At 39.4% G+C, this 243,793-nt stretch overlaps 2 protein-coding genes and 1 non-coding gene across 6 annotated transcripts in view; 1 reads left to right on the forward strand and 2 right to left on the reverse strand.

The window, feature by feature from the left end:
• Window positions 1-44,007, reverse strand: part of KIF5C (kinesin family member 5C) — a 158,299-nt gene extending 114,292 nt beyond the window's left edge. The window contains exon 1 of the mRNA XM_047722402.1: window positions 43,490-44,007. Within this exon, the coding sequence (XP_047578358.1) occupies window positions 43,490-43,615 (126 nt within the window). The 5' untranslated portion in view covers window positions 43,616-44,007. The remainder of the gene's footprint in view (window positions 1-43,489) is intronic.
• A 60,518-nt stretch (window positions 44,008-104,525) lies between these two features.
• Window positions 104,526-221,700, reverse strand: EPC2 (enhancer of polycomb homolog 2). 4 transcript variants are annotated; one of them, XM_047722405.1, is made up of 14 exons: window positions 221,249-221,700; window positions 174,369-174,528; window positions 141,631-141,776; window positions 135,927-136,133; window positions 128,672-128,820; window positions 127,566-127,698; window positions 125,191-125,382; window positions 121,309-121,398; window positions 119,652-119,797; window positions 119,199-119,542; window positions 110,119-110,249; window positions 108,326-108,485; window positions 107,057-107,390; window positions 104,526-105,791 (listed from the first exon to the last, which is right to left on the reverse strand). In XM_047722405.1, exons 1-14 carry the CDS (start codon window positions 221,399-221,401, stop codon window positions 105,719-105,721), a joined length of 2,418 nt encoding a protein of 805 aa, XP_047578361.1. In that variant the 5' UTR covers window positions 221,402-221,700; the 3' UTR covers window positions 104,526-105,718. The 4 variants fall into 4 exon arrangements, with proteins under 4 accessions (XP_047578361.1, XP_047578360.1, XP_047578363.1 ...); XM_047722404.1 differs by having other exon boundaries at window positions 110,119-110,255; XM_047722407.1 differs by lacking the exon at window positions 221,249-221,700 and adding an exon at window positions 167,118-167,200 and having other exon boundaries at window positions 110,119-110,255; window positions 174,369-174,498.
• On the forward strand, window positions 194,151-194,257 carry LOC125096562 (U6 spliceosomal RNA). Its single transcript, XR_007126245.1, has one exon. It is a non-coding gene; the product is annotated as a U6 spliceosomal RNA (small nuclear RNA).
• Window positions 221,701-243,793: the final 22,093 nt, after the last annotated feature.

A 243,793-nucleotide genomic window follows, 5' to 3' on the forward strand; every position in this document is an offset into this window, starting at 1 on the left:
TTCTCCAGTGTTTCTTGGATTCACCTCCCTTACATTTGAATCCTTGTTTCGGGGCCTGCTTCTGGGGAAGACAAAATCCTTGATATTTTCCTTTTTCATTCAGTAGTTCCTAAGAGATTCTGGATTTGTTGAGTCACTGTCAAATATGGAGCCACTGTATTTGGTTGATATCCAGACAAGGGGGTGAATGGAAATTGAAATCCTCGTTAAAAGTCCACAACTGATGCAGGAAAAAAAGAGTGCCTTTTTCTCTATAAAAGGGTGCTGGTCACTTGCCAGTCCTGGGCACATGGGGCCACATCTGCCCGGAGGCTTACCAGGTTTTGATTCACACAAAGGAGCACTGCAAGTTCATGAAGGTCCTGGCCTAGCAGAGCCTCGTACATAACGGTACCAGGTAGGTGCTCAGTAAAAGTCTGCTGCTGCTGAAAGCCCACCAGAGGAGCACCAAGGAGGTTAGGGTGCCAAGACACCATGAAACCGTGCGGGGCATGGGAGGGGCAGGGAACAGTACTCGCTCTATTTCTCCACTGTGTCAGAACTTTACTTGCTGCTGACCAATCTCATCTCCCACCTGCAAGATTTGAGCCATCGTGGAGCCACACGGTCTGTCTCTTTCTGTATCCCTTTACTCCTCTTTACCCCACCACCTACCTTCTCATTTATCTGAGGGTGGGATGCAAATTCCCAGAGCAGAAAAAAACTCCACTGGCAATGACCCATACCTGGCAGTGACCATCCGTTTTTTTCCCAACACTGTTACATCTTGTCCCACGTCCTTGGCTCTGCCAACGTTTGGAGGTAGCTTCATAATGAAGACCTCCACGTTCTCCTCCCTGCTCTGCTGCCTGCCCCATCTCTGCCGGGATGACTCTGTGACTGGGGATAGAAGCACTAAGCCAGCACCAGCCCCAGACATTTCCCTCCCCCTCCCCACACTGGCTCTGTGCCCCAAGGAAGGCAGCTGGTGCCAGTTCCGGCCAAAGCCAAGGCTGCTCCCAGGAGAGGCTGTAATGAACCCGACGGAGCAATGACCAGCTTCTACTAAGTTGCCAAGGTGATGCCAACCATGTCTCAAGAATGAACAAAGGCAACACACGAGAATGAATCTTGTAAGCCTTCTTCCTGCAGGAAACCAGGCTAAAATTCTTTCTTTTCTGCCAAAAGTCCCGCTGCGTGGACACACAAGCACTGTCAGGACTGCAGACAGCCATGAAAAAACACTCTGGGAAAGCAAACTGCCCAAGTGATAATGAAGAAATTCAGAAGTATTGCCTGGCTAGCAGGCAGAAGGAAGACAGAGGTGTTACCTCTGTTCAAGAAATTAACGGAATCTGCGTTGAAAAAATAAGTTATTTATATGTGATTTTCATCTCATGTTAAAATAAAATGACCTCTTCCACCCCCCCCCCCCGCCCCAGTCTTCTGCATTTAACTGCTCTATATCCTAGTTTGCCAAGATGCAGGGATTAGTAGATTGAGTCAGGGGACTTGTTCTAGTCTGGCACCTCGCCCCTCGCATACTTCGTGACCTTAAGCAATTTGCCTATTTTTCTGGGCCTCCTCCTCTCTGTAAAGTGAAGTACTGGATCTTTCCGGCTCTAACATGCTATGATAATGTTCTGAGATTTTCTCCTAAGAACAGCTCCAGTCTTGACCACATACAGCACAAGAGAAGGTAAACTTTAAACTGGCATGAGCTCAATGTTTTATATACTTAGGAGAAATGAGTAAAAATTGCTGCTATAGTTTTTTTCAGCAGCTCTGGTTTTCTGCCAAGTCAAGTCTGAAAAAAAAAAAAAAAACTTTCCTCACTAGAAAGAGGGTGTAAAGCCGTCCCACAGAAGGTAGAATGTGGGACTCATTTTGCCAGTGGAAGAGCGCTCAGAAAACTCCGAGCCCTCTTTCAGGGGCGCATGGTCCCGGGGGCAGCTCCCCAGCACAGCCCTGTGCGGTCCAGTCAAACTGTTGTGCTGCCAACCTCTGTCACAGGCTGAGACTCACAGTGGCATCTCCAGCATGGAAGGCACACGGTGTCTCAGGCAAGGTGTCTTCCCTTTAGTTCAAACATGAAATAGAAAACCTCCGCCCAGACTGTCACTTGGCTAGGTATGGTGCATTACAAAGACTTCTGAGAAATGGGCACTGCCCGGGTTTACTACAAATACAACTAATATTCTATTAATTTTTTTCACTCTTCAGAAAAAGTTTATAGAATTCTAATCTTCCCATGTATTGGACCGCAGTTTTGCTCTGATGGTCTGGACCCCTTGTCTCCATTTGTACCTCATGATTTGACAGACTGGGTGGAAACTTAGCTTCCCTTCCTGGGAATGGAGATTCACTTCTCATGAGCATGTAGAAGGCAATAATTTGAGCTGAGAGTAGGATCCACAATTTCTGGTTCCCAGCCAAGCCTTCTACCCATAACACCATATTGCATCTTGTCATTGATCCTCCAAGAACATATTTTAGTTCTCAAACATAGATTTTCTAAGAATCCCGTGCATTTGGGTTTAAAATATGATGCAGTAGAAGCCAGAGTGCAATGGTGTGCTTTTACATATTACAAAATAACTCTCATAAAACATAGGACAAAAAATGTTCCACAGAGTAGAATAATTACATGAGTGTAAACCAGCAAGGGTCATCAAGTTCAGCGTAGCAATGTCACCATCAGTGTCCAAAGTGCCACCCCCATTGGATGAGAGTGCGCCAGCACCATGAAAATTAGTTGTCCTTTCATGGCCTTCACCATCTGTCCTAAGTCTAGGACAGATGAGCTGGAACTGAGTACACACAGGCACATGCATCCCAGTCCAGTGAGCCTCTGTCCTTATCCAGGAGAACCACATTTTGATGCATAGAGGCAGACACAGATCACCCAACTGACAAATGAAGTACTTGGGCCACCAAGAAAACAAAAACAAATATTTTAAGATTTGTTGTTGCTGAATTCGACCACAATTGTGTAATGAGAAAATCTACAAGAAGCTTTTTTAAGTGCAGCTGACACAGAAGCTTTATATCTTTTTTTTTTTCGTCTTCAATCAGGCATTTATAAACAAGAAAGCATACATTAATTACATAAAAATAGTTTTCGATAGTAGAGTAAGTCATCATGTCGTCATTAGCAGCAGCAGAGGGGACGCGGACAGCGGTGCGGACGCTCCTGGCGGGTAGAAAGGTAGAGCTGTGGGTTTTTTTTTTTTCCTTAATTGAAAAAAAATGTCGCTTGTGACTCCTGACTTAAAGCAAGAACAAGACGGCCGCTCGAGCCTGGTGGATGCGGGGGGTGGGCAGGGGCAGGGAGGACGGAGCCCGGGGGCTGGCCAGAAGCTTTATATCTTTTAAAAGATTTTATATTTTACTTGGAGGACTGGGCACCATATTTTTCAGTGCTTAATGTACTCGAAGGGCTTGGAGGCCACAGACAAGGTTAAGAGTCAAAGAGCAAAATCCCCCAACACTTCTGCCTGCCCTGCCCCTCCTTCCCGAATTGAAGTTCCACCCTGTGAACCTTTAATGGCTAAGACAACGAAAGAAACTCTGGCTCCAGACGGCTAACAGTCATCAGAAATAACTCTCCTCTATTGCCAGGAGCAGCACTCTGCTTATCAGGTTCATTAGTTAATAGAACCCAGATAAACCAATTGTTCATTTCTGAGTAGACGGTAAAGGTGTGTGTGTGTTGGGGAGAGGGAGAGGAGTTTCCCCGGCCAAGCAGGGAAAATCAGGGTGGCAGGGAGACAGCAGCAAAGCCAAATGTCACCTCCTTCACAGCCAGCCTAGGATGGAGCAGGAAAAAAATTGTTTAAACCGATTACTCCAAAGAGCTGTTGCTCAACTATCCAGGGTAATAACTGTTTAACGGGCACCCACACTTGGTTAGCTGAAGGGCTGCTTACTGGTACCTTCTCCCTTGAGAAGGGAACCCTGTGTTCATCAGTTCTCACCCTGTTTCCTTTCAATAGCTCCCTCTTCATAAACGTGTTTTAGGAAAAGGAAGGAGCCTGTGTTTTCTTCTTCTGTGAATTTTTTTCCTGTGCCCTCCTTCAGACTATTGCCTCTCTGTGGACCTATCTGGAAGTCGGTCTTGTTCCTACTTCCTCACTTCCTCACTCCTCTGCCTCACATTCTGCCATCCAATTTTCCCCTCATTCACCTACTTTCTTTTTTTTTTTTTTTAAAGATTTTATTTATTTATTTGACAGAGAGAGATCACAAGTAGGCAGAGAGGCAGGCAGAGAGAGAGAGAGGGAAGCAGGTTCCCTGCTGAGCAGAGAGCCCGATGCGGGGCTCGATCCCAGGACCCTGAGATCATGACCTGAGCCGAAGGCAGCGGCTTAACCCACTGAGCCACCCAGGCGCCCTCATTCACCTTTCTTAAACGGCTCCGCAGCCTCTTGATCATCAAATCTAAGACCTCTGACAGCCCATGATATCCTTAAAACATAACCACATACCAGTCCCACCTGCTGAAACTCTGACTACTGTCTCCTCATGAAGCACGCTCCGCTTAGCCTCTTCCCTCTTGACTCCTCTTCCTCCTTGTCCTCCTGACCTTGGTTCTCCTTGCAGCCAACTCCAAATAAAGGACAGACCTACTCTCTTATTAAGCCTCTTTTCTACTTTGCAGCCTCCTCTTCTGTGCTCACCCCCGTGGGAGAGCTCAAACACTCCTGTGGTTTCAGCCATAAGCTGTGTGCAGAAGATGCAAAGTCCATCTCTAACCCTGAGACCTAAAACTCTGTTACCACTGTCTGATTAAAACCTCACACTGGAGGTCCCACATACCCTAAACAACATATGTTGAAGAGAGAACTCCCTGCCTTCTTCCTCCTCTTCCTCTCCCAACCCACCCACCTCTGTCTACCACTGTCCCCACTCATCTAGGCTGAAAGGCTCAAGCTACATTGCCCACAGCTCTCCCTGACCACCGTCAGTCACCCAGTCGCTGCCAGAGTCGTGATTCGTTTGGTCTCTCTCTTGCCTGGCATCTCAACTACCCTGATTACTTTTTACCTAGACTTCTGCAAGAGCCTTGTAGGGTTCTGCTTATCCCTCCTACCTCTATTCTACATCCTCTGCCAAATCCATCTGCTTTGACCCAGTTCCTAAGGATGGCACTCAACCATTTGCTAAGACGCCCTACTATACATACACCCTCTAAACAGTGTCTTCCACAGTGTGGGACCTAACAACCTGCCTCCTTCCCTACCCAACACTCCAGCAACGTACTTGCAGTGACCTCCCTGCAGCCACCTCACTGCTCTAACTGTTCCCTCTAAGGGAATGGCATACTGATACCTTCACCTTGTTATCTGTCGAAACACTACCTGCTCTTTAAGACTGGTGCCAAATGTTATCTCTTCCACGATAAAGGCTTTTCTTGAGCCTCTCAAATAGATGTCATTTCTCTCTCTTTCTCTCCCTCTCGGAACTTCTGCAGCACTTCGATATTCTTCCAGGAAGACTCTGACACCAACTACTCCGTATTACAGTCATCTGGAAGCAGCATGTTATAGAAAAAAAGTAGGATCCAGGGTCAGAGATTGGGGCACGAGAGGTATAATCTATTCGAATTACAACTACGTGGGTTTGTTATTAACATTATAACTTATCTTACCCTTTTAGTTCTTTAGGTTTTAGTTAGTTATTTTTAGCTATTCAGTTATTTATTTATTTAGGACATGTTTTCTATCTTACCCATATGTGGATTCCCTACAGCATTTATGACAATTAAAGGTGCTTAAAAAAGTAAAAGTACTTAAACAGTTGTTTAATTAAACTGGATTCCTGGGGGCGCCTGGGTGGCTCAGTCAGTTAAGTCTCTGCCTTCAGCTCAGGTCATGATCCCAGAGTCCTGGGCTCAAGCCCTACATCCAGCTCCCTGCTAAGTGGGGATCCTGCTTCTCCCTCTCCCTCTGCCTGCCATGCTCCCTGCTTCTGCCTGTGCTCTCTGTAAAATAAATAAATAAAATCTTTAAAAAACAAACAAACAGGGGTGCCTGGGTGGCTCAGTGGGTTAAGCCTCTGCCTTCGGCTCAGGTCATGGTCTCAGGGTCCTGGGATTGAGCCCCGCATCGGGCTCTCTGCTCAGCAGGGAGCCTGCTTCCTCCTCTCTCTCTGCCTGGCTCTCTGCCTACTTGTGATCTCTGTCTGTCAAATAAGTAAACAAAAGCTTAAAAAAAAAAAAAAACTGTTTAAAAAAAATTTTTTTAAATAAAAAAACCAATAAATTGGATTCCTGATGCCATGACTTGAATTATGAGTATTTTGAAAACTTCTACTGCAAAACTGAAGTTCCCATTTATTGAGGAGGTAGGTGCCTATGCCAGGCATAGACCACTTCTAATCCCCACAGCAGTGCAGGAAGGCTGCTATTGTCCCTGGTTCATAGATGGGCAAGTAAGAGCACAGAATAGCCAAGTAACAGTCATGCAGCTAACCAGCAGCAGAGGCAGGAGGGTCTGATCTCAAAGCTCATGACTTTCTGCCATCCCACCCTCCTGACCACAGAGGTCCAACGTGCCCAAATGCCCTCGCAGTCTAGCACAGTGTCTTCATCAGAGGTGATTCCTGTCCCTTACGAGCACAGAAACATCACTTTCTTTCTACACGCATGAGCGCCTAGAGCTCCCTCTCAGATTCCATTCAATCTCACCACAGCCTCTAGAACTCGGGTATAATCAGCACTCTCCCCCACACAGCTGGACACATTTCATAGAACCTCAAGGTTTTTGTTTTAATTTGTTAGTTAACACACAGGGTTACATTAGTTTTAGGTGTGCAATGTAGCGATTCAACAATTCTGTGTGGTACTCAGAGTTCATCGTGATGCCTGTACTCTTTATATTCGCACAGATTTAGAGCTTCCCTTCTCACAGCCTTACCCCATGAATATCGATGGAACCCTTCATGCGCCAGGCCTTGCTGCAGACACCGGGAACACGGCAATGACGAGACACGGGTGCCTGTTTCTGTGGAGCTTTCATTCTAACGGAGTGGGAGGAGACAGGCAGTAAGCAACCGAATCCTAACAAAGGTAATTTCTGCTAGTGTTGTGATGTGATGGAAATGAAGAGGGTCAGAAAGGAGGGTTCTGAGCCTATAACATCAGAGCGCAGGCTTGGAGTTCCACCAGCCACAGGAAGAGCGAGGGGCAGACTGCTCCAGTAGAGGTGACCTAAAAAGGGCCGCCTTGAGCTAGAAAGCATGCAGTGTGTGGGCAAGTGGGCTGCTGTGTGAGAGACAGCAGGAGCAAGGTGTATAAGGTGATGGAGGGAGAGCCAGGTGGACGGGTCTCGTGCTAGGAAGCCCTGTTGTACATCCTGTAATACACTTCTAAGCAAAGGAATGGCCCAATCTGGCTTCTGTTTCTAAAGTATTACCCTAGCTGCTCTGTGAGGACTAGGTGTTTGGAGACGAAATGGGAAGACAAACAGGGAGGCCGCTTAGGAGGTCATTTAGAAGTCCATAAAGGCAAGGGTCAGCCTGGACTAAGGAATGGGCAATGCAGACGGCAAGAAGAGGATGGATCTGAGGTAGAGGTGGGAGGTGGGCCCATGCCACAGGTAGAGATGACAAAGTAGCACACAATGAAACCCCGCAAACATCTGTGAGTCTGATATGCTGATCTCCATGCTAGAGTCACATGCCACATATTGCTTACTGACGTCAGCCCAACAAGGCAGACCAAGCCAGAAAGACCTATTTATTTTTATTCTCAGAACACTCTTCAGAGGTGGCCTCTCCTGCTCTGATCTCCAAGGTAAGGTCTGCCAACTGTGGAGTCATCTGAGTAGCCCAGAAATCAAGGTGAAGACAGAGCCCAAGCTATCAAGTAGCTCATGCTTTCTTTCATCCCCACAACCATCCTGTGGAAATGGTGCCAAAGCCCACAGATGACGGGGACAACAGACTCCCCAGCGTCCCGCATTTGGTAGGTGACAGATCCACAACAAAGCCCAGATCTGTCTGACCTCGATGTCCATGCTCCTTTAACCACACCACATATGAAGTCAAAAGAGACTTGACTGCACAGATAATGAACTTCGCAGTGGCTGGAGCGACCAGGAGCTGGTAACACCCACTCCTGAAACTACTCAGGGTTCTGTTCCATAACTACAGTTTCTCCCACTTTTTTCAAAAATTTCTAGGCAAAAATTAATTTCTTGACCATATAATTGTTGGTGGTCCCTTGTGTCAGGCAACCTGCTAGATCCCAGAAAGCCAGGAATGAGGACACATTCCCTAAGCATTGAGAGTCCAGAGTCTGATATGGAGGCCACGAAGCATCAAGGAAAGGTGGCTTTTCACTCCTGAGTCCTTTAAAGCTCTATAAAGGCTAGGGTTAAATGGACACCAGAAAGTTGGCTAATATTTTCAGGGACTTCATTGTTTTTATGCCACATTGGCCTCATTATGTAGATAAGTTCACAGATTCATTCCATTTTATTATTCTGTGAGAGTACTAATAAAAAATGTGTCAACCTAAAAAATGCAAAGTCTCAGGCAAAGCAGCCTTCAGAATGTTAACAGTGCTAATCATCAGTACCTCACTAGACAGTTATGACCAATTCTCAGTGTAATGTGGGGAATGCTAGCAAAAGAGAACACATTGGCTACTGGAACCAGGTAGAGTGGGGAGTGCACTGCAAAAATTACCTCACAGAACCTTCAGACAACCCCATGGAGTAGATAATAATAGGACACCCGTTTTACTAAAGGGGGTTAAAGAACTTGCAAAAAGGTTATCTGATGAATAAGTGTGGGAGAAAACAAGGGCCCAAATTCTTTTTTTTTAAAGATTTACTTATTTATTTGAGAGAGAGAGAACCAGGGGAGAAGCAGAGGGAGAAGGAGAGAAAGAATCCCAAGGAGACTCCCCACTGAGTGCAGAGCTATAAGCGGGACTCAATTCCACAACCCAGAGATTCCAACCTAAGCCAAAATCAAAAGTCAGATGCAGATTTTATTTATTTGACAGAGATCACAAGTAGGCAGAGAGGCAGGCAGAGAGGAGGAAGCAGGCTCCCTGCTGAGCAAAGAGCCCGATGCAGGGCTCGATCCCTGGACCCTGGGATCATGACCTGAGCCGAAGACAGAGGCTGCTTTAACCCAATGAGCCACCCAGGCTCCCCAAGGACCCAAATTCTTAATGTCTGTTCTGTTCTGTTAAGGCCAGTTTGGTTCTTTGAGATGACTGAGAGGTTAGAAATAAGAAACTGGTTTGATAGACCTAGCTTTGTTTTGTCTGGAGGAAAAGAATCTTGGAGAGTGATTAATTAAAGCATATTCACAGTATTTTTAAAATAAATCGAGACAGGTGCTCTCCATCTCCCCCGAGGAAAGAAGAAAAGGCTTCCCCCTCAGCCTGGCAGATGAAGATAAAGAATGAAATAAGGACTGTCCAGACAGGGGGAAATCTTGCTGGATGCTGGGGAATTCTGGTGTCTTCTACAATTGTTTGCCAAACCCCATGTGCCTCCTCTTAACCCTACTCTTTCTTCAAGGTCCATTTCAAGTCCCACCCACAGACCCACGAAACGAGACTGAGACAAAGTAAAAGTTATTTAAAGCTTTATTTTATGCCAAGTATTAGAAGTCATACTGATTGGCCAGGGGAACGAGACTGAAACAAATTTAAAGTTATGCAAAGCTCTATTCTATGCTAAGTGTTAAAAGTCAGACTGATCGGCCAGGGCCGTCTCCAAAGAGAGAAGTCTCTCCCCCCATGCCCCCGGTTGTTTTCTGTCTTTGAGTATATATGTCTTTTCCTGGAAGAAAGGTGCCAGGACTTACTACACCCTCTGTCTCCAAAGCATTTCTTTGAAAAATGAATATGCATAGTGATTCCACAAGTAATCATCTGAGCTGCCTTGAAAAGTCTAATTTTCAGCCTGGTAAACACTAGAATGCTTTTCCAGATCAATTCTGTATCTATGACTGTGGGCAATGCTGAAATAAAAGAAAAGCCAGGCTAGCCAAAACTTTTAATGTAAATGGTAACAACAGTAACTAAGTAGGTTGGAAAGATTTGAGACAGAGACAAGCCAAAGACTTCTGTGGAGAGACCATGATGTTGATGTGCAGATGAACCTAATGACAGGAAATTACCTTTACCTTAAGAGAGACTGCTGAGTGGCTCCAGACACATACACAGCCCACATCTCTAACCATTCAACCACCTTAGAACCACACAGTAGGATGTGAGGGATAGTGCTCTCTATACCTGCCTCCTTTCGGGCCAGCTGAGCCACAAAAGCCAGCTCCACATCGGTCAACTCCTGACCTTCCTCTCCCCGACCTTCCACTGGTGCCCAAAGGTCAGGAGATGAGGTCAGGAAGCTCTGGACTAAGGCCACACACACACAGGTACACTTTTCTCCCTAGATTAGATGTGTTCCAAAGGACTTATGATCCCACTGGTCTCTGTGTTCCCACAGGCTCCATGATGTGACTTAGCCAGGGACACAAACACATGGGCACAGCAATCAGGCAAGAAGACACCTCAGCTCCCTAGGTTAATGGGCAAAATCTGGAGTCCAGTTGTCATATAGTGAGCTGGGCCCTTACCATGTCCACAGTTCCACACAGGGGCACGTGAGTACCTCTGGTGTCTGAAGCCCAAGACCTTCACAACAGACAACTAGTGACTCTAGGGAAGCAGCAGCAGTCTGTCCCTCACAGGCCATGGATTTGAGAAGGTAGCCTCCACCAGTGGAGGAGACATCCCCCTTCCCCCTGAACACCAATAAGCCCCTCTTCAGGGAACAACTTTCCCTATTGTGCTTCCTTAATTAAAGGAGCCTCACTAGACAGCTCCTAAGGGCCTCAAACAGGTGGCTTTCCTCTAATTCCCCTTCCATGGGTTGAAAGCTGCTGCCACTTCATTGTCCTTCTCTGCTTCCGGCAATATCACACAGAGCCACCCCTCCCTGCGGTAAGGCAGGTCTGTTATGAGCACCCCCTCCCCGGGATTTCCAGAAGATCAATGAGTCAGTGTTTTCTTTGATCCCCTTGGTCTCCACCTTCACAGCCATTTGCTTCCCTCTAGGCACTAGGACTTGCTCTCCTCCCTCCTTTTCTGCTGAATTATTTATACATCAAGAACTAGATAAAATTTACTTGCAGAATCGACTTGTGGGAGAAGAGGTGATGTCCTGCTGTCTCCTCTGTCCTTGTTCCTTCCTCTTGGTTCTCGCTCTCCTCCATCTGAGGACAGCCCTGACCTTGGCTCCATCTATCCCCTCTCACACATGCCTTTGCCAATTCCTCCTCCATCGGCTAAAAACATATGCACATTTTTACTATTCCAAAAAACAAAAAACCTCCCATCCCCCCTGTTCCTACTTCAGCCACGCACCAGGCTTCTTGCTTCCTTCCCCTCATTCCCTCTGCTGAACTGGTGGCAGCACAGACCCTCCTCCCCACCCCCCCAAGTCCCATCAGCAATGCCAACAGTCCTCCCCACCCCCACCACCCTGTCACTATTATACTGTCCCTCCTCCCCACCTCCCCCTTCTGTGAGGCTCTGTCCTGCCACTCTGCCTTCTCCTGGCTCCTTCTGAGGTCTCTCATTCTCTTCTTTCTGCACCCTGGCCTTCCCTAGGGAGAAGCTTTTGTTCCCCTCCCTCTCTCAACCACTGTGTCCCAACTCAGATTTCTGCCCCACCAACACAATTTTTGCCATGGCCCTGGACCGTCCACAAACTCTTGCTTTAGCATTTTTCTGTAAGTCAATTCATTTTTCCTTAGATATATTTTCAATGAAAATTATTTATTACTATGATCAGTGAAAAGTTAGCATCACATGCTCTAAGAGAAGGCACTAAAAATAAATACAATAAAAACAAAGCAATATGAATGAATTCTAGCTAGATACCATTGCCTGCCAAGGGCTCCAAACCTAAGAACCATTCCTTCCTTTTGTTAAAAGGGAAATTCCAAAGTATTAGAGATTAAAGACTAGCACCAAACAGAGGTTTCTTCAGAAGGACTGAAAAGGGACTAAAAAGGAAATAACTTGTCACTACATAATTCAATGTTACCTAAAGCCATGTTTGTGTGTCTCCTAAAATTATCAACAACCAACAGAATTTTCCAACTAAATACTAGGATTAGCTCTTACTTCTCCCTGGTTCTATGCAGGTGACTCACATTCTTCAATGGTTGGCCGTGTTTCTTAGCTTCATTCTACCGGTCCGTAGGAAATGAGATCACAGACATTAAACTGAAACCAGGTAAACAACAACAACAAAACAAAAACAAAAACAAAATACCTGAGGTGTCAGAATTAGTATAGAACAGCAGGAATTCACATCAGCTGGAGCCCAGATCCACCCTGGATAGGGCCGCCCATCGGAGCATGAGCCTGGAATGTGTCCAGAGACTGCCCATCATTGACATCTAATCAATCAGTGATAGACAATATGACAGCCAACGTCTGAAATGTTTACATGCCAAATGCTGCACTAGACACCTCCGATAGATGCCATATGATCTTCACGACACCCTCAGGAGGTTGATGCCATTACGATTTCCAACGTGAGGAAACCAACGGTTAGAGACGTTAAGGAAAAGGCCAATGATTTCCAGTAGGCAGCAGATCCAGAATCTGCCCCAAGTGTATCTGAGTCCAGAGCCTGTGCTCTTAACTCTCCTGCGCCCCCAGTGCTGAGAACAAAAAGCAATTTTAAGCCTCACAGACCTCAAAATAATAGCCTGCTGCTCTTAAGCACAATTAAGACAATGGGTTGACACAACAGGAAAACTGTTCAATATGTAATTAAACATAATTACTAGTGTCCTCTAATTGTTTGGGAAAATAAGTTTCTCCCCCTTGACAAGCTATAATTCTGGGGCGTGCTGAGAGAATGTTCAAGTCTTTGCTTCAATTGGGGTATCTCTGGCACATGCATAGATTATTGGTCAGATTTCATGGTGGGTACTAGAGTTGTTTAAGGATATCTTCAATATGTAACTTCGAGTCAAGTAAGTCAAATAAGCTTACCCATCCTGCTTAATCCTTGATTTGGAGAAACGGCGGCCCAAAGGATGAAATTCCCAACAACATGCAAGTTTCTGCCTTTTACTCAAGGGCTCAGCGAACCTCACTAATTAGACAGGTTAAAGTCAGACTGCCAGAAGCTAAAAACCTGGCTTCAGGGGCGCCTGGGTGGCTCAGTGCGTTAAAGCCTCTCCCTTCAGCTCAAGTCATGATCCCGGTGTCCTGGGATCAAGCCCCGCATCAGGCTCTCTGCTCAGCGGAGAGTCTGCTTCCTCCCTTCTCTCTGCCTGCTTCTCTGCCTACTTGTGATCTCCGTCTGTCAAATAAATAAATAAAATCTTAAAAACAAAACAAAAACAAAAACCTGGCTGCACCACTTAGCAGCTGTGTGACCTTGGGAAAGATACTACAACTCTCTGAGCTTGAGCCAGGAAGATTGTAACAGTAACCATCGCATTGTGTTTGTGAGAATTAAATGAACTAATATATGTAAACGGTTGGAACGCTACCTGGATACATGGCATCTGATCAATATTTAGTCATTAAAACCACTGCTTTAAACAGCAAGCTGCCTTTGTATGACAGGCCTTGGAAATGGTCCAATGTACTCATCAAGGCTGCCTAAGAACAATAATAATGATGTGTTCTCATCTGCTGAGGAGCCATCAGTGGAGAGCTCCAATGACGACTGCACAGAGCTCAAACTATGAAGCAAAGAAGGTTAGCCAAGGTTCTTTTAAGGATGGAGAGAGCACAGAAATTAAACCTTAGTGCGCTGTATTGTGCTATATAAACTCTGCAAAAGTGGAGCACCTGGGTGGCTCAGTTAGCTAAGCATCTGACTCTTGATTTCAGCTCAGGTCATAATCTCAGGGTCGTGAGATCAAGCCCCATGTCAGGCTCCAAGCTGGTCATGGAGCCTGCTTAAGATTCTCTCTCTCCCTCTGCCCCTCTTCCTGGCACTCTCTTGCTCTCTCTCAAATAATAACTAAATAAATAAGCTCTACAAAAAGTGAGCTGCCGTACCAGTAGCCATGCTCTTGCAGGCAGACTTGTTTATTTGAATAATCACATTTCCAGAAGAGCACACTAAATAAGAATAAGAATAATAAAGAAAAAGACAACATGAGCAAATATTTATTGAGTATACACTCAGTTAAAAAGCACTAGGTACTGTATGAGATACAATGAAATTGAGAGTGGGGTTATCGAAGGCAAGTCTGGCACATCTCTAGAATGACGCCCCACTTCTTTCTCACACCCCATGGCAGATATCACTAATGGATCACAGCACACTTGCCCACACAGCCCAAGGACAGCTCGAAAACATAGCCTTAAAATTCTCAACACGGTGCTCCAAGAAGCCACTTCCAGTCGGTACGTTTCAGGGGAGAACAGTATAAGCAGGCAACCCAAGAGGAAGGCATCGAATTAAAACTTAGCAGGGGCCAAGAATTATTTTTACTTAGGTCCTTTTGACAAGACATTTGCATTTAAACAGCTAAGAATATAATACTAAATACATCTTGTGTGTGTTATGGGGGGAGATTCAAAGCATGCAAGCGACAATACACATAAGTAATGTGAGATGCTCCTTTTGTAAGGTTCTTTGCCAGAATACACATGCACTCCCAAGCTATTTTCATTCTCCCCAGACTTCCATAAAAAAATTGAGTAGCATAGTCACTGAAAGGTAAGAAATGTAAAGGGAAAAGATAAGAAATGTGAAGGAACAGAGACTGCAAGGTACTGATTAGAGATGTCCTGCTGCTAAGCAGCCATCTCAGCCTTGCTCCTTATAAGACCATTCAGAGGAGAACACGGCACTCAGAGAAATGAAAAAACCTGAGGAGGAAGAGGAATCTAAGAGGAGCCTACCAACCACAAAAGGCATTGCTCAGTCTCTGAATATAAAAAGGAGGCTCTGAAATGAGGGGAAGGAGGGCCAGGATTTGTGACATGAACAATCTTGACTTTTAGAAAGACCTGGTGAGTTCAAGGAAGAGGTCGACTCCATGCACAGCCCACCCCAGAGAGAGGCAAGAAGTAACAGACCCTATTGAATTCAAGTCAGAAGTCTTGTTTACAAAGTATCCCTTGCTTACATTTGTTTCAAGTATTCTAGTCTCTAGAGAGGATGCTGACCCTTTAAAAGCTATAACTGAGGCCATGTCTCATATAGGCCATTATCCAGATGGTAAATGATGCTTCCTCTGAAGTACCAAAGAGACTGATGGGGAGAATTTCCAGAAGCATGGACGTGGCAGGCTGGGAGGGAGGAGAGCCATGCTGGCTGACAGGAGTCTGCTATGAGTGTGCCCGGCACGGGGGTGGCACATCTGCCCTGACTAGCTGCCACAGCAGAGCTGAGTGGGGGTTGCCTGGGTGGCACCTGTGTGAAAGGGGCACCTGGGTGGCTCAGTTAGTTAAGCATCGGACTCTTGATTTCCACTCAGGTCATACTCTCAGGGTCCTGAGATGAGCCCCCTATTGGCTGGCTCCGTGCTGAGTGTGGGGCCTACTTAAGATTCACTCTTCCTGAGGCTCCTGGGTGGCTCAGTGGGTTAAGACTCTGCTTTCGGCTCAGGTCATGATCCCAGAGTCCTGGGATCAAGCCCCGCATTGGGCTCTCTGTTCAGCAGGGAGCTGCTTTCCCCCCCCTCTGCCTGCCTCTCTGCCTACTTGTGATCTCTCTGTCAAATAAATAAATAAAACCTTAAAAAAAAAAAAAAAAGATTCTCTCTTCCTCTCTCTCTGCCCCTCCCCCACCCCCACCTGCTCACTCGTGCTCCCTCTCAAACAAACAAAAAAAAACCTGATAAATAACCTGCTATAAAGAATAATGGAATTGTGTATGTCATAGCCTAAAACCTTAGTGCTATTTCAAAGTTTTTCTCTTTTATTTAATTTTTTGAATAAGAAATATGTTTACATGATTCTAACACCAAAAAGCATAAAAGGGTATACAGAGAGAATTTCCTCCCTGCCCTCCATTCCATTCTTCCCCAACTCACAGGCCGACCACTGCTAACGGGTTCCTCACCTGTCTTTCCAGAGTTCTCTATACATACAGAAGCAGACAGAGATTCTTAGCTTTCTCCCTTTATGCCACAAAAGGTGACATGATATATACCTCTCTTCCACCTTGTTTTTTTCACTTAATGTATCTTGAAGATCTTTCCATAAATCAGCACAAAAGAGCTTTCTCAGTAAATCTTATTTTTAACTTGTATATAATAAATGCAATCTGAAGTATTCTTCTAGATGATTTTGACAATCATGTACCCTCATGTAACAGTCCCCTAAAACAAGATAGGGGACATTTGCACTTTGTCTCTTTCCAGTCAACCCCACCTCAGCAACCATCACTTTGGGTTTCCACCACAACAATGCAATGTTTTTTATACGTGCTATGATAATATAAAGACATCCTGTTCTGTTAGAGACTGGTAATGAATTTCATGGGGTATTTCAACCCTCTGTGAAGCTTCTTCCTCCAACACAGCTGCCCACCCCATCTGCTCCATGCTAGGCCAGGTGTCCTCCCCATGCTCCCACCCCTATACCCGCCCTCCCATAATGCACCATAATAGCCTCTGAAGTGTTCTCTTTCTTCCTCTATACCCTAAGCCTGGGCTCCACTCTGGGTCACCAATGTACCCTAGTATCTACAAAGCACCAACTAAATAGTTGTTACACCCTTTCTTAAAGGCAGCTTGTAATTAGAAAGTAAAAGTATCAATTCCCTAATTGATGCTGTCATAGAAGTGGTTAGACATAAACTTCATTTCATAATTTAAGTCAGAAAGGAGCTAGGAACCTTGCAAAGCAGCCAAGGCGGGCCAGCCCTGTGATGGGGAAGAGCCACTCTCAGGATTCTCCTGGCAGACAAGGAGGCGCCTTTGTATCAGTTTCTGCCTTTGTTGATGGAAGAAAAGGATGAGAGATGTATTAAGTTTTGATTTCCAAGGTTCTTAAAACAGATCAGAGGCCTTTCTTGAGCTTAGCAGGACACATTCACAGATAAGGCACTGCCCACGTCCCCAAGGCACTGGACTTCAACCTTTAAATATAAAATGGCAAGACTGAGCAGGTTATTGGACAAAGAGTGTCAACAACAATGTGGGTTTAAGAATGAGGAGACATAAATTATCAGGAAAACCATCTCCTTTGCAGTCTGCAAAGTACAAGGTATTGTTAAAATAAAAAGACATTCTTGGGGAATACTGAAAATTGAACTGCAGAGAAAGCAAATGGGAAAAATCACAAAATCAGCAGAGTAGCTCTCCAAGGAACACTCAAACGAGGGACCCAAAGAGTAGGAAATGGCTCAATAAAGCTGACCAAGCAGCCAGACTCTGGGGCAGCTACCAACCTTAATTGTTTCTGTATTGGTTTGAGCCAAGCTTGAAGTAAGGTAGGATGAAGCCCTCCCTTGTGCTCCCTCCCACTTGTTTTCCACAGGATCTGCAATCATTCCTGCCTCGATGCCCCAGGATCATCCTGCACTCAGCCATGAAAGCAGGGGCCGTGTACAGGGCAAAAGGGTGAAGGGGAGACCCAATTCATGGAATCAGGAGGAAGAAATTCCTACTACTTGGTGGAAGAAATCCATTGAACTCGTTTTTAAGGAGCCTATAGGTAAGTGAGGGGTATTAATTATACATTCTTTTTGTGCAAAATGCAAACATGTCTAAGATGTTCTCATTCAAGAGAATAAAACAATCCCTTTAATTTATTTTACTTCCTCTGGTCTCCATTTTTGATTATCCAAAAGCTGAACCTGCCGCAGACTTCTAACAAAAGCAGCAACTAGTCTTGAAACATGAATAAAAGGAAACAGTGGGATATAACTGTATGGGCTTTGTCACTGAATCTTTATTTTAAAGGATTAAAAAGCCTTTTCTGCCAAAAGAATTATACAGGTCAACAATTCTGAATTCTGAAAAAAATACTATTTAATTAATAGTCTACAAAGCAAGCACTTAATTCTTTTATTTTGGAAGGAAGGACTGTATACATAATGTCTCCATTTCACGTAAAGTTTTCATTTGAATTTTGGATATTTGGTTAATGTGAAAATCGACCCTTCACACATTACTGTTCTGCTCATCTTATATTCATTTCCAGCAAATACATTTGTTTTTCCTATGTAAAACATTAAATAACCTCTGGATACTTGCAATCGTGTTCCATGTTGGGAATTCTGCTGCAAAACCATAAAAACAAGACACAGGAAAAAAAATAATAGCGGGATGATGTATTAACTTCCTATTGCTGCTATAACAAATTATAATAAATTTAATGGCTTAAAACACCACAACGTTATTATCTTACAGCTCTGTGGGTCAGAAGTCTACAGTGGGTCTCACTGGGCTAACGTCAAGGTGTTAGCAGCACTATATTTCTTTCCTGGAGTCTCCGGGGGGCACCCACTTCCTTGCCTTTGCCAGCTTTTAGAGGCCAGGTTCCCGGGTTCAAGCCCTCCTTCCACCCTCAAAGCAGCAGTGGCCGATACATGTCTGGTTAAGTCTTTCTCAGGTCTGGTTCTGACTCTTCTGCTCCCTTCTTCCCCATTTAAGAACCCTCATGATTGCCCTGGACCCAGGGGATAAACCCGAATAATCTCCATATTTTAAGGTCAACTGACTAACAACCTTAATTCCCTCTTGTCATATAACATATTCAGGTTCTGAGGATTAGGAAGCGGACATCTTTCTGCTTACCACAGATGGGATGGGAACTGTCTCATGAGATATGCATTTAAGGGTCCTATGACTTTGTATATCTAATGAACTATTTAATGGTGAGGTTAACACTCACTGATGTCACTCACCCCAAGGTGAGTCTGCCTATTTGACTCCAGGGGAATTTGCAAATTTGGCTTTTTCCAACTCTAAAGAACTGTTTAGTCTAGGACTTTCCACCTCCTAGATGTCTGAAGTTCTCCATTTCTACATGGACTGAACAGGATGTGTGGCAGAAGAGAGATCTAGGAGAGAGGTAGGACTTCACACAACGGTCTACATGCAGAAGGCGCTGGGGGGAGGGTACGGGAGTGCAGACTGCTTTCACAGATAGGACCTCATTTATTCTTCGCTCCCTCTCCATCAGCCAGTTTAGCATCTCCCATTTCATTGCAGACATGTTAAACTGGTTGACTTGCCTGAGATCATGCCCTCAGAGAGAGGTAAAAGCAGGGCCCGAGTCATCTCTACCAACCCAAACCACAGGCTCTCCCCACTAGTCCATGCCTCTCCTGGAGCCCACAGGATAGAGAGCCCAGGACTGGGACTTCGGAGACACCAAAATTAAACACTCACATCATTGGAGTTGGTTGGGAGAGAGGAAGCAGAGTGCCAAACAGACTCTTTTGGACTAAGTAAGGGTAAGGTTAAAAATACCAATTGTAAATTGTGTTTATACACACACACACACACACACACATATACATATACGTATACACATATATATACACACAAGCACACAGAGATTTTATTCATTTATATATTTATTTGAGAGAGAGAGAGAGCACGAATGTGGTGGGGGAGGGAAGGGGCAGAGGCAGAGGAAGAGGAAGAGGGATAAGCAGACTCCCCAATGAGCAGAGAGCCTGATATGGGGCTCGATCCCAGGACCCCAAGATCTGACCTGAGCCAAAGGCAGATGCTTAACCAACTGAGCCACCCAGGCGCCCCATGTTCTGCATACTTTAAACATACATGCCACCAGTCTAGAAAATTTATTCACTAGTACCTCTCACAGTATCTGGCCTAGAGCTGGGGCTCAAAAATATCTGTTGCACAAATAAACACCACATACTCATAGTATCTTTCAGAGGGAGTTTAGAGATGATCAGAATGTAAGAATGGTAAAGAGTGAGATTTTGATGTCCTCTAGCTCTCCCTGAATTCATCACAGGGAATTTGTTTTTTGAATAAACTGCTCCCCCCTCAAAAACCCTACTAGAGAAACACTAGTCTACTATGTGCTGGTTCTCAAAGTACATTCATGAGATTATAATAAGCATTAAAAAAAAATAAAATGCAATTGAGTAGAATTGAAAACATCAGAGTGAGGGCGCCTGAATGGCTCAGTCATTTAAGTATCCAACTCTTGATCTCAGCTCAGGTCTTGATCTCAGGGTCATGAGTTCAAGCCCCACATTGGACTCCATGCTGGGTGTAGAGTCTATTTAATTAAAAAAAAAAAATTAAAATTAAAAATAATTTAAAAAAAGAAAACATCAGAGCAAATCACACATATTAAACGTATTACTTCATAAATCTATTATTTCAGAGTTATGATGTCAAGGATATATCTTGGATTTCTTGGTAAAATGCATAATGGTGTCATATTTTTAAAAAAATTTAAAACTGCTGCTATAATAAAACATTCCCATCACAGAACTCTGGAGTAGGCTAGCTTTCCATAGGGTGACAATTATCAATAATTCAGTCCCAAATGGTTGTTAATTTTTAGCATCCTAAGTTCCTGCTGTCTTTTCTCATGGCTATGTACAAGCACCTGGAGTCCCCGACAGTTCCGACAGGACAAGATGACAATGATGGATGCTAAGAGAATCACCTCCCTGTTCTCTCTTTGAGGGCACTCTCAATCCCTTACCAAAGCATTTATAAATGGAATTTTCTTTCCTCTTTGAATAAAACAGGAGAGATGTCAGCACTGTGATGTTCCTAAAGGGAGGATGTCTATAAAAATGATCTGACTGCTGTAGATTTCTTTTATGCGGCCACCTACCCTATTGTGACGGCAACAGTTGGCTTTCAGAGAAGCCACTAATACTCAGGATTTAAAGTCTAGGAGGGCCCCCCACAACCACCAACACAGGGGAAAGCTGACATGCCTCTCACTAGGCCCCTCTACTCCCTGGTTTGAAGGCTCAGCTCCGCATGCTTACAAAGTTACTCTCTGGGAGGACTCCCCAAGAGCTCTCTTCTGGGGAGTCTTAGTCTTATCAGGAAAAAGCCAGGAAACTCACAGAGGGTGTAATCTCCACAGGAAAGGTGTGAGTTTTGTCATCTCTGAACTCCCTGCACTGTATAGTAGGACCTCAGTACAAACTACCTGTTACAGACTTAAATCACACCCCCCAAAAATTCCTATGTTGAAGCCCTAACCTCCAATGACTGACTGTATTTGGACATAGGACCTTTAAAGAGGTAAACAGTCAAGTGAAGTCATGAGGATGGGGCCCGAATCCAGTAGGATTGGTGTCTTTCCTTATAAGAAGAGGAAAGACACCAGAGGTTTCTCTAGATTTGAACAGGCTATTGTTTTCTACCTTCAGAACTCATAGCAATTTAAATAGCTATTTTGAAACATAAATGTTAAGAGAAAAGATCAGGTCCCAGGAAAATATAGACAATATTTTTATAAATACTAATATTTATAATTATTCTAATATATAATTAAATATAAATATTTCACTGATTCAATACCAAGCAAAATTGAGCAAACCAAAAAAATGTCTGCAGTAAAATCATTAAGAATATTAGCTGGATGACAAAAGCAAAATTTAAGAGGATTTTTTTTCTAGAATGAGGGGACAGTAGCTGTGACCAAGGGAATTTTACACATTGGTAAAGTGCCATTAGGGGGATGGTGACCTCATGGGTGTTCATTTTATTAGCATGACTCATCACCTATTTTTGTTACATGCATTATTTTATATATATTAAATACTTAACAATTAAATTTATAAAGATGTTAGAATAATATAGCATTCATCAGTTAACAGTAGTTATTCTAGACAGAGAGAATATGGAACATTTCTACTTTCAAAGTTTTCCCTCCTTATATCTTTTTAACTGTCCTAAAGTGCTTATATAATATTTATATTTCAAATAAAAATTCAAGAAAATTAAAGCAAGTAAAAAGAAGCTATTGGACACTTGTGATTACTCTCTTTTTTGTTTCATTTTCTTTCAAGATTTTATTTAAATTCTAGTTAGTTAAACATATACTGTAGTATTAGTTTCAAGGGTAGAATTAGTGATTCATCACTTGCATATAACAACCAGTGCTCATCACAACAAGTGTCCTCCTTAATACCTATCACCCATTTATCCCATTCCCCCCATCCAACTCCTCTCCAGCAACCCTCAGTTTGTTCTCCATTGTTTAAGAGTCTCTTATGGTTTACCTCCCTGTTTTTATCTTATTTTTCCTTCCTTTCCCCTATGTTCATCTCTTTTGTTCCTAAATTCCACATATGAGGGGTGCCTGAGTGGCTCAGTTGGGGCAACTGCCTTCAGCTCAGGCCATGATCCCCAGGTCCTGGGATTGAGTCCCATATTGGGCTCCCCCTGCTCTGCAGGGAGCCTGCTTCTCACTCTCCCTCTGCCTGCCACTCTCCCTGCTTGTGCTCTCTCTATCTATCAAATAAAAAAATACTTATAAAAAATTCCATATATAAGTAAAATCATTTGGTATTTGTCTTTCTCTGACTGACTTACTTCATTTAGCATAATACACTCTAGTTCCATCCATGTTGCTGCAAATGGCACGATTTCATTATTTTTGATGGGTGAGTAATATTCCTTTGTACATATGTACCACATCTTCTTTATCCATTCATTAGTCAAAACACATTTAGGGGGTGCCTGGGTGGCTCAGTGGGTTAAACCTCTGCCTTCTGCTCAGGTCATGATCCCAGGGTCCTGGGATGGAGTCCCACATCAGGCTCTCTGCTCCACAGGGAGCCTGCTTCCTCCTCTCTCTCTCTGTCTGCCTCTCCTACCTACTTGTGATCTCTGTCCGTCAAAAAAAAAAAATTAAATAAAATCTTAAAACAAAAACAAAAAACACATTTAGGCTCTTTCCATAATTTGGCTATCGTTGACAGTGCTGTTATAAACATTGGGGCACATGTGGCCCTTCAAAACACTATTACCATATCCTTTGGATAAATACCTAGTAGTACTATTGCTGGGTGCAGCATAGTTCTATTTTAATTTTTTGAGGAACCTCCATACTGTTTTCCAGAGTGGCTGTGACGGTTTGCATTCCGACCAACAGTGTAAAAGGGTTCCCCTTTCTCCACATCCTCGCCAACATCTGTTGTTTCCAGGTTGTGATTATTTTCATAGTTTCTCTTATCTTCCCTCCCCCTTCTATTTTCCTGAGTAATAAGCTAGGATGAACAACTGACCATATTTAAGAAAAACATGCTGGTTGGTCTAAAATAATTTTGATCCTCAGACTCTGTGGATCAGTATTGATTGATCACATATATTATACAAAAACTCATTTGAAATATAAGCGTCGGCTGGAATTAACCCACACTCTTGAAATGAAAATAGTAGCTACGGGGTTATAATAACAAATCAATCACTCTATAGCCAGGTTATTAGGAAAATGCCAGACATCCAAAAAAGAAATTCTCTTATTTCTTTTCCTTTCAAGACAATTTAGGTAAATTACAGACATTTCCCTTTCAGAGCTAAGGACCATCAATGAATTTTAAAGATTTTTATTTATTTGACAGAGAGAAATCACAAGTAGGCAGAGAGGCAGGCAGAGAGAGAGAGGAGGAAGCAGGCTCCCTGCTGAGCAGAAAGCCCGATGCGGAGCTCGAACCCAGGACCTGGGATCATGACCTGAGCCGAAGGCAGCGGCTTAACCCACTGAGCCACCCAGGCGCCCCCCATCAATGAATTTAAGTGTGACTCATTTATTTTAATGTCTTCAATTTAGAATTTCTTGGACCTTCTTTCATTATGATGCTAGTTTTCAGTTCAAATTAAAATGATTTTCTAACTCTAGTAAGTTGCAAATCAAGAGAAGACTGTTTTGTGTGTGGCTTCTATATTTTAGTAGAAGAGGAAATCATTTGAAATCAATCATTTCTGTACTTAATGAATTTCTAATTTCTTTCCTTTTTGGCTCTGCCAACTGAAGAGCTGAATAGAAGAAAACAGAGTTTGGATATTCAACAAACAATTTTGCAAAATCTGCCTCAACCCTAAAGGTGTTTATTGCTCAACAAACCTTGCGTCCTGGTCAATCACTTGTACAACACAGTTGTACTGTTAGTGTGTGTGTGTGTGTGTGTGTGTGTGTGTGTGTGTGCACATGCATGTGTCTGTCTCTCTTATTAGACAGAGAGTTGGTTGAGGGTGGAATAAATAGGTTGTTCTCCCTGAGGAGTGCTTGTATATAGTTTGGTCCAGTTATGGTGAATTTCTCAAAAGAAACATATGAGCAGCTACTTTCATGGTCAGGAAGGATATATAGGGACAGGGAAAGAGGGACAATCAGACCAAATATAACCAGAAAAATGAGACAATAAGTACCAGAAGAAATACTCCCTCAGTTAGTCATTTGTTCATTCACTCATTATTTAGATTATCCTGGATGTCCTATCTGATGCAGCGAAACAAGAAAAAAGGAGTAAAAAGTATATGTTGTGGAAAGAAGGAAACGAAACTGTCATTCCTTGAAGATGAGAAAAGTTCGCTTCATGATACATCTTTTAGAAGACCCATTAAGACTCACGTGCTGAGAATACGAAATAAATCAAACCATGTTGTTCAATATACCTTAATAAAGCTATCTTTTTTTAAAAAAAAGAAAGAAAATAAATCCAACAAACCCCAGTACTGTGAGTAGGGTAATTCCAAGAAGGGACGGACTAAAGAAACAAGGAAATGAATCCAGTGAGCTTGTGGGGTAGGAAAGAATTTCAAGAGGCACAGATAGAAGGGAACCTCATGGACAAAGCCACCGAAGAGTGAAAGTGCAGACTGAGATGGGGCTATCGTGCATGGTTAGGTTTGAGAAAGGCAGAGTTCTGGAACGGAGTGAAGTGATCAGTGCAAAAGGATGACTGAAACACATTATGGAGGGTTTGGTGAACCACAGGACAAAAGGTGAGGAGTTCACATTTTAGTAAGCAAAGGAGAATCTTAAATGTTTCTGAGCAGAGAGTTGACAAATTCTGAGCAGTGCTTCAGAAAGATTTTAGCTACAGTATTCAAGAGATTAGAGGGATGGAGAGCAAGTAGGAAACTGGTTTCCAAGACTATTACATGGTTTCCAAGACTATTACAATCCAGACAAAAAGCAAGCAAGGTCTTTAAGACGAATTCATAATTATTCCCACAATAAATAAATATATTTATGTTAAATTATTAAAAATAAAGTTGTTCACGTGTTATGAGCAAAAATAAATAAATAAGACCTATTTTTGACTAAAAACAACACAAAACAAACTAGGGATAGCTGGTACTCCCTTACCTTCACAATGGACATCTACTAAAAATCTACAGCAAACATTTCTTTACAATCAAGAGTATCATCAACAATATGATCAAGGATTCCTGCTATCATTGTTTTTATTTTAGATCATCCCAGAGGTCCTATCCAATGCAGTGAAACAAGAAAAAAGGAGTAAAAAGTATATGTTGTGTTAGGAAGGAAACAGAATTGTCATTCCTTGAAGATGAGAAAAGTTACCTTCATGATGCACCTTTTATTTTTCTTTTAAGATTTTATTTATTTATTTATTTAACAGAGAGAGAGAGAGAGAGAGAGATCACAAGTAGGCAGAGAGGCAGGCAGAGGGTGGGAGGAAGCAGGCTCTCCACTGAGCAGCGAGCCCGATGTGGGGCTCAATCTCAGGACCCTGAGATCATGACCTGAGCGGAAGGCAGAGGCTTAGCCCACTGAGCCACCCAGGTGTTCCATGATGCACCTTTTAAAATCTACTCACAATTCTTTAGAAGAGAGCTTTCTAATATGGTTGAATGTACCATATTATGGCACCATGAATATGGATTTAGAAATCCAAGAAGCAGACATAAATTCACTTTTAATGCACAGAAGAGCATGGTGAACACGCATTTTTATTTAAAAAAAAAAAAAAAAGGCATCTTAATCTTTTTCTCCGTGAACAGAGCCATGTAGATTAAGAGTACACTGAAACATTCCAAAGTCAAGCCTACAATATCTTCTAGCAAATGCACCACACTCTGAGAACACTGGCATTGTGTTCTAGGGAGCACCCTACAGTCTCTCTCAGATGGACATTACAGTAATAGTAAGCTGATTCTGACCTTCATATAAAATCTGATATCAATGCAAAGCCAAGCAACAGAGAGGAAAAAAACAAAAACCCTCCACTTTCAAGTACAGCCCAGGTTATAGCTACCTTCTACAAAAATTCCCCAAATTAAGCCTCTGCCTAGTGGGTTGCTAATGGTAAACACCAAGTAAACAAAACTAAGAGTGCTTATTTACTGCAGGATTGGTGATGGGAAAGGTGGGATTGTCTCCAAGAGGCAGAGAATGTGAGCAACACTTCCTACATTTAATTGAAAACAAACCCCCTTACCAGGGAATAACTCAAAGGACTTGTGCCCCAGAGCAACTCTAATGTAGAAAATGCTGTGACCCAGACATTGTCAACTCCTGTTATGACCAAAATGTAGATGCAACATAGCAAATGGCTAGAAGCAAGGACTCTAGGGCCACACTGCCTTAGTCTGAAGCCTAGGTCCACAATTTACTTATACTTGTGTGACCTTGAGCAAGTGACTTAACTTCTCTGTGCTCTAGATTCCTCATCTGTGGAATGCAGAGAGGGGTATGACGATAGTAGTTACCTCTTAGGTTGGCACCGAGGATTAAAGTAAACGGATGGACATATGGTAGAGCATTTACTAAGTGTGTGTTAAGTAAAACAGATTTTGCTATATGCTGTCACTATTCTGTTAGAATTACAATCATTAGCAAGCAATTGGGGAAGAGTATAACTTCATTGGTCTAAGAAGAAAATTACTCTTCATCAAATAGATGCATAAAGGTCTATGAGAAGAGCAGTAATACATACATTGTCTGTAGTTCTGTTGATCAAGATACTATAATACCTGATATTTATACTGAACCCATTGTTGCCTAGGGTTGTGCTTGGGATAGGGTGGGATGGGGACAATAGAAGATAAAAAAGAGGCTATCCTTAACTTTAAAAACCTTGAGGAATTTTTTCTAAATACAGTCCTAAATATCCAAGTTGAAAATCCCGTTCTCTCCAACATCCCATACTCACTTTCCAAATAAATTACATCTTCTGGAAGGAAATTTAGTGTTGAAGAAATTCTGCCAGAATTAAGCCACTTCAGAGGGTTGTTTTCCATCATCTCTTCCCTCAAAATAGGCAAGACCAAGAGACACGAGACTACTGTCTACACTGAGGAGCCTCTGACACGTGCAATAACCCAAATTAAAGAGTCCTCACCTACAATGCCCAAGTATTCCCCGCAACTCCCATACCATCAGAAACACATTATGTTAAATATGGCTTCAGTTATGTACACTTTCCGTCAAAAATAAATTCACTGCCACATAGGACACTCAAATCCCCAGAGGCTATAGGAACTGGTCCCTACAGAAAGCAGTGGGTAATACTCAGTAAGATAGTGATGTGTTCATAGCACTGGGTCCAGTAAACCCACTTCTGGAGAACGCATCCTCTAGAAACAACTCAACAGAAGAAAACAGCTCTGTGCGTAGGGATGGTCACTAAACCAGCCCTCAGAGTAAGGCGAAGCTGGGATCTAAATGCCAGCAACATTGGAGGGGTTAGCCAACTGTGATCCATCGCCCAATGGGCACTTAAATCTGCACTGAAAATTACAACCATGAAGATATTATACAAGGTGGGAAATCATTTATGGAGTAAACTTAGGGGAAAGGGGGGGAGGGGCAGAACTGTATCTCCAGGGTTGGAAATACATGTTTTGGAATGTTAAGGGTCAATGAGGAGAGGGAGGAGGAGGATATAAAAAGTAAACTGGATCATGCAGGGTGGTAAGATTGTGGCTGGTTTTGTGTTATTGTGCTTCATGTGATCATCGTGGCGTTTTGGCCATTTAGAAAGGAGGAGAAGTCAATTCTGTGCCACCCCAGACAAAAAGGGTCATGATGGGGGGGGGGGGGGAGATTCCCAACCACCCCCCACCCCCGAACCAACTCTTTGTCCAAAGAGCTGTATGGTCTTCACCGGCAGGGCGACCTCTCCCGCACAGATGCCAGAACAAAGAGGCACCTGCGAGCGACCAGGCGGGCGTTTCTAGGCTCTCCCACCGCGTCGCCTCCTCCCATCAGCCTGCCTCCTAATGTGGGCTTTTGTTCCGCAGGGTGGAGGGACCCCATTAGGAGGCGCCAATGCTAAAGAGAAATGCATTTCCAGGACCTGAGGTTTTGTCATTCCTAGCATTAGTAACAGAATGCCTGCAGGAGGTAAGTGGCAGATTTGCGGTGGAACTAAAAAAACCCATCCGCCTAGGAGGCGGACCCCAAAGGCGTGGTCCCCAGGATGCCGAGGTAGGAGCTGTGCAGCCCGGAGGGTCTGGGACATTCTTCAAGACAACATGTAGGTGTTCCCAATGTCACCCCCTGCAAGCTCATCAGAGCCGCTGTTGTTAACGGCCAGTACTTCATTATAGGACGCGGGTGGGCAGCTCCTCCCGAAGCTCCGCTGGCAACGCTCTAGGTCACAATATTTATGAGGGAGCGGGGAGTGACAGCAGAGAGAGACAGCAGAGACAGGGCTACAGCACGCATGACTTCTCAGGTTTTCTCCCAACACTTCAAAATGGAACTGTCTGAAGCAGCTATGTAGAACTGCAATGTAACTTAGGAGCAAATTTTATACGTGCAAAGTAGAGCCTGCCCCAGCCTCAAGGTAATGATCAATGATCCTTCTGCAGAGGTTTCCCTGAACACAACTCCATGTGCTTTTTCTCTTTTTAACTCCAGCAAGGCTTTGTTTCCTCTTTTCTCTGGACAGTCCCAGCACAGCATGCTAATCTTTTCTTTCTCTCTTTTTTTTTTCCACTTGCCTTCTTCTCTTGGATTATAGATATGGTTATGGATGGCAGAGATCTTGACTTATATAGCTTAGCATGCAATAAGCCCTCTTTTGAGTTCCAAAGTGGAACTAAAATTAATAAATGCAGAAACAGTGTCCGCATCAAAAGGTTAGTGCAACGCTGTCCAAAAGAAATGCAATTCCAACAAAGAACGCAAGCCACATGCGTAATTTTAAATTTCCCACTAGTCACGTGTTAAATTATTTATTTAAAAATAAAAAGGGGATAAAAAAACAACCTTGAAGTAGAACTCAAACATCTCTTAGTGTTTTCCCATAGGAATAGTTTATTCTATTCTACCAATTAGTTCATCAGACCATGAAACATTTCAAAGGTCAAAAAATGCCTTACCGCTAGTCCAAATAAAATAAATTAAATAAATTAAATAAAAATAAAATAAATTAAAATCCACAGTGGTTCCAAGACACTTTTAGGTTGAATTTGACATTTTAGGGTTTTTTTTAATTCTTTATATGATTAACTTCTTTTTTTTTTTTTAAGATTTTATTTATGTATTTGTCAGAGAGCATGAGCACAGGCAGACAGAGTGGCAGGCAGAGGCAGAGGGAGAAGCAGACTCCCTGCTGAGCAAGGAGCCGGATGTGGGACTTGATCCCAGGACGCTGGGATCATGACCTGAGCCGAAGGCAGCCACTTAACCAACTGAGCCACCCAGGCGTCCCTGATTAACAGTTCTTTAAAGGATTTGGACCCTCTATGAGTTTGTTGACTTCTATACTACATACCAGGATTTCAAGATACTGGAAAGACAGTGTTTATCTTAATACAGTCACATATAGTAAAAAGTTTGCCAGTACATCTGGCATACACTCTTCCCCTGTCCCTGAACAGTTGTTTTTTTGTTTTTTTTTGGTTTTTTGGGTTTTTTTTTTTTTGGTAAATGACCACTCTGACAAACAATCTTAAGGTATTTGTTTTAAATTTACAATACAATTGGAGATTATGATTCGTTTTTTAAATATTATACCACTCTTAAATAAAATTAATGTTATTTAAATTTTGCGTTTGAGGAATAAATAGTTCTAGTTAAACTTGCTAGTATCACCTCCCTTCAATTAAGCCATCATAATTGGTTAATTATTATAAATTGTTATATAATAGTAATTATTATAATGCATATTTTCCTATACAGAACTAGTTGTCTAAAAATTCCAAAACTAAACAGATATATAGGTTTTCAATTAGTTTTTTATATTGACTACTGTAAACATTTTATTTATACCTTTAATAAATGAATAAATGTACACCTTTAAAAAAATAAAAAGGGGAAAATCATTTTTTTAATTAATTTTTTTTAAAGATTTTATTTATTTATTTGACAGACAGAGATCACGAGTAGGCAGAGAGACAGGCAGAGAGAGAGGAGGAAGCAGGCTCCCCGGAGAGCAGAGAGCCCGGTGTGGGGCTCAATCCCAGGATTCTGGGATCATGACCTGAGCCGAAGGCAGAGGCTTTAACCCGCTGAGCCACCCAGGCGCCCCAGAGGAAAATCACTTTACTAATGTTATTGAGCCTAATATATCCAAAACACTATCATTTCAAAATGTAATGAATACACAAAAGTGGGATATTTTATATTCCTCTTTTCTGTACTAAGTCTTTAAAAGCCAGTGTAAGTGTTACCTCTACTGCACACCCCAAGTTGGGCCAGCTACCCTGCAAAGAGATCACTAGCTGCAGGAGGCCAGTGGCTTCCGTACTGGACAGCAGAGTATTACCGCAAAGTCCGAAAACTTTACTTTTACTTTTTAGAAAAGGAAACATTTTTCATAGTAATAAAGTTAATTTCAAGTTTTCCATGAATGTCTATATTACCTCTTTATACTTGTTTTTTAATAGAACTAAAGAACTATCAAGTAGGTATATATTTTCCCCTTTATGGTCTCTTTTGGTTAAATGTCTAGACCAGAAAATACAGTTTAAAACAGATCTTCAAGCCCATCTTTATAAGAGCCATATTTATTAAGAAACATTTAATAAACGGGCACCTGGGTGGCTCAGTGGGTTAAGCCGCTGCCTTCGGCTCAGGTCATGATCTCAGGGTCCTGGGATCGAGGCCCGCATCGGGCTCTCTGCTCAGCAGGGAGCCTGCTTCCCTCTCTCTCTCTCTCTGCCTGCCTCTCTGCCTACTTGTGATCTATCTCTGTCAAATAAATAAATAAATTCTTAAAAAAAAAAAAAAGAAACATTTAATAAACGAACAAGCAAGTGTTGTTATACTAGGATATAGTACTGTGGGTGTTTTTTTCCCACTTGTTTGAACGCATAATTAGTAGGTTTTGTTGTCTAGTAATTATTACCAAAGAGCTAAACACTTCCTTTCTAAAGTCTACTTTCCACAAATATTATATAAATAAACCATTAGTTAGGAGTTTTTTTTTTAAAGATTTTATTTATTTATTTGACAGAGAGCGAGAGATCACAAGTAGGCAGAGAGGCAGGCAGAGAGGGTAGGGGGGGAAGCAGGCTCCCTGCTGAGCAGAGAGCCCGATGGGGGGCTCGATCCCAGGACCCCGGGATCATGACCTGAGCCGAAGACAGAGGCCCAACCCACTGAGCCACCCAGGCGCCCCTAGTTAGGAGGTTTTGATGCTATAGGATGACATCGGTACAAAGGACCCAAAAAGCCAGAAGCTTTCCCTAACCATCAGCCCCTTCTACCTGCGGGGTGAGAGAGTTTGCTGAAGTTTCCAGGTCCACTTGGGCAGGGCACCAGTGCCCATCACCCCAATACCAAACCTGGCCAAGTGAGTAGAGTTACGTGGTCTTTCTACCTTCCTTAACTCATCACCCCTCCATCCAGCAACCCAACCTTTTCCGGACCTTGAGATCAGCCCACCTTGGCCTGAATCTGTGGACACAGCCTAACTTACCCACTCAGCAGCATGCAGAGAAGAGACAGAAGAATAACTCCTAGAAGCTAGCCCAGGAAGCCAGACCCCACAGAGGTCAACTCACCACAAAGGCTAGATACTGGAAGGAACTAACCACCTCTCAAGGGATCCTGCCCACCAGTGACCAGGACCAAGACTGGTCTGGACACTCACCAGTCGGAATGGAATTTGTGCCCCTCTATGAGGTAGGAGACAGCTATGACAGAGAAGCAGAAATCCCTTCCCCCAAGACTATCCAAAGTTTCTGATGTCACATGGAGTTGTTATTTAGCCAGATTCCCAGAAGAAAATCAATAATCTCTGAGGAGTGAGGTACCAGACAGTTGTTCAGAAAAAAGCTATGACATAACCTCCTCAATGAATTGAAGCAGACTGCTTTTCGTTTCCTAATGAGGCAAAACAAAACCTGAAAATGGGAGAGACTGCTCTATGAGAGGGCCCGAGAAAGGAAGAGTCCCCGAGACGTGTCAGTCCAGAATTGTGTTGCTGAGATCTTGAAACAAATGGCTTCTAGAACACTATTGTTGATCAGCAGCTCTTACAAGCATACACTACAGTCTCAGAAGTTAAAGCATAAATTACCAGGATTTTTTTTTTTTAATTTGTAGTTTTTCTCCAACTCCATCTCCCTTCAAAGCTTTTTTTTTTTTTTAAATTTGACAGAGAGAGAGCACAAGCTATGGGGCAGGGTCGGGGTGTGGTGGTGATAGGCAGAGGGAAAGGGAGAAGCAGGCTCCCCACTGAGCAGGGAGGCTGATCCAGGTGATCTGAGCAGAAAGCAGGCGCTGAACTGACTGAGCCACCCAGATGCCCATAAAGCTTTTTTCTTTTTTGAGTGAGAAAAGGAATACGAAAGACAAAAAGACATAACTACAAACCTTTTTCCTTAAAGTAGTATGTTGCAGTGAATTCTGTTCTCACACATACATTTTTTCCCCTTCAGCTCTGTTGGATTTATTTTCCAATATTCAATTCACATCAAGGATGGGTATTCATGGACTGAAAAGGGAATAAATATTAATACACCTAGAAAAACCTAAAAGAATTGCTGTAAATGTAGTTGGTACCAATCTGATAAGGGTGGTACTAAGCTCAGAAGACAACTGAGTGAATCTCAATCTGCCTGCTTTCCTAATGTTTATACAACCAACTAAAGCCAGCAAAAGCAGGGGGGAGAAGCTATAATGCACAAAGCTCTTTAAATAGCTTTTCTGGGTGACACTGAACTGTTGGCACTGGTTCATTAGAAAGAATAAGTGGGATGTGACCATTGTTAAGGGAGGTGGGCCGGAAATCCTGATTAGCCTGATTGCCCTGTGTGTGGTTCTACTGTCCCACATGACTCCATAGCAAAAGCCTCCTTTTTTTGTTTCAAGGTCGATTATGTAGGAGCATTTTCTCCTCCCTTAAAATCAATATCAGCTAATATTCTGATTTGAGCAAACCAGCTGCAGAAGAAATTTATGAAGTTAGGGGGGAAATCTGAGTATTTGACATTAAGGAATTGCTCATATTTTAGTTGTGGTAATATTATTGAGGTTTTAAAAGAGAACTGATCATATATATATGTATATATATATATATACATATATATCACATACACACACATACATACACATGTGTGTTTGTGTGTGTGTGATAGGTTAGGGATAAAATAATGTGAGATTTCACTTTAAAACAATCAGGTAATTTGGGGAGGAAAGTATAGTAGAAGAATATACAAAAAATAAAATTGGCCATTTGTTAATGTTTAAACTGGTTGATAGGTTCGTGGGGGTACATTTTGTTATTATTTCTACTTGGTGCATGTTTGGAATTTTATACAATAAGTTTCTTAAAAGAGTACCTAATAATCAGAGGCGTTGGGAGGGGCACTCTTTCTAGGGCATTTTTGTGAGGGTTATTTGATCCCTTTTCAACGTACCACTCACTGCCCAGAAGGTATCACAGGCCATTCAATATTAGCACCAAGGAGAAAGAGTGCATCCACCCTATTTTTCTTTAAGACTACAATCTTGGCCTCTATCTTTTTCTGCCTAGAGAGAGAGAGTTAGCTTTTGATCACTTCCAGGAAACAACATCCTTTGGGATATTGAAACTGACAAGAGACAGCCTACAAAATCGTATGGTTTCCATTAGAAGTCTGAAGGCATTGCCGTGTTCTGGCTCCACGGGTTAACAGTGCATGACAGAGCACATACTCTTGGTAAGAATCTAATTTAGTTCAGGTCTGAAGGGTTGCCTTATGAGAAACACCGGCAGCAATTCCAGCTGGTAGGCAAAGAAGTGAGAGTATAAAACAGGACAATTTACCATCTCTGAACTGCTCTTGCTCAAAAAGCTATGGCTGCCTTATTAAAATCCTCTATATCCTATTACCCAGCAATCCCAATTCTGGAGAATGTATTCTAAAACAACAACAGATCAAGTGCACAAAAAGATGTGTGCACCAATGTTTATCACACTCTGTTGATAACAGAAAGAAAAAACAAGCAGAAACATCTAAATGTCTAACATTAGGAAATGGTTAAAGAATTGATTAGATATATAATAGAGTTATATGCAGCCTCTAAAAATGCTGATATCCCAACTATACCATTAAGCAAAACAGTGGGTTTCAAAACAGATTTTTACAAAATTCCTATCTTTGGTTTAAAACAAAGTATGGCATTTTACAGAATGGAAAGTTCTGAGATACACAATGAACGTTAACTATGGTATTTCCTGGTTCGTAAAATTAAAAGTGTTTTTTACACCTTCTTCTTGCTTTTCTGCATGATCTGAGTATTTTTGCAATGAACATGAAATATGTCAGAACGCTGAAAAAGCTATTTCATTTGAGACAGTAACGATAAAACCACGAAGATGTCCAAGGTAAGAAAAACAAATTACCAGAGCTGGAGAGGGGTCAAGGTAAAAACCCAAGCAAATAACTCCAGGCTGCAACATCTAACAGCCTAGGATGATCATTCTTCTATTTCCTTCAAAAGACATCTGGTCCTGAACATCTCCTCTGTTTCAGGCACTGTTCCAGGCCTTGGAGATGTTTAAAAATGGCACACATTTCCTTCCTTCAAAGGATTTTCAGTTTTCTTGAAAAAAAGGACCTATATACCCAAATAAATGAAACACAGTGCTGGGGGAGGTCAGTCAGGAGCTATCCATGGATAAGGGGAGCACAGGAGGAAGTGTCTAATTCTGGCCAGGGCTGAGGGGCAAAAGGGCTGGTCAGAAAAATTCTCAGGGGAGGCACTAATGGGATGAGACCCTAAAAGCGAATGGATGCTTGCCATTTAGCTACACTTTGAGGACAGTTGTTCCAGGCATGTGGGGTGTAGGCAGCTGGAGTAGGGTGGGGACACTTAGCAGCCTAATCATTTGGGGGAACAGAAGCATAGTTGGAACATGGGGTGACAGGGTGAGGTCAGGAAGTCAGGCAGGCCCCAAATACAGGTCTTGAATGCCCCACCGAATCATCTGGGTTTCAGCTGACAAAGGCTCTCTCCTTGACCAAACTTTAGTCAGGCTCCTCTGAGCCCTCCTCTCAACTGGGCCTTGACCTTAAACTTCCGTGTCTGTCCCTGCAGAGTCCAGTGTTAGCAAGAAACCTGCTAGGGCAGTTTAAAGAAAGATCCCCCACCCTCAATATCTCAGCACCCTTGATTACCTTGGTACTTAGATCGTGACACCTGGGTATCTGGCCTGCCTTCAGCAAGAATCCTGTTAGGTCAGTTTAGCAAGAAATGATGCCTCCTTTAAGAGCTGTCCATTCATCCACCTCCCTACCCCCACAACCTAGCTCCCCTGGTATCTGGAATTGAGCCTCACTTGTCTCCCCAATTCTGATAGCATTGACACCTATCACAATAATCTTCCTTCCTATTTTTCTAAGTGTCAGAATAATTTTTCCCCCCCACAACCTGAGGGTACCAGGAAAGCTGAGAGGGATCTGGGCTTTCCCAAGATTAATCACTCTGACAAGAGCCCAGAGAAGTAACCACTGGTGGGTTTATAAAGTGGACAGTTTCTGAATGCCCGCTCTATACCAGGCACTGTGCACAGCACTCTGTGTGCATTCACTCTTCTGACCATCACAATAACCCTACAAGATGGACAGTGATATTAGCCCTATTGCACAGGCCAGGAGGCTGAAACTTTAGCAGTCTGTCCAAGTCCACGCAACTAAAAGGTGCAGAGCAGGGAGATGGTCCTGGGCTGTCTAACTTAGCCAACCACGGTGAGGAATCCGAAACTCCATGTCTCCCATGCTTTCTGCGCTACGATACATGCAACAAGTCAGTCTCCTGCTGAAAGGAACTTGGTTGGCGTGCAGCAAATGGGTTAAAGGAGGAGCTTTCTCAGCCACAAAAAGAGGACCTTGTAAATAACCCAAGAGAAATAAGGTGAAATTGGATCTGTCAATGGGACTAGTTTTTCTTAACTCAAGAAAAATCATTAGGGAGCAGGTAGTTCTGTTTTTGCTTGTTTAATAAGTATACACAGGTGAGAAATCTGAGGCAGGGACCAAAGGGAACCCAGAGGTGGGGGAGGTTTCCTATTTTAAATGGGGAAGAAAAGCCAAGAATGGAAAACATTGTCATTAAATAAGGGAGTTGGGCCAGATGAGCACAGGTGGAGGCAGAGGGAAATCCCCAGTGATAACCCAAGTTATTTAAGGTAATGCAGAAATTGGCATTTATGGAGGCCTGATTCCACACACCGAACAAGAGAAGAAGGAAGCCGCAATCAAGGTACATTTACTAAGCAACTAAACAACTATAGGGAAGGAGGCAGAGACCCATAAAACACACACACACACACACATACACACACTCTTTCTTATAAATGATCACTGCAAATAAAAGGATCAGCTTATATAGTCTGTAAATAAACAGTCAGTGAGCTCTACCTTCATGGATGGATAGGAATTTCACAAATAAGATGAAAAAAGAGGCTCTTCCAAGCAAGAGAAGAGAGTGAACAAAAACCTAAGAAATGGGAGTACAAATGGTTTCCAGGGGATAGAGTTAAGGGCAATGATTTTGGGGGGCAAAGCTGATCCTGAAAAATGAGAAAATTACAAGGCCAATAGGAAACATGAGGGATAATTAGCATTTACTGAGCATTTTCTCTGTGCTAGATACTCTTTTGACCACTTCCTTTCATTTCATTCTAATGGCCCTGTGAGATAAGTAATTATATCTCCATTTTAAATATGATCAAACTGAGGCCAAGAAAAGCTTAACAACTTGAAAAACAGCCCCACAGCTAGCTAGTGAAACTTCACTCAGTTCTGTCTGACTCTCTCTGCGGCCTCTACCAACCCCAATCATTTAGGAAGTACCGACTGTGTGCTCACCTTGAACAGAGAGTGGCCTCAGGGGCACATATAGTGACTCTCTTGTGTTCACTCATCCCAGGGATTCAGAGCGTATGTTTACTGGAAACCACTAGTTCATTTTCAAGTGGTATAAACACCTCTGAACTTAGGGCACAGAAGAATAAAGGACTGATCTATCTCAACTACTGAACACTACTATTAGCATCCACTTAGACACAGTGACTGAATAAACTCTTTAAAATCCTGGCTTGGGGTGCCTCGGTGGCTCAGTTGGCTAAGCATCTGCCTTTAGCTCAGGTCATGATCCCAGAGTCCTGGGATCAAGCCCCGTGTCCGGCTCCCTCCTCAGTGGGGAGTCTGCTTCTTCCTCTGTCCCTCCCCTGCTCTCCCTGCTTTCTCCCTGCTCTCATTCTCTCTCAAATAAATAAATAAATAAATAAACCTTTTAAATAAATAAAATCCTGGCTTAAAATATTACTTTTAGGAAGGAATACAAAATGGTACGACCACTCTGAAAAATCGTTGGGCAGTTTCTTAGAGTTAATCATATAGTTAAATATGATTGATATAATCTTAGGTATTTACCCAAGAGAAATAAAAATTTACCCTCACACAAAAACCTAAATGCGGGGCACCTGGGTGGCTCAGTTGTTAAGTATCTGCCTTTGGCTCAGGTCATGATCCCAGGGTCCTGGGACAGAGCCCTGCTCAGCGGGGAGCATGCTTCTCCTCTTCCATTCCTCCTGCTTGTGTTCCCTCTCTTGCCCTGTCTCTCTGTCAAATAAATAATATCTTTAAAAAAAATCTTTAAAAAAAAAAATCCTAAATGCAAAGGCCTACAGCAGTTTTATTCATCATCAATCCAAGCTTGAAACAACCCAAAAGCCCTTCACTGGAAGAATGGATAAACAAACTGTGTTATATCCAAGTAACGGAGTACCACTAAGCAATAAAAAGAAATACACCATTGATACATGCAATAACCACACAACTCTCTAAGAGTTCTTAAGTAGAAGAACCCAGACTCAAAAAGATCTTTAATATGTGTTTCCATTTTCATGACAGTCTAGAAAAAGATTATAGAGAGGAAGAGAAAGTGGCTGTCGGGGGTTAAGAGACAGGAGGAGGTTTGACTACAGAGGGGTAACATGAGGGCTTTGGTTGGGAGCATAAACAAAACTTTAATATCCTGAGTAAGCTGGTGTGTGGTAGGCAGAATAATGGCCTCAAAAGATGTTCATACTCTAATTGCTCAAATATGTGAATACATGAATGTTACAGGGTAAAAGGGACTTTGCAGATGTAATTAAGGTTGCTAATCAGATGACCTTAAAATGCAGAGATGTTGGCAGATTATCTGAGTGGGCTCACTGTAATCAGACAGGCCCTTAAAAGTGGAAGGGGGAGGCAGAAGAGTCAGGAAGACAGACATGCCATGGAAGTTGCAGGGGAGATGTGACCCATAAGAGGGACCAACCTACTGCTGGTTTTTAAGACAGACAAGGGGGCCACGTGACTAGGACCTCGCAGTGGACTCTAGAATCTGAGAACAGCCAGGCCTGACAGCCAGCAAGGAAACAGGACCTCACTCCTACAACCATAAGGATTCTGCCACCAACCTGAATGAGCAAAGAAGTGGATTTGCCCCTAGAACAGAACATGGCCCTGCCATGTAGCTTGGCCTTGACCTTAGAGACTCTAAACAGAGAAACTAGCAGCTCTGATGGATTCTGATCTACAGAAACTGTGTGATAATTAACTTGTATAGTTTTAAGCCTTTAATCTGTAATTATGTTACAGCAGCAAAAGGAAACTAATAGAGCATAGCGACACAACTCGGTACTTATCAAAGCCCCAAGGATAGAACTATATCCCCCAAAAAGTGATTTTACTCCATATAAATTTAAAATGAAAAGTGTTTAATATTTTTGGTTTTAGAGACCATTACTATGGACAAAAAGAAAAAAATGAGCCATATTTCTTCACTTCTTTAGTCTTTAATATCCACAGTAACTCTAACTTGGAATGAGGTCTCAGTCCTGGTTCTTTCTTGCCCATTCACTGCCCACAACTAATCTAAGTTCCTGCAGTGAGGCCACCTTCTATGCCACTGACTAGCTCGGAGCTCATGGCTGATGTCAAATAGGTCAGAACTTACTGCTTCCCTAGGACTTTGAAGAGGAAAGCCCCAAATGAGGAAACTTAAGTGTCAAGGTCTATTTCAAAGAACCTTACTGGGAACTCTCCAAGACAGAGTTTATATCAATACAGATACATCAAAACCAATAGTCAGAGCCTTAAGTAATGGCTGACTCACCAGGACTTTAAGCAGCCAACGGGGGGAGGGGGGTGGGGGGGTGGAAAGTGTACTTCGAGATATGCTATAAATCCAATAGTTTTCCTCTGAAGAATTCATTTATGTGGAATCCCTTTCTAATCACTAGACCATCTCCACCCTCCACTTCCAGCTCACCACCACTGTCGATAGCTTTTCTAATTTTTAACAAAGCTGAAAGTAGAGCTTTCCCAATTTTCTTATGATATTCTGCTGTCTTACCAGGGCTGCTCAAAGGAATAGCACTTCTCTTTAAAACTGGTTTTTTACCTACTCCCTGAAGCCTAGAGCCAATTAACAGCCCACAAAATAAGTTAAGTACACCAAAGTGAAAATTTCTAGATTCAACAAAGAGATCAATAAATAGTTATTAAGTGCTTTCTGTGGGCAAGGCCCTAGGAAGTACAAAGAAGCAAGATAGAGATGGTCAGTATCTCTATACATGGCTTACAATGTCATTAGACATATGATAAAACTAATAACAATCTAAGACAACAAAGTTACAAGGTCATATACAAAATATTGCCATAGGAGTTCAAAGTGGGGAGAGACTGTGGCTGGGGTGCTCAGAGAAAGGAAGCTTTGTATAGGAGCCAGGAAAAAAAATGCAAGAGTGGTAGAGATGATTCCTGCAAGACAGGACATTTTCTTAAACAGATAAATCTAGAAACTCCACCTGCAAAATCTCTCTTAACATACATCTCCATAAAAATTGAACAGAAATTTAAAGAAAAAAAAATGACTGTGGTTTAAAAAAAGAGAGAGAGAGAATTTTGGGATTCTGAATTTAGACTAACAGCTAACTCCCCCAGAAATTCATTTTTTACATGTTATCTGTTGGGAGTGAAGATGACTGACATTTCTGGATGGTTCTGGCCTTCTCTGGTCATCCGCACAATCTGCACTTCTACAAGAAAGGAAAGAAATGCTCACCTAAGGCAGTCTCCACCTGCAACTGAACCAGCCATGTGGGCTAATTGCAACTGAACCGACGTGGGAACCATTCCACTCAAGTGTACAACACATGATAAGGGCTGCTAGAATGGTCCTTTCCTTTGGTTACACATTATTATTTTGGAAAAGAATGGTCCTAGCACAATCCCAACATCTTCAGCATCTGACGGTCTTCTGTTCTGTATGCACTCTCACCAAAAAATGTATAAAACAATGTTCATAGCACCTTTGTCCATATTAACCCCAAACTGGAAACGAACTAAATGTCTACCAACAGTTGATGGACGAACAAACTGTGGTACCTTCATACAACGGGGTACTACAGAACAAAGAGGATAACAAACCTGCTACACACCACAGCATGGATGAATTTGACAAGCATGATGCTGACTGCAAGACCACACACAAAAGCAAACATACTATATGGTCTTACGTATATCAAGTTTATTTAAAAAAAAAAAAAAGCTAATCTATAGCATCAGAAGTTAAAAGAGTGGTTACCCTAAAGGAGAGGCAGCTAGTGACTGGGAGGGATCCTAATGGGACTTCTGGGGTCCCCAAAATGTCTGTTTTAGTCTGACCAGTGGTTACAAGGGAGTGGTTACTTATAAGAGCTTTATAAGCTGTACCCTATGAAAACACTTTTCTACATGAATGCTTTATTTCAATAAATAAACTTCTTAAAGAAAATTCAAAACTGTTGTATTAAAGGATTATAGTGAGATAATCAAAATTTTCACTTTACAGTTGAAGAGTTACATGCGTATTCACATCCACAATTTTTTGTTTAAATTACTTATAGTCACTTATAGTGACTTTGTTATAATGTATTTAGTCAGTATCATATGTATTCTTAGATGGGAAATAGGTATAGTTCTTAGGATCTCTGCCTTGCGCACAGATCAAAGAGGATTATTCTATTTTATTAGTCTTGGTGTATCCCTCTTAGAAGACAGAAAGAATAGGAAGAGGAGGAAGAGAAAAGGGGGAAGGAGGAGGAGGAAGAAGAGGAAGATGAAAAGGAGGAAGAGAAGGAAGAGAGAAAGAAGGAGGAGGAGGGGAAGGGGAAGGAGAAGAAACAACAACTCCAGTCTTTTCTTTAAAACCTCTAGTGCTGCATAATTATTTGTTTAAAAAATTGTTACAAGGTAAGGGGCAGGGACTAGATGTCCCCAGTAACTCCCACTCTATCTAAACCACAGCCTGGTTCAGGAAATAGCAAATTAGACTGTAGGCTGATCCCAGCTGAGAGGTGTAACCCAAACAAGCTACTATCTGCCCCATGTGCTGGCTGCAGATCCTATATCTGCCATTAAGTATAGAATTCTCCTCCTCATCAATAACTTTAGCACACACCTTCTCTTCAAATTAACACTAAGCAGAGAGAAAAGCCCTCTGTCCTACCCTCATAGGTCAGCTCTTAGAATAAATACCAATCCACATAGCATTTGGAGGTCAGGGTTTCCAGGTGACTGTGAAAATGGGAAGGGGAAAAGAGGTGGTCATGGGGAGCTCCCTTTCTAAGGGAGGTATGAGATGAAGCTCCTGAGCAAAGGCCAGGGCCTTGCCTCCATTACCCTTTCCCTTTCGCCTGAGAACGACCGCCTACCGATTCTGCTAGCACCTGCTAGTCCCCCGGGGGGCCTTCGCAGGGACTGCAGCACAACCTTGGTGAAGGAGGATACTGGGGTTGTTTGGGCCAGCAAACGTCAGCCTCTGGTGCTCGAGAAAGGCTTGACAGACGCCGGCAGAGACCCTGGATAAACTGTCACCTGTCAATCACTTGACCTAAATACACCAGCCACTGGGGGAATCGGAGGGAGGGGGTTAGCCGGAGCATGCTCAGTAATCGGGATGACATCACTTAATCAATGCCAGGGACGGGAAGGCTGCATCAGCAGCCTCGAGCGGGCTGCCAGGAATATGTCAGCGGGGATCGGGAGGCTCCCATTAACTCGGTCCCTCCCCACGCGGCTCGCATACAAAGAGGGCACCGTCAGCTACACACGCTGGGGACAACGGAGAGTGAAAGGGCGGGGGGCAAAGGCTGGTTTATTTCATTTGACATATTGCTTTAAGAACTAAAACCCAATGGTATTCCCTGCCCCCACCGGCAGCCCCGGCTGCAGAAAGGGAGCCAAGTGGGAGGAGGGGAAGAGGGGACGAAGGGAAAGGTGGGGGGGGTGGGGGTGGGGGAAGGGGTTGACCCAACCACACAAAGTAACTTCTACTCCTGGCAGAGAGGGGCTATTTGGCTGCGCTCTGGGCCCCCTAGCCCCACAGATGTGAGCACACAGCCTACTCTCCATCCAGGGCGAGGTACATCCGAGGGTCTGTGGACACCAGGTCGCCGCACTGAGGAGGGGTCAGACCCGGAGACCACGTCCAGGGCAGCCTGGATTGGGAGGAAGCAGGAGACACACCAGGCCTTCCCGGGGACACCAAGGCCATCAGTGTTCCCTACATCCCCCTCCTTCTGCACGCAGGGCAAGGTGAAACGCCGCGGGGAGCCGCGTCTACAAGGCGTGGGAGCTCCCAGCCGAGGCTAGGATTTTTCCAGTACCTTTTTTTTCTTTTCCGTTTGCAAAGGTCGTGAGAAGAACAGGTAAAGTGTTCGATAAATCGAACTGATGCCTGGAATCATTTGTGGGGTGCAGAGATCCTACTTTAAGGGGAACCTGAGAACCCCGCTTGAGGGTAACGGGAGCACTCTACCCACGCGGCGTGGCCAAGCCGGGAACAATAGGCCCACGAGGGCCCCCACCCCGAGAACAATGGCGGCGCCGAACCCTTCCTCGCCCCCCACCTCTACTCTCGCCACCTGGGCCCGCCCTGCCGCCCCTAGTCGCCCCTCCACCGCCCCGGAGCGAACTACAGGGCGTGGGGGAGGGGGTTTCTCTTCAAGTCTATGGGAGAGGGCAACCCTGTGGGGGATGTCCGAAGGGGTGGCGGAACACCTCTGCCGTCTGGGGCGTTCCGGAGCCCGGCTGCGGCGCGAAGCAGCAGGGGAAGCCACACATCCCGGACACTTACCCCAATCACCACGGTCTCATCGCCTTTAAATTTGGGGATGAATTTGTCCCCTCGGAGAATCTCTGCTTCGTTGAGGGGCCGGAACCGGCACATCACTTTGATGCTGCATTCGGCTGGATCCGCCATCTCGGCCGGCGGCAGGGAGGGGGAGCGGGGAAGGGTGGGGGGCCGGGGCTCAGCAGGACGAGGGAGGAGGCCACGAACCGCACCGCCTGCAGCCTCCAACGAAGCTTCTCAGCAGGTCATCGCGAACTCGGCGGGCTGGGCAGCTCGGGCCGCTCCCAGACTGGGTAGGTTTCTATAAGCCTCCGGCCCCTCCGATCCTGCAGACTTGCCTTCCCTGGCCTGGCCCCGGCCGGGCGCGGCGCTCCGGGCCCACCTGCCCGCGACCACGCGGCCGGCGGATTAGGCGATGCGCAGGGAGCTAGCCTCGCCCGGCTCAGACCTCCCGGGCTCCTGCGCGCTCAGCCATCCTGCATCAGCACCAGCGCGCTCCGCCACCTCCCCGGCCCGCCCCTTCGCCCCGCCCACCTCCGGCTCGCCCCGGGACGGTGACGTCACTGCGGAGATCCGCCCCGCCCTCGCCCCGGCTCCAAGTGTGGAAGAATCCTGGGACTTGTAGTCTCTCCACTTGCTGGTGGAAGGACAAGGATGCTACTTACAGTTGGCTTTTCGGTACAACGGTGGTACCCCAGATGCCACCTCCGAAAGCCTACAGTTCTGGTCTGGCTGCCCAAGCTAAGAACAGGGTGGAGGTCATATCCAGCATTCCCAGTTAAAATCTCTATATAAACCAGGTCTCTATCCCCTCTATATGTTTTCATGATCTCCAAGGAAAAGCCTTAAATCAATGGCCAGCAGAAACGTTATAAAGCATTTTCTCTGTGCTGAAATGTTTTGTAAGAGTTGTGATGAAATTAAGGGAAAAAAGATTTGCATGAATATTTGAAGCCATCATTCCCCAAAATGCCTGCACATACCAGTTCACAACATATGTTAGATCAGGGACTGCTTTAATACCTGATGAAAGTTGAGGACATTTTCCATAACAAGAACTAAAAACAAATTCATACACACCCACAGATTTTTCACGCTATTTCATTGGATTTGGGGACAACAAAAGCCTGCCTGTGATTCCCAGGTTAAGAACATCTTGATTACTATTCATGATAGTAAGGTTTACAGAACTTCTGTCTAATGCCAACTTAGAACCTGTAGAATAAGCAGAATATATACAGGATCAAGTTCTAAAGTCCTTTGCATAATATAGAACCCATGATCAGATTTCTGTCTACTTATTGGTCTCATCTCCTACACTTCTTGTCGTAATGTTTACACATTGACAAACTACTTGTGTCTTCCACCATTCATTGATTTCTGTACTTGTTCTGATACTTTGTGTAAGCCATTTGCTCTCTAGGAGTCATCCATTCGTGCCTATTACTAAGTAAGCATATTAAATAGGGCTCACAGAGTAAAAACTAATAGAAACACAACTGGAGCCACTATGGAAAAAGGAGAATTTATCAGAAGAATCCAGATTATCTTGCTTATTCAAAAAATGATTAAACAATGGAGCCAGGGAACAGGCAGGCTACCAACACACTCTCTCTCTCTTGTCCCTGTTTCCTCTTTGTATTGGCCTCATTCTCTCTCACTCCAGATCATTCAAAACGTCAGGAAACCCACCTGCCAAAAGTCCGTGGAATTCATTCTTCAGTATCTACCACTAGATAAGGATAGATGTCTGCTTGGAGTTTGGGTTTGGGGAAAAAAAAAAAACAAACTAGGGAAAGCCTATGATTGGCATGGGCTTAGGTGTCTAGCCCTAGATGACTCAATCAGAGTGAAGAACTTTGCAAGATCTTTGAGGAATACCATGGTGGGAAGGTCCCAAAAGAAGAGGGATGTCATTCCCAGAAAAAGACCATGGTGCTGGGCTGGCCAAACAATTAGATGTCCACTCTCCCTTTCCAGTGCTACCTTTTCCTCTTTGACTCAACTCAACCCTCCTTCCTTAGGAAGGCTTCTCTGACTTACTAAACGCCCACAAAGGGTAGGTGTCCTCCTTGTTCTCCTCATAATCTCCTATGCACATCTCTATCACTACATTCTCATGGGCAATGATATCTGCCTTCATCTTTATGTCTCCAGCATCTAGTGCATAGTAGTGCGTGTTGGATAAGTAATCCAACCTAGAAGGAAGTGCTACCTGAGTAAGTAAACAACCCGGCCACTTACTAGATGTGAGACCCACGGAAAGGTATTTAATTCCCTTAAGACTCCATTTTATCTTTGTCATTGGAATAATAATCATCTCATAGAGGTTTTGAGGGAATTAGAAGAAATAATACTTTTGAAGCACATAGCATGGTGCCTGACGTGCACATAGTACAAACCCTTGAATGTTAGTGGTGGTGGTGGTGGTGGTTGCTGTTGTGTGTTGAACAAATGGTGGTAAAACAAAAGTGTTACTTAGTTAATTTAAGGAATACATCTGTTGCTTTAATGCAAGTACACCTGGGAATACAGTTTTTCTGCCTAGCTGCAAAGACAGATCTACTAAAACAAACTTTCATAAGCCATTATGAGTAGCACCAATTTGATTTCCTGTCCTCAGATGCAGGGAAAGTAGGTTTAAAAAAGGCCCAAGCACCAAATTCTCATCATTTTAGTAGTTCTCAAGCTCTGACTCAGACATCTACCATCTTTAGCAGTCACCTTCATGATATACTGGAGAGGTCAGCCCAATCCCCAGTTTCCCCAAACCCACAGAGGATTACCAGACATTATGCACATGGATAACCTGGGTGGAAAGACCTGTGTGCCTCTGGGTTCATTATTCATTTATTCATTCATCTATCTATTCATCAACTATTAACTGAGCAAATGACATTTGCTACCACTAAATATATAAAGTTAGGTTTATTAAATGAACTCTTTACCAGAGGGTTAATAAAGGGGGTACCTAGATGGCTCAGTTGGTTGAACATACAGTTCTTGGTTTCAGTACAGGTCATGACCTCAAGGTTGTGAGATCGAGCCCGACATCAGGCTCCACACTCAGCAGGGAGCTTGTTTGAGATTTTCTCTCTCCCTCTGCTCCTTCCACTACTCACTCTCTTTTTCTCAAAGTAAATTAATTAATTTTAAAAGAAGATTTGATAAAGACTTCCCCCGTCCCCTCCTACCCACGTGCAACTTGAGCAGAAGTTACAAAATAAATCATTACCCTCAAGAAGCATAGAAACAAGTTAGATATCCTGGGTAGACAGCTCAGTGGTGGCTAAGAAGGATTAATCAAAGGGATGGAGGTTAAAAAAAAAAAAAGAAAAGAAAAGAAGGAGGTGGACCAGGCAGGATTGAAAAATCCTAGGGAAAGTCTATGATTGGCCCGTGCTTAAAAATACCCAAACACAGAAAACAAAAGAGAAAATAGATAAACTGAACAACATCAAAATGATACACTTTTATATATCAAAGGATACTATTAACAGAGTGAAAAGGCAACTCACAGAATGGAAGAAGATATTTGTAAATCATATACTGATTAAGGGGTATCCAGAATATATAAAGAACTACTACAAATCAACAATAAAAGAAAATCTGATTTTAAAATGGGCAAAGGACTTTAATAGGTATTTCTCCAAAGAAAATATACAAATGGCCAATAAGCACAGAAAAAGATGTTCAATGTCACTAATCTTACAGAAACGCAAATCAAAACCACAATGAGATACCACATCACATCCATTAGAAAGGCTATTATAGAACACCACCACCAAACACAGAAAATAAGTGTTGAAGAAGATGTGGAGAAATCAAAACTCTTGTGCACTGTTGGTGGGAACATAAAATGGTGCAGACACTATGGAACTCCTCAAAAACTTAAAAATAGATTAACAGATGATCCTAATTCTACTTCTGCATATATATTCCAAAGAATTGAAATCAGGGACTCAGATATTTGTACACCCATGTTCATAGCAACATTATTCTCATTAACTAAAATGTGGAAGCAAACAAAGTGTACATCTATGGATGAATGAATAAATACAATGTGGTATATACATACAATATTTTTCAGCCTTAAAAATAAATTCTGACATATGCTACAATATGTATGAGCCTTGAGGAAATTGTGTTAAGGGAAATAAGAAAGTCACAAGAAGATAAATATCTATCATGCCACTTAGAGGATTCAAATTCATAGAGAGAAAGTAGAATGGTAGTTGCCAGGGGCATGAGGGAAGGGAGAATGGGGAGTTATTATTTGATAAGTATGGAGTTTTAGTTTGGGGAAAAAAAATGTTCTGGAGATTGATAGCGGTAATGATTGCATAACAATGTGAATGTACCTAATACCACTGAACTGTACACTTAATAATAGTTAAAATGGCAAATTTTATGCTATAAAATATGTATTTTTTATTGTGGTATATTTTACCATAGTTTTAAAAAGATAGAAACCCTTACGTACTGTTGGTAGGAAAGTAAATTGGTGCAACCATTATGGAAAACAGTATGGAGGTTCTTCAAAAAAATTTTTTTAGATGGAACTACCATATGATCCAGCAATCCCACTTCTGGGTATTTATCCAAAGGAAATGAAATCACTGTCTCAAAGAGATGTATGCACTCCTATGTTCATTGCAGCATTATTTACAATAGCCAAGATAGGGAAACAACTCAAGTGCCCATCAAGAAACGAATGGATAAAGAACACACAAGAACACACACACGCACACATGAGTGAATATTATTCAGCCATAAAAATATACTGCCATTTGCAACAACATGAAAGGACCTTGATGGCATTATGCCAAGTGAAATAAGTGAGAGAAAGATGGCTACTATATGAATTCACTTATATATAGAAACTAAACAAACAAACAAACAAACAAAAATGAACTCATAGACACAGTGAACAAATTGGTGGTTGCCAGGGGCATGGGGTAGGGGTGGGGGAATTAGAAGATGGGAGCCAAAAGTACAAACTTCCAGTTATAAGTAAGTCCTAGGGATGTTATGTACAGCATGGTAATGATAGTTAACAATACTGTGTTGCATATTTTAAAGTTGCCAAGAGAATAGAGCTCTCATCACAAGAAAAAAATTTATCGGGGCGCCTGGGTGGCTCAGTGCGTTAAGCCTCTGCCTTCGGCTCAGGTCATGATCTCAGAGTCCTGGGATCGAGCCCCGCGTCGGGCTCTCTGCTCAGCAGGGAGCCTGCTTCCTCCTCTCTCTCTGCCTGCCTCTCTGCCTGCTTGTGATCTCTCTGTCAAATAAATAAATAAAATCTTTAAAAAAAAAAAAAAGAAAAAAGAAAAAAATTTGTCACTATGTATGGGGACATAGGTTAACTAAACTCATTGTGGTGATCACTTCACAATATATACATATATCAAGTCATTAAGCTGTGCATCTGAAATTAATACAACATGTCAATTGTATCTCAATTTTTAAAAACATATAACATCAAAAGAACAAGAAATTGACCGTTGAAAACCTTCCTGAATATCTCTGCTTTGGCACCTGAGCACTTGCTGCCTTGCAATGATGTTCCTGTTATTGTCTGGTACCATTCTCTAATGCTTTCCATTTCACAGCTCTTTCTGTTAAATGTCATGAGTGTGTCTTGCACCTGTATCTATGTAGTGGGGACCATGCATTACTTACATGCTTGATAGACCACTTCTGAATGATCAATCCATGTCCATCATGATCATGATAATGGCAAGGACAAATGAATTGAATATATGAACCTGAAAATAAGTTGCCTTGTAGATGGAGCCTTGGGCTCAGGACCTACATTTTTCATTCCTGTTCTGCTGCTAATGAGTTCTATAACTTTGGAAAATGTATTCAGCTTCTCTGAATGAGGTTTTTTTTTTTTTTTTTTATTCCATCTGTTGAAATGGAGCTAAAAATATTATCTATTCTGGATAAGTGAGAATTAAAAGAGAGATCTGTGAGAAAATGGTTTGGAAGTGAAGTCTGGGAGAGATTGTGAAGAGATTCGGGGAATCACCCCTCCCAAGAAAACATGAGAAAAAGGGAAAAAAATGTATCTATTAATATAAAGCTAATCATTCCAAGGCTTGGCATGATGCCAGGCACAAAGTAGCAACTCAATAAATGTTTTTTATGGGGTCATACATTATTCATTCATCATTCATAAATAGGAATTTCCAGGGCACCTGGGTGACTCAGTCATTAAGCAGCTGCCTTCAGCTCAGGCCCTGATCCCAGGGTGCAGGGATCAAGCCCCTCATCTTGCTCCCTGCTCAGCAGGAGACCTGTTCTCCCTCTCCCACTCCCCCTGCTTGTGTTCCCTCTCTTGCTGTCTCTCTCTCTCAAGTAAATAAATAAAATCTTTTTAACGAATGATCAAAAATATGAATTTCCCATTATAGAAATGAATCCCCCAAGGACCCTAGTGAATGAGTCATTTCTGCAGGGGAATGATTAAGTCTGGCTGCCCTGATGTTGGTTCCTGCTTCAATTAACAGGTGTGGAATGCTCTTCCAGAACAGTACCCACTCCACGCCTCTCTCTCCTGCCCTGGCAAGGTCTTCCCCAAGCAGGGATTTATGGGTCCTTGGAAGGCAGTTAGCCAACTCACTGGGTAGCACAGGGTAAGGACCTCAAAGAGACTGGAAGTTCCCTAACCACAGTTCATCCAGTGCCTCCACCAGCAACACTTGCATGGCTTTCAAACATCACTGCTGAGATAAAACAGAGAGTGGGTCATTCAGGCAATGATGAACAGTCTTGCTTTGACTTGCTGGAGCCTGTAGAAATCAAGGCCAAAGCATTGAATTCTCCCCGACATTCCCATTGTCTCCTGAGTTATCAGGATCTTTTTGTGAGAACGCTGCTTCTCTCTACTCAGCTCACTCCTAGAGAGCAGTTTCCGTCCCAGTCTCTACTGCAGTTAGAAGTGTAAATTGAAGCAATTATCTGGATTGTTCAAGGAAAAAAAAGCTTCAGAAATGCTTCTGCCTGAGTGATCTAGGTAATTGCTTCAATTTTCACATCAGCTCCCTGTCTTCGGCAGTCATTAGGGTAGCCATTTAACTCAAACCCTGGGGTCTGCTGGTCCCCGTGTGGGTTTAATCATTTCTGATTGCCCAGGCCCTGCTTCATTCCTATAAGTACAAAAAATACCTGGCCACAGTGAAGATTAAAAACCAAATGAACAGATGAAAATATTTTTAAAGATGTTGAAAAAATCCCTTGAAAACCTGTGAAACTCGTCTATTGGCATAGAATAGAATATCTGGATGTCTTTTAAGATACAGCACCTCAGTTCAAGATGTCCAGGTAACCCGGCTCAGTGGGGAAGAAGCAAAGGCCATCACCTCCCTTTAACACAGCATTAGCTGATCTGAGGGAGGAAGCCCGCTCTCTGTCTAGCTGACCCATCAACTGAGATTCATTGTACTAGATTCTACTTTTAGTATTAATTCTTACAGAAAAAAAATTCAGGGCTTTGGACGAATAAAATGCAAAACCACTTATTCTAAGGAGGGAGAGGAGATGAGAAAGAAAAGCTAAACTCTGTGTCTCGGGGGTGGGAGTGGGAGCACCACAATTGGGCACTGGCAATCCCAGAGCAGAATGCAGGCTCCAGGCACCAGGCCCTGGTTAGAAGCCGAGCCTCAGGAGGTGAGGGACATGGACGCCCTGCCCTTTTTAGAGCTACCTCAGCACAATCCCAGTGTGGCCTGTGGGTTGGCAACATCCTCTTCTTCCAGCAACTGTGCTGAAGTACATTCTGGCTGTCTGGAGACAGAATTCCACATTGGAAGTTCCTCTCGCACATCTACTCCCAGGAAAGCATGAAGAAGTATTGTAAACTTTGCTCAAAATGTCCGAGGACTCAGAGACGAGGATTTCTATTGCGTACCCCATGGGGACCTACTTAAAAATCAACAGAGACTTCATATCTTCAAAATACTATGTCCACTGTACACCACAGAGGGTCCCTTTCCTTCCTGACACCCACGTGACTCTTCGCTCCTGGCCCTGACTTCTCGCGCCCAGTTCATCCCCAGTAACAGAGCCAATCCATGGCGTTCCAGCTCTGTCCCAGGTTTGTAATCCCAAACTCATCACAATGCTCAGCAAAGCACAGGGGACTCCTCTAGTCAGCAGCTGATCCTCCTCAGACACTGTGGGAAAGAAGAATAAATATAAACATGTTCTGTAACCCACAGTGAAGAAATACAGCAGCACCCTCTGTAAGCAGTGTCTTGGAAACATGTTAAAGACACCTGAGATTTCCAAGGTTGATGTGGTTCCCTATAGAGGTCCTCCTTTACTTTTTGAGGTAGTAAATGAGATGGCGGGGGGGGGTGGTCAATAAAAGTCAAAGAAATAGTATCCAAAGAGAAGAAGCTTTTTTTTTTTTCCAACAATTGTGTTAGTTATCACTGTGTAACAAATTACCCCAAAACCTAAAAGCTTAAAACATTTGTTATTTCACAGTGAGTCAGGCATCTGGGCATCACTTAGCCGAGCACTGTGGCCCAGGTTCTTTCTCTAATACAGCCAGGGTTATAACCATCTCAAGGCTCAACTAGGAAAGGATCCACTTCCAAGCTTGCTCTTGTGGTTTTTGGTAGAATTCCATTCCTCACTGACCATTGGCTACCCTTAGCTCCTTGTCATGTAAACCTCCCAAGAGCAGGGCACCTGGGTGGCTCAGTGGGTTAAGCCGCTGCCTTCGGCTCGGGTCATGATCTCAGAGTCCTGGGATCGAGTCCTGCATCAGGCTTTCTGCTCAGCAGGGAGCCTGCTTCCCTCCCTCCCTCTCTCTCTCTCTCTCTCTCTCTCTGCCTGCCTCTCTGTCTACTTGTGATATCTCTCCATCAAATAAAAATAAATAAAAATCTTTAATAAAAAATTAAAAAAAAAACCTCCCAAGAGCAATAGGCATCAACAGAACAAGTGAGAGAGAACAAAACAAGACGGCTCTCAGTTTTGTTTTATTTTAAAGCTTTACTTATGTATTTCAAAGAGGGAGAGTATGCACAAGCTCCTGAGCAGGGGGAGAGACAGAGGGAGAGGGGAGGTAGCCTCCCTACTAAATGCAGAACCCTATTCAGGGCTGGATTCCACCACCCAGAGATCATGACCTGAGCTCCTGAGCTCCTGAACTGAAACCAAGAGTGAGATGCTCAACCAATTACACGACCAGGTGCCCCCAATATCACAGTTTTTTATAGCTTCATCTTATCCATTCCTTTTGTCATGCTCCATTGATTAGATGCAAACCGCTGGTCCAGCACACTTTCAAAAGGAAGGTATTCCACTTAGGTGTGACTATCAGGAGGCATAGATCAATGGGGCCATTTTAGAAGGCTTAACAACCAATAAATAAATTAACTGTCACTTACTGAACACTTATACTGAAACAGGGCAGAGAGTAGAATCAAGCAATGCAACTTTGGAAACAGACCTTTCTTTCAAAAAGAGTTTCATTCTAGGTGGGAGATAAGATATACAGTGATTAAAAGAAAAACAACAACCACTCTAAGGCAAGAAAAAAAAAAAACACCACAAAAAGCAAAACCAAAAAAACCCTGAGATAGCTATCATCAAAGGAAAAAAGCAATACATTAAATTTCACAAAAATACAAAATCGTAGGGGCACCTGGGTGGCTCAGTCAGTTAAGTGTCTGCCTTCAGCTTAGGTCATGAACCCAGGGTCCTATGATTGAGCCCTGCATCTGGCTCCCTGCTCAGGGGGAGCCTGCTTCACTCTCTCCCTCTGCTGCTCCTCCTGCTTGTGCTCACTCTCTCACACACTCTCTCTGTCTCTCTCTGTCAGATAAACAAATAAAATCCTTTAAAAAAATATAAGATCCTATGCCTCAAACATCATATACAATAATAAAATAAAACAATCCACTAAGGAAGGGTTTTGCAACATATAAAACAAAGAGTCAATATCGTTAGTAAAGAATTCTTATAAATCAATGGGACAGTTGTAATGCACAATAGAAAACCTAGCCCAGAACATAAAAACTCAATATACCAAAGAATTACAAATTATCTGTAAATGCATGAAAAATTATTCCACCTCATTAGTAACCAAAATAATGTCTATTACACTGACAAAGTTACAAAGAGTAATGACCTGCAATATTGTAATATATACAGAGAAGGTAAACTTCTCTTACCCTACTGGTACAAAGGTAGATGTGTTTAATTTTTCTGGGAGGCTAACATGAAACAAACCCTGAAAAAATGGACAGGTACAGACTTCCCACTAAAGTAACAGTGATACCAGACATGAAAGCACTTGTACCTTTAGGGAACAGGAAGTGCAAAATGGGATGGAGATATCTGGGGATTAAAACTGGAAGGTGAGTTTGTGCCAAATCATCGAGAGCTTGGACAACAGATCATGGTGTCTGAGTGGTGTTCAACTGGTAGTGGGAAGTCACTGGAAGTTTTTAAGTGGGAGAGTCATGTGATATAAGAAGAGTTCTAAGCCCAGTTGGAGACATCAATGAGACAGGAATCTAGAGATAGAATTGGACAGACTCATCTCTCTCTCCACAGGATCTCTGCTCCTCCCCCTCTGGCTTCACTGTCCAGTAGATCCAATAGATAGCCCTTCTTACTGAATGGAAACTTGGGTGACTAGCTCTAGCCTTTTAGACTCTTTTGATCTCAGACATCTGAAGCCTATCAACATGAGCCAGAGGGAGAGAGATATCGCCTCCCATCAGGCATGGAACCGGACACACACCACAAAGGGCAGCAATGGAAGTACATAATCCAGGGCGTGTCACTTAGGATTTCTAGGGTTGCAAGCGACAGAAGTTTGCTTGAGTTAGCTCAAGCAAAAGTAGAAAAGGAATTAATTGTAATTCTTGATGAAGTAAGGCTGGACTGCAACTGGGCTCAGAAATAAACTAGAATCAAGGACTTGAATATTGTAAAGTTTTCTGTCTCATCTTTGCTTCTTTCTGGGCACATGCTTTCTTCCTTTTCTCTTTGCCTACTGGGTTCTTTGACTTCTCTAGGCTATATCACAGAATAGTCAGCTCGGCCAGCTCGAATGCTTGTATATAAAACAAGCTGGAGAATTACAAAAGCTCTGTCTCTCTCAGCCCCAATATCAGTGTCTGGGGAAGGACTCTGATGGGTTCCGCTCAGGTAAGCTCCTCTGTTGGACAAATCAACTCAGCCGAGGGGCGACATCACGTTCAACAATCATGGCTGTCAGAAGTAATCCCTTAACCAAGTGGACTGGGGTGGGGGTGGGTGAATGGGCAGGTCCCAGGAAGGGGGAAGCACTGGAAAAACACCATGGTGTTCGTTTCAACGGAACTTGGAGAGTAACAGAGGCTATGAGAGAGACGCCATCTTGCCCCTACAGAATTCTTCCCCAAATTATTGCTGATACAGCAGTATTCAATACTGTATGCCCTCCATAATATCCTTCATTTCAGATTCAATTCTACCAGCCAAACATCCCCACTTTCTGTTCCTCTCTGACCACTTCTCTCTCACTCTCTCTCTCTCTCTCTCACACACACACACACACACACACACACTTGCACACTCGCAGAGACAGAGAGAGACTACCTAATGACAGTCAGTAAAATCCAGAGCTAACAGAGTCCTGAGATGGCCAACAGTAAACCTGCCACCATCAGCCTCTGCTTTGGGAAGCCAGCTGACTCACTTGGTCCAGCAGCCCTGTAGACAGCTTATAGGTGGCTCTATTTTGTCCTTAAATGACCCATTTCCTTTTGAGAGAAGATAAACTGAACTAAAAAGAATTAACTGGATAAGATGCTTTAAACTGACCCAGAAAAGATATGAATTTGACAGAATACTTAAAAAACCCAACCCTGAAAACACTTAGTGAATCTTCCAGGCTCTGCCAGTATAAACACATAGTTGTGAACAGGGTGACAGCTTGAACCCATTTGGTAAATGATTCCCCACCCCCATTTGAAGGACTTTTACTCCTACAATACACATGCTGGCAATTCAGCCTTTGAATCCTGATTAATGAAAATGAATTGAGTTTATGTTGCTTCTTTGTCCACTTTTACGGGCATTCATCTGTCCACCTCAGCAAAATACTAGCATTCAAAATGTGAACTCTAGGGCCCATTTTATTTTATTTAACCCATACTATAAGCACTCAGTTATATATATGTATATTTATATTAATACACACACATGTACATATTACATATATGCGATGGAGATCTTTGTTACAGTGTTTTGAAAAAATTATTCATTGACTCCTTTATTCCATAGCTATCCACAGGCATTCATTCACTCCACAAGTATTTATACAGATACTGTTCTGGGTGCTGGGGATGCAACAGTGACAGGATAGACAGAATCCAAGCCCTCATCATCCTACCTCCTACTGGAAGAGGTAGACAAACAAATAATAAGTATGTGCCATGATACGTCACACAGTAATACAAGCACTGAACAAAAGTAAAGAAGGGTAAAATGCTAATGAGGAATGGTGGTTTCTATTCCAGTTCAGGCAATAAGGAGTCACAAGAAATTTGGAGATGTTTCAATCCTTAAGTTCTTTTTTTTTTTTTAAGATTTTATTTATTTATTTGACAGAGAGAGAGTTCATAAGTAGGCAGAGAGGCAGGCAGAGAGAGAAGAGGAAGCAGGCTCCCCGCTGAGCAGAGAGCCCAATGTGGGGCTCGATCCCAGGACCCTGAGATCATGACCTGAGCCGAAGGCAGAGGCTTTAACCCACTGAGCCACCCAGGCGCCCCCAATCCTTAAACTCTTAACACAAGAAGAAACATAAGGGAAGACACACAAACAAATACACACACACACACACACACACACACACACACACACACACACACACACACAAAACGAAAGAATGTAGGGAAGGATTTAGAAACAGAGGGATGACACTAGTTAGCTACTGCTGAGTCACAAACTATTCCAAAAGGCAGTGGCCTAGAACAAGAACCATTTGTTATTTCTCAGCAGATTTGGGGGCCCTGGGCAGTTCTGCTAAGCTAGGCTGGGCCCTGCTGATGTCGGCTGGGCTCCCTCACATTTCAGGTGATCATCTGGTTGTCAGTGGGTTCTAAGATGCTCTTGGCTCTTCTCCAAATATCTCTCACGTCCTTCGAGGTGGAAGCCAGGCATGATGTCAGGGCAAGAGAGAGGTGTGAGAGTGAGCAAGCCCAACTGTGTATGGGGTTAGTGCAATTGTGCATGTACTTTCCAAGCCTCTGCTTGCCTCACATTCACTGACATCAGTCATATCAAACCACATGGCTGAGACAAGAGACACAGTGAGAGGTGACCACAAAGTCCTAGGACTAAGGGTGTAAATAAGGACTGAACTCTGTCCCGCTCAAATCCATATGTTGGAGTCCTAACCTCCAATATGACTGTATCTAGAGATAAAGGATCTTTAGGAAGGTAATTAAGTTAAACAAGGTCATAAGAGTGGGGTTCTAACCTGATAGGGTTACAATCTGATAGGACTGTGGCCTTCTAAGAAGAGGAAGGAAGAAATCCCTTTCTCCTTCTCTACCATGGGAGGACTCAGTGAGAAGATGGCCGTCGGAAGCCAGGAAGAAACCTCTCACCAGAACCTGACCCTGCCAGCACCTTGACCTTGGACTTCTCAGCCTCCAGAGCTGTGAGAAAATTGATTTCTCTTGTTTAGCCTCCCAGGCTCTGGTATTTTGTTATGGCTGCCTGAGCTCACTAGGACAGGTGTGGACACATAAAGGCCATTTACTACCACAAGAAGGGAAAAGGGAAGAAGATAGGCAGGGAGAAAGAGAAGTTTGCTTCTTTTAAAATGCGTGTAGTTGAAAAGAGGAACACATTTCCCTCTCCTTCAGAAAGTGGGTCGTGTGCTCTGTGACCATCTGCAACCCCCATCTGTAAGCAGAAGGCAGTGAGAAGGTGAAGAAGATTGGGACCAGGCAGAAAGGGACCAGGACTGCCTCACTTCATTCCAAAAACACTTAGAAATGGTTTGGGGATTTTCCATGCTTGGAACAAAGCAAAGTGTTGTGTGGAAGGTTTTCATTCCACCTGGACAGCTCTCATCACAGCCTATTCGCTTCCTATCTTCAGAATGTCAGGTAAGCCTTAGGAATACATTTAAAAATCAAAAGATGTCCTTCTACTTAATAGACTTTGAGGACAACTATAGGCATCCCTACTTTAAAATATAAATATGAGACACCTGGGTGGCTCTGTCAGTTAAGCTTCTGAGTTGGTTTCAGCTCAGGTCATGATCTCGAGGTCATGAGATCAAGCCCCGTGTTGGGTTCCATGCTAAGCTGGGAGTCTGTTGGAGAGTCTCTCCCTTTCCCTCTGCTCCTCCTGCTTATGGTCTCTCAGTCTCTGTCTAAAATAAATAAATAAATCTTTAAAAACATCTATATAAATGTAACATTGTTTTTAACTAGCAAGCCCACCTTAATATACCTTGGGTTGAGTTACTGCAAAAATCCTAATCAAAAGAGAATATTCATTCATTCGATAGGATTGATCACAAGATTCTGTCCTAGGAGCTCTAAGGCCTCCTCTAACTCAAAAATGCAATGTATCTTCTTGCTAGCCCAGGAGCTACTAAGAGAAGCATGATAAGCAAGACATGGTTCCTGTGTTCCAGTGGAGGAAGACAGACATGGAAAATAATCAACAGTGTGAATGTTGGGCTTGCCTTGGCACATTCGGAAGAGTGGACCTGTGGCATTTACAGACAAAAGCCATGTTCTTGTGGGAGGGATGTAGGGTCCCCCCAGGAGTTGGAGTGGACAGTCAAGCCACTTTCACTACACTGGAAGAGGGAGCCAAGTCTCAGGTAGGTGGGAGACAATGGTTCAGGTTCTCAAGAGCCCTCTCTGTTTGGAAGCTTGAAAAGGTGGTCCAGGGGTGGTGGGACCTCAGAGTGTAGGGCCGCATCACTGCAAACTCCTGTATATAACCCAAAGATGCCTTTCTCTGTTTTCAGGCATTAGGAGTGGGAGAAGGAAGTTGAAAGAGTGAGTATTGCTTCTCTTCCACCAGGAGGGCCAGCTCACCGTGGAATGAAGGCACATGCCTCAGTGACTCAGGGAAGATCCTTTCCTGGCTTCCTCACCTCTGGGCATTGGCAGAATGGCTTCCATAAATACTGGCTCTGTGGAGATCCCAGCATACCTGCCAGCCTGCTGGGACTCCCTGGCTCCAGAGGAAGATTGCTTCTGGTAGAAAATCTCTGTAGAGCAAAGAGAGATGTGTAAGGTGGAAAAGGCAGCTGAGGCTTGGGTTAAGTGCCCTAGAGGCAGAGCTTGAGATGGGCATCCCCGTGGAAGTGGTTCTTGGAGTGAGGGAAGCAGGGAGTGAGGCATAAGACAGCCTGGTCCCACCTGAGAGGCAAGGGGGTAGTGTTGTCCCTGCAAACTGTCCCACCTGGAGGCAAGGGGGTAGTGTTGTCTACCCTTGTGTCAGTCACTAGCTGTGTGCTGTCCCCTCCGGGCAGGGAACTGTTCACAGCTAACACTCCTGGAGGCTGGGGAGGGCAGCACAGCTAGTGAGAGGGTCTGGGTGGGGCACAGTGGTGTCTACAATGTGGGGACATACTCAGCAGAGAGAAGGACCTACATGTGTAAAGAGCACGTTGTGTTTGGAGATCAGTCCTCCTTGTGTGTAAATATGACAGCATGAGTTAATACTCCATCAAGTCATGCAGATGAAAGTACAGGCCTCCTGTAAGGTGCCAGTGAAATGTCCCATATCCATTGTTCTCACAGGCTTGATGTGAAGGCCACGTGAGGCCCAACAGACAAGATGTTACTCCAGAAACTCTAAGAGCTCTATGCATATGTCAATAATTTAAGAAACACTTAACAAGCATTAGGATTGTGTCCTTTAGGCCAGGCACTGTGCTAGACAGTAGGGATACAGCAGGGATACAGAGCTTATGATTTAGTGCAGGAAGCAGATATCACAGACCTACAAACACCTACTGAATTGCAACAGTGGCAGATACTTTGGAAAGGAAAGTGCAGGATGCATGGTGGTATGGGTTGGAGGACTGAGGTGATTAGGGAAGGGTTCGCTGAGCAAATGCCATTTAAACTAAGAGAATAAGGAATAAAATGTGTGAAAAATGTGAGGGTGAGGATACTGGTGGTTTTCAGGGGAAAAAAAGAAACTTGTGGGTCTGGAGCAGACAGACAAACAATGGGCCAGATAGTTCAAGGATCAGAGGTTGAACCACGGAGATTTGATTTTCAGAATTAGATCAATAGGCAGGTCTACCCGTAGATGGGTTGATCCATAGATGTATAGAGAGAGGATGGATAGATACAGAATAGACCCTCTCTATCATCTATCTACCTATCATCTATCTATCTGCTAATGCTGTCATACACAGAGATTTGTGATTCATTTCCTTCCACTTACCCCCTTCTATTTATTTTTTTCTCTTTTAAAATAGGCTCCATGCTGGCTATGGAGCCCAGTGAGGGGCTTCAACTCATGACCCTGAGAACAAGACCTGAGCTGAGATCAAGAGTTGGATGCTTAACTGGTTGAGCCACATAGGCACCCTCTCCTAGCTCCTTCTAGATGTTTTCAGACACATGTTTTCAATAGATACTAACATCTGTTACAAATTGTCACCATCAGAGCACTTGATTTCAGGTAAGATATATTTATTTACCACTTACCCACATCATTATATCCACTAAATTCTTTATCTAAAATGTCTTTCCTATATATCCCTTCCTTTTAACAATCATCCCAGACTAAGCCATTATGTCATCACACCAAAATTATTGCAGTAGCTTCTTCACTAACCATTCTGGCCCCGCTCTCACATTTTTTCTTCCAATAGCCACTCTAAAACGTAATTCCACTTTTATTAGTCCATAAACTATAGCCAATGTGGTAAAGCAACAAACAGAAATGAGAGGCACAGGTGTAGAAAAATTGGAGGTAAAATTATACATAATTGGAGGAAAGATGATTATTCACCCCTCCCCCTTACGTATTTCACTACATAATTGCAGGAAAGAGGACTATTTAGTTATAAGAGTTAGCTAAAAAGCTAATAGACCTAGTATAAGAATTCAATAAAGTAGCCGGATGAAAAACAAATATATGAAATCACCCTTTTTCTATTCATCAGAAATATTCAGTTCCATAAGGGAGATGAAATGCCAGTTGATGAGAACTCAGGGTTTCCTGTACAGGTGGAGAGAAATGGACACTTTCCTCCAGCAGACAGTAAGGAGAGTAAGACCCAGGCTCTGGAACTGCATGGCATGGATTTCTATCTTAACTCCACTTTGTCCTAGCTGAGTGACTTTGGGCTACCTAATCTCTCTGTGCCTCAATTTCCTCATCTGTAAAATGGGGATGATACTCGTGTTACTTCAAAGGTTATTATGTAGATTAATGATATAATGAGATATCTATTATGAAGATAATGAAATAATGATATATTATTATTTTTTAATTATTAACTCTCAGCCACACTTTATCACCTGCCCTGAAATTTTGCATTAAGCCCCGAGTCCAACAAATTCTTCCACGAAAACAATTCAAGTATCTCTTAACCTTCATCCCTTTGATTAATGTAGATGTTCAGCGCAAGTCCAAGACTCAGGCACTGTTCTAGTTCTCCATCATTATTACTGCTCCCTCCTTAGTTAAGGGAATTCTCTCCAAAAGCAAGGAAAGCACGTACGGATATGACTCAGTATTCAGTACGGACAAAATTTTATTATCTTAAATTCTAAGGTGGGGCACCTTTATGGCTCAGTCAGTTAAGCATCTGCCTTTGGCTCAGGTTATGATCCTGGGGTCCTGGGATCAAGCCCTGCGTTGGGCTCCCTGCTCAGCAGGGATTTTGCTTCTCCCTCTCTCTCCTGCTTGGCCTGCTTGTGCTCTCACTCTCTCTCACTCACTCTCCCCTCAAATAAATAAAAAAAATCTTTAAAATAATTCTAAGAAAGTTTAGCTCTTTGGAACTAATCTCAAACACCTTCAATTAGAAGAGGATACTTACATTACCAAAATTTCCACTTGAATGTAATTCTAAGTCCAAAAGAATTACCTCTGCAAGTAAATGACTCATTTTAATGACAGAAGTTGTTTGGTTTTTATCCTCTTAATTATCAAGGTTTCAAAAAATGTTAGGATCCAGGTCTCAGCTTGGATGTGCCAGATACAGATGTGCACTACCTTCATATGCCAAAGGCTTTAAAATAATGTAATGGCTGCATCTGGATAGTTTTGTCTTTAGAATCTAAAGATGACAAGGCATAGAAGTGATCTCTATTTGGAGGCAATAGAACATACAATAGGGACCTCAAGCTAAAGATGAATAAAACAGATTACCTAAAGTTATTTTACTGTTTTTCTTTATTTCCCCTTTGTTACCCTGGGCTCTCAATAATCTTTAAAGAAATCTCCTAGCCTATTTTCAGCTGCGCCAAATGGATTTAAGGAAGAGCTGTATGTTCCGTGTCCTCATATTTGGGCTGAACCCTAAAAATGAAAGCAGAGACCCCTGAGCCCAGCCTATAGGTGGTAGGAGCAATTAGTGAGCGAGCCCCCAGAGAGAAGTGAATCTCGGAGTAGGAATGAGAGCTTTGAGGTCCAGCCAACACTCCTCTCTTGGTGATTCCTCCCCCACAGTAGCCTTGAAGAATCTGGGCTAGATTTTATTAGGCTAGCCATCTGGTTTCTTTCAGCATAAACCTAAATAATGTTATTGCAAGGGGGGATGTTATAGCATGTATCAGTAACCACCGGGAGTTACAGTTAGTGTTATGAGAATTCAAAAAAAGAGAAAAACCATTTTTAGTTGTCAAGAAGTCAGACAAGACTTCAGAGGAAGTGACACTTGAGTAAAATAGTGGCTTAAACACACAAGGATTTATATTCTTCATAAGAAGGCAATCCAGGACTGATTTGGCAGCTCCAGGATATGACAAAGAACTATGTCATCAAAGCAAAAATTTTTCAAAGCAAAAAAAATGCTTCTACTATGCCATCCTCACCATGTAACTTCCACACGCAAGACTGCCTCATAGACCAAGATGACTCGTAGTGCACCAGCCATCAACACCATGTTCTAGTCAACAAGAAAAGGCAAAGGGTCACAATTGTGAATGAACTGCTCTCTTACAGCAGCTTTCCTCAAACAGAAGCAACATTTCTACTTACAACTCATTGACCAGAACTCATTCACATGACCACACCTAGCTGCTATAATCTTTTAGCTAGGTGCACTGCTGCACCAAATAATGCCGGGATTCTGTGCCTGACAAGCAAGGGTGAAGTGGTTATTAAATCACAACTAGTCCCTGGCACTGGTTGTGAAATTTTGACAATTTCTAATAAAAGTAATGATATCAATCAAAACACTCCAAAGAGAATCACTTCATCAGCAGTGTATAAAATGGATTGGGTGGGAATTTCACTCCCAGGTCAGTAGCCATGAGGAGCTGGGTGGATCCATTCCCCAGCAAAAAAACACAAAGCTCTTAGAAACTACTTTTTATTTATTTAAGACTTTTAAATTCATTTTGACAGAGAGAGAGAGCACAAATAGGCAGAGTAACAGGCAGAAGGAGAGGGAGAAGCAGACATCCACTGAGCAGGGAGCCCAATGTGGGGCCCAATCCCAGGACCCTGGGATCATGACCTGAGCTGAAGGCAGACGCTTAACGACTAAGCCACCCAGACACCCCTGGAAACTATTATTTTAAAACAGCCTTTTGAAGCCCATGGAAATTGTCCTATGGGTATACAACTCATAAAGAAACATTTATTCAAGGAAATCTATTAAACTTCATAAGACCAGTGAGTGTGTATGGCATTTGAGTCGCAACTCCCTACCTCTCACTCTCTACCCCATCTCAGCTTAATGGAAGACCCACTCCAAGGAGGTATGGTCAATGAGACAGGGCTCCCTTTCCCTTCACCTCTCAGTCAGTGGTTACCATATCCCACTAGGAGAGGTATGCCATCAGCATTTCTCATCCCCTCCCACTTCAAGTTAAAGAGGCTCTTTAACTCTCCTTTCTTCTTTCATCCATAGAATGGAGGTTTTCTAACATGCCTAACAAACCAAGAACACTGGGGTCTCAATCATCCCCAAAAGAGCTTGCTCACTTTAGGGTGGAGGCTAAGCCAAGAAGATTAGAGGCCACCACACCAGCCAGTGCTCAGAGTAATGGCTCAGAGAATTTGCCCAAGGGGAAAGGCAGTCCATAAGAAAAGAGAGGTCAAGCAGCGCCTGGGTGGCTCAGTTGGTTAAGGATCTGCTTGGGCTCAGGTAATGATCACAGCATCCTAGGATCAAGTCCGCATCCTGCTCCCCACTTAGGACCCCACTTGTCCCTTTGCTCCTCCCCCCACTCATGCTCTCTCTCAAATAAATAGTCTTTTAGAAAAAAAAGGAACTGATTATTTTAAACAGAGTGTGCAGTAGTTCAAGCTTAAGGGTGCTCTAGAAAACAACAGCTCTTTTTAATTAAGAGCAATAAGCCTAAACCATAGGCTAGCTAGTTCACCAGAGAGAATTAGGGAAAGAGACGGCTAAAAACAGCCCACCTGGGGTCAGAACAAACCTCAATGACTGGCCTAAAACACTAGCCTTGGGAGGATTCCGAGGAGAGGATAGAGAAGGAAGTATCGGAACCCTTTCTCCCCACCTAGACAACAACTGCAGTAGCAGAAACAGTCTAGTGTAACTACTTTGGAATTGCAGTAATTTCAGTCAATTTCAATGCTTAGCACAATAGCAGTTACCCCATCTCCCACCCCCAGCCCCATGGCGGGCAGCTGCGCACATGTTCCCGGAGCAGCTCACATACTGCTTGCAAAAGCCAGGGTTGGCAAAATGGACACTGCCCTCCAAATATCAGAGATCTGTTCTCTGATAACTGATTACTGCTTCTGATCACAGATGTACAGACAAAGAGTTGGGGGTCATTGTTGTCATAATTCCCTACATTGTTGTAAGCCCCTCCCTCTCTGGCTGAAGTGACTGCTAGGTGATTTAAAGGACCAGTGATTTTTCTCCTTTTCACTTTTCAGTTTTTCTCATTTACATCAAAAGCAAACTCATATATGGGGGAAATTAGAAAGGCACTGTGCATGGCCAGGGAAAAGCATGGCCTCAGAAAAGACCTGAGAAGAACTGAAGCTCACACCTCAGCCTGATCTTCAGCACAGAGACAGCTGACAAAGGCTAAAAAACAAAAACAAAAATAAAACCCACCAAACCCTGGGAAGGGAGAAGAATCTGAGTTCCAGACTTACTACATTATCATTATTATTTTTTTAAATATTCTTTATACCCAACATGGGGCTTGACCTTACAACCTGAGATCAAGAGTCGCATGCTCTTCCAACTGAGCCAGTTAGGCACCCAGACTTACTATATTATTAAATTTAAATGTCTAGTTTTCAATAAGAACAACTACAACAAATCACAGTGCATACAAAAATAAGAAAGTATGGGGGGCACCTGGGTGACTCAGGGGGTTGAAGCCGCTGCCTTTGGCTCGAGTCATGGTCTCAGGGTCCTGGAATCGAGCCCTGCATCAGGCTTTCTGCACGGTGGGGAACCTGCTTCCTCCTCTCTCTCTCTGCCTTCCTCTCTGCCTACTTGCGATCTCTATCTGTCAAGTAAATAAGTGGAATCTTTAAAATAATAAATAAATAAATAAACAAACAAACAAACAAACAAATAAATAAATAAATAAACAAATAAGAAAGTATGGTCCATTCAAAGGGAAAATATAAACCAACAGAAATTGCTCCTAAAAAGTCATATCTATTAGAAAAAGACTTTAAAATAACTGTCCTAAAGATGCTCAAAAAACTAAAAGAAGTTGTAGAGAAAGTCAAGAAAAACAACGTATGAACAAAATGGAAAACCTAAAAAGAAACCAAAAAGAAATTCACAATTCTGGAGCCGGAAAATCACAATAAATGACATGAAAACTTCATTAAGGGGATTCAAAGATAGATTTGGACAGGCCAAAGGAAAAATCAGCAAGCTCAAAGATAGGAAAATGGAAACTATTGAGTTTGAGATATAGAAAGAAAAAAGGGTTAAAAACAAACAAACAAACACTGAACAGTTTCTAAGGGAACCTAAGAACCAATATATACATTGCGGCAGTCTCAGATGGAGAAGATAAAGGGTAGAAAAAATTATTGAAGAAATAATGGCTGAAAATTTCCCAAATTTGATGAAATACATGAATATAAACATCCAAGAAGCTCAACAAGATACAGTAAATCAAACTGCCAAATGACAAAGATAAAGAGAGAGCACCAAGAAGGAAGTGACCTGTCACATACAAAGGATCCATGATAAGACTATAAGCAGATTTCTCACTAGAAGCTTTGGAGGCCAGCAGGCAGTAGCTGTTAGATGTGAAGTGTACAAGGAAAAAACCTATCAACGAAGAATCCTATATACAGCAAAACTGTCCTTCAAAAGTGAGGGAGAACTTAAGTTACCCCCAGATGAACAAAAGCTGAGGGAGTCTGTTGCCAACAGGTCTGCCCTGAAAGTAGTCCTACAGACTGAAATGAATGGATACTAGACAGCACCATGAAGCCATATGGAGAAATAAAGTTCTTGGTAAAGGTAAATACATGAGCAGTTATAAAAGCTACATTTATTGTCACAATGGTCACTCTACTTTTTGGTTTTCTACACAATTTAAGAGACTAATACATTTAAAAATATTATTAGTTTATATATTTGGACATACAGTGTATAAAGATATAATTTTGTAACATTAACAACTGAAAAAGGTAAGGGCTGAGCTGTTAAAGCAGCAGAGTTATTTTTTTTATTAGTTTCAGAGGTAGAATTCAGTGATTCATCAGTTACATATAACACCCAACACTCATTATATCAAGTGCTCTTCTTAATGCCCATCATCCTATTACTTCTTCTCCCAACCTTCCCTCCAGCAACCCTGTTTCCTAGAGTCTAGCATCTCTTATGGTTTGCCTCCCTCTCAATTTTCATCTTATTTTATTTTTCCTTCTCTTCCCCTATGTTCATCCATTTTGTTTCTTAAATTCTACATATGAGTGAAATCATATGGTATTTCTCTTTCTCTGACTGACTTACTTCACTTTGCATAATACCCTCTAGTTCTAGTCATGTTGTTGCAATTTGCAACAACCATTCTTTTTAATGGCTGAGTAATATTCCATTATACATACACACACCCCATCTTTGTTATCTATTCATCTGTCAATAGATATCTGGGCTCTTTCCATATTTTGGCTATTGTGGACATTGCCATAAACATTGGGATGCAGCTGCCCCTTTGAATCACTATGTTTGTATTCTTTGGAGAAATACCTAGTAGTGTAATTTCTGGGTTGTAGGTAGTTCTATTGTTAACTTTTTGAGGAATCAAGGCACAAAGTTTTTGTATGTTATTGAAATCAAGCTGATATAAATTCAAATTAAAGTGCTAGCACTTTAGAATGTCAATGCCATCACCATAGTAATCACAAAGAAAATAGCTAAAGAGTATACACAAAAGGAAATGAGAAAGGAACTTAAATGTTTCACTATGAAAAATAAACACCAAAGATGACAGTAATGCAGGATTTGAAGAATTAAAAGTTATGACATAATAAATAAATAAGTTATAAGACCTAAAGAAAAAATAGCAAAATGACAGAAGTTAACTCCCTCTTTATTAATAATTTGTTTAAATGTAGATGGATTTAACTCTCCAATCAAAAGGCAGAGATTGGCAAATAGGTTTCTATTTTTATTATTTATTTATTTATTTATTTATTTTAAAGTTTTATTCATTTCAGTAATCTCTACAACCATTGTGGGGCTCCAATTCACAACCCCAAGATTAAGAGTCACATGCTATTCTGACTCAGCCAGCTGGGTGTTCCAACAGCATGTGTTTTTAAAAAATGATCTAACTATGTACTATCTGTAAGAGAGTCACTTTAGATTCAAAGACACAAATAGATTGAAAGTGAAATGATGGAAATGGGAATTCCATGGACATAATAAACAAAAGATAGCAAGGGTGGTTATATTAATATCAAACAAAATAAACACTAAATCAGAAGAAGTTAGCAGAGACAAAGAAGGATATTATATGTAATAAAAGGTTCAATACATCATGAAGATATGAAAATTATAAACATATATAAACGTATATGTACTTATTAAGAGACCAGCAAAATATATGAGGCAGAAGTCAACAGAAAGTAAGGGAGAATTAGCTCTGTAATAACAGCTGGAGACTTTACTACCCTATTCTCAACAATGGACAGAATAACCAGACAGAAGATGAGTGTGGAAATAGATGTAAACCACATAACACACCAACTGGAGCTAAGAGGCACCTATTAAACTCTCAACCCAACAGAAGCAGACTACATTCTTCTCAAGTGCACATGACACATTTTTCAGGACAGACCACATGTTAGTTCACAAAGTCTCAATAGATTTTAAAAGATAGATAACATATAAAGTATCTTCTCTGATTAGGAAGGGATAAAGTTAGAAATCAGGAACAGAAGGAAAACTGGAAAATTCACAAATCTATGAAAATGAACAGTACACTCTTCAACGGCCAACAACAAGGGAAATTAGAAAATACTTCAATATGAATGAAATTGAAGATATAACATTCCAGACTTACTGGATGCAGCTAACACAGTGGTTAGAGGGAAATTTATACCCATAAATTTATACCCATAAATATACCAAGAAAGAATAAAGATCTTTAGTCAATATCCCAACATTCCACCTTAAGACACTGGAAAAAAAAATAATTAAAGATAGCAGAAGGAAGGAAATAATAAAGATTAGAGCAGAGATAAATGAAATAGAGAACAGAAGATAAGGGAGAGAATCAATCAAAAAATAAGAGAGAGGGCGCCTGGGTGGCTCAGTGGGTTAAGCCGCTGCCTTCGGCTCAGGTCATGATCTCAGGGTCCTGGGATCGAGTCCCGCATCGGGCTCTCTGCTCAGCAGGGAGCCTGCTTCCCTCTCTCTCTCTCTCTCTGCCTGCCTCTCTGCTTGCTTGTGATCTCTCTCTGTCAAATAAATAAATAAAATCTTTAAAAAAAAATAAGAGAGAGAATCAATCAAACCAATAGCTGGTTCTTCAAAAAGATCAACCAAAATGACAAAACTTTACCTAGATGGATCGAGAAAACCATAGAGAAGACTCAAAATACTAAAATCAGAAATGAAAGAAGAGATTTTGCTACAGATCTTAAAGAAGCAAAAAGAATATAAAGGAATACCAAGAATCGCATGTTAACAAACTAGATAACTTAGATGAAATGGACACATTTCGATAAAAACACAAACTACCTAATCTGACCCAAAAGGAATTTTATTTTTAAATATTTTTAAAGGTGTTTTTTTTTTTTTTTTAAGTCACCTCTACACCCAATGTGGGGCTTGAACTTACAAACCCAAGATCAAGAGTCGCCTGCTCCTGCAACTGAGCCAGCCAGGAGCCCCAAGAAGAAATTTTTAAAAATACCTTGCCCATCCACACAATGAAAAATTGTTCAGCAACTAAAAGAAATGAAGTACTCACCACTGAGGCAGTGCTGGCTGAGCATCTGCCATGATCCACGCTCTGAGAAATCATGGTGCTTAGGGAGGTCGCCCTCACAAACTGCCAGTCTCGGAGGGGAGGAGACAGCACTTCACACGCAAACCCGTGATCCACAGCAGGGGATGGTGATGAAAACTCCCGTGAGATAAAGCCCATGAAGAAAATAAGTCAGAGTGGTGGCGTAAAGGCAGTGGACTGCTCTGACTTCAAGGGGTGCTTGAAGAGCCGAGACTCCCATGCTGCTCAGGTCTGAGCCGGGTGACTGCCCTGAGAGTTGGAGCTGCAAGGCCAGGGTAGCTGGGGTGCAGGGAGCTGGGGCAGACAGCAGGGGAGACAGAGTGAAGGGATCAGCAGGCCCGGGTCCCACCTCAGGGCTTTAGGCCATGGGAAAAAGGATTCAGTAAGAGTGTTGAGTTTATTTTCAATAGAATGGGAAGCCATGGGAAGATTTGAAACAAGAAAGTGACACGATCTGATTTTTAGTACAGAAAGATGTGTGGAAAATGAAAGGGTGTCAAGTAAATGTGGAAGCAGAATGTTATGGGGTGAATTGTTGAATCTGCCGCCTCCCTGCAAAGATATGTAGAAGTCCCAGCCTGCAGTACTCATGTCTGAGTTTATTTGGAAATAGGGTCATTGCAGATACAATGAAGTAAGATGAAGTCATGAGGGTGGGCCTTGATCCAATGTGTCTCATGTCCTTGCAAAAAAGAGGGAAATTTGTTCACAGACAGATGCACAAGGAAGATGCCAAGGGAAGACATTGGTGTGAAGACGCAAGCAGAGAATGGAGTCATGCTGCCCGATCCACGAGCCACAGTCCACATGCAGGGCTACCAGGAGCTGGACTTGACAAGGAAGGAACCTCCCGCAGACCTTTCAGAAGGAGCAGGGCTGATACCTAAGTGTTAGACTTCTAGCCTCTAGGCCTGTGAGAGAAGACGTGACTGTTGTTGAAGCTTCTCAGTTTAGAACCTAAAGCACGGGTAAACCAGTCAGGCAGTGAGTGCAGATGTCCAAAGCAGAGAAGTAGGTCCTCAGACAGGGAGGTGTGGGAAAGGGACTGACTCCTGATTTATTTTGAAAGCAGAGCTGACAGAAATTTGCTGATACGTTGTGTTTTGCAGACAGAAGCAATATGAAGAATTAGTTGGCCGGGAACACATTTGAAGAGTACTTTGCAAGGAACTCCAAGACCAATAAGTTTTTAAATTCTGGATCTCAAAGGGAAGAGATCAATCAATGGAATCCCTTGACAGTTATGAGGACCGGGGAGTACACCCAAGAATAAACAAGTTAGGGGTCCCCAAGGTCACAAATGCTTTGCCTGTTTCTATGCGGCAGCATTAAGAAGTGGGTCAGGGTAGATAGAGAATATTTCGCCAAAGTGACATGTGAGCCTCAGATGCATCCCTGCGGGAGGTGTAGCTGCCAGTCTTGAAGACATTCGGGAGTTCCATGTCGCGACACGTGAGCTAGTGTATGTCACCACAAGATCATGGGTAGGAGAGATTGGGGCAAGGACTGAGGCCCCAATAAGGAGGGGTAACCTACCCCCTGCAAGGGGGATGACATTGCCCCATTTTTTTTTTTTTTTAAGATTTATTTATTTGACACAGAGAGAGATCACAAGTAGGCAGAGAGGCAGGCCTAGAGAGGAAGGGAAGCAGACTCCCTGCTGAGCAGAGAGCCCGATGCTGGGCTCGATCCCAGGACCCTGAGATCATGACCTGAGCCAAATGTGGAGGCTTTAACCCAGTGAGCCACCCAGGCGCCCCGACATTGCCCCATTTTAAAGATGAGGCTGACATAGTTAAGAAACCTATCGAAGGGGCGCCTGGGTGGCTCAGTGGGTTAGGGCCTCTGCCTTCGGCTCGGGCTATGATGCCAGGGTCCTGGGATCGAGCCCAGCATCGGGCTCTCTGCTCAGCAGGGAGCCTGCTTCCCTTCCTCTCTCTGCCTGCCTCTCTGCCTGCCTGTGATCTCTGTCAAATAAATAAATAAAATCTTAAAAAAAAAAAAAAAAGAAAGAAACCTATCCAAAACTGCATAGGAGCAGCCCTGCACCTCGAACCCAGGGCCAATTGACGAGAGGCCTTGGATCTTCCCATTACATCCTGCAATGTGGTCTTTCTTTTTTGCAACTCAAATTGCAGCCCATGGACCCGCAGCCTCAGCATTACCCGGGAACATGTGGAAAACGCAGGCTCACAGGCCCCCCACCTGGACCCACTGAACCAGACTCTGCATGTTAACAAGATCCACTGGTGAGCCATATGCACGTGAGAGCGTGAGAAGCACAGCTCTACCTAGTCTTTAAAGAGCTTTGATCAGGGGTGCCCGGCGGGCTCAGTCGGGGGAGCATTGAGATGCTTGATCTTCCAGTTGTGAGTTGGAGGCCCTCCTCAGGTATAGAGATAACTTAAAAAAAAAAAAAAAAAAGCCCCTCCAAATCCAACTGCCTCACTTTACAGATAAGGAAACAGGGTCAGAGAGGACTAGCAAGTGCCCAGTGTTCTGACTGGGTGTGTGTAACAACATTGTGGACCAATGGATTGTGTTCAACCCACATTTGATGATGTCACTTAAGAGAGTGGGTAGGGAAGACTTTCACAAGGAATGAGACCCCAAAAAGAAGGGGTGAACTAAGACAAAGCCTGCACACTTGCCTGGGCAGCCCCACCAGTCCTCACTCCCCATTCACCTTCTTCTAATATTTATCACTAAGTATAAAGCTGCTTCAGCAACTCTGGGGCTTTTCCATGTTCTTTAATGGGAGTGCCAGGAAGGGGGCCAGCACTTTACTTCTTGCTTTGACCCCATTTCCTTCTCAATACCATTACCGCTGCTGAAACTGCCAAGGCACTTGGGCTCTGAGCTCTAATGGACATGGGCCGCTGAGTCCTAGAGGATCAGCAAAAACTCTGCACAGCTGGGGACAAGCACCCAGCCCTGTCCCGCCCCTGACCACCCCCCACCCCCATCCCCATGGCTCTGCCTCACCTGCTGCTCACACTTCCCAGCTGCCTCTGACAACAGTGTGACCAGCGGACAGTGAGCCCTCCGGAGGAGCTTCTCCACCAAGGGGTGTGTGAGGAATGATGAAGAAGCCAGAGAGATCCAAAAGGCCTGCAGAGCCTCAGGCCCAGCCCACCGCCTCTCCCCTTGAGTCCAGAATGTCCCCAGAGCCCCTTGCCCTCAGGCTGCAGGCACCCGCTTCTGTGTCCCTGCAGGGGAGGGGTGTGGTGAGGGGGCCCTGTTCCCAGGCCTGGACCACCAGCCACCTTCTCTAGCGGCTGGTTGTGGCTTTGCCTCTAGGCCTTCTGGATTCTGAATGCAGCTTCCAGCTGCCCCCGTGGTCCATTTCTGTCGCCTCCTTCCTGAGCTCAGATTCTGGACTCAGCTACATGGACTCACAGAGAATCTAGGTCATTCTCGAAGTTTCTGTGTTTTCCTTGTCTTGGGCTCTGTGTTCCAGGGGTCCAACCTCAGACAAAAATACCTTTCTCCATGGACATTGGGGAGGGTATGTGCTATGGTGAGTGCTGTGAAGTGTGTAAACCTGGCGATTCACAGACCTGTACCCCTGGGGCTAATAATACATTATATGTTAATAAAAAAATTAAAAAATACCTTCCTCATGAGGTTGTAAAGACAAAAAGAGATAATTTACATAAAGCTCTGGGAAAAGAAACAAAGCCCCCCAAGTGACAGAGAAAGGCAGCCCTGACCCCTGGGCTCTAGTCGGCCCCTCAGGGCAGGCCTCCATGTTGTTAGCAGATCCCAGCTGGCTATGTTCACCTCTTAGGACAGAAACCGTCTCCGAGAGCACTGCCAGACACTGGCATTTGGATACTGTGATAAAGTGAGATAAAAACACAGCCCTTCTGCCATGCACAAAATACCAACACCCCGCCCCTTCCCCTCCACCCTCCCTTTCTTTCTCTCTCTCTCCCTCTCTTCCTCTCGATCTCATTTCTCTCTCTTTTAAAATGATTGACTCCTGCTTCATTACCAGTTACCACTTTAGCCTCACTCTAGCCTGCCTTCCCTGTAGATAAAGTGTATTAAGATGATCCCTGATTATAGAATTGTTCCACTTCCACAGCATCCAACCCAGGGCAAAGCCCCCATTCTTGACCCTCCCAGGAATGAGCCAATGGAAGCCTGCACCCTATCCTGGGTCTTTCTCACCCTCTTCCTGAGACATCCCTGCCAACAGAGATGTGCCTGACAGCACAGGGAGGAGAGGCCAGGAGGAGGTGAGGCCAGGACACAGGTCTTCTCTGGTCCCAGACGCCTAGTTCAGCACCGGCTCAGTTATCAGCACGCATGTATTGGCACCCCCCACCCATACTTACGGAGGACAGAGCAGTGGAAGGTGCGTGAGGAATGCCAATGAATCAATCTGAAAACCCTGTCCCCACCCTGGAGGATTTAGTGACATAAACGGGAGAAGAGAACATACACTTGTGAGCAGGCAGCTTGGGTCAGTCTGGGTAGTTTAAGGGGCACAGTTCCCCACCCGCCCCCCAATCAGCCCCTTGCCGTTGCTCTTACTGTCTCTTACTATGTTTGGCGGAGCCACAAAGCCCTTGTGACCACATCATACTTCATGGAATATTTGTTATTTAGTTTCTCGTTTAAGAAAAAGATCCTATATACCGCCAAGAAACATGTTTAAGACACAGAAACAGACACATGGTCAATGGAACAGAATAGAAAACCCAGAAGTGGATCCACAACTAAACGGTCAGCTCATCTCCAACAAAGGAGGAAAGAATGTCCAATGGAAAAAAGTCTCTTTGACAAATGGTGTCGGGAAAATTGGACAGCCACATGCAGAAGAATGAAATTGGGCCACTTTCTTACACCACACACAAAAAATAAACACAAAGTGGATAGAAGATCTAAATGTGAGACAGGAAACGATCAAAATCCTAGAGGAGAACACAGGCAGCAACTTCTTTGACCTCAGCCACAGCAACTTCTGGCTAGACACGTTGCAGAGGGAAACAAAAGTAAGGATGGGAAAGTAAGGGAAACAAAAGTAAACATGAACTGTTGGGACTTCATCAAGATAAAAAGGTTTTGCATGGCAAAGGAAATACTCAACAAAACTAAAAGGCAATCTATGGAATGGGAGAAGATATTTGCACTTGATTTTAGCCAAAAGGTCGAGAAGCGATGGGAGAAGATATTTGCAAATGACATATCTGCTAAAGGGTTAGTATACAAAATCTATAAAGAACTTACCAGACTCAACACCCAAAAACCAAAAATCCAGATAAGAAATGGGCAGCAGACATGAATAGACATTTTCCCAAAGAACACATCCAGGTGGCTAATAGGCACATGAAAAGATGCTTGACATTGAGCTCAGTCAGTTAAGCTCAGGTGGCTTAGTCGGTTAAGCATCTGCCTTTGACTCAGGTCCTGCAGTGCTGGGAATGCAAACTGGTACAGCCATTTTCTGCCTTTTTTTCCTTATGTTTAATTTGTTGTTAAAAAAAAAAAAAGATATTTTGTCCTGTGGTTTCCTGAGATTGAATTTTACTGACTGGATCCCATGGGTGCTTTTAACAAACTCCTCTGTTCTCTGTATTGGGAGTTAGATCTATAGGCTTGATTGGATTCAGGATGGATATGTTTGGTGAGAACACCTGCTGGGTGGTGGTGTGCGGTTCCACCAGGAGGTACATCCTGTCTGGTTGTCTTTCTTTCCATGATGTTAAGAGCTAACAATGCTCCTACATCCAAAATTATGATATTCAAAATCTACTCTTCTTTCTTCATTTATTAGCTGGGATACTTCTGTAAAAGTCAACGTCTCTTTGTATCCTAATGCTTTACCGGGTGATACCATTAGGAAAGAGAAGGCAAGCTCCATGCTTAATTCTTTCCTTTTACTTACAGCTTTCAGAATAATGGCTCAGTTCCCAGGTTCTTCCAATGGTGACCAATTAGATTTACTTTTGTTATCATTACATCATTACACACACGCATTTGTGCGTTTGCCGTACTTCCATTCTCTGCAATCATCGTCCTCAGCGATGCTCATACTGACCCTTCTTCAGCCGTTTGGAACTTCTTCAGGTCTGCTCCTGAGCAGGGTCTGGGCTAAGACATCACACCCCAACATCCCATTTGGCAGGTTAGTCTCTGGTAAAATATACAAGTTGAAAACCCACTTGGAATGGCTTTCCCCATCACAAGATTTTATGTGTACAAATCTTGGAGAATGGGAGGCTTCTTAACCTGGCAAGAGAACCACACGAGTCGAGAGAAGATGATACCCCTCTGCAGAGGGCACTCATCTTTGATGAATGGTCCATGGAAATCTGCGCCCACCTCCTTTTAGGCACTGACACTTCCTCCGATCCAGGCAAAAACAGCTGGTGGTGAACTTGGCGGCCACACAGAGTCATCCTCCAGGAGCCGTTCTTTCAGCCGCCACTTAGACTCTCTGCTGTGAGATTTTATCATCTATCTTCCCCAAGCCCTTCCTACGGAGTTCACCCAATTACAATAAAATGCAAGGTTTATTTTATTTTCTTTTATTTTTTATTTATTTTTTAATTTGACAGACAGAGATCACAAGCAGGCAGAGAGGCAGGTAGAGAGAGAGGGAAGCAGGCTCCTCGATGAGCAGAGAGCCCGATGTGGGGCTCGATCCCAGAACCCTGGGATCATGACCTGAGCAGAAGCCAGAGGTTTAACCCACTGAGCCACTCAGGCGCCCCTATTTTATTTTATTTTATTTTATTTTATTTTATTTTATTTTTTGACAGACAGATCATGAGTAGGCAGAGAGGCAGGCAGAGAGAGAGAGAGGAGGAGGAGGCAGGCTCCCTGCTGAGCAGAGAGCCCGATGCGGGACTCGATCCCAGGACCCTGAGATCATGACCTGAGCCGAAGGCAGAGGCTTCAACCACTGAGCCACCCAGGCGCCCCCCCCTATTTTATTTTTTAAAAAAGATTTTATTTATTTATTTGACAGAGCACGAGCCCAAGTAAGGGGAGCAGCAGGTGGAGGGAGAGGGAGAAGCAGGCTCCTGGCCGGAGCAGGCAGCCTGATCCCAGGACTGGGATCAGGACCCAAGCCAAAGGCAGATGTTTAACACACTGTGCCACTCAGGTGCCCCAAAATGCACAGGTTTAATTGGGAGGTGAGGTTTTAACAAATGCACACACTATCTATCACCTCTAACAAGGAATGGAGTATTTCTACCTCCAAGAAAGTTTTCCGGCCTCTTTTGAGTCAATCCTGTCCACCGTTCGTTTTCTGTCACCATAGATGAGATTTGTTTTGGACGTCACTGGACGGAATCACACAGATACACTCTTCAGTGTCTGTCTTCTTTCTCACTTTGTAATGTTTTTGAGGTATTAGCAATTCATTCATTTCTAATGCTGAGTAACACACTCCAATTTGTTGATCTTTTCACCAGTTGATGGGCATTTGGGTCGTTTCCAATATTTGCCTGTAAATGAAGCAACTGTAAACATTCATCTACAAGCCTTTTATGGACATGTGTTCATTTCTTCGAGGCTGGGATTGTATTGTATTGTATTGTAAATAGATGTTTAACTTTATGAGAAACTACCAAACAGATTTGCAAAAGAATCATACATTATATGTTCCTACCCACAATGTAGGAGCCTTCCAACTGATCCACATCTTCACCAACATTTGGTATTACCAAATTTTTGAATTCCAGCCATTGCAATGGATGTGAAGTGATCTCTCGTGGTGATTTTAATCAGCATTTCTCTAATGACTAATGTCATTGAACATATTTTTATGCATTTATTGGCTAATCATTTATCTTCTTTTGTGAGGTGTCTGTTGAAGTCTTTTGCTCTTTTATTATTGTGTTCTTCATATTTTTATCACAGATTTGTAGGGATCTTTCTGTATTCTGGGTGTGAATCCCTCATCATTTCTTTGTGTATTGTGAATATTTTCTCCTAGCCATTTCATTTCCTTAGATTTTCCTTTTAATTTTATTTCTCACTTCATTTCTACATTTCAGGATCTTCCCTCAGTTGCCAACCCAAGCTCAAAATAGAATATACCATTATTAAGGACTTACAATAGATCCTTCATGCACACTGGCCTCCCCCTCTACTCACCACAATCTGGGAAGTCACTAACGTCCTCCCTCCAACCCCCCACTGAGTCAGTTGAGCAGCCTCCCAATATCACCCAGCCCGTAAGTGGCAGGCAGGCTTTTAAGGCAGTGGCATTCAACGCTGGCTGTGCACTGAATTACCTGAGTGGAGGAGGGGTAAATGACTGCTGCCTTGGCCCCAACCTCCAGGATCCTGATTTCATTGGTCTGGGGAGGAGCTCAGGCATGGGTACCTTTTAAAAGCTCCCCAAGTACCTCTAATGTTCAGAGCCTCTGATTCCAAATGTGCTCTGTGTTCCCTACTGTTGCTCAGAGCTTGGCTCCTGAAGATTGGCCTGCCCACCGGTGCAAAAAGAGTTAAGTGACAGGGCTTCCCGGGTTGGGGGGGGGGGTGCGCATCTCTCAGCATCATTTATGGGCTGTGCAAAGAGAGAGCACGCCTGGCTGAAGCAGTTCTCCCTGTGCAGACTGGAGAGGATTTGGGTTTTAATTTAAGGAGCTCTTTAAAATCTGTTTTCTCCTCCACCCCCTCCTCCCCAGGAGGCAGCATATCCAGACATCAGCTCACAAAAACAGGTCCAATTTTGGAGGCTGCGGCAATCTGGGGAATCTTCCAAGGTGTCCTCATAGACAGGCAGTCACAAGTCGGAAATGACGACTGCCTAGGGGTTTCAGTGTTGCATGCAAATCGCCTCTCTCGCTGACAGTTTTCAACTTGCTGTCATTTAATGAGGCTTCCCACTCTCCAAGGAAAGCTGATACCAAGTGGGGGAGGATACAGTTTTTCTTTTCAGCATCCTACTTATGCTGCTATGGCTTTAGGAAGCTGAACTGGGGTTCCTGAAAAGCCAACATCTTAAGTTAAGTGGGAAAGGAGAGCAAGCCAGGAAGAGATAGGCTTCTCTAAAATAAGATCCATCTTGATTTTTTTCCCTGTGAGGTTTATAGCTCATAGCAAGAAGCCCAGAAAAATCCTTATTTGTTCTGGAATCAGAACCTCAGTGTCACTCAGCTGAGGGTAAGTAAAGAGGAGAAATTTAATGGAATACTTCTGTGGAGCTTTGAAAACTACCGTTGTCACTTGGGTGTGAAAAACACACAGTGTGCAACACAATATTGGATATTTTTCCCTGGCCCACAAGCTTCCACAAAGAGAATATGTAAGACTTTCTGAAGAGAAACAAAATGATCCACCTTAGGACGGAATCTCTCCCCAGAAAGCTCAGGTGCCATGTTCTGCAAAGCAGGGTCCCAAGTTTCAGGACTGGAGACAAGGGTCACCACTTGAGGTGGTGGCTGATGCTTAAACCACGACATGGAGAGCAGTGGTTTTCAAAGTGTGGTCCCAGGGCCAACAGCATCGACATCTCCTGGGAACAACATGGTAGACATGGAAATTCCTGGATCTTGATCAAGTGATCAAGACTCTCAGGAATCATTCTTGGAAACTTGAGTCCCACTGAATTATAGGCAGGACACAGGTGAGACAGGGCCTACTTCAAGCCCTTGTCAGCATTTCCTCCCTGGTGTCCATGGGAGACATGTGGGTTGGGTGAAGGTGAGAACTCCACCCAGAAGCAGAGCAGAGTCACTGAGGAGGCAAAGAAGTGTCTTTGCTGCCTTCATGCTGCTGCTCCAGACAGCTCGGGCCACCTTCCTGTGGACTTTCCTTGTGGCCGGAGGATACATTCCAGTGCAAGAACAAAGCAGCTCCACCAGCAGGATCCTGCCTTCTGTTTCAGGGGCACAAAATTTGCAAACATACCTGGGAGGGCTCCGGGAAGGGTTGGAGTTAGGCAGGTGGGATGGTGGGAAGGAGGCAGAGTTTTGCCAGCCAGTAGAAAAAGGGGCTTCCTCCAGCCAACCCAGTGCTGGCTGGATATCAGCCCTAACTGGGTGCTGTATACAACCTGCACTACTATAAATGATGGGCCTGCTCAGAAAATAGCAGCTTTACCAAGCAGGACCTCATTCACAGGACAAAGAAAGGTTAAGAGGCAGGGGCCAGGGCTGGGGAGGAGGTGGTTGAAAGGGAAGATGAGCCCAGGAGGAGGGTGGTTTAAGGGTACCAGAGATTTGTTTAAAACGGTAGGGTAAGACATGCCGACGCGGAAATGTGGTCATGAAGGAAGAAGCTTATTGTACTCACTGTTTGTTAGAAACGGGAGGCACGTCGGGCCATGCAGGGGGCCGCAGCCTGAAGCACTGGAGTTGGTCAGGAGGCGGAGGGAAGAGAAAACTCGACCGGGAGGAGGCTTTATTGCGGTTTCCACAAGAAGGAACAGGAGAGGTCCGGAGAGCAGGCTTAGAATTACCTAGTTAGAATCGTTTCATTAGGCCCTGGGGTCCAGGGCTGTCCGCAATCGTCTGGGCGGGGGCAGGTGATTCTGGCAGGTGGGTAGTGGCCCGGGGTGTGGGAGCCCCCTCCTCCCAAGGCGTTTGGGTGTGGCTTCGGGATTCTCTGCACTGTCTGCGAACCGCACTCTTTCAGTGAGTTAGTTGTTTGTTATCTCTGGGACTTGGGAGGGACAGTCGCTCCAGGGTCAAAGCATAAGACTACAGATAATAAAACACAGGGACGCTAAGGTAAGATAGTGTGCCTACTGACGTGAGCTGCCACTCCGTTCCGGATTGTCCACGCCCGTGCCGTCCCACACAGCAGCCCCCAACGACACGTGGCCATCGTGCACTTGAAGTAAGACCAGTGCAACTTAAGAACTGCATTTTACATTTTATTAAATTTTAATTAATGTAAATATTAAAACCTGGAGCTATATAAGATACCCTCCCATTATACTTAGAGTGTAAATTAGCTCAATTATGTTTATATTGATTTCATGTTAAAGCTATGATATTTTGGATATATTGGGTTAAATAGAATATACTATTAAAATTCATGCCACCTGTGTCTTTGTGCATTTTTAAACGTGGCTAATAGGTGATTTAAAATTGCAGATGTGGTTTGCATTGCATTTCTTGACAGCGCTGACCCGTTTACTTAACAGTGACTGGAAGTAAAGTCCTAAGTAGCAGTAAAAGACTGGGCTGCCCTGAGAGGCAGGTGCTAACAGGGTGTACATAGATCATGCCTTCCTCTTGCTGGAGGGTGCCACTCTTCTGAATGGGAACCGGCATACCCTCATCAGGATCTAGGAGAAAGTGGGGTAGCCAAAGATGTTGACACGGCTGAAACAAATTCATGCTCAAGCAATTTCTTAAGAGAAACAAAATGACCTTAATGCCTGCTGTCCAACAACAGTTGTAAGGCCCAGAAGCAATTTGCAATGTTTCCCGGCTGCCGCAGTCCACGAAGGCTGCCAAAGTCCTCCCAGATTCCCAATTCCTCTTTCTTGCTCTGGACTGGCCACTCCCTGGACAGCCAGGTCTGGTGGAGACAAGGAAAAGCAAAGAAGGGCAAGTGGAGGGATCAGATGAAGGATTCCAAATGGCCTAGTGCGCACTGTGCTGACTGCTCCCAAGCAGCCCTCTACCCTGGGTGTTCATGGGTGGCTGCCAACCCTGGGAGGTGTGCATGACTCACAGACATCCTCAAGGTTAGACTTTTTGGGCATTGTGGTTACAAATTAGTACAAGAGGTTTCCTGGCACTGGATGGATCCAGGAGCCCTGGCCTTGTGTCAGCCGCAGGAAAGCTTTTCAGCTAATAGGGGTGGGGAAAGGTGTTGGTTGGATGGTGGGAGTATAAGGGCCAAGGCTCCCTCGGTCAAGGACAGAGGCAAAGCTGCCACTAGGCCCACTAATGGGAACCCAGACAGTCTGGGCAGCAGGGGTGGGGCCATGTATAAAAGGGTAAACTGGCACAGCTCCAGAGGGTGAAGTACCACAGCTGGTAGCCTTCTGCACCCACACACTTCTGTCAAGAGGAGAGGAGCACTAATTTCCATGCAGGTGTCATCTGAAGTCCTGGGTCACATCCTCTAGTGAGCTAGGGGTTGGATCCCTTAGAGGAGGGTTCTTTTAAGATGGGAAAGGGAACACTCTACATGGTCCAGAGGAGTGTTTTGAAAAAGGGGACAACTTTCTCTTCCCACTGATGGAAGCAATCCAACTCATTCAGTCCAACAAGTTATACTTTTGTGCCTATTATGTGCCAGGTACTGCTGTACAAGGCACTTGAGGTCCCTCCCTGCCCTCAAGTTGCTTAGAAGCAGATGAGGTTACTGATTAAAGTGCAAGTGTTGTGGGACACCGCTGGTTCAGTCAGTGGAGCATGTGACTCTTGATCTCAGGGTCATGAGTTCAAGTCGCATGTTGGGCATAGAGCTTACTTAAAAAAAAATAGGGGTGCTTCATTGACTCAGAAAGAACACACAACTCTTGATCTCAGGGTTGTGAGTTTGAGCCTCACATTGGCTATAGAGATTACTAAAAAAATAAACTTTAAAAAGGAAGGAAGGAAGGAAGGGTAGAAGAAAGAAAGGAAGGGGCTTGTCAGAGAAGGCCTCCTTGAGGGGTATAATGTTAGCAACCCAAGGAGGGGCTAAGGGCAGTGGATGGTTTTTCTAGCTGAGAAATTTGCACACACAAAGGCCTAGAGGCAAGAGAGAGCCTGGCCTGACATGGATTCAACACATTCAGCTCTAATGTATGGGTTTATTAGTCACACTAGTGCCAAATATGTTTTGGGCATAATTGTACAATCTTGACCTGCCCCAGAGGTTATGAAGATATTAACATGCAATAGTTGTCATTCATTTGGTCACATAGCAGTCATGGGGCATCCACAGTCTATCAGGCATAGGATCTCATTGTTAGAAGGCAGCAAACAGCCAGAGAACCCAAGGGATGTTGGCGGTCAATGCAGAACAGGGCGGAGTTGGAGAGCTGTGGGAAGGACAGGGAATTAAGGAGACAGTGTTCACTTCTGAAGTGAGTTTTGGGGCTTCCTGCCTTGAGAGCATAAAGTGGAAAGCAAAAGGCCTCTGTCACACAATCCCAAGAGCCCGAAGGAGGAGGAAAATCGTAGTGCCTCTCCCTTTCTTTCTTCCTACATTTCACAATTTGTCATGGGCTGGAAGTTCTCCTTCAATATTGTTTCATGTCTTGACCCCATCTCCACTGCCAGCTTAGGGTCCCATTAATACCTGCCTAGACCAAAACCACAGCCTAAAACAGGGATACTTATTAATACACAAGGATCAGAAGAGACTGAAAAGTATAACCTTGGCACTGAAAACAGATTGGTTAGTGTGATTACTGGCCAGCATTGATAGGGTGAATGCTCAGTGTGATGAGACAAATGGTGTCTGTGGGATTTAGTATGTGAGCTACACTGAAGGAACAGGGTATATGTAACCACTTGGAGGTAAGTGCACAGAGGAGCAGGGAGAGCAAGTGAAGGTCAGGGTAACTGTTGATGTTATGGAAAAAAGAAGCAATTGAGTAATGGAGAAATCATGGTTTTTTAAGTAATTTACAGTAGCAACAAAAACCATACCTAGTGGTAAGACTAACAACAAATATGCAAAGACATTTGTGGGTAAATTCCACCCAATTTATCCAAGATTCAATATAATTCCAAGCAATTCACCTACAGAGTTTTTCTTAAAACCTAAGAAACTGATTCTAAAATTCATATGGAAAGAAAAGTTGCAAGAATAACCAAGGTTACTTAGAAAATGTTATCTTTAATCTACTAAATACTAAGAAGTATTAAAAACTATAATAATTAAAACAAAGGTGGGGATAAGGGTTAATATTATGTGTTCCAACAATATTTAAATGATGAAACTAGCAAAAATGGGAGTTAAAGTAGGGAGTAAAATAAACATAGTGACAGTCTCATCTGAAATAGCTGGGAACAAAGGACATCATTTATAGTAATGTAAGCTTAAGTATTTTCAGTATAAAAAGGTAAAAAGAAAGAAATGTATTACTGATTAAATTGGGTGTTGGAGAAGAGAGGGTCAACAGGGCAAGGAAGACACAAGCTAATTAAATTGTTATTCATTAAAAAAATTGTTATTCATAATAGGGAACCAAAAAGAAGGAGCTAAGGGTATTACATAAAGATATGCATGCAAAGGGAACCACCAAAACAAGATATTGAAGCCTTCCTAAACACAAAGAGAACCACAACAACAACAAAAATGAACAAAGAAAGCAGACCGAGTAATGAAATGAACATATACACAAATATGCATACACACAAATAAACATTCATACAAACATTACACATAAAGTAATATAAAATAACGGAGACAAAACAGATCTCTCATATCAAGATATGGAAATGTGCTCAAATGACTATTCAAAGCAACACACAACTCCATGCTGTGGCAAGAGTTGTACCCACAGCAATGTGAATGATGAAGATTCTATATAAAGAGGTGGGCAAGAGTGTAGCTGCCGCATGTCAGTGGAAATTGCGGAGTAGGCAGCTCCAAGGACCCAATTCTCCACAGAGACATCAGAAAACTAAGCAAAACATTTAAGAATCAACTTTGTTGGGGCACCTGTGTGGCTCAGTAGGTAAAGCCTCTGCCTTCGGCTCAGGTCATGATCCCAGGGTCCTGGGATTGAGTCCCGCATCGGGCTCTCTGCTCAGCAGGAAGCCTGCTTCCCCCTCTCTCTCTGCCTGCCTCTCTGCCTACTTGTGATCTATCTCTCTGTCAAATAAATAAATTAAATCTTAAAAAAAAAAAAGAATCAACTTTGTTAACTCTGGAAAGCTAAGATTTATAGTATCCAAGCAAATCTTATATCAAGAAAAAGATAACAAAAATTGGTGGTAAAGATTTGTGATGTTTTCATCTGCCCTTGTCTCACCTACCTCTGTGGTATATCTATGGACTTGAAGATGGTATGTCATGTTCCTAGGGGAGGACTCTAGTGCCTGGTTCCAGAAGGAGCAGAACAAACCTTACTTGCAAAGAATTGTGTTTGTTTAGTCCAACCTGTCTGAAGGACTGACACAAGGTGCTTTGTTTTTATTTTGCTGAACTTGTAACTTGCTCAGGGTGAAAAAGTTGTGGACATTTCTTGAAAATATCATAAGGCAAATTAATAACCTGCATCGAGGTTGGGCCAATGACTATGATTGAAATATATGATACAGGGCCAAAATCAGAGATGCAAAACCTGGGGAGAGAGTTTCTTTGGGAAATTAAGGGCTTTCAAAAGGACCCTTGCATACTGGGAATTTAGAAACTCACATGCATGCCCAGGCAGAATATATGCCAGAAAAGACCAGAGAAGCCTTTAAGCTTTTGTCTCTGGTTGATCTCTTGCTTAAAACAAAGAAGTGAAGACTTAAAGCAGAGGTGTAAATGGTCTGGCTAAACCTTTAGGAAATTCTCCAACACAGAGCATATTGCAAAAACTGGGAGATATTTGAGTTTTTTCTTTTATTTGTTCTTTCTCTCCTTTTTCTGCTTTGTTTTTCCCTGGGGGTGGGGGTAGGGCTCCTGGCATTCAAGGAAATCTCTGTTAAAACACTAACTGAACACAAGATAAAGAAACAGACTTCAGAGGTCATACATGACTAAGAATACAGACTTTACAAAATAATTTAGGAAAGTTACCAAACAGCTACAGCCTATGGCAAGCAAAAAATACATACTCTGGGGCACCTGGGTGGCTCAGTGGGTTGGGCCTCTGACTTCCGCTCAGGGTCCTGGGATTGAGCCCCGCATCGGGCTCTCTGCTCAGTGGGGAGCCTGCTTCCCTTCCTCTCTCTCTGCCTGCCTGCCTACTTGTGATCTCTCTCTGTCAAATAAATAAATAAAAATCTGAAAAAAAAAAAAAAAAGAAATACATACTCTGAGGAGAGCAAAAAAAAATTTCTAATTTCCAGAGTTACCACATTATAAAATTGAAAGTGTAGCTTTCAACAAAAAATGATGAAGCATGTAAAGGAACAAGAAAATATATCCCACTCATAGAATTAACAGAAACTATGCCCAAGGAGGTAAAGACATTTTTAAGACATAAGAATAAGACATTTTAAGACATTTTAAAGACATAAAGACAATGACAAATTTAACGTCTTTTTTTTTTTTTCCAACTGTCTTAAATATAATCAAATTGCTAAAGGAAATCACAGACAAAGAGCTAAGGAAACCAGAACAACAACATATGAACAAATAGAGAATATCAATAAAGACATAGAAATTATAAAAAGGAGCCAAAGAGAATTTCTGGAGCTAATAGTGCAGTAAGTAAAGTGAAGAACTTGCTAGAAGGCTTCAGTCTCTGATTTGAGCAGGCAGAAGAAAGAATCAACAAACTTTAAGATAAGCCCTTTGAAGTTATTCAGCTTGAAAGGCAGAAAGAAAAAAGAATAAAAATAAATAAATAGAGCCTAAGAGATGTGGGGTACTGTAAAGTATGCCAACATGCACTTAATGGGAATCACAGGAAAGAAGAGAGAGAAAAGAGCAGAAAGAATATTTGGAGAAATAATGGCTGAAAACCTACCAATTTGATCAAAGATACAGATCTACATGCTCAAGAAGCTCCATGAACTACCTGAAGGATACATGCAAAAAGATCCATTACAAGAAACATCATAGTCAAATTGCCAAAAGACAAACAAGAGAGAAACTTGAGAATGGCAAGAGAAAAGTGACTTGTCACATACAGAATACTCAGTAAGTCAATAGCAGACATATCATCAGAAATTGTGGAGGCCAGAAGTGCTGAAAGAAAAAGAATGTCAACCAAGGCTTCCATATTTGACAAAATGATCCTTCAAAGATAGAGAAATTAAGACATTCCTAGATAAACAAAAACTATGGCCATTTGTTGCTAGCAGACCCGCCCTACAAGAAATGCTCCCTTCTGGGCTGATATGAAAAGAAGCTAGATAGTAACTCAAAGCCATACAAAGAAATAAAAAACTTCAGGTACCTACATGGGAAAATATAAAAGCTGGTCCTCTGTGTTGTGTTTTTCTTTGTAGTCTCTTTTTTTGTTTCCAACATAATTTAAAGGACACATGTATAAAACAATAATTACAAATCTATCTTAATGGGCACACCAGGTATAAAGATCTCATTTATGACAACAACAGAAGAGGAGAGGTTGGAGCTTATAGGAACAGAGTGTTTATATGCTGTTGGACCTAAGCTGTAACAATTCAAACTAGCTTGTTATAAATTTAGGATGTTAATTGTAGCCCCCAAGGTAAACACTAAAACAATATTCAAAAATACATACATAAAAATAAATGAAAAGGGAATCAAAATGATATGCTACTAAAAATCAGTTATAAACATAAGAAGTCAGTAATGAAAAAAATGGAAGAGAAAAAAGGTATAAGACCTACAGAAAAGGAACAGCAAACTGGTGTAGGTTAGGCCTTCCTTATCAGTAACTACTTTAAATGTAAGTAGATTAAGCTCTCCAATTGTTAGAAGGTGAAGGAATGTAGGCAATGTAACCTGCAGACCGAGAAGGCACTTTTACACTGAAAATTGAAGGAAGCCTCTCCATACCACTTACACAGATTTGTTCAGGGTAACTCCCTCCTAGGGTGGTCTGGAGGGCAGGCCCTCTGGGCAGGACCCAGTAATCCCTTGCCCATTTCCTGCAGCTGTTCTCCCCCTACACTCCACCTCCTTCTCTGGACATTAATCCACCGCTTTCATGGAGCCTGGGGCATGGCGGTGGGGTCCTGGGTAGTTACCTAAAGGGGCACCATCTGTGCACCAGCGGGAAGAACAAGATGGAGGGCCAGAGATAAAGTCAGTTTGGCAGCAATCCTCTATCAATCAAAAGACAGAGATTGGCAGAATGCTTAAAAAAACGAATAATCCACTCTCTGCTATTCACAAAAGGCTCACTTTAGATCCAACAACACAAAGTGGTTGAAAGTGAAAGGAAAAAAAAATATTTTAGCAAATGGTAACAAAAAGAGAACTGGTGGGCTATATCAGAAATATCTGAAAAATATCAGATAATATCAGGAAAAAAAGGACTTAAAGTCAAACACTACTACAAGAAATAAAGATGAGTATTACATATGGGTAAGCGGATCAATTCATTAAGAAATATCACATTACAAACATACACACCAAACAAGAGCACCCAAAAATGTATGAAACAAACATTGATAGAATTTATGGGACAAATAGTCAGCTTTACACTAATAGTTGGAGACTTCGACATCCACTTTCAATAACAGAACATCTAGAAAGAGTAAAGCAATAAAGGATTTTAACAGTCTATAAACCAACTAGACTTAACAGACACCTGTACAACACTCCACCCAGCAATAGCAGAATACACGTTTTTTTTCAAGTGCACAGGGAACATTCCCCATAATAGATCATATGTTAAGCCACAAAACACATTTTAATAAATTAAAAAGAGTGAAATTATACAGTGTCTTCTCTAACCACAACTGAGTGAAAGTAGAAATCAATAACAGAAAGGAAAGTGAAAAATTAACAAATACTTGGAAATTGAACAATACAATTTTGAACAATCAATCGGTCAAAAAAGCAATCACCAGGGAGTTTAGAAAATACTTGTGATTAATGAAAATGAGACTACAACATGCCAAAACTTATGGGTATAATGAAAGCAGTGCTCAGAGGGAAATTTATATCAGTAAATGTCTATATTAAAAGAGAATAAACATCTAGGGCGCCTGGATGGCTCAGTGGTTTAAGCCGCTGCCTTCGGCTCAGGTCATGATCTCAGGGTCCTGGGATCGAGTCCCGCATCGGGCTCTCTGCTCAGCAGGGAGCCTGCATCCCTCTCTCTCTCTCTCTCTCTGCCTGCCTCTCTGTCTACTTGTGATCTCTCTCTGTCAAATAAATAAATAAAATCTTTAAAAAAAAATTAAAGAGAATAAACATCTCAAATCAATAGCCTAACTTGGCACCTTAAGAAACTAGGAAAAGAAGACCCACCTAGGGGTTCCTGGGTGGCTCAGTAGATTAAGTGGCTGACTTCAGCCAGGTCATGATCTCATGGGTCCTGGAATTGAGCCCCACATCTAACTCCTTGCTCGACGGGCAACTTGCTTGTGCTCTCTTATGCATGCTCTCTCTCTCAAATAAATAAAATATTTAAAAAAGGAAAATCAAGCAACATAATAAACATTACTAAAATTACAGAAAAAAACCCCAACATATGATCATCTCAATTGACATAGAAAAGACATTTGACAAAAGCCAACACTTTTCACGATAGAAACACTTGGAAAACTAGGAGTAAGAGGGAACTTTATCAATATCATAAAGGGCATTTATGAAACACCTACAGCTAACACCACACTCAGTGCTGAAAGTCTGAAAGCTTTCCCTTTAAGATCAGGAACAAGACAAGGATGCCCACTTTCACCACTGTTATTCAGCATTGCACTGAAGATTCCAGCCAGAGTAATTAGGTAAGGAGAAGGAATACAAGGCATCTTAATCGGAGAGAAAGGTAAAATTCTCTCTGTTCACCGAAGACATGATCCTAAATGTAGAAAATCTGAACGAATCTACAAAAATGACTACTAGAGCTAATAAATATATTCAGCAAAGTTGCGGGATCCAAAATCAACATGCAAAATCAGCTGTAGTTCTATTTACCAGCAATGAACAACACATAAAGTAAATTAAGAGAATTCCTCTTTTCACAGCATCCTAAAGAATAACATACCTTGGAATAAATTTAACCAAGAAAGTGAAAGACTTGAATACTGAAAACTACAACACAGTGTGAAAGAAATTAAACACCTAAATAAATGGAAAGACAATCCATGTTCCTGGACTGGAAAACTTAATGTTATTAAGGTTGTAACACTACCCACAACGATCTCCAGGTTCAGTGCAGGTCTTGTAGAAATTCCACCGGTGTTTTTCCAGATTTGGAAACGCCAGTTCTCAAATTCATATGGAATTATAAGGACCCTAGATAGCGAAAACAGTCTTGAAAAAGAACATTCGAAAACTCGTTTCCTAATTTCAAAACATATTGCAAAGCAATGGTAATGACATACTGGTAGTCCTGTAAGGACATTTCTATATACAGATAGGCAGATCAGTGGAATAGAATTGAGAACACAGGGTCGCCTGGGTGGCTCAGTTGTTAAGCGTCTGCTTTTGGCTCAGGTCATGATCCCAGGGTCCTGGGATCGAGCCCCACCAGGAAGCCTGCTTCTCCCTCTCCCTCTGCTGCTCCTTTACTTGTGTTCCCTCTCTCACTGTATCTCTCTCTGTCAAATAAATAAATAAAATCTTAAAAAAAAAAAGAATTAAGAATGCAGAGATTATCCCATACGTCTATTGCCAGTTGATTTCTACAAGAGTGCCAAGACCACTCAACAGGGAAATAATAAGTCTTTTCAGATGATGGGGCAGGGACAATTGGATATCACATACAAAAGAGTAAGACTGGCCCTGAACTCACAGCTCGTATAAAAATAAACTCAAAATGGGTCAATGATCTAAGTATAAGAGCTTAAAACCAAAAAATCTTATGAAAATGCATAGGAGTAAGTCTTCATGATCTTGTATCTGGCAGTGAATTTTTAGATAATACTAAGAGCACAGGTAACAAAAGAAAAAATAGGTAAATTGGACTTTGTCAAAATTAAAAGCTTTGTGCATCAAAGAACATTATCAGGGGCGCCTGGGTGGCTCAGTGGGTTAAAACCTCTGCCTTTGGCTCGGGTCATGATCCCAGAGTCCTGGGATCAAGCCCCATATCGGGCTTTCTGCTCAGCAGGGAGCCTGCTTCCCCCTCTCTGCTCTCTGCCTCTCTGCCTACTTGTGATCTCTGTCAAGTGAATAAATAAAATCTTAAAAAAAAAAAAAGAACATTATCAAGAAAATGAAAATTAAGCTATAGCACTGGAGAAAATCTTTGCAAATCCTATAAGGGTTTACTATCCAAAATAGACTAAGACCCTTGAAATTCAGCACAAAAAGGTCGACAACCCAATTTAAAATTAAGTAAAGGACTTGAATAGACATCTCTCCAGAGAAGATATACAAATGGCCGACAAACACACAAAGACGTTTAGTTTCATTAGTCATTAGGGAAATGCAAAATCAAAACAATGAGATACCACTTCACAGAAATTAGGATGGGTATCATTAAAAAAAAAAGAAACAAAAACAAACAAACAAACAAAACCCCAAACCAGAAAATAAAGTGTTGGAGAAATTGGAACCCTAGTACTCAAAAAGTTCAACACAGAATTATCATATGATGTAGCAGTTCCACTCCTAGTTATATACTCAAAAACATTGAAAATAGGTACTTAAACCAATACAGGTACATATATGTTCATAACAGTGTTATATATGTAAGTCCAGAGACAGAGACGGGGAAGAACAAAAATAAACATATCGACAAATGAATAGGTAAGTAAACTGTGGTATATACATACAATGTAATACTTTGCAGCCATAAAACGAAATGAAGTACTGGTATATACTACAACAGTAGATAACTTTAAAACCATTATGCTAGGGGAGCCTGGGTGCCTTTGGCTCAGGTCATGATCCTGGGGTCCTGGGAGTTGAGACCCTGGTCAGGCACCTGCTCAGTGGGGATTCTGCTTTGACTCTGATCCTCTGATTCTTCCCCCAGCTCATGCTCTCTCATTCTCTTTCTCAATTGAATTAAAACAAAACAAACAAACAAACAAAAAAAAAAAACAAAGAACAACAACCAAAAAATTTCCAAAAAACATTATGCTGTGTGAAAGGAGCCAGGCACCAAAGGTCATATATGGTTTTATTTATATAAAATATCTGGAATAGGAAAATCATAGAGACAGAAAACAGACTGATGGTTGCCAGGGGCTGGAGGGAGAAGGAAATGGATGAGTAAATGCTTAATAGCTAAGGGGTTTCTTTTAGGGGTGTTGAAATGGATCTCCTGGGATTTTTGTCAATTTTTTTTTCCAATGGAAAAATTGGTGAAGGGACATAAAAGTTGCCCTTAAGTATATGAAAAGATAATCAATCTCTTTCATTATAAGATAATTCTAAGCCAAACCTACACTGAGATAATATTTTTCACCTTTCAGATTAACAAAAATTCCAAAGTTTAAAAACACACTGTATTGGGGGTACAAGGGTGGCACAGTCCGTTGAGCATCCAACTTTTGCTTTTGGCTCAGGTCATGATATCAGGGTTGTGAGCTCAAGCCCAGAGTTGGGCTCCACACGCAGGGCACAGTCCTTTTAGAGTTTCTCTCTCTCCCTCTGCCCACCCCCACACCTCGTACTTGGTGTGTGAGCACTCTCTCTCTAAAATAAATAAATAAATCTTTAAAACAACAACAAAAAAAAACACTATTGGTAAGACTGGGTGGGAACAGACACTAAAATATTACTGGCGAGAGGGCAAAATCCTACAACCTCCATTCTGTTAATACATCTCATTTCTTGGATGTACTTTTAAATGAAAAAAGGTGTAAAATAATGTATGTTGTTTGCTCCATTTTGTGTAAGGAAGAAGGAAGATAAGAATATGAGCGGTTTTGTTTGTTTGTTTCCTTGTATTTGCTTTGAGAAACACTGGAAGCACAAACCAGAAACTAATAAATGTGGAAATACAGCTAACTGTAGAGGTAGATTAGACAGTGGGACACTTCTTAGGGCAATGTTTTAAATGTTGAATCCCTGTACCTCAACAGCACCGGTATATGGTGGGTCTTTAATGAATATTGAATATTGAATGAATGAATGAACAAATGGATGAATGACGTTATATATGGCCTTAAAGAGTAGAACTTGGACCAATGGGTTGGGAAGTAGATGAAGATTCTAGCTCAGCATCAGGAAGATCTTTCTTTCTTTCAAGTAGGTTCTACACCCAACAGAGGGCTCAGACTCATGACTCTGAGATCAAGAGCTGAATGGTCTACCCACTGAGCTAACCAGGAGCCCCAGGAAGATCTTTCTAATAAGGTAATTATAGTGGAAATAGGCTGCATTGGGAAGTGAAAGAACCCAAGGGATCATTTTGTGTTAGTACACTGGGTCCTAAAGCTGAGCATAAGAAAGAATTTTGGGTGGGGTGGGGGCAGAATTTAAAACCAGATTCCTAGGACTCTTAGAATGAATCAGAATCCCTGGAGGTATAGCCCCAAATTTGATTTTAAAGCTTCTCAAGAAATCCTGGTGTAATCGGACTAGCACCAATCATTCACTTATTTATTCAGGAACTATATACTGAACCCTTATTATATTCCAGGCTGCTGTGCAAGGTGACGAGGATAGAGCCAGGAATAAGACAGACATTGTTTCAGCTCTAATGAGACTGACAGTCTAGAAGGAAGAGACACAGGCAACAAATAAATGGACAAATAAACCAGCCGATTCAGGTAGTAATACATGCTATGATGAAGATGAAATAGGGTGAAGGGATAGAGAGTTTAGCTACAGAATGTAACAGGTGGTTGGTACTTCAGCTGGGAACTATGAAGAAGGAGCTATAGTCATGTGACCGTGTGAGCAGAGAGTGCTCTAGACAGAGGGAGCAGAGCTCACAGGCTCTGTGGCCACCGGAGAGGACATGGATTAATGAAATCTAAGAGGTGGGCAGGGAGCAGGTGAGAAAGGGTCATGTAGACCAGGGGAGGGAGCTGGATTTTTATTTGAAGAGTAATGTAAAGTCCTGGAGTTCAGGAACCATGTTAGTGGGATTCAAGCAGTCCAGGAGTTGAAACCAAGACCCAGGTCAGCTAATTTCGGTTCCCATCCTCCATTGGTACAGGTATGTGTCTTTTTCTCCAGAGGGCCAAGATTCTTAAAATTGTATATCCCCAATAGCATCCAAGGGTGTCTTAAATATAGTGAGTGGTCAATGGTTGCTGAATAAGGTGATAAATTCAGATATTCTGAAAAATCAGAAAATAAAATCAAAAGAAGACATCTTGTCCAGATTTCCATACAGTCTCTATGGATTGCCTGAGCGCCATTAGTAGGAGCTCACTACCCCAGTAATTTACCACTTTCTAGTGAAATTGCTAGTTTGAAAGATATATCTGATTTAAGTACATGCAAATAATTATCTTTAATCCAATAAAATTAGGCCAAATTAGTGAATATATGCAAAACTTCTGAAAAGTTGGCTTGCAATTTTAAAAAAGTTGTGTAATTTATTTTATTATTTAAAATATTTTATTTATTTGAGAGAGCTTGAGCACAGGAGTTGGCGGGGAGGGACAGAGGGAGAGGGAGAAGCAGACTCACACTGAGCAAGGAGCTCCATCCAAAGACCCCTATATTATGACCTGAGCTGAAGGCAGATGCTTAATAGCTTGAGCCATCCAAGCACCCCAAAAGTTGTATAATTTAATGAATGTCTACTTATCGGCAATACTCTTAAGTATTGCCTTAAAGGCAAAGGGACATTTTATTTTATTTTAATTTATTTTTTTATTTTTTTTAAAAGATTTTATTTATTTGTTTATTTGACAGACAGAGATCACAAGTAGGCAGAGAGGCAGGCAGAGATAGAAGGGAAAGCAGGCTCCCCGCCAAGCAGAGAGTCCGATGTGGGGCTCTATCCCAGGACCCTGGGATCATGACCTGAGCCGAAGGCAGAGGCTTTAACCCACTGAGCCACCCAGGTGCCCCGCAAAGGGACATTTTAAATACTAACTCCAAAGCATGCCATTTTAAGGGTCCCTAATTTATATAATGTGTATGACAAACCACTTAAATGTTCATTAGTAACATGGCCATCTAACACTTTCAAACTTAGAACTAAGAGCTGAAAACCACTGAAACAAGCATTTGTTGGTCATGAATGTTCAAAAGTACACTAGGAATTCCCAAAACTTGTAGGGTCAGTTCCAGATTGGGCACCACCTAGCTGTGGGCAGGCTTCTTCACCTGTCTGGGTCCCAGTTTCTTTGTCAGTAAAATAAGAGAGTTGGACAAGATCATCAGTAGGGCTTTTTAGGGATAAAAAAAAATATCTATTGCAGTATATTCCCTAAGACAAAATGGAAAAAGACAAAACAAAAAACAAAAAACCCCTTGAAACAAGGGTTGTTCATCATTCATGAACACAGAAACAAATTTCACCTGTGGTATTGGAAGTTGGGGAGAACAGCACTTTTTAAAGCAGCCAGACAGAATGGTTTACAGGTGAAAAATTAAGCCTAAGGCGAGCCACCTCTGAAGGAGAATGGAGGTCAAAGATCAACAGTTGGGTTCAAGTGTTATTTGCATTTTTGGGCGAACATCTGGTGTGGCTTTGGTGTGAGCAAGCATCCTCCCTCCAAAATAGCTTAAGTGGAAAGCTTTAATAATTCATTACATTCCTGGTAAGCGTGTTGAAATCTGATTTTTTGATAAAAATATACCCAGAAAGCATAATGCATAAGGAAACATTGATTAGTCACAAAACCAGATATGAGTCTTACAGTAATCATTGATGATGAAATATTTCTAGCTCACAAATACAATGACGAAACCAGCAGCTATCCCGTCTGTTTCCAGATTTTCTTATACTTGAGCATGACTGCTAATCCTGTATAAATACAAGTAGAAAAATAGCTTTTGGGAATCTTAAAGCCTATTTTCTGCCATTACCCACCTACAACCATCTGCTAGACTACAGATTAAAAAAGATGACAGCACCCTCTAAGGATGCTTTGAAAAGTAAACCAGTTTCAGAAACCATAGGTCAAGCATTTTAAGCATAATTAGACTATTTTAGACTTCAAGTCTGTTTGGCTAATAAGTCCAAGATAAATGAAACCATATTTAGTGATTACCGTGTTTCAGTTTAAAATAACCATAAAAAGGGGCGCCTGGGTGGCTCAGTGGGTTAAGCCGCTGCCTTCGGCTCAGGTCATGATCTCAGGGTCCTGGGATCAAGTCCCGCATCGGGCTCTCTGCTCAGCGGGAGGCCTGCTTCCCTCTCTCTCTCTGCCTGCCTCTCTGTCTACTTGTGATCTCTCTCTGTCAAATAAATAAATAAAATCTTTAAAAAAAAAATAAAAAAAATAAAATAACCATAAAAAGAATAAAAAATAAGAAGGAAATCTCTCGATTCTGTTTGATGGCACTAATTGTTATTCATTCACTTATTTGTTCAACAAATATTTCAGCAACTACCACGTCCCAGGCTCTGTGCCAAGCACAGGAGATTAAACAGAGAGCAAGTCCCTGTCATCATGAGGCTCATGAGGCAGCAAAGGGACTAGTAAGCAGACAAATAATACAATTAAAAATATTTCCTTTGTACCATTCATAGGTAAAGAACTGGGACAGAGAACACCAGAGGATGGCCAGAGGGCATCTCTCTGAGGAGGGGGACCCTCTAAGCCTAAAAGATAAGAAGAAGCTAATAGGCAGAAGGAGTATTCTAGACAGTCGTGTCCACATACAAAGGCACTGAGGCAGGAAATCATTTGTTAAAGTCAGGATTGGATCTACCAGTGGCGGCTGGAGTGTGGTATGGGGAAAAAGTAATATGAGATGAGTTAGGAGAACAAGGCAGAACAAGACACAGAAGATCTTAGAATCTTGGTAGTTATGGTAGTTAAAATCATTGGATTTCAATTGTGTAGAGAGCAAAATGGAGTCTCGTCTATCAAGCAGGGGCCTGTGTCAAGTAATGACCCAAGCAGTTAAGGTACTACAGCTAGGAGATCTCACTGGGACCAATGCTCACATCCCAGAACTGATAATAAGCAGACCCAGAGGAGGTCTGCACAGACCCAAAACTGATTAAATCCCTTTGAAATGGGAAGGTAAGGATTTGGGCAGCATAGCATCAGACTCTTTGGACATGACCCCTCTACGTCTGACCTATAAAAGGCAGCTGCCGAAAGCTCTGCCTGATGGATCTCTGAACAGAACCGAGATCCTTCTTGCTTGAACATCGGAAGCAGTGAGTACAGAGAGCTGACCTGGGGCCAGACTGAAACCTTACCTCAACTGCACACCCCAGACTGACTTTATGTTTGGTTCGTTCACTTCCTGCGCCCTTCTGTTATGTTGTTTGTTGTGCAGCTTGTCTTCTGTCCTGCTCCATGTGCTGTGGAAGAAGCCAAGTTTAATCCCATGGTGAATTGTCACTGAGTCTGGAATCCTGAACCTGCTTTGTCATTGTGATTTAACTTTGCTTTATGATTGAATAAAGCTGATGTTGTGGAAAGACACAACTCCTGCGTGTGCCTTCGTGGTGTGCTCATGATAAACCGTAATGGGAAACAATGGGAAGCTTTAGAAGACAACTGAGATCATCTGATTTTTAAAGGATCTTCCTTGTCGAGTTCTGATCTCAAAGGGAAGGCTGTCAGCTTTTCCCCATTGAGGATGATATTCACTGTGGGTTTTGCATAGATAGATTTTATGAAGTTGAGGAATGTTCCCTCTATCCCTATACTTTGAAGGGTTTTAATCAGGAAGGGATGCTGTATCTTGCCACAAGCTTTTTCTGCATCAATTGAGAGAACCATGTGGTTCTTCTCTCTTCTTTTACTGATTTGTTCTATTACACTGATTGATTTGCAAATGTTGAACCATCCCTGCAACCCAGGGATAAATCCCACCTGGTCATGGTGGATAATCTTTTAAATGTACCATTGGATGCCCACTCTCACCACTCTTGTTCAACACAGTGTTAGAAGTCCTAGCAACAGCAATCAGACAACAAAGAGAAATAAAAGGTATTCAAATTGGCAATGAAGAAGTCAAACTCTCTCTCTTCGCAGATGATAGGATACTTTATATGGAAAACCCAAAAGACTCTACCCCCAAACTACTAGAACTCATACAGCAATTCAGTAATGTGGCAGGATACAAAATCAATGTACAGAAATCAGTGGCTTTCTTATACACTAACAATGAAAATACAGAAAGGGAAATTAGAGAATCGATTCCATTTACTATAGCACCAAGAACCATAAGATACCTGGGAATAAACCTAACCAAAGAGGTAAAGGATCTGTACTCGAGGAATTACAGAACACTCATGAAAGAAATTGAAGAAGACACAAAAAGATGGAAGACCATTCCATGCTCTTGGATCGGAAGAATAAACATTGTTAAAATGTCTATACTGCCTAGAGCAATCTATACTTTCAATGCCATTCCGGTCAAAATTCCACTGGCATTTTTCAAAGAGCTGGAGCAAACAATCCTAAAATTTGTATGGAATCAGAAGAGACCCCGAATTGCTAAGGAAGTGTTGAAAAAGAAAAACAAACAAAACTGGGGGCATCACATTGCCTGATTTCGAACTTTAGTACAAAGCTGTGATCACCAAGACAGCATGGTACTGGCACAAAAACAGACACATAGACCAGTGGAACAGAGTAGAGAGCCCAGATATGGACCCTCAACTCTATGGTCAAATAATCTCCGACAAAGCAGGAAAAAATATACAGAGGAGAAAAAAAAGATAGTCTCCTCAATAAATGGTGCTGGGAAAACTGGACAGCTATGTGTAGAAGAATGAAACTCGACCATTCTCTTATACCGTACACAAAGATAAACTCGAAATGGGTAAAAGACCTCAACGTGAGGCAGGAATCTACCAAATCCTAGAGGAGAACATAGGCAGTAACCTCTTCGACATCGGCCATAGCAACTTCTTTCAAGATATGTCTCCAAAGGCAAAGGAAACAAAAGCAAAAATGAACTTCTGGAACTTCATCAAGACCAAAAGCTTCTGCACAGCAAAGGAAACAGTCAACAAAACAAAGAGGAACCCACGGAATGGGAGAAGATATTTGCAAATGACAGTACAGACAAAGGGCTGATTTTTAAAGGATCACATTTGCTGTGAGTGAACTGATTGGAAATGAGCAAGAATGGAAGTGGGGAAAAGGGTCATGAGACTGCCATCCTGCAGGAGACCACTGTGCTCTGGACAAGATAGTGGTGATCTGAACATGGTGATGGACACCATGCACATTGTGGAGCTCATGTCAGAAGACTTGTGGATGGATTGGAACAGGGCTGGGATGAGGAAAGGGAGGAATCAAAATGGTTAGGTGCGTGGCAGTGCCATAGCTGAGAGGGTAGAGCCTGGGCTGTGTGGACATGGCCTGAGGAGGTGGTGGAGGCTGATGTGGAAGTATGCAGGCAAGACATGTTTTGGCAGGTCTGTGAGACTTGGAAGTGCTGGTGTCAACAGAGACTTGGATGTGGAAGGGTGGAATTTAGAGCAGAGTTCTGTGATAAAGATTAAAATTTTAAAGTCTCTGGGATAAAAATAGTATTCAAATCCATGGCAGAAAGTAGTACACAGAAGCAAAGAGGTCCTGGGAAAGAGAAGCTCCAATGCTGTGTAATGTTATGCAAGCAAAATTCTCTTCAACGGCTTCCTGAAGACAGTAACTTTGTTCTTGTAGTCAAACACCAGAGTAGTAGTATACAGTTGGAAAGTGGTTGCTGACAGCCGAGGTCTAGAGGGCCCGAAGACCTGTAACACTGGAGTGAATGAGTGTTTGAAAAGAGGTTGTTAGATCAATACAGGGAGTAATTTTCTCTGAGCACGATAATGTTCTGGAGGTGGTTAGATTAGAATTTAGATTTCTTGAAATGGGGAAGTATGAGGTCTATTTACCAATTGCTGTAGAGAATTTACATAACCACCATGTTAATTTGAGAACTCTAAGACAGAATTATTTTTTTAAGGCATACAATCTGAAAACATTAAAAGAGAGGGGAACAGTATTTGTTATAAGAAATGCTTCATATTCAGCAGTGGCTGAATATGGAGTTTGCTCAGTGAGAGGCATTCATTGTATTTCTTTGGAGCTAATGGGACTAGGGAAATTATTTAACCCTCCTTATTTGATAACTAAGAAAATCCCTTCTGAGCTTTTTAGTGAAGTTACTTGTCTATGATTATAACTAGTAAACAGAAAGATCAGACTGGTCATTCCTAACTTTACCTCCAACCAACCAACACCATCTATTGAACTTACAAACAAAAAAACCAATCAATGAACTGATCACACGAACAGACAAAAGAACTACAACAAAAAATACTGGTATCCCGACCTACTTTTGGAAATCTTGATTCAACCAGCCTGGGATGAGACCCCCACACATCTGTACTTTTCAAAGCTCTCTGAAGTGCTTGTGGTGGCTAGAAGTGCTGGTAAGGACTTGAAGTCAGGCTTTCTCATCGTGTCATTACTTTTCATCCCCCTGCTGAACTCTCACCACCTCTTATTTCTTTACCAACCACAACACTCACATCTACCCACTTGCACTCTTATCTCTGCATGCTTCTTCCGAAGGAAATTAAAAGCCCTTGGATCACAGCTCCTCCTCCCTGATTGCTACCTGTCTCTTCTGTCCCTCCCCACTCCTCTGGCCACATGGAGGCTGAGGTTTGACTGTTCACTCTTCTGCTATTCCTCTTTTTCTATCTGATCTCATCCACTCCAGTTTCCACAAGGCTTTCAAGCTGATGATGGCCAACCTTATGGCCAGACTGGACCTGACCTCCTGCCTAACACCCAGAACTGTGGAATTTATGATTCATAAAATGGAAAAATGTTTGCACTACAGTATACCTTAAATGTTCATTAAAAATATGTTTTTCTTTTGAAGTTAATCCAAGATACTGAGATGGGGGAAGGCAGGGAGAGAGCAATTAGTGGGCCAGGGCTAATCCAATTACACCAGTGGGACAGGTATGCCTGCAGGTGGCCCTGTAATTCCCCTCTCTTAGTATCTCTGTGTAATTCCCTCTTCTTGAGTGTGAGCAAGGCCTATGACTTGCTTCTAACAGAGCAGAGCAAGTGAAAGAATTATACAAATGTGATTAAGATCCTTAATCAGTTGACTAAGTTAAAGCAGATCAGGCTGCATGAGCCTGAGCTAATCAGACGAGCCTGTCAAGAAGGTCTAGTCTTCTCTGAAGCAGGGACTTCACATAGCAGACACTCTTCCATTGCTACCTTTGAAAAAGCAAAATCGCTATGAGTTCTATAGCCACAAGGAGGTGAATTCTGTCTACAACCTGAGGGAGCTTAGAAGTGGATTCTTCCCTACTTGAGCTTCCAGATGTGAACAAAGAGCAGCTCCACCTTCATTTTAGCTTGCTCCTAACTCACATATAATATATGGTTTGTTTGTAGAAGTTTATTCCTCAGCAGATCGCATAGATGCCATGTTGAATAAAGCTGAGATCCTGCATCTTACCCCTACTCTGGGCTCATGTGGCCACTGGCCAAAAGCTACTTATGGCAGTGAGAACAGCACATGAGACAGGCATCAGTAAGACAGAAACTGTGTGCATGCCATGACCTCCAGTGTCTCTGGCACTGAGCAGAGGAAGAACACATTGTTCTTCTATGCACCAATGGTTCAAGGTTTTCAACATTAGCAGAAGGAAAATGTGATTGTTGCAGAATATGCTGTTGACTAAATCAATAGTTTATATGCTGAAGGTGGAATAATTTTCTTTTTGTGATTGGATTTCTTTTTGTGATCTTTTGTTCTAGCAATAAAGGTAATTGCAGAATCGTAGGCTTTCCTGAGGATAATGTTCACTCCGAGGAAGGGTCAATGTTCAGAGATATTTTGTCACCTTGACTTGCAATAGTATTTTTTTTTTTAAAGATTTTATTTATTCATTTTACAGACAGAGATCACAAGTAGGCAGAGAGGCAGGCAGAGAGAGAGAGGAGGAAGCAGGCTCCCTGCCAAGCAGAGAGCCCGATGTGGGGCTCGATCCCAGGACCCTGGGACCATGACCCGAGCCGAAGGCAGAGGCTTTAACCCACTGAGCCACCCAGGTGCCCCGACTTGCAATAGTATTCTAATCAGTTAGCCAGTCCAGTAGGGGTTTTGTTCAAATACACAATGATATTACAAGGGGGAGTTCATGAACATAACATCTGAAGTACACAAATACTTAAGTAAATGCAGAACTCTTAATCTTAGTATGACACAGAAGACCTCACTTAGAGAAAGCCCAAACCTAAAATTTGGTACCAAGTAAGTCATTGCTGGAGAAATATGTGGCTTAGTGTTAACCTCCTTCTTCTCTATGTTTAAATTTCAAGCTTTGCAGTAAGCCACAGCTAAAAAGTTCAAAGCCCATTTGAAATTAAACAGTTCCCCTTCAGATAATGCTTATCGAAAAGGCATATAGTAGGAAGGTATATAAGGTCTGATTTGTTACTGATTCTTTTGAATATTGATGCCAAATTAATGGACAGTGAAAGTAACAGGGACAGTGATTTTTCTGGAAAGTAAGGGAACCACCTGGGGAAGTGGGAGATTTGATCCCTGTAGTGTCAGAGGTGGTGGTGATATTACAGATTACCTAATTCTACCCATTCATCTTCTGATCCAAGTTCAGAGATATGAAGATATTAAAATCACCTGCCAATTAAATGGTAGAGAAAGGATTAAAACCACACTCACTAAATTCTGTTCTGATGAATTCCGATACTCTACTGTACTGTGTTCTGCCTTGTTTTCTTCATTGAAAACTTGTTTTCTTCATGGTCTCGTTTTCTTCATTGACACCTCTGAAAAAAGATTCCTTGTGACTTTTGGAGACCCGTAGTCATGAAGCTAGCTAGAATTATTGGTTCCACAAACTCAGCTGCTTTACCTTTTGGAATACAATTGTCCATATGCTAGTCTGCCTTGATGACATTAATGACTTAAAAAAAGCAGCTCTGGAGTAGCTGTATGCTCAGCCTTAGTTCCCACATCATTTAGCTCCTTGGGGAGAAAACAATGGGACATGGGCCATACTTAATCCTTCACCAATTCATTAGGGGCCTCCTTTCTGGAATCTTGGGAACTTGTCTTAAAGATTTTTGTTTATTTGACAGAGAGAGAGATCACAAGTAGGCAGAGAGTCAGGCAGAGAGAGGGGGAAGCAGGCTCCCGGCTGAGCATTCCTGCTCAGGGCTCGATCCCAGGACTCTGAGATAATGACCTGAGCCGAAGGCAGAGGCTTAACCCACTGAGCCACCCAGGTGTCCCAGGAACTTGCTCATCTTTCAGATGGGGAAACCAAGGTCCAGAAGAGGCTAAAATTCAGCCAAGTCCTTGCCCAGATCTAGCTCCCAAGACCCTGTGCTGATTGAGAGCTGTAAGCACTTACTGGCTAAATCTGGCTGACGGAGGATAAACGGATTTGGGGTTCTTGGTGGATGGCTAAAAGCCAAAGTTGGATCTAATGCACTCAGTCTTGGAAACACAAAACAAAGCATTGATTGCCTGGTGGTGTAAGAGTGGGGGAGGCTGTTTTCTAAATAAGGTTGAGGCTCTGCGTGCTACAGATGCTGCCAAGTGGACTGAGAAGTACAGTAAGTACTTCCTTGAAAAGAACTTCTTCCACTTTAAAGATGGGAAGCAGTGGTTGGAAGTGTGGTGACTACCTAAATTTAATTCCTGGCTCAGTAACTTACCAGCTATGTGACATAGGGCAAGTTATTTGATTTCTCCAAGCTTCACTTCCCTGATTTGTAAAATGGGGATATTACTGGTACTTACATAATTGTTAGAACAAAATGAAAAAAAAAATCACTAAGAGAAAACTACATGCTCCGTGATGTTAGACATGAGTATATTCCAATTACTAATGAAAAAAACCTCTTGTCTTACATAATAGTAAATTTCTTGAAATACACTTAACTTTTTGAAATTTAATAGTTTGCCAAGTTAGTTAAGGAATGAGACATTTGTGTCAGAAGTATATTATTGATCAAAAAAATCTGTTCAAAATATAACACTACATTCAAATATAGTAGTATATACTAGGGGTAAGTCTCTAAAATGTTAGTCTTCCTTACTGTTCTTCTTCCCACAGAAAAACCAACCTTGATAATAAACACTAAACACTAAGCGCAGGTGGAAATACTGTACCTCCCTATTTTAAAAAAAGAATGTGTGTGTGACATATGTAATTTTGTAAGTGTGTCCTCCAGATATTATTTTTCCTTTGGTCTTTTGTCAAAAAAAAAAAGGTATGTAAAACATCCTCAAATATACTTACAGCCACATCATAATAACTGGTCATAATGATTATCTTGTAAGTTTATATAAATATTTCTATCTATATCAAATTATAAGATACCCCAGAACATGAGAGTTATCCTTTTGTTTAAAAACAAAAAGCCCAAAAAACCCAACCAACCAACCTATTGATCCCAGCAAAAACAAAAAACCCACTCTCCAAGGTCTCTAGAAGGTTACTGAACCACAAGTACCAATACTAGTTTCCTCAGAAACCAAGGTATGGTGGTACTGCCCAGTGGAGGGCCAGTGCAAAGATAAACAGTTCTTTAATAAGGTGAAAGTAAGTACTTTGTCACTTATAAGTTTTTGAAAAGAACTGGAAAAATGTGTGTGCAAGTAACTGAAATGCCATCTGTGAAACAGTTACAACCACCAAAATAAGGAAGGCTTATTTTTCTATTTTACTTCAAAAGGAACAAATAAATTGGTCACCAGTCTTTGATAAGTTCTGGATTTGCCACATTTCCAGAAACTGTACAAATGGATAGTTCTTTTGTTTTACTTCAATTATTTATAACATGTATATCACATAAGGCAAATTCACTTCATGCTTTACTTAGTAAAATGGAAAAAAAAGCTTTCTCCAAAATTGGCACTAAAGTTGTTAAGTTCTTAATAGCAAGGAGATACATCCAACTAAAAGCAGAATGAACACAGTCATAATACAAATCAAATCAAAATTATTTCCTTTATAGCATCAGCAATGAGTAACTCCAGAGGTAGTATGGCAGAAACGAGCATGGATCCTATCAGGTCACAACCAATGAAGAAATTAATTTATTTTTTTCTGTGGTTTTGACCATAAATTGCTTTACACATTTAGGACCTGAATAAAAACCACTCTCAGTAGAAATCTTGGCCCATTAATTCAACTGACATATCAATTTACAACTTTCAGGACTGCAGATATAAAAAATGTAAAGTATAAAATTATGTAAGTTTGAAATGGTTTTAATCATATTCATTAAAAATATTTACATTTCCCAGTACTTACTTGACAAAACCCCCTTGCAATATAATTCTACTCTAAACTTTTATTTATAAAATGAGGCTCATTTATGAGAGTTCAATGAATGTTATACTGCAAATTGCTTACATTCCGTAAAATATTTTAAGAACTTTTCATATCAAAGGTAGTTTATATTGGATTATCTGAAACCCAATAGTGCCCACAGATGAGCTTCTTATAATTCTTTTCATTAATGCTTGGAAAGCACTGTGAAAATGAAAAGTGCTGTTAAGTGCTATCATCTCCCTTAAGTTTTCACTTCTATTGTGTGCACATTGTGAAATAAACACATATGCAGCATGTCCATGTTTTGATATGTATTTTTATTTCCCTGCAGTTTTCACTTATCAAGAACAAGTAACAGGGAAAGTTGTCTGAACTAGTGCATAAACAAACATTCTGAAACACCACTACACGTATCTAATTTACAAGAACCGTATAAAAAAAGTCACTAAAACACTACACTATGAAGGTGTCCAACGCTTACAGTCAGACTTTTTCCAACCCGTTACTTGCCTTGTAGCCACAGGAAAACTCTCCAAAATTGAAAAGACAATCTTGCCACAACCCTCCCCCCCTCCCAACACCTGGGATGGCTCGATATCTAGACTTCCAATAATTATTGCAATGATATGATGCAATACATACCTGGTAAAATATCCTTTATGTGGTGTGTTACAGTTTTAAAGCCAGTTAAAATACGCAGTCTTCAGATAAAATGTAATCCTTGAAAAATTTTCTTATCTGCACAGTTTAAATGTGCTAGATGCATAATTTTTCCTAGTCCGTTTTTCCTGTGTAATTATTTTTTATAAACTGGTATTATAAATAGAAATATACATTCAAAATATATGGAAAAGTGAGTTACTACATTAAATTTGCATGTATCGATCCATCCCTTTCCCCTGCACAGTAATAGAAAATACTATTTTGCCTTGAACTTCATATTTGACAGTGAAATGCCACTAGTATTTACCAAAAAGTCCATCTAGTCAAATTGTGAAACAAAATGAACCAAGTGAAAACTTTACAGTTCCTTTAGAAAAAAATTACAAGAATTTCATTTCCTAGCTATGAATCTTTAACTTTTTAGACACAAAGTTGGATTTATTTTTACAAGATACAAAATGTAAACATGGCAAAATAAATAGTTAAAACAAGTGATGCAGGATCCCATTTCATGCTCATGATCCCATTAAAGAATTATTTTTTAAAATCCATTCAGTTGCAAATTCAAGTGCAAAAGCATGATGATGAATATCTACTATTCAAGTAACAGAAATAATATTGATGATACAAATAAACTATTTTACAAGGTAGTGATTTTCCCAATTTTACAAAATATACATCATATATCGATTTAATATCCGATATATTGTAGTCCATTTAGGTCCATTGTTACACTCTGTGATCCACAGAGTGCGTTGCCTTTTGCATTCAGCTGGAATATGAATGACTGCACACCATCAGCACAGGTCAAAAGCCACATGTTTTAGGTTATGTCACTTCCATAGCTACTGTTGTCTCTGCTATTCCATTTAAGCCCAATCTTTCAGGTTCATGGTTCTCTCTAAAAAAAGGCCAAGAGTAAAATAAACATAAGTGCTCTCTAGAATATATTAGCAGTATTTACAGACACTTTTTATGTAACTATAACTAAACACGTACTTCCCAAGAGTATTTCCCATTTTTATCATTTCTATACAGGAATGAGGGCAAGTTTTTTTTCAGCTAAGAAATCCTACTAATTTGCAATTACTTGGTTTTAACTGTTTACTTAGGAAACACAGTAATTTAACATAGTATTTTAGTAGAAGCCAATGACAAACTACTCATGAAATGTAACACAGGACCATCCAAGTTTTTTATAATAGATGAACCATATAATGCTCAAAAAGAATAATCATTAGAAGCACAGTATTACTTACTTTACATTATACTTTAATTTTATAGGTTTAAGGTCATGTAGTTATTAATTCATGCACCTCAACTGTTTTTTTTTTTTTAAGATTTTATTTATTTATTTGACAGACAGAGATCACAAGTAGGCAGAGAGGCAGGCAGAGAGAGAGGAGGAAGCAGGCTCCCTGCTGAGCAGAGAGCCCAATGCGGGGCTCGATCCCAGGACCCTGAGATCATGACCTGAGCCGAAGGCAGAGGCTTAACCCACTGAGCCACCCAGGCGCCCCACCTCAACTGTTTTGATGCACTGTTCTCATGTATTAGTATCAGAGAGAAATATAAAAACATACTCTGAAATATATTATCACAGATTTAGCTAACCTCAGAATATTCTCAATTTTATTATATAGAGAAAATAACTTACTTTCCCTTTGTGTATAATACTGAAGGGAACACAAATTTTGATTTGAAAATAAAAGCTCTTACATGGAAGTAATAACAACTCCTCTAACCTTCCCAACCGTCTATGCTCCAAAAAGTAACAGAAGACTGAAGCTTCTAAAATATTTTTTGATGTATTTCTTGGGGGTTTATTGTTTTTAATTTGATGTGTTTTTCCCCCTTGTTTTTTTTTTTTTTTTAATTTTTTATTTTTTCAGCATAACAGTATTCATTATTTTTGCACCACACCCAATGCTTCCCCCTTGTTTTTAATACTTTTATATGACTGTCATTTAAGCATCCTACTAGTGACCTCAAACAAAAGAATCTAAGTCAAAGAACTCGACACTAAGCAGATCTCATTATCTGTTTAAAAAGCAAGTCAATCAATAAACAACTATTGCTTGAGCAGTTAAAAAAAAAAAAAAGTCTTTTTCCTCCTACAGGATAGCCAGCAGAGAAGGATAGATAGTACTGGAAACACACACACACCTTGCTATGCTGCTAATGGCACTGCTAGGAGTAACCTTTGGCACTCTGTCCATACTGGCAGCAACTGTGGCAAGTTTTAAGGCTGTTGGCGATGGTGCTGAAGTCCGTGTATTGATATGCACATTGACTGGAGAAACAACACTGACATTATTGAGGTGCACTGCATTTGTCAGGCAGGAATTGTTCATGGGAAGTGTTTGAGGACTGCTTGTGCACAATGCTGGGATTAAGTGGTTTGTAGTGGTGTGGCCAACTGTCCTTACAAGTTGTACAGCGGAAATCCCTGGGCTGGATGATAAAGCCATATTGGTGGAGTATAATGTTTTAGAGGTTCCTGAAGGAGGAAAAGAAAATCATTCAATTTGTATCATGAGACATTAAACTCTCAAGAAACCAGGAGTTTAATAAAAAGTACAAACATCAATATTCTAATTAAATACCATATTAATTTTCCACATAATAACCTCTTCAAAGAGAGCTCCTAATCACAACATACTTACCTGTTACAACCCCAAAGACAGACCTTTCTACTGGCCTGCATAAAAGGGTTTTACAAAGTCTTCTGCCGCATCCCTATTTGGAAAGTAGGAAATAGCGGGCCAGAAAGGTCCTCTCTGGAGGTTGAGAGCATGTGGAAATGATAGTTTTGAACTGCATCAGAATTTACACACGCAAGAAGAAATCAGTAAGGAAGGGGCAATCAGGATCATGGGCATATCTAAAAGCAAGTGGAAAAGCCTAGGGTCTGAGTAGTTGTTGAAGGCTGATAAGAACAGCAAGTCTTTGACGACTCAAAGGGTAGTAAGAAGCAGACAAGGATCCAGGGTATTACTGTATTTCAAGAAGAGGAGTCAGAGAAAGCAGTTTGATGGGCTGGTAGGATGGTAAACCCAGTTTCAAACTTACTGAGAGATCAACGTGGATTGTATTTTGCCTTTTTATCACTGCATGGATTAATTCCATGGTGATGGTCAGCAATTAGCTCAATATGTTTTCTTGCATATGAGGGAACTGATAGTACACGGATAAAACTAGGCAGGGTGAAAAGTTACAAAGAAGGTACCTAGTGGGTGCAGGAGGAAACAGGGAGCAGGCGCTATGTGAATTCTAGAAAACATTCAGCTATTCCACCACACATATCCAAAGAAATTCTGAAGAGTCCTGACTTCTTGTACAATGCTTTCACCTTGCCTTTAAATAATAACCATATCTCAAATCAGTGAGTTACAACTTTGAGCTAATAAGTACTACACGAAACCACAGGCTTACCTGAAGGTTGGACAACACCGTTTATGTTGTTGTGGCCAGTGTTCTGTTCCTTGGCTACCTCACCACGACTTGGAACAGGTGCACTGACCACTGCGGATGCAGCAAAGTGGGCGCTGGCTGAGTCAAGTGTTTTAGACATACAGTCAGAGGTGCTTGAGCCCTGTAAGATCAACAAAATTACACTTTCAATTTTTCAGATGTGATTAAGAAATGGGCGAATCAAAAGACAGCTGCCTTTTTCATCTTGAACAGTTAGAGGTGTTTTGATTAAGAGATCTAGGACTTCACAGACTATTTTTGGCATATGAAGCGGGGAAATGACTAAAAACTGAGAAGCAACTATTCTGGAGACAGAACTAAAAACCTCAAACCTTTAATACTCTATTAATTTTTCCAGTGTTAATGAATTCCTTTAAAAATACTTGATAATCTAGATACTATGGACAAAATGAAATCATAGGGACTAACCATCACTTTTATCACAATGTAAAAACATGTCTAGTCTAACCCTGCAGGAGGCTAATTACCCAAGAGATTCAGAAAAAGCAAACTAAGTTTAATGGCTATTACTCCTAACTCTGTATGAAACTGGTTGGCTGTTAGTAACAGTCAACAGCTCTAGAATGGTGGCCAGTCCCAAATCCAACTGGATGCTAGAAGAATGCTGAGGGGTCCTGATGTCACTGACATTTTCATGTTGGATTCAGGATTTGCAAGGTTAGCGTATCTAGTGATCCCGAGGCTGAACTGAACTTCCATCAGCAGATGCTGACCTGAGAGCTCACAGAATACGACGAAGACTAAGCTCATCTCAGTTATTCCTTCAGAATTACTTTTGGAATTATGAAGCAACAAAACTTAAGACCTAAAACATTAGATGTCTTTCTTTCAGATGGCTCAAATTTGAAACAACTTTCCAATTACAGCTTTATTTTTAGTGGCTTAAACAACAGAACCTTATTCTCATACAGTTGTGGAGGCCACGAATTCAAAATAAGTCTTACAGGGTTTATATCAAGGTGCTTGCAGGGTGACTTTTTTCTGGCAATTACAATTTCATAAGTTATTTTTATTCTTATCTCTAGCGTATTCATTTAATCATGCCTACGGAAAGCAACTTCACCTGATGGCAATTTTTTTTTTCTTCAGGGGAATATTATTCAAAGAGACAAGGGGCTATGTTGTTTAGATTTACTGTATAATTCAAGAGAATTACCTCTCAGCACACTGGGCACATCCAAATGGCACTTAAACACACAGTTTAGGAAGGGGGTAGAAAAGTTCTATTCTTGGAGAAAAAAAAATATAGGGCGCTTAGGTGGCTCAGTCGGGTTAAGTGTCTGCCTTCGGCTCAGGTCATGAACCTAGGGTCCTGGGATCAAGTCCTGCGTTGTGCTCCTTGATCAGCGGGGGTTCTGCTTTTCCCTCTCCCTCTGCCCCTCCCCCAAACTCATGCTCTCTAATATATAAAAAAAAAGAAAAAAGAAAAAAGAAGTTTTGGGGGCTGTAGGGGTGGTGATGATAGTTCTAACAGTATATAATTTCTTCTACAAATTCTCAATAATGCTTTAAAAAAAGTAGCTTCTTTCCTAAATTACAAATACCATATTTGATTCTAGTACTTCCCTCATTAAATAGAAAACTATCACGGTTATCCTCTGTGAACGGACTACATTTGATTATTTTAGTCCGTTCATAAATTCATAAATTCATAAATAAAAATAAAAATTATGTAATTACGAAAGGGGAGAAAAAAAAATAGAAATACAAGCACGACTGAAAGACAAGTTTACCTGTGCTTTTGGATGTGTCTGCTGTGAGGAATGCTGAGATTGCTGTTTCTGCTGAAGCTGAGCGAGCTGTTGCCTTTGCATTTGAACTAACTGCTGTTGATGTGTCTGAAATTGCTCTTCTGTGATACCCCCTGTTACTGGTAAAGGACATTCATTTCAGAAATAAGTATGTTTTAAAATACTTTTAACAACACAAGCAGAATACAATATAAAATGATTGTGCAAGATGAAAAGCAACTGCAAATCATACATCTGCAAAAACCCAATAAAAAGCAAAAGTGGTTTATGCTAACATCCATGATCTTCTAATGTCACATGCTAAAAAAGTTCCTATAGGTATTTACTGTATAACATAGTTCTAACATGAAGATTCTAACCATTTATTCAGACTTCGTGTCTTTGAGATCACTCTTAGTTCACTATATCTTGGTAACTATAGAATGAGAAAAACTTTCATTTATTAATGCAAACAGTTATAATGACTAAGTGATGGCCTTAGTAAGAAAGCAGGACCATCTGCAAGACTGTAAATGATCCTTATTGCTGGTTTCCATTTAGGGCATTTTCTCTGATTACAAATCAGAGGACAAAGATGTTCATCTAGTATAATCATTAGTTTTAAGCCAATATAGATCTTCTGCTAAAGTAAGTCTTAAGTTAAACCTAAAATATAAAAATAAAAATCTTAAGATAAACCCAAATATAAATATGGGCTAGAAATCAGAGAATTATTCAGAAAATTAAAGGTAGAATGCATCCTCCAATATAATGTCATACAGTGTTAATAAAAGTTAGATTTCAAGTAAAAATAAGACATCTAAGGGGCGCCTGGATAGCTCAGTGGGTTAAAGCCTCTGCCTTCGGCTCAGGTCATGATCCCAGGGTCCTGGGATTGATCCCCACATTGGGCTCTATGCTCAGTGGGGAGCCTGTTTCCCCCTCTCTCTGTCTCTGCCTGCCTCTCTGCCTATTTGTGATCTCCGTCTGTCAAATAAATAAATAAAATCTTAAAAAAAAAAAAGACATCTAAAACTTTCATTTAAAAGATTAGCTAAGAAAAAGTTGTAATAGGCAACATTTTTCTACATTTTCATTCACTGGTTTTCAAGTAGATCACTGATGAACTGAGTTGAGGACACAAAGCTATTTCCAGAGAAGTTAGTACATTATCAAAATCAAGAAATTCTAAGTCCCATCAGAATACATCTACTACTAGAGTAATTTTCCTCTATTTTTCATTGCTTTCTTTCCTCTCTCCCAACTATTTCTTTGAATCAGCAAGTATTTACTATCCATGATGATGCAGACTGCTACATTAAGAGTTAAGCGAATACAGGGCAAAATAAACTGTAAGTGTCCTTGTGATAAAGTCCTGTGGTGGTGTTGGAAAGAAAAGATACATCAAAAATACCAACTAATGGGTCAACCTTTAAATGCAATTGAGCAATCAAATCAACAGGACCTATAATAGGGGTTTAGCTAGAAGACTACACCCTCAACCGAGGTTACTTAACTACCCCCCTACCCCCAAGTTTACCATTTGGTACAATTACAAATGAGAAACTTTAAAAAATGTGATGGTATAATATATGTTATGAATAATAGTCTATTATCTATGAAAAGGGAGTTAGGCCCCAGACATGGACAAAGCATTAGACAGGATTTCATTTCTGTTCTGCAATATTATCATTAAAATCTGTATTGGACTATGAAGGAAAAACAGTTTTTAGATAGCAATTTTATTTTTAGGAGATTAAAAGACCTGGGACTATGAAAGTGCTCACTCTAAAATTTTAATATTACCTGTGTTTTTGAAGTACACATTAGTTATCTTACTGAATTACCAACAAAATCAAATTTTTTCTTTGTCTGCACATGTTAAATTCATTGCAAGTGTTCTATTTTTAAATGAAAAAATTATTTTTAATTCTAAATTTACAATCTTCAAAATCAAATGAAAATGTGAAGTATTCATGAATTTCCAGCTGTTTGAAAACCTTGGGAAAGAGATGAAAAATAGTTTATTAGATAAAAGGCAGAAAGGAAAAATCTTAAGTTAAACCCAAATAAATCTGTTTAAGTCTTAGGTGTATAGTGTGCCAATTCAAATGAAATGGACTTGGAATCTGGTGTTAGCACCGTCTACTCCCTCAGCATTATGTTCACCTAGAGCTGAGTTTTTTTGTTGTGGTGAAAGATGGGAGGTTACAGTGATGATGTGAGAAACAAACCAAATTAAGTGAATATACTTTTAAGGCTATTTCAAAACAGAGAGAAAGGAGAACACTGAGAATCTTCTTCTCCAAAATCTTTTAATTCAGAAAATCATGAAAGAGAAATCTCACTAATTCAGAATAACTATGAACCTAAATTAGTACAAAGAACAAAAAGCACTTTTTAATTAAAAAAAATATATATTACTTGGTTGGTAGTCTATGACTAGCAAAGTACTGCCAACTATAGGTGTTCTACTTGGTTTTTATGAACGGATGATCATTTACATATATATTAAAAAGGTTGTCTCATTTGGGGAAGAGAGGATATGTCTACTTATTGCCCTTTTCTGTTGAGACCATAAATCTGCTCAGGAACCCCATCCTTTTCCTCAAAGAAAACTCATTAAAATTTCAACAAGACTCAATCCAAATTATTCAAATTAATGATCAGTGTTTCCTAACCTTTATAAACCTAGGCTAACTCTAATGCCAAAAATTTCATCCCTGATCCCATTACTGATTGAGAATCACTGATATAAACTCAATTTAATTCTAAGATTATACTTTAAAAAATGACATTTTTTCCCCTCTTCCTCTCAAGCTTAGCATGTTACATTCATTCTTGACATCTAATTCTTTACTATCAAGTTTTGTGCTTGAAAACAAGCTGATGTTCCTCATTCAGAATCTTCAGGAGCATTGTTCAGTATTATTTCAGCTCTTTAGAAAAAAAGAGCAATTAGTAACTGTGGCACAGAATTGGAACACGTACAAAAAAACCTTTCATTTTGTTAGGGTGAATGGAAAGTGGTAAGAAATGTATGATTTTAATGGCACAGGCACCATAGTGAATTTTCATTGTTACGGCTGACTTAATGGTAGGTAGACTTGGTAGGTGGGTTTGACTGAAAGCACCATCTCTACTGATTATTCTTCCTTTCATAAATTACTCAGATACTTTCACAAGAAATTTATTTTGTACACTGACTTGCAGTCATCAAAAGGCAAACACGCCAGGAAAGGTCACAGTTATAGTGTGAAGAAATCTGTTTAGAAATGAGATAGATAATAAGGGGGACAAGATAGATAATAAGGGGGACAAGCCTTGGGCGGGGGAGGGGGTTGTAGTGGCAAAAAAGGGAACTGGGAATGAACAACAACAAAAACCTATCTGCTTCTATTGCTTAGGGCCAAGCCAAGTTCTTTCCACTACTTGCTCGTAAGTTGCTAGCTTAAAACTGAAATTTATGCTGGTCATAAATCTAAGCTACCCCATCCCTACAAGTCCTGTCAGTTTAAAAGTAACCACAAATCTGTTTTGTGAAGGGAGCAGTATTTCATTAATCTAGATAGACGGGAAGTGTCCTTGTATTGGAGTAAGAAGTTTTCCAAATCTCTATGGTTAATACATGCTGAAAGATAGGTATACATATTGTATAACTTTCCTCTTTATATATGCAAATATATCATTCTATACACATCAGTGGTGTACTTGCATTTCTAAATATTTTGTGTATATAACCAATAGTCTGTTTTTCACTAAAGCCCCTCAGCTTTCTGGCTGCTGCTGCTTCTTCTTTTTTTTTTGGTATCTGGCTCATTACTCATCTTATTAGATTTATCATTTGCTTTGCTCACTAGATGAATCTCTGTATTTTTTGTTAGAATATTTGTCACCATCCTTGGAATGTTGATTTTGTTTTCAAAAGTCCTAGGCATTCTCATTTCATCTTTCACTTTTCAGGTATGTGGTTTCTGTATGGTGGTCTGCTAGGCTGACCCCTTTATTAGCTTTCCCTCCAATATTCTGACAGTGATCTATCAAAAATATACTCAAGGTATCTCCACTATATTTTACACTGGTTTAATAATTCTAAAGTCCAAGATCACTGTTTCTTAAACTTGGGCCCACAGAAGTATTCTTATGTGGGAAGTCTTCTGGAGTATTTGCTAGCAGAAGAAATATCTAATGGAAACACATTCTGGATCTTCTGGATGATCATCTCACAACAGAATATAAACATATGATTTTTGTGCTTGTGTGTGCCTTTTTAAAATTATTTTTAATGCAGTGTTTCTCTAAGTGGGCTAATAAAATGTGTATTCTTGGGAAGCTATGGATTTTTTTAAACACTAGCCTAGACCATGTTTTCATAGTTTAATGAAAAACATCTAATATAGTAGTAAAGGTTATCTAAAAGTCAAAATGAATATATTATTATACAGTATTTCTTCATCTACAGGGTATGTCTTTGTTACAAAAGTCTTAATATATGCTTTATTGAAGCAATGTGACTATATGCACTTTAGTTTTAAAAGAGAGATCTGGGGCTGACGGGGGTGGGGAAGAGAGACAACCTATTTTAAACCTTGTAGTTCTTAGCGAAAGTGAAAGTTCACATAAACCATCAGAGCTACTGCGAAGATAAATCTTTCAATCCTTCAAAGTTGACATTATTTGTCTAGGACTATACACATCTTTATAATGTAACTCTCACAGTTAAAGGCAAACTAATGAACAGACTGCAAAACTGTGGGGGTACAAAGGGTGAAGATGGGAGGTAGGGTCAGGGGTGAAGGGTGAGGGGATGAAGAATGAGGAACAAATCAAATGTAAGAATAAAGAAAATAAAGACCCATTTAAGGGGCATCTGTTTGGCTCAGTTGGTAGAGTGTGTGATTCCTGATCTGAGGGTTATAGGTTTGAGTCCCACATTGGGTGTAGAGATTGCTTAAAAAATAAAATAAAATCTTTAAAGACCTATTTTAACTTCTGATACCCAACCTAAGTAGTTACAACTGAAATTTTAGTATTATTTCCTTGAGCAATCTAACTAAAATCTTTTAATTCCTGAAATCTGAACCTATTTCTCACACCTCTGGGAGCAACCATAAGTCAAAAACGAAACCTTGTCAGTACCTTGGCTAGTTGTGAAAATGTAGTTTTACCTATTCAAAGACTTTCATATTTGCAAACATTTCGTAGCAACTTAAGAATGAAAAAGAAATGGAGAAAAATTAAAAAATCAAGAATTTCTCCTGGAAAACTGTCCATAATACTGATGTACTTACAAATTGGTAATGTTAAGATATTTGCAGCTGGTCAAAAGGCTACTAATATCTATTCAATATATGAAGACAAATGGGAGGAAAAAAAATGCTCATTGCATCCATGTGCTAGTCAAAACCAAGGTTAAATGTAAGTTAATCCAGCTCTTCAAGTCTGAAACAGCAATGATTCATTCATTCATTCAAAAGTAGTCTCTACACCCAACATGGAGCTTGAACTCACAACCCTGAGATCAAGAGTCACATTTTCTACCAACTGAAACTGCCAGGTGCCCCAGGCAAAACTACTTTAAGAGTCCATTTTCTTAAGTTTTGGATTTCAGAACAGTATCTCAAATGAATAAATACTGCAATTTCGAATGACTAAAAACTTTATCATCTATTATATAAAGAATGTAATATTTGCCATGTGCTGTAAGCTCCTTCAAAGGATTATTGTCTTGTAAAACTACAACTTTCAAACACTTAACATAGTGCTTTGTATATTAATAATTCCAAATAATTATGTGTGAAATTAGTTTTCCTTGGTTACTCACTTGCCATGTTCAGCACAATCTATCTTTCCTTTCTGTCCTGCTATTCTTTGAGAAGACTTTTTCAACTAAGAAAACAGATCTTTATTAATAGTTAATAAGACATGTGTCTTTGCTTTAAAATGGAGTCTTCATTTTCAGTTCTTCTAATACCTAGGACATACATTTCAATTTGTTTTAAGTCCTTTAAGTATGATATCACAAATAACAATCAGAATATATTTAGGACATAGGAAATATTAACTGGGTTATTAACAAAATAAAATTCTTTGCCACTAACCTTCAAGTATTTTTTAAGAACTAAAAAACTTGTGATATAAATATTACTGACAAGTGTATGAGATTTCTATTTCTGATTAAACCCTTTATTTGTTGTGATTTCCCACCTGTGAAACGGAAAATTCAGTTCTTGTAATTTGTCTAGCTCAGTGATACACTCTGTAAGGTAAAAATATGGTCCTGTGTTAGTCTTTTTACTCTTAAAGACAAACACCCTCTTCACGACCAAGTCCACCAAGAATATGCAAAAGGCAACAGTATTAATAAAGGCCTAAAGATTAAAAGAATTAAAAGAAATAAAAAACAGACGAGTGTTCAATTCTTTCGTCTATGTCCATCAAACATAAAATTACCAACTTTCTAAAAACTCCTACATCCTTCTCTTTAAGTTGATGAAGGATTTCTATCAGTATTTACTGAACTGTAGTGGAATCCACTTAAATTACCTAACCAGAACTGAAAGGACTATGTAATGAACAGAAATGGTATAAATGGGTACTTAAAATTGTTATGGCTTTTCAATTGTTTAGAAAATGCTGTGCCATCATGCATTTATGTACCTGTGTCTAGTATTTCAAAACAAATGCATATATATAAATAAAACGTGTGGCCTCGATAACTACTAGAGGATCACAGCTAAGAAGGAAAACTTCAAACAAACTTCCTTTACTCTAGTAACAGAATTAAATATATACCTGAAAATTTCTATTTAAAAACTAATTCTAGGGTGGCCTGAGTGGTTCAGTAGGTTAAGCCACCTTCGGCTCAGGTCATGATCCCAGAATACTGGGATCAAGTACTACATTGGGCTCCTTGTTCAGCAGGGAGCCTGCTTCCCTCTTTGCCTGCACTCCCCGACTGTGCTGTCAAATAAGTAAATAAAATCTTTAACAAAACAAAACAAAACAAAAAAACAGAACACTGATTCTAATGCAGCTTAGTTTTTGCATAAGTCTTGAAATTTGTCAAGAAGGAAATGGTACTGTGTTGAGAATACTAAAAAATTAAGACAGAAAATATTATACAGACCAAAAAGACTATTTTTTTAAATGGTAGGGGAAAGGTAAAAATTAAAAAAATTTACTGTCTATGACGTTAACATCACATATTTGTCACTTAAGTTACCTGAAAGGTGCATGTGCGCCTAAGATACTTCAAATGCTTATATTATGCTGATGTATTATGACAGTGTCATAAAATTCTAGAGCCAATTATTATGGAATTATTTAAGTTACAGTAAGTTATATTCTGGATCTATACATATAGAGTAATGATGACACAATAACATACACAACCTATGCATATTTTCTGGGAAAGAGTCAAGTCAAATCCTTCTGGAGTTTACTGTACAATAGAAAGCTGCAAATATCTGGTCATACTCGTGTTGAGATGAAAAGTAACATCTTTTTTTGGTATGGTACACACTGTTAGAGAAGAAACTCAATCTACTACCAAATCTAATTATAAATGCCTGTATTGAGATATTTTTAAACTCCCCTTTTGGCAAAAATTATTTTGAGTAATTTTTGGTACAGGAATTCTGGTTCAGTTAAATAATTTGAACACTGTCATGGGGCTGGCGGAAAAAAATAATCTGACCTAATATTCATCAACTTCCTATTACCTTTAGATTTCTAAGAAGCTTACCACCACAAATCATATTCAGTATTTATCTATTTCAGCTTCAAAACCTCATTAAACTTCACAGATCAATGAACTTTATATAATGGGATACCATTTTCCTTGCCTACATTTGCTTAGAGAAAAGTAACTAACTAATTTGGAGGAACAACATGTAAACCTCTAATCACTCAACAAATTCAATTTTCTATATAATCTTTAAACAGATAAATGTCTAGGTCAAGTTTAAAAATAAGCAGTCCAGTAACAGAAAAAGACTGAACATGACTGAGACCAAATTTAAAAACTAAAACGCGGGCGCCTGGGTGGCTCAGTGGGTTAATTAAGGCCTCTGCCTTTGGCTCAGGTCATGATCCCAGGGTCCTGGTATCAAGCCCCACGTCGGGCTCTCTGCTCAGCGGGGAGCCTGCTTCCTCCTCTTTCTCTCTGCCTGCCTCTGCCTACTTGTGATTTCTGTCAAATAAATAAATAAAATCTTTAAAAAAAAAACCAAAAAACTGAAACGATTTAAAACCACTTTAAAGAGGCTTAACATAATTTCACATAGTAAAACGCACCATCCAGGAAGTAATTTAGAAATACGTATGTTTTTTGGAAAGAAAGGGTATCATCAGTGTAAGTCAAGTCACATCTAGTTTTGTCTGCGGACACCATGCACTGCTTGTACATATCATAAGGATATTAAAAATTATACCAACTTGTATAAATGAGATAAAGAGGAAAACAAATCAAAATTATATTTTAGATTGTCTAGATATTATACATTATTTACAACATGCATGTCATAAAAATATTAAATTAATTTGGGCACAGTGTTTGTTAAAGTAAAAAATGCTCTCAGAGGTAAGCTACCAAATAAAATTATAACTATTCATGGGGAGATTCTTAAAAAAATAATTTTTCAGAAACAAAGAATTCAGTGGTACTCCTAGGAGCAATGCCTACATTTCAGCAAAGCTAATATACAAAAAAGGGAAACTTTCTTTAACAAGTGTACACTATGGCTATGAAAATCTGGTAGCAGCTTATAACCCTTTTGCCCATAGGGAACTTCCTATGCATTCTGCCTACACATTTACCATACCAGGCACACATGTTCAAAATATAAGTCAGGGTTTTACAGGTTTTAGGACATTGTTTAAATGCGAAGCACAGTAATAGAGTTTAGCTTCTTAGGCTGGGAAAAAACTGTAATAGGTTAAGGTAAAAAATTCCTTTCTTCAGTGGGATTATGAAAATAAACCTTCAAAATTTACCCTGAGCACTTGGCACATATTTAGTGGATAATGAAAATTAAGGAGAAAAAAAGAGCAGGATGCATTTTAACAAAATGAGAGCTTACCTGATATGCCATTCTTGCTGGTGTTCAATAAAGCTACAGATGCTGCAGAAACTCTTTTATTGTTCACAGTCTGCCCTGATTTTCTTGAGGTACATTCTTCACTATCACTGTCCTGTAAATTTAGTAGCCTTGGCTGGAAACACTGTAGTCGACATGATCTGATATTGCTTAGTATTTCAGAAAGGGACAGTCTATTTTCACAATGTTTACTGGAAGCATTGGTCCGAGTGAAATTAGAGGAAAAGTCTATAGTTTGGGAAGAGCTTGAAAAACCATTCAGCATTTCAGGGTCTATCTGTTTCAGGACTGGGTCATGTTCTGTGGATATTCGGTCCATAATGATCCTGAAAAACAATATAAAACCAAATATTATCTGGAAGAACTTAATAACATTTTCTCTATATCTTTCCTTCCAGCTTACAAACAAAAACCAGGCCAAAACAAATAGTTTACCTTCCACCTCTGCCAATTCGCCTCCTTGCAAATCCTATACATCTTCTTGGGACTGTGAGTGTTGTAAGGCAATGCCTGTATCTCAACTTATCCAAATCTGCCAATTCAGAATTTTCAAATGAGTGGTTAGCTTGGTCCAAACGAGGCTGAAAAGAAAACAAAAATTAAAACTCACGAAGTAACTCTGAAATGAAGAGAAGTCAAATCATGCTAAAAATAAAGTACAGCATTAGCAGATCAATTAAAATTTAGTTATGAAACTGTGAAATTAGGGTTTAAGTGATATTAACAAGATAAAATTTTATAAAACTGAATGAAAAATTCACTCACCAAAATGACTCAAATTGAATTTAATATTTTAGGGTAGAATATATTTTAGAAAAATAGGTCTTTAAAGAAAAATATGCATTTAATATCTATGTAGAAAAGTAGAGATGGGGGCAGCTGAGTGGCTCAGTTGGTTAAGACTGCCTTCCACTCAGGTCATGATCTCAGAGTCCCCACAGTGGGCTCTCTGCTCAGCAGGGAGCCTGCTCCCCGCCCCGCCCCGCCTGCCTCTCTGCCTACTTGGGATCTCTGTCCATCAAATAAATAAAGTCTTAAAGAAAAAAAAAAGTAGAGATAGTAAAGTTTGTAATTCATAGGCTTTCTACTGAGAGAAGTCAGAAGGAAAATGTTTTTGAACCAAAAATGGGTCAGGCTGACACTTCTTTATTTTTCTGGGCCTTAACACTTCTCTACCTTTTAATAATAATTTTCTCGCTCTCTCATTAGTGTAACTTGCGAATAACTTTCTACTTCTTCTACACTAAACACACACATGCACACACTCTGAAAGGCTGGAAGTGTAGATGTTACCATAAATGAAGCAAGACAAATGGTCTCTGAAGTCATATCTGAAAGCTATCCATGTAACTCTATAATTAGCCATACCTTATCTGAAAACCTGAGCATTTGGGAGTGAGGGTCATTGATGATGTAATGCTGTACCAAAACTTGACTTAATAGCACAAAGCAATTTCTAAGTTTGTCAAAATGTTTGAATATAATCATTATATAAGATATTGCTATGAGGAAAGTCTAAAAACGATTCTTTTATGTTTGATCCTTAGTTGGTATAATATATGCACAAGATGGACTTGCCTAAAATAAATTTTAATAAGCAGCAACAATCAAAATTTTGGGGCATCTGCGTGGCTCAGTTGGTTAAGTGGCCAACTTTTGATTTTGGCTCAGGTCATGATCTTAGGGTCATGGGATCAAGGCCCTCATCGGGCTCCGCGCTGAGCAGGGCGTCTGCTTCAGGATTCTCTCTCCCTTTGCCCCTCCCTGACTGCCCGCAGGGGCACACACACACTTTCTCTTTCAAATAAATAAGTAAATCTTAAAACGAAGCACAATTAAAGCCTAAAATAAAACTAAATAGCTAAAATTTGGAATTTTAATTTATTAATTTCTAAGTAAAGGATTCTGATATTTTTAATATCTTCTGAAAGGACTCAGTACCTCTGAGCATCTTTTACTGGTATGTGTATAGGGGATAGTAAATAAAAAAATGCTGATGGACTTCCCGTTTTCACATTAAGACTAAATTACCTTGACAAGAGTTACCTATTAATTCCAGTCCACAAAAACACTATAAAACCAAAGTTCTTACAGCATAATACTGGCATCCTGCCCGCCTCCTGAAAGCACAGGGACCATCGGGATCATTTTCTTCTTCAGGTTCTGATACTGGGGATGGTACCTAGAAAAAAGAGGCATGATACATTCCATTTAGGAATTCAAAAGCCAACAACAGATCAATTTTTGTAATGGTCTAAAATCAGAATCTGACCATAAACAGTGAATCACTCCTATAGTTCATATAGCAGGCAGTAAATTCTCCCAAATAAAGACTAGCACAGATACTCTATGGTTAAACATGATTACTTGGGATGGATTAGCTCTTGCAGGAAAGTCAACACGGTATTGTGTAATTGCTTCTGAACATGTAAGTACCTAAGAATTAGTAGTTTTTAACATATTCCATTTATATTTTGTAAATAATATGCGGCCATACATTCTTCATTTTTGACAGTTATGCTTCACCCACAGGTAGATGTATTTTTATGCAGTAACTTTCTCTCTCTGTAATAAAGCCAAAAACTAGGAAGCAAAAAATGGCTTATGAATAGTGCTCCCCTCAAAGACACTACAGGTCATATATTTTTTCTCAAAGAGAATTCCTTATTTCCCTACTCATTAAAAAAAAAAAAAAATCACTTCTTAAAAAAGTTTTTATTTGAATTCCAGTTAGTTAACATAAAGTGTAATATTAGTTTCAAGCACACAGTTTAGTAAAATCACTTTTTAAACTTGGCAGACCAGAAGCAGAAAATTAGAAGAGGAAAGGAGACTTCCCTCTTGCAGACTAGCTGCAGAGAGAAGTGATAAGCCCACAACCTGAGAGCAAAAGAAAAAATAAAGACTTCCAAAAAGCTGTCATATAATTAAAAGGTATTCTGCCTAGAACCTTGTGATCTTAGATTAAATATCCCTATATAATGTGAGTGGACCCCTGGGGCAACACTGATCCATTAGAACTTTATAAATGTCATAAAAATGGATTAAATGATATACAAATATACTCTAATACAGCAGAGAAATAATACGGTTTAGATAAACTTCTATCCGTGATGGTTAAAATAAAAAAAAAAAGTTTTGGTACTTAAGTTTCAGCAGTCTCGTAATTTCACTTTGCAGTACATCTCTTTTTCTGACAACGCTGGCTCAACCATATTTACTTGCAAATTTTGAACCTCACAAATCCCTCTCTTCCTATTTTGAGAGGAAAAATGTGTCTCCACATTATTTCCAAACTGTGGTAATTACCACTGAGCAGGGTCATCCAGGGGAGAAAGGCATTTGTTTGAGGTTCCAATATACCTCCACCAACCCTAAGGGGGAGACACAGAAACAGTAAGCTGGGGCTGATTCTTCTTCCCAGGGAAAAAAGCCCCAAACCTGAAATTTGAAAGGAAATCTCAAATGTGAATTTTATATTTTGGTTCCTTTGCATATTATCTACCTCTTCTAAACTACACACAGGGAAGGATTACAAAGTCTTAAAAATTTTTTGCATAGAGCATACCACCCCTTTGTCCCCACCACCATTCCCCAGGACTGGATTCCAGAATTTGGTCTGAGACATAGGAAGAGAGAGTTGATATTCGGAGAATCAGAAGTGTGACTAAGAAAAGATAGGATTTTTAATTCTGCTCTGCTGCAAATCAGTTGGGTAAGTCTTAAGCTAAAATGTTTGTTCTCTTAAGGCTCCCTATTCCTTTCTTCCTTGTTTACTGGGCAAAGAAGAAAACATATGACTATTTTAATGATCTTTTTAGAAATAAAATCCTGATTTTATAAAAGCTACATCCTAAAATAGCTGCTCACTGAATAATGTCCAATTATGTAGGTAAATACTTTTTAGTAACAAGAGGATATCATTATAAAAATTAATGAGGGTTTTTAAAGATCTAGTAAAAGGACGGAGAGGAACCTAAAAGTTTCAAAACATAATCGAAATTTTGAAATTTTCATGTGGGTCTGAGGGCTGGGTATGATATGAATAAACACGAGAATTCAGAACAGAAACAAAGGTCCCTTAAATGCATGAGGAATGTACGATTAGCATGTGAGTGTGCCCCACCATTAACGTGATGGACTTATTACAGCAAGAAAGGAAAAGTTTCTAGAGATCCTAATATCACATGTGTCATTCTTAAACGGCTGGGTGTCTAAAGCAAAACTACGTAAGCTCTTCTGAGTACTACCAACATAAGGCTATTACTGATATATAATAAACCAGGTCATATTCTTATTTAAAATTCTTTAATAACGTCCCAGTATATTTAATGTAGTAGAAGCCATCTGCCACCCGACTACTACTCCAAGCATCATTCTGCTCAAACTCTCTTCTCCTTTGCGTATGCTTCAGCAATGTTTTCACTCATATGCTGTTCCCCCTACCTAGAGCCCCTCCCTACTCTTTCTATATGGAAAACCACTTCCTCATTCCTTCAAAATGGCTATGTCCTATGGCTCTTCAAAGCACTGAGTCTAACTGGATGATCCTTTGACAAAAGTAACAAATTATTTCCTTAAGTGCTTTTCAAGAGTGTACTAAATTTAACATACCTTTGTGCATTTGTTACAATCCAGATAAATACTAAAATATTATCTATAAATTAGTGATAGAAGAATAAAAAAAATACATAATCTACTCAAAGGGGACACATTTTACACTTTCATGTAAACTCTAGATTTTAAATAGTTACAACCATAAACTGTTTTATAGACAATCTTGCTTCCAGACATATATGTAATGTTGGTTTTAAAGTTTTTTCTTTTAGAGCAATGAAGCAAAAGTGTTAAAATATAATAGTATGTATTTGTTATATAGCATTCTCTTTAGGTTGCCTATACCATATAGAAAAGAAAAAAGAAAAGGGTATTGCTAGACAAGGTGCTAAACTATAAATATATGTTTATCTTTTAAAATTGATCTTTTAATATACAAAGGTCTTGTTTTAAAAATAGCACTTGTGAATGTAAAATTAAGATTTTTAAAATATATAGCAAACACTTTGCTATAAACTGTTGCAATATAAACCAAAGAACTATCTTCACAATTTACAACTTGAATCAGTTCTTCTTAATCTTTAAAATTAAAATGGTTATTGCCAAACAAAGCAGCAAAATTTACATTAGAAGTTATAAAATAAAATGCTGGTGGAATATAGTTTTTTTAAAAAAGGGAATTATTATTGGTGAATATTTACAATTATGTATTAACTATCTTAAAATATTGATAATCCATTTCTAATAGTTTTTTTTTTTTTAAAGATTTTATTTTTTTGACAAACAGAGGCACAGTGAGAGAAGAAACACAATAGAGGGAGTGGGACTCTGGGATCATGACTTGAGCTGAAGGCAGACGCTTAATGACTGAGCCACCCAGGCGCCCCCTAATAGTCTACTTTAAATATAGGGAGAAAGAGGGGCGCCTGGGTGGCTCAGCGGGTTAAAGCCTCTGCCTTCGGCTCAGGTCATGATCCCAGGGTCCTGGGATCGAGCCCCACATCGGGCGCTCTGCTCAGCAGGGAGCCTGCTTCCTCTCTCTCTCTCTCTCTCTCTGCCTGCCTCTCTGCCTACTTGTAATCTCTGTCTGTCAAATAAATAAATAAAATCTTAAAAATAAATAAATAAATAAATAAATAAATATAGGGAGAAAGAATAGTAATGTTCACTTTTATAAAAGGTAAAATTGAAAACCACCTAAATGCTCCACAGAGAATAAATTCTACCCAACTGACAGAAAATAATGGAAAGTAAATACATTTCAGTAGCCACATAAATAATGTGGAAAATGTATATATGCTATATAACATTAGGTGAAGAAAATAAGAATCAAAACTAAGAGGTCAATCATGTTTTAAAATATAGCAATATAAAAGACTAAAAGGAAATGTCTTTAAAATAGTTTTAAAACAAGCACCTGTGGAAATTCATCTTCATCTGAGCTGTGAAAGTCATATTGCTTAATATCACTCTTATTGATCACAGGCAATGTCTCAGGAGTGGGTTGCTGAGATGTTATCAAAGCCTCTGCTTTAGGCTTCTTTGGGTACTTCTTCTTTTGACGAACCACATCAGAAGCCTCTTCTTTCAAAGACAAATGATGAGGGTGCTGTTTACATGACGATTTTTCCCCCAAAAGGAAGAAATGAAAATCATTTTAGAAATCATGAAAAACTATACTGCTCTTTGAAAAACATACATTTTTACCCAGGAGGTGATTTTATTTACTGCTTTTAGTATGCAAAAATTATGTGATCATAAATTGAAAAATGTTTTACTTTTTGCAAGTTGTGATTAAAAATCATAATGGTACTTAATTTGTTTTTTATATTGTTATTTATACTTAAACTAAGATGTTAGTGATTTTTAATAATTTCTCTATTATTATGCAAGCATTTAAAAGTACTTAAATTCAATTTTATTTAAATCCACTGTATTAATGATAATGAACTTTATTTTTCAAATAACTTGAATTAGATTATAAACTCATTAATTTATTTCTACACTTATTTCCAATCTACAGCTAGTAATTTTTTGAGGAAAAATAAGTTTATTAACTAGAAAAAAAACTTTTACTTTTTAGAATGCATAATTACTGCCTTCACTGAACAATAATCAAACTGTTCTCAAGTACCCCAGAATTCTGTAACAGCACTTGAGAGGCCATCTGGCAAGAAACTGACTGATGAGGTAGGTTTCCAGCCTCCCTTGCTCTCCACTCCTCAGCGGAGAAGTTCTGTTTCTATGCATTTTAACATAACAGTATTCCATTTAATAAGTAGTGATTCACTACTTAAAAAGCTTGAAAATGATTATTCTAAGCACCAAAGTACAAGCAATATGAAAGTGAAAAATTATTTAAGAAGTTCTACATTTTCCATGTAGTCCACATTTTTGTTAAAACTACTGCAGGGTCAAAAATGGTATACACAATGAAAGTGCTGCTTAAATAGCAAATTATTTAGTGATATAGCTAAGTCTCATACAATGGATATAGCTAAGACATCAAAAAGAAAACTCCTACCTCTTAGAAACTGCCTATATTTTAAGGTAGGATGTGTGACCAAGCAAATACAGTTATCTCTGTATAATGAGGTAGAGCAACAATGGATGCAACCGTATCTCTAACACTAGTAAATAGGGTGAGTGTTTATTCTTACAGATAATCTAAAATAGGAATCAATATATAATAAAAGCTGATTCTGTCAGTAATTTCAGGTTAAGATTTCATATTCTATGCCTATCAATCATATACCTGAAAAAAGCATTAGTTTATATAAAATGGATTTAAAAAAATAACTTAGAAAATTACATTTATTGCACTGGTAAATTTTTGGCTATAGAGGCAAGTGTGATTGAAAAAGAATCAGGTAGGTGGGCTAGATGCCTGTGATGAATAAGAAAGAACTTTGGTGTTTAAATTGACATCAGTTGAATAAAAGGAGGAGTCTTCCTGCTCCACATTCTTCTTTGACCTTTAAGAATGAACCCACGAAAAGTAAGAATTGTGTACATTTTTTAAAAGATGAATTTTCCACAAACACCCTATGTTGCTTTTTAAATCCTGCTACATAGAAAGCTCTATCTAAATACTCAAGTCAATACTTTTTTCTTATTTAAAACTAAACTCCTTAAAGTTTTATTAATTTTTATTATTTCTTAATTGAATACTTTAATTAATGTACCACATGAATCCTGAATAAATAAAATTCCTCAAAGTCTAAGAGACTAAAATAATCATGGAGTCTAGATCTTTCTATTAGGAAGAAAACAGGATTTGAATGTTACAGGACTTCTTCAAATCACTCCAACTAGATAGCAGTAGATAAATGCTGGTTCTGGAAGTGATGATGAAAGTAAGAGTAACTTTCAATAGTCTCAATGAAGAAAACTTTAATCTTAAGATTTTGATGCCTGCCACTCCAACACAGGATTTGTTAAAGCTAGTGATAAAAAGTAGACTTTAGTTTACCCATATTCTGTAGGGAAGCAGATGGCATAGTGAAAAACACACGGTTTTTTGTTGTTAGACCTGGACCTAAACCTTGAATCAGCCCCTTATCAGCTATACGATCTAGAAGTCATACTGGGTTAAAATCTGTGTCAAAGGGCTGCTGTAAGGATTAATGAGTTAATTTGTATGTAAAAATTCCTAGCAAGTGCTTGGCAAATAGTAAAAACAACGCATGTTAATTATGTTTTCCCTTAACCAATGTATACTAAGACAACTGATGAAACCAGTAATTGTCTGATCAATATTACCATATGGGCTTCTCCCCAGAGGATATTCACCTTAGTTTTACATTCTTGGACTTTGTGATGATTTCCATTATGAAGAGTTGCTGGAGTGGCATATAACTCTTTGTCTGATCTATTGATTTTCACTTCATTAAGGATTTCACCACCATAGTCTCCCAAATGATATCTTGGAAAGGTAACAAAATATAAGAAAATGTTTTATAGTTTAAAAATAAAAACAATGATATTGCAATGAACTGGAACACAACTAATCAAATAGAATCAACAATTAATCAGATTATTCTTAAAAGAGAAAACTTACAGGAATAAAGCAGCTCATATTTGGGATTTAGCAAAAACCAACCAACCAAAAAAACCCAAGGAATCTCTGAAGGAACGCAAAAGACAAATTTCTCACATATTTAATATTTTCAAACACTGGGAAATGATGTTTAGAATGCTTACCTCAGGAATCACACAAAGCTGTTAGGTTTGATATAGTTTATTTAACTATATAGGAAAATACTATTAGAGACACATTTTTTTTTTTTAAAGATTTATCCATTCTAAAGATAGACTGCGCGCAGGAAGGGGGAGCACAGAGGCAAAAGCAGAGAGAATCTCCAGCAGACTCCCTGTTGAACATGGAGTCCTCTGCTGAGGGGGGCTTGATCCTAGGACCCTGAGATTATGACCCGAGCTGAAATTAAGACTGGATGCCTGAGCTACCCAGGTGCTCCATGGAGAACACATTATTAAAATGGACTGAAACAAAAAATGCTTACTACCTAGTCAGAAAACAAAATCATCTAAACATTCATTTCCCTCAAATTTTAAAGGAAACTTAAATAAAAAGAATGGTCAAAATGACCCCCAGGTTCTTTTCTAAATAAAATTCAATGATTCTGAAAAAAAAAATTAAGTGTCTTAGAGGAGCTATACATATTACACACAAATTGAAATCCAAACTGATAATTTAGGTTTTTTTTTTTTTTTTTTTTAAATAGTAACACATGAATTCTTCAAAAAATGTAGAATTTGAGAATCTACTCCAATTGTTTTAAAACTAGGCAAAAAACAAAACAAAACATACCGTTTGGTTATATTTTACCCAACATCTGGCTAAAGCTGTGATTAGTATAGAACAGTAGCAATGTTACCTTTTCTCCACAACTTCTAAGGTTAAGTGCAATAGTTCTCGTTTTGTTTTCTCTCTTCTCTTAATCATTTCCAAAATTGTTATGGCTCTACTAAACTCTCGTCTCAACTTCAACATCTTTTCATAAGAGGCTTCATCATTCTTACGATTCTATTGAAAATAAATTTTAGAAGAATAAACAATTAATCCAAATATCCACATTTCCATTTTCATTCAACAAAATCTTATGAGATCCAAGTATGTTCCATAAAAGCAAAATGTTAAAAATGTTAAATGTAAAAAATCATCTTAAACAGCAACTACATAAGAGAACCTATCTATTTAACTCTGAAAATAGAAGTATAAGCAAATAGCTCTCAAATATTAAAAAAAAAAAATGTTGCCCATTGTTGAAAAGATGGAATAACAGAAGGGATCATTCCAATGTAAACAAAATTTTAAGTCTGCCTGAAACAAAACGTAGTGTACCAGAAAATGTAGTCCATTTAAATTGATGCAAGGTGTTTTCCAGTGACAGAGAGAAACAGTTCTGTCAAATCAAGGTTACCTAAAAATAGCCAAAATGGGTCTCTATCCATCCATCCAGCTCTGTAATTGTGGGCTGGAAGGTTCAATATACCACAATATAAACACTTACCTTGACAAGCAAAACCACTCAGAAACTCAAGATATAAAACTGAAAGTTGGATATAAAGCATCTCAAGAAATGTAATTATTATGTTTCAAAGTAATTAACACCTCTCATTGCAGGGCAAAAACCAAGTGAAAACTGAATTTTGGAGTATTGTTAAGAAGTTCCTTCTTCTTAAGAAGATTTAATTAACAATTCAGAGTGAAAGTCCTGCTTAGTAATTAGACAAGACTCAGTTGTAATTAGCAGCATCTATCTGCCTATGAAAGTTACGGTTAATATATTTTGTTTAATCAAATAACCACAGAATATTTATATTAGGCATGGAACTATTTGCTTAAAAATAGACCTTAATCTATGTATCTTATTATTTTATGTATCTTATTCTTATTCTATGTATCCAGACAGACTGCACGTTTACACAATCTTTCCACCCTTGAGTTAATAACTCAATATGACATTATGACCTAGCAATTGCACTAGGTATTTACCCAAGGGATACAAAAATAGTGATCTGAAGGGGCACATGTACCTCAATGTAAAAGCACTATCCACAATACCCAAAATATGGAAAAAGCCCACATGTCCGTAGACTGATGAATGAATAACGGATATGTGTGTGTGTGTGTGTGCCTATCTCTCTTTCTACATATACATTTATAAAATGAAATATTACTCAGCCATAAAAAAGAATGAAATCTTGCCACTTGCAATGGCATGGATGGAAGTAGAGTGTATTATGCTAAGTGAAAAATTAGTCAGTGAGAGAAAGATAAATACCCTATGATTTCACTCATATGTCGAATTGAAGAAACAAAATAGATAAACATGGGGGAAGGGAAGGAAAAATAAAATAACAGAGAAGGAGTCAAACCATAAGAGACTCTTAACTACAGAGAACAAACTGAGGGTTCCTGGAGGGAAGTTGGGTGGGATATGGGATAACTGGGTGATGGGGATTAAGGAGGGAACTTGATGTAATGACCACTGGGTGTTATATATAAGTGATGAATCACTAAATTCTACCCCTAAAACTAATACTATACTATGTGTTAACTAACTAGAATTTAAATAAAACCTTGAAAGAAAGAAAAAAAACCAATATATTAAAGAGATTACTGGGGACACAAACTTGGCAGGAGTAAAAGCTGTTGTCACTTCATCAAGCAAAGATCACAAATATTTTAGTGTGCTTGCTAAGAGCAAAGCAGATATGGAATATATTCTGGAAGAAAGAATTTATAAATACCTGTTACGACAATTTGAACAGTTTAAGAAATCAGGATTTATGAGCATATCCTAATGATTTGATGTGAAAAATTACTTGTAAATATTAACCAAATCTTTTGTATTGCTCCTCTCTTCTGTTGTCAAGATCAAGTATGTTAAGAGTGGTTAAAAAAGAATGCAATGTGACATTACAATGAACCTGAAGCCAGGTTTCATAACTAGAGGATTATAAAGGAGAAAATAAAACTTGAGAAAGACTCAAAGTTTTACACTCTTTTATGTGTTTCTTGTATTTGAAAATTAATCATCACCTATAAATCATAACTTAAACTAAGTCCTATTAAGGTACTACCTACCTGTATTTTAAAATGCTATGTTAGTAAGTCAGTCTTTTACCTTATCAAAAGGAAATTAATCTTCTCCCCTCCTTCTAGTACTATGTAAGAAAAGGCAAAATCTAAAGTACAGTTTTGAGCAAAAATTTTTGGCAAGCAGGCAGCAATAATACCTTCCAACTGAAATAAAATTAACATGACCAAGAGCAAATATTAAAGTGTCCCCCTGTATAGAGTACTGCACAGGTCCCCTACCCTCAAAAGGCTTAAAGTCTACTAATAATGAGACACACAGATTCAAAGATGAATAATAATACAAGGCCACATCCCACCTGAACAATATTCAAAAGTGCACAAGAACCTTTTAAGATTACCCTCCTCTTCACTAAGTGTTCCTTGTGGCCTACATGCTTCTGCCCTGTCTTAACCAGTCATTTCCCGCTCTCTTTAGACCCAAATAACTACCCTTTCTAATTTTTCCTTTCTCTAGCCCTGTCTTTTCTTTTATTATGAAATGATTTCAGATTTACAGTTACAAAACAGTATCAAGAATTCCTATATATCTTCACCCAGATTGCCTAAATGTGATTATTTTACATTTGCTTTATCTCTATGTATGCATGTATGCATATTATTTAATCTATACTATTATGGACTAAATGTTTGTGTACCCTGAAAATACATGTTGAAACTCCAAGCCCCAAATGTGATGTTATTCAGAGGAAGAGCCTTTGGGAGGTGATTAGGTCATGAGGGTGGAGTCCTCACAAATGGATTTGTATGCTTATAAAAGAGATCCGAGAAAGCTTTCTTCCCCTTCCACCATGTGAAGACACAGCAAGATGACTTCTGAACCAGGAAGTAGGCCCTCACCACACACTGAATCTGCTGGTACCTGTATCTCAGACCTCCTAGCCTCTAGGCCTGTGACAAAGAAATATTTGCTGTTTAAAAAACTCAGTCTCTGGTATTTTTGTTACCATAGCCTAAATGGACTAAGATACACACACACAGACACACACACACACATATACATACACACACATAAACACATACACAAATATGTAAAATTAGTAGTCATATTTAAAAAAATTTTTGAGACTAGTTGAATATATACTGCCCCTTCATCCCTAAGCACTTTAATATGGACTTTACAGAAACAGTGATACTCTCTTATATAACCAATACTAGTTTTGAAATCAGGAAATCAACATTGATTTTATTCATATTTCACTAATTATCCCACTAATGTCCTTTTTGACAACAAATATAATTGTTAAATACATTTTTAATATGTCTACATAATTGTTGCTATGAAGGACATTAGCGGGACAATTTTTATTATTAAATTCACTCATAACATCAAATTTTTTCTTGGTCTAGGATCTGATTCAGGATTACAAATGTACTTAGTTGTCATGTCACTTTAACTTCCTATGATTTGGAATCGTTCCTTTGTCTTTCTACAGTGATCATGACCTTTACATTTTTTAAAAAGAATTATTTATTTATGTGGGGGGGGAGGAGTCTTAAGCAGACTCCACACTGAGTGCAGAGCCTGACGCAAGGCTCCATCCCACGACCCCAAGATCACAATCTGAGCTGAAACCTAGAGGTGGCTGCTTAACTGACCATGCCATCCAGGCACCCCATGATCTTGACATTTTTAAAGAATAGAAGCCACTCATTTTGTAGGGATGTTCCTCATTTTGGGTTTTTTTGATGCTTTTCCATAATTTAATTCAGGTTATATTTTCTTAATAGGATTATCATGTAAGTGGTATTGTATCCCTCTCCTATATCAGGAGTTAAATGATACTTATTTGTCTCCTTACTGTTGATGGTAACTTTGTTCACTTGATTAAGATGGTGTCTATCAGCTTTCTTCAAATAACTGTTTTTTCCTTTTTTAATTAAAAAATTATGTACCTCGTTTCTCATCAAATTTCCTCCCAATACTTTATTATTATTATTACTATCATGGTTGCCAAATGGCGATTTTCAAACTTCCTCATTCCACTGCCACTCAAAGGTAAAATTCTACTATTAAGGAAAAGTGTTCCCTTCTCTTTTATCAATCAATCCATCTACCAATCATCCATCCATCCATCTGTCCATCCATCTATTTATATCAGTATGGACTCATGGGTTACTTATACTCTGGGTTATTCATTACTCTATATTTATATTGACACTTAGAACTGTCCCACATCTGGTTAGTAAAGTTCCCCTTCAAGCTGGCTCTTCAGGCCGTCTGAGATCAGTCCAACATTCCTTAATTTTCAATCAACAGTCTTACTTTCTGGCATAGCAGAATGTTCCAAGCTTATCCTTATACTCTCCTAGCCCTCAACCAGGAGACACCATTTTCCTAAGAAAATGGAAAATGGTATTTAAAAATGATGATCTACGTAGTAGGCATGCTCACTGCTACTCAGTATTATTGCTTCTAGACCCTCTCAGCAAATAGAACTTAAGAAATAACACCTGTAATTGTATAGGTACATATACATGCACAGATCCACATCTATTTCTGACTCTTTCTCAATAAAACAGTGAGTTCATACTGACATTTTCTCCATGCTTTTAAGATGGCCCTAATCCTGTTTTCAAATCCACTCATTTTCTTTATCCGTCATCACAATGGTCTCTGCTCTGGACCAACTCTTTTCTCCCTGTTCCCAGTTACATATTATAGTTCTGACCTACTGCCAAATCTCTAGGAAGTGGTTCTCAAACTGCTGCACTTTTTCACTTTTAAATTGTTGCACTTCAGAATTAACCACAGATCTTTTTATAACCAAGGATAATTCATAGGAGACTGTCATATGCAGCCAGACTGAGAACAACTACTCTTGAGTTTCCTCTCCTATCTATCTTGTTTATTCTGGGCCACAAAGAAGGAGGAGAGAAAGTACAGTTGTTAACAGTTGTATCTATGGGGTTAAACATATTAAACACACATGCTGATTGAAGACTTTCCAATCAGTGCTTTCAGACATGCTGGTGCCTTAACACTTTCTCATTTAAGAATGTCCTTAAGTACTTAAGCACTTGCAAATTAAATATTAGCTTAGTGAATTAAAATTAAATTCTAGACTGCCAAGAAAATATTTCAGAAGTCCTTTATTTTAGAACCTTTATATCTAGCTATATACACGTTTTCAATTTTGTGGAAACAGAAAAGAAAGTAGAGAACCATTGTTAACTGTATTCATTTTTGTATATCCCATGCTTGCCCACCTCTGGAACACCTAGGGGTATCTACTGTTGACTGCTTTCCCAACGTTCTCATTTTGAAACACATAAATATTTCTAAGCAGTATTAGTGTGCATGAAGGGATCTTGGTCCCACAACTGAAAACAGAGAGGAATAAAAAGACTACCAGAAAAGAAAATGGACTGCTCTACAGAGGAAGGTCAAAATAACAGACAAAAGAAAGGGTAGAAATTAGTGTCAGGAAAAAGTGGTAGTAGTTATTTGCAATGGTGAAGCACCTAAACGTATGAACCCGGTCTAGCAATTCTCAATATACACTGGTTAGAAAACAATGATTTAACCTATTTAAGAATTAAACGGATTTAAATATTTAGAATATTCTTTACATGTCAATAAATACTGCTCATTTTAAGTACCCACTCACTAAAAGAAGTCCAATGATACTCTTCCTTCAAAACACATTGCTAAAAGTCTATGTTTTGCATTACAGCTGAATCAATCACATTGCTTTTAAAGAGTTTACTTATTTATCTGAGAGAGAAAGCATGAGCAGGAGGAGGGACAGGGGCAGATGGAGAAGCAAACTCCCTGCTGAGCAGGGAGATATAGGGGTTGATCCCAAGACCCGAGGATCATGACCTGAGCTGAGGGCAGATGCTTAACCGACTGAGTCATCCAGGTGCCCCAATTACATTTTTTTTAAAAAGCAGATGGTAGTTCAGATTTTTCAATGGTTCAGAAAAACCTCTCTTTCCTCATGTTCAATTGTCTATATTTATAAAATTACCTCATGTTAGTCTTTTCTTAGCAAGATGTTAAATCTTCATAAAGTATCTTAGATTTCCTTAGCTAAGAACTAAAATGCCAAATTGAAAACTTAGCCTGGGTTAGGGTATGTCATCTACACTTGGGAAATCCAAGAAAGACTTACACAAAATGGTTGTTAACCAGTAGGAGAATTGCTCCTAAAATACACTATTCCTGGCAGCTGTTACACTTCATAGCTGTTATATTAACACCTGACAATGACAAGGCTTTTAATGTTAGGAGAAACAGGAATCCACAGAAAATGCTTTGCCTCCAAATCACAATTACTCGTGGCTTTTACATTTATATGTTCCAATTTTTTGCGGGTTAGAGAATGTACTACTACGTATGGTGTTTACTGTTAATTATGAGAAATGGAAGACAGTGAATACCCCCTCTGAAGTAACAGGTTCCTCTATACCTTATCATTCCACAACATGAGACCTTTTTCTCTCAAAATTCCAGCTCATACTGCTTCTAAAAGGCAGATGGGGACAAGCTCATCAATCTGAAATTTGCCACAATGGACAACTCAGAAAAGAAGAAAAACTTTCCACTGTTACTTTTGAGTACTGGCAGAACAGGCTTGAAAATGAACTTTCCCTACTTCTCATGACCCCATTGTAGGTAGAGGGAGTAAAGTCCATTTTTATTTGCAAGAATTAGAATGTGGTTTCAAAGGAGATATAAGTTCTTAAGCTGCCTAAAAGGATATGTGTAGAATGTATATATAATTTACCGAAGAACTCAAATTTCTGAGGTACATAAAGATATATAATTCCTTTTACTACTTCAATTTCAAGTCTGAAACGGTATAAACAGACCTATAAAGGGCATGGGTATTAGATATTATACCAACAGAAGCCAACCGATGGAAGCTACTGAAGAGCAGGATTTCTAACGTTAAGTTTAACAATGTTATTAGCTCCCCTGTATGTTCAAGGTATTCAAAATTATTGAAGTTATTAGCAGAAAAAAATTTGGTCTTAAGTACTATTAAGGCACACTCAATTAAATCTAATTTGTGCATTACCTTTCGAGTTTGCATTTTCTCTGTTCTCCTCCGAAAGGCAACATAAGGGTCATTGTTGGTAGAGCCGTCTCTTTTCTCTTGTTTTATCTGAGGAATGAGGGATGGCCCCCTGCAGTTTTTACGTTTTCTTACCCAGTAGTCATACACAGCTTTAATAAGGTAATCATCTTCATTTAGCAGCAGTTTTGCTTCCTGAAGTGTTACAAGCTAAATGAAAAATACAAATTGTCATCAGCCATAAGGTTTGAAAAAGAGAAATCAAAGTTAAGCTATATATACCTATAGAAAAAAATGTCATCAGTCTAACAATTATGAGCAGACATCATGATGGCAGAAAACACAATTCAATTTTGAAATTTTATAAAGGATTTATTAGTAAAAAGATTTATCTAAAAAATTATATTTTGCTCTGAGAGACACTAAGTACCACAACTTATAATATTTAAGAAGCCTAAATGAACAACAGTTGAGAAGATTTATGCCTCAGTTAAGTCTGTTATGTCTGGAACAGTGATCCTAGGATGGTTCCTCTAGGAACTGTCACACTGGTATTTTAGGGATCCACTTCTTTATCAATGCAGTCCATATAAAGTTGATGTATCTTAAACTAAGGTTTGGAAAAATTTGCTTGGTCATATCTATTTCTTTACTGCTGGTAAAGATAAAATAGATTGATCAGCTTTAGCGGAATGAATTATAGGTTAATCACATCCATCTACAGTGAACTCTAGAAAGATAATGGGAGCTTTAAGACTCCAGTTTTAAGACTGGAAAACATCAGTGAAGGGCATCCCAATCTTTTTACTTTTATCATTTTGGAGATGAAGATTTGTTTTAAAACAAATTGAGATATCTCCTAAGAAATGTTTTCCTAAAACCTGAAAATGAAGGGGGAAATTTTCTTTCTGAAACTGTAAGATCAATATAGGAATTGATCTGATGGTTGTTATAAAGTCAACTGAAGATAGCATGACCCACCAAATAAATCTGATTTCTCATACTGGTATAATTTCATGGAATAAACGCAATGGTCATTGGACTTCCAGTCCTATGATGGTGATTACCAGGGCTAATTAGTTGGTTTCTTATTATAATTTGGCTGGCAAGACTGGCCACAGGAAGAGAATATACTGACAATGACAATTCAAGTATTCTAGTCCATGTAATGATTACATTTAGTGCAATAAAATTTTATGTGGCGACAGTTTGGCTTAATCAATGTCTCAGTGAAGTCATATTAAATTCATCTGAATGGCTGAGTAACTTGGGTCTTTAAAGTGGTGGGCCAGCGCCTGGAACAAGATATCAAACCGAAAGAACTAATACTTCCAAACATCAACTTTAATGTTTGTTAGCTGAAGTTCTCTGGAATAGTTCAAGGTCTATACGGTGCCAGTGGTAGAGTAAGAACCAAGCTTTCTGGATCTAATAAAATTCGACCTCATGCTTACAGCATCGTAACATCACTGGGAGCTTTTTTGTGCCCTGGGAACCAAAGGAAACAATGCTGTGATATGCTACACATCTTCAACTGTTTGGACATTCTGCTTCTGATAAAATGTAACCTTCACTAGTGATATCAAGAACGTACTTTAACTTTAGAGTGGAGAGGAGGATAGGTTTCTTCCTATCAAGCCATAGGGCAGTAGTGAGATTCTTACATAATACTATCAGGATATTTTCCCTGCAGGAGATGTAAGGGGATTAAAATACTGCCTCAGATTTCCTTCTCTGGTGCTTTTTGCTCCTTCTACAAAGGTCCTTCTGCCTGGTTGATAAGTACTCTCTTTATATCTCAGATAATAAGAATTCAGTACACTGTTTACAATTAAACATCCTGACACTTCTTTCCAATGTTAACCATATTTCTCAGTTTACTGATGTTTTTATGTTGCTATACAGTAAATTTTTATTTTACTAAGTAATTGAGTTTTAATCATTCTGTTAAAATTATCTTTAGCTATTCTAAGGCAATTAGTATCACTTGTATCATTATCATCATGCTGATAGCATCAATTTGAGTGGTAAGAACTAGTTGTAGATAAAGTCGTCCCAAATTATTAGGACACAATTAAAAATCCACAAAATCAGAATCCTACTACTTTTCTATCTTAAGAAAAAAGTTCTGCCATTCAGCACTTTCTCTACTAGAAAGCAGTGGAAACCAGTATTTACCTGACAAAAAGGTCACTGATAAAATTTATTATTTCCAAGATACCTCTGAGTTGTTTGATTTACTTACTTTGGGGGCTTGGAGAAGAGATAAAAATTATTCCACTAGCTGGACTTTTCTTCTAGATTGTCACTAGCTTCATGAGGACAAGGATCACTTAGTTTGTTTACATACAGATTCATGGTTCAGCAATTTCAAGAAATACATTTATAATACATAAATGAATAAACTATGTATAAAAAAGTAATGTTTTAAAAATATAGTCAGTAAAGCAATAAACAATTAATAATCAACTACTATGAGTCTATCATTGTGTTACACAGGTTGTGGGGAAATTAGGGAAAAAAATTTCAAGATAAAACTACCACCAACAGAAACTCAGAATATGACAATCAAGGCAAGACAAATACAATTTAAACAATGAGAGAACAATGTCAGAACTTTAGAACTCAGTATTAGTGCATTAAGATACAGGACAGAACCACAAAATACTCCATCTGGGAGTGCTTGAGTTGGTAGCTTAAGAGACAAGTATAATTTCTGAGGACAGATATTGAAGAAAAGAGCAACAAGAGGTAGAAGAGGAGGAGATGAAGAAAGAAGAAGAAAAGATTCGAGAAACGTGGAGGTCAACAGCATCCACTACTATGGGGATATTTAGTAGGATATGGGCTGAAATGAATGGATGATAATGAGAAGGCCATTGGTGACCTGAGTGTAATCAGTCTACTGAAATGCACCGGAGTAGAGAAAAACGTTAAACAGCATGTCTAACCTTTTTAAAATGTAACTGACAGGGAGAAAAAAAAAGGAGAGACAAAGGGTGGTAATTTATAGAGAAAGATGGGGTCAAATGAAAGGGTTCTCTTGGAAAAAGGGACCCTTGGCATATTTTTGGGCAAAGAGAGAATGAAGAAATGAGAGAAGAGATAATTAAAGATGAAACATGCAAGGAATATACTGGTGCATGAGGAAGAGTTAAAATTAAAATTTAGGGACTGAAGGAAAAGGGATAAAAAACACATCATGGTGAATTTTGGGAGTCACTGTAGTTAACTCTCTTAACTACACATGATACAGGATCATGTGTAGTTAAGAGAGTTAAGAAAAAAAAAAAGTCAGAAAAGTAAACTTGAGAGGTCTGTGGACCACCTAGGTGGAGATGCCAACAGGAAGCACATAAAGAGAAAAATGTCCTGGAGTTTGAGAAGGAGGTCAAGTGTAAGGATATACGTATTATTACCCTCACAAAAATCCTTGCTAAGGGGATATTAACCCCAAACACACAGGATAAGACGACCAAGGACAGAATTTCAACAAACTCTGATGTTTACAGAAATTAATGGAAGGATTCAGTAAAAGACAATTACGAGGAACGATCACAGAAAATAATTTAAAAAATCAGAAAAGAATAAAGTATATTCAAAAGACCAAAGGTGATGAGTTCAAAGAAATGAGGAGAGCTCAATTAAAATAAATGAATGGGGACTATACAATAATAGCATTTAGCTGTGGTCAGTCTGATCAGTCTGTTTTTATGTCTTCTCTATCAACCTAATAAATATTGCTTTAACCACAAATTTGATTTCTTGCTTTGAGATCTGCTACTATGTCAGCTGCAAAAAAGGAAAAATAAAGAAACCCAGGAATCCATAGTTCAGGCAATTAGAATGACAATAGTCTTTGGTATCTTTAATCCTTAGTCCTAATAACAGGACCATTATCTTGTCCCTAAAATGAACCTCCACCTTTGTCTACACTGCTGAAAGCAGGTGCTATCATGCTGAGCCTACCAGGCTTTAGGGTTTAAAGCCTGTCACTGAGGGAAGAGAAATAAAATAGGTATTTTACTGATTATACATAGATCGTTAATTGTATTGTTCACAAATGCTTTTTGTTTATCCTGTCCCCACTTAGATAATAAGCTCCCTAAGGGCAGAACTTCTGTCATCTCTCTTGTTCATCCAAGTACTAAATAATTATTACTTACAGAAATGAAATAAAGCAAATTACAGAACAGAGAGCTGAAGGCTTCACCACCAGTAATTTCTGAGCCATCAGGGAAAATAACAGAAATACAAAAATAAAGACTAAACTTAGGACTGCTAGAAAAGTTTGCATATTAAGAAGAAAAATGAAATCATGCCTAATGCCTGTGATCAAAATCTCAGGAAAACTGCACTAATAATATTTTTGATACTCAATCTGATAATTAAAATAAATTTGCAATAAAAAAAGGCAATCTCTCAAAAACCAAGTTGAATTTTACAAAATTCAGTTTTCAATGTACTTCTTTTGACTGCACATCAAATATTACTTTCCATCCAAATGGGGGAAAAAGATTAGTAGAAAGGCGAAATATGCAGCAAAGTCCTCTCACAATAGAAAAGTTTTTAAAAATGTTCTGAAGAGCTGGTAATGCTTTAAGGATTTAAAGGACTTAACTTGGGAGGGTAAAGGAAAATAACGAATTTGTAATGGGTAAACTAGTGAAAACTGTGTAAGAGTCTACTGTAAAACATTTATTTATTTCTGTAACTTACTAATTAATAACAATATATTAATACACCACACAGGTACACCAAGAAGTTATTTTAAAAAGTAGTTTATTTTTTAAATCCAATTACAATATCTATGCATGTACATAACAGTAAATTAGCGAAAGAACATAAAAATCACCAATAATTCTATCACCTAAATAGAATCATTACTGGTATTTTGTTGGGCTTTCTTCATCTTTTATTCAATGCACACATATAAATATAAATGCTTTAAATGAATCTCAGAGATTTGTACTTCAACAATTCTGTATCCTTTTTTTGAACTCTAACATTATATAATGAGCAATTTCCACTGATATTCAAAATGGTTTTTAATGGCTGTGTGATATTCCACCCTACAGACAAGTTATTGTGAACATCCTTGTTCAAAATCTTTGACATTTTCACTAATTTTTTTGAGAATGATTCCTAGAGGCAGGATTACTAAACCAAAAGGTACAAACATTTTAAGGTTCCTGACATATGTTGTCTAATTGCTTTCCAAAGAGACTATACCATTTTCAGTTCTCTCTATATTTAGATAGTCCACTAAAGAAAATCATCTCCTTGTGAAAATTTTTTTTTCTTCACTTAAAAATTTTAAATAATATGTAAGTAAAATTAAAAATACATCTAAAATGATAATGAGTACCTTAATAAACGTGAGCAACTAAGAAGGATTTGGTATGAGTTATCTGCCTTAGAGATACAACCAAGCAAATTTAGCCTTTGAAAAGGATCAAGATGTTGTATAGTATTGCAGCTAGTATTATTTTTATATCCAAACAAGAAAGGTCAGAATAGTACTCTTCATACTCCTATTCAAAGAAATTATGCTTAAGTATTCAGTTCAAGAAATACTGTATATAGAAATTCTAGGAAAATTCAAAAGGCAGTATAATACAAAACACTCGGGTCTAAAGAAAATGCAAAATAAAGTTGCTAACTGGATTAATTTTAAGAGAAGAGACATTTTTACAAGGTACAGTACCTGATTAGAACTGGCTTTTTCAAGTCTGTCAATCATAATTTCAAATTGCAAAGGCTTAATTTCCATCTTTCTGTTAAGTCTATTTAATAAGGTCTCATCTTCTGAATCCATATCATAATCTGGTTGCTCGTTGTCTAGATTAAAGGCTAGAAAAGAAAAGAAAAATTCTTCAAACTGAGGAGAAATTATGGAGTTATATAGTGTTTATATTATATTTGACCACAGAATACTTCCAAATTACAATGAACTGACCAAAGAGTTGCTCATGAGCTGACATCTAAAAACTGGTTCCTGAGTACACGGGAAACTAATGTAACATACACTCTGCACAAACTATTGTGTAAAAAATTAATAATACAAAATTTAAATTGGTTTCAGAGACTAAAAGCACAGTAGAAGAAAAAAATCTTTTTTTAAAAAATATTTTATTTATTTATTCGACAGAGAGAGAGATCACAAGTAGACAGAGAGGCAGGCAGAGAGAGAGGAGGAAGCAGGCTCCCAGGTGAGCAGAGAGCCCAATGCAGGGCTCGATCCCAGGAACCTGGGATCATGACCTGAGCTGAAGGCAGAGGCTTAACCCACTGAGCCACCCAGGCGCCCCAAAATCTTAATTCATATATGACTTAAAGTATAATAGAACAGTAAAAGCAATAACTAAGATTAATTTATTTTAAAAATAAAGGATCACAACTACTACTAAATGGGAAAAAATATTTGCAAATGACATATCTGATAAAGGGTTAGTATTCAAAAGATATAAATAACTTATACAACTCAACAACAAAAAAACAAATAATCCAACTAAAAAACAGGCAGTGGGGCACCTGGTGGCTCAATGGGTAAAAGCCTCTGCCTTTGGCTCAGGTCATGATCCCAGGGTCCTGGGATTGAGTCCCACATCAGGCTCTCAGCTCAGCAGGGAGCCTGCTTCTCCATCTCTCTCTGCCTACCTCTCTGCCTACTTGTGATCTCTGTCTGTCAAATAAATAAGTAAAATCTTAAAAAAACAAAAAAAAAACAGGCAGAAGATATGAATAGACATTTTTCAAAAGGCATACAGACAGCAAACAGATACATGAAAAGATGCTCAACATCACTCACCACCTCGCAAATGCAAGTCAAAACTATAAATAGATCACTTCACACCTGTCAAAATGGCTAAAATAAAAAACTCAAACAATAATGTGGAAAAAAAGGAACCATCTTGCACTTGGTGGGAATGCAAACTGCTGCAGCCACTGTGGAATATGAAGGTTTCTTAAAAAGTTAAAAACAGAACCACAATATACTACTACCCACTACTGGGTATCTATCCAAAAAATAAAAAAAACCACTAATTCATAGGGATATATGCACACCTATGTTATTGCAGCATTATTTAAAACAGCCAAACTATGGAAGCAGCCCAAGTATCCATCAATAGATGAATGGATAAAGAAAATATGGTACACATACAATGGAATATTATTCAGTCATAAAAAGAAATCTTGTCATTTGTAATGTATGGAGCTAGAGAGTAAAATGCTAAGTGCAATAAACCAGTCAAAGAAAGACAAATACCATATGACTTTATGCATACTTAGAATTTAAGAAAGAAAACAAAGGAAAAAAGAAAAGAAAAGAGAAAGACAAACCAGAAACCAGGCTCTTAACTAAAGAGAACAGATTACCAGAGGGGCAGTGGGGGAAGAAGGGGGGGGGGGGAGAGGCGTAACAGGTGAAGGGGATTAATTGTAGACTTACTCTGATGAAAAGTGAGCAATATACCCAATTGCTGAATCTCTGTATTATGCACCTGAAACTAATATAATGCTATATATTAACTAAACTGGAATTAAAACAAAAAAATTAAAAATAAATACTTTTCACTAATAGAAAAAAATAAAGCAGCACAAATTATATGCCCAAACAGTAGCAATTATTAAAAAAAAAAAAAAAAAAAAAAAAAGATGGTATGGATTTGTCAACATGGTAGTTTGGTAACGTAGTGAGAAGCTACAGAAGAAAATTAAGACTCTAGAAACAAGGGCACCAGGCTGGTTCAGTCAGAAAATTATGAGACTCTTGATCTTGGGGTCATGAGTTCTAGTCCCATGCTCGTGTAGAGATTACTTAAACCAAATCTTAAAAAAAAAAGAGAGAAAAGAAAAGAAAGAAAGAAAGAAAAAAGACTCTAGAAATAAACTCAAGTACAAAGAATGAAATGGCATTTCAAAACACTGAGGATAAAGTAGATTATTTTAAAAGGGTCCCACTTACTAGTTATCTTTAAAAAACTTAACCTGGAATTCTACCTTATTCCTAATACCAAATAAATGATATATTTAACAAAATTTCATAGTAAAAAATAAAACAAAATAATGCTAGAAGAAAATGCAAGGGGAAAATGTATGGGTGGGTACAAGCTCAGAAGCCATAAAACTGATTAAATACATGGAAACACAAAAACAAGATATGTTTCACTTATCAAATAGACTAAAATCTAAAACTTGGTGATATACTATTTTGGAGTGAATGGGGGACTGAAGAGGAAATTAAAGCTGTTTTTTTGTTCAATTAAAAACACATACTCTTGGACTTGTCAATTCTATTTCTAGGAATTTATCCTCTACACCCACATAGAGAAAAAGATAAAATATACAAGAGTGTAAGATGTGACACTGTAAGAAATAAAAAATATAAAACAAGCAATGTATGTGGGAACAGAAAAACACAATGGTTTGTACATACATGCAGTAGATGGAAGCCCTGAAAATGAATGACAACAATGTATGTATACTAATATGGAAAGAAACCAATCTTAACAGGCAAGAAAAGCTAAGGTACAGAATAGTATACATGTGTACTTACACATATTTTAAAAATATAGAGTATGTATGTATACATAGATACATACTCTTATAAATGCATAGCATTTTTTTAAGGATTTATAAATTTATTTGAGAGAGAGAGCAAGCACGAATGGAAGAGACAGAGAGGAAGAGAGAATCTCAGGCAGATTCCATGCTGAGTGCAGAGTTTGAAGCAGGACCTGGAGGTCAGGACCTCACAATCCTGGAGGTCAGGACCCCAGCGGGAAGCAGGAATCTGATGCTCAACCAACTGGACCACCCATATGAGCCCAGAATATATATTTTTTTAAAGATATTATTTATTTATTGGACAGAGAGAGAGAGAAAGCACAGCAGGGGAGAGGGGCAGAGGGAGAAGGAGAAGCAGGCTCCCCAGAGAGAAGGGAGCCTGATGTGCGGCTTGATCCCAGGACCCTGTGATCACGACCTGAGCCGAAGGCAGATGCTTAACCAACTTAGCCACCCAGGCTCCCCAGAATGTATTTTTTATATAGTAAACAAAGATATGTTTTTAAAAGGGTAAGGAGAACACACACATACACACATATGCTCTCTTATAATCACACAGAGTATTTTTGGAAGGATACACAAGCAAGTGGTAACAGCTTTCCACTTCTGGGAGGGAGATTGTATAGGTAGAGAAGTGAGTGTAATCTGCTGCTTGAATATACAAGGTATTTACAAGGTGACTGGATATAGCTTAGAGAATTTATAAAACAGAGGTGGTCTAAAATTAGCTGATAAAGCACATATTACTTCTTGCTAAAGGTACCTTTCAAAGTCCCTTATATTACCTTTTACTTGGATATATTCATATTCAAGTATCCAACAGGCATAGCTATGCAGTGGAATGAAAATACAAAGAACCCAGAAGAAGAAATAATGCAAGAAAACTTCCCAGAGCCAAAAAATGACAGGTTTTCAGTTTAAAAGGGTTTACTGCTTATGGCAGCATTATCAACAAAAGCCAAACTATGGAAAGAGCCCAAATGCCCACTGACTGATGAATGGATAAAGATGATGTATACGTAACATACGTATACGTATACGTATATACGTATATATACACACACATATATGTGCACAATGAAATACTACTCAGCCATCAAAAAGAATGATATCTTGCCATTTGTAATGACATGGGAAGAGCTAGAGTGCATTACACCAAGCAAAATAAGTCAATCAGAAAAAGAAAAATACCATATGATTTCACTCATGTGGAATCTAAAAAACAAAACTGATGAACATATGGGAGAGTAAAAAAAAAAAGAGAGGGAGAGGGAAACATATCATGAGAGCCTCGTAACTATAAGAACAAACTGATGGGGCACCTGGGTGGCTCAGTTGGTTAAGTGACTGCCTTTGATCCCAGAGTCCTGGGATTGAGTTCTGCATGGGGCTCTCTGCTCAGTGGTGAGTCTGCTTCCCTCTGACCAGGCCCCCATGCTTTCTCTCTCTCTCTCTCTCTCTCTCTCTCATAAACAGAATCTTTTTTAAAAAAAAAAAAAAAAAAAGGAACAAATTGAGGGCTGATGGAGGGAGATGATGAGTGGAGGATGGGATAGATGGGTGATGGGTATTAAGGAGGGCACTTGTTACGATAAGCACTGGGTATTTTATGTAAACGATGAACCGAATTCTACTCCTGAAACCAATACTGAACTGTAGGTCTACTAACTGGAATATAAGCTTAAAAAAAAGGGTAAGGGGGAGCCTGGGTGGCTCAGCGGGTTAAGCCTCTGCCTTTTGTTCCAATCATGATCTCAGGGTCCTGGGATGGAGCCCCACATCGGGCTCTCTGCTCAACGTGGAGCCTGCTTCCCCCTCTCTCTCTGCCTGCCTCTCTGCCTGTGATCTCTCTCTCTGTCAAAAAATAAAAATCTAAAAAGAAAAATGGGTTTACTGATCATGGTTCAAAATGAGTGGTATGCAATTAAATGTGGCACAATGATGGGCTAGTTACTGCCCATTACTTATTATGAATATGAGTATTATTACTACATAATATTATGTGCATTATATGCTATGTGTTAAGGGGAAATATAGGATCCCCACATTTCCACTCAAATCTTCAGTAAGGAAAACTACAGGAGGAATACTTTCAGCTTCTCTCCATCCCTTCACTCTCTCCTCAGCTAAGAAAGGAGTGACTTAAACTGAATGGTGAACTTTGGATGCATAGTATCTTATGGTTTTTCCTTCTTTTGAAGATGTGCATTCTAATTGGCCCTCTACTACGTGGCAAGCATGGAGGCTGATTCTGCCCTTGTTTGGGGAGACATGCTTTGTCCCAAACCAGGGCCCAGCCAGTGGTGGGGTAAGCTTGCTTAATTCAGGAGTTAAGTATGAGAAACTCCACTGGGGTCATATATCTGTGTCTTGTCTTCCCACACCATTTTTATTAGTAACAAAACTGAAATTTTATGTGTCTATGTCTGTTTCTCAATTAGTTCCAAAACAGAAAAGAAAAAAGGATGTTACGTTTTGCCCTCCTAAGCAAAATTTGCAGGCTACAGTCAACATTGTAGGCTATACTCAATAATTTATTTTACAAGTGGTTATGCTTTTTTTGACCATTTTGAACATTCTACCTTCTATACTTTAGTCTCCATCATACAGTACCTAAGATTATACATACTCTATGCTCAGTATTTATTCTACTCTCCCTATTCTCACTGGTTATTTACATAAGTAGTATGCACTAGCACATGTGGCGTAAGCACTCTCTAACACAATGAATGTAAGCCAAATGAGAGGGTTTTAAATTCCAGGCTTTGTAAAAACAAAGTAAAACAAACATGGATCATTTCCCTACCTTAATTCTGTGAATTCATAACTCTTCACATAAGCCTATCATTGTAATTATAGATGTTAATCAGTGTATCTACCTGTGAACCCTCCTATGCCATGTTTGATACCACGTAATATTCCATTCCACCGTACCATAGATGAGTAACTAACCCTTGAACACCTAACCATAGGTGATTAATGACCTATGAAATAGAACAGGGTTTAAAGCATACCTGGGTCAGATTTCCTCTAAACTGAAGTGTGAACATGAAGACTGCTTCTGGTTAAATAGGGCAGAATGAACACATAAATATGTGTCTTGAAATTCCAAAATAAAAGCAGAATAATTTTTTTTTTCAAATGGCATTTACAGAGGTGATGAGAATGAGCAGGTAACAATTATCAAATTTTCAGACTTAAAAAGTACAAGTTTAGCAGACAGGAGAACACTGACACATAAAACAGTCTGGCTGGGGAAGGGCAGGGGTGGGGAAGGGAGGTGGAAGGAACACAGCTAGAAGCAGGAAAACTCCCCCTATCCATCTAAAGACTTATGGAGAGCTGAAATCAACCATTACTCTCCGAAAGAGCAGGTCGGACCCTTCTGAAAATAGGAAGATTAGTTAAAAATCTTTATATGGGTAATTAGATCTTTTCCTCATCCAGTGTAGCTAAGCAGCTACTTTTCCTCCCAAATGGCAAAGACTAATGGCTTAATCTGCAAAGGCTGATTCAGAGAGTCTGTGGATTCTGGAGCACCAGGCATACTGAGGGAAAGTAGAAGGCTCCATACCAAAGAAGAAATATTAAGCAAAAGTCTACATGTTGAATAGTGAATTCTCCTAGCACTCCTATCCACTGCCATCTCACCCTGCAATCCCTACCCCCCAACTCAGCTATAAAAACAAAAACAGTGTCAGCCACCTAAGAAAAAGCCTTAAGAATTCTTTTATGGGGGGCGCCTGGGTGGCTCAGTGGGTTAAAGCCTCTGCCTTCAGCTCAGGTCATGATCCCAGGGTCCTGGGATCGAGCCCCCCCGCATCAGGCTCTCTGCTCAGGAGGGAGCCTGCTTCCCTTCCTCTCTGTCTTTGTGCCTCTCTGCCTGTCAAATAAATAAATAAAATCTTTAAAAAAAAAAAAATTCTTTTATGGAAAAAGTGATTACTCCCCTAAAAAACAGCATCTGATAAATGATCTCACTCAAATATAAATGGACAGTCAAGTAATGCAGAAATTTGAGCAGCAAAACATTAAAAAAAAAAAAAAAAAGAAACTCAGGAAACAAAGACAATGCAAAAGAAAGAAGAAGAAAAAAAGAATCCTCACAGAGATATTACTGCATCCATGAAACAAGAATAGAAACAGGATTCTCTAAATGTTCTAAATGAACATTTAGAGAACACAAAATTTAAAGCTATAATAGCAAAAAATAAATATCAGATTTCTCAACACTGGATGTTAGAAGACCACACCAGTGTTCAAAATTCCTAAGGTTGACTGTTTCCAACCCAATCTAAAACCCTCTCTACCCAGCCAAACTATCAAGTATGAGGCTACAATAAAAATATCAGACATGCAAGAACCCCCCAAAATGCACCTTTCCACACATCCTGTCTTAGAAAGCCACTGGAAGGTGTACTCCATTAGGATGGAGTAAATCTAAAAGTAAAGTATGGAATCCAGGAAAGAGGGAAGTGAACCCGAGAGAAGCAAAGAAATTGCCAAGATGATAGATGATAGCTAACCATGTGGCAAGCCTAAGAGCAATCAGTCTAGAATAAAACAGCAAAATTAATGGTTCCTGGAAAAAATGTCCATGGAAGGAATAAAACTGACAGATTATTCAACTGTTTGAACATTTAAAAGAGTCATACTTCTATAAGAGAATGTGCGTTGAATTAAAGGCACAAAGAAAAAGAAATAGGAACAAAGATAACTTGTCTCCTTTGAAAATAAAAACCTAACCAAGAAAGGAAATGTAATCATTAAGTACTTGTTTCAGCTGTTAATATTTGCAGAATAATACTGTATATACTGAATACTGATTTAACAATGTAACTGCAGCCAAAAAATGGGACAGGGAAAGTGTGATAAGTAGAGAAGTGAGAGAATTTTAAATAGAAGAGAGGATGTACTAAAACAACTTTTAAAAGATTGTTACATAAGCCCACTATTTAGAAATATAAAGGTAAATACCAAAAGAAACAAGTAAAGGATTTGAAGGTAACTATCTCTCAGAATGGAGAAGACTGTTCTTATAAGGGGAAAAAATTTTCAACTAATCCTAATGATATGTGTATTAATCTGACAAAAATATGTGATTTAAAAAACTTAAAAACCCAAGCCCCCCAAAACCAAACAAACACAGTAAAAGTGTTAACGATGGGAGCAAAGAGGTGAAAAGGTACCATTTACAGTATGGGCCACAGAAGACCAAAGCTGTGAGGAAAAAGGAATGGGAAGGAAACGAGTAAAAGAACTCCAGTTCTAGTTTACAAGCATTAAAAATCCTTACCCTAATTCTCCCTTTTTTGCTTCAGTTGTATGAATAACCAACCTTACAGTCAAAAGTGCCTATTTAATACACTTTAACCCTTTGTAAAAAAATGTTTCCATGAGGGTCAATACAGTTTATTTCAAGGTTTTAAGTTTTAAGCAGAACTTTGTTTTTCCTTTGTGTATAGCCCTAAACATTTCCAGTTAGTTTTCAGTAGTTTAACGAAACCCTAATTCAGCTGTTGCTTTTAAGTACTGTGAATTACAATTACACATAACAATGATTACCACTGATAGAATTCCTATTTACCTCTAAATGAAGGCTTCCGATACATTTTCTCTAATGTTCACAAAGTTGGGAAAGGTATGGTATTTGTATCTTCATTGCAAAATGAAATTAAGATTTCAGAGGTGTTTTAATTAGTTTGTACCTTGTCACACAGAATTTGAACGCAAGTGTGTTGAATTCATGTGCATGCTGTTTCCCCTTTACTACAATCTACCTAAAAGGAGTGCATTTATATATTCTCCTAGTCTGTGGGTTGTTCTTATGATTCTTTTGTTGTATAGAAATCTAAAATTTTAGGGGTGCCTGGGTGGCTCAGTGAGTTGAGCATCTGCCTTTGGCTCGGGTGGTGATCCCAGGGTCCTAGGATTGAGACACATGTCTCTGGGCTCTCTGCTCAGCAGGGAGCCTACTTCTCCCTTGCACCCTCCCCCCATCTCAAATAAACAAAAAACAAAAAAAGAAATTTTAAATTTTAATACACTACAATTTATCCATTTCCCTTTATGCTTTCTGTGTTTTGTCTTAAGAATGCTGTATCTTTAGGTCATAAAGTTATCCTCACTTTTTCCCCCCCAAAATGCTAACATTTTGTTTTCCATATTTATTCCTTATTTTTATTTTTTTATATGGATAACCATTGTCCCAGCACTACTTATCAAATATTTTCATCCTTTATCCACTGATTTGTAATGCCTCTTTGATCATAAATCAAATTTCCATATATGTGTGGGTGGGTATGTTTCTTAACCTTTTTACCTTCCAGGGGTTTACTTAGTAGTCATTGAGTAAAAGATTAATATTCCAAATGACAACATTTTAAGAAAGCATTAACTATCAGGAGTAAGGAAAGAATCAAATTAGGACAGGGGAAGCAGATGTGGGATAGTAGCAACTAGACTTCTTTGAAAATCGCTTTATAGATATGACTTTTAGAACCAATTTTACATTGTATGAAACAAAATAAAATCTTGGAACAAAATCCTTAAGAATAAAATTAAATGGAACAAATAAAGCCAACTGTCGTTTGGGTTCTATTACAAGTATCTTTAAAATACAGGGCGCCTGGGTGGCTCAGTGGGTTAAGCCGCTGCCTTCGGCTCAGGTCATGATCTCAGGGTCCTGGGATCGAGTCCCGCATCGGGTTCTCGGCTCGGCAGTGATCCTGCTTCCCTCTCTCTCTCTCTGCCTGCCTCTCCATCTACTTGTGATCTCTCTCTGTCAAATAAATAAATAAAATCTTAAAAAAAATACAGTAAAGTTATATTTCTAGTGGGAAATACTCTTAAGAGACCAAGAGCAAAAATGAAGCAACCAACAAACCAAAAATCTTCAATTTTCGATAATTATATTGTTGGTGCACACACTGGCATTACTATTCTGAGACTATTGTGGTGTAAAGTGGTATAAAACAAGGTAATTATGCAGACATCCTTAGATGTGAAAGAAAGTGTGTAAAGTTAAAGTGTGTAAGACTAGGCCTGTAGTCTTGAATTAAAAGAAATATTAGTATAAACTCACAATGTATTTTATGTTTCAAATTTGAAATACCTATTGCCTTGTGAGGACCACTGAAATGTTTGAAAAGACAACCGCCAAACCGGCCAACCCAGTAGCAATGAACACTCCTAGGGCCGAGATTTCCCACTAAAAAGAACACAGTCTTTCTGGAGATAGGGATTCTTCCAGATCTGAGCCAGGAAATACATAGGCGAGCCTATCACATCTTAGTTTTCTTTCCTTTTGGTATGGTACAGCCATGTCAAAAGGATTTAAAAAGCTAACCTGAATGTTTTTTCTACTGGCCAAAAATAGATGAATATGAGTATCAATAAAGATAATGCAATGAGTTGAATCATAATAAAAATATGTTTAAGTCCATGATACATGATGATCCTAAAAACAATAAACATCCTCACTGTCACTTCCGGAATAAACCAAGCTGCATCAGGAAGTATAGAATTTTTGGTTCTCTCACTCCTTTCGTCTTTTTTTGAGGATCTAGAGATTCTCCCACCCCAGCTCCCAGAACATGCATAGGGTTGTCCATGCAGTGGGGGCACATAAGCTGGAGGCTCAGTGAGGGATTAAGGGCGGTGAGTGGTGCCCCATCAGTCCCTGGACTTTGGTGTGAAGAGACTGCTTCCCAGGGTGGGGGAAGGAGATGGCAATACAGAAGGAACAACGTGGGGAGGAGACCTGAAATGTGATTTTTCTTCATTGTTTGAGCCTCTCGGTGACAAGCAAAGGCTGGCCACTGGTCTGACTCAGGCCCTTCCTCATACCTGCAAGTGATATGGACAAGTTGTTCTGCTGTGGAAGCCCATACCAGGCCAGGGAATTGCTTCATCCCAGAATATTTATGAGCACAGGGCCTATGCCAGAGACTTTTCCCTAAGCGACTCCGACTGTGGAGGGAGATGCTCATTTTGGTGCCTCTGCAGACCAAGTAGAATATAGTCTATTTTTGTTTTTCTTTTTTTTCCCCATATCATATGATTTTATTTATGTGAAAGGTTCAAAAAAGACAGAGAGAAAGATCAGTGTTTGGATAGGGCTGGGGGTGGGAAAAGAAGTGACCGTAAATGGGCATGAGGTTTACTTTTAGGGTGATGGAAATTAAATTACAACAGGAGGCAGGAGTGAAGGGGAACCCAGGAATCAGGATGTGATGAGTCAGGTTAGCAAGAGGGTAAGGAACTTTGGTCTGGGTTCTAAGGGAGAGGATGAAGAGAGGATACAGTTTTCAGTTTCACCAAACACAGTAGAATAGCATCATCAGGAAAGTTCTCACAAGTGAGTGTGCTTTGCCCTTTCTACACTAAATCTAGACACTCGGTTTCACTGCATTTATATGCTTTGTCATTTTGTGAGCTCAAATCAATTCACAAAAGACCTGTGCCCACTTAAAAGGGGAGCATCTATTAGAGATCTGGGCCAGTGAGTTTTTGTGTTTATGTTTCTTTCTTTTTCTTTTAATACCTTTGTCAAGATATCATCCATATACCATAAAATTCACATCTTTAAGTGACAGTTCAACATATTTATAAAGGATTTAGTGTACTGTATCACCATCACATATCAGCCTGATTGTAATGTCTCTCCCTCTGTGATGTTGTCACCCACCAATGATCATTGCCTTGATCCATCAATTCCTTGGGGGCTGCAAAATGGTGTTATGCTATCAATCCTTCTTGTTTTGCATTATCTGGAATACTTCTACAAAGAGAAACATCCCCTCTTCAACTACTTAAGAGATCTTGAGACACGGTTCATGGAAAAAGGCGAGATAAATGCTCAAGTCCCAATTATATTAAGAAAATGCTGTGGGGGTTTTTTTTTTGTTGTTGTTGTTAAAAGATTTTATTTATTTATTTGTCAGAGAGATAGAGAGAATACAGAGAGCCAAAGTGGCAGGCAAGGCAGAGAGAGAAGCAGGCTTCCCGCAGAGCAAGGAGCACCATATGGGACTCGATCCCAGGACCCTGGCATCATGACCTGAGCCAAAGGCAGCTGCTTAACCAACTGGGCCACCCAGGCATCCCAAGAAAATGCTGTTTTTAAGGAGTGGTAGGAGAAAGATGTTGTGCTGCTTATGTTTAGAAATTCCCAGATGAGGGGTGCCTGGGTGGTTCAGGTGGTTAAGCAACTGCCTTCAGATGAGGTCATGATCCCAGGGTTCCTCTCCCTCTCCCTCTGCTGCTCCCCCTGCTTGTGCTCTGTGTCAAATAAGTACATAAAATCTTAAAAAAAAAAAAAAAAGAAAGAAAAGTAAAACTTGAAGACAAGGTCATTTAAAAAAAATTCCCAGATGACATGACATTGCATTAGCTATATAAAATCATGGGGTGGGGAGAAATGGTGTAGAGGAACAACATTACAATGTAGAGTGATGAGTTCATTGCAGTTCACTGTACTACTCTTTTCTACTTTTGAGTATGCTGGAAACTTCATAATAAAAGCTTTTTAAAAGATAAGTATCTAAAATATATAAAGAATCTCTAAAAAAAATCAGCAAATGACCCAGAGAAAAATGGACCCAAAGACATGAAGAGGTAATTCATGTACTAAATGCTTAACATCACTGTAACTGGGGAAAGGTAAATTTAAATCAATAAATATCATTTCATATCCAACAGACTGCGAGAAATTATAGAGTTTAGCAATAATAAGCGTTGGTAAAAATATGAAAAAACAAGAATTCATGTATTACTAGTGAAAATATAAAATAGTATAACCAGTTTAGAGGGCAATTCTGCAATACCTAGCAAAGTCACATATGCACATTCTTTAAGACCCAGCAATTCCACTTTGTAGGTTTATAACCCACAGATGTACTCATAAATATGGACAAGACATGTGTAAGGCCATTCATTGCTGTATTTCATAAGAGCAAAATATTAGAAAAAAACTAAATGTCTACCAACAGAACAGATAAACTGATATATTTACACAAAATTTTATTTATAAAATAGAAAGTTATGGTGACATGAAACATTCATAAGCAACTTTATTTAAAATAGCCAAAAACTGGAAACAACCCAAATGACATTGAATAGAAGGGTTAAACAAACTGTGGAACATCCACACCATGGTATTGTAATTAGCGAAAAAGAGGATCAAACTAATGAGACATGCAACAACTTGGATAAATCTCAAGGAAATTACGCTGAGTGAAGTTAAGTATTATAGATTCCATTTATATAATGTTCTTGAAATGACAAAATTATAGAGATGGAAAACAGATAAGTGGTAGTAAAGCAAGGCCAAGAAACGTACCTATTTCATGAGATTCTTGGTTAGGACTAGATGAAATAATTTGTGCATATCATAGAGCCCAGTACAAAAGAATAGTGTTCCATATTGGTAGGCTGCTATTATTACTCAATTCCACTCCATCTGTAGATAGATCAAGACTATCCAATAATTTAGCAAAATGGAATTAAAGTACAACTTTATGGGTAGGTCTTTTTAGTGCCCTTAATAATCAGGATATACAGAAATCATGGGTTTTAAATACTTTAAAGTCTCAACTACGAATAACTGAAAACTGTAACAGTCTATTACTAAAAAGTACTTTTTTCTATTTCTTTGAAGGGTAAGACCTGCCGTTTATTAGTCACTACTTCTATTTCTCTGGGTTATTTTCTTACGACTACAATTTGTACCCAATGTGCTTTTGATTTATAAAACTTAAAGTCACAAATGCTTTGACAGAATCTGAAGAAACTTTTCAAATTAACTCATTATTTAACCATGTAACCAGTCATGATTATACTTGGGACTTTTTTTTTCTTTTTTAATTCTGTGAATACACACATGTGAAATTCTAACTTAAAGCAAAGAAGAAATAATAAATTACCCAGGGGTGGGGGCTGCTTAAATGACTGACAGTAATGTCACAAATGATTTCTTCTCCTATCAATTTTACCTTGGGGGGGGAGGGGTAGAGTGGTTTTAGGCAAGTTACCAGTGGATTTTAATTAGTATTTTAGTTAAGGCAGTCTCAATCAAGGAATGGCAACTATGACCCATGATTTATATCTGGCCAGCAGCTTGTTTTTGGTAAGGCTGTGAACGTGTGAAAAGATTCACACCTTTTTTTGGGCGGGGCAGGGGTTGTGGGCAGCAAAGCAAAGTTTATTGAGCGATAGGAAAGTTTACTAGATGGAATATGAAGCTCCCAAAGAGGGAGGGGACCCAAGAGGGTTACTCAATTCTTACATTTTTATAAAGAAATTTAAAAAAAAAAATTTTTTTTAAAGATTTTATTTATTTATTTGAGAGAGAGACAGTGAGAGAGAGCATGAGCGAGGAGAAGGTCAGAGGGAGAATCAGACTCCCCATGGAGCTGGGAGCCCGATGCGGGACTCGATCCCAGGACTCCGGGATCATGACCTGAGCCGAAGGCAGTCGTCCAACCAACTGAGCCACCCAGGCATCCCAAAATTTTAAAAAATTTTTAAAGAGAAGAAGGAAGAAGTAAAATATGTGGTAGAGACATATGTGACACCCAAACCCCAAAACATTTACTTACTATCCAGCCCTTTCAAAAAAACAAAAACAAAACAAAAAAAACCTTGCTTATCAAGGTCTAGATTAGTAAAGAAAAATGTATTGTTTCTGAAACATTGGAGTATACACATACAATACACATAACATAAAGATAAGCAAAGATTTATTAGGGAAGTAGTTTTCAAAATTTTACTCTTTCGAGTAGTTTCTTCTCTCCTGGGTATCTCTCAGGTTCATCACCCATTAACCAAGAGAACAATCAATAATGATAAGTTACTAGGAGAAACTCTCTGAAATGCTCTTAGGAATGTGAACAGCAAAAAAGCTGTCATCTAAAAAATGAAATCATCCTTAAGGATGTCTAAGCCCTGAAAAGTTGAGATTTGAATTTGGCCAGAAACTTCTTTCTGGGGCTGTGAAGTCACCTGCTCCTTTTCATGAACTTAGGAAAGTCAGCAAGAGCTATTCACTAATATTCTGAATGGGCCACTATAATTTGATTTATTAACATCATGAAAAGTATAGGCATTTCTGTTAAAACACATAATTCCTTTAAAAATCCCTTATATGTAAAATTATACACTAAAAATGACAGGCTTCCAAAAAATCTATGTAACTTAATCAGAGACCATACAGACTGTAACTGTTCCATTAGACAGTATACATAACATTCAGAGTGGCTGGCTACTATCTCTAAGGGATACTAAAAATGTACAAAAGTAACAAAATGGAATTGCCAGCTCGTGGGTGTTGAGAAAACACAGATTGTAATGGATTTCTGTACTGGGGATACAGAAGGAAACGCAACCTGCGACTCGCTAAGAGCTATGCAAGGCTGGGATGTACCTCTCTTGGAAAAATGAAGCCTAGGTAGAGGCACTCATTTTTAATTTTCTTAATATGGAGTTGAAAGGGCCCTTGCATGTGGAATGCGAAGCTAAAGCCTTTGTGCCTCCCTATTAAAGATTTTTAAAATTCTTTTCTCACTATCCCAGTCCTCTTTGGCAAGGAAAAATTAAAAAAGAATCCGGACAACTTCCATGTAGTACTGACATCATTCCCGGCATGAGCAATCATTGCTGAGCTAACTGGTATTAGAGAAACATGCGTAGCATAAAAGACTGTACAACAAAACTGTATTACTGAGGACAGAAGAAATAATTTTATCTAGATTACCTGTCCTGATTTTTCTTGTAAGATTCTGATACAAATTCTCTATGCCATAGCTCTTTTTGTATATAAATTTTATGAATCTTACCAATCAATAAATGAAGAGAGAAATGTACATGAAAGCATTCCACAGCACTCATCTACATAATTTAGACATCTGTGTTACTATTCATGTCCAATTTGCACCCAAAGGGGATTTTTTTTTTTGAGGTGGGGGTTATAAAATAAAGTTTGAATTTATTTTTTAATATGATAAAAATACACGTAACATAAATTTACGTTATATTGGCTCAACAAAGCCATCTGGATTAAAGGAACATGGTATCCTACCATATTTGGTTATGTTTGTTAAGAAAATATCACTAATACAAAAGGTTTGCCAAGGAAGCTCTACACATAGGTCACCTACATACGTATCCTCACTTTTAAAACTTGCAGGGGGACAGGATAGCAATTTACAAGCAGTGGGGCTCTACCTTTCTTCTTTCTACCCGGCATACAGTAATGAGCATCTTTCAAAACAATGGGCAAACTAGGGTCATCTGGGCAGTCTACAATGCATGTAGTAATGAAATGGTGTGCACCAAGACCCAAGAGAAACTGCACTGTGCTCATCACCAGCACAGAATACCAAGCAATGGCATAATCCTCACTTGCACTGTCACTGAACCATAACCTAACGTTGCTTATCTTCTGGAGAGTAATCAAAGAAAATAAATTCAAGAGGCTATAAATATTAAAGGCAGTGAGGATGGAGGCAATATTTACTACTATTCTTTCAGAGTCCTTTCCTTATAAGCTGATTTTTCTCTGAATTGAATATGCATTTTTGAGGGTCAATAATCTCCTAGGTACTAACAACAGAAAAGAAGAATATGGATGCCCAGATTAAGTGCTTCATGAGTCTTAATTTTTTTTATATCTGTGTGAAACCTGTCAAGTCGTAAACTAGAATAAACAGAGAAATGCTGGGAGATCCGGACTCCAATTACCTTTACCCAAATTATATAGTAGTTACTCTTTTCTAGTAAACAGAGAAGTAAAAGTCTTAAAAATTAACAGTTCCTAGGGGTAGTCCACAGACCAGAACTCAGCTGTTCAATTAATCACATAACTCCTTTTCTTCATTTTGGTGGAAAAACACCAGCTGTGGGGGAAAATTATATAACTAAGTATGGCTACTCAAGTGATACTTTAATAAAGTAAACATCTCACCGTCATAAAGTAAAATCTGGATAGTTTTCATCTTTAGAAAGTTTTTTCTTATTCGTGAAATCTATTTTGAATTTTCTCCCTCTTTCAACTCTTCCTTTCTCCTCTTCCCTGTCACCATTCTCTCTAATACATTACTGCTGGAGCCATATTAAAAAACAATACAAAACAAAAAAGTAAGTTGAAGATCAGACATAGCAGTTATTCACATGTTAATATAAATTTTTAAAAAAGTTTCATAATTTAAAGCTGAAAACACCTTATCTTACAGATCAGAACACTGTGAGAGGTTAAGAACCTTGGTGAGTTGAGCACAGATTTCAGGGTTTTGATTCATGGAGCTCAAAATTCACTCCATTACACCACCCAGACATTATTAAGCCCTTCTAATCCTAACAGCAGTAATGAAAAAAATTCTTTGAATTTCAAAGGGAGCAAAAATATAGGTAAATCAAAAGACTGTTTGTGTTCCACTTTGGACTTACATGTTTAAGTTTATAAATCACATTTAATGAGCAAAGGCAATGCACACACACACAAAAAACCCCAAGCTATTGTGAACCAAACGTATTAGGAATTCAAAGATTTCTAAAAAAAACAAAGTTAAAAATTAAAAAGAACTCTAATAGTGTTTTTAACTTAAAGGTATTTCAAGACAAGAACATTTCCAACATTTACCTATGAATTATCAATGGTAATTTTTTTTTTTTTTAATATAAGAAGCAGCAAACGTCATCTGTATAAACTAAGCCCTTACTGTCATGTATCATTAAGTTTCCCAACTGTTTAACTTCTGGAAACTATTTGCCAATATCCAATCCCTTTAATTTAATAAGACTGAGGAAAAAAGTACACCTTGTTTGTAAAGGCTCTTCTTTCAAAGTGTTAACAATAGGATTTTCTAAGAATGCCATTTACTTACAAACTCACTGGTGTTATCTCTTCTTCCAACTCTGCATTTCCTTTCTTGTACAACTTTCCAAAATTATGTTTATTAATCCAATGAATCAAAAAACAACCAATATTGACTGTACCTCAAATATATATGTATGAAGGAATAGATACTATTAGAATAGATATCAATATAATAGATATCTTCTAAATAATAATAGATATGAATGTCATACGGCATACATAAAGTAGATGTGAGGGCATCCCAGACAGAGAGAGGAGCAAGAGTATAGACATGGAGAGTGTTTAACTCTAAGAAATATAAATTATCAATAATGAGTCTGGATAGACTTCAACTAGCAGATAAGGATTCAGAACTATAAATCCCTGGAAGTTGTATGCACATATATAAAGTGTGTATTATTATTATTATTATTATTATTATTATTAAACAGACTCATATAGTTTTACAAGTCTTACATCGGCAATGCTATTGTACATCTAAATCTCAGTTAAATGGGACCTAGTATACATTAAAGTGGACTCTGACTAGGCAGACCTATGAACTAGGAAGCGATTCAAATGAAACATCTTCCTAAAATCCCATATATATTTCCTAATCCTAAGGAAGTCCAGGGATCTGTCAAGGGCTCAGAAGTCTCTCCTTTACATAAATATCATCAAAGCGTTTAAACCAGTGTTTCTCAAACTTTTGCATTCACCAGAATCTTCCAGATGGCTTCTTAAAACACAGAATACTAAGCTTGACCGCCAGTTTTTGACCCAACAGATCTAGAGAAGGGTTTGCTAATTTGCATTTCTAACAAGTTCAATGATGAACAATATTTTGAAAACCTTTAATCTAAACCTAAATCTTTGCTCTTAAATATCATAAACTTTACTTATGCCTAACTTGAAATATGCTATGTTTTTCCAATTTGTAAATTTTTAGGGTCCTCAGGCTTCAAATAAATTTCCAAGGGAGCCGAGGACCACTTCATCATCTAAAGCATCTCTGCCTCTGCTTGGAGCTCTCCAAGGTTCTGACAGCCTCCAAGCCTAGCAGTTCTCAATTGTATACCTAGAGATCACAGATGCAGATATAACTAGGACTCTTTTTTTTTTATTATTATTTTTACTGTTTAAAGATTTTATTTAGTTATTTATTTGACACAGAGAGAAAGAGATCACAAGTAGGCAGAGAGGCAGAGAGAAAGGAGGAAACAGGCTCCCCACTGAGCAGGGAGCCCGATGTGGGGCTCGATCCCAGGACCCTGAGCCAAAGGCAGAGGCTTAACCCACTGAGCCACCCAGGCGTCCCTTCCTCTCTTTTTTTTAAAGATTTGTTTACATAGAGAGAGGAGAGCACGTGCACAAGATTGGGGGGAACAAGCAGAACGAGAAGAAGAGAAAGAGAAGCAGACTCCCTGCTAAGCACAGAGCCCAATGCAGTGGCTCAAAATTAGGACCTGGAGATCATGACCTGAGCTGAAACCAAGAGTCGGAAGCCCAACAGACTGAGCCACCCAGGGGCCACTAGCCAGGACTCTTGCCTTCCATATGCCAAGATTTCCTATAATTATAAAGCTTGGCCAGACCTTACTTATATTCCCTACCCAATTTACAAAAAAAGTGAAGTGCAGAAGAGTCCAGGACCACTTCTACAAGATCACATACTGATCCAAGTCTCTCTACTAAAACAAACAAACAAAAAACAAAACCCTTCAGGTTTATACTGTAATAAGGATTATTAAACAAACAAAGAAAAAAAAGGATTATTTTTAGTCTTTTGGCTAACTAGCCAACTAACTACTTCTTCTACTACCCTCTTCTACTCTGAAGAATTCACATTTTATGTAAATGACAAGTATTACTGGCCAAAATTAATAGCAAAGATGACAACTATGGGAAATTCAAAAACATGAGAATGGGTAAGTGGATTCTTTGAATCCTTCAGGGAGAGATTTCTATCATTAGGGAGAGACTATAGCCTAACAATATTAGATGGGACCTAAAGGATGTAACAGTGATGTTAAAAAAAAAAAAAAACAAGTGTATAAAGATAATCATTCTTTTATTCAACCTCTAATTATGTTTTTTCTTAGTCTTCTCTCTTCTCTTCCATCAGACTCTTTCTCCCTTGTTTTCTAACAGTAACTGGGCAAAGGATGGTAACAATACAGGAGATAAAAATGTTAATGGCTCCTAAATGAGTAAAAAAAATGACGTAACCTCACTCATAATAAGAATGCCAATTTAAAAACTATACTAAGAGAAATTAAAGTCTGGGTTTTGGTAAATAATGATGTGCCAATATTGGTTTCTTAGGTTTGACACAGTAAAGTGTAATGTAATTATTAGAGAAAACTGAAACCTGACAAGAGGTATAAAGGAATACTCCACTATCTTTCCAAATTTTCTATAAATCTAAAATTTTTCCAAAATGAAAGTTTTATTTAAAAAGAATAATATGATGAGGTCCATTATCTCTCACTTACCAGACTGGAAAAATTTAAAATTCAAAACTAGTTTTTCATCAGGCTGTGAGGAACTAAGCACTATCATACATTGTTAGTGTAAGTGCAAAATGGTGCAACTCCTATAGACAGCAATTTGGCAATTTCTGTAAGAAACACAGAGTTTTACCTTTATGAAATTCTGTATATTCACAGTTATTCACTTAAACCCTATCTGTAATAACAAAGGACTGGAAACAATCCAAGTTCCCTTTTACAGGAAACTGGTTAACAATCTGGCACATCCAAACACAAAGGACTATTATGCACCAGTAAAAAAGAAATGAGAACACATTTTACATGCTAATACGGAATAATTTCCAAACCATACTCCTACCCCCCAAAAGGCAAAGTGCCACAAAGTACATATAGTATACTAACTTCTGTGTAAAGGGGGGTATAAAAATATAAATTCCTATGTGTCTGAATTCGCACAACAAAGCCCTAAAAGAACACATACCCTAATAAAAGTGGTTTCTTATAAGGAGAGGGTGACCGAAGGCTATTTTTCATATACTTTTTTATTCTGAAATCATCTGAATGCATTACCTACTAGAAATAAAATTATATTAATTTGTAAAAAGAATTTTGTGTCTTAAAAAAATTCTGGGTCAGTGATCTCTATGTACTATCTGAGATTCTTCTCTACTGTCTGTTCAGATTGCATATATTTCTCATTTACTTTCAATGAATCATTCAATAAATACAGAATGAGGGGAAAAGCCTCACTTAGACATCTGGGTACAGGCAGTATCTGAGTTTAACCAGTACAAACTAATTCTACAATTTCATATTACGTGCAAAAATATACGTTATTAGTATCTCATAGTATAAAAATAATTAATAAGGGGCGCCTGGGTGGCTCAGTGGGTTAAGCCGCTGCCTTTGGCTCGGGTCATGATCTCAGGGTCCTGGGATCGAGCCCCGCATCCGGCTCTCTGCTCAGCGGGGAGCCTGCTTCCTCCTCTCTCTCTGCCTGCCTCTCTGCCTGCTTGTGATCTCTCTCTGTCAAATAAATAATAAATAAAATCTTAAAAAATAATAATAATAATAATTAATAAGTAGGTCACAAAATGGGATGGCTGGGTGGCTCAGTTGGTTAAGCATCTGATTTGGGCTCACGTCATGATCTCAGGATTCTGAGATCAAGCCCCGCATTGGACTCCCTGCAGGGAGTTTGCTTGTCCCTCTCCCTCTGGACCTCCCCTGACCCCTGCTCATGTGCATGTTCTCCTTCTCAAATAAATAAATAAATAAAATCTTTGAAAAGACTGTATCTCCACAGCCCACTAAATAGTCAGAAGCACGAGAAATTAAATAGCAGTATTTTTACAATAATTTGTTTTAATATTAGCAAAGCACTGAATGCACTAGGAAATAAACTCAGTACAGTTATCAGAAAGTTCTGAAATAGGAATTTTAATAGTTCTAAAAAATTCCAAACATATAAAACATAAATTGGAGGGCAACAAATAATTTCCTTTACTAGAAAGACTCTTTACTGAAGACTTCTCCAAATGTTCTTTTCAAAAACCAGCCCTACTAGAGATAGATTTCACTTAAATACACTTCAGATTTCAAAACATATTAGAAAACTATAATAATCTAATCAGCACACAAGCATAAAGATAGATATACAGACCAAAGGGAGCAGAGAGACACAAAATAAACCCTATGCAGATGATCAAAAAGGGTGCCTTGAGAAAGGATAGTCTCTTCAACAAATGGTGCTGGGAAAACTGGAAATTCATATGCAAAAAAAAAAAAATTAAGATGAAACGTTTTCTTATATTATATACAAATATTAACTAAAAATGAATTAAAGACCTAAACATAAGACCTGTTAACTACAAAACTACTAGAAAAAAACAAATAGGAAAACCTTCACGATGCTAGGTTTAGCTATGATTTCTTGCAGATGATACCAAAAGCAGGGGCAACAAAAGCAAAAATAGACAAATGGGACTGCATCAAACTTAAAAACTTCTGTACAGCAAAAGAAACAATCAACAGTGAAAATGCAATCAATGGAATGGGAGAAAATACTTGTAAACCATATATCTGATAAGGAGTTAAAACCCAGAATACATCAAGAACTCCTAAACTCAAGAACAAAAACCCAATTAAAAAAAAATTGCAGGGGCGCCTGGGTGGCTCAGTAGGTTAAATCCTCTGCCTTCGGCTCAGGTCATGATCCCAGGGTCCTGGGATCGAGCCCCACATCCGGCTCTCCGCTTGGTGGGGAGTCTGCTTCCCCCCCTCTCTCTCTGCCTGCCTCTCTGCCTACTTGTGATCTCTCTCTCTGTCAAATAAATAATAAAAAAAATCTTAAAAAAAAAATTGCAAAGGACCTGAAGAGACCTTTTTCTGAGGATATATAAATAGCATATATATATAATATATATATATTATATATATATATCATGCATATGAAAAGATGTTCAACATCACTAGTCACCAGGCAATTACAAATCAAAACCACTATGAGATACCACCTCACCATCATTAGGATGGCCACTCTACTGCTCACCCCCATCACACTTATTGGTGTGAATGTGGAGAAATTGGAACCTTATACATTATTGGTAAGATAACAAAACAGTGCAGCTGTTGTGTAAAATGGGGGGGGAGGGTCTTCAAAAATTAAAAATACAACTACTAAGTGATCCAGCAATCACTCTTCCAGGTATATATCCAAAAAAAGGGAAAACAGCATCTCAAAGTGGTATGGGAAGACCCATGTTCACTGCAATATTATTTACAACAGCCAAGAGGCAGAAGCAACCTAAATGTCCATCAACAGATGAATGGATAAGTAAAGGGTGATACATACATACAATGGAATGTTACTCAGTTTTAAAAAAGAATGAAATCTTGTCACATGATGCAACACTGATGAACCTGAAGGACATTACGTCAAGTGAAATAAGCCAGTCACAAAGACAAATACACACAAGTCCACTTAGATGAGGTAACTAAAGTAGTCAAAGTCACAGAAACAAAATCAGTGTTGCCAGGGGTTGAGGGGAGGGTGTAACGGAGTTGTTCAATGGGTATACTTTCAGTAAGGCAAAATGAAAAGCTTCTAAAGATTTGTTGTACAACAATGTGCATATAGTTAACAATACTGCCATACAGACTTAAAAATTAAGAGAAAATATTTGTTATTTTTTTTTATCACAATAAAAGAACAATAACAACACCCCATTTTAACCTGAATTGAGCCATAAGGAAACAGGTAAACCCAAACTGAGAAACATTCTACAAAATAACCGGCCTGTACTCAAAAATGTCAGTGGTATGAGCACAAAAAGCCTTAGGAATAGCGTGAAGAAACATGACAACTGAATGCAGTGCACCATCTGAAGTAAATTAAGTTTTATGTAAAAAACCAATAGCTTTTGAAAAAATTAATAAACTATTACTCTTTGTAAAGCCTAAGATCCTGTTTCTCCTTGAAGTGCAAATTATATTTTACTAATGAAATTACTAATTTCCTAATATTTAAACACACAAATTAATATTTTACTAATAACAAAACCACAAATAATCTGGGTCTAAAACTCCTTGCTAATCAAAGTGTAAATAGGGGCGCATGGGTGGCTCAGCTGGGTAAGAGGTTAAGCATCTGCCTTTGGTTCAGGTCACAAAATGGGCTTTCTGGGATCCTCCATGGGGAGTCTGCTTTCCCTCTCCCTCTGTCTCCTCCCACTTGCTCATGCTCTGTTTGTCCTGCTCTCTCAGATAAATAAAATCTTAAAAAAATATAAAGTGTAAACAAAAAACTTCAGTACTGGCTTGCTTCCTTAAGGGTTCCTGCTGACTACTGAAGAACACAAAACAAATTCCTTGTAATATTAAACAGCTTTGAAAATTATTGAAGCTAGATAATGATTTGGAAAAATGCTTATTAGTAAGTAAAAAAGCAAAGCCACAAACACACACATATATACAGATACACACAAAATAAAACACAAATTTGGAAAAAAGGGAAGAAGACTTTGTCTCTGTTGCTTATATCTGCAACATGGGATTCTTCTTCTTTTTTTTTTAAAATGATCTCCACACCCACCATGGGGCTCAAAGTCACTTACCCCGAGATCAAGAGTCACACGCTCTACTGACTGAGCCAGCCAGGTATCCTGGGATTATTATTCTTTTCTGCAATTAACATTTTATTTTTTATTATAGAAAGTAAACCTCAACTTACCAAACCCTCACTCTGTTCCTTAGTTTCTATCAGAGAAACAAAGGAGATTCTTCTTTAAAAAAAAAAAAAAAAAAAGATTTATTTCAAGAGAGGGGTGGGTGCCTGGGTGGCTCAGTCGGTTAGGCATCTATCTGCCTTTGGCTGGAGTCATGAACTTGGGGTCCTAGGATTGAGCCCTGTGTGGGGCTCCCTGCTTAGTGGGGAGTCTGCTTCTCCTTCACCCTCTGCCCCTCTCTCCGCTCATGCTCTCTCTCTCTCACTCACACTCTCTCTCAAATAAATAAAATCTTAAAGGAAAAAAAAAATTTATTTCAGACAGAGAGGATGCAAGCATGAGCTGGGGTAGGGCAGAGGGCAAAGGAGAGAATCCCAAGCAGACTCCCTGCTGAGTGGTGAGGCCAAATGTGGGGCTTAATCCCATGACCTGAACCTAAACCAAGAATGGATGCTTAACCTACTAGTCACCCAGGTGCCCCAAAAAGAGATTCTTAAGCCAGGGATGAGAAGCAAGTATTTTTTAACAAGGTCCAATTTAGGGTGAAAAGGGAGGCTTTATTTAACCTCCATGAAGGTGAGGGGGAAGGGGTTCTTCTACAACTCTAATTATTTTATTAACTAGTGAAGAATGTGGGAAAATATTATTCTAACCACTAAAGTATTATATTGGATTACTTAAAAAGTAACATCATCATGGAGGCTGTTTTTATTCTTTCATCTTTTATGTTACTTCTATTTTCCATTTTAGCCTCTTCTGAACAACCATGTTCAGAAGTACGTAACTCCAATTTTTTTTCTTAAACAGGGGGAAAAAAAAAAAAAGCCTGCATGACCCAGGTCCTATGAAGTTTAATTCATTCCACCTAAAGCAAATGTCACTGTTTGCCCACCATAGCGTTTAGTTGGAGATTAAAATCAGTAACCGCCACATAGCCCTTTCCCAACTTGGACCTCCCTCCATGAAAATTGCAGGACTGTCTTCAGAGCTCCTCACTACCCAAAGCAAAACTGTAAAATGTGCTTTTATTACTTGTTTATAATACTCTCACGGTTCCCTTTTCTTCAAGCTTTTCTGTCTTCCTGGCATCTCCTTCATCCCCATTCTCAGTGTTCTTCCATTCATCAATCAACCCTGCCAGGCCAAACCAGAGAAGTGTCATAACAGGTGTCTGCATCTGCCTTTCACATTCAGGATTTCCTTTTCTATCAGCAGACAACCTAGCTTCTGTCCTGCAATTTAACCACCACACACACACACACAAAACAAATGAAAAAAGGAATCCTTTACTCCCACTGTTTATTCTATCATCAACCATATTTGAATTGATATGTATTTGTTTAATATGCATCAGTATTTGCATCTTAGAATGATGAGCCATGGCTGAAAAACAGTGTACCAGAGTTAACCAGGCATACTCGAGCCAGAGGGCCTGGTTCAAATTCTGACTCTTTTACTTGCCAGCTGCACTACTTTGGGCTCTTTATGCAGTATTTCTTTAAAAGGGGGGTAAAAACACTAGCTGCCTTATAAGGTTCCTTTAAGGCAAAACTGACTTAATATATGTAAAACACTAATAGGACCTGGGCATGGCGATCAATAAATGTTATTTTACTATGCCCTTTACCCGTAACTGTGGAAAGAAAAGTTTAGTCTTCTATTAAAATTGTCAGGAAAAAAGCATATTAAGAAAATATTCTAGGGGCGCCTGGGTGGCTCAGTGGGTTAGGCCGCTGCCTTCGGCTCAGGTCATGATCTCAGGGTTCTGGGATCGAGCCCCGCATCGGGCTCTCTGCTCGGCAGGGAGCTTGCTTCCTCCTCTCTCTCTGCCTGCCTCTCTGCCTGCTTGTGATCTCTCTCTGTCAAATAAATAAATAAAATCTTTAAAAAAAAAAAAAAAAAAAAAGAAAATATTCTTATAGTTAGGCAGCCCATTAAGTTGTATTATGAGGGTAAGATGGGAAGGAAATTTAGTCTTTTTATTTTTTTTAAGATTTTATTTATTTGACAGAGAGAGACACAGAGAAAGAGGGAACACAGAAGAGTGAGTGGCAGAGGGAGAAGCAAGCTCCCCGCAGAGCAGGGAGCCCAATGCAGGGCTAGATCCCAGTACCCTGGGATCGTGACCTGAGCCAAAGACAGATGCTTAACGACTGAGCCATCTAGGGCCCCAGAAATTTAGTCTTTTATGGTAGATAGGGAGACACAAAAAAAGCTAAAGGTGTCATCACTCAGGGCAGTGTGGTGTCACTGAAGAATCTTCCATGGAGATGCTAGTTGCTAGGTGAATATCCTGAAAGCCTATTTCTGGTAACTCCTATTAACAAAATCAGGTGTGCTGGGTTACATCACAGTGTCTTCTTTGTGTGGCCCTGCAGGAGAGTTCTAAACACTTCAGTGCTGGGAAACATGCACTGGGAAAACATGCTGGGAAACCAATCTTCACTTTTCTGCTTTTCTCTATTAATTGTATCATGCCAAAAATATGCACTATTATGCATCAGACTTACCTCTTACTGTAGTATTTGTTTTCTCTTGAATTTCTTTAGCTATGGTCTTTAATTTGTGATACTGTATTTTACTCAGTCACCCCATTTTTAAAATTTTTTAATAGTGGGCATAAATAAATACATAAAGACCCCAAAGGGACTCTCTTTGTACTATGATTTCTTTTTCACCTCTCTAGCCAGACCATGAAATGATTATTTTGCTGTTTCCCGAAACACCTGGCATTACTTTAATGCTTTCTGAGTTTTGGGTTTCCTCCTTCCTGTATTAGTAGCCACCCAGGTACTGCTCTACCATTTCAGCCTTTACACCCACACTCACAGCTTTACCTAAGAATAGGAGGCTCAGGATAATCCCGAGAACAGAGATCCTTAGAGCCAGTTGATATGAATGTGGGTTGCCCTTAGGGTCTATCTAGCCTGGCTCACTATCCCTGTTACCATGCCTCCAAGTCACCCCAAAAGAGATTTTCTAGTTTGACCTGGAATGTGTTCTCCAAAAATCTAATACACTCTGATTCTGTACTCATAGCACTTTTTCTAATAATTTAAACGTGTGATTCATTTCATGAGATCTGTGCTCAATTTAACTGTTTAATACACACCTCCTAACATTTTTACAAAAAGTGGTGTTCCTAGAATGCACCCTTTTCACCAAGGAGTTTTACCGTATAAACAAAGCAATACTCTTCATTTGGGATCTTCTCCCACTCTTACCAATCAAAACATGTTTGTCCCATCAGGATAAAGGGTCAATTATCACCATTTTTGTTAATGAGAACAGCAAAGGATATTGCAAGGATAATGAGACTGAAGTTAGATGTTAGGCCAGCATCTACATCACTCCTGCTGAAAACCTAGTGGGATATACAGGTCCACTTTACACTGAATAAGTGGAATTTTTCTTTTCCCAATGTTGACTTGACAAAGGTTAGTTTTATCCGACTGAGAAGCCATGTGTACTAAGTGCATAGTAATAGAACACAAAGACTGGCGCTTTCCCAGGGCTTTATTATCTTTGCTGCAGATACAAATAGCAGAAGTCAATCTCCTTTTAGTAAGTTCCTCTCCCTGCCTGGCAGATAACAAGAAGGTTGCCACTTCCCACCTATCCGTCCTCCTGAACTCTTCTTTTTTTCAGCCAAGAAGCAGCTGAGATGGGAGAGTGATCTCTATTTGTAGGTATAATGCAGTGAGAAGAGGAAGAGACTCTTCCTTTCAAAACAAGATAACAAGTCCTATTTTCAAGAACCATTTAGCTGAATTCAAAACTAGACATAAATTAGCTTCAGAACACTAGGAAACAATACCGAAACAGTATCTCAAGTGCCTTCATGTTCTAAAATTCTGAGATACTTAATGTTAACTGTAAAATTTTACCATATTAAATAAAAGGTGGGGCGCCTGGGTGGCTCAGTGGGTTAAGCCGCTGCCTTCGGCTCAGGTCATGATCTCAGGGTCCTGGGATCGAGCCCCGCATCGGGCTCTCTGCTCAGCAGGGAGCCTGCTTCCTCCTCTCTCTCTGCCTGCCTCTCTGCCTGCTTGTGATCTCTCTCTGTCAAATAAATAAATAAAATCTTTAAATAAATAAATAAATAAATAAAAGGTATAATGAAGGTCAAAATAAAGAACTTATTACAATGTAAACAAAGTCATCTCAACAAGGAGGAAAGTTTGGGTTCTGAATTTGATGAAGTTCTTAAGTTCCAAAAGGAATGAAGGAATTTTAACATCTGGCGTAAAGCACCTAAAGTAAATTTAAGTGTAAGTAAAAGGGAGACAGTGTCTTATGGATGTGCCATCCAACTGACCGGTATGCAGAATTAGCCAAATGAGGAACAGTTTGAGTATCCTAGGTCATCAGACTATATGGCTTTAAGATGCTTCCAACCTGGAAAGAATACCCCAGCGTATTCTGATTAAAGAAGTTCCTCAGACTACCAATACAGGTGACTATGAAGACCTAGTACTGAAAGACAGAGGAAGGAACAATGTTCTCCCATCCATACCAAGACCGGAATCATTCCACTCCCAGCTCCTTCCTGGTATACATGTGTTCTGTCCTAAAATGTCCTAAAATGACACTCTTGTAAATAACATAGCTCACTTTTTATTTCCAACTTGGATCTACACAGGTCCTCGATTTCAATGTAAATACCAGTAATTTCATTGTTGTATTTGGTTCTGTGTACAATTTTGAGCCCTACAAGATCCATGTCTCAAAAATGCCATGGTATATATAATCTTTAATCATCCAGTCACTCATTTATTTATTCAGCAAATATTAAACTGCATACCTAACCACATGATAGGTACTACTGAGCAGTGAAATTAAAAGGAAAAAAGTGTCCCTGTTCTCAATGACTGTTATAGCCTAGTGAAACAATACAGGGCAAACAAGCACAACTGAAGACGGTTAATCCCAAGATGAGGGTGTGTTGCATATGACATAGAAGAGCTTGAGGTAAACAGTTTACTTAGAGAAGGCTGCTAAGTATAATCCTGGAGAGGAGACACAGAGAACAAGTTATATAGTACCAAGTGGAGGACAGAAGTAAAGGGGTATCGAAGGCATGGAGGTACAAGAAAATATGGCGTAAGTCAGAGTGTCGTAAGGAGCACATTATTTTGTAGCTGAAAGTGCAAAGGGTTAGAGGAATTGGAAAAAAAAATGTATTCAGGCTGCATTCTGGGACTGTATGGTGAATGAGGCAAAATTCTGCTGCTGAGAAGCTTACCATCTAGAGAAAGAAACAGACCTTTACTTTCAACAGCTCATTTCAGTAAGGCTGGTGTCCTAGTGGAAGAACCCACAGGGAACTGTGGCTGGAGAGGCACAAAGAAGAAAAGCCTTAAAATACAATACTAAAATTTTATCTGATAGACAACAGATTCTCTAAATGGATAAGAATCACATTTAGTGGCAATGTGGACCAATAAAGAAGCTTCTGCCAAAGCCCAGGCAAACAATGTGATGGACCTGAAGTAGGCCATCCTACTGTGGCAATTATGTCTTCTTCTAGCCAGGCAAATGGGGTACTTTCAAATCCATCATGTAAAAAACAAAATGAAAAAGCCAGAGCAGTATTTTCTGGAATTCCTTATACTTAAGGACTCAGAAAGAAGTTACGTCAAAAAATGTTTAAAAGCCCTTCCTTGAGGGGTGCCTGGCTGGCTCAGCTGGAAGAGCATGTGACTCTTGATCACAGGTTTGTGAGTTCAAGCCCCACACTGGATATAGAGATTATGAAAAGTAAATAAATGAACTTTAGGGAAAAAAGGCTTTCCTTGAAAAAAAATCTCAATGATAACATGAATTTAAATTTTAGTTCAGACAAGTTTAAGGCCAGTAATAGGCATAAAGGTAAGCAAATTGTGGAATATCAATTTGATACAATTAACAGGCACTGAAAATGACAATCACAAACTACACTAAAAATCTAAGAAATTTAAAATATACAAAGAAAAAACAATAAAAATCTGTATGTGCAGGAGGCTATTGTACATAGTATGTGAATACATATGTTGACAGACTAAAAGAAAAAAATGAAAGTTAAAATAATGTTCTATTATTTTTTTCCATCTTCTACAGTAACAGAATGAAATGAAATTTAAAAGCCAACCCAAGATTAATATTTATTGTATCTAATGGGCCTAACCTAGGTGGGCTACACCCAATTTCTTTGTTCTTGGTTTTCTAGGATGGTTTTTATATATGGCCTTAATGTCCAGCTACACTATTACTAAATACAAAACAACAACAAACACATACTTTGGCTTGAAAAATCCTTAAAATTCCTATTATGAAAAGCTATCTCCCTTCCAATACAAAGGAAAAGGCAAATTCAAATAAACTAAAGGGGTCAAAGAATACAGAGGAAACAAATCACATAAATAATGTCTGCATATGTCTCTTGACTGCTTCAGAGTCAGGTCTCTGGAAAATGGTTCTGATACCTAAGAGCCTTTTTAAAAGGCATTTTTTAAAAATTTAGTCAACAAACATACTATTTATTGTGTATCTATAAACCATGCACTTTACTCTAAATATACAAAGAGAAAATAAAACACTGTTCCTGCCCCCAGGAGCACATGGTTTAAAAGGAAAGAATGGTTACAAATAATTGCAATTAAGTAGGGTGAGTCCTCTAACAGAGGTATGTACAAAGATACTGAAATGAGTAAAAAACAGAGGTCAATGAGAAAAGTCAGGGTAAGCTTCTTAGGGGAGTTAGGTACTAAATGAGTTACAGGAGGCGATAGATGACTTGAATAGCATGTGCGAGGAAGTGTGAAACACAAAACAATCAGGGAAATGTGGGTAATTTTATGTTAGTTCCTATGGTAAAGAGAGTGAGGGGAAGAACAACAGGAAACGAGGTTAATGGAGTAGACAGGGGGAAAAAAAATCACAAAGGGTCTTGTATTCAAAGTAGAGAATTTGGCCATTACTCAATTCTGTCAAATATAAACTGCCATAAGTTAAAAGGTGAACCATGAACTTATGTACTATAAGAAAGAAAAAAAAAAAAGCTTTCTGCTGGCGTCTCTTAAGAAGTTTAATAGAATACTCCCGCACAAAGACAGACTAACAAGCGATAACAACGTCAGCTTAAGGTAAAGAAATAAACCAGCTATACAGAATGGAATAGCAAGGAACTTCATTTCTCAACTTGCCCTTAGGTGAAAGGAGGAGGGAAAACTCTCTCCCTGAGAACTGAACTCTAGGCAGGTCTGTAGCCTGAACTAAAGCTACTCAAGTGTGGTCTAAAAACAAACAAAATAAACAGCAAAAACTTTAACGTGGTCTCCTGTTGAAGTGTCCCTAGATGCTTGGCAGAAACAAATACAGATTTTCTTTAGATAAACTAGACCTGAATCCAGAACAACAGCAATTTAATATGTAATTTCATTTCAAAACTGGTCAATAAAAAATATGCATCTTAGAACTGATAGAAAACAGTAGGTCTTATAGTCTTAAATCTGGAGAGGTTTCATAATTACCTGAGGAACTTTTTAAAAATACTTATTACCAGGCCACATACCTCAAACAGGTAGGCCTAAAGCAGAGCCCTGGAATCTCTATTTTAACAAGCTACCCAGGGCTTTTTCTTACACAATCAGACAAGACATCAAAACATTAGAACCATCCCCTGAAAACTCCTACTGTAGACAATAAAGAATAGTATGACTTTAAGCCAGAGAAGAATCAGATCAGAGGAACACTTTAAGAAGGCCACTGTGGTGCCAGTAGACTTTGTGGAGAAGATAACAACAGAAGAGGGTAAGGAAAGGTGATGGAGGAGTAGTAAATAAATAATAAAATTTAGTGAAATAGTTTTAAAGCAAGAGATTGTGATTAAATATAATAGGGAAAAAAATAAGAGAACAGCAGGGAGGCAGAAATAGAATTTTATAAAAATCAGATGAAGGGAGAGGGGTATATTTTAATTCTAAAAACTTTCTGAGGATTTGACCCTAATCAGCATTATAGCCACTAGACCTTTATAATAAATCTGAGTACACTAATCCAACTTTTAGATGTAAAGTAATAAGGTGTAAGTGCTACACAAAATTCTGTATTAAATATCCAATGTTCCAAATGCAACTAACACTCAAAATGATTTCCAAGTTCAGATGTAAGCACAGAGAGATTTTATCCTTAATGTTTTACATTTCTATGAATTAATATATACACACTGAAAAATTAAAATCTCTTTGGGCATAAAAGAAAGAATTTTCACTGGCTGATAAATTTAAATTACAAACAGAAAACAATGAATCAACAAACTTACGCTGAATATGAATGAACTGTTTTGGCTGCTTAAACTCTCCTTTGTACAAGCGATTGTAATAGTTGACGTTGCTCTCTGCTTCAGGAACTGGAATGACCATGCTCTCTTTTTTTTCTCTAAACACTTGCTGTGCTGAAATAGCTCGCTGTAAGTGATGTTCCTGGAAAATGTAAAGTAGGCAACATAAGTCATTTTAATAATGTTAATTCAATGCATAATTCTACTTGAAATTTTTTTGTTTAATAACTTCAAGGTGACTTAAGAATTAATTATAAACAGTTTCTGCCATAGAACTATAGAAAGCACTGCCACTGATTACACTTGTGCTCATCCTGGTAACACCTTAGATGTTTGTAATTTTATTAAGCAGAATTTTCTTTAAAGATTATACACATATTCACAAACTAAAATTTAACATCTCAATTAAAAGAAAATTGATTCCTTGTTTGCTAAATTAACAGAGGTGTTTATCACCAATACCAGCATATGGGAAAAAATGCAAATGACAATGTCACAGGTTTTCATTATCTTCTGCAAGAACACACCTGAAACTTCAAAAGTACAAAATATGAATAACTCAAAAAAAGAAAAAACTTACATTCAACAGACATATTACTATCACAGCAAGAAATATATATATATGTTTTTTAAAGATTTTATTTATTTATTTGACAGAGAGAGACACAGTGAGAGAGGGAACACAGGTCAGAGAGTAGGAGAGGGAGGGAGAAGGAGGCTTCCTGCTGAGCAGGGAGCCTGATGTAGGGCTTGATCCCAGGACCCGGAGATAATGACCCGAACCCAAGGGAGATAAGCTTAACAACTAAGCCACCCAGGCGCCCCAGCAAGAAATATTTTTGAACTAAGGTTAAACAAAAGTTCCTATAAAATACATCCTGATTCTAGTAACTTTCCATTCTCTTCACCACTTAATACCTACTTTCTCCCTTGGCCCACAAGGGACCATGCTCAACAAAGTAGTTTTACTTTGTAGAAGGCAAATTAGGTCACGTCACTCCGCAATAGATCCCCTTCATACTCAGATTAAAGATTAAAATTATCATGGACTAATAGAAGGCCTTATTTCTCTCTGACCTTATCTTCTACCTCTCCCTACCCTCCTTTATTGTAGCCACACTGCCTTTCCTCCAGGTTCTTAAACATCCAAAAGGATTGCTTTTGAAATTCCTTCAAGTCTCATCTGATCAGAGAGAGGCCTTCTGTGGTTTCTTTATCTAGAAGAGTACTGGCTAAGAATTTATCAGATCATTCTTTCAATACATTTCAGAGCACCCAGTAGACACCAGATACTAAGAGTGAATGACAGAATCTGCTATTAAGGAACTTAGCTAGTAGAAGAAAGATACCTAAGTATACAATCAGGTTTGGGCTTGACAGACTTGTCTCTTCTCAATTAGTCAAACCACTGTTTAAGGAGGATAGAGAAAGATACCCAAAGAGTAAAATCTAAACTAAAACTTTCAGCATCAGGGCACCTGGGTAGCTCAGCCAGTAGAGCGTCCTGATCTCAGGGTACTGGGACCTCATCCCACACATCAGGTTCTCTGTTCAGCAACAAGTCTGCTTCACCCTTTCCTTCTCTGACCCTTCTCCTTCTATGATCACTTTTGCTTTCTCTCAAATAAATAAAAAAAAAATCTTTAAAACTTTCAGGATTGATAGAGATTTAGATTTAGCAAGGCAAAGACCAAAAAAGAAAAAAAGAATCCAGGTAGAGAAAATAAAATGTCCAAAACAGACAAAAGCTCAGAGACATTCAAAAAAGGCAAGCAACTGAGATAAAAGGTGGGTGGGTGCTAGCTTATATTTGAATTTTTTCTACTTTCAATACCAGAAGAAATGTTTTTCTTCATAGGATAGGACCCCAAGTTGGAGCACTAAATACACTTCCTCATATAAATATTGCTATCATTAGTAAGAGTCTTCAGTAAAAAACTTTTGAGTTAACTAAAAAATTGTGAGAGGATCAAACACACCCACAACAGCATCAAGAAATTAGGAAAGCCAGGCTCTGAAAGAGCAATTTCTAGCATTATTTAAGCTTATACTCTCCTATTACCTTGCTGACATTTCACCTCTCATGGTCAAATAAAGTGATGTAATCTGAAAAGCCACCTTGTATTTTTATACTATTTTACAATTCTTAAAGTACAACCACAATCGCAAGCTTATTAACTCCTCAAAATTTGGGGACAGGTATAGATATCATACTACATCATATATGAGACTCAAGAAACAAATGATTTGCTCTTAGTTATAGTATATATACACGAGAAGGTCAAATTTCAGGACTCTGATTTGAGTTTTTTTTTTTTACTATTCCATCTTTACTAGAATGGGCTGTTAAAAACAAAAAAAAAGAAACCCAGGGGCCCCTGTATGGCTCAGTCAGTTAAGCATCTGCCTTCAGCCCAGGTTATAAACCTGGGGTCCTGGGACCCAGCCCCACATCAGACTCCCTGCTCAGCAGGGAGTCTGCCTTCCTTCTTCCTCTGCCCCCTCCCTCCACTTGTGCTCTCTCTCTCAAATAAAAAAATAAAGTCTTTAAAAAATAAAATAAAAATAAACAAAAACCATGTTCTTGTAATGCTAATAATCTAGAAACATGGGTGGCAAGAGGAAACTGAGCTAACTGGTAGTACATTTTTTATGTGAAGAGATTCTTTTGCTATATAATGGACTTTCTCCTAAGTACAAAACATTTTTAGGTATTAACCAATTACTGAAATACATCTTTAATAGATGAAAATTTAATATTATTTTAATTTTACATGTGAGGAAATTTAAAAATAGATCATAGATGACTCTCTTCTTGTTAACACAGCTGGCAGATGACAGAGCTGTAGCCAGAAATTAAGGAGACAGATCATGACACACTCCCCCATTTTAATTTACAGACCAAATTTAGCTCTAAAAATAAATTCTCAGCTATCATTTCCTTTCCCATATTATCAGACAGCCTCTCAACCTAAAAATTCAGAAAAAACCAACAATGATACAGCTTCTAGAGGCCTGAGCTTCATACAATAACCACAGCCAGGGACAAACATGCAAACATGGAAGCAGGTACCAGAGTTTTCATTTGTCTTTACTGGGGCAAAGACTGGCAGGAATAATGGTGATTCCTTCTTACATGCTGCATTGTATGTTGGTGAGGTTACTTGGTTATTAAAAGTGCTACTTGCTTTCTTTTCCATTAAGATGGTATTCTTTTAGACTCTTAATCTCACAAAACAAACTGGGGGTTGCTGGGAGGTGTGGGAGTTGGGACACGGTGGTTGGGTTATGGACATTGGGGAGGGTATGTGCTATGGTGAGTGCTGTGAAATGTGTAAGCCTGATGATTCACAGACCTATACCCCTGGGGCAAAAAATACATTATATGGTAATAAAAATAATTTTTAAAAAACAGGTATTCTTTTGACCTACCAACTCCACTTAGGAAATTCAACAAAGACAACATACAAAGGGGCAACAATGATTAAATAAAATGCTTATCAGGCACTGTTTATAACACCAAAAAAAAAACCCCATAAAGTCTAAATGGCAAAAGGAATTAGTTATATAAAATTATGTTATATACATAAAATGGAACTCTTAGGTAGTAGTAAAAACCAACATAATGCAGACCTTTACTAACCTGAAAAGATGTTAGGATACTTTTTTGAGGTAAGAGACAGGTGGGTGGGTGCCAGTTTAGATGTACAAATATAACTTGCATAAATATAATGTATATTATAATGTGCTAGAATATAAATAACATGTACAAATATAAATGAGTATGTGTGTAGAAAAAATAGACTAAAATACAGAACAGAATATACTACAAAATATTTTTTAGGTGGGCCTTATATTCTTCTGTGCATCTGCTCTCTCATATTTTCCAAATACTCTGTAATAAATCTGTATTACTTTCCTAAGTTTAAAAAGTGGTATAAGTTTTGAATCTTAAATGAAGGGACTCACCACCAAAATACATGAAGTCACTTCTTATGATTTAGACTTCTGATATATCCTTTTGAACCTTACTGTATTATACCTAAACATCTTTGTGTTTTCCTAGATAATTACATTCTCTGTGCCTTCTGTTTTTCCTAGTAGTATATGATAAACTGTTAAAAGCATACTAAAAGGAACTAAATAACTCATCGCTTTTAGTCATATATAATAGGTACAAATCACTATCCTACAAAATGCAGGGCAGAATTTTGGGGGGGGCTGGGGGAGGAGTAAATTAAGGCACTATGGCCACATTGGTAGAAATCAGCAGTGCTGAAACCTGAATCTTTGTTTATATGTCTCTTTTTCATCTTGCCAACCTCATGCCCCAACTTGTTGGGTATCAGAATCCATTAATTCAGAGAGGCTGCATAAGGGGGGAAAAAAAAATCAAAGATTCTTCATTGGTATTTTAAAAATTCACATGCAAAATCCCCAATTAAAAATAGCAGGCTAAATGCCTACATTTGTCTACTTCACCAATTACAATAGTAAATTTACCAATAAAGGACCAAGTAACTTATAAAGCCACAACAATAAAGAGAATGAGGGATGAGCCATCAGCCCTAAACAGAGTGTAGCAAAAATCTGGGAGATCAAAATCAAAAGATGGTTTTGAATCCCTGCAGAGGGAAAAGATAAAAACTGAACCCATCTGTCCTACAGAAAACAAGATAATGGGGATTCTGAAACACTAGTTAGAAACAGCTAAAATGAGACAAGCACTTCTTTGCCTATTCCTCAAAGTAGATCATTCTACACAGACAGAAGAGGGCACCATGGAATAAGTAATACTGTGAACCCCCTTAACCTATGGGAGTAAAGAAAACCTAGACGTCTACTGTTATTATTAAAATTTTTAAAAAGATCCAACCTGTAGTGATACATTCTCTCCACTCTGGAGAAGGGAACAGAAAAAACACTTCAAGAAAAATGCACCGAACAAACTTAATTAAATATGCCCCAAAGAAGCATTTAGAGATATGAAAAATATCTTTGAATCAAACTCAAAAACTAAGATCAGAGGAGGATGAAAGACTCAGGAAAAAAATGAAAACAGCTGACTAACTCAGGAAAAAAAGAAAAAAAATTATCTCAGAGATGAAGACTGAAGTTACTAGTAGCCAAGTGCAAAATACACTTTAACAAGAAAGTGTTAAAGGTTGTCAAATGACCGAAAGAATGAGATCAAGTAAAATGAATAAGTAAGACAGTAAGATGTAAAACAAAGAAGGAATGACACTGATATAATTGGAGTCCCTGAAGAAGAAAAACAATGCAAAAGAATATTCAAAATAACAATCCCCCTAAATGTCTGTAAATAACAGATCTTAATCTACATGTCAAAAAAAGCTCACAAGGGAACAGGATGACATACAAGAACCCTTACCACCACAGGCACAATCTGACAATGTATATTCAGTACAGTCAGGAGAAGACACTCTGCTCATAGATTCTCTCTTGGGAAGAAAAGAGAAAAGTAGAATGCACATCCAACATTTCAGCTTTTTGGGAAACTGCCCAAGGGATTAACTTCTGTCTCAGCTAACTCAAGAGCACGGACTGAAAGAGCCAGCATTCTTTGGATTCCTGGGAACTGTAGAGAACAAGAGAGCACTCAGAGTACTGCTGATGCACCAAAGAAATTATAGTACTGCACAGAGACACCAGAGGGAGCAAAAGGTAACAAACTCCTGAAAAACTAGCAATACTCTGTAACCAGGAAATTATGTGCACATGCCCAAAGAAGATGCATCTCCTGAAAAGGTTTGAGGGGCTTCCAGATTCTCTGCCTGGGCTGACTGGAAAAGGTCTTCCCAGTATGAAGCCAATTCGTAAAAGACTGGGAGAGGTGACTGTTTTTGAAAAATGCATAAATTAGGGGCACCTAACTGGCTCAGTTGGAAGAGTGACTCTTGATCTTGGGAGTCATCATCCTGGATACAGAGATTGCTAAAAAAAAAAAAAAAAAAAAAAAGAAAGAAAAGAAAAGGGAAAAGGAAAAAGGAAAAGAAAAAAGGTAAACAAACTTAAAAATTTTTTAAAAGATTTTATTTATTTATTTGACAGATGGAGATGACAAGTAGGCAGAGAGGCAGGCAGAGAGGAGGAAGCAGGCTCCCTGTTCAGCAGAGAGCCCGATGTGGGGCTCAATCCCAGGACCCTGGGATCATGACCTGAGCTGAAGGCAGAGGCTTTAACCCACTGAGCCACCCAGGTGCCCCCTAAAAAATTTTTTTAAGTAAAAAAACAAAATGCACCGGCTTGGGTGGCTCAGTTGATTAAGTGTCTCCCTTTGGCTCAGGTCATGATTCCGGTGTCCTGGGATCTCCTCTCACTGGGTTCCCTGCTCAGCAGGGAGCCTGCTTTTCTCCCTCTGCTCTTCCCCCTCGCTCAGGCTCACTTCCTCTCACTTTTCTCTCTCTTAAAATAAATAAAATCTTAAAAAGAAAAAAAAATAGTAAAATGCACAAATTACAGTAAAAAATAACAAGGTGCACCAAGAAATAGGAAATACACTCAAAGAAACAAAATAAACCTACCAAAAAACCCTAAAGAAATGGAGATGTGTGAATTATTTGACAACAAAGTTTAAAATAATTATCTTAATAAAGCTCAACATGCTACAAAAACCCCCACAAATAGGCAGTTATATGAAATCAGGGGAACTGATGCATGAACAAAATGAGACTAGCAATGAAGACATAAGAAATATCAAAAAGAACCAAAAAATTCTGGAGCTGAAGATTACAGTAGCCAAATTGAAAAACCCACTAGAGGGATTCAACAGCATACTTCATTAAGCAGAAGAAATAATTAGTGAACTCAAAAAGAAATCATTTGAAATTATTTAGTCAGAGGAACAAAAAAGGGGTAAAGAAATGAAGAAAGCCTAAGAGATTTCTAGGACACTGCTGACAGACCAATATAAACATTATGGAAGCCCCAAAAGGAGAAAAGAGAAAGGAGCAGAGAACTTGTTTGAAAAAACAATGGCTGAAAATCAAATCAGAGGAAAGAAATCCAAATAAAAAATGCTCAAATAACATCAGCAAAGATGAACTCAAAGTCCACACTAAGACACATCGTAATCAAACTGCCAAGGGTCAAAGACAAAGACAGAATCTTGAAAGCAGCAAGGGAAAAGCAAATCATCACGTACAAAGGAATAGCCATAAAATTATCAACAATTTCTCATCAGAAATATTACATGCCAGAAAGGAATGGGCTCATAAAGTCAAAGCACTGGAAGAAAAAACTGCCAATCAAGATATTAGATCTGGAAAAACTGTCCTTCAAAAATGACAAAGGACAAATAACGACCTATCCATATAAACAAAAATGAGGGAATTTATATCTACTAGCCCTGTCTATAAGAATTGCTAAAAGGAGGGGCACCTGGGTGGCTCAGTGGGTTAAGCCTCTGCCTTCGGCTCGGGTCATGGTCTCAGGGTCCTGGGATCGAGCCCCACATCGGGCTCTCTGCTCGGCAGGGTGCCTGCTTCCCTTCCTCTCTCTCTCTGCCTGCTTCTCTGCCTATTTGTGATCTCTGTCAAATAAATAAATAAAATCTTAAAAAAAAAAAAAAAAGAATTGCTAAAAGGAGTCATTTCAAGTTGAAACAAAAGACACTTAACACAAAAACATTCAAAAACATAAAACTCTGGTAAAGGTATATATGTATAGACAAATATAGAATCTTGAATACTATAATGGTGGTGCATAAGTCATTTTTGATTGTGGTACAGAACTTAAACGATAAAAGCATAAGAGTAAGAATTAAGGGTGCCTGGGGGGCTCAGCTGGCTGAGACGCTGGCTGCCTTTGGCTTAGTTCATGATCCTGGAGTCCCAGGATGGAGTCCCGCATCAGGCTCCCTGCTCAGTGGGGAGTCTGCTTCTCTCTCTGACCCTCCCCCTTTTCGTGCTCTCTCTGACTCTTTCTCAAATAAAATCTTAAAAAAAAAAAAGTGTTAAATAAAATAATGTTAATGACACAAAACGTAGACAGACTGAATTTGTGACATTAATAACATAAAACAAGAGATATAAACAATTTGAACTTTTCTACACAAATGAGTTCATCAGTTTAAAAAAAAAAACAAAACAGTTATACTGTTTTCATCTGTCTCGGTATTTTCCAAATTCCTCCGTGACTTCTTTCTTGATCCACTGATTTGTTCAGAAATGTGTTGTTCAGTTTCCACATATTTGTGACTCTTTCAGTTTTCCTTTGCTGTTATTTCTAGCTTTATTCCATTGTGGTTGGAAAATATACTTGGTATGATTTCATACTTCTTAAATTTGATAAAAGTTGTTTTGTGGCCTAATGTGATCTATCCTGGAGAATGTTCTGTTGTATACTTGAGAAAAATAGGTATTCTGCTGTTATTGTGTGGAGTGTTCTGTATATGTCAAGCTCTTACCAAATAATTGAGAAGGAAAAACTCCCAAATTGATTTAACGAGACCAGTACTACCCTGATAGCAGGATCAGACAAATACTACAAGAAGGAGGAGGGGGGGAATGGGTGAAAATAGTCAAAAGGTACAAACTTCTGGTTACAATTGTAGTAAGTTGTGGGGATGTAATGCACGCATGGTGGCTATAGTTAAAAATACTATACCGTACACTCCAAAAATGTTCACGGACTGTAACAGTAACAGAATTACCATAGTATCTGGCAATCCCACTTTTATGTGAATATCCAAAAGAACTGAAAACAGGATTTAGAAGAGGTATTTGCATATCCATGCTCACTGCAGTGTTACTCATAATAGCCAGTGGTAGAAGGAATCCAAATGTTTACTGACAGATGAAGGACTAAACAAAATGTGGTATATACATATAATGGAGTATTAACCTTAAAAGGAAGGCAATTCTGATACATGCTATCACATGGATGAACCCTGAAAACATTATACCTAAGTGAAATAAGTCAGTCCTGGTCATAAAGAAGACACATCCTTTATGATTTCATTTATATGTTACATAAAGTAGTCAAATTCTTTCTTCTTATTATTTTTTTTTCCAAGATTTTGCTTTTAAGTAATCTCCACACCCAACGTGGGGCTTTAACTCACAACGCTGAGATCAAGAGTCACCTTTTCCACCAACTGAGCCAACCAGGTATACCTAAAGTAGTCAAATTCTTTTTTTTTTAATTTTTATTTATTTATTTGACAGATCACAAGTAGGCAGAGAGGCAGGTAGAGAGAGAGAGGAGGAAGCAGGCTCCCCACTGAGCAGAGAGCCCGATGCGGGGTTCGATCCCAGGACCCCGGGATCATGACCTGAGCCGAAGGCAGAGGCTTTAACCCAATGAGCCACCCAGGTGCCCCTAAAGTAGTCAAATTCTTAAAAATAGCAAGTATAATGGTGGTTGCTAGGGACTAGGAGAGGAGGAAAAAAGAAGCTGTTTGCTCAATGGGTATAGTTGCAATTTTCCAAGATGAAAAAGTGCTACATAACTGTTAACACTGCATATAGTTAACACTATTGTATTACAAATTTAAAAACAGTTCAGGTGGCAAATTTTAGGTTTTGAGTTCTTTACTACAACAATTAACAAAAAGCTTATTAAGTACTTGGCAAAAGTAATCCAAAACAACAACCAATTTGACAAATTTCTGAATAAAACTATTTCAAAAATAATGAAAAAATTCTAAAAGACTCCAAACAATAATAGTAAAATAACAGTACTAATTATTATAAACTAATATATTATTAAAGTAAAAAAATCAGACTAAAATCAGACTTCAAAAACAACATAGTGCAAAATATCAATGAAGCAACATTTTGAGAAACCTCAATGAATGAAAAGTATGAATCAAGGATTTTATACTCAGCTAAGCTGTTCTTCAAGTAGCAAGGCTACAGAAGGAACTCAGGGAATTTTATAAGGGACTTTTGACAAATCTACTAGAATAGCACTGTTCAACAGAAATATAATGCAAGCCACACATGTCAGCCATATATTTAAATTTTCTAGCAGCCACACTTAGAAGAGGTGAAATTAGTTTTAATAATACATTTTATTTAAGCCAATGTACACATCTATCTAAAATGTTATCATTTCAACACACAATCAATTAAAAAAAATCTATGGAGATACTATAAATTCTTTTCTCCCATAACAAGTCTACAAAAACTGGTGTGTATTTTACCTGAATGGAACAACTAAACTCAGACTAGCCATATTTCAAGCGCTCAAAAGCCACAAGTGACTACTGGCTATATATTGGAGAGTATAGTCCATCTTCAACTTGGTTTCATCCAACCAAGCGATAACTTATAAACTCTAGTAAAATTTTACATACAAAAAAAAAACAAAACAAAAAAACCCCAAAAATATTTTACGTACACACATGGACACTCTTCATCCACCCAAGAGATAACTGGTAGACTTGTAGTAAAATTTTACTTATACACATACACAAATCTCTCAAAGATGGGAAAAGGACGAAAGGCTAATATACAAACATCTGCATGCAAAGTGAAAATAAAGCATCTAAAAACGGGAGAAGAAAAATAATATAAACTTTCTCAAATACAAAATACAATCTTTTTTTTTTTTTTAAAGATTTTATTTATTTGACACACAGAGAGAGAAATCACAAGCAGGCAGAGAGAGAGAGAGAGAGAGAGAGAGGAGGAAACAGGCTCCCTGCTCAGCAGAGAGCCCGATGTGGGGCTCGATCCCAGGACCCTGAGATCATGACCTGAGCCGAAGGCAGAGGCTTTAACCCACTGAGCCACCCAGGCGCCCCAAATACAATCTTTTAAAATAAGAGCAAATAGACGGGCGTCTGGATGCCTCAGTCGTTTGATTTCAGCTCTTGATTTCAGCTCAGGCCATGATCTCGTGGTCCTGGGACTGAACTCTGTTTGGGCTCTACACTCCGCAAGGAGTTTGCTTAAGGATTCTCTCCGTTTCTCTCTGCCTCTCACCCCATTTGCATCCTCTCTCTAAAATAAATAAATCTTTTTTAAAAAGAGCAAAAAAAAAATTATTTTAAGAAGAGCAAAAAAAATTATTAAATACTATAAGAGTTGAGACCAAATACATTCAATCATATCAATAAATAGCAATGGACTTAACTATAAAAACGAAAAAATTTTCAACTTGTCTCATATAACCCAAGACTCAACTATATGCCATGTACAATAAACACACCAACACACACACACACACAAATGTGGTTCAGAAAAAGAAAATTAAAGGAATGGATGAAGTTTATCAGGTAATGGAAGATGGTAAGAAAGATGAGCAGATCCTAACTATCAGACAAGTAAAGTTCAAGTCAAAAAGCATTAAGCATGCCCCAATAAACAACATTCACAATAAAGGCTTTTACTATCTGCAGCTCATTCATGAATGTCTGTATCTTTAAGTTTTGGTTATCCTATACATATTTAAGAATATCTAGCCAACAAAAAACACAGCAACCTTTTTATAAAGCAAAAGCTACAGTATATGGAAGGACTGATAAAGACACACTAATAGTATTAACTGACTTTAACACACCACTCTCACTCAGCATAAGGTAAGTAGACAAAGAACAAGCAAGAACTTACTCACGGACCTAATTTAGTAAGGCAGACCTTATAGCTATATATAAAACTTTACACCCAACGCTCCTTCTTCTCAAATACACAAGCAACTTTGAAAAACATGATCATTTATTACAAAGAATATGGTATTATGAATAGCGTAGAATGGAGAAAGAAACAATTCTCTGAGCATCATCTCTTTTGTATGGTTCTGAATTTTAAAACCATGTTAATGTTTAACATGCTCTACAAGTAATTAAAATCAACAAGGATGTGGGGAGAAACCAAAATAGTACACAAGGAGAAACAATAAACACCTCACTTACTAGAAATGAATATTCATATAGGCACAATGAAGAGAACAGAAAACAAAGAAATTTTAAGTTCCATTGGAAAATAATGATTTGAAGTTCATGTGTAAAACTTAAATAACATATCCTTCAAAGAACTGTGCTGATACAGTAGTTCACGGCACACTCTAAGAGATAAAAGTTTGTTTTTATTAAAACGTATCACAGAGGTACAATATTCAAAATAGTGGATTTTTAAGAACAGGATAAAAAATATTTAGGAATTTTTACAATTAAAACCCTTTTTTCAACACCCATTCATAACACAAAATTCCCTGAAAGAAATTTCCCCAAGCTGATAAAGAGCAGGCACCGGTAGAAAACCTATACCTAACAATCATACTTAGGGTCGAAGACTGAATACTTTCCTCCTGAGACGAAATTCAAGCCAAAAACGTCTGTTACCACTTCTAGCCCACGTTTCACCTAAGATTATAGTCAGTATAATGAGGGAAGAAAAACAAAAACAGGCATGCATACTGGGAAAGAAGACATAAAATTAATTTATACATGATAATTTGTACATGATATGCTCATATAGGGAAAAAATCCTAGGGAATTTCAACAGAGTTCCTAGAACTTAAGTGAACTTAACAAAGTCACAAGTCAGTATTAAACACTCAATTGTATTTCCACATATTGGCAACTAAAAATTGAAAATAAAAAGCAGTATCATTTACAACAGCATCAAAACTATTAAATACTTAAGAGACAGGCTTAACAAATCATGTGTGAAACTAACATAGCAATGTAAATGGAAATATAACACCTTAATGGATTGGAAGGTCCAATACTTTTCCAAAAAAAATTTACTTGGATAAATTTCCCTCCAAATTTTCTAAATTTCTAATAAATTCCAATAAAAACCCCAAGTGTTTTTTTAAAAAACAAAAATGGACAAGTTAATTCAAAAATTCATATAGAAAGGCAAAAGAAAAATAGCCAAAATAACCTTGAAAAAGTAAATCTGAAGGACATATACAATCTGATTACAAACTAAATCATAAATCATAAAGCTAAATTATTCAACAGTGTCACTAGCATAAAATCATGTAAAACAACAGAAAACAACCATACAAAAGTCTACAAATAGGCCCACATACATAAAGATAATGAATTTTAGGAGCCAACTAATGAGGGAACTGAATGAGGGCAAGGATAGTCTTTCCCACAAATGGTCTGAACAGAGTGTGGAAAAAAATAAGCCTATGCTCTTACCTCTTACTTTACATAAAAACTAACTCAAAACAGACCACAGGCCTAAATATAAAGCCTAAACTTAAAAAAATCCGTAAGAAAATATAGGAGAAAAATTTTAGTGACCCTGAGTTTGGCAAAGATTTCTGAGGACACAAAATGCACAGATTATAAATTAAAGAAATGATAAACTGGGCTTCCTGAAAATTAAAAAATTATGCTATTCAAAACACATACTTTAGAAAATGAAAAGACATACCAGACTGAAAAAATACTCACAATACATATGTGAGGGCCCTTCTATGCAGAATAAAGAACTCCTGTATCGCAATAATAATAAACCAACCCAATTTTTAAAAACAAAATGAGCCAAAGATTTAAAAAGACACTTCATAAAAGAAAATATAGTAATGACCAACAAGCACTTGAAAAGATGCTCACAACTTTTTATGAGGAAAAATGCAAAATGAATCCACAGAAGTTTTGACTACACACTCAAGAAATGACTAAATTAAGAAACTGACACCACCAACTGCTGGTGGGAGTGTCAAATGATATCACCCCTTTGCAAAACTATTGGGCAGTTTCTTACAAAGTAAATACATGGCTATTTTGGGGCACCTGGGTGGCTCAGTCAGTTTGGTTAAGCATCCAACTCTTGATTTTGGCTCAGATCATGATCTCAGGATCTTAAGATGGAGCCCCAAGTTAGGTTCCCTGCTCAGCAGGGAGTCTGCTTGAGATTCTCTCTCCCTATGCCCCTCCCCCATTCATGCTCTCTGGCAAGCACTTAAAAGAAATACCTGAGTATCACATGACCCAGCAATCCTACTAAACATGTACCCCAGAAGTGAAATGCATGTTGACAGACAACTTGCACATGGATGGTAACTGTTATTTTACTTACAATAGCCAAAAACTGGAAACAATACAAATATACCATCAACAAGTAAACAGACAAAGTGGACAGATTCTTCCATTGGAATACTACAGAGTTAAAAAAAAAAATTAAGAGGGGTCAAACTGATGATATGCACAACAATGATATACCTCAGAACTATACTGAGGAGAAAAAGGAACCCTCTACACTGCTGGTGGGAATGCAAGCTGATACAACCACTCCAAAAAACAAATGTTTAAAAATAGAGCTCCCTCCACCCTGCAACTGCACTACAAGGGATTTAACTAAAAGATACAAACATAGTGATCCAAAAGGGCACCTGCAAACCAATGTTTATAGCAGAAATGTCCACAATAGCCAAATTATGCAAAGAACCCTTATGTCCATCAACAGATGAGTGGATAAAGAAGATATGGTGTATGTTTATACACACACACACAGGAATATTACTTAGCCATCAAAAAAATGAAAACTTACCATTTGCAACAATGTGGATGGAACTAGAAGATATTATGATAATTGAACTAAGTCAATCAGAGAAAGACAATTATATGATTTCACTCATATGTGGAATTTGGGAAGTAAAACAGAAGAAATGGGGGGAAAGAGGGGAAAGTAGAATGGGACAAAATCAGAGAGGGAGATAAACCTCAAGAGAGACTTAACTGTAGGATGCAAACTGAGGGTTGCTGGAGGGGAGTTAGGTGGGGGGATGCAGTAACTGGATGATGGGCATTAAGGAGGGCATGAGATGTGACGAGCACTAGGTGTTGTGTGCAACTGATGAATCACTTAACTCTACCTCTGAAACTAAAAATATACTATGCTAATTAACTGAATTTAAATAAAATAAAAAGTTTATTCCACTTTAGGGGAGGGGGCTGGAAGACGAGAAAACTAGGTGAAGGGGATTCCAGTTATAAAATAAGTCAAAGAAATGAAAAGTACAGTATGAAGAATATGACAATATTGTAATAACATTGTTCTGTGATTACACTTACCATGATGCACATTGAGTAATGTATGGGACTGTGGAATCACTATGTTGTACACCTGAGACTAATGTAACACTGTGTGTCAAAGCTACTTCAGTAATAAAAATTATTTTTAAAGTTCCCCAAAAAAGTATACTGAGAAATAACCAGACGCCAAGTGACTACGAACCATCATGGTTCCTTTTATATGACATGTGAGAACAGAGAAAACTAATACATAGTGATTGAAATCAGATCATTAGTTGACTGAAACGGGGTGGAGGATATGACTGCAAAAGGTTTAAAGGGGATTTTTGTGGGGAATGAAAATGTTATTGTTTGGAATGGTGGTCACACAGGTACATTTGTTTATTAAAACACAGAACCACACACGAAATAAATGATTTATATTGTATATAAATTACACTTCCATAGAGATGATTTTTAAAATGAAGAAAAGGGGCACCTGGCTGCCTTAGTTGGTAGAACATACCACCCTTGCTCTCTAGGTCATGAGTTCAAGCCCCACACTGGGCACAAAGCCCACTTAAAATTTTAAAAAAAGAAGAAAAAATAACAAGATGAAACAAAACATTAATGTAAACAATACATGCTGGCAAGACAATATTGACAATGCTCGTGAAATTGTGATGAGTATAAGACACTTTCAAGAATGAGTGCTAGTGAATGTGTTAAAGTATAAATTGGTATAATCTGGAAAACAGTTTGGTAAGAGGGTCTTTTTTTAAAAGGTAAGTTTTATTTAAAAAAATTTTTTTTAAAGATTTTATTTATTTATTTGACAGAGAGAGAGAGGAAACACAAGCAGAGGGAGTGGGAGAGGGAGAAGCAGGCGTCCCCCCAAGCAGGGACCCCAACACAGGGCTCGATCCCAGGACCCTGGGATCATGACCTGAGCCGAAGGCAGACGCCCAATGACTGAGCCACCCAGGCACCCTGGTAAGATGCTTCCAAGCTTTAAATCCATTGCCAAGTAAGACTTCTTGAAAAATAATGACATCTGAAAATATTTATGTATTAAGTAGAAAAAGCAGGAAACAAAATCACTGACGATAATCTCAAATATAGGAAGGCAAACAGAATGTGAAGATGAAAGCATGAATAAATGTAGAGTTAAAAAAAAGCCAGTAAGAAATGTGCCAAAGTATTAACCAGTGAAATTATAGGTGGTCTCTATTTTCCCCTCTACATTTTCTACAATTTACTCAAATAGTACATATTACAAAAAGCAACCAGCCAATCTTTAAAACTACTAATCTGGTATCTTTCCATAACCAAAAAAAAAAAAAAAAAAAAAGGGAGAGAGGAAGACAAAATAAAAAAGACTCTAGATAAGTCCTTGTCCTATCCTAATTAAACCTGCCTCTCTTCTAGTACTAACTTTCTAAATCTAATTCTCAGTCCTGGCAGCATATTAAAATCACCTGGAGAGACCAAGTATGGACTATATGGGTGAGAAAATAGTTAAAAGGATGCAGCAGCTGACTTCCACTCCAACACAGATGACATACATACAGTGAAATATTATTTAGCCATAAAAAGAACTAAGTACTACAACATGCATGACCCTTTAAAACATTATAAAGTGGAAGTCATCAGATATAAAAGGCCACATGTTGTATGACTCCATTAACAGGAAATGTCCAGATATAGGCAAATCCACAGAGAAAGGGGGCACCTGAGTGGTTCAGTCATTAAGCATCTGCCTTCAGCTCAGGTCGTGGTCCCAGGGTCCTGGGACTGAACCCCATGTCAGCTACCAGCGCAGTGGGAAGCCTGATTCTCCTTCTCCCACTCCCGCCCCCGCTTGTGTTTCCTCTCTTGCTGTCTGTCAAATAATAAACAAAATCTTAAAAAACAAAACAAAACAAAACCATAGAGAAAGAAAGTGTTTAGTGGTTGTTGGGGAGTCAAAGGGGTCATGGGATGGAAGGTGACTAATGGGTACAGGATTTTTTTTTTAGGGTAATGGAAGTGTTCTGGTAACAAGACAGTTATGATGTACACCACTGATTATAGTAAAAACCACTGCACACTTTAATATGGTGAATTGCATTACATGAATTTTATTACCAAAAAAATTGCAGGGGCACCTAGGTGGCTCAGCTGGGTTAAGTGTCTGGCCTTTCACTCAGGTCATGATCCCAGGGTCCTGGAATCGAGCCCTGCATCAAGCTCCCTGCTCAGCGAGGAGCCTACTTCTCCCTCTCCCTCTGCTGCTCCCTCAATTGTGCACACGCACACACACTCTCTCTCTCAAATAAATAAGAAAACTCTTTTAAAAAAATTCCAAAGAGGGGCGCCTGGGTGGCTCAGTGGGTTAAGCCGCTGCCTTCGGCTCAGGTCATGATCTCAGGGTCCTGGGATCGAGTCCCACATCGGGCTCTCTGCTCAGCAAGAAGCCTGCTTCCCTCTCTCTCTCTCTCTGCCTGCCTCTCCGTCTACTTGTGATCTCTCTCTGTCAAATAAATAAATAAAATCGTTAAAAAAAATTTTTAAAAAAAATTAAAAAAAAATAAAAATTCCAAAGAAAAAAGGTGAAGTAACAGGAAATGAATTCATCCTCCTACCAAAAGCAACAACAACAAAAATCTAATGAGAGGTGAAACAATGCTTTTCCAGACACTGGACACCAGGCAATGAAGGACAATGATACTTAAGAGAAGTAAAACAAAACAAACAGTTCTACAACTGCCTCAGCTTACTACCCTGGAAAAGCTTCTATGCCATGGAGCAGGAAAGTGAACTAAGACAAAGCCAAAAGACTTCATGAGTTGAAGAGACAGAAACAATAGTCTAAGAAGATGAAGGTACCTAAGGTTCATAAACAGAGTACCAAAAAGGAAGGGACTGTAGAGAGAGTTCTCTGCAGTATTCAGCATAGTACTCATCAGCACAGGTTTGTGAATAAATTATAAGGCATTAAAGAAAGAACTATCCCAAAGGACTAGAAGGAAAAGTCCCTGTCAGGGCCAAGAAGAGCACCTGTTCCCACAAACTAGGCTGTGGGGGGGGGAGACATGCTACATAGAGGAACAAAGGATGACATTGAATTTCATCAGCAAGTGGGAGTGCCTGGGTGGCTCAACCTGTTAAGCATTTGCCTTTGGCTCACATCATGACCTTGGGGACCCAGAATGGCACACCATGTTGGGCTTGAGTCTGCTTCTCCCTCTTCTTCCTTGTGTCACTCTCCCTCTCAAATAAATAAATAAAATCTTAGGGGGAAAAAAAAAACAACAAACAGTGCAACTGAGAAGACTGGAGCACCATTGTTTAAATACTGGAAGAAAAAACTGTCAAGCTAGAACTCTGTATCCAGGAAAAATAATTTCAAAAACAAAGGTGACATTAGAGATCTATTATACAAATGCCCATACAGTTAATAATACTATAATTTACATTTATAAATTATTAAAAGGATGTTTGTTATGTGCCTTACCTCACACAAATATGGGGAAGTAACATTTTTAGACTTGCCAAAGCTGAAGTATTCGTCATCAGCAAACCCACACTACAAAAAATGTTAACAGTAATCCTTTGGGAAGAAGGAAAATGATACCTGATGGAAGTCTGGATATGAAATAAACTGATGGGAAGGAGTAATAATAATTATGAAGATAAATACCTACCTCTTTCTCTTATCATTTAAAAGTACTTGAAAAATAACTGGCTATTTAAATAAAAATAAGAAAGTGCTAAAGGGTTTACTACAAGTGTAAAATGTATGGAAACAATAGCATAAGATTCAGGCAGGGAGATATGGAAATACCTAAGGTTCTTACACTATAGGTAAGTGGTATATCACTTAAAGACAGACAGTGATAAGCTAAAAATATACAGCTAGTCCACGAGTTATGACAGTCCAAATTGTAATTTTTTCACTTTACGATGGTTTGAAAATGATATGCACTCAGTAGAAACCATACTTCAAAATTTGAATCGTTATATTTCCCTGGGTTAGCAATATGTGGTACAATGCCCTCTTGTGATGCTGAGCAGTAGCAGTAAGCTACAGCTCCTAGTCCACCACACAATCATGAGGGTGAACAACCCATACATTTACAACTATTCTTAACCGTACAACAATTCTGTTGTTCATTTTCAGTACAGTATTCAATAAATTACATGAAATATTCAAAACTTTACTATAAAAGACTTTCTGGTAGATGACTCTGCCTAACTCTAGGCTAATATAAGTGTTCTGAGTACATTTAAAGTAGGTTAGGAGAAGCCATGATGTTCAAAAGGTTAGGTGCATTAAATACACTTTTGACTTATAACATATTCAACTTGCAATGAGTTTAGGGGGATATAACCTCATTGTAAGTCAAGAATGATCTGTATACTATAAACCCCTAAACAGAATTTCTCAACCTTGGAACTACTGACATTCTGGGCAAGGCAAGCCTTTTTGTGGGAGGTCTTGGGTACTGGAAGATGCTTAGTAGCATCCCTGACTTCTACCCATGGGATGATGGTAACACCCCCACCCCCACAGCATGAAAATCAAAAATGTTTCCAGGCGTTATCAAGTGTCCTCTGGGAAATAAGTCAGACCTCTCTGAGGACCATTTCCCATATCAATCACTTAAAGTAAAGCAAAAAGAAAAAAAAAAGTTATAGCAAGTAAGCCAAAAACAGATAAAGTGGAATCATAAAAAAATAATCCAGTGCTCGCTTCGGCAGCACATATACTAAAAAATAATCCAAAAGAAGGCAGAGTAAGAGAGAAAGAAAACAAACAAGAGAAGAAACAGAAAATAGTGCTTGCTTCAGCAGCACACATACTAAAATTGGAATAATACAGAGATGACTAGCATGGCGCCTGCACAAGGATGACACACAAATCCATGAAGTGTTCGATATTTTTTAGGGGGGCCTGGCTTCCTCAGTCGGGACAGCATGCAACTCTTGATCTAGGGATTGTACTTTAAGCTGCACACTGGGCACAGAACCTACTAAAAAAGACAGGAGGGAAAGAAGTAGGGAGGAAGGGGAAATGGTAAGACAACAGAATGAAAACTAACCAGATCAAAAATCATATTAAATCTCAGTGAACTAGGAATTGAGGGGAACTTCCTCAATTTGACAAAGACTATCTACAAAACTTCTATAGCTAACATCATAGTTAATGGTGGGAAACCTGAAGCTTTCCCACTAAGATAAGTTACAAAGCAAGAATGTCCCCTCGTCACTTTGTTTCAATATCATACTGAAAAGTTCTGGCTAGTGAAATAAGAAAAGGAAATAAAAGGCATACAGATAGGGAAAGAAGAAATAAAACTGTCTTTACAGATATTATGATTATCTATGTAGAAAATCTGAAGGAAATGACAAAGTAGTAGTTTATTTCATATGCTTAAACAGATCAGTCAGTCAAAAGGACTTACTCCTACTCATTTATGTACCCAATAACAAAACTTCCAAGATACATGAAACAAAAATCAGTGTAACTTCAAGGGTAAAGAGACAAACCCACAATTACAGAGATTTTAATACCATATTCTCAATGAGGGAGACAAACCATAAGAGACTCTTAATCTCAGGAAACAAACTGAGGGCTGCTTCAGGGCATAGGATAGGGTGGCTGGGTTATGGACAATGGGGAGGGTATGTGCTATGGTGAGTGCTGTGAACTGATGATTCACAGATCTGTACCCATGAAGTAAATAATACATTATATGTTAATAAATAAATAAGTCTTTAAAAACACACACACACAACTAGACAGAAAATCAGGAGACACTGCGTACTGTAACACTACCAGGTAACTTAACCTGACTTTTACAAAATGCTCTACCCAACAAAGGTAGCATACACCTTCTTTCCGTGTTCACAGGAATCATTTACAAAGACAGAACATATTCTATAAAGCATATTAAGAATTCAAACCAAATGTTCTCAGACCACAATGGAATGAAGTTAGAAATTTAGAATGGGGGGGAAAAGAAAAAGAAATTCATAACAGAAAGATCCCTATGAAACCACTGAATACTTGGAAACTAAATAACGCATTTCTAAATAACCCCAGGGTCAAAGAAAAAATCAAATAGAAACTAGAAAGTATCTTAAAGTGAATGAAAATTTAAACCAAAAGTCAAAAAATACTGCTAAAACAGCACTTATGAAGAAATGTATTGCACTCAATACGTGTATTAAAATAAAGGTCTCAAATCAATGACCTTAGCTTCCACCCTCAGAAACTAGCAAAAGAGCAATTTAAATCCAAGTAAGCAGAAAAAAGGAAATGATCAAGATCAAAGTGAAAATCAATGAAACTGAAACAAAATCAACAGGAAAAAAAAAATCAGTGAAACCAAACATTAATTCTTTAACAAAATCAATAGAATTGATAACTTTCTAGCCAGACTGATGAGGAAAAAAGTGGGAAGACACAAATGACCGATGTCAGGCACAAGAGAGGAGACATCACCTTAGAGTATTACAAACTTATCAATAAACCTGTCATTTAAGTGAAAAGGACAAATTCCTTGAAAGAAACAAATTTTACCAAAGCTCACTCAGCAAGAAATAGGTAACCTGAATCAGGACCCTAATACAGAAACTGAACTATAGTCAAAAACCCTTCATACAAAGAAAATTCCAGGGACAGATTGGCTTCATTAGTGAATTCTATAAAATATTTAAGGAGGAAATAATACAAACTCTAAACAAATTTTTCCATAATACTGAAGTGGAAGGAATACTTCCCAGCTCATTCTATGAAGCCAGTATTAACCTGATACTAAAACCAGAAAAAGACATTATAGGAGAAGAAAACTACAGACAAATATTCCTTGTGAACAGATATAATCTTCCTAAATAAAAATTTAGCAAAGAGAATTCAACAACACATTAAAAGAATAAAACATAACCAAATGGGGTTTATCCCAGGAATGCAACCTTGGTTTCAAAATCGATATAATTCATTGCATTAATTTTTTTAAATGCCATGATCACTTCTATACACAGAAAAATCACCTACAAAATCCAACACCCTTTCTAAAAATTCTCAGAAAACTAAAAATATAGAAGGGAATTTCTTCAATTTGATAAAGGGGATCTATCCAAAACAAAAATCACATCATACTTAAGTGAAATACTGAATGCTTCTCTTAAAATTAGGAAGATAGGGATATCTGCTCTCAACATGCTACCCATCCATTCCTATACTATTCTAAATACTGCCTTTGTAAGTAAAGTTATATGTATTTCATTAATTCTGCCTCCCAAATACATTAGCTTTAGCTAAAAAAAAAAAAAAATCCAAAAAACACAACTCCCCCCACACACAATGAAGTCACATTACTAACGTTCTGCCTTTTTATGTAAAACTAAACTTAAAGACATTTATCAACTAAATGGATAAGTGCCCATTTGCAATAAATTCCTTTTAGAATTTAATAACATGGTAAAGCTTCTTCTCTTCTGAAAAACAGCTGTGTTAAATTTTCAATGAATAAGAACTCAATCACCCACAGCTTCTGTATCTTAATTGCCTATAGGGATATGAAGAAAAAAGGGGGTGAGAGGACTTTAATGACTAGAGTAACTAATATCTTAAGACGAAATGTAAAAGTGAAAGCAATCTTAATGTAATCTTAATTATATCATACCCATTATAATTCTAAAATACCTGACTTACAAATCAACTTTTGGAAAACAACTCAATTAGAAGTTATATAACACTAATTAGTTCCACTTCATAAAGTAACAAATGTTTAATCTTTTGTTATCTAATTGTTGGTTTTCTGAAACCTTGTTTTAAATTGAGAATTTCCTAATGTTGATTAAGACCATGACCTTCAACATCAACACTAATTTAGGAAGGTGACAGTAACATCAGTAGCTGGCTTGCTCTTAAATATCCAAGCAACAACAGAAATTAGTAGAGAAAATTCAAAACAGTAAGCAAAATAAATCATGACACACAGCTTTAAAAAACATTATTTGATATTCAGTTAATTTATCTATTGACTAACAAAGTCATCTCTGACATTATTTTGCATTTCTTAAATACTAAGAGAGAAAACTCTTTCATAAAATTTCAAGACACCTATATGTGAAAACCAAGAATCACTGGCTATACAAAGTAAAAACAAGATTAAAAAAAAAAAAAAAAAAGCTAGCAAATGGAATCACTCATCCAAGAAATTACACAAAAAGAAAAGGAGTCTCTCTCACCCAGCAAAAAAAACAAAAACAAAAACAAAAACAAAAACAAAAAACAACCCTGTGCCAGGCTACAGAGCTCTATACTTGAAAAATGCTTGGGAAGCAGTTCCTCTGGAAACTACCAAATTTGAAATGGGCAACAGATGAACACTTTACTGCCATAAGTAAAAATCAGTATAATGAAAGCAATCACTGGGGTGGGGGTGGGGCACAGAATACTCTGCATTTATCAATATCATCTTTCAGACTTTTAAAATCATCCACCATCTCCCAGACCCATTTGAGAAGTTCACAGAAATGCATCAAAACCCTCAGGTGTTACAGAAAGGAGGAAAAAGAAAGGCTGAGTACCACTGCTCTAAACCAGGGCTTCTCAAATTCTAAGGTGCATCTAACCACCTAGCACTCTTTCTAAAATGCACATTTTTGATTCAAGAGGTGTAGGATAGGACTTGAAATTCAGGAATTTTATCAATCTCCCAGGTAATGCTATATTCACAAACTGAACTTTGAGTAACAAGGTTCTCAACTACGCATTTCACAAAAGGTACCTTTATGGCATAATTACTCTGGAAAATAGTTTAACAGCTTTTTAGAAAAGTTAAACAGTTTTAATATACCCACCATACAATCAAGCCATTTCATCCCCAGGCATTTACCCAAAACAAATGAAAACAGATGTATAAAAATGCTCACAGCAGCTTTATTTGTAATAGCCAAAACCAATCAACAGATGAGTGAATAAACTGGTATATCTGTAAAATGGACTACTCTTGCAATATGAAGACATGCATTATTGATACATGGTACAGTATGTATGAATCTCAAACAATTATGCTGAGTGAAAGAAACCAAAGAATAATATGCTTTATGACCCCATTTATATAAAAAGTCTAGAAGATGCAAACCACTAATCTACAGTGACAGATCAGTCACTGCCTGCAAAAGAACAGGGGGCTTATAAAGGAGCATGAGGAAACAACTTTTGGAGGTGACAGATATGTTCATTAACCATGACTGTAGTAATAACGTTTTTACAGGTGTATACATACAAACATCAACAAACTGTACATGCTAAGTACATGCAGTTTATTCATCAATATGCTTCAATAAATCTATTTTGTTTTTTAAAAGATTTTATTTATTCACTTGAGAGATAGAGAGAGCACACACACAGTGGCACAGAGAGGGAGAAGCAGACCACCCCCGCTGAAAAGAGAGTCTGATGCAGGGCTTGACCCCAGGACCCCGAGATCATGATCTGAGCTGAAGGCAGATACTCAACCAAATGAGCCATCCAGGCACCCCAATAAATCTATTTTAGAAGCTATCTTTCAAATAAAAACTTCTGGCTAAACAAAATAATGTCACTATAGATAACTATATAAATTCTAACTTTCGAAACTCCATGTGATACTATGATAACAAGAAATATATATTCAGTCTTTGTCCCCATTCCTGGCACAGAGCTCCTAAAACTCTTGGAATTTCCGAAGTGGTAAGTGTGTCTTGATATTCCTAACAAATCCCTTTCAAACACATCTGAGTTTATGTTACAAGGTCACTTTTGGAAAGCACCTAAGGATGGAGGGGGTTGCCAGGAGAACCAATCATGTGATTTAGAGGGTTGGAACTTTCAGTCCCACCCCCTAGTCTCTGGAGAGAGGAGAAGGACTACAGATCGCAGATAATCACCAATGGCTAATGATCATCATCATTATACATACATCATACATACATCATGCGTATGTAATGAAGACTCCATAAAAAATCCCAAAGGACTGGATTCAGAGAGTTTACAGGCTGATGGATACATGGAGGTGCTTGGAGAGGAGCATGCTTCAAGAGGGTATAGACACTCCGTGCCAATTTCTTTTACCCTACCCTATGCGTTTCCTTCTACCTGGCTGTTCCTGCTTTTTATCCTTTTATAGTAAACCAGTAACGATCAAGTAAAATGTATCTGAGTTCTGTGAGCAGTTTAGCAAATTAACTGAACCCAAAGAAGTGGTAATTTGATACTCCAATCTATAACCAGTTGGTCAGATGCACATGTGACAATCTGGACTTGTGACTGGCATCTGAAGGTGGGGGAAAGGAGCAGTCTTAAAGAACTGAGCTCTTATGAGATCTGATGCTATCTCCAGATTCATCTGAATTGGATATACGCAACTGTATGCCTATACTAAAAATAAGAGTTTCCCCCTTGGGGTGGGGTGGGCAGTGGCAGTGGAAGGTGACTCAGAGAGCCCTTCGGGATCTTTCTTAACTCCAAATAACCACTGAAAACATGTCCTATAGAGTAGGTAAGAAAGCCAGTGGTGGGGCGCCTGGGTGGCTCAGTGGGTTAAAGCCTCTGCCTTTGGCTCAGGTCATGATCCCAGGGTCCTGGGATCGAGCCCCGCATCGGGCTCTCTGCTCAGCAAGGAGCCTGCTTCTCCCTCTCTCTCTGCCTACTTGTAATCTGTGTCTGTCAAATAAATAAATAAAATCTTTAAAAAAAAAAAAAGAAAGAAAGAAAGCCAGTGGTGATCCAGTAATAGAATAACAACAACAACAACAATAATAATACATTATTATTTATAATAACGTAAGAAATCTTACTCTGTTCAGTAAAACCTGCAATTTTGCTAAACTATAAATGTGGTATTGGCAAAATACAACATTACAATCAGACACCTTTTGAGCAATCAGTCTCACTCCCACCAGTGTCCACTCTCTCAACTACCATTCTCTCCCCAGGAGTGTGTTGCCATCCACCAAACTGGTAAATGATCTCACCTTCTCCCAAAGACAGTCAATCATGCTAGACAGTGAATCATGCTAGATACCTTATCTGAATTAGCCCAATCATACTCCATCTCCAGGAAAGTTAGAAATGAGAGTGAATCACTATTCTCAGCCAGAGTTGATTGCTTAAACAGATATAAATTTATAAGTTATGGAGTGGCCACCTTGGGCCAACAAGAAGCCAAAGCCTGACAAATTCTTTTACAGAGAAAAATGTAATAAGACTAAAAATATTTTAGAGAAAATTAATATTTCATTATAAATGGGGTTCATTCCACAAATGCTGGTTTGGTTCAATATTATAATTCATCAATAATGAAAAGATCTGAAGGGAAAATTTCCATAAATTCCAAGAAGGCACTTAAAAATATTCAAGACTCATTCATGATAGAAACACTGGAGATTTTACATATATTTTTATTAATCACATATATTATTATATTCTATTGTAAATGCCTACTGTGCTTTTTTTTTTTTAAAGATTTTATTTATTTATTTGACAGAGAGAGATCACAAGTAGACGGAGAGGCAGGCAGAGAGAGAGAGAGAGAGGGAAGCAGGCTCCCTGCTAAGCAGAGAGCCCGATGCGGGACTCGATCCCAGGACCCTGAGATCATGACCTGAGCCGAAGGCAGCGGCTTAACCCACTGAGCCACCCAGGCGCCCCTGTGCTTTTTTTTTTTTTTAAGATTTTATTTATTTATTTGACAGAGAGAGCGACAGCCAGAGAGGGAACACAAGCAGGGGCTGTGGGAGAGGGAGAAGCAGGCTTCCCGCTGAGCAAGGAGCCTGATGTGGGGCACAATCCCAGGACCCTGGAATCATGACCTGCACCAAAGGCAGACACTTAACAACTTAGCTACTCAAGCATCCCTGTGTTTTCTTTCTTTAATATTTATTTATTTTGAGAGAGAGAGAGAGACGGAGGGAAAAAGCAAAGGAGTGGGGGGGGGGACTATGTGCAGAGGGAGAGACAGAATCTTAAGCAGGCTCCACGCCCAGCACCAAGCCCAACACAGGTCAGAGATCATGATCTGAGCTGAAACCAAGAGTCAGATGCTCATCCAATTGAGCCAACCAGGTGCCTCCCTATTTTGTTTTCTCCATCTGTAGATCAGTTTAGGAGAATCTACATCTTATTTAATGGAGAAACACTATAGGCAGTCACACTGAAGAAGGAAACAAAACAAAGATGCACATTATCTTCACTATTCAACGTGGAATGGAAATTTTAAATAAGGGAAGGCAATTAGAAGCAAACTACTTGGAAAAGCAGAGGTAAATTACCTCTGTAAGCAAACGATATGGTATCTGTATAATATATATGTATATATTATATTATATTATATATTATATTATAATATATATATATGTATAACTCAAGAGAATCAATGCAAAAACAAGAACAATCAGGTAACTTAAAGTAGGATATAAAGTGGGGCGCCTGGGTGGCTCAGTGGGTTAAGCCACTGCCTTCGGCTCAGGTCATGATCTCGGAGTCCTGGGATCGAGCCCCGCATCGGGCTCTCTGCTCTCTTGGGGAGCCTGCTTCCTCCTCTCTCTCTGCCTGCCTCTCTGCCTGCTTGTGATCTCTCTGTCAAATAAAAAAAAAAAATCTTAAAAAAAAAAAAGTAGGATATAAAGTTAACATATAAAAAGTTTTTTGAAATACAAACAATAACAAGCTATAAAGTATAATGGGAAAAAAAGGTGACATTTACAATAGTAACCAAGTGATAAAATTATCCTAGAAATAAGCTTAACCAAAAACAAGCTTAACCAAAAGCAAAGCAAATGGAAGAAAATGCTCCTGAAAAATAAATATAAGCAGACTTCAACAAATGAAGAGACAAACTATGTTCTTGAATAAGAAGTCAACATCACAAAGATGTTAATTTTCTATAAGTTAATTTATAAATGTATGGTAAATGCCAATAAAAACTCCAATATTTTCTTCCTTGAGCTAGACAAAATATATACAGTTCATATGGAAAAATAAACAAGCAACAATAGTAAGGAAAACTCTGAAAAAGGAGAGCAGTAGAATGGGAGAAGTAACTAACCTCACCATAAACTTTTAAAATTTATAAATATATGGTAAAACAATGAAAGGATCAGAACAGTAAATCTTCAAAAAAATTTAAAAATAAAACAGTAGGGCGCCTGGGTGGCTCAGTGGGTTAAGCCGCTGCCTTCGGCTCAGGTCATGATCTCAGGGCCCTGGGATCGAGCCCCACGTCGGGCTCTCTGCTCGGCAGGGAGCCTGCTTCCTCCTCTCTCTCTGCCTGCCTCTCTGCCTGCTTGTGATCTCTCTCTGTCAAATAAATAAATAAAATCTTTAAAAAAATAAAAAATAAAAAATAAAAATAAAACAGTAAATCTTCACTGAAACAAAACAGAAAATTAAAAAATAAATCCAAATGCCTAAGGAATTTCAAAGATGATGAAAGTGGCATCTCAAACCAGGAAGAAAATATTTTTTTTAAAAATGCTGTTTGGACAACTGGACATCCATTTAGATGAGGAAAGAAAAAAGTGGGCCTATATACAGAGCCATGTGAACCAGAACAAACTACACAAGTTCTACAAGAAAACAAGGTAATAACCTGAGAGAGGAGGCAAAAAATTAAAAAATTAAAAATTGAAGCATTTTTTTTTATTAAGAACTAAAAACTCTGGCTACATAACAACCAATATTCATCAAAAGGGAACTGATTGGGACGCCTGGGTGGCTCAGTTGGTTAAGCAGCTGCCTTCGGCTCAGGTCATGATCCCAGCGTCCTGGGATCGAGTCCCGCATCGGGCTCCTTGCTTGGCGGGGAGCCTGCTTCTCCCTCTGCCTCTGCCTGCCATTCTGTCTGCCTGTGCTCGCTTGCTCTCCTCTCTCTCTGACAAATAAATAAAATCTTAAAAAAAAAAAAAAAAAAGGGAACTGATTAATTACCATAAATAGATACAATGAAACACAACCTAGATATAGTATCAATAAATTAAAATCAATGCCTATCCCACCAGCATTTTTTAAACAACTGTATTTACGCTTTAAATTCCCTTGTTTTGGGGAATCACTATTCCTTCCTTCCAAACTCTCTTTACACTAATGATTAAAATGCAAACCGCAATCCTGGTATACCATCCAACTCTCAGCCTACACTGTCTACAGCTAATCCAGTAATGGCCAAGATGATTCAGGCTGGGCCAGTCTTTCCACAGATTTTTCAATCTTAAAGGGACAGGTTAAAAACCAAATGTTTCTCTCTTTCTCTCTCTCTCTCTCACACACACACACACACACACACACATACACACTCCCCTATATATATGTATCTATAAATATCCAAGTACAGAAGGGGAAAAGGAAGAAAGTACATCCACCTAAGGGTCAACCACTGGTATCTCAGAATGGCAGAACTGGAAGGAATCTGTATTTCCCTCTTTATAAATTTTTGGTATATTCTGAATTTTTTTACAAATCAGCATATAAAGGACATTATAATTAAAAGGTCTGTATTTTCAAAAACATAAAACAAGGTGGATGTTTTGGGGTTTTACTTTTCCAATCTACAGAAATACTAGCTACTTTAAGATATGTTCAAATGGCTAAGCACATCTCCAATGATCATTCTGTACTGCTTTACCACTCCACAGAACGAACACCTTCCTGTGCCACTGTTCTAAATACAAACCGACAGTAATAAAGACAAACAATATCTAAATATTAATTCTGTGCTTAAAAGAATTCTTCTTATATTCAATATACTTATATTCCTCAGTGACATGCTCCCATGTAAAAATTCTGCATTTCACAACAATGTAAATTCAGTATAAAGCTTTTTAAATGCCTTAGAATTCTCAGAAAATTTAGAACTTTGTGATTCAAGTGCAATGAGGATTAATAATAAGAGAAATAATCTGTATTATCTCCTAAAACATAATTCTTAACCTCCTTCAGGTCATTTACTTCATTAATAATCTGATGATGAGGGGAATAATCAGGAGACATACATATATAACTGGTTAAAAAAGAAAAAAAATCAGTAATTCACAGACCCCATTAAGTCTATCTCAGGACCAGAGACTTCAATTAAGAATCCCTGATATAAAATTAAGACTTAATTGAAATCCCCTAATCCACAAGGCTATTGTCTTGTCACAAATCTGCTGAAAATACATAACTAGAAATCACATTTCCAGTTGCACTGGCTTTATAACTAGCCTAGTCTCCACTCTGCTGCCTTTGCTGCGGCTGCTCCTGATGCCGCCAGCACCACCAACTTCTGCACCCATGTGATGCTCTCCACAATCCATTCAGTGAGATTTTACAAATACAAACCCAATGATGTACCCTCCAAAACCACAGCTCCCTATTATCAAGATTAAACCTATATTCTCTAAATGAGGGAAATTACATATATATAGTTTAATATCACTTGCTACCTATCACTGCATAACTAGTAAATAATATATAACATGTTGCTGAATCAGAACAGTTTTCCACACTGTGTTTTGAATTTCTAGTGAATCATAAAATCAGTAAGTAGCTCGTTGAACAAAACAGAAATGGGAAGGGGGAAACATATGTATAACCAATCCTCATTACTCTCAAATTCTGTGTTTGCAAGTTCACCTCACAAAAATCTGTGACCCCCAAATCACTATGTGCAGTACTTTCCAGAGTCATTCAAAGAATGTAGAGAGCTGCATTTGAGTCACCCCAGTCATCTGTTCCCAACTGGAGGTCAAACAAGGTGACACTCTTTGTTTCAGCTCACACTGTAAACAAGTGTACTTCTAATGTCCTTTTTAGTGCCACTTTTTCACATTTTTGTGGGTTTTTTGTTGATGTCATTGTTTATAGGCTCCCCAAGTACTGAAGTGCTGTCTAGTGTTCCTAAGCACAAGCAGGCTGTGATGCACCTTACAGAGAAAATATTTGTGGGTTTTTTTTTTAAATTTATTTATTTGACAGACAGAGATTACGAGTAGGCAGAGAGGCAGACAGAGAGAGAGGGGGAAGCAGGCTCCCCGCCAAGCAGAGAGCCCGATGCGGGGCTCGATCCCAGGACCCTGGGATCATGACCTGAGCTGAAGGCAGAGACTTTAACCCATCGAGCCACCCAGGCGCCTCAAGAAAATACGTGTGTTAAGATAAGCTTCATTCAGGCACAAGTTAGAGTGCTGCTGGCTGTTGAGTTCAATGTCTAGAATCAACAATATATGTTAAATAAAGTATCTTTAAAACGGAAACATACATAAAACAAGATTATGCATTGATTTGGTTGATAAAAATATTGTGACCAGAGGTTCACAGGATTCCAGCCCTGTATCTCCTTTAGGAGCAATGGTTCAGTAATCCCTAATTCACTGTTCATGGCAACTTTACAGAACGTAACTATGGGGGAAAAAAGTCAACTGTTCATTTGCGTGGATGTGCGCTGTGTCAAGCTGTGTCAGTTATACATATACACAATGAATCAATTTTAAAAAGCTTAAAAGCTCAAGAATTAATCAGAGCAGAGAGAAATACCTCTGACAGGAGTGGTAAAATGGCAAGGTAGATAGACCGGGAACATGGGCACACACACTAACCTCTTTTTCTACCTAGAATCAAAATCACCCATCAATTGTGATTCTGTTGCTAAATCTGGGGTAAAGTCTACACATCTACTTTACAGAAGCATCCCAGATTATTCTATGTGGTCAAGATGAGAACTGCTATTCTCCCTCCTAAATTGGTAGTTTTCAAAGGCTGTCCAGTGGGACAGGCATCATGAGGAACATGCTGAAAAATACAGATTCCCAGGCCCCATTCCAAACCCACTACAAACTACAATTATCAGAATGGAACCCAGTGATCAGTGTTTTTAACAAGCCCTCCAGGTGATTCTGATGCATTGACAAAGTTTGAGAATCACTGACCTAAATCTTTTGTTACTTCTTTAGGAGGTATTCTGAAAGCCCTGATGAACTAACTCTAAGTTGGCTGAGCTGATACATCAAACAAAGCTGAAAAAGAACTACTACTGACTGAAGCACCGATAATGTATAGAAAATCATTTAAGTACTTTATGGAAAGTGTCTTCTGTGCTTTAAACCAAAATAAATAAAATCTTTGCATATTACTTGTATAATAATGAAGCAGCACTATTTCTTTAGGTCATCCTCCATATCACAAAGTTTCTTTTCCCAGAGCTCTTCAAACAGGAATTGCTTTTTTTTTTTTTTTTTTTTTTTAAAGAGAGTGGGGATAGGGAAGGGGAGATGGAAAGAGAGAATCTTGAGCATCAGCATGGAGCCTGTTGGGGCACTCCATCTCACAACCCTGAGGTCATGACCTTAGCCAAAACCAGTAGTCAGATGCTTAGCCAAATGAGCCACCCAGGCACACCTCTTAACACAAGTTTGCCTACCCTAAAAGGTGACTCTACATTAGATCACAATTCCTCAACCCTCTAACAATTTTGTGGGGCATCACACGCTGTCCAACATGAAAAGTAATGACATGCACCTAAAAAAACCTCTGGCTTCCTGGCATACGAAGTAACTTCAAAACTAATTTGTAAAAAATAATTCAGTAGCATCTTATACTCAATTAGCTGTTGCATGAATTCAAACATACTCTTGTTCAAATCATGTCCCTTTGTGACACAAATTTCCAGAATATCATTTCTATCTTCTACCTAACACATTAACCTTTATACAGAGTCATCCATGTATAACTCTTTTCTATGGGACTATAAACTGCCTGAAGGCAGGTACATCTTATCCCTTTCTGTAATCTGAAGTACACAGCAGGTGTTGTTTATTCCACCAGCAAATATTTACTGAATAACTACCATATGTCATTCACTGTACCAGATGATAGATACAAAAGTACAGACATGGCCCATGTATTCATGGATATGTATGCTGGATGAATAAGCACGCACTTCAATGAAAGTTTTAGAGAGTACAATCTGTATGAAAGATCCAGCTTACCAACATGATAACCAGAAATAAACCGCTTTCTTCAAAACAGTAGACTACTGTCGCTCTTCTGACCAAAACTTCTATTTAAGGCCATGAACAACTCAGAGAGAAAATACACTGACAAGCCACTTGAATCAATCGTTAATCTGACTTTAAAATATTTACCTTGTATATAAGAAAATAAACAGAAGTCCTATGTATAACGCAAGGCTTACAGACAGCCAAACTGCCACATGGGGATAAAAGATTAAGGATTCATATCCAAACTTTAAAATGATTCAACCAGAAAGCTACAATTTGCCAATTCCCAATTCCTCAGAGATTTTAAAGGAAAAAAAATTAAAATCAAAATTACTTGACTTGATGATGCTAGATTAAGAAACTAACTCTAAGATCACATATTATAAAATACAGGAAATATTTGCCTTCATGTAGTAAAAAGCATTTGTTCACAAGTTTTTTAGGATAAACATACACGATACTAACAATAGATGCCTCGGTAGAGTGTCTGGGGATTGTGGGGAAGGAAGGACAACTTACTTTTCATGTATCAATTTGTGCTATTAAGTTTTTATATTTAAATCATGTGGGCCTATTATTTTTCAATGTAAAAAAACCTAGCAAATGCCTTAAACATGAAGGTAACATATTGTTTATAGTAGCATCTCCTTTATAATAATGGAAATAAAATCTTTAGCCTGACCATATATATTTGGGACAAAGATGACACAGGAATAGGATTGCCACTTGGGCCAAAGAAAATCTTGAGATGTTCTGAACCTCAAGTCACAGAACCCCCAAAAAGAATGGAGGGGTCCGTAAACTTGGGTGAGAAAATAATCATTTCTCTAATTCCACTAACTTCTACCAAATTTAACATTTCCTTCAATTACTAATGTCAGCAAAAGGCAAAATAGTAGTACCGGTAACATTAGGACTAGCAACACAACAGAAATCACAGATCATTTCATTGTCATATTAACAGTGGTTGCACTTGTTGAAATATTATTTATACTTATCACTACTTCAAATTAGACTCAATTCTAGAGCCTGTCAGTATGTTAATAAGGCATGTAAATCACAAATTGTTTTAATATTTTGATAACCTTCAATACAACTGGTTTATATGATTTTATTTTATGCATTTAAAACATCATTCTGATTCAGGCCCTCTGCCCATTTTTTTTTATTCTTTCTGGAACTGAGCTGTGTAAGTTCTTTATATATTTTGGATACTAGCCCTCTACTGCATATGTCATTTGGACATATCTTCTCCCATTCAGTACACTGTCTTGTCATTTTGCTGATGATCTCTTGAGCTGTACAAAAGCTTTTCATTTTGGTGTAGTCTCGATAGTTTATTTTTGCTTTTGTTTCCCTTGCCTCAGGAGACATATGTAGAAAATTGTTTCTATCACCCATGTCAGGGACATTATTACTGCTTATGTTTTCTTCTGGGAGTTTTAAGTCTCACATTTAGGTCTTCAATCTATTCTGAGTTTATTTTCGTATATGGTACAAGGAAATGCTCCAGTTTTCCCACTGTATATTCTTGCCTCCTTTGTCGTAGATTAGTTGACCATACAAGCACAGGTTTACTTCTGGGGTTTCTATTCTATTCCATTGATCTATGTGTCTATTTTTATATCTGTACCATACTGTTTCAATTACTACAGTTTTGTAGTATTATATCTTGAAGGCTGGGATTATGATGCCTCCACCTTTGCTCTTCTTTCTCAAGACTTCTTTAGCTATTCAAGGTTTTTCTGGTTCCATACAAATGTTAGCATTATTTGTTCTAATTCTGTGAAAAATGCTATTGGTATTTTGATAGAGACTGCATTAAATCTGCACATGGCTTTGGGTAGTGTTAACTTTTTTTCCTTTTTTTTTAAGTTGACTCCACTTCTGTTGTGGAGCCCAACTCAGGGCTTGAACTCATGACCCTGAGATCAAGTGACCCTGAGATTAAGACCTGAATGAACTGAAATCAAGAGTCAGATGCTTAACCAAGTGAGCCACCCAGACACCTCAGTCGTACAAAACATTTTAACAACATTAGTTCTTCCAACCCATCAGCACAGAATACCTTTTCCTTGTTTGTGTCACCTTTAATTTCTCTCATTATTGTTTTATAGTTCTCAGAGTACAGGTCTTTCACCTCCTTGGTTAAGGTTATTCCTAGGTATCTTATTCTTTTTGGCACAACAGACATTTTTCCAAATACATACAAATGGCCAAAGACACACGAAAAGATGTTCAACATCATTATTCATCAGGGAAACGCCAGTCAAAACCACAATGAGATATTACCTTACACCCATCAGAATGGCTACAATCAAAAAGACAAGAAATAACAAGTGCTGGTGAGAGTACAGAGAGAAAGGAACCCCTATGCACTGTTGGTGGGAATGTAAATAGGGGCAGTCACAGTGGAAAAGAGTAGCAAAAAAAAAATATAGTAGAACTACCATATGATTCAGTAATTCCCCTCCTGGGTATTTACACAAAGAAAACAAAACCACTAATTTAAAAAGATACATGCACCTCTGTGTTTACTGCAGCTTTATTTACAAGCCAATATCCAAGATACGGAAGCAACCCAAGTGTCCATAAGTAGATGAACAGAGCTCGGCAGGAAGGCTTCCTCCCTCTTCCACTCCTCATTGTGTCTCTCTCTGTCAAATGAATAAAGTCTTTAAAAAAAAAAAAAAAAGGGATCTTGCCATTTTTGCAACATCCTGGGTAGACTTAGAAAGTATAATGCTAAGTGAAATAAGTTAGACATAGACAAATACTACCTGATTTCACTCATGTGGAATTTGAGAAACAAAACAAATGAACAAAGAAAAAAAGGGACAAACAAAACAAAACAAACAAAAAACCCAGACTCCTAAATATAGAGAACAAACTGATGGTTGCAGCGGGGAGGGCAAAGGTAGAAAGGGAAATAAAGGGTATTAAGAGTACATTTATCTTGATGAGCACAGAGGAATGTATACAATTGCTGAACCACTGTATTGTATACCTGAAACTAATGTAACAATGTATGTTAATTATACTTAAAAAAAAAAAAAATCATTTCGAGTTTTACCAGACTGCAAAGTCCAAGTCACAAAAGGTTAAGTAAGGAGCCCTAGAAAATGGTTCTTAAATCAGATGCAACAGTCCCCATTTGGAAATTAAAGGAGAAATTTTGGGGGGTTATGCCAATTGGAATGCTACCAGAAATTAGCAGGCAGGGTATCAATAAACTTCCTGCTATGCCTGTGACAGTCTCATACATCCAACAAATTGCCAAAAACGTGTCAGTCAAGAAACACCTCAAGGATCAAACAAATGGCAAGAATACCCTCCTCAGTACCATGCTTTCCAAAGTTTCTAAACTTAAATGTTTATCCCGGGGTGCACTGGTTTATTAGAACATCTCTGTTCGGGGCACCTGGGTGGCTCAGTGGGTTAAGCCTCTGCCTTCGGCTCCAGTCATGATCTCAGGGTCCTGGGATGGAGCCCGCATTGGGCTCTCTGCTCCGCAGGGAGCCTGCTTCCTCCCCTCTCTGCCTGCTGCTCTGCCTACTTGTGATCTCTCTCTCTCTGTTAAATAAATAAATTAAATCTTTAAAAAAAAAAAAGACCATCTCTCTTCATTTAATTCTCTAGTGTATACCACCTATCTGAACAGATTTCTATCACTAAAATTGACTTTCCCCCATGACCAACTAAATAATCCAAGAAAAAAAAATCACTTCTAAAAACAAATACAATATTTATCAATTATTCAGGAGTCAAGTATTACTCTGAGGATTAGCTAAAGAGTCAATTTTCTTTGTTGTTAATTTTCAAAGTCTTTAATTTTTTTAAAATCATTTTGACTGTTAAATGCTCTGTCAGAAAGAGAGATAGGAGGAAAATGTACATATCAATTTGCTAAAGTTTGACAACTATAAAAATATATGTAGGGGCACCTGGGTGGCTCAGGGGATTAAAGCCTCTGCCTTCGGCTCAGGTCATGGTCCCAGGGTCCTGGGATCGAGCCCCACATCAGGTTCTCTGCTCGACGGGGAGCCTGTTTCCTCCTCTCTCTCTGCCTATCTCCTCTGCGTACTTGTAATCTCTATCTGTCAAATAAATAAATAAAAATCTTTAAAAATATATGTAATTGACTGAAGAAAAAAATATGAAACTATACCTCAAAATAACATATGGAAATACTCTGTATCTTTTACTTTTCCATATTCCTTCATATTATCCTGTACAACTGAAAACTATCATTAATAATAAAAAAAATAGCAGTTGCCTGTATAAGACACTGACTTAAGTCTATTAAAAAAGTTAATCTTTCAGATTATCTTTTGAGATACTCCTCATTAAACAGATGAAGCAAAGTGGCTCAGTGAGATGAAGTAATTTATCCTGCCCAGAGGGAAAGTGGCAGAGGCCATGACTGGAACCTAAGCCACAATTCTAAAGTACTAACTTCATCAAATTAGCACTACAAGTAAGAGCTGCTTGTGGACTCCCCAACCAATAACCTCATATCCTTTGTCTACACTCCTCTCCAAAAAAGGAAGTGAGAAAGCTGGAAGTAAAGATATGAGTTAGAGAGTTAGCATCTGAGAGCCTGACTCTTCCAATCTGCATTCTTCTGACTGCACAGTGACACTAGTGGGCAAGAAAAAAGAAACCAAAAAGCATATATAAGGAAGTGGTGCTAAGGAAAATCTGTAAGTGGCATCATCTTCCCCCACTTATTAATCCCACAAAGAACAGTGCTGCATGGTAGACTAGACAAACCCAAAGTTTTGTTTCACTGAAGTGTAGAGAAGGCAAAATATAAACAGGGATCAATTTTAAGATAAAATCAAATAATCAGTACGGACCTACTGTTATCTACGTTGGTCTCCTTCCTGGCTTATTCCTACCTATCATCCTTTCCTCCTCATGCTACCCCTACACATCCATTACTGTTTTTCTACCTCAACTTTACTTGTAATGAAATGAAGATGAGGAGCTGTATGTTTAATAATACAATCAAATTCAATCCCAGTGTCCAGTATATTGTCAATGCCTGTATTATAAACTTTCTATCACCTAAGTGTCTGGATAGGTATCCAGCCTATGGTGAGTAAAATGAAGACAGTATACCTTCCTTAAGGTATCTCATCTAATTGGGAAAATAAGGGTCTATCTTCTCACCCTCTCATGCATATATCCATATCCATCCATCCACACACAAATGCACACACCCCTCAAGTGAGAGTCATGAGATACCAGAAAATTAAAATAAACTTATATGGTATGGGCTAAAAAGTATGCCAAAATTCAGAACATTTACAGCAATGAGTAAGATTAGTAAAGACAGTGAAAGAAAACTTCATGAAATCAAGGGAACAGATCACACCAAACATACAGAGTGGACTTCTCCACTGATCTCTAGGAAAAATCAGTATCAAATAGTAGAAAAACATAACTGAACCTCTCAAAAAAAAAAAAAAAAAAGGACTCTAAACCAAATTAACAGCATTGTAGTAAGTACCTTTTTCAAGAGTTAAAGCTTACCTACTAGTAGCTTCCTAACATTTAGTCTCTCACTTGTTAGTTCTTTTCATCTACTTAATATTCTGGACAATATGCCTAGTAGGAAGAAATGTGGATTCACAGATGCAAGTAATTTTTAGACCCAAAGGCACTTTAAAGGTCACTCAATCCAATTCTATTTCACAAATGAGGAAACTAAGGGCCAGGAAGGTTAAATAGTATCTTTGAGGTCACACAAAATGCATCCCTTACTACTCTGAAAATTAGTATGAAAGGTATGCTTTCTTTAAAAAGATTTTGGAGACTTCTTTTATAGTCCTTAATTTAAATTTCCTTTAAAATTTGCAATACACACCTTACCATTTTATTATAAAATAGGCAAAACATTCTTACCTCATTAAAACACTTTACAAACTTAAGGTTTATAAAAACACCCTAAATGTGCAAATTCACCTTGGGTCAAACCATGGATTAAAACAATTTAACGATTTTACTTCACAACTTTTGGTAATTCTGTTACATACACACTATTGTAAGTCTCTAAAGGGCAGCTACCCAGCTAAAGCCTCATTCTCAAGGGTAGCCCTTAACAGCACCTAAGTACTAATCACTATCCCTGTCCCCCGTCAGACTGTCAGACTTACAGGTACACAGACACCTGAAGCAAGCCAAACCAATAATGTTCTTTAACACCAGGATCTGGGATTTGGAAATGAAAAAAATGTAACAGTGATGAGAATAATAGCTAATATTTACTGACTGCGTACTGAATGCCACCGACTGTCCCAAGTGCACCACAATTCATCTTCTCAACAACCCTATGTGATTTCATAGATCAAGTTAACCTGCCAGGGGACTCAAAACCATTTCTGTTCTGGCTCCAGAACATATACACTTACCTACTACCTCTCAACTACTACCTCTTACCTGCTACCTTAACTATACTACTCTCAAAAGATGGGGAATTGTTAGTTCAGTGATGTTAATGTCACTTGCTGCTAAGGGCCCATAGCTTGCCCTGGTTCCAGGCCTTCCCAAGCCTTGACTGTTCAAAAGCCTTCTTTGGAAATCTTTGAGACAACACCCAGGAATGAAAGAAACCAGATTAGGTTTTTTGTTTCTGTTACTTGAAACTAACCTAATGATCCCACCTGTTACATATTTTTAGGCCTCATTTTTAGAAAAATGATACTGATGAAACCTAAATTTATACCACAGATAAATCATTCCTTTACATTTTTTTAAAGAGAAATGTGTTTACAAAAGGCATTCACTTCAAAGCTTCTTTTATATCATTCCCTGAGGCAAAACCTTTTTTTAAAAAGATTTATTTATTCCTCAGAGAGAGAGGGAGGGGGGAGAGAGAGAGAGAGAAAGAGAGAGTGCGAGCACACCACATGCACACAAGCAGGGGGAGCAGCAGGGAGAGGGAGAAGCAGGCTCCCTGCTGAGCAAGGAGCCCCGGATCAGGACCTAGGGTTGAAGCAGATGCTTAACAGACTGAGCCACCCAAGTGCCCGAGGCAAAAACTTTCAATGACTCTTCCATGTTACAGAATAATAAGTGAGATCAGTGGAAATGTAATAAACCTTAGGTATCATCTAGTTCTCTTTTTATAGATGAAGCAATACAACAGTAAAGATCAGAGCCCTAGAGAGTCAATCACTCATAGGGTTTGAGTGCAAATACTGTTTTGTTATGTTCTAACTCAGGCAGGGGTGACCTTGGGCAAGACACTTAAATCTCCAAAGCCTCGGTTTCTTTTGGAAAAGAGATAATACACTACTACACACCCTGTTGTTATAATGAGTTCTAAGCCATCTACTGAATTTAACAAAGTACCTGGCACATACTCAACACACACTCAATAAATGGTAACTGTGATGGTAGTGATGAATGACCTGATGCTCAGAGAAGGCAGGGAACTTTCCCAGATCATCTGGCTACTAAGAAAAGAAACAAAACTAGAAACAGACTTCACACTTGCAAGTCAATGCTCTTTTTTCTATACCATCCTATAATTTCCTGGATCTAACGTTCGAAACTATCTACAATCTGGTATAATTCTACCCTTTTTTCAACCTTGTTACCACCCTAACATTTATTCATTCATTCACCAAATATTTATTGAGGGTTTTCTTTGTTCTGAACATTTTCTAGTGTTGAAGATATAGAATAGAACAAAAGAAGGGGAAGAAAAATAAAAGCCACCTGCATATCCAAAAAAATGGGGAGAAAGAGCTAAGAGAATGACCAGATCAGAAATGACAAAGGGTTCCCCTCCTGAAGTTTCTATCAGCAGGGGATAAAGGATTGAAAAAGACAGATAAAATACACATAACATGGAAGAACCTTCCTTTAGTCTACTTAACATCTACTTAACATCTCCAGAAATTGTTTTTTTTGTTTTGTTTTGTTTTGTTTTTTTTTAAAGACTTACTTATCTGAGAAAGAAAGAGGATGTGCATGAGCATGCGGTGGGGAGGGGCAAAGAGAGAAGAGAAGAGAAGCTTAAGCCAACTCTGCACAGAGCACAGAGGCCCACACAGGGCTTGATCTCAAAACCCTGAGATCACAACATGAGCCTAAACCAAGAGCCTAAATCAAGAGACAGACGCTTAACCAACTGTGCCACCCCAGCACCCCAACATCCGCAGAAATTGCTTTAAACATTCCTTCACTCAAGTATTTGTTTCAACACACACTGTACAACCAAACCTGAAAGCCCAAGTTGTTAAATCTCTCTCCAACCCCTCTATACATTCTAATAACAATTTTCTCTCTTAACTATACTGACATTTAGATTTTTCTAATGCTCTTTGTCAGGTCAACTTAACCTGATAGTTTATGCTAACTTTCCAGATATGTTTTTGACTTCAATGACTCATTTATGTTCTCTCTAGTCAAGATCTGTATTGTATTCTTTTAATTTTAATCCTAATCCTAAAACTCCAGCGCACAGCCTTACAAATACTTTTAGACATATTTGCCTCTTTAAAATAGTTCACTAATGTCTGGGACATCGGGGTGGCTCTGCTGGTTAAGCCGCAGCCTTCAGCTCAGGCCATGATCCCAGCGTCCTGGGATAGAGTCCCACATCGGGCTCCTTGCTCCACAAGGAGCCTTCTCTCCGCCTCTGCCTGCTTGTGTACGCGCTCGCTCGCTCTCTCTCTCTCTCTCTCTGACAAATAAATAAATAAAGTCTTTTAAAAAAATACTTCAGGGGCGCCTGGGTGGCTCAGTGGGTTAAGCCGCTGCCTTCAGCTCAGGTCATGATCTCAGGGTCCTGGGATCGAGCCCCGAATCGGGCTCTCTGCTCAGCAGGGAGCCTGCTTCCTCCTCTCTCTCTGACTGCCTCTCTGCCTGCTTGTGATCTCTCTCTGTCAAATAAATAAAATCTTTAAAAAAAAAAATACTTCACAAATGTCATATTTAAGTAACACCTGGCACTCAGATGATACCTGGTAAGTATTTGCTTTTGTTGAAAGAATAAATGTTAAATGTTTTTACAAGATCAATTTACAAAATTGTATTTTATATCCTCTCTAGAACCCTATCATGATCTACGAAATGTATCAGTGCCAAAAGTAACTTTGAAATGTGAGAAAGACTGAATATATTCCTACTCTATCATTGAAAATATCCCTTAAAATATTAAGAGAACACCAAAATTAGACAACTAAAACATAAAAGGAGAAAAAGTAATTCAAATCAGTCACGGTCTTTTTCTTTAAAAATAAGCAGAATCACCTGCTTCATGTAGAGTTTGGTTCAAGGTACATGTTACTACAAAAAGATATCTTACATAAACCTACATACACCTGTTAAGAATAATTAACACACGACAAGGTATGCAGCCATACCTTATGCATAAAAAAAATTCTGTATTTAAAAGAGCCTCTCACTCAAGAGAGGGGGGGAAAAAAAAAGGCTTGGCATTTATGTATATGTTATACCAAAGTAAGAAACCAAAAAGAATTCCCTTAAGAATAATTTACCAAATTCTGCTAATGAATTTTATACACACACACACCTACACACACACACACACACACACACACACACACACACACAGTGTTCCACAAAAACATAGATCTCCGTACAGAAAAAAAAAATTAAAGGCTCATTCAACATTTAACCCACATTTAGCAAGCATATATTATGTGTCAGACAGAGTTCTGGGAAACAAAATATGCAAAAATCCTTGTCCTTACAAAGATTGCATTCTATTAGGATAAAATCTAAATAATAAAATAGGATAGTTTGCCACAAACTTCTTATATGCTTAAGATAACATAAACATTCAGATAAACGCAATGGTGCCAGGACAGGGAAGCAAAGCTAACAAACTTCTAAGAAAAAAAAGAAACAGAAAATCTGAAAAGCCCAAAGCAAAAATCAGACACAGTTCAGTGACCAAAAACTACACTTAATAATTTAATATTCCAATCAAACTGATGTCATCTTTCAAAGTTCCCAAAATTATAAAAAGTAAAACATTATTTACAAAAACCGTAATGAACATGGTAACAGTTCAGAAGCTAATCTGTGGTTCTGTAAGAAGTCGATATGAAGCTTAGTGGTTATAAGAATGGTTTTTATGATATTAAAGGCAAGGGCATTCACTCGCTCTGCCAGTTACTAACAGCGAGACCCGCAGTTTCTTCATCCATAAAATAAAAACAATAATACTCCCCAGGACTGTTACAAGGATTAAATGAAAACCAAGAACAGGAAGCAATTCAAATATCCAGATGGATGGATGAATATATTATATCAACTCACTAGAATACTATTCAGTAAAAAGGAATGGACTGATACATGTAACAAGGATGAATCTTTAATGCAGCATGCTGAGCAAAAGAAGCCTAACACAAGGGAATACGAAATCCATTTAAATGAAATTCTAGAAAAGATAATACTTATCTACAGGGAGAGAAAGCAAATCAGCAGTTGCTTTGAACTACTAGTGGAGAGGGGACTGACTTGCAAAGAAGCAAAAGGGAACTTCTTGGGTGTTTGAAATGTTTTATCTTGATTGTGGTGGCATTTCCTCAGGTGTACACATCTGTCAAAACTCATCAAACTCTATGCTTTAAATGAACACACTTTATGTAAATTTTACCTCAAAAAAGTTGATTTTTAAAAAGGATTAAATGAAATAATAGTACGTAAAGTTCTTAACGTTATCTGAGACACTAGAAATATTAAAAAAATGGTATTATAAAAAAATATCAATTGCCACTATACAACATTTAAGTGAGGTGGCAGAATCACCGATCACCTGATCTCTCTGGCTAAGTTCTAAACAAACATATGTTTACAGTATCTGACCTAAACCAAGTGCCATGAGGGCACTTGGAGGGCAAGTTTAGGAGGGCAGACCTTAAGCAAAAGACAAACTAAGGAAAGGGAAGAGAAGATGGCTGCATGTCCAAAAGAAAATGAAGAGCTAAGAGAATGACAGAGTGCTATCAGTGCCAAACAACACCTAAATTACCTCATCTAAGTATCATCAAAATGTAACTCAAAACTGAGTCAATGACTATATAAACAAAGTCTAATAACAATCCAATAGATATAGTCCTTAATTTTACTGGCGGGGGCGGGGGGAGCAGGAATAGAAAGAGAAGTAAAATCCATGAAGGTGGTTCAAGTACAGTCAAAGGATTTTGTCAACCAAGCAGCAAGGGAGTCATACTGTGGACAGTTTAGAAATGCAAAAAGCAACAATTATAAATCCACAAGCCAAAGCTTTTTGTTTTTGTTTTTTTACAAGTCTACATGATTAAAAGAAATACTTATGAAAGTAATTAGAACATGCTGATAATGGAAGCTGAATTGAAATACAATTCAACTGAAACACAAAACATTTATGAGATTTATATTTTACTGCTGCTTAGAACTGTTGATCATGGAAGAACATTTTTTTGAAGCACATATAATTCTACTGAATAACAGAAATCCTGTAAATAAGGCCAGAAGAACTGAACTGGCTGTCACTCATGAAAGCACAAGTCCTTTGACTTATATGTCAACTTAAAAGATGAAAAGAAAAAAACTAACACCCCAATTGGACATTCTGGGAAGGGAAAGACTTTACACTATAAATTTTAACTGTCAGAGTTTGTTTAGTTTTGTTTTGATTTTAAGTACCTCCACTTGGAATACTGAAGAGGCAGAAAGGATAGGACAAAGAGTCAGAAGTCCGGGGTTTCAACTCTAGTTCCATAAGAAGTTGGATTTCTTCTTCCCTAAAACTGGGCAGCTGAAGCAGCGTACTGAAAATTGTCCAATATAATCTAATTTCCAATCTCTAGATGGGAAACCACAACTTCTGAAAAAGTTAATAGGGAAAGGGTTAAACATTTATTTTTTAATACATCATTAAAAGAATAACTAAACTGCAGTTTTCTTCCTCAATTCAGATAAAATACCAAAATATATGTGGCAAACTAAGGACCTAAAGCAGTAAATATATTGCTGATCACCGTTCACAAAAAGCAGCTTATCTTCTGGGGCTAAATGTTCATTCTAGAACAAGTTTCCTGATTTCAGTTCTTCTCAAACCAAAATAACGGGATCCAAGGAATTACATTCTTTATTGATACTTCAAGACACATGAGCTACCTCTCCTTTTTTATCAAAACCCATAAAATAATCGGGGCGCCTGGGTGGCTCAGTGGGTTAAGCCGCTGCCTTCAGCTCAGGTCATGATCTCAGGGTCCTGGGATCGAGTCCCCCATCGGGCTCTCTGCTCAGCAAGAAGCCTGCTTCCCTCTCTCTCTGCCTGCCTCTCCGTCTACTTGTGATCTCTCTCTGTCAAATAAATAAATAAAATCAAAAAAAAAAAAAAAACCCATAAAATAATAAATTTAACTTTGTGGAATACAAAGTTGTGTTTTTTAAAGTTTAATTCAATTAATTCTCCTACATACTATAACTTTAATTATCATTCACATAGAAAACTGAGCTAAGGTAGAAATAAACTTTAAGAATAAAAAGAATGTTCTCATATGACTTAGATCTAAATCTACTGCAAATATTGGGTTTTCTTTTGCTTGGGGGGGGGGTTCATCTTATTATTTGAAAAGCTGAATATCGAATGTTCATCCTGATACTATTGCCATATTCATTTTCTACTCAAAGTGCAAGACTTTCAAGTAACCAAAGACCAAAGAAAAATGTGATTAAATCACAGCAGAAAGTAGTAATAACAGGGTAATATAATGAGGTCAGAACTGGAGCAGCCAATCAAAGGCATAAAAGCATTTCCTGCAATATTAATAGTCAAAAGAGAAAACCAATCACAGAAACCTCGAGCCTTCTTCTGACAGTCACAGAAGCAAGAGAACCAATCCACGCACATCCAGGGCTGACAATAAGGCGGGACCGCAGGTTCATTGAAGAAATTCTTGAGGGTGCAGTTACTATGAACTTCGCACGCAAGTAACACCACTCCAGAGTCATAAACACAATCAAGCCAGATAAAATTCATCCGTATGCAAAATCCCGTCAGGGAGAAAAGCACAATTTTTGCAGAAAGCAATGTATTATAAAAAAAAACGTAACTGTCAATTTAGATGCATTAAATCCTCAACTTCTAGAAGACCCTCCTCTTCGATGACAATTCTCGGGGACACGGCGCGGGACGGGGCAGCAACCAGCAGCTCCTTGCGGAACATCCCTATTTGCTTTCTAACGCTGCGCGCCGAGCCGGCGCCTTCCTGGCCAGCCCGGCAGCGCCGTCCCTCTCGCGGCCGGGGAGCTAGCCGGTCAACGGCTCTCTACCGCTACACCCCACTGGGTAGTCGTGGTCCCCGCCCTTCCCCGCCGCAGTGCTGCACCGCCTCATCCCGCCGCACCACCGCCGGCTCGAGAGCGAGGGTTACCTTGCTAGAAGGAAGATGATTGTTTTGAACGCGTTTTACTTTCCATAAGTCATTTTAAAAAGAACCCAATGCAAAACTAAATTTGAAAGAGGGGGGGAAAATCCTTCCTATCCAAAGGATCCCTCGCCCATTAATTAACCCCACACCGGAGAAAGATTGGGGGGAAGGAAGGAGGTAAACAGAGGCCGTACGCCAAGTGCGGCCAGAACATCCCCTGCGCCATTCCCGGCCGCCGCTTACGGCAAGGCCCCCTTACGGCAGCGTAAGCGGCGCTGCGAGCTAATCACAACACTGGGACGCAACAACATGGCGGCCGCGGGCGGGCGCTGCGCCGGCCGAGAGGGTTTACGCTACTCCGCCGGCGTAGGGTCCCATGCATTGGAGCGGCAGAGGCGCCCTCCAGCGAGCGTAAAGCGCTCTGTGAATGGCGAGGCCCGACTGACAAAGGGGAGGGGGGAGGAGGGAAGGGGGGGGGTAATAAACACTCGAGTCCCTACCGATTCCTCCTCCTTCTCCATCCCGGTGGGCATCTGGGGCACGGCCCGGTTGATGGAGACGCAGTCGTTGAGATCAGGCATGTCCTTGCCGCGGTAGATAGGCAGCGGTTTGGCGGCGTCCAGCGCCCGCGCTCGGAAAGAGAGTTTACTCATTGTCTCCCCGCCTTACAGGAACAGCCCGGGCGGCGGCGGCGGGGCGGGCGGGGAGGGGGGGAGGACTCCCGCCGCCTCCTCCACCTCCTTCCTCAGTGCAGCGCGGCCGGCCCGCTCCTCCTCCTCCTCCTCACTGCCCCCGGCCACAGCATGGGCGCCCACCCCGCCCGAAAACAGCCCCCCGCCGCCCGCGGCCGCTTCCACACACTAGATCCGCCGCTCGCCCGCCCGATCCGCTCCCTGCGCCATGGCCAACATGGCGGACATTACCACAGCGGCGGCGAGCGATCCCGGCAACCCGCGCGAGAGCGCGCCCCCGCCGCGGGGACGCGCCTCGCCCTCTCCCTCCCTTCCTCCCTCCTTCCTCTCCGTTCCCCTCCCTAGCCTGCCCACCCACTCTCTCCGCGGCGCGGCCGGCCCGCGGGAGCGTGCTCAGCCTCGGGCAGCTCAGGGGAGAGGGGGCGGCGGCGGCCCTCCGCTTGCCGGCCGCGTCTAGCCCTGTGGCAGGTGCCAGGTGCGCAAGTTAACGCGCCCCTGAGCGTGCGCCTCTGCCTCCGCGGCCCCGACCCGCCGCTTGCTGGGTGCCCCGAAGGAAAGCGCTGGGCAAGACACGGCCGCGCGGAGCAGCGCGTGTCTGCAGAAGTCCGTGAGCGGGAAAGGAAGATGTCAGCCAGGGCACAACAGCCACCACCGAGCCTGTACTTAGAAAGCGCTATGACCACGGTGCCCCGAAAGCCGGCTAATTCGCACCCTCCAATTCGCACATCCCTGGGAGGTGCGAAGGGTCCGTTCCGTCTGCTCACTCAGAGCGGCGCACATCTGCCGGTCCGCCCGCCCCGAAAACGGTCATGCAGTCCCGGCCCTCTACCCTGCATGCTCTTCAGTACCTGGCCCAAAGAACTCTTCGCGGTAATGCATCTTCACTCATCGTCGCCCTCGCCGGGAAGATGCGAATGGCAGCAGTGAGGGTTAATGTTTGAGGCTGCCAGATGCAACAAGTGCCCTTGAACCTGTCACCCAAACTTCTTAGAGTTATTTAATGGGTGGTAGATATTTCTCAGATTTCAAAAACCGAGTTCTTAAGAGTTAAACTTATAAAAGTAAACCAAGGCAGCACACATTCCCAAAGTGACAAGTGTGTGTAAAACATTGGGTATTGTGGAAGAGGCAAAGAGGTTTGAAGTTCCTGCCCTCATGGAGCTTTCATGTTAATGGGATGACAGGATGGTTGGAAAGATGAGTAACAATAAGAGTCATAAGTAGAAGAACTGGGCAACAGGAATGATAAATGATGGGGGGGGGATTAAAAAGTGTAATTACTCAGGGCACCTGGGTGGCTCAGTCCGTTGAGTATGGGACTCTTGATTTCTGCTGAGATCATGGTCTGAGGGCAGTGACATCCAACCCCATCTTGGCCTGCCCAACACCCCTCACTGCTGGAGTCTGCTTCGGATTCTCTTTCTCCCTCTCCCTGTCCCCCACCCTGCTTGCACACACGCGCTCTCCCTCTCTCTTTAAAAAAAAAAAAAAAAAAAAGCGTAAATACTTTACACAGTAGATGACACATGGCAGTAGAACATGATTAGTTACAAAATGAGTTGTACAGGCAATAATTACTGTAAGACAGCAGAGAACAGATACATTACCTTAGCTTGAACTGGTTAGAGAAAGTTCTAAAGAAGAGGGGAAATGAAGTAGACTCAGACTTAAAAAGTATCAAAGCTATTGTTGACATCAACTTTGGTTAGCCAAGGGTTTCTTCTTTAGTCTTTAAGCATTACAGCTTTTGTACAAAAACCCTAGGAAAAGTGTAACACATATTATCGTTTTCTAATAATTGATAAATATTCTGTTTGGCTCAGAGAAAAATAGGTGATTGCCTGAATTCCAGAGTGAAAGAATTGGTATCTACAGTCATTTTTATTTGGCATCAAAACTCTGTCTCTTCCTCGATTACCTCTCCCTCATCTCCTTATTCCCCTCTCCCTTTTTCTACCTCTTTTTTCTCCCCACCTCCCACTTTGTGTATGGACTTCATGACACTGTCTAAATAGTCTTACACATTTGACCCAGCAAGATACCGAGCACTATTTAGCAAGGCTTAAGTGTTTCCCATCCACTTTGTTGTTGGGAATAACGGAGGTGCTGTGACTCACTTGTAAGCAATACCTCTCTCAAGCTTATGGTCATGTCCTGCTCTGAATACTCCCCTCTGGCGCAGTTCTAGTTCTCTGCAAAGAACAAGATCTTGTTGGTAAGGGGTCAACACTGTATTCAAGCCTGAAAGGGGGCAGAGGGAGTCACCCAGAGCTTTTCTCTGCATTCTCAAGTTCAGAAAGGGTAACTGGTTTTTTTTTTTCAATATATTTACTGTTACTCTCTTTCAAGAAAGGAAATATTGAGTATCTATAATAGACCACACACTTCAGTAGTACTTTATGTATATTATCTCAGTTAATTGCATTCCACTTGATTCTCATTATAACCCTATGAAGAAATTTTATAGTTTTACTAATAAGGAAACAGGCTCAGACAGCCGATTTGCCGAGTCTCAACACTAATAATTCATAAGCTGGTTCAAAATCCAGGTCTCGGAAACTCTTGTTTTCTCATCAGTGCCACACTGCTGTCCAAGCTCATTCAACATTCTAAAGTTGCTCTTCCAGATTACTGAGACCCTTTTAACCTGTGATTAATAGAGTCATAACCCAGAGCCTAAAGATGCAGTAGCCTTAAGCAGAGCAGGAACAACGTCTGCTCTGTTAATCACCGTATCTCTAGTTCTGTACCTCACATATTGCAGGCTCCTCACATATATGTGTTGACTGATTTTCCCTGAAGAAATTTAGTGATAATGACCCCATTCCAGTCCAGCTTGGAGTTCACATGCTCTATTGTCCTGTCATCCAACCTAGCCATTGCTGACAAGATTTGCTTTTATTATGACCTACCCTGAGTTTCAGGACCAATTAAAGCAGTTCAAAGAAACCTTTTTGAAACCGGAAATGCTATTACAGTAACAGGTTTGGGCTCTAGTAGTTACTGTTTTATTGTTCTTTTTCCTTGACTATGTAACAGATTTCTTCTACAAATCTCCACTCTCTTCTTGCCCTATAGGCAATGATTATAGAGCTGGTAATAAAATAGTTTGAAGCAGATAACACAGTATGCTTTGCAAGTGGGACACAGCCTGTGTATTCTTGGCTTCCAGTTCAGTCCCCAAAACAGAATGCCTCTGTTTCACATTTGGAAAATAGCTTTTATTTGTATACAAATACTATTTTTCATAAAGTTGATATCTAATCTATTTGTTAATACCCATATACTTGTTAGAGCTAGAAACAAAGTATCTTTTCAACTTTTGAGGTAAATCCTGTTATAAAATGTTTTTATCTAAACCTGTTTCAAATGGTTGTGTAGCCTAATATCCTATTTTAATTTCCACATACAATGCACTGAGTACAGTTATCCTAAAATTGGTCTGCTTATATATGCTCTGGGCCAGTTCCAAATGGCATGCATTTAGCTAAGCAAGTATAGTATATAAATACCCAAGAATTAGAAATAGTTTTAAAACTGCTTTCTAAATGTAGTCTAGATTAGAATAAAGGTCAAATAACTGTAAGGATTGGGATTATATTCCAATTTCCATTTCCCTGTACTGCAATCAGGGCAGGCAGCTTCCAAATAATGAACAAATTACTTTTTGAGAGAAACCTCAAAACTAGTAAACACAGTTGCTATTCAACTATTTCTGAGTTTTGTAAATGTCACGTTCTTTCTAATTGGCTCCCTATTTCAGCAAACCCAATTGAAAGTTAATTGGGTTGGTATGTGAACTGCATCCCTCCCCTCCCCTTATGTTCCCAGGAATGAGCCCAGTACCAATAAAGCTTCGTTGTTTTCCATATGTAATCTGAATGTGGGGTCTGCATTCATTACAATCAACCAGAATCAACCCCCTGGTCCCAGTGCCCTTTATTGAGGCAACTCTGAATCTTTGAGACATAAGGACGGAGACTGCAACTCAAAAGTGACGTGCTAAACATCTACTATCATCTTTATATTAGCTATAGTGAAAAAAACAAGATGCTAAATAAAAATTTATGGCTGTGGCTCAGTCTCTTAGCAGCATCGCTCCTCTCAGACCTGGTTAGAATCACAGGGTGCCACCTTGTGTATAAGCTGACGATGTACTTCCCAGTTCCACAAAGGATCCAGATAGACTAAAAAATAATCAGCCCCAAAGCTCTGTATTTTATTAATCAAGGAAAAATGAAACAAACGTAATTAAAGGAAACATTTGAAAACATATAGCTTTAGAGGGTCCATGACCCTCAGTTTTGAATCACACCACAACCTGTCTCATTTGTTGCCCCACGCTGACCAGTAAACACCCACAGTGTCCCACATGTGGATTAGATTGCTGCTATTCACTCAAGCTCTTTGATGGGGACACCAGGAATGAGTAAAGCTCTTATGGCAAATCTACTGAATTCAACTAGGACTACTATTTGTGTGTTCAAACAGCAGACAAACTCCGTAGATTTAATGTCAGGACTTTTGATTTCTAAGAGAAACTAGGCTCCATCGATGTGATGAATGTGATCCTACCTACTTTAATAAACGGCTGAGTTTGAAACAGGGAAACACAATTGATGGAGAAAGGCCATGGGGGGTCAAATAGGATCTTTTCCAATTCAGCTAGCTACCTTGCCCTTGAGAAATTGCACTGTTTCAGTACAGCTGCCATTCAGCTGAAGCCACCATGACATTCATGGAACCGACTGGACCTTTCATATCATTTTCAGGAGGGAGTTGGAGAGCCTGGGGCTGCAGAGCTACAGGTACACCACTCATGTCTGTTCAGGTCTCCTGTAATATCTGTCCCTCCCAGTTGCTTCCCTGGCCTCTTCTATCAGTGTATCATTTTCTCCACAAGCATCTCTGAAAGGTACCTTGGAAGGTGGTTTCTCTCTCTCTCCCTGTGAAGGCAGTTTAGTCTCACTGGTGTGCTGGCACATCTCAGACAACTAAAGCAGGCTTGGAGCACCAAGCTAGTTGGGTCCAAAGTGTTAGCTGAGAGAAGTTCATTGTCAAGAGCCTTGGGTTACTAATGTGCATGTGGTTCCCTTCACCTATTTTTTAATCGCTCCCACTACCAAAAGACTAGTGTTTATAAACACAGATTTGTGAATGGAATATGCATTTGGAATCCTGAATTAAAGAAAATTGTGGAGAGTTGATTTTGTAAGAGCCACGCCTTATTGATCTTATCTTTGTTGTTCCCAAGAACAAAATGGTCTGTTTCTAAGGAAAGGTTCTGGTATTAGCATATTGAGAGCCCCTAACAAAAGCTTCTGGTATTAACATACTGAAAGCCTCCTAAGCTCCAGAGTGACTTGTTAAGAGGCAGAAAGGAAAGCAATTTTATGTCTCCTAAGTTAAAAAACAGATTGGCTTGTCTTTCATCAGCTATTAAAAGGTGATTTGGGCAAAGGAAGAAAAAGAAACCATTGAAATAAAATATGCTAATTACCTAGATATTTACTGGTTTACCCAAATGCCTCACCTTATTTCAGAAAGGATTTCAGATGGTTTTGAGAGTAGCTAAAATGTACAAGGATAACATTTGGGCTCTCAACTTCCTGGTAATATGAAATTTCCCAATCATGTGAAAATAGGAAACCTTGTTGGCTTCACAGTTCACAATACCCATTAAATAAAAATGATTGCTCAGGAGATTTATAATTGTTTCTGGTCCTAATCAGAATATCCAAGAGTTCATAAATAGAACAACTAGGTGGTATGACAGACATCTCAACAGTATTCTTATGAAAGACACAAAAGAGGCACCCCAGGGCTATTGCATATACTGATTCTCCATATATGTTGATGGCATCATATGTGGACTGACCCAAACAATTCTGCAGGGGTTAGAATGTCGGATGCCCTGAGCCCCACCCCATGCATATCTGGGAGTGTGAATGAACTCCATGGCCTCCAAGCAATCCTTCCCAAAGAGTGTTTTTCTCTCAACTGTCTCCTGATGAACGGTGTGCCTAAGAGCTCAAAATTGTGTTTTATCGCAATTGTCTAAAGTGTGGCTCTTGGGGCGCCTGGGTGGCTCAGTGGGTTAAAGCCTCTGCCTTCCGCTCAGGTCATGATCCCAGGGTCCTGGGATCGAGCCCCGCATTGGGCTCTCTGCTCTGCAGGGAGCCTGTTTCCTCCTCTCTCTCTCTCTGCTTGCCTCTCTGCCTACTTGTGATCTGTCTGTCAAGTGGATAAATAAAATCTTTAAAAATAAATAAATAAATAAATAAAGTGTGGCTCTTCTAAATGCCCAATTAAGACTAGACCCATATGCCTTAAATGACTGGGTTGTACAGTATAGAATTAATGTCCTTTTCTGGAAAGGAAGAGGCTTACCAAGGACCAGTGCCTGAATAGAAAGTTGTCCTTCCTGCTCTTTCAGTGAGCCTTATCCACGGCCAGGGCCAAGCGGTGAACTTTCCTTTGCGTAAACAGGGTGTGCATTGCTATCTCAGTCAGGTTAGAGAGTGTGCTGAGGGGAGCCATGGAGAAAGGGTGTTCTTGCACACTAGATCCACAGGAAGGCCGTCCTCTAGTTGGGGGCTAATAGCTACTCTTGGCCAGTTTTGTTTTCTAGCTCTGGCGGCTTCTAGTGCTTATGTTGTTGTGCCTTTACTTACGGAGCAGCCCCAGCTCTGCGGCTCACCATAGGCAGCGTTTGTAGCTCAGAGACAGTGCCAAGGCTGGTTTTGAAGGAACCGGAGCCTCAGACTACCCTCTTAAAGAAGACATCAGCTCCTCAACTCAACGCCATACAGGGGACACTTTTGTACTAAGTCCCTCATCTTCCACACTTCCCCACTCCAGTGATCCTTCACAGCACTAGCACTGGTACACAGGCCCATGCCTACAATGACCCAGACCTGCCGTTTTAGGTTATCTTGGCCCAGCTCCATGGACAAAGAGATTCCAGAAGAAGATGTTGGTTTGAAGGCCAATTCTTCCCCAGCATTGATGCCTTTCACTAAGCTTGGGGGCAGCTGTAGCTTAGTCTGAAGCTTGCTACTCGAAGGCCCTACTGATTTTCTTGGTCCTTTCTCCTACTACTTATCTATTTCACGGGGATAAAATGGCCTAAGTAGTATGTTTCAACCCATGTATGCAATAGCTCCAGCTATTTAAAATGTGCCAGAGTGGCTAACCAAAGAAAGCAACATGTGAAACCTATTTTAAGCACAGAGATAATTCTGGAATATTCCACCAAAATATTCCCTCTAGCGAGGGAAATGAGATAGCAGGGAAAGGGGTGGTGGTAAAGAGAAATCCTTACCTCTCACTGTGCAAAGCCCTTCTGTACAGTTAAATAATAATAATTCTACAGAGATAGTTTTAAAAAATCATTAAAAAAATTAAGTCAGATAATGGAGCACACTTAGGGAGAGATAAAGCTTGTCTCTGTATGTTATGACCCTTAATATTTTGCTTAACCTCTGTGACTTTATTTGTAAAATGGAGAGAATGTGCCTGTCTCATAAGCTCCTGATGAGAACAAATGAAATAACATGGTACAAATTGACTAATACAGTGCCTGACAAATAGTAGAGGCCCAATCAGCATTAAAGCTACAGTTTCTTTTCCCTTCACTGTCTTTTTGTTTACATGGCTTGAGATGATTCAAAATAGAACTGTAGCACGTATAAGATGAAACCTTGAGGTTTTTTTTTTTTTTAAGATTTTATTTATTTATTTGACAGACAGAGATCACAAGTAGGCAGAGAAGCAGGCAGAGAGATAGAGGGAAGCAAGCTCCCTGCTGAGCAGAGAGCCCGATGAGGGGCTCAATCCCAGGACCCTGAGATCATGACTTTAGCTGAGGGCAGAGGCTCCACCCAATAAGCCACACAGGTGCCCCTAAATCTTGAGTTTCTCCTCTGCTTTACAGTTTATTTTGAACTCTTTAATTTAAAACTAGGGGCACCTGGGTGGCTTAGTGTGTTAAACCTCTGCCTTCTGCTCGGGTCATGATCCCAGGGTCCTGGGAGCCGGGCATTGGGCTCTCCGCTCAGTGGGGAGCCTACTTCCCCCTCTCTGCCTACCTCTCTGCCTACTTGTAATCTCTGTCAAATAAATAAATAAAATCAATTAAAAAAAAAAAAACTAAACAGAACATTGCTCCCACCCTCCACCTGCATCTGCATTAACACCTCATTCCCTGGCGCTATTTCAGTTTCAGGCATGGAATGGAACTATTCTTCTTTTTCTTTTTTTTAAGACTTTATTTATTTATTTATTTATTTATTTGACACATCGAGAGAGAGAGAGAGAGAGAGACAGTGAGAGAGGGGACACAAGAGGCAGAGTGGTAGAGGGAGAAGCAGGCTTCCTGCTGAGCAGGGAGCCCAATGCAGGGCTTGATCCCAGGACTGATCCCAGGACCCCCAGGACTGGGACTTGATCCCAGGACCCTGGGATCATGACCTGAGCCAAAGGCAGACACTTAGCCACAGAGCCATGGAGGTGTCCCAGGAATTATTATTATTCAAATCATCATGGTTATAGGGTTATAGCCTCCTGCCAAAAAGGCAACATTAGATCCTTCAAAAAGAGAAGGTCTTGTCTTTATTAAGGGTAGACACACTTATGTCTAAATACCTAATCAGACTCTGAAAAGTCTAATTTTTCATTTTTCAAAAGTTCTTTTCGATAATTATAAGATGAATCATATGACCTTAAGACCAAGATTTAGTGCTTTTCCTTCCTTATTTCTGCTCACCTCCTATCCTTTACTCTTTTGTCCCTTGCTTCCATTCTCTTCTTATGTTAGGAAATTCTAAAGCTAATTTTTAGAAGTTAATGTTTCTGTCTGAACAGCAACATGATTAGTTCCTCTTCAAAATCATTAAGAGATGAGATACTTACCCATGAAAAATCCCATCATAATCCATGAACTACCTTGTCTCTGAGTTTATGTTCATCTGTAAAATAATGCTACCATGTTCACAAGTAAGATCATAAAAGATATTAGAAGGAGTCATAATGTAACATCCTGGAGGACCTTCCAAAAAAATTTGCAAGTGATGTTTGAAAATGTTTGTCTGATTGTTTCCAACAAACTTGTCAGAATGTATCCACCCTAATGTCTGCCCTTGTACACACTCACTTACCTTTGTAAAGAGCCAGACATCTCTCAGAGTCAAACTGGTGACTAAAACATGAGCCGTTTGAATTTGGGAGGTGGGGTGTCCACAGAGGAAGAAGGTAGTAATCCTGGTTTGCTTGCGTGATTTGTAAACCATCCCTGCGGGCCCTTCCAAAAGAAGAGTTCCACAGATACAGTAAACTTATCCAACTTTCCACTTTGGAGGATCACTCTGACTTGGGTGTTTGTGTGTTGGTGTGCATATTAACCCAAGTCCATTGCCCAGTGACCTTCCTTTATTATCCATTGATATAACTTAATTTAGAGGAAAATACTAGAGCATAAGACTGATAACCTTGGTTTTACTAACCTTTCCTGACTCCCGAGATACAAGAAATTTCTCCAGATAAGAGCTTAGCCAAAAAAGAGCAGACATCCTTCCCAATGTTGTGCTGCCTGACAAGATATTTCTTCTTTATTAATTTGACAAACTTACGAACAGCTCTAAAGGCACTCCACTTGAAAAAGAAAGAGTATGCAAGCTTGATTTTATTTGTTAATTTTTATATAGACTTTAGTCTATAGAAATTTAATCACTTGAAGATTCACCTTGTCCTAATTTGAAATAATATGAAATAGCAAAAGAGGGAATAGCCCCAAGACACTTAGCATTGAGAATGTCAACTTCATTTCCATCCACAAATTAGAGATTTGTTTCCCACCCTGGAAGGTGATGCTTGTTCTCAGTATTATAGCTAACAGCCCAGAGCAGGCACAATTATTGACTCCTGTGCCCTGTTGCCTGATCTATAGCAATAAATTCCCAGGGTGACTGCGCAATTACACACAATGCGATCACTATCACAGCAGGCACAGCTACATCTGGATACACAACATGATCGCTTACCCAGTGGGCACCGTTCAATACGGTTAGACAACATGATCACTACACAGCAGGCCCCTTTCAATATGGATTCCTAACATGGCCATGACTAACACACCAGGAAGTTGCACGCATCCAAACTGCACCCACCATCCCCAGAGAAACAACTTGATGGGAACATGTCATGTAATACCTAACTGCACGTACACACTCAGGTAGAGACACCTCACATAAGGTTGTTTAGCACAGCAATTTCTGCCATGTGGAAATCTGACTACAGACATGGTGAAAATAGATTTGGCCATGCGGACAACATGTGATAGGATTTTCAATAGGACTGCTAGGATGACAGGCAATGTTCTAGCTTCAGCCAGGTGTCAATAAGCAAAAGCCTAATGAACAAAGATCTGTAATTTAGAAAAATGTCATGACAAACAGGCCCAAAGGAAAAGGCAAGGAGCACACGGTTTTATGTGGAGTGTGGATTTTCCCACACCCCCACCACCAGTGCCTCTGGTGGAAGAGGACGCATTTGATATTATCCTGCTACTCATTAGAGTACATCCTTTTGAGGGAGGGTGCTGGGTCTCTGAGCTGCTTTGATATATGTGAAAATACACCAACTTCTTTGTGTAAAGTAACGTTATCAACAATTGTGTGGAACAGAAAAAGAAAAACTTTTAAGGCAAATAAATGGAATACTTCTTTTTTGCCAGCTTTAAAGAAGCAAATGAATTTGCACATTTGAAATCAAAATAACAAAATTTGAAATCAAATTAACAAAAAGGAGAGTAATTATTTTATCAAAAACCTTTTCACTTACTTTTAAATGATGATATTCCCGAAGATTCCAGTTTGGCGGCTCTGGAATGTGGTCCAGAAACGTACATTTAACAGCTAGGCCAGGGGATACTGCATGAGAGTATTTGATATAGATTTATCCTGCTGCTTTACTTTCCTTCCTCATCTTTTCTCTAATTTTCATCTTCCTTTTCCTCTCCCATTCTCTTTCTTTCTTTCCTTGGCTCTCTCCTCTTCCCTTAATTTTTTTTTTTTTTTCCTCTAGGTATGGGCAGGGTTGGAGAGGTTAGTTGGGGGGGTCATGAGGAAAAGAGAAGAAAGTAAATCCTGCCAATTTCATAAGCCTCAAGCCATGTTCCAAAACAATGTAAGATACTGCGGTATTCCCTTCGGCCTTTAATTATAGTACAAAGATCATGCCACCAAATTTGCTACAGTCATGCTTCCTGGAGGAAGGTCACCAGGAGCCAAGAGAAGATAGGCAGAGATCTTGGGTTGAGCTTACAACTGTTCATGTCTGGTTCCACCAACTAGAAGATGCTTCATTTAAAATACTTATGGCAAACTGGGATTGGAGCACTATTGTCTGAGTTTCCCACCAATGGTCTCTATAAATAAAGAAGCTCTAGTCTCTGTGATCATCCCTTTCCTCTGCCCTCCGCCCTCATTCTCCACCTATTTATTGGTTGTCTTGTTTTGTTTACTTCTGGCAGGGATTATTTTATTGAATATGAGTGAAGCAGTATAGACTAGAGAGCCCCAATTTAGGACACAGGAAGTTGATACCCACATCTGGCCCTGGCATTAGCTACCCTGTGACCTTGGATAAGCCATGCACCCTCTCCAGTCTCATTGTCCTCGCTGTAAAGTGAGGAATTATCTGTGATGCTCATTTGGTTCTAAGATTATACAGAATAAAAAGGAATAAGAGTCCTTTTCTATGACCCTTCAAGATAAATGAGGCAAGGTGTAAATTATAACAATGCTTTTAGCATCCAGAAGACATGATTCTTTTGTCCTTAAAAAAAAAAAAATTAAAACTAGGGGCGCCTAGGTGGCTCAGTTGTTAAGTGTCTGCCTTCGTCTCAGGTCATGATCCTAGGATCCTGGGATGGAGTCCCATATCAGGCTCTCTGCTTGGCGGGAAGCCTGCTTTCTCCCTCTCCCACTCCCTCTGATTGTGTTCCCTCTCTAGCTATATCTCTCTCTGTCAAATAAATAAACAAAATCTTTAAAAAAACAAACAAACAAACTAGCAGTATCTTATCTAGAGTCAAACTTAAATGACTGCCAATTTTCCTACCGGTTTTATTAGAATATAAACAAAGGTGGTCAGAATGGTAAAATATAGACCTCAAAATAGGTTAAAGTTTTTAATTAAACTACTGGTTTCTTAAATTTCCTTATTACTTAAGATATATTTTTATTATAATTATTTTTTTAAAGTAACTACTAAAAGCTTTTTAAAAATTATTTGACTGGATTAAAACAGCGGTGTTATTATTACCACAACCCATATTTAAATGCCCCTTGAATAACATAAGGAAAAAATGGTTTTATTTTATAGAATTAAGACATATAGAGTTCTTAGGATAGAAACTTCTTTCTTCTCAGACACAAGGTGTCATTTTTCTTCTTCTTTTTTTTTTTAAGATTTTATTTATTTATTTGACAGAGAGAGATCACAAGTACGCAGAGAGGCAGGCAGAGAGAGACGGGGGAGGGAAGCAGGCTCCCCGCTGAGCAGAGAGCCTGATGTGGGACTTGATCTCAGGACCCTGAGATCATGACCTGAGCCGAAAGCAGAGGCTTAACCCACTGAGCCACCCAGGCACCCCAATAAAATCTTTTTTAAAAAGTAAATGAAGTCCATATTATCGACCCATGTTTTTGCACTGCTCACCCTGCATTTTATTCCTATTCACAAAGCTTAATATGTTTCCTCCCATCCCTCGCAGGACACAAATATACCTTTCCTTTTCTATCCTATACCTAGTATTGGTGATGAATTAAGTGCTTTTGAGTAGAGAGCAAATCAGCATCTGTAAAGCACATATTACCTCCTTTTACTCAATTAATAAGAATATTAACATCCAACTCTTACCATCTATCCAGACAGAGAAGTCAATCAGAACAATTAACAACAGCCTGAGATTTCCTTGGGTTTCATAGAGTTCTGTGTTTTGTTTTTGTTTTTGTTTTTGTTTTTGTTTTTTAAAGATTTTATTTATTTCTTTGACACAGAGAGAGATCACAAGTAGGCAGAGAGGCAGGCGGAGAGAAAGGGAGAAGCAGGCTCCTCGCTGAGCAGAGAGTCCTATATGGGGCTCGATCCCAGGACCCCGAGATCATGACCCGAGCTGAAGGCAGAGGCTTTAACCCACTGAGCCACCCAGGCGCCCCCAGAGTTCTGTGTTTTTTGTTTTGATTTTTAATTTTAACTGTAGCAAAATACACATAAAATTTATCATCTTAACCATTTTTAATTGTTCAGTATATTCACATCGCTGTGCAACCGGTCTCCAGAACTTTTTCATCTTATAAAACTGAAACCCTGTACCAGCCAAGCAACTTGCCCTTCTCCCTCCCCGCTGGCCTCTGGCAACCACATTCTACTTTCTGTTTCTAAGAATTTGACTACTCTAGGTACCTCATATAAATGGAATCATACAGTATTGTCTTCTTGTGACTGGCTTATTTCACTTAGCAGGATGTTCTCAAGGTTCATCCATGCCATAGTGTGTGTCAGAATTTCCTCCTTTTAAGGCTCATCCCCCATTGTACGTATGTACCACACTTGTCCATTCATTCATCTGGCAATAAACACTTGGGTTACTTCCACTTCTTGGCTACCATGAATAATGTTACTGTGACTATGGTGTACAAATATTACTTTGAGACCCTGATTTTAATTCTTTTGAGTACAGACCCAGAATTGCTAGATCACATGGTAAGTCTATATTTACTTTTTAGATGAACCTCCATTCTGTTTTTCATAGCAGCTGCAACATTTTACATTCCTACCAATAATGTACAAAGGTTTCAATTTCTCCCTATCTTCATTAACACTTTTTACTTTCTAGCTTTTTTTTTTATAGTAGCCATCCTGATGAGCGTGAGATGATATCTCATTGTGGTTTTGATTTGCATTTCCCTGATGATGAGGGATGTTAAGCATCTTTCATAAGCTTGTTGGCCACTTGCATATCTTCTTTGGAGAAATGTCTATTCAAGTTCTGTGCTGGTTTTTTAAGTGAGTTATTTGATTAAAACTAAGTAAACTGATTGTATAGCTTTTTGAAGTTTATATAGCATTCATGCAATTTGCTGTGTTTTTTTATTTATAATAACACCATGGGGTTGGCAGGTAAATATTGTGCCATGTGCAACAATAAAAACTGAGAATGAGAGAAATAGTATTTCGACCAAATAGCCATTAAAAAGCAAGCCCAAGAGTTCTTGGGTGAAGTTCTACATTGTTTTTGCAGGAACATTAAAAAACACATATTGTCTGTAGAAAAAACAGAATGAATTTAGAGACCATCTATTAAAAAACATAGAGAATATAATCAAGCTGTGAGTTGGAGACAAATTTTGTTGATCCAATCCCAATTTCCATGCACATTGTCTTTTTCCAGGTATCAGAGCTGGGAAGCCATTGTCAGTGGGAATCTTTCTTTCCTAAGCTACAATAGAGACGTCTCCTGGTGGCCTTCCACCTGTGTGCTGAAGAAGGTGGAACTAGAAAGCACTGGGAAAGAATCTTGGGAAATTCAGTGGCTGACTTTTCCTATCATGGACTAGGATCATTGTTCTTAGAGATAAGTTGAAAGTCCAAGACTCACAGGGGCACGGGGGTGGCTCAGTCAGTTAAGTGGCTGACTGTTGATCTTAGTTCAAGTCTTGATCTCAGGGTGGAGAGTACAAGGCTGCACACTGGCCCAGGGCCTATTTTAAAAAGTCTAAGACTCACAAACATTACATTGGTTTACCATATATCTTGACCTAAGTTTAGTGCTCTTTGCCTGATTGACTTTGTGTAAGTGACTGGATGATCCCTCCATAAAAATTAAACAGACAGTACACTGACTGGGAATCTTTGAACTTTTCTAGAGTATGTTTCTGCTCTCAGTTCTCGAACAAAGAGGAGATATGGGAGAGGGAGGAAAGTATCGAAACAGTTTCTTTTCCAAAGATCACATCCTTAGGACATTCACCTTTCTCATTTCACTTATTCATTCAAATATTCAGTAATGCTGGCTATGCTTTCTACTTTCTTACTTATGTACTTACTACTAAGTAAGGCTTTCTACTAAATAGAAAAGCTATGATGATTAAAGATGAGACAGTATCTTCTCCAGGTGTCTACTGCCTGGTGGAGGAGACAAGACTTGTACACAGTTAACTATGGTGCAACATAGAAAGTGATAGGTATCTTAGAGAAGCACACACAAAAAATGCTATGGGAAGAGCAACCATGGAGAGATACCTCCTGGCTGATTGGCTTGGCTCTATGTCAAGAAAGCTTTAGGGGGAAATATTATCTGAGCTTTGAAAGATATGTGACCAGGTGAAAATGGGGTAAGAAGTACATTCTTGGCAGAAAGAACTGTGTGAGCAGATGAATGAAGGAGGAAAGGATAGGATGTATTCCAGGATCAGTAACCGGAAGAATGAAACAGGTTGAGTGGAAAGATCTAGGAAACATCAGCACATCTTCCAGTCTTGGTCCTACCTATGGAAGGCCGTTTGGTTACAGTCCTCAGTTACCCTCACCCTTAGTTTTTGTTGTTGCAGTTGGCAAACCTGCCAACCTGACAAGGTCACTGTGAATGTAAAATATAGCAAAATGTGTGAAAATGACATATAAAGCATAAAAGCTATAAGTGTATAGAGTTCTTTTTTTTTTTAAGATTTTATTTATTTATTTGACAAACAGAGATCACAAGTAGTCAGAGAGGCAGGCAGAGGGGGCGGAGAAGCAGGCTCCCTGCTGAGCAGAGAACCCGATAAGGAGCTTGATCCCAGGACCCTGACATGACCTGAGCCGAAGGCTGAGGCTTTAACCCACTGAGCCAACCAGGTGCCTCAAGTGTATGGAGTTCTTACTGGTAGGCTGGGGCCCAAAGAAGGAAGGCTTAGGGGATTGCATGAACCATGTGCATCACACCCAGAGGTTCAAAATTTTCAATTATGCATTTATCAGTGTGTTTGTTTGCTTATTATTTTCCTATTAAGCTATAAGATCTATGAAAACAGAAACTGGGTCTTTTTCACTCACCGTTGTACTTTGCACAGTACCTGATGCTGGTGTTCCATAAACAAATGTTTTGTAAAAAATAGAGAATGGGATGCAGAGATTGAAGACGTAATTTCCGCCCTCAATAACAAAATTTTTAAAAATTCAGAGGAAATATGGGTGTGAACCATTGACAAAAGTGTCTAAGAAACAACGCAATTCAAGTGGATGAAAACTTTTAAATAACATTCTTTCCGAATGATTGAAAGACTGTGGAGAGTAGCTCTGAAATGATGTGGCTGGAAAGTCTCTGCTGAGACACTCTGAGGGATTGAAGGGATGGGCACGGACAAGCATGGAGTTATGTGCAAAAATGGTGCCATGGAGCTAATGCCCAAAAGGAGCTGAGGTTCATGCAATGGACTGTAAGAATGACTTGGCAGTCCCATGTTCAGAGGCCAGGACTCCACCTGCATGAAAAGCAACAGAAGCAGTCCTTGAAGGAAACCCAGGACAGGGAGAAACTGGGGGATAATGTGTGGAATCATCACTCCCTGGTTCTGGTACATTCTGTATTCATGGCTAAATCCAAAACAAAATAAACCTTTTTCCCCTTTCCTTTAATGAATGAATAACAGACCATTCTCCTTCATGAAGATGTAAGCAAGATAAGAACTAAACTATATCCTCTTCTCTATCTGCTGTCAGCACCTTTTCTAAATGAGTGGTCTTAAACTCTTCTCATCTTTTTCTTGCTCTAAACTTATCCCTTTGATTTGTTTGTTGTTTGTTTAGTAGAGGGGTTTTAGAGGCAGGGTCTTGACAGGAAGAGGATGTACTTGATAAGGGAACTGTTTACAGGATGTATTGGGAAATCAAAGGATAGTGCCATGTGTGGATCTAACAGTGAGTCACTCTTGTCACCTTCAGACCTGGAGATATATAGGAGGGGAGAATGGTTACAGGAAGGGAAAGAGAAAGCTATATTGATAGGAACAGCCATCTGCAAGATGTCTGGGAGGCAGTCAGTTGAGCTTCTGTTGAGCTTCTGACTCTTGGTTTCGGCTCAGGTCATGATCTCAGGGTCCTGGGATCGAGCCCTGCGTAGAGCCCTGCGTGGGCTCCATGCTCAGTGGGCAGTCTTCGTGAGGATTTATCTCCCGCTCTCTCTGCCCCTTTCCCGACTCTCTATCTCTCTCTCTCTCTCAATTAGATGAATAAAAGAAAAGGGAAGAAAAGAAAAGGAAAGAAAAGAAAAGAAAAAACCATCTGCAATAAACTGTGGCCACAGAAGAGGAGGCAGCCAATTTGCAGTGATCAGGCAGGGAGGGAGCACGGAGAATCAATTGCTACATACCCTTGCTCTCTTTTTCTTTTCTATCTCTCTGTCTCTCTTCTCTCTGTCTCCGTCTCCCTCTCACTTTCTCTCTCTCTCTCTCTCTCTCTCAACTGTGTCATTCCTTATTGGTAGCAATCAAGTAGGCAAGGTCACCTGCTGATTAAGTCCACAAAGGTGAGTCTCCTTGGTCCCAGACAGGGAGAAGTGTGCAAAGAGGAAGTGGAGGGCAGCAGAAAATATCCAGCACAGCATATCATTACACACTGTTCCCAAAGGGGGGATGATAACATTATTTCAGACTTAATACCAATGCTTTGTAAAATAGCATTGATTTTGTGACATAGTTTTTTTTTTTTTTACTGGGAGATGGAATATGTATACACTTGAAAGTAGATACAATGTAGAAAAATCCTACATGACTTGATGATTTTCATTTTCATTGTACTGGCTCAGATTAAAAACTACACTAACACTAGCTTCCAAGTCCCCGTTATACTCTTAAACATGGCTGTGTGAAAGGGATTGGGTAAAGCGTAATCTACCTCTGCCTCTCTCTTTGAGGAATGTGATAGGACCACACAATGGAGCCTTCTGCTTTTTCCTATGAGAGAAGTAGAAGTGACCAAAGTGAGAAGAGCCATCATGGTCCTTTGAGGAAGGCTGGGGGTGGGGAGAGAGCAGCTGTTGGGATGGGGTTGGGGGGGACAATAGGTGGATAAAAAAGAAGGTAAGGATGTTTGCTGGTGTGTCAAGCAATATTAGATCTCCCCCCTTGGAATTTTCTGAAAGACCTAAGTAAAGATTTTTTATTTGACTATGAAGCTGTTCAGTTAAAGACCCCAAGTCGTCCCAGCCTTCTGTAGACTACAGAAGCAAAGAACAGATGGCCATCTGGACAGGGGCCCTAAAGCCAGAAGGAAAATACAAAGAGCATGGGAACTCAGAGATGCCAGCCTCAACATGATGCCTAGGTGAGCTCTCCCCTACCCTCACCCACACTTTCCAAGAGGAGAGAGCGTTTTCATCAAGGGCAATATGAAAAGTTCATGGATGAAGAAAGTGGAGCCTAGCTCAGCGTACTAACAGGCACAAATGTTTAATATTGTGATCTTATTAGATCCCCTTTCAGGGTAATGAAGCCTACTAGGGATGATTCTGGTTGCCGTCTGAGACCAAGCCTTGGCTTATGCCTGCCCCATCTCTTGAGTCCTGATCTGGGCTTGTCGCCCATGCTCCCATCTGTCCTGCTCACTGCTTGGCACTCTTTCCTGTTCATAATCTCAGCCTCCACCTGTCTGTGACTTTGATGAGCCCATTCTGTAAGCTGTAGCCCTAAGCATGCATATGAATTAAGAGTTTTGATAACTGCTTTTCTCACCGATATATTTCTTCCAATCTTCTTTGGGATTGACACTGGCTTGGCTCAAGACACACACCATTCCTATATTATAACAAGGATACCTGGGGCCTGAAGCTAACCCAAGTCTATGACACTGCCCTTAGAATACTTGAGTCTGGCCACGGCCAACTATCTCAGTTCCTACAAACCAGTATTACATCACTACTGCTGTTTGATTTTTAGTTCCCATGAGCCTAGCACTTTGCATGAATTATCTCATGAAATCCACAGGAAATACTTATCTGTAGGAGCACACTACGCTTCCCATTTTGTAGATGGAAATGCCAAAACACAGAAAGGCTATATGTCAATATATCACTAAAACACCCTATCCTTGCCCACAGGCTGAGTAAATTCTCTGTCAGATAGTCCGCTGGGACTCGAGCTGGGATTGAAACCCCGACCAGACTTCTGATCCTATGCTCTCAGCCACTGCGCTACATGTGCGTGGAATGTTCCTAACCCTTCAGAAGGTGGATGATCCAAGCCCTTCCCAGACCTGTGCCTTCCAGTCTGGAACACCCCCCCCCTCGTTCTGCACATGATGAGCTCTTTCTCAGCCTCAGGTCTCAGTTGCTATGTTTCCTCCTCAGAGAGGCCTCCCTGATCACCAGACTAAAGATGGTCTCCCTTGCTTTTAGTCTCCCACACATCCTGTTTCTTCTCTCCTTTGGTGCGTTTATCCCAATAAATATTCCTGTGCGTGTTTACTCATCTAATGCGTTGTCTTGCTTTGCAAGAGCTAGGACTGGGTCTGTGGGCTCAGCACCATCTCCCCAACAATTAGCTCTACAACTGACCCATAGCAGTCAATGCCTTTTGAATAAGGGAATAAATCACTAGACTTCCTTTTGGCACTCTTTTCACCCTGGAACCTTCCAAAATTCCATCTACAACCTATGTTGTTGGACTTGTGACAAATGCGTTTTACTATTGGTTTACTGCTGAGAGAGCAAACATTCATCCTTTGAAGGTAGATTTTACTTCCAGAGATAGGTAATTCTTTTGAGGTCAGATTTGCAATGAGCAAGTTTGTGACAATTAGGTAACCTAATTTTGATTCAAGATGTCTTGTGATCATAAAGTAGTAGGACTGTGTTTTCATGTCCTATAGAAACTGCACAGGGGGCTTCTAACTGTTGCCCGATGGTCCCGACCAGCATGCAGTCTACAGGCAATGATTCAATTGGCTGCATAAATTCTAGCACATCTGTTCAAGATTAGCTTTAGTGCTTTCTAATTAGATTTCCAACATGCTAGTTTAATCCAAGTATCCTCAAACTTTTTGGACTTAAGAACCTTTTATATTTTTAAAAAGAATTAAGGATCTCTAAAGAGCTTTTGTAATGAGAGTTATACATCTAGCAATATTTACCATACTGAAAATTAAAACTGAGACCTAATTTATTTCATCACTTAAAAATAACATTTTTTGATACGTTATTTTGGTTGAAGTGTATAAAAAAAAAAATCCAGCATCACCCAGATAGTAACCTTTTCAGATAATTATGGATATTCTTTGTTACTATTCCAAAACTCAGCGATTGGTAGTTTCTCTCCCTTTTTAAAAAAATATTTTGTTTACGTATTTACTTATTTATTTGAGAGAGCGAGATGGAGAGGATGAGTGGGGGGTAGGGGCAGAGGGAGAGGGAAAAGCAGACGCTCCACTGAGCATGGAGCCCAGACATGGGTCCATCCTAGGACCCTGAGATCATAACCTGAGATGAAGTCAGATGGTTAACCAACTGAGCTACCTAGGCACCCCAATGAACGATAGTTTCTTAAATATTAGTTCAGGGTGAAATATGAAACCATATCAATAAAATTTTTGTACCTTGGTACATTCCCCTATCTTGCACTTGGGACCCTTGCATGATTTTGTAACATCACGTGATTTGGTTTCTTGAAAAGCAGTGGTTCACTGAGTTATGCACGTCTTCCACATGTTCATGCATCTTATTATGCAATGTCAAAAAAATAAACGTTCATTAATATCACTACTGCTATTGTCAGACAATTCTTTCAGTATTGGGAAGCTGTCAAGTTCCTGGCGGCAGATACAATTTTCCCAAAATTAGTTATTTTAGCGGTTTTTGTTTGAAGGCTCGAGTTTTATTACTGACAACAATATTGTCGGTTACTTTCCTCTGTAATCATAAGCCAGCTTTGCTCATTTTCAAGAAAAGTTCTACAAAATAACCATGTGAAAGTGATAGCTTAGTTGGCAATTCAGATCCTCACACAAGTGCTTCTCCTTGAGCTGCAGTGCCCATCAGCCCAGAGAAGGGCTTCATGTGTCCTTCCCATTGTGTCAGACAGAGTATTAAAAAGATGTGAACTCAGGAATCAATAGTACATGACATTAATAATTTTTACGGGCTCACCAAAGAAATCCTTAACTGAAACAACCTTTCCTTTTTTCTTTTCTCTTCTCTTTCCTTTCTTTTTTCTTTTTCTTTTACTGTGAATTTCCTTTTTCTTTGCTTTTTCTTTCTTTTCCTTTCTTTTCTTTTTTCCTGCCTGGTTCTACTACCTTGGTTTGTGCAAAGATACTAGCAAGTTTGACAGCCACTGCTTTCGCATTATCCGGGCAAATGTCAACATAGCAACTACGGCAAATGACATCTTAGTATAATGATGGAAATAGTTTTGACTTTTCGAATCTGCACCCCGCCCCTCCCCGCCCCCTGCCCCTGCAAAAGGGACTTGTGCCCTCCCAAGAATCTACAGGGCACTTGTTAAGAATAGCTGTACCTGTCCAATCTGTTATAAAACTTCCCAAAAGTCTTCTGCAGAGTTGTGGCATTATCTTCCAGTATAATGTGACCAGACAACACCCCTATAAAACACTGCAAGCCTAAAACTGGAAAACGCCTCTAAAATCACAAATGGGAAAGCAGAGACTCAGTTATAGTCAAGCAATTTTTGTTACAATGTGTTTTGGATACAAATGCTTTATAGTGGCGATGATTCTAAATCTGCTTTTCTTTGTGTATAATGTGCTCCAAGAAGAATCACAGTGGTTACTGTGTCTTGCTGGCTTCTTCTAATTCCTAATTCTCAGTGTACACAAAAATATGAGTTTGCTTCTGTGGGAAAAAGGAACAGAAATTCAGCAAGGAGATGTCTCACTTTGTAATTTGCCTGTAGCACAAATTCTGTGTCTTCCTACCAGTCTGATTTGAGTTCTCACCTATGTCCAATTTCACTGCATCTTCTCTCTTTCTCCAGGGTGTTTAGTGGCTCATTAATAAATGCTTATGACATCTGGGAGAGGACAACTTTGTAAGACAATTATTTGTTTGCAGGAGTGGGCTTTACTCTTTAGAGGAAGAGCTTAATTGTTCCTGTCTGGAATGTTGCCTCTGTAGAGTTGCTGTGAGTGGAGCAAATGGGTTGTGTGCAGAGTCAAGGAGAGTAAATAGGGGAGCCCATCGCTTACATGGTTTTGTGTAACACTGCAAACCTGGGATCCTGTGTTGTGTTGGCAAGCTGACCACCGGAGAACGGACCTTGGAGAGGGTAATCTGGGTAGAATCTGGATGAAGTAAAAGAG

This window comes from Lutra lutra, chromosome 3, assembly GCF_902655055.1.
Source record: "Lutra lutra chromosome 3, mLutLut1.2, whole genome shotgun sequence".
In the NCBI taxonomy this organism is placed as follows: domain Eukaryota; kingdom Metazoa; phylum Chordata; class Mammalia; order Carnivora; family Mustelidae; genus Lutra; species Lutra lutra.

Excerpts from the sequence above, each read along its gene's own strand:
- EPC2 (XM_047722404.1), bottom strand. The coding sequence starts at position 221,401 with ATGAGTAAACTCTCTTTCCGAGCGCGGGCGCTGGACGCCGCCAAACCG. Across the intron at positions 136,134-141,630 it reads AAAAAGCCAGTTCTAATCAG|CTTGTAACACTTCAGGAAGC; the intron begins GTACTGTACCTT and ends TTTTTCATTTAG. Across the intron at positions 121,399-125,190 it reads ATGAAGATGAATTTCCACAG|GTACCATCCCCAGTATCAGA; the intron begins GTGCTTGTTTTA and ends TCTTTTTTCTAG.